This window comes from Leopardus geoffroyi, chromosome B4 (genome assembly GCF_018350155.1).
Source record: "Leopardus geoffroyi isolate Oge1 chromosome B4, O.geoffroyi_Oge1_pat1.0, whole genome shotgun sequence".
NCBI lineage: Eukaryota > Metazoa > Chordata > Mammalia > Carnivora > Felidae > Leopardus > Leopardus geoffroyi.
Genome location: NC_059341.1, coordinates 122,471,934 through 122,714,286, shown reverse-complemented (window position 1 = coordinate 122,714,286; position 242,353 = coordinate 122,471,934). Strand labels below are relative to the sequence as shown.

At 38.0% G+C, this 242,353-nt stretch overlaps 4 protein-coding genes across 16 annotated transcripts; 1 reads left to right on the top strand and 3 right to left on the bottom strand.

The window, feature by feature from the left end:
- The first annotated feature begins 433 nt into the window (after positions 1–433).
- Positions 434–10,012, top strand: SYCP3 (synaptonemal complex protein 3). Its single transcript, XM_045465438.1, has 9 exons — positions 434–531; positions 1,384–1,529; positions 2,038–2,104; positions 2,249–2,283; positions 2,560–2,677; positions 4,010–4,109; positions 6,541–6,639; positions 9,596–9,700; positions 9,832–10,012. Exons 1-9 carry the CDS (start codon positions 482–484, stop codon positions 9,883–9,885), a joined length of 774 nt encoding a protein of 257 aa, XP_045321394.1. The 5' UTR covers positions 434–481; the 3' UTR covers positions 9,886–10,012.
- On the bottom strand, positions 9,738–41,195 carry CHPT1 (choline phosphotransferase 1). 2 transcript variants are annotated; one of them, XR_006709230.1, is made up of 9 exons: positions 40,711–41,195; positions 29,520–29,667; positions 29,067–29,208; positions 21,602–21,686; positions 18,824–18,955; positions 15,488–15,646; positions 14,912–15,037; positions 12,561–12,760; positions 9,738–9,911 (listed from the first exon to the last, which is right to left on the bottom strand). XR_006709230.1 is itself a non-coding variant. In XM_045465437.1 (9 exons), exons 1-9 carry the CDS (start codon positions 40,981–40,983, stop codon positions 9,867–9,869), a joined length of 1,221 nt encoding a protein of 406 aa, XP_045321393.1. In that variant the 5' UTR covers positions 40,984–41,195; the 3' UTR covers positions 9,738–9,866. The 2 variants fall into 2 exon arrangements, 1 of the variants encoding a protein (XP_045321393.1); XM_045465437.1 differs by having other exon boundaries at positions 12,650–12,760.
- A 14,125-nt stretch (positions 41,196–55,320) lies between these two features.
- MYBPC1 (myosin binding protein C1) lies at positions 55,321–143,813 on the bottom strand. 9 transcript variants are annotated; one of them, XM_045462917.1, is made up of 33 exons: positions 143,678–143,813; positions 126,606–126,656; positions 124,199–124,240; positions 114,853–114,891; positions 114,319–114,354; positions 112,581–112,691; positions 110,679–110,827; positions 110,242–110,359; positions 108,715–108,766; positions 106,618–106,674; positions 100,629–100,795; positions 98,267–98,399; positions 96,322–96,446; positions 95,305–95,410; positions 93,968–94,134; positions 92,365–92,527; positions 90,580–90,686; positions 90,135–90,268; positions 85,114–85,273; positions 83,959–84,063; positions 83,020–83,208; positions 82,018–82,152; positions 78,728–78,781; positions 77,581–77,748; positions 72,249–72,337; positions 69,138–69,333; positions 66,999–67,138; positions 63,924–64,083; positions 62,404–62,540; positions 60,370–60,556; positions 58,583–58,650; positions 57,141–57,183; positions 55,921–55,994 (listed from the first exon to the last, which is right to left on the bottom strand). In XM_045462917.1, the coding sequence occupies exons 1-32, from the start codon at positions 143,700–143,702 to the stop codon at positions 57,178–57,180; spliced, it is 3,576 nt and encodes a 1,191-aa protein (XP_045318873.1). In that variant the 5' UTR covers positions 143,703–143,813; the 3' UTR covers positions 55,921–55,994; positions 57,141–57,177. The 9 variants fall into 9 exon arrangements, with proteins under 9 accessions (XP_045318872.1, XP_045318876.1, XP_045318875.1 ...); XM_045462918.1 differs by having other exon boundaries at positions 58,592–58,650; XM_045462923.1 differs by lacking the exon at positions 58,583–58,650 and having other exon boundaries at positions 55,887–55,994.
- A 57,449-nt stretch (positions 143,814–201,262) lies between these two features.
- On the bottom strand, positions 201,263–211,460 carry SPIC (Spi-C transcription factor). Of its 4 annotated transcripts, none has more exons than XM_045464152.1 (6): positions 211,347–211,460; positions 209,632–209,657; positions 208,749–208,845; positions 207,694–207,830; positions 206,142–206,250; positions 201,263–202,826 (listed from the first exon to the last, which is right to left on the bottom strand). In XM_045464152.1, the coding sequence occupies exons 2-6, from the start codon at positions 209,632–209,634 to the stop codon at positions 202,399–202,401; spliced, it is 774 nt and encodes a 257-aa protein (XP_045320108.1). In that variant the 5' UTR covers positions 209,635–209,657; positions 211,347–211,460; the 3' UTR covers positions 201,263–202,398. The 4 variants fall into 4 exon arrangements, with proteins under 4 accessions (XP_045320108.1, XP_045320110.1, XP_045320109.1 ...); XM_045464154.1 differs by having other exon boundaries at positions 207,694–207,806; XM_045464153.1 differs by having other exon boundaries at positions 208,749–208,842; positions 211,347–211,444.
- Between the last annotated feature and the right edge of the window lie 30,893 nt (positions 211,461–242,353).

The window sequence follows — 242,353 nt, the reverse complement described above, 5'->3', positions numbered from 1 at the left end:
TTGTATGGCCCAAACGCAAACAAAACCAAGCAAGTTTAACGGCACATATGTAAGGCAACAAAATAAGAAAACAGGAGGATGAAGATTTACACAAAATTCGGGATAATTAAAAAAAAAAAAATCTCTTAAAGGGGAATGGTGGGGGATGGGATGGTAAGGCAATCCTGAAGAAATTCCAAGAGTTCTGGTAAAATTCTACTTCACAAATGACATGGTGTTTAACCATGTTTCATTACTTACATATTCTTCTGCAATTTTCAAATACTACCAAAATTTGAAACTTAAAAATCAAAACTAGACAAGAACATACCTCAACCATACTAGACGCGCAGGCTACCGCCCGCAAGGCACTCTGGGTCAGCAGTCTCGTGGTCAGTTGCCCGTGGGGGCGGAACCTGTGGCCTTCTATAGGCATGCGCGCTACCACCAGCCAATCAGCGACGCCCCCAGACGAGGGTCGCTTGGCTATTCTCCCGCGGGAATGCTGAGTTGCCTCAGAAGAACGTCGCGACAGCCAAGCAGATACCTCAGGTGAGGTGCTGGGTTGTAGGATGCTGGAGTGGCGGGGACACCCGTAGAAAGACCTATATCTGTGGTCATCGGCCATTGGGGGTTTTTTCAGGGGTGAGGAGGGGAAGATTTTGTCTAGCGCGGGAGAAGGAGCCAGGGGCTACTCTTAATTTGTGAGGCAAATCTTTCCGACTGGCACTACCTGGGTGCGGCCTCTGACGGGAAAATCAAGTCCGTGAACTTCACCGAAGGCAGGGCCTTGAGCAGGCGAGGGCCAGGTGGAAAGCCGCGGGCTGAGTGGGTTCTGACAGGTCTCGAGACCCTGAGCAAATTTATCTCTGGGGAGGAGGTGGGCCTTCGTCTGTGGGCGCATCTCTCCCTCGTCCCCGCCCCAAACCCGTCAGAAAGAATTAAAATGAACCGAGGGCGTCTCTTCGTTTGTCCTCGATGTCTATGTTGTGAAAAATCTTAGGTGGAATTGTTATTTTCCGAGGCACAGATTGCAGAACGTTTTTATTTTATATTTATTTTGCTGTAAACTCATTTTGGGGCATGCTCACGACCGATCCTGTCAACAACTACAATTTTGCTCTGTGACTGAAATGCACAAACTAGATTTGCCCGAATTTAGCCAGAATCCGGCAGAAGCGGGACTAAAATTCAGATCTCAGTCCTCAGGTGCAAACTCACCGTCGACGCTGTCTTTATCTTCTTTGTTAACTTTCGGGCCAACAGATTAAGTGAGGAGACTCCCCAAATGTTATTCACCTAAGATAGTCTTTATTTGATAGCGCTAATTTTGAAATTTACCAGTTTACTTAAATGGTGTCTTTGGATTCAGAAGGTTTGAGAGACTTACTTTTTAAAAGTCAGAAAACAACTAAATATGGTGCCATCTGGAAGAAAGCATACAGGGAAATCTGGGAAGACATCAGTGGAGGATCAGGTGGTAAGAGCCTATGACTTTGAGAAAGAAGATAAAAAGGATCTGAGTGGTTCAGAGGAGGATGTCACTGAAGGTACAGTATATCTAATATTGTTGGGCAGTGACCATGTCCTGTACTTCACTTGTTTTGAATGCACTACATTTTAAACGATAATAAAACTTTATTTGTAAAGCATTTTGATGTGCTTCATGTTTCTCATTTGGAGTTAGAAAAGCTTACACAGCATCTCTTGCCTTTACAGTCATTATTCTCCAGATGTCTGATTGATTGGTAAATAAAATATATAACATTTATGGCATAAATAAATATAATATGTAAAAATAAGTAAGTACAAACCTGGCCTATTATGACATTAAGACGGGAAGACTTGCAAAATTGTTCCTATAAAATGGTCATGGATCCTGATTTAATTGCATCCAAACTGCAGAGAAAGTACTGTGTTTATATGTCTGCTTTAAACAGTAATGTTGGCAAAAAATCCTAAAAGGCCTCAAAATTAAGATACTACACCATGAAAAATTACCATGAAAAATGGCATACTTAGTTTTGAAAATATTTTTCTTTCTTATTGTCAATGCAGGGAAGACTCCAGTAATTGATAAGCACGGGAAGAAAAGGACTTCTGCAGGAATATTTGAAGATATGGGGTGATGTGCTCAAAATAATTTTTTCCTGTTATATAAAGTACTTTAAGAAAAGTCTACTTGGTTGTCCAGCAACTATTGTATGTAAAATACTGGGTGTGTGATATTTTGATCCTTAATTAAAAGCTTTTTGATGTAATTTCACAGGGGTGAAGTACAAAATATGCTGGAAAGATTTGGAGGTATGTTTTAGGAGATATCTATTTTTCATGTTTAGCTTTTTTAAATCATTTCTAAATTAAACAATTTAGTTAGGAAAGTCAGAATTGGGATAGTAATAGCTGAAAGTTTTCTTAGAAAAAAAGCAGTCTTGCTTTTTAATATTATACTTTAAGATTTAATTTTAAATGTCTTTCCAAAACTGTTGAACCAACTGTACCCCTATTTAATTTGAACATGTGGCAACAAAATAATTTTCATCAACATTAAGTTTTAATAAGTATTTATTTTCAATAAAGCTGACATTAACAAGGCTCTCCTTGCCAAGAGAAAAAGACTAGAAATGTATACCAAGGCTTCTCTCAAGACTAGTAACCAGAAAATTGAACATGTTTGGAAAACCCAACAAGAACAAAGGTAAGGTTGTTGGTTTTCACAGACACAATGTTTGTATCATTTCTTAGTATCCATTGGTGCAAATTATGAAAAATACTATCATTTTCTATTTATTGGTGCCTCTAGTAAAAAATATATTTGGCTTTACTTTTCTCTAAGTCCTTTCTTTAGTCTTATAACCGTACTCCCTCATAGACTTGAGGTGATTTCCTAGAAATCAGTGATTATCTTTTTCTCCATTTAAATAACCATTGAGTTTTTTTTACTATAAAGGTTATTTATATTCATTCTATAAATTCACAGACTGAATAAAAAGTAAATGTCATCTAAATTATGAGTCTTGTGATAGTTACCTATTTAACAATGTAGAAAAGGATCAATCTTATTGTAAATAATCTGTATATTTTATTTTACTTTATTTTTATTTTTTTTTTTTTAACGTTTATTTATTTTTGGGACAGAGAGAGACAGAGCATGAACAGGGGAGGGGCAGAGAGAGAGGGAGACACAGAATTGGAAACAGGCTCTAGGCTCTGAGCCATCAGCCCAGAGCCTGACGCGGGGCTCGAACTCACGGACCGCGAGATCGTGACCTGGCTGAAGTCGGACGCTTAACCGACTGCGCCATCCAGGCGCCCCAATAATCTGTATATTTTAGCTGATGGCTTAATGTTACTGTTTACAAAATCATTGTCATACCAAAATGGGGAAAAATTAAGTGAAATATTTCTATTTGGAAATCTTATGATAAACATAGTAACTTCATTGAATCTGTTTATCATATCAGAAACTATATTCAGTTGGAGAAAATGAGAAATAAACTGCATGGAGATAAAATGAAGTTTTCTGGAAAATTTGTATATATAATAAAACTTCCATAGATTTTAAGAACTAAAGCATACAAGAGGGATTTTCTGTCAGCTGGTTAGGAAAATAAATACTTCTAGAATCAGCATAAATCATTATTTTACTTTTTGTTTTCACATCTGAAAATTTAAGGAGCCATTATTTCCTTCCTTTATTGTAGTATTAATTATGTCAAATCAGTTTTGTTTTGAATGTTTTTTCTATTATTGGTATGAAATATGATAATACTCATTCTTTTTTTTTTTTTTTTTAATTTTTTTTTTTCAAAGTTTATTTATTTTTGGGACAGAGAGAGACAGAGCATGAACGGGGGAGGGGCAGAGAGAGAGGGAGACACAGAATCGGAAACAGGCTCCAGGCTCTGAGCCATCAGCCCAGAGCCCGACGCGGGGCTCGAACTCACGGACCGCGAGATCGTGACCTGGCTGAAGTCGGACGCTTAACCGACTGCGCCACCCAGGCGCCCCTCATTCTTATGTTTTACAGGCAGAAGCTTAATCAAGAGTATTCTCAGCAATTTCTGGCTTTGTTTCATCAGTGGGATATAGATGTGCAGAAAGCTGAGGAACAAGAAGAAAAACTAGCTGTTAGTATCACACTTAGTTTTATAATTAATCTATTATAACCAAGTATCAAGTAGGAATGGAGAGCCTAGATGTGTAGTAGATCTGTAACACTCAGCTGGGTTTCACTTCCCATGCTGGCTATGTGTTTTGGCCCTGCTGAACGGTAAACCAGAGAATTATGGGTACACACCGTATTTATAAAAGCTGTTGTTCCTGTATTGGTTGTGATTCTTGCAGTTCCAAGTGACAGAAATTGTCAAGGTACAAAAAACATTATTGGTTTATATAAAAGAAGTCCAGGAGTAGTTTGGTTTCAGGCATAGCAGGATGGGTATAAGGAAGGATTGTTTACATAGTGTCATTTGGGCTCTGTCTCCAGCTCTTAATAGGCTCTTTCAGTGTGGTAAGCAAGATAGCTTCTTGCATTTGTAAACTTGCTACAAGTTTAGTAACCTCAGTGGATTAAAATAGACTTTCTCAATAATTTGCAGAAAGAAAAGTCCATTGGAGGAATATCATTGATCTAGTTTGGATCATTTGCCCATTCCTGAATGAGTCATTATGGTTAAAACATGGTTTACTTTTAATGACTAGACTGTTGTTACATGCCCATCTTTATAGGAGATGGAAGTGAGAACCTCCCATATATAGCTATGTTAACTATCCTTGTATTTAATTCTTTCATTTATAAAATTATCACAGATTTCTTATTTAAGAGCTAAGGTACTATTCATATTAAATAATCTTAGGGGTTGGTTGATCAGCTCAGTTTTAGAAATGTTAATATGAAACAACCAAGGGGATGTGTTGAGTAGGCCATTGCTATATGAGTCTGGAGTTCTGGAAAGAGACATGAGTTGAACTTACAAAGTTGGGAATTCTCAACATAAATACATCATTTAACCATGAGATTGGATAAAATCACCAAGGGAGCAATTGTAAATGTGAAAGAGAAGTAAGTCTAAGAACTGAGCTCTGGAATAGGTACTTCAGTGTTTAGAGTTCAAGAAGATGAGGGAGAACCAGTAAAGGAGATTGAGAATGAGTGGCCTAATAGGTAGAAAAAAAGACTCCAAGTGAAGTCAAGAAAGCCTTTGAAGAGAGAGGATAAACTTTGTCATATGCTACTTATAGGCCACATAGGGTGGATTTGGCAATGTGGAGGTTGTTGGTGTTCTTGATCAGAATGATTTGGTAGAAAAGAGAGTACAAAAAGTTGACTGGAATGAGAATAAGAGAGAATAGGAAAGATAGAAATGGGGTGGTAGCCTGAGTAGAAAAGGAATAGTGTGTGGTTTTTTGTTTAAGAATGGAGAAAGAGCAACATGTTTGTGTGCTGATAAGAATAATCTTGAGAAAAAATAAGGAATTGAAAGAGGGGGACAATTGCTAAATTCTTTAGAATGGTTGGGACATGTGAAAAAGTTGGCTGTAGCAGAGAACAAGGATAGTTCATCCTTAAAAATAGGAAATAAGGTAGAGTATGTGAACACAGATAGATGTAGTTGTGTAGGTAGATATGGTGATGGGGACCAAAGTTCTTTTTGGATTACTTCTATTTATTTAGTGAAATAATTAAGGTCATTGGATGGTAGAAAAGAAGTTGCTTTTTGAAGTCAAATGAGAAGGTATAAAATACTTTCCTGAAGAGTGGGCCAGTGAATAGACTAGGAAAATGTAATTTCCAAGTAGCGTTAAGGACCAATTTAGGCTAGTGATCACAGTGATCATGATTTAAAGTGAGACCTGCCAGCATATAAGTGTGGGGTTTTCTGAAGTCATGACCAGCTACAGCTCCAAAGTTGAATTTAAAGAGTTCAGAGTATCTAACACATGGTTACTATGAAGTTTGCTATTGTTAATACTATGTAGAGGTTGCAGATACTGGCAATTACAAAATCTAGGGTATGAGTATGTGCATGAATGGCTAAAGTAGAATGGGAGACAAAAAAACCATTGATGGAAAGTAGGCCAAGAAACTGAAAAATCAAAATTATTGGAAGGATTAGCCAGGGTGATACTGAAAGCACCAAGAATTAAAACATATTTTGTGTATTGTTAAGTGTTCCTACTCAATGGCTGTTAGGTTTATTACATTATTGTTGTATATGATGGTGAACTTGGTAGTAATAGTTAAAATAGTGTTGATTAATTTTTTTAATGTTTATTTTTGAGAGAGGGGCACAGAGAGAAAGGGAGACAGAGAATCCGAGGCAGGTTCCATCCAGGTTCTGAGCTGTCAGCATAAAGTGAGATGCAGGGCTCAAACTCACGGGCCATGAAATCATGACCTGAACTGAAGTCGGATGCTTAACCGACTGAGTCACCCAGGTGCCCCTTAAAACAGTGTTGATTCAAAAACTATACGTTTTAAACTTAATGCAGAATTATTTTTTGTTAAATTTTAAATTTTATCCAAATTGTTATAATTTTTTTCTTTTACATTTGTAGAACCTGTTTCGACAGCAACAAAAGGCTTTTCAACAATCTAGAATTGTTCAGAACCAGAGACTGAAAACAATTAGACAGTTATATGAGCAGTTCATAAAGGTCTGTTGTATTTGGTTATGTAATACATTCTTATATAACATTATATTTGGAAATAGAAGATAATTTTTTCCTTCTAAGTTTAAGGGAAAAATTTTGCTTACATATTTTAAATTCTTACTTTCCATTTTGTTACAAGTGTTAAATATATTTTCATTTCAAGACTCTAATGTTATCGTGGGGATTATTAAAAACAGGAAATGGTGAATTGGGAATTTTACCTAAATGTACATATTATGCATAAAATTCATACTTTATTAACTTTAGTAATAGTTCTATCTTAACTAAAAATAGAATGTCCATTAATTATTTCTAGGTAGTCTTTTACTTGTCTTTGTATCTCTAATATTTGCTAAATAGAAAGTACCCAATTGAAAATGAGGAATATCTTATTTTTTACTGTATTATATATGTGCTTTATGGTATATATGCTTTTAGGATTATTACAGTGACTAAAAATAGCTTTATATGCCATCTTATAATCGTAAGAGATGGCTCATAGAATAGAATGAAAAAAGCCAGTTGATTAAAAATTTGTGGATTGAGAATTAGCTGACACATATGCATATTAGCAAATTGTGGTTTGTGGCATTGCCCTCTTATTCATGCAGATACATATTTTTTTAGTATCAGTTCATAGGAGTTCATTGGAATCCTGCACGTACTTTTTTTTTTTTTTTTTTGATGTGGGGGATTCTTTTAGATAATCTTGTTCAAATATTAAAATGTCACCCCTTTTAAAGGAATTGGGATGCTCTGAATAAACTAGTAAAATAGTTTAAAACAATTATTTTTAAAGAAGTTTAATATGTATGTACACCAAAGTTATTTTTAAAAGTGTTTCCAATCAGGTGCACCTTGGTGGCTCAGTTGGTTGAGTGTCTGACTTTGGCTTAGGTCATGATCTCATGGTTCAGTTTGTGAGTTCAAGGCCCACATCAGGCTCCCTGCTGTCATCGTGGAGTATGCTTTGGATCCTCTGTCCCCCTCTCTCTGCCCCCCTCCCAATTGCGCTCTCTCAAAAATAAATACATGTTTTTTTAAAAAAGATCCCAATCAGCTTGCTTTAATGCACTCTAAAAACCATTTGCTAATTGGTAAAGGTAGGTGAAGTACTAGATTTTTTAAAAATCTTATCACTAAATGTTACACTTAGATTAGGAATTTTAGTATTATATTTGATTCCTACATCTCCCTTATTCTTCACATCCATTTATTAGTAGGTCCTGTAATTTTTGCTTCTGCAGTGGTTCTTTCAATTCCCAGTGCTACTATCCTAGTTTACAACCTCATCATTCTTTGCTTATACTATTAAACCTCAACTGATCTTTCTGTTCTTCAAACTACCCTTCATAGGTCTGTCATACTATCTTCCTAAAACATCTTTTCCCTCCTGAAAAAGTCAGTAACTTCTCATTTTCAATTCTTAGGTATTCAAGATCTCCCTCCCACCCCAGCCCATAATGTTATCTTCTTTTTATGCTTCAATTACTACATTTGTCTGGTAATTCCCACTCCTCCAGATAATTGCTTTCTCTGAACTCACTCACTATGTACTTCCATTATGCTTATGCTCTTGCCCTAAAATACTTTTACTTTCTTTATCTATTGAAATTGCATTCTTTTCACAACTAAATTGGAATTAATCGTGTATTTTCTACTACATAGCCATAGCAAGTTGCATTTCCATTCCTGTTACAAAATTTTGCATTGATTATATGTTTCTTCTTACTGTGATAAGAGCGTGATCATGTATTATTATTTCTAAATTTTTCCATACACTTAATATAGTACTTTTTATATAGTAGGAGTTATATAGTAGGAGTAGTAACAAACACTGTTTGTTAGATGAATAGTAAAGATTTATAACATAATTTTTTTCTCATAAATTGAAAAAAGTATATTATAGATCATTTTATTCCCTCTAATAAATTCACACCCCACTATTAGTCATAATAATATAATAACATAACTACCTGATATTTTGAAAGCTTATTAGAAATTTTAAAAATTATGGTATTCTTTTTTTTGGTTCTATTTTGACCTTAACAGCTCATTAACTTGTTATTTTGAGTAAAATACACTACTGTCGTACCTCCTATAATAACATTTGATCCATGTCTGATGCTTTTAATTCCTTTAGTGCATGTCTTGGTTTCTTCTATTAGAAAATTTTTATTTAGGGGCGCCTGGGTGGCGCAGTCGGTTAAGCGTCCGACTTCAGCCAGGTCACGATCTCGCGGTCCATGAGTTCGAGCCCCGCGTCAGGCTCTGGGCTGATGGCTCAGAGCCTGGAGCCTGTTTCCGATTCTGTGTCTCCCTCTCTCTCTGCCCCTCCCCCGTTCATGCTCTGTCTCTCTCTGTCCCAAAAATAAATAAACGTTGGGGAAAAAAAAAAAAAAAAGAAAAGAAAATTTTTATTTAGATAAATAGTGCACATTATTTAAAGATCCTACCTTTAAAAACATTTTTTTTAAGTTTATTTGAGAGAGAGTATGAGCGTGAGCAGAGGAGGGGCAGAGAGAGAGGGAGAGAGAATCTCAAGCAGGCTCTGTGCTGCCAGTGCAAAGCCCAACATGGTACTCAAACTCATGAACTGTGAGATCATGACCTGAGCCGAAATCAAGATGGGATGCTTAACCAACTCAGCATCCCAGGCACCGCTTTAATTTTTTTTTAATGTTTATTTTTGAGAGAGAGAGAGCACGAGTAGGGGAGGGGCAGAGAGTGAGGGAGACATAGAATCTGAAGCAGTCTCCAGGCTCTGAGTTGTCAGCACAAGAGGCCGATGCAGGGCTCAAACCCACTGACTGCAAGATTGTGACCTGAGCCAAGTCGGACACTTAACCGACTGAGCCACCCAGGCACCCCTGAAGATCCTACTTTTGAATACTAATTATACAAGTTTAGAATCTGAGATGAAAAGTGGTGGTAACTGAACTAGCCTTTTGCGTTTTAGAGTATGGAGGACTTGGAAAAGAATCATGATAATCTACTTACGGGCGCACAAAATGAACTTAGAAAAGAAATGGCTATGTTGCAAAAAAAAATTATGATGGAAACTGTAAGTCACTATATTTTAAATTGAGAAAAAATAAGGATTAATGCAAGCACTGAAATATTTTATTTGCTGAAATATGTATAACACTTATCTAAAAATTAAACAAATGTTTAATATTTCCTTTCACATAACAGCAGCAGCAAGAGATGGCAAGTGTTCGAAAGTCTCTTCAATCCATGTTATTCTGATGACTCTTTGAAGGAAGAACTTGAACCTAAATGATATGATACAATTATAACATTAGCTAAGAAGAATGTAATTGTTTAGAGTGGTTTAAAAATTCTAGTTTAAAATAATACATCGTGTTAATCTTTAGCTTCAGTGCAAGAACCCCTTTCTGTTAACTTTCACATAAAGCTGAACAGTTATGTGAGTAGTAGCAATTCCTAAATTATATATACTAAGCCTTCAGTTCTTTAATAGTAATTGTGAATTTTTCTCTTTAACACTTGTCAATTAATTTTTAGCAATAAAAATGATTTAATTTCAGGTTTTGGCTTCAGTGTATCTGCATTAGTCCCAAAAGGTAGAAAGCACAAGCATAAAAGGTTAAATTGTTCTTAAGAAAAAATGTACAAAATCTATGTTATATATACATCCTATCATGTATACTCAGTAAGTTGCACAACCAATTCTAATGAAATTAAGATTTCAAAAAATCTATTCTATTGACTTATAAAATTTATTAAAAGAAACCTAAGTTTGTGTTCAGAAATAAATTAAACTGCTAAAAACTATTAAGAAAACCAAACAAGATCTATAAATAATCAGTTTTAAGACGTGGATTTGTGAATATGTCATTTCCACAAAAACATCAAAATGCCATTTAATTGGATTTGGTCCACAATTAAATGACACATGCCCTTAGTAATGATTAAACGTATATCTAACATACTTAATTACTTATGGTTTAAATGCTTCACATTTGTCTTTAAGTTACCTAGAAAATATTTTGTTTTTCAGTTTTAATATTCAGTAAATATATAGAAGTTTGATTACATTCATTTCCAAACGAACAGTTGATTTTATACCTTGTCTCTAAAAATACGCATTTTTTTAAACATAGCATAACATATGAAACACTTGATTTAATAAATATTAAATTGTTTCACATTTGTTTGAAATAAGTTAAACTTACTGTTTTTTGCTGAAATTGCTTTCATTGAATCAGTCAAAACAAAAATATGCCCTTAGAGGAAAAGGAGTGATTTTCTCCTGTTTTTCCATGTTTTAAATTCTAATTTTTACCCCTATTACCCACTTTTACCTTAGTTAAGATTTTCCAAGCCTAAAAAATAAGCCCATACTGATTCTCTTTTTCTAGCTGTGATAAGTTATACAAGAAAAAATGAATGATTATCTAAGGAGACAGTTCCAATTTTTTTTTTTTTGCATTTTGTAAAGGACTTCCCTTTTAAGCCAAAGTTGGAATGTAAATCTTAAGTACTATTCAAACACTTTAAAAAGTCCTATCCAAACACTTTAAAAAGTTTACCAATAGTTAGAGGCAAAATAAGTACTCCAGAGTGATTTCTATGTACTTAATTTACATATTTTTTCCTTTTAAAGAATAATCCCCTTTCACTATTTTTTCAATATACCTTTTTATTGTCTAAGACACAGTATGTGTTCATTACTCCTTTAATTTTGATTATTTCATCGTATGGCTTAAGGTCTACAGACTGTTGGATAAAATTAAAAATAAGGTAAGATGGGAGTGTGAATCACAACAATCCTTGTAATAGTTCTAATTTTCATAATGAGCAACATAAATGCTTTTAAGTGAGAGTGGAAAGATCATCAGTACATAATGTATTTAGTGGTGGGACAACTGATATTTATATCATCTCCCTATCATGAGCCCATGTGTATTTAAGGTTAATTTTGCTGAAATTTTAAAGGGAAGATATTGCCATGTTTTCATAAATTACTAATTTTCTTATGTCAACTGTGCTTTAGCTGCTGTTTAATGATTCATAAAAGGGAATGTTTAAAGTCCACTTTTTTGTGAAAATTAATTTTAACTCAGAATATCAAGGAATGTATAAAGATTCATTTGTTGTCTGAACTGGTAAGACAAATTCCTTTTAGTAAATACAAATTATAGAAAATTCCAGTAGCCCATTTAAATTCTAGTTGCAAGCAAGTATTTCTTTTTATACAACAGTAATTAACATACCTCTTTTGAAAAATGGCTAATTAAAAAAAATCATAACATCATTTGACTCAATAATTACAGTATTACAATCCATGAACTTATATGGTATTATGAACTCATTTGTCAATTTTTAGCAATTAAAGTAAGCATTGCCCTTAATATGGCTAAAATCCTTTAAGTCCTAAATTTTTTTTTAATTTTTTTTTTTTTAGCGTTTATCCATTATTGAGAGACAGACACAGAGCGTGAGCAGGGAAGGGGTAGAGAGAGGGTGAGACACAGAATCCAAAGTAGGCTCCAGGCTCTGAGCTGTCAGCACAGAGCCGGATGCGGGGCTCGAACTCACAAACTGCGAGATCATGACCTGAGCCGAAGTCAGTTGCCTCACCAACTGAACCATCCAGGCGCCCCAAGTCCTAAATTTTTATGTAATCCCTTAGCAATGAAAACCCAAAGTATCTGATAAAGATTTCTGAGATAAAGAGACTCATCTTTAGAACCACAGTGATTTACTTTCTTATCCTCAGAAAATTGAAATTTCTTTCTTTGGCTTTCTTTTTAACTAATATATTGTAATACTCTGGTAATACCTGTGATCAAAAATGTTGATATACAGTGAGGGCTTTACAACTGAAATAAACATAATGGAATCTACAGGACTTAATGTTTTACATTCAAATATAACCTTATTTATTGTATACTAGCCTCCTGCAAAGGGGAATTTCCTTCACTCATAGGTTCCCCTAACTGCTTCTCCTCTTTTCCTTGGGCTATTAGTCAATATGCTTGTGAACCTGTTCAGGTGCTTCATGACATGAAGTCTTGAAGATATTTAGATGAAGGTGTCTTGAAATTTGCAGGCACAAAGCACTAAAGTACATCATCATATCAAATGAAGAAATGACCTTTGGAAGCAAAAAAAAAAAAAAAAAAAAAAAAAATTAGGGCCTATCTTTTCTGAAGCAGCAGTTATTTTTCTGTCCCCTTCCCTACCCCACCCCCCCAGAATCTCAAACCTTAACCTAAATTCTTCAACGAGAAAATTACATTTTAGAGTACTTTCATATATTTCATATTTGGACCTCACTATAATCCTCTGGAACATGCAGGATATTTCACAGTTATAAAAACAGGCTCAGAATGGTAAAAGGCCTAGACAAAAATACAAAAGCTGGAAAGTAACAGAACTTGTCTTCTGACTCCACATTCTTTCAATTTTCTGCTATGCAACAAAGTCATAAATTTTCTATTAGAAGGGACTATTAGTCACTTAATAAAATCATCCCATCATATACATTTCTTTTTCCTTTGAGATGGTTTTAAGAAATAAAGGCCTGGAAAAGATACAATAGTTAAGGAGAGGAAGGACCTTATGTTTTTGTTTGGTCCACAACCAAACTATACGTCATCATATAGTGTTTTTTGTTGTTTTTTAATTGTGATCGACATAGTGTTTTAGAGAAAAGTTCAATTTGCCTTCATCACCATAATCTCTACCAGTGGCATAAACCAGGCCAACTCATGACAAAATAAGTACCTGATTTTTTTTTTTTTTTCAAGTAGGCTCCATGCACAATGTGGGGCTTGAACTCACAACCCTTAGATCAACAGTTTCATGCTCTACTGACTGCGCCAGCCAGGCACCTGGTTCTTGAATTTTTAACACCTGATGTTTTAATTACATTAACAATTCCATTTGGCAATGTATATTTAACTTTAGTAAAAGAAACCCTACATTGAATTTTTGGATATTTTGAATAATTACCCCCTATTTTTAAAATTTAGATTGTTTTGGAGCCCTAAAAATATGTATAGTGGATAGCAAATTAAAGAAAATTATTCTGATTTTTGAACACTTTTTAGACTATTGCCTGAAAAACTTCTGAGGATTAAGATTTACATCTCACTACCATTTAAAAAATGAAAGATTTTTGAATGGACCATGAATGGGTATTAAGCTATTTACTCCAGAAAAAAAATAATACTGTAGAACATAGTATAAGGATCATCAGATGTATTATGGTCCATGCACAGAACAGATAATATTTTAATGCTTAAATCTAACAAATACAGTAAATTATTCAAATTACCAAGAGATTCACTGAAGGATTTCTTTTAGCACACTTTAATATGTGTTTATGTATCACTAACAATTAGGTGAAAGTCACTGAGGTCCAGAGGTAGGGGAAAATACAGCAAAGTTGTTCAGAACCACTATTAACTGAAGACCATAAAGACAATATCTCAATAAAATAAAAAATTGAATAATGCTCCCTTTATCCATGTTTGTGATTAAGGTGTTAACAATAGTGATTTTCTTTTCTTCAGATGGCTAGAGCTTCTCTCTTAAGCACCATAATTCTATGTTTTATAATCATTTTGAATAGAAACTAATATATGTATTACGTATATACCACTTTCTTAAGTAGAATGTAGACAATGATAATTTAACCTTTGCTTGATGAATCATCATTATTGATATAAATTATGCACTGTCCTCATGAGGCATACAGGTACATCAGGTTGCCTAATTCTAGCACAAAATGGTCCCAGAATCCCATACTTGGTAATATTGTCTTTTCTATTTTGTTTCTTCACTATTAGCTGACAGTTCTTGATGCAATAAGTGCCCACATTTGCTAACACTAACTGCATCTAATTTACCAGTTACCTGCTATAAGCTCGGTATAATTCTAACAAGCTTGATTAAGTAAAAGTCAGACACTTAATAAGTATTTGCAGTTCTCTGGGCAGAGTGAAATCATTTTTGACATCTTTGTATTGTTTTTTGTAGGGGAGAAAAATATATTTTTAAGGTACACAGTTGTGTTTTTAAAGATTTAAGTTGTTGGAAGCCTGATCTCCAGCTAATGTGGGCCATTTCTATACACATACAAAAATGATTCACGGCTTAAAAGGAGTATATTTTTAATATTCAGAAACATTTACAGTATACACAGTGAGGCTATCTGCTATCTCACTGAAATGACTCTTAAGCATAGGGTTATCTGACATCTATTAAGAATAAATAAAAACCTTAGCAGAAAAGAACTTACCATTGCTATCCAAAGAACAACATATTCGTCTATAAAATTATTAAAGTATTGGTCTAAAAATAAAAGACCTGGGCCAAAAAAGACAGTGTCTTGAAGATACAGTTCACTTTTGGTCATGTGAGCTATCTATAAAAAAGTAAACAAAATAATTTCACTATTAAGTTTTAAATATTTTAGCTTTTACTTTTCAGGACAGAATCGTAACTTTAATTCACTATTAAGACAAAGATAAAGAGACCATTTAATCTCACATTTGATCCGGAAATACTGATTCTAAAACTTCTCAAATTCATGACTAGGTAGCTCAAAGTTCCCAATATTTAAATTCCTTGATATCAAAAAGTTATAGTTGATAATTACAGCTAAACAGATAATTAAAAGACTTACCATACAGAAAGGAAATTATCTCCCTGAATATAACATTAACTCATTCACAGTTTTACTTAGAACATGAATAGCTATTTATTGTAATGATAACATCATTAAAAACCTAACCATTGTATGGAATACTTTCCAGCTTTGTATTTGAGGACCCAGTACATTATTTACACCATGAAATATAAATTAATTTCTTACCACCAATTTTTGTGAGACTTTAGCAAAGACACATCCAAACATCAGGGTATAAAGACAAGGATGCTTTTCAAACACATTAGTTGCTGACTTTTTATAGATCATTATTGCCAATATAATAATTATTCCTATGTGGAGTCCAGGTGACAAAACACTAGTGCCCTAAGGGATAAATCAGAAAATCAGCATTATATTTTAGCACTACATTTATCACAGTGCAAACATTTTCTGAATATCTATTTTGTGTTAAGAATTAGAGACCTAAAGAAGGGAGAATGATGTCCATGGCCTAAAGGACTATGTAGATCTTAACTGTGCCTTCAAACTTCCACAAAACTATAGGGTTACAAAGAGGTAATACAGTGCCACAGATGTTTGATTTCAGTTTTATATACACCACACATTTTAAACTAACAACCACTAAAAAGTAACAATATGATCTATTCTATATAAAATTTTACTATGCTGAAGGCATAGTAAAAATCCAACATTTGGATTGCTAAATTAACATATTTTTGTCCAGATACTGGAATAAAGCTTAGCCTGCCATTTTAATTATTTATTTTTTTAACATTTTGTTTTTTAAATTTTTTTATTTATTTTTGAGAGAGAGAGCATGAGTGGGGGAGGGGCAAAGAGAGAGGGAGACACAGAATCTGAAGCAGACTCCAGGTTCTGATGTCAGCACAGAGCCCGACACAGGGCTCGAACCCACGAACCATGAGATCATGACCTGAGCCGAAGGCAGACCCTTAACTGACTGAGTCACCCAGGCGCCCCAAGATTTTATTTTTAAATAATCTCTACATCTAACATGGGTCTCAAATTTATAACCCTGAGATCAAGAGTCACATGCTTGATTAAGATAGCCAGGCATCCCAACCTACCAATTTTAAAAAATATTTTAACCACTGATTCGGAAGAGTTTAATTCTGCCCTGGTCTCTCTATGTACCAACACCTCCCACCCTCACCTTTTTTTGCATTTAGACTGCAAATGTCTTCTTGTGTAACACTGTAAATCCAGCCCATTACATTTTTACCTATGTGAATCAGGATTCTCTCAGTACTGCTTATCCTAAACAAAATTTAGGCTAAAAAAAGTAGTGCATTTATCTGTATTATGGTTCTGTGGATTTTATTCAAGAAAATCTGCTGCTAAAACCATCGGAAAAGCACCAGTTTAAGAGTTAGAAATCAACCACTTCTTAGCCATAGTGTTTGATTTTTTATCTTCCTTCAAAATATAATCAATTATTTCTTAATAAAATATTCTCTAAAGTAGACATTGATCCTGACTAAATCTTATTTTCTTTAGTGGAATTCATGTTCCAGGTAGTACTCTATCATCCATGGTCAAGCAACAAGTATTCATAAGTACCTCATGCACAGTGCTGTCCTGAGATCAACTGAAGAAAACACTTCATAAAACGCAAATTAATTTTTCCAAACATATCAGGACTTATGTATCTATATGATTTATATTTTGGTTTTGAATTATGTACATAATATGTATTCATAAATATTGATAATTTATGAATTATGTGGATTCCTTTGAAATTGTCTTGAGAGCTAGTTTATAAGTCATTTAAGAGAATGAGACTTTTTTTTTTACTAAAAATGTCATATTTCATGTTTACTACTCTTATTTATTAAATCTGGCTCCATATCACTTTCTTTTTTTTTCTTAAAATCAAATCTATCCTGAAAGGACAGAAATTTTGAACTACAATACCAAGGAAATCAAGGAGAGTAAGTTACAGCTCAAATGATTCTAAAAAGGCATTCCAACAATGTTTTGACAGAAGATGACGTCTTCTGTCCTACTGGACTAAGTACTTATCTTCTTAGGTTGTTTGTTTGTTTTTTTAATGTTTATTAATTTCTTTTGAGAGATAGAGAGAGATAGGGAGAATCCCAAGAAGGCTCTGCACTGCCAGTGCAGACTTGGCCTTGATTCCATGAACCACTGTGAGATCATGACCTGAGTGGAAATCAAGAGCCAAAGGCTTAACCAACTGAGTCACCCAGGTGCCCCTTTATCGTCTTATGTTTATCTTAAAGATGACAATATGGCTTTTAAAAAACATAAATATTGTATTTACTTAAAAAGCTGGCAGGAATTCTGACCCTTTCCCACATAAAAGCACTGAAGTTTAAAATATATATATATAAATAAATACATGGGGCGCCTAGGTGGCTCAGTTGGTTAAGCGTCCAACTTCGGCTCAGGTCATGATCTCATGGTTTGTGAGTTCAAGCCCTGCGTCAGGCTCTGCACTGACAGCTCAGAGCCTGGAACCTGCTTCAGATTCTGTGTCTCCCTCTCTCTCTGCCCCTCCCTGCTCACGTTGTCTCTCTCTGTCAAAAAATGAATAAACATTAAAAAACATTAAAAAAATAAATAAATACAAAAGTATTATAGTATGAGCAAAGGGGATGGGGAAAAATAGTTACAGAGAGGGAGGGAGGCAAACCACAAGAGACTCTTAAATACAGAGAACAAACTGAGGGTGGACAGAGGGGTGGGGGAGAGGGAAAATGGGTGATGGGCATTGAGGAGGGCACTTGTTGGGATGAGCACTAGGTGTTATACATAAGCCAATATGATAATAAATTATATTTAAAAAAATGTAAAAAAACAGAAACACACGGTGTACCTATTCAACTTAAGAATTAAGGTTTAAAATTTTACCTTTTAAAATATTAGAATAATTTTTAAAAATTTTTAATGTTTATTTTTGAGAGAGAGAGAGAGAGAGAGAGAGCACAAGTGGGGGAGGGGCAGAGAGAGAGAAAGACACAGAATCTGAAGCAGGCTCCAGGCTCTGAGCTATCAGCACAGAGCCTGATGGGCTCAAACCAACAAACCGTGAGATCGTGACCTGAGCCGAAGTCAGATGTTCAACTGACTGAGCCACCCCGGCGCTCCAATAGTAGAATAATTTTTAAAAATATATTTTAGTGAAATTTCACTAAAATTTACTTGATAAGTAATAAATTGCCCTGTATGTGAAGCCATGACCTTTGGCAACTTTCCCGCTATTAAATCAGGAACTCATTCCCTGAGAATGGAAATTCTTAATTATGTCCAGTAATGAGACAGTAGATGATTAAATAGAATGTCAGAAAAGTCTACAAGAAAAAGGCTTCAGAAAAGAGGAAAAATGCTTTATTGGTTAATATGTTTTAAAGTGCTTTTGTATTACATGCTTAAAAAGAAAGATAGTTCCCTTCCCTGTTCTTGGAACACCAGCATATTTTTAGTGTTTCTGTATCTGGTTAATAATAAAATTTAGAATAAAATTAGTAATAAATGATGATGAAATTAGTATCTTACTGCTATAGTGGATCCATTCTTGCCAACACCACCATGGAGGATAACATTGAAATAATTTGAACAGGAAAATATTGCTCCACCTACTACTCCAAGAACTGGAAAGATCTTCAATTTTATTTCTAGAATGGGTATCTTTAGGGGTAGAGGAAAGAAACAAATCATTAAGAAAATATAATTTATTTTCCTGTTAAATAGTAAAGAAACATTATCATATGGCCCTGTATAATAGGCTATCCTTTTTCTTGTATAAGCAAGCCTTAACTCCTAGATGTAGCCTGAAGTGGTCACTTTTCTTTTAGTGGTTTTATTCATTAAGTGAAAAATGAATCCACCAAATTCAGGGAAGTCTACTTACATAACTGTGATGAAATATTTAATCTCATAAGCCTTCATCTGATTTAAACATGAAAAATGATAGTTCACTTGAATTTAGTACCTCTAAAAGGTAGCATCACAGGAAAAGTCAGACACCATGATCTGCATCATGAATGTGACAAATATCACAGTGTGTGTGCATGCAAGAATTTTGTGTAGTTAATATCCAGGATTAAATCTCTAACAGTATATTTACCTGTTGGTCAATTTGCTGTTCAAGAAAACTTCCAAAGGCAGCAAAGGATTTAAAAAACAGTAACAATAAATTGCCAAAAGCTATAGGCTAATGTGTTTTGAAAATAGACTGAAATTTATACTAACATTTGTGGAAACTACAGATGAACAAATTTAGAAAATCTACATCTAAAATAAGTATTCTTGTTGGTAAGAATAAGCAGGTGTGCTTTCTTCCTATGGTATTGCCAAAACATTGAATGAAATGATTTTAAGATTAAATTAAATTCTTCCCCATTGTAACTAAATCAGAATTAAATTTAAGACAACCACATCTGACTTAATAAATAACCCAACTGCCTCTAGGTCAACATTCACCTTTTTACGGGAACCAGCTGGGCAGCTAACGTAAAAGACACATCGCATCCCTCTAGTATATTTGAGAGGCCTATAGTGGCATATCCTTGATTCTATCATTCTTACAGGATGAGAAGGAATATGAATGTCTCAGGAAATGTACCACTACTTAAAAATATGCTCCAAGTCTGAGCCCAGTGTTATGATCTGTAGCTGGCAATTCTGAAATTAACTGCCTTAGAGAAATCTTACTGTTTTTTTTAATAGACTTAATTTTTAGAGCAACTTTAGATTTATGAACAAAATTGTATGAAAGATACATAAAGTCCCCATATACTCTCTACCCTCAACCCCCAGGGTATCCCCTACTATCAACATTCCCCACCAGAGTGTTAACATTTGTTATAATACACGAACCTATCCTGACACATTATTACTCAAAGTCCGTAGCTTCCATTACAGTTTACTCTTGATGGTATATACATTCCATGAGTTTGGACAAATGCACGACAGATATCCACCATTATAGTATCATGCCAGAATAGTTTCACTGCCCTAAAAATCCCCTGTGCTTTTTCTATTAACCCTCCTTCCCCAGTAACCTCTGGCAGCTGCTGCTTTTCACTGTCTCCATCATTTTGCCTTTTCCAGAATGTCATATCGTTAGAATCATACAATATGCAGCCACCTTTGCAGATGGTTTCTTTTGCTAAGTAATATGCACTTGAGGTCCCTCCATGTCTTTTCATGTCTTGATAGTGCTTTCTTTTTAACACTGAATAATATTCCATTGCCTGCATGTACCATAATTTATCCATTCACCTACTGAAGGACATCTTGATTGCTTCCAAGTTTTGGCAATTATGAATAAAGCCGCTGTAAACATCCATGTTCAGGTTTTTGTGTGGACATAAGTTTTCCGCTTATTTGGGTAAATATCAAGGAGCACAGTCGCTGGATCCTATGGTAAGAGTATGTTTAGTTTTGTATCTCTTACTATTTTTACCGGAGGTATATATATATATATATATATATATATATATATATATATATGTGATTAAAAACCTAGAGTCTGGAATTTGACTTCTTAATTCCAGTACTTACTAGCTATGTGTCCTTGGAGTAATTACTTAATCATTCTAAGACTTATTTATACAACAAAATAATGATAGTATCTATTTCATGTATTGTACCGAGGGTCACAGTGATGGTAAACTGTGGGAACATAAGGTGTTCAGTAAATGTTATTTGTTAGCTATTGATATTATCCTTCTTATTCTTAACTCTATGGGCATGAGGTTGTGAGTCAGCCATTGTTATGGACTTAGGTTGTAAAGATAGAATCATTTATTTCTTCATAAATTCTCTTTCTATGCAAAGCATGAATTTATCCCAGTGGCCTCCTGAGAGTCAACTTTTACCAAAACACTGAGGCCAACCAAGCAGAAAATAAAAACACTCCTTAATATGGGAAACTTTACCTCATAGTAGATTATAAAAAATGCAAATTATTAACTTATTTCCTGATATTAAGGGACAAGTTTCAAACATGAAATATTTTACTGAATTTACTCTTTCATATATCTGTTTTATGAGATAAATTTTAGTCTGGAAAAGGTAGTTCAACTAGCGTGTTAAATTTTGTATTAGGGCAATGGGGTCATTTTCTTCTATGTGATAATATATTCGTGCATAGGGAAAAATGCCATAATAAGGTATATAGGGATAGTAAAATTACAAAATGAAGGAAAAAAGGTTAAGAAGTGGTATGACTAGTAACTACAATGTGAAGAATTTCTAAAGAAAATTAACAATGCATTTTCCTAAATATTTGTAAAATACTTAAATATAAATTTAAATATTCAGATTTACCGTATAGTCCCACATTGTTGCTCCTCCAAGTGTAGATAATATAAAGACGATCACTAAAGCTACCTGAATTTCAGTTACATCCACTCTAAAGAGGAAGCACAAAGAATAGAAAAGATGTTTGTAAATAAAATTCCTGAATATGAAGATCAGTTAACCATATGTTAAATATCAAATATGTAAGAATCTTTATAAGTTTAACTTATTTGTACCTTTAGGTCTATCACTGAATTATCAATTCACACTGTTGAACTGAGCACACTGAACAGTATGTGCTCATATACCGGTAAACATTAGGATATGCATGGGGGAGGGAAAGCTTGTATATCATGTATAAAATTGCTGAGAGCAGTTATCATTGAAATTACAGAAGGATTTTACTTTCTACTTCATGTACTTCTGTAACATTTGAAGTTTTAAATAACAATCATGTATTAGTCTTGTAATGAGGAAAAATCAGAATAATATAAAAACAACCAGGTAACTTAGGACAAATTCTTAAACACCCAAGTGAATTTCACTTAAAAAGTAGGGAAAATTCAAACAGCTGTCCTAATAGTAGGTTACTAATAGTCATTATAGTTTTTTGGTTTCCACAGACATTTTCCCCTACATGAACATGTTAAGTTTAAAAAACAAAAAACAAAACTCCACTAAACCAACCAACATCAGTCTCTAGTCTGCATTCTCTGAAGCTACTGACCCCTCTTCTCCTTTGCTCCATAAACAGGCTAACTGAAAAGTGGTCTACATTTGTAATTTCCTCCTCTTCATATTTGCTGCTTTTTTACTGTCGTCTGGTTTTTGGCCCCATTCTACTAAAATTGTTTAAGGTAAACAATGACTTTCAATTGATCGAATCTAAGGGATACATTTCAGTTAATATCTTGGGCAACTTCTCTGCAGTCTTTAAAATGCTGACCATTCCCTTTCTCAATGTTTTGCTATGTTCTTATTTATTCCATGCTCTCTCTTGATTCTCTTGCCTTGCTAGAAACTCTTCTCATGCTCTTTCCTGGACTGCTGCTTCTTCCACATCTGAAATGCTACCATTTCCATAATTACATCTTTTCTCCTTTTAGATTTTCTGAACGATTTTATCTATACTTAGATTACCATCTATAGGCTAAGGACCTCAAAATTCCTATCTCCAAATTCACATCGTTTTTTCTAAGCTCCAGGTTTCTATATCTGTCTACCTACCTGACATCTCTGCTTGGATGCCCTGGAGTCTTCAGATGCTACGGGAATACTTACTGCTCAGCAAATATAAGACATGTAGCGTGGTCGATTAGATGATAAATTAAAACCAGGCAGGGAAGAAGACTTCCAGACTAAGTTACTTGGGGGCAGTTAAGAGGAGAAGGTGAACTGAACATCAACCCACAAAGAAAAGGAAAATATAAAAATGGTAGCCAGTTTTTTTGTTTTTTTGGTAAGATCAGTGGCAGGCAAACCAAGGCCTCCAGGCTGTGTAGAGAAATAGTCAAGTTGGCTCAAAAATGTAAACATAATAGTATAACATGTAGTATTTTGTAGAGTAAAAAGAAGAAAAGTACTAACACTGAGCATCTATTGTGAGTCTTATGAGCTATAAATTATGCCAATAAATTATTTTTTGGAAAGGGAAACTGAAATGATTTTTCCATGCCTGTACTGGAACAGCTGACAATTGCCATAGGAAAATGAGTTCATAGCCAAGCTCTCTTCCCACTATACTTACGACTCATACCAGAGTTCTGTGCTCTTTTCCAGTAACAGGGGTAGAATTACACTAAATTATCCATAATTTCCCCAGGGTATGACTAGTGACCAGAAGCAACTAGGAAAGATGGCAGGGATTATAGAATAAATTTTCTCTCAATGAACTAAATGACACATACAAGGATTGAGCTAGGAACCTGGGTTTCACATATGCATCATCATATCACAGATTTTATATTAAACTCAAAGTTTCATTCTCCCTTAATGACAGTTCTTGAGTCTAGAAACAAGAAAGCTGAAAGAATATGATAAAAAGAGAGAATCACTCACCAAACACTCAAATATTTGAACTATGAAGAAAGAGTTGAAGCTTGATAAATATATTATGCCTAATATATTTAAATAAAAGAATATTCTGTATAACAGTTTACAATGAGAACTCATTAATGGGTCCAAGTTTTTAAAATTTGGATCCAAAAAAATACTAAAAATCCAAGAAAGATGGACCCTGGGGATATTGTGTAAGTATATCCTTAATCCCCAAACTGTTATCATGAAGGACAGTCTACAACAGTGCTATTGAAAGTGTGGTCTAGGACTCAGATATCACCTCACGCCAGTCAGAGTGGCCAAAATGAACAAATCAGGAGACTATAGATGCTGGAGAGGATGTGGAGACACGGGAACCCTCTTGCATTGTTGGTGGGAATGCAAATTGGTGCAGCCGCTCTGGAAAGCAGTGTGGAGGTTCCTCAGAAAATTAAAAATAGACCTATCCTATGACCCAGCAATAGCACTGCTAGGAATTTATCCAAGGGATACAGGAGTACTGATGCATAGGGCACTTGTACCCCAATGTTTATAGCAGCACTCTCAACAATAGCCAAATTATGGAAAGGGCCTAAATGTACATCAACTGATGAATGGATAAAGAAATTGTGGTTTATATACGCAATGGAGTACTACAGGGCAATGAGAAAGAACGAAATAAGGCCCTTTGTGGCAACGTGGATGGAACTGGAGAGTGTGATGCTAAGTGAAATAAGCCATACAGAGAAAGACAGATACCATATGGTTTCACTCTTATGTGGATCCTGAGAAACTTAACAGAAACCCATGGGGGAAGGGAAGGGAAAAAAAAAAAAAAAAAAAGAGGTTAGAGTGGGAGAGAGCCAACGCCTAAGAGACTGTTAAAAACTGAGAACAAACAGGGTTGATGGGGGGTAGGAGGGAGGGGAGGGTGGGTGATGGGTATTGAAGAGGGCACCTTTTGGGATGAGCACTGGGTGTTGTATGGAAACCAATTTGACAATAAATTTCATATAGTGAAAAAAAAAAAAAAGAAAAAAAAAGAATGTGTGGTCTAGGGTTAGTTACCAGTCTGCAAGGAGTGAAGGGGAGAAATTGAGACTAAGCATTTAATAACTTCTGTGGTAATTTGACAGAGTAATTTTGCATTTGTTAAGTTAAATGAAATATTGAGGATGGTATTTTGTAAGCCTGTTTTTGTTTTTTAGTTTTTAATTGCATGTTATTAGTCCACCATGGATGGAGGGTAGGGGTAGAAACTAGTCCTTTACCGTAATTTTTTTGACAAATGAACCTAATACCATATAGAAATCCTCATGCTTTTGAAATAAAAAAAAATTAACACCAAGTCTAAATGTTCACATGTAAATAACAAAATAGGACACAATACAACTGAATATTGGACATGGTTTAGGATTTAAGATTAAGCTTTAAGCATTGCTCTATTGAATTACACAAAATATTTGCTACAGGAGAGCAAATGTGCTGTAAATAAGATATGCCTTATCCCACAAGACAAGCATTAGTACGGAGACAGATTTTAACTGTAAGTCTATATTGTGCTAAGGAAAACACTAACTAATGTGCCACTGACTAAAAAAATCTTTAAGAGTTCAAAATTATAGTTAAAAATACTTATTAACATTTTATAGTTTAAATGATCTAATTCAAGGTAACAAATTCATATTTGCACTGAAACCCACATATTTTTAAATAACAATGAAAACAGCCACAAGTAGAATAGCATTTACATTTCTCTTCTATATTCCAATAATATAAATACTATAAAAATTAAGTCTCTGAATAGATGAATGGATAAAGAAGATATGAGATAAACACACACACAAGAATATTATTCAGCCATAAAAAAGAAGGAAATCTTTGGACTTCAAGCTGTATTACAAAGCTGTAATCATCAAGACAGTATGGTACTGGCACAAGAACAGACACTCAGATCAATGGAACAGAATAGAAAACCCAGAAATGGACCCACAAACATACGGCCAATTAATCTTTGACAAAGCAGGAAAGAATATCCAATGGAATAAAGACAGTCTCTTCAGCAAGTGGTGCTGGGAAAACTGGACAGCAACATGCAGAACAATGAACCTGGACCACTTTCTTACACCAGACAAAAAAATAAACTCAAAATGGATGAAAGACCTCAATGTAAGACAGGAAGCCATCAAAATACTCGAGGAGAAAGCAGGCAAAAACCTCTTTGACTTTGGCTGCAGCAACTTCTTACACAAAAAGAAGGAAATCTTGCCATCTGCCATAACACAAATGGAGCTAGAGGGTAAAATGCTAAGTGAAAGAAGTCAGCCAGAGAAAGAGAGATACCATATGATTCCGCTCATATGTAGAATTTAAGAAATAAAACAAATGAGCAAACTAAAAAAGAGACAAACCAAAAAAGGACTCAATTAGAGAGAACAAACTGATGGTTACCAGAGGGGAGGATGGTGGGGGGATGGGTGATATAGGTGATGGGGATTAAAAAGTACATCATGATTTGTTTATTTCAGAAGACCATGGGGGAGGGGAAGGGGGAAAAAAAACTTACAGAGAGGGAGGGAGACAAACCATAAGAGACTCTTAAATACTGAGAACAAACTGAGGGTTGATGGGGGTGGGGGAGAGGGGAAAGTAGGTGATGGGCATTGAGGAAGGCACCTGTTGGGATGAACACTGGATGTTGTATGGAAACCAATTTGACAATAAATTATATTTTTTAAAAAAAGTGCATGATGGGCACTAATGTACAGAATTGCTGAATCACTATATATCATGTGCCTTAACTAATATAACACTATATGTTAACTATGTTGAAATTAAAATTAAAAAAAAAATTAAGTCTCTCAGTGACAAATTTTCAGGAAATCCATCCTAGCCAACAGACCATTGATACTGGCACAGTTTGTAAACATTTCTAAAGGCATGATGTGCTACATATAGACCCTTCTTGTAATGTTAAGCTGAACCATCATCCTACTCAATGCTCCATGATATTTTTACTTTGACCAAATGATAAACTATAGTGCCTAGGATCTCTGCAATCCAGTGTTAGTATTTTATTTATCTTCTTTTAGTATATACATATATATATATATATATATATATATGCATATATACATGTATATATACACTAAATATATATATATATATATATACATATATATATTTTACATTTATTTTTGAAAGAGAGAGACACACACACAGAGTAAGCAGGGGAGGAGAAGGGAGAGAGGGAGACACAGAATCAGAAACAGGCTCCAGGCTCTGAGCTGTCAGCACAGAGCCTAACATGGGGCTTGAACTCACAGACTGCAAGATCGTGACCTGAGCTGAAGTCCAGACACTTAACTGACTGAGCCACCCAGTCACCCCTGTTTATTTTGAGAGAGACAGTGACAGCATGAACGGGGAAAGGGAAGAAAGAGGGAGAGAGAATCCTAAGCAGGCTTTATACTGTTAGCTGTTAGAGATGCAGGGCTTGTGACCTAAGCCAAAACCAAGAGATCGTGACCTAAGCCAAAACCAAGAATTGGATGGTTAACCTGCTGAGGCATCTCTCCAGTGTTAGTATTTTAAATGGCTGTCCCCACCCCTCCAGCCTTGCCCCAGCATTGCAGGATTTCTTTTTCTCTACGTGGTGGAGGAAATAGCCATTTCCCTAATGTTCTGAGTACTTTCTTTCCTCATGCTTCTGCCTAGATTTACTCCCATCTGTCTGGCATAGTCCAACCACAAGTAACTCATCTTTGTATGTCTACTTCTGGGCACACAATATACTCTCAATCAATAGCAAATGAATGTAAAATTTACATCTAGGCCAAGATGAACTAATTCATTTCAGAAAGATTTTTAGTGAAGCTGGAAGCCAAAAAGGTAAGTTAGTCATTAATAGTAACAACAATAATAATAATTAACCAGAACACTGCATTATTATATTACTCTAGTTTACCATAGCAAGTTCGGCAAATTAAAATGCATTAGATTTTGCAAAGTTACTTTTCTATTTTAGCATATCTTAATTTATAAATAGATACAGATTAATTTTCCATAGTTGCCTTGAATTTTTAACCAGGATTTTTGATCCTTGGGATCTTGATCAGTAGATAGGGAATCAGCAAAAGAGTCAGATTTTCCATAAAAGTGTTCTTAAACTAATTCAACCTACAATTACCTTTTCCTTACGTAGGATTTCTTCAGTGCTTATGGAAACCTAGCGCAAGTCATTTTACACTTGGCAATGGACTGTATTAGCAGTGTCACAGAAGTATTATATCATCCCTTTGATACACTATACTATATAGCTCCTAAAACAGGAATTTTTTAAAAAATGCATTTTGTATCCTTCCACAGAATCTAATACATTGCTGGTCCCAGGGAACTGAACAACAGTCGCTAAGAGTGTGGGGTTTGGAGTCAAATAGACTTGAGTTTTAATCCTGGCTCTATACTTAACAGCAATGTAAGTTACAGAATCTCTCTGCCTCATTTGTACAGTGGAGGTAATACCCTTACAGGGTACTGTGAGGAACAAATGAGCTAATGCATGTAAAGCACTTAGAACAGTGCCTGAAACATGCAAGTGCACTAGGTGGTACTACAATTATTCCATAATTTAGAATCAATGTGATGAGTTGCCTAAGGCCTTCCCTCTGTTACATGATTCATAGATTTGGGCTTCTCCTGATGATATTTTTAGTATCATCAGAGGTTTTTTGTTTTTGTTTTCCATGGCTGTTTCTCCTATGCAGCAATAAAGTGGGGTTACAAAGAATCAGTAGATGCAGAAAGGCAGAGCTGAGAATGAGCCAACGGCAGATAGTTCTTGAAGGATCAGGCAGAGAGGGAGCTGATGGGAAAGAGGAAAACAGAATCGAATTCTTGTTTTCGGCGCTATTTCCTGGTGTCTAAGAAAGGCATCAGAGGCATATCTATCATCTGATGTTTATCTCTAACATTTTCAAGGTGCTTTTACATTATCTCATCAATTGTCTACCACAACTGAACAGTCTCACAATTATCTTGTTGGTGACTGATGTAAGGGGTGCCCCTTTTTGGGCACATGAAGATTTGACCAAAAAGGACCCTTAGATTCCATATTTCATTATTTTATTATGTAAGTCAAATGCTGTTTACTTAAGTACTTTTTACTCAGGTCCCTTATTTTTCTCTTTCTCCTGTATAATGTAAGCTTGAGTTAGTAAGCTACTAAAAGGGAGAAAGAAATAAAATTACTATCAAATACATAACTATTTATAACGTGCAGAATCCCTGCAAGACTTAAATTAAGCTGTAGCATTTATGGATGCTCTAATAAATTAAAAGATAATTTAAATTCCTGATTGAAGCATTGTTCTCCTTATGGATAAATAAAATATAACAGATTGTGAAAATAAATTGAATTATATTTAAAAATGTACAACTTAAAAAACATACTTACTTTCCAAACCTCAATACGCCTGAAACATAAGTCTGCCAGTGAGCACAATAAAACATGAACATCCCAATAAAAGAGCAGAAAAACAACCAGTCAGGATGAGTTCCTAAGCGCACAGCAACTGAAGCTCCAACTGCCATAAATACTGAAAGAAACAAGGTTTAAGAACCATCAAGAATTAAAAATAATTAATGAAATAATTGCCATTATTCATTCAGAGATACAGAGTTCAGAAATACAGAGTTTTAGGGTATGTAACCTTGGCATCACAATAAGGTACACCAAACAAAATTAATTTTTGAACATATTTTCAAAATACACTGTGAAAATTTGCCCCCAAATGTATGCCTATCCAAAAAGTTGACCAAACAGCTCAGTTCATGTTAGTTTTTAAGCCATTATTAACAACAACAACGACCAAATTGGGAAAAACCTTCACTAATAATGCTAATTTACCTGTGGAAAGAGAGTCACAACCGTGGTCGAAAAGTTCCCCTAAGGGAGAACAAGAATTTGTTCTTCTGGCTTGTTTCCCATCAATAGCATCCAGTGACTGGTAGATAAAGAGTCCCAGTGCACATAAAAGGTATGTCCAATATGGTGCCTAAAGATAAACGTGAATAATAAATACTGGTACGTGACAACAAGCTAGCTTCTGTTTGAAAATAGTTCAACCTAAGCCAATTGATACATTTTCTTGTGTTCTCACCTTATATCACCTCAGGGTGTTATAAAAACCATTCATAAGCCTCCTTTGACAGGTGAGAACCAAACTGAGAAATCAGATGAATTGTTCTAGGTCATCTGGGTAGAGGGACACAGAAGTCCAAAGAGTGAGAAACACAAGGTTAAATGAGAAAGGATGAGGATCTTGATTTTGGTTCCTAATTCACAGCTCTTTCAATATATGATTTATATATGGTTTTTTATTTGAAATTATTCAGTAAGTTTTTGCTAGGAAAAAAGATCTTAAAGACAAATCACAGACCTGTGTTTCCATTCATGATGGAGTGTCAGGGGACTGGATCTATGTCCCCACCTTATACAACTAGAAAAGCAATAAAACAAATGCAACAAATTTTCAGACATGGCAGGCAGTGCAGTACTGTGATCCCTGCCAGAGGGAAACAAATGAGGTGGGCCCAACAGTGCTCTAGTTTAGTACCTACAGGCAGTTTTCAGACCACAGTACAGGAATGGGAACCTGAACAGAGCCCAGTGATCTTGTTATGCTGAGGAGAAATGTAGCAGAATTCTGGAAGGTCAAAGCAGCTAGAATCTGTAGAGCATAGCATCAGAGAAAAGAGGGGTATCTTTGAGTCTTTGGCTGAGAAGTGACCTGTGCCTAAATGAGATAAAACTACTAACCAAGGCCAAGGAAGGAACCATGGGACAGTATAAGGTCACATAATCCTTTTTATTTTTTAATTAAAAAATTTTTTTAATGTTTATTTATTTTTGAGAGAGAGACAGAAAGCACGAGTGGGGAAGGGGCAGAGAGAAAGGGAGGCACAGAACATGAAGAAGGCTCCAGGCTCTGAGCCGTCAGCACAGAGCCTGACATGGGGCTCGAACTCACAAACTGTGAGTGAGATCATGACCTGAGTCAAAGTCAGATGCTCAACCAACTGAGCCAACCAGGCACCCCAAGGCCATATAATTCTTGAAGGCCACACAAAGCTGGAAATTTTTCATGCTCCCTCGAGGCACAACACAAAGACTTTGTAATACATTAGGTAGAGTTCTCAGAAGTGTATTGCCTTAGCACTGGGGAGAAATTGGCCCAAGACTAAAGGCCTCTTGGAAGAGTCCTAACAGACATAAAGTCCAGCCTCAAAAGAAGCCAACTGATCCTATGTAACTCAACTACAGCCAACACAAAGTGCAATATCTCAAAGGGATATAAAAAAAAAAAAAAATCTAGTACTCAAACATGTAAAATTCACAATGTTTGGCATCCAATAAAAAATTACCAGTCATGGGGCACCTGGGTGGCGCAGTCGGTTAAGCGTCCGACTTCAGCCAGGTCACGATCTCGCGGTCCGTGAGTTCGAGCCCTGCGTCGGGCTCTGGGCTGATGGCTCAGAGCCTGGAGCCTGTTTCCGATTCTGTGTCTCCCTCTCTCTCTGCCCCTCCCCCGTTCATGCTCTGTCTCTCTCTGTCCCAAAAATAAATAAATGTTGAAAAAAAAAATTTTTTTTTAAATAAAAATAAAAATAACTCTGGGTCAGAGGGAACACTCACATATAAACCAATTTATCCTCTTTTGATACATGCATCTAAATAAGCACACACGAATCAGGAAAAGGAAGAAAAGACTTATTAGAAAGTGATCGGTGAGCACATCTCTGCTCACTGGACAAACTTCACTTACAAGCTTGGACCTTAAAATACTTGATTTTCTGGAACACATCCTTAGGTCTTTTGTAAATGAAAATGCTAGACTAGATAGTCTCCAAGGTCCCATCTTTCATATTAGAATATAATCCTCTCAAGGATATGAGACATGTTGTCTGTTTTTAAAATCTGTTGTCCATACCACAGGAGCTAAAATAACTAGATGATCTAATTGTTCCTTATCAGGTAAAACAGTTTCCAAAGGGAAGAATTCATGCCCCGGGCTGTTCTTGCACACCTGTTAGAAGTGTGGAGTCCCGGACTCTACCTGTACCCAGATCCTTGCTTTCATCACTGGCTGAGTGAATTGGATGAGTTACTTAACCTCTCAGTGCCTCAGTCTCCCTTTATGAAAAATGAAAATGATCACTGCTCCTGTCTCACTGTGAGGATCAAAGAAAGAATTACAGGGGCCCCTGGGTGACTCAGTCGGTTAAGCGGCCGACTTCGGCTCAGGTCATGATCTCGCGGTCCGTGAGTTCGAGCCCCGTGTAGGGCTCTGTGCTGACAGCTCAGAGCCTGGAGCCTGTTTCAGATTCTGTGTCTCCCTCTCTCTCTGACCTTCCCCCGTTCATGCTCTGTCTCTCTCTGTCTCAAAAATAAATAAACGTTAAAAAAAAAAAAATTAAAAAAAAAAAAAGAATTACACAGAAAGTGTTAAGTGCCCAGCATATGGAAGGAGCTCAGCAAATTTTAATTACTGTTATTGTTATTACTGATACTACATAAGACACTTTTAGATGATTCATGGGTCAACTTTTCATTCTAATATTTATGACTTTATATTAATATATTTTGGAAATATTTTAACATATTTAAAAAATAGCTAGCATAGCTGTCAAATCTATGACTTTATAGATATTAAGGCTTAGAACGAGTCCATGTCTTTAAAAAGTGATTTAAAGCTGATGGAAAGAAAAATAGTAAATAAAAAATAGTATATATAGGTAATACACAAAAGTAAAAATCTTCCCAAATTAAAATCTAGGAAATACTGGAACTATATAATGCCTATTTATATAAATTTTTATACTTGAAAAAATTACCTCTTTGCTTTAAATGGCCTTGGGTGTGAGATGACACATATGCAAAAGGTATTATATAATCAGTAACAACTAGATCAGATGCTAACAGGGAGATTTCAATTATCAAAAGAGCAACTGACCTCTCTCTCCATAAAAACGAAAAGTGCGTTTATAAGAGGTAGGAAGAAAGAAAATTAGAAGACAGATCATGCACATATGGAAAAATGTAATGCTAGTGTGGTGTTAAAAAGTGGATTTTTAAAAGAAAATTCATGGAATTTCTAACAGACTACTAGTCTGACACTGTTCTAACAGTGATTAAGCAGGATTAAGAGATTGTTTACTGTGTGCCTCTGGCTGGTGGAGCACTTCCTTGTTTACAGAGGGAGGGCTCCCAAGGGAGGCTTCCAAGGCTCCAGAAGCAGTTGGTGGTCAGCAAGGGTAAGATCATTCTCAGTGCCAATCGGAAAGGGCCTTGGGGGCTTACTGGTTTCAACCCAGACCTTCAGGCCTCAGCTCTGATTAGGGGCCAGCATTTGAGGAGAGTATACCTATTTTCAGGGAATGAAGCAGGTAATAAAATGGGGGAAGGAAAGCCAGCAGCTTATACAAATGCAGTTCAACCAACACTTTGGGACCAAAGGGTTCTTTCATGACAACAGAAATTTGTATTTTGAAATGTAGATTTCTTTCTTTTCATATTTTGGGGAATAGTCCTTTTTCTTTTCCCTATTTTTTTTAAAGCCCTCTTCAGTACTTACTAGAGTTCTTGTTGAAAATGCCAGCCTCTCACTGTGCTCAGAGGAACAAGAAGGAGGAGGGATATGAAGAGTCTCCCTGGGGTCAGATCTATCAACATCCACTGTACTGGGTGCTTTAACATCTGCTCTGTTCTTTAACTTTGCAAAACCCAAGTGGTCAGAGCCTTTCTGCCCAGGTCAAAAGTCTAAAACAGGAACAGCTTATATACCTTGGGAATCAAGTTAAGGCAAGCCTTAGGAATCAGAGGGATAAACCCCAAGGCAATTAGAAGCTCCTTCTACCGGTGAGGAAAGTGAGGCATCCAGGATTCAGAAGCAGAGGCTTGCATTTACCCCCAGGGTCAGGATCATACATGTGCTTCCTTAAATCCTGAGGCCTGAGTACTTGCTTGCCTCACTTTAGTCCCTGCCCAGATTCTAGAATTTTCAAATCCTGAAAGGAATTGGAGTTTATATTTTGTTTTAGTAAGGGAGGCCACTCCCTTACAAGAGTCCTGCCTTAATAAATGATGCTTGATTTTATTGAGCTGGTTAAAATTAAGAAAAAAAAAAAAAGAGGGAGATAAGTAATAAAAAAGAAAACACTAGATTTCAAAGAAACCAAACCCAATTAAAAAAAATGTCTAGGGGCACCTGGGTGGCTCAGTCAGTTAAGAGTCTGACTTTGGCTTAGGTCATCATATCGCGGTTTGTGGGTTCGGGCCCCGCGTCAGGTTCTGTGCTGACAGCTTGGAGCCTGGAGCCTGCTTTGGATTTTGTGTCTCTTTCTCTCTCTGCCCTTCCCCTGCTTGTGCTCTGTCTCTATCAAAAATAAATAAACGTAAAAAAAAAACCTTTTAAAAAAATGTCTGAATAGGAATCTAAAGATTATTTTCCTTTTCTTAATATTCCCCAACAAATAACCCTTTACAGAGCAAAGGCAACTATAATCTGAATTATTTATAGAGGGAATAAACCATTTCTTAAAGTCTTTCTGATTCTTCAGAAAAACTTCCTTTTTGGTTCAACTTTTTATCATCACAAATAAAATAAATGTATTAATTCCCTGACCAATAGGTACCTATTTGCTATAATTCCTACTCTTTTTTTTTAAGTTTGTTTAATGTTTGTTTGTTTACTTATTTATTTATTTAGAGGGTGTCTCCACATGGGGGAGGGGCAGGTAAAGAGGGAGAGAGAGAGAGAGTTCTGAGCAGATTCCACACAACCAGTGCAGAGCCCGATATGGTTCTTGAACCCACGAACCGTGAGATCGTGTCCTGAGCTGAAATCAAGATTCACTGAGCCACCCAGGCACCCCTATAATTCTTACTCTTAACTGAGACACTGATGTGTCTCCGACATTTACTCAAATAAGCTTAAAAAGAGAATGGAGCCACACTTTATACCAGTCAAAAGTAAGTGTATGGGTGTTTTGTGATAAAGAATGTTATTAGGCTGGAGCCTAAAGAACTAGATTCAAATCACTGAGTTTTCTTATATATAAATGTAGGAATGGCATTAAATAAACTCTAAAGTCCTTTATGTAGAAGTCTGTGATCCTATTTTAGGATTAGGTAGCAAGGAATGGGGGCCAAGGACTCCATACAGAGTAAAATTCAGATAGAAATGCTTCATCAAGGTGAGGAGGGGGTAATTCAATTTCTGTTTTCTCTAGTAGCCCTAATTCTTGCTTACTCTTCTTAAAATTCCCAGGCCAAACTGGTAAGTATTTATTCCAAGACCAGCTTGAACTGAATAAGAGTAGAAAAACATTACCTCCCAAGATAACATTTCATTCATGCAGTCAATAATTTAGCAAATATTTACCACGCCTCTGCTTTATACAAGGTGCTGTGCGGTGCAGAATGTACAAATGGGTAATCTCTGAACTTTAAAGTTGGTAGGTTGTCCTGCTCAGTAAGGACACACATAAGCAAAAAAATTGGAGAAGTTCCACAGGAAACCTACAAAACCCAGTGGTTGAAGCACAGCTTTCTAGCTTGGAAAGCTGGTCTCCATTTAAATTTTTTTTTTTTCAACGTTTATTTATTTTTGGGACAGAGAGAGACAGAGCATGAACGGGGGAGGGGCAGAGAGAGAGGGAGACACAGAATCGGAAACAGGCTCCAGGCTCTGAGCCATCAGCCCAGAGCCCGATGCGGGGCTCGAACTCACGGAGTGCGAGATCGTGACCTGGCTGAAGTCAGACGCTTAACCGACTGCGCCACCCAGGCGCCCCAAGCTGGTCTCCATTTAAAGCTACCTACTCATGGGGCTCCTGGATGGCTCAGTCGATTAAGTGTCTGACTTCGGCTCAGGTCATGATCTCATGGTTCATCGGTTAGAGCCCTTCATGGGGCTCTGTGCTGACAGCTCTGAGCCTGGAGTCTGCTTCAGTTTCTCTCTCTCTCTCTGTCTCTCTCTCTCTCTGTCTCTCTCTCTCTCTCTCTACTTCAACCCCACTTGCACTTTGTCTCTCAAAAATTAATAAACGTTAAAAAAAATTTTTTTTAAAGCTACCTACATAGAAGAGGTTAATTCCCTTCAGTTTCATAATCTATAAAATGGGGATAATAATAGTACTACTTCATAAAGTTGTTGAGAGGATTAAATGAGAAAACAGGCTAAAGCACCTTAAAATAATGCCTGGTACACAGTTAATACCCAGTAAATGTTAGTTGTTATTGTAGTTTTTATTGGAGTTTAGAAGATTAAGTGGTTGATTTGACTCCAGAGAAGGAAGAAAAATTTCATAAGGAAGTCATGTTAGAACTGGGCATTGACAGATGGAAACAGGACAGTAGGAAGGAAAAGGAAGGAAAAAAGAGATGGATAAAACAAAGAGAAATCCTTGGCGTAGCAAGTAGTTCAATTTGGCTGGAGTGGAAAGTTCCTTAACAGACACAGTGGCTGCAACCCCAATCAAAATAGCACCAGCATTCTTCACAGAGCTATAGAACAAACAATTCTAAAGTTTGTATGGAACCACAAAAGACCCTGAATAGCCAAAGTAATGTTCAAAAAGAAAACCAAAGCTGGATGCATCACAATCCCAGACTTTAGCCTGTATTATAGAGCTGTAATCACCAAGACACTATTGTATTGGCACAAAAACAGACACATAGGCCAATGGAATAGAACTAAAAACCCAGAAGTGGGCCCACAAATATACGGCCAACTAATCTTTGACAAAGCAGGAAAGAGTATCCAATGGAAAAAAACAAAAAAACAAACAAACAAAAAAAAAACCAGTCTCTTAGCGAATGGTGCTAGGAGAACTGGACAGCAACATGCAGAAGAATGAACCTGGACCACTTTCTTATACCATACACAAAAATAAATTCCAAATGGATTAAAGACCTAAATGTGAGACAGGAAACCATCAAAATCCTAGATGAGAAAACAGACGGCAACCTCTTTGGCCACAGCAACTTCTTACTTGACATGTCTCCCAAAGCAAGGGAATAAAAGCAAAAATGAACTATTGGGACCTCATCAAGATAAAAAGCTTTTGCACCACAAAGGAAACAATCAACAAAACTGAAAGGCAACTGACGGACTGGGAGAAGATATTTACAAATGACATATCAGATAAAGGGCTAGCATCAAAAATCTATACAGAACTTACCAACCTCAACAACTGAAAAACAAATAATCCAGTGAAGAAATGGGCAGAAGACATGAATAGACATTTTTCCAATGAAGACATCCGGATGGCAAACAGACACATGAAAAGATGCTCAACATTGCTCATCATCAGAGAAATACAAATCAAAACCACACTGAGATCCCACCTCACACTGGTCAGAGTGACTAAAATTAACAACTCAGGAAACAACAGGGGAACCTCTTGCACTGTTGGTGGAAATGCAAACTGGTGCTGCCGCTCTGGAAAACAGTGTGGGGGTTCCTCAAAAAATTAAAAATACAATTACCCTACGACCCAGCAACTGCACTACTAGGAATTTATCCAAAGGATACAGAAGTGTTGATTTGTAGGGGCATATGCACCCCAATGTTTATACCAACACTATCAACAATAACCAAATCATGGAAAGAGCCCAATGTCCATCAACTGATAAATGGATTAAGAAGATGTGGTATATGCATACAACGGAATACTATCAACAGTGAAAAAAAGAATGAAATCTTGCCATTTTCAACAATGTGGATGGAACTCGAAGGTATTATGCTACGTGAAATAGGTCAGAGAAAGACAGATATCACATGATTTTACTCATATGTGGAATTTCAGAAATTTAACAGATGATCATAAGGGAAGGGTAGAAAAAATAAGATAAGAACAGAGAGGGAGGCAAACCATTAAGAGACTCTTAAATACAAAGAACAATCTGAGGGTTTATGGGGGAGGGGGTATGGAGGGGTGGGAAAAAATGGGTGACGGGCATTAAGGAGGGCACTTGTTGGGATGAGCACTGGTTGTTATATGGAGGTGATAAATCACTGGAATCCATTCCTGAAGCCAGGACTACACTATATGTTAACTAACTTGAGAGTACATTAAAAAAAAAAAAAAAGTAGCTATACAAAGCAATAAAATAAATTAAAAAATAGAAACAGTGACATGATATGCAGTTCAGAACACCACTGTAGAACTTAATATAAATCACTTAATTTTTTTCTATTAATTTCCCTTCATCCCCACTTATGGCCTAGAAATTAACAGTAGTAAAAATTAGACGAAGTGTTATTATTAATATAGATAATGTAGTCAGCATTACATATATGTAATCCTATTCGGGTAGGATTACATCCTATATGGGTACATAAACCAAAGTATCTAAATCCAAAAACCTTATGTATTTTCCCTGAGCCTTTCTGGAAGCAATCTGTCAAGTTTGAAAAAGCACTAATAATTCTTAAGACTAAGAATCAGAAAACACATTCCATGCCAGGTAAAAGTCACTTAACCCTCTGGGCCTCAATCTTCTCTTAATAAAAATGTATATACTACTATTACTTCAGGATGGATGGATAGAAGAAATGCTAGAATGGTGGTAAGGCTATTGTAGGAAGGGAAAAAACTTGCCAACCTCCTTGGGTAGACATAAAACACAAAGGCCACAATTGATGTAAAAGCACTTTACATACCTGATAAATCTTATACAAAACACAAGGAATTTTTCCTGCATACCACATACAGAAAGGCAGGAACTCTGGACCAGAAGGTGGTGGTAAATGATTATATATATATATTATATATTATATATTATATATTATATATATCTATGTAGAATACATAATATATATAATATATAATATATATATTACATATATATAAATGAAAGTTTTGGGGTTAGATTGACTTAGATCTGAATATATATATTATATAAATATACTATATGTATAATATATATTATATATATAATATATATATATTTAATATATATTATATATATAATATATATATATGTTTTGGAGTCAGATTGACTTAGATCTGAATCCTGTCAGGGCCTGTCATACAAGTTCTGTGACCTGAAAGCAAAACAGCCTGAACTACTGTGCTTCTTTCCTGCTATTGCTGAGATTTTACCAAATACACAATGTCAATCCTATAATGGTTTTTCCCCTCACTGCTTCAGCCTCTTACAAGCACCTACAGGATCTAATGACTTACATTTCAGAAATTCTTGTCAGTTTCACCTATTATTTTAACCCTTACGCCTCCTTTTAGGGCCATTCTGATTTTTTCACTTTTTTTTTTTAAGTGTCTGAGATTTCCCCCCACCATCACCATTTTTTTTAAAGGCAGTTAAGCCTAAAATTAATTAATCATAATTTTACCTCTTCCATCAAGCCCCTCTTGACCCTCCTAAACATAATCTATTAGACTTGTTTATGTGTCCTGCTCTTTGTAAGTGCTCAACAAATGCTTCTAAAGTTAATAATATTGACAAGTTCACAGTTTAATTGGCAAGTATCAGAAACATCCAAATGCGGTTAGCCAAATCTAGGCCCAATAAAAACTAAATTTTATTATATATTTTCAGGACATTTTTAATAATAGTGGTATTTTTAATGTGTTGAGTAATATATTTAATTGTTGGGCAAACTACCTTTTTCTACATTTATCTGCAGGTAATGTATTATTTAATTCTCATTGCGTCCTTGTAAAATTGGTTTGGCAAGTATGATTTTCTAATTCACATGTGGGAAAACTGACCAGCAGTTATCTCTATGGTGCTGTGGAGCCCCATGAGAACTCAAACCTTCCACTTGTAAATCCAGTGCACCAACTCTGGGAAATTCTGCAAACAGACTGCAAAAATGAAAAACTAAAGAAACTTACTTTTTGCAAACAATATGGAAATGAATAACAATGGAAACATCTGCCAAGAACTCATATGTAATAAACATAACCATCAATTGGCAAGATATGTTTAAAATGTAGGCTCCATTAAATATTTTTTTAATGGACGGATAGTATGGAAGGCATAAAATATTTCCATTGTATTCCTGCTATCCAATTTCACTTGAATTAATTCCCCACAGAACCTATACTCAAATAGGATTATAAAAGGGATTTCACTATTTGGAGAAAAAAGACAAGAAAGCTGTGTCACAGAATGTGCAATGTGATACTTATCTCATGTACTATGCCTTAAAGCTACAAATGGGAGTGAACGCCCTTTGCCTCCTACCCCATCCACACTGAGCCCAAGGGGGCTTCTGATTAACACTTGTCCAAAGCCCACGCTATCTACTTTTTTTTTTTAATTTACTCTTATTTCAGATATATGTCAAATACGCATTGCTAACAAAATCTGTTGGCTTTTGTGACCCCTGGGTCGTGATAATAAGGATTATCGCCTGCTAATAATACCTTAGTTTGTTTTGCAGGTCAATGAGGCAAAGTGGAAGTTACCTCTTGGAAGTAACTTATCTTTGATCAGTGCTACCAGTAATTTCAGGATCACTAGCACAACCGTGAGAAACAGACGATTATAAAAGTGTCCAAAGGGTAACTCCGGCTTGGCCAACCCGACCTCAAGCCCTGGTGCCAGACAGGAAGGACGGAGACTGGGGGCGTTCAGTCCCCAGTGTGCAAAGTAACCGACAGCTTGTCCATCCCACAGCTCGGCGCCGGATGGGATGGAGGCCGGGCAGGCAGGCTTGCTGTGGCCCTGGGGAGGTTGAGTGCATACCGGGTTGAAGCAGTGACCTTGACAACCCCTCCGCCGCCCCGGGAGGCTCGGGGTGGACGCAGGGTTAGGGTAGCGGCGCGACAGCCTCCAGGTGGCCCGGGGAGTCTCAGGGCGGACGCAGCGCGGGGCAGTGGCGGTATCCCACCCCCACCCCCCACCCCCGAGGCTCAGCCTCGCGGGGGTCTCCCGGCTCTCCCGGGCACCTCCAGCTGCGGGACGGCGGGGCATCTCGGGCGGGGCTCGGGCGGGGGATCGGAGCTCCCGGGACAGCAGTTGGGGGTCCCTCCTCCGCGGCCGGGCGGGAGGTGGGCCCTACCTCCTCGGTGGCCGTGGGGCAGTAGGAGATAAGCACGAGCGTGGTGAGCAGGTTGATGGCCAGGCCCAGGAGGGTGATGGAGTTGGGAGCCATCCACAGCGGGATCCACTGGAGCAGCCAGGTCCAGTAAACCTGCAGCGGCGGCTCGAGCAGCGAGACGCCCGCCGCGCTGTAGCGGTGCTCCTCCAGCCGCCGCAGCTGCGCCGCGCTCAGCGGCTCCGCCAGCGCCTTCAGCCAGCGCGGCGCCGGCCTGGCCCCGGCGCCCGCCGCCATGGCCGCCTGCGGGCCCTGCCGCTTCGAGGGAGCGCGGCCCGTGCCCGGCGCCAGGGCGGGGAGAGGTGAAGGGAGGGGCTTGCGGACCGGGGCCTGTGGCTGCCGGGTGGGACTCTCCGGTCGGGCTCGCTCAACCGAGGTCGAGGTCAGGCGGGGCCGCCTCAGGTCCCGGGGCCCCCGCCCCCAGAGCGGCCTGGCCGCTCTTGCGACCGCGGGGGCGGAGTGAGGGCGGGGCCTCCGGGGAGAGGACCTGGGGGAGGGGTTGGGGAGAGTCCGGCGAGGTGTCAGGGAGGGTTGGACCGGCTCTCGCTGGCCACCAGGTCACCACTAGGGTCCCGCCAACAGTAACTTTCTGGTTGGCGTGCAAGGGCCCTGACTTCCCCAAGGGGCTGATGCACCTGCCTCTAAAGTTCGATTCTTCTCCAAGGATGTCTGGTCGGGTTCCCGTGAGGAAAAACTCCTTGCTAGCTGGGCAGTTAGAGGTTGGTTCCTCTAACCTGTGGTCTTGTGTACAACTCTTTTCTCCTGGTGTGGGTGTGCCCTGGCCTTTGGCTAACTACTGAAGGACGTCGCTGCGTGTGGAGTCTGGCGGGAGGGGAGGGCAGTTGGTTGTGTGAGAATGTGATTTTGCACATCTTGGGTCACCGGCCTCATGGCCCCACCTGTCTGTCCAAAAAGAGGTCCTACTTGATAAACGCACCACAAAAACAATTCTTCTTCCAACCCAAAGAACAGGGGCCCTTTAGCTCTATAGAACTCTCGCTGTGGGTTCAAAGACCAAGATATTGAAAGGAAAAATCAGGACTTGAAAAGGCTTGCTAACAAGGGGACTGAATGGTTGAAACCCAAATGCCCTTTTTCAGAGCATCCAGTACCAGTAATTGGATATTTTTACACGCAGCCTTCTCTGGCGATAGAGGACAGGGATCCAGGCAGCGTCCTCCCACTATACAGTGGACTGAGCACACTTGCCACACAATGGTAGTTCACCAGCCCCTTACCTCACAATGCACCTCTTTACACAGGGGACATCCTGCCATAAACATTGCACAGCCTGAGATAAGCCTCCCTCTTGCCTTTTTTTTACTTCCTGGTTCTGATCTTTATGCAATTTTCTAAGGCATAGAACAAGCTCAGAGACTGCTTTCAAGACAGTGTGTTAAACATGTATCAGCAGATGCAGTTTGTCCTGCAGGATTCACATTATGACACCTCAGAGAGGAGTCAGCAAACTACTAACAGCCCACCACCTGTTTTAGTACAGCCCACAGGCTAAGTATGGTATTTACATTTTTAAATGGCTGAAAAAAATCAAAGGAATTTTTTTGATGCAAAATTATATGAAATTCAAACTTCAGTGTCACAAATAAGGCCACGTTTATGCCTCACATATTGTTTAAACTACTTTCTCACTCAAAAGCCGAGTTCTGTGGTTGTGACAGACACCACCCGGGCCTGCAAACCCTGGAATATTTACAATCTGGTTCCTCACAGAAAAAAGTTTGGTGACCCCTGCCTTAGGTGTCTATAGACCAAACCATTCATTGGATATATACCTCCTAATCTTTCATGTGAAGAAAAAAGTGCTGAAAAATGCAGGAAAGGAATCAGAATGACAGAGATCCATTTTTAACTATGCTGGTTTTATGTACAGTAAACTTGGAGACATCTGTTTTTTTAATTTATCAATGCCATGAAAAATCCAGGGAGAAATCCTTTTTCACATCAATAAATTTAACTATATTACAGATAATTTCTAGTGCACATCAAAACATCAAAGGAGAATGAAAAGACACAAGCCATAAACCAGGAAAAGGTATTTCCCTCAAATAAAATCCACATTGACTACTACCCAGATTATATAAAGAATTCCTAAAATCAACAAGAAACAGAAAAACAATCAACTGGGCTTATATTCAGATACCTGTAAGAAAAATCCCCAAAATCTGGTGACATAAACAAAATAAGAGTTTATTTCTTTCTTGCATAAAAATCTATAATTGCAGTGGCCTCATGATCATCAGGAACTTAGGCTCTTCTGTCTTTCTCCTCTAACATCCTCTCTGACTTGTACCTTAAGGTCATCACTTGGTTCTGAATGGCCTCTGGAGCTCCACCCATTCTATTTGCATTTCAAGTAGACGGAAAGAGAAAGGGAGTGAAAAAAAAAAAAAAAAAAGTTGGATACCACTCAGCCGAGCCAGCAAAATAAGGTGCTTTTCTAAAATTCCAAAACGACACTTCTACATGCATCCCACTAGCCCAGAACTTAATCACGTGGCCTTGAGTGCAAGTATTAGCAAGGAGGAATAGGAGGGGACCATTTTGAAAAATAATCTGGCATTATCTGGTAAAGTTGAATATGCACGTACTCTAGCACCACAATTCTGACCCAGGAGTACATCCTAGAGAAATTCTTGCACATGTGTCCTAGGAGATAGGTATAAGAATATTCATCTTTGTACAATAATCAACAACTATAAATACCCTAAATGTCCACCAATACTGAATGGATAAGCTGAGGTATTTTCACACAATTTAATATTATACAGCAAGTTTAATATAGCAGTAGAAAATAAACCATAGCTACACTTATTAACATGAATTGCACAAGTATAATACTGAGAGACAGGAAAAAAGCAAGTTACAGAAAAAATGCACATAATATGATTTATTTAATTCACACAGAGTTCAAAAACATGTATGACTTTGCATTTAGGAATATGTACATATGTGACAAAAGCTATGAAGAAAAGGAAAAAAAATGATATATAAAATTCCAGAAATGGGATTGTATAAGGGCACACAGATTGATTCCAAAGTATTGGTAATTATATTAATTAGGATACAAAACCCCATGGTCTAAGTATTTTTCTCTCACCTATTGTCAGGCAATTCTGGGCTGGTATGGCAACTCCAAAGTGTCAGGAACACTGATTCCTTCCATTTTATTAGGACGTGATGGTGATCTGGCTGTGACATCTGTCACCTCATTGATCACCAGGGTTGATTCGGCTTATCTGGCTGGGTAGGCGGGTGTCCCCTTCTTCCCTCGCTGTTCCATGTGCATCCCTCCTGAAGCTGCACACTCCGTAGAAGAGGACGACCTTCCTCGATACAGGAGGATCATTCTTCAGTCAAGGGTATAGGAGTAGTTGCGCTCCCCTGCTAGAACCTCCAAACAAGCTCTAGAGGTCCATTTTATTAGTCTGTCACCCTCAGGATGTTGCCCCTTGTCCTTGTAGTCAAAAATGACTAACCACAAGTTCCAACCAATTCAAATGGGAAAAAAGAGAAGCTGTGCTCTTTTCCTTGCTAGGGCGTGGCCTAAAATTGTACCTGTTTCTTCTGCTCTTATCCTATTGGCCAAAACTTGGTCACATGGCTATGTGTCGCTGCAAGAAAGGCTAGAAATGTAGTTTTTAGCTGGCTAACCATTTTCCCCTCTAAATAATTTCTGTTATTACTGAAAGGTTGGAAAACGGATATTGAAGGGCCCTTTTGCTATCTCAGCCACAATTAAAAAAAAATTTTTTTTTAACGTTTATTTATTTTTGGGACAGAGAGAGTCAGAGCATGAACGGGGGAGGGTCAGAGAGAGGGAGACAGAATCTGAAACAGGCTCCAGGTTCTGAGCTGTCAGCACAGAGCCCGACGCCGGGCTCGAACTCACGGACCAGGAGATCGTGACCTGAGCCGAAGTCGTTCGCTCAACTGACTGAGCCACTCAGGCACCCCTCTCAGCCACAATTTTTAAACTAGGTAGTAGGAACATGGTATTTATTTTATTTATGCTATATATGAGTAATCATTTTTCTTTGCAAATGTGGAATATTATATCATCAAAAAGGAGTAAAAGTAATAAAAAATTAAAAGCATATTTTCTCTAACACTCATACTCTTAAGCTGCTTTCTACCCTTGTTTTTTGGGGAAATTTTTTGGAAATTTCAAATGAATTCAAGACCTATTAAGGCCTACCTGTCTAATGTCAAAGAAAAGTAGATTAAAGATTTCCTATTATTTCACCTCTTGAATCATGGCTTCCTTTGATTATCATGGTTTATCACATAGTGATTGATGTTCACAAGTTTTCCATTTTTGAACTAACATGGTAGCTTACATTTATGAGCTCCAGTGAGGCTCTGTTCTAAGCATCAGCAGTTATTTCATTTAATATTTTAAAAATCCTATGAAGTAGGTATGATTCTCATCCCCATTTGCAGATTTTTTTCATTGGATCCCACTGAGGTTCAATAACTTGCCATGACTGCACAACTAGAAAAGTGGTAAAACCAGGATTCAAGACCACATAGTTTGATTCCAGAGCCTATACTGCTAACGATAGCTAAATGCCACCTACTAAATTACATATATAAATATTGGACTTAGATGGATATTTTTGTCAATATTCAACTGTCCAGTTTCTATACATCATGTAGATTTTATGCCATTCTAGATATTATGTAAAAAATGGTTTTATTTAAATACTGAAACTGATGAAGAATTCCCTTGCTCAGATGCCTTTGGTAAAGTCCAACCTCCCTAGCTTGGCATTTGAAGACTGAATCTACTTTTCCAGTCTTACCTCCCAAATATCTCCTCTAACCTCACTTCCCTTTCTAAGTCTCCTGCTCCAACTTTCATTAGCTGTTGCCAAACACACCCAGCATTTTCTCATGTCCTGATTTTCTCCCTGGGCTTGGGGAGTACCTTCCATCCCTCATTACCCCTAAAACATTGCCCGCCAATCAAGGCTCAGCTTAAATTCCATCTTCTCTGAGATGACCTTGCACATTCTTCCAGTTTGACCTCTCCTGCTTCCACACAACCAGAGCCTTTGTACTTGTATTCCACTCTGTCTTTGGTCACTTACTTATATACCAATCTACCTCTCACCCAGCTTATAGAGTACTAGGATCACATTCCTGCACTGAGTGTGTTCCTCAATACCTGGCACTCAATAGACATCCATACTTTTAAAAAACTTTTCATTTTGAAATAATTATAGACTCAGAAAGTAGCAAAAATAATACAGAGGGGTCTCTTGTACTCGTCACCTACCCTCCCCCAATGGTAACATCTTAACATATTCACAGTACAATAGGTCCACAAATTTTTACTTGATTGTTTAGCTAAACTGAATTTCTTTCCCAAAAGAGAAAGGATATCTTGGTTTTACTGCTGCTTCTCTTTGTGTATGTAACTTTCACTTACATTTCAAAACTCCTTCCTCAGCATCTCAGCCAACTTCCCACAAAAGGTAACATAGTCTCATATAGTCAGATCAGGTGCATCTGTTGTGATATAACGGCTTCAAAAAGCCACTGATTTCCATTGGATTGGAAAAAGGCATGGGTTGCAATCAAGAAATCACTGGCTAGGGTTGCCTAGCTGGCTCAGTCTGATAAGCCTCAGACACTTGATTTCGGCTCAGGTCATGATCTTGCCATTAGTGGGTTCACGTCCCCTGTCAGGCTTTGCATTGTCAGCGGGGAGCCTGCTTGGGATTCTTTCTCCCTCTCTTTCTGCCCCTCCACGCCTCTCAAAAATAAAAAAATAAACTTGAAAAAAAAAAAAAGAAATCACTGGCTAGATTTGGGGTGTAGCAGAATGTTATCATTTAGGGAGTCAAGCTGTGTGTTTAGAGGTTTAGACTCATAGGATGGAGTATTTATAAAGATTAGTATGGTCCTGCAGTTCTTTTCATTTACTTGCTTTGATCTAATTTATGTTTTTATAGTTTTGTACTTTGAGACTTTAAAGTCCATACTTTATAGAACTATGATACCTTACAAAATCCATGAGCAGACGTGCAGTGTTTAATATTAGGTTGCCAAAACCCTTTGCTCTCTTCTTTTACAAATGCTTGATTTCCTGAACGAAATCAGAAAACAATATTTCACAATATAGTCCCTGAGATGTTGTAATTGTGCTTTTTATCTGAAATTGTGAAAGCAATTTAGGATTAAGGAAACTGATTTCCCTCAGAGACGGTTCTTAGCACTCTTTTTTTATATCCTTTAACCTTTTTAATTTGTTAACCTTTTCTGAGTTCACATCCTACCGCTTTAAGATTTTTTTCCACAATATGATTTGAGGAGCACTAGTGGGAATGTTCTTCCTCAAAAATTCCTTCTTCAGCAGTCTAGGATGCCTGAAATCCTAAGAGTTATTCCTGTCTTCCAGTTAGGGCTTTTAGGAGTGACAGTTTAGGTCACATGTCAGTGTTAAGTTAGGTTGTTATCAGGAATACCTTAGGAGGGACACTTTTATCAGACTGACTTTCTTTTGGGCAGGTGAGAGACAATGGCCCCAAATAAATATCCATATAAGGAGCTAGAGAGAAAGAGGGCTGGAGCCACACCTGTCCTGAAGGAACAGGTACGGGACTCACCTGGAGATCCTGTTACAATAAAGGTTCCAAGTGAGGAGATGTGGAGAGTGCATGGTGCTGAGTTTTCTTTCCTAACATGCTCCCGGATGATGCCCATGCTGCTGGTCACAAGACCACATTTCAAGTGCAACATCCACTCTTAGAAGGCTTGGGTATAGGCATTGCTCTGAAGAAGCCCTTTAAACCCCAGGTGGGGGGCGCCTGGGTGGCGCAGTCGGTTAAGCGTCCGACTTCAGCCAGGTCACGATCTCGCGGTCCGTGAGTTCGAGCCCCGCGTCGGGCTCTGGGCTGATGGCTCAGAGCCTGGAGCCTGTTTCTGATTCTGTGTCTCCCTCTCTCTCTGCCCCTCCCCCGTTCGTGCTCTGTCTCTCTCTGTCCCAAAAATAAATAAACGTTGAAAAAAAAAAAATTAAACCCCAGGTGGAAGGGGGCTAGGGCAGAACAAAGAGAGAAAGCACTTGGGGCAGTTAAGGGACAAGAAAAGAAAGACCAGTTTGGCTCACTTAATTCTGTTTAAAGCTGTTTTTTTCCAGGACAAAGAAGAGTTAGATGATAGATAGATAGATAGATAGATATTTAAGATTTTGTATTTTATTTTATATTTCTGATTTTATATTATATATATTACATATATATGTGTATATTTATTTAAAACTCATTACATAATGTTCTCACCAGTGGAACTGAGATCCACTTGTTGGTCCCTGGTAACGGTGTTGGCTGCTGGTTGTTGATGAGGCTTTTCTAAGATTATGCCATGCTTCCAAGAACTGGGACACCTTTAGCTCCCTGACAGTGTGTCTGGAACAACATCCATTGGAAGATCTGGGAATAAAAAAGTGTTTTGTATTAAAATAAACTCCTATATCACAGAGAAGAATATAACATGTGCATAAAGTTCAATGGGGAAGCATACAAGGGGTTGTGGTGGTAGTCTCAGGCTATGCTCTCAGGTTCTGTCCAAGGTTTTCTTTTCTTCTGCAAAGAGGAATAGGGAGGGTGGTAGGGGACAGGGTAAGAAACCACTGCTGAGATAATGCCTGTAAAACACAGAAGTAGGTGCTTTTTAAATTTTTTTTTTTTTATTGTTGATTTTCTCTTTGCCATTTCCCCTTTCTTTAGTTCCTTGCCTTGTGAGGTTATTTCTGGCTTCATTTTTATCTCACTGCTCTTGATTTCCCCTCCCTTGGTGAAAATAATAATGTGTTAGTTCTCCTTTTCTCCCCCTGGTTTGATGTTGATTCTTGGTCTTGCCCTCCACCAAGCCCCTTCTTGCCATCTCCTGCTGATCTGTCCATCACTCTTGCTTAACTTCCTCAGAGAGTGGAGTTACTACTTTGGTGACACTTTGGTTCAGAGTCCATGCTTGCTATTATGAGGACTCAACAATCATGGAGAAACTTGTCTCACCAAGGAACTCCTACTATTGCTACCTAATGTTTGTTGAACCCTAACTAAGAGCTATTGACAAGTGAATAAAGTCACCCTGTGCAGAGATGCTCTGCCTCTTCCTGGCAGGCTTTGCTACCACCCAACCCGGCTCCAGCTCAGCGGTACCTCCCCAGGGCAGGAATGGGAACTGAATGGACAGTGACCCCCAGTGGACACTCAGGAGTGTGGCTGGGATGACCCGTCCAATGGCACTTCAGGGGATACATTACTTGGGTCTCTAGTATCTGGAATTTTCCAAATGACCACATGACTCCAAATCAGTTTTGGTTTATTTTGCAACATGGCTTCTTTCCAATTACCCCTTGTCCTAATCATCCAAGAAGGATGCCTTACAGAGTCCAAATAATGGTTCCTTTCCTTGCCACAGTGTTTCTGGTAACCCCTAGTTCTTTTTTATTTATTTATTTTTTCGTTAACAAAACAAAAAAAAAGCTGATATACACGCCAATAAAATTGGTATGTAATGTCTTTAAAATGTTTTCTTGGGCCTTGAGTTAAGGAATAAAGGAGGGAGCCTCTTGCCTGTGGATAGCTGTGTAAGTGCTTATCTACGAAGAACAGAAAGATGCTTTCTAAAGCTATTGCTTGGGAGTGAAAGAAATTATGGTGGACTATGCGCTTGAGTGCAATGTTTTTTCCTTTCATGACTAGAGTCAGCCAGTGCCCCAAGCCACCCTGAGTGACTTCTCTGGGAGTGTTTAACTGTTTTGCTGCCTCTCTGGTATTTTGTTGCTAGTAATCTACTCCAGAGAGTAGAAAAATATTCAGCTAGGCCATAGGTTCCTCAGACCAGAGCAGTTGGTTGTTCATCAAGTGGTTTCTCTAGTCCATTCTAAGTTATCAAAGTTTAATAACAAAGGATTTTATAAATATATACATGTAGCAAGCACCTGAATTTTTGGTACAAGGATGGTAATTAATGGCCCAGCTAAAATAAGAACTAAAACACGGGCACCTGGGTGACTCAGTTGGTTAAGCCTCTGACTCTTGATTTTGGCTCAGGTCATGAGCCCAGGATCCTAAGATTGAGCCCTGCATCAAGCCTCATTTCAAGCTCTGTACTGAGTGTGGAGTCTGCTTAAGATTCTCTCTCTCTCTCTCTCTCTCTCTCTTTCTCTCTCTCTCTCCCTCTCTATCTCTCTGCGGCTCAGTCGGTTAAGTGTCCGACTTTGGCTCAGGTCATGATCTCATGGTTCTCGAGTTTGAGCCCTGCATCAGCCTCTGTGCTGACAACTCACAGCTTGGAGCCTGCTTTGGATTCTGTGTCTCCCTCTCTCTCTCTCTGCCACTTTCCTGCTTGCAGTCTGTCTCTCTCACTCTTAAAAATAAATAAACATTAAAAAAATATTTTAAAAAGATTCTCTCTCTCCCTCTGCCCCCTCCCCCCACTTGTGCATGCTCTCTGTCTCTAAAATAAAAAAAATAAATAAAAATAAAATAAATAAAATAAATGTGGGGTTCAATCTAGAGTTCAATTAATATCATAGGAGAATTGGTACTGGTATTATTATTTCTGATTCTATTCCTACTTCCAGGAAAAAGAGACCAAACTTGTATTTCTAGAATTCTCTTCTATAAAACTTAAGTGAGGAAGGAGATGGAGGGTCAGACTTGGAGTTTGGTGAGTGGGGAAAGGCTGGAGTGGGAGAGAAATTGGATGGAGATACAGAGAAGGAAACAGAGGTGGTTCAGGGCTGGCTACTCCTTTTATTTTTTTTAAATTAACTTATTTTTTAAAATTTACATCCAAGTTAGTTAACATACGGTGCAATAATGATTTCAGGAGTAGAATCCAGTGATTAATCACCTACATATAACACCCAGTGCTCAACCCAGCAAGTGTCCTCCTTAATACCCCTTGCCCAGTTAGCCCATTCCCCCACCCAAAACCCCTCCAGCAGCCCTCAGTTTGTTCTCTGTATTTAAGAGTCTCTTGTGGTTTCTCCCCTTCCCTGTTTTCATATTTTTGCTTCTCTTCCCTTGTGTTCATCTGTTTGTGTCTTAAATTCCACCCATGAGTGAAGTCATATAATATTTCCCTTTCTCTAATTTCACTTAGCATAATACCCTCTAGTTCCATCCACATTGTTGAAAATGGCAAGATTTCATTCCTTTTGAACACCAAATAACATACCACTGTGTGTGTGTGTGTGTGTGTGTGTGTGTGTGTGTGTGTGTATACATATATATCACATCTTCTTTATCCATTCATTTGTCAATGGACATTGGGCTCTTCCATACTTTGGCTATTGTCGATAGTGCTGCTGTAAATATTGGGGTACAAGTGCCCCTTCGAAACAGCACTCCTGTATCCTTTGGATAAATACCTAGTAGTGCAATTGCTGGGTCATAGGGTAGTTCTATTTTTAACTTTTTGAGGAACTTCCACACTGTTTTCCTGAGTGACTGCACCAGTTTGTATTCCCACCAGCAGTGCAACAGGTTTGCTCTTTCTCTGCATTGTTGCCAACATCGGTGTTACCTGAGTTGTTAATTTTAGCTATCTGACAGGAGTGAGGTGGTATCTCATTGTGGTTTTGATTTGTATTTCCCTGATGATGAGCGATGTTGAGCATTTTTTCACATGTCCATTAGACATCTGGATGTCTTCTTTGGAAAAATGTCTATTCATGTCTTTTGACCATTTCTTCACTGGATTATTTGTTTTTGGGGTGTTGAGCTTGATAAGCTCTTTATAGATTTGGGATATTAGCCCTTTATCTGATATGTCATTTGCAAATATCTTCTCCCATGCTGTTGGTTGCCTTTTCATTTTGCTGATTGTTTCCTTCACCGTGCAGAAGTTTTCATCTTGATGAGGTCCCAACAGTTCATTTTTGCTTTAGTTTCCCTTGCACTGGGAGACATGTCAAGTAAGAAGTTACTGTGGCTGAGGTCAAAGAGGTCTTTGCCTGCTTTTTCCTCTAGGATTTTGATGGCTTCCTCTCTTACATATAGGTCTTTCATCCATTTTGAGTTTATTTTGTGTATGGTGTAAGAAAATGGTCCAGGTTCATTCATCTGCATGTCACTGTCCAGTTTTCCCAACACCATTTGCTGAAGAGACTGTCTTTTTTCCATTGAATATTCTTCCCTGCTTTGTGAAAGATTAGTTGGCCATATGTTTGTGGGTACATTTCTGGGTTCTCTTTTCTATTCCATTGATCTATGTATCTGTTTTTGTGACAGTACCATACTGTCTTGATGATTACAGCTTTGTAATACAGATTGAAGTCTGGAAATGTGGTGCCTCCAGCTTTGGTTTTCTTTTTCAGGATTGCTTTTGCTATTCAGGGTCTTTTGTGGTTCCATACAAACTTTAGAATTGTGTGTTCTAGCTCTGTGAAGAATACTGGTGTTATTTTGATAGGGATTGCACTGAATATGTAGATTGCTTTGGGTTGTATCGACATTTTAACAGTGTTTATTCTTCCAATCCATGAGCATGGAATTTTTTTTCCATTTTTTGTGTGTCTTCTTCAATTTCTTTCATAAGCTGTTTACAGTTGTCAGTGTGTAGATTTTCCACCTCTTTGGTAAGGTTTATTCCTAGGTATTTTATGGTTTTTGTTGCAGTTGTAAATGGGATCGATTCCTTGATTTATCTTTGGGCATCTATTGAGAGGATCATGTGGTTCTCATTCTTTTATTAATGTGATGTATCACATTGATTGACTTGCAGATATTGAACCAGTCCTACATCCCAGGAACAAATCCCACTTGATTGTGGTAAATAATTCTTTTAATGTATTGCTGGATCCAGTTGGCTAGTATTTTGTTGAGAATTTTTGCATCCACATTCATCAGGGAAATTGGTCTGTAGTTCTTCTTTTTAGTGGAGTCTGTCTGGTTTTGGAATCAAGGTAATGCTGAGGACTGGCTACTCCTAACTTCTATAGCTCCTGTACATAAATATTTAGAAGTTATAAATGAAGCTAATGGATGGTTAATAAACTAGTTGTATTCTCCAGTCTTCATGAGCTGAATCCATAATGACTTGGAAGGCCAGGTTTGAATTGTAGAACTGTCAGATTCTTCAGAGATACTTGCCACAATATGGTGACCCACTGCCAGCCTCCCCACTCTTTACATCCTAGCTCCTTCCAGCACCACACCAGGAGGGTTCTTAGACCCACATGAGCAGATGCCCCACCTCATGCACAAGCTCTAGTCACATCCCCACACCCCTGCCTCCTGGCAAACAGGTGTCTCTGTCCTAACCTTTGAGCCTCAATGTGCATAAACTGGCCATGTGTTTCTTTTTAGGGGGTTTGAACTCAGGGAAAAGGCCCACAAATTCCCTAAAAGTTAGCTTGGGTGCAGTTTACAAGGAGGATGTGGTAAGGATTCTAAATAGGCACATCCCCTTGGCTTTGTGGCCCTCCTGCCCTGTGGAGGGAATTAATGGGTGGAGGAGGGCCAGAGTGAGGCTCTTGAAAGTGTAGAATTCCCTCTTGCCCAGGTCCAAGGCTAGTACTAAGTGGTAGAACTGTCCAGTGTTTCCACAAAGAACATCTTTAAAAGTAGCAGGTAAATAGTGAAGCTATGGCCTTAGAGGTCCACACTTATATCCACACTTGTCCAGGAAGTTCAGAGTCTTTGAGTGGACCATAGTGGGTTGGACACAGACATTCCACCAGTATGGAATAAAATGGAGAGACTTTCCTTCTCTCCATTTTCTAGGCACAGAAAATATTCCAGCTGACCCAGGGCCTGAGGTAGGACCCCCGAACAGGACAGAGAGAATTTCTCAATTTCACTAGCTAGTGGAGAGCTCATCTAGCTAGTGGAGAGCTCATATTTTAATTTGATTTAGAAAAATAAAGTCATGTGGCATGGCCTATACTTCATTCTAGTGTGATACATACATAGATAATAACAAATACATAAACCACATTATCCAACTTCTGAATCCTTATAGGGATCTCTTACACCTGCTGTCTTCCCTGTTTATGTCTTCCCCTTTGTTTACTAGTCTTCTACATTATTAACTCTTTGAAGGCATGAAGTGGATTATTACCTTGTTCCAATGTTTCTTGGAACTAGTGGGTTTTTCTATTTCTGTACTAATTTAGATGAAACATTCATTAAGCTTTCTTCTAAAGTAAGTAAATAAATATGATCCTTTACAACATTTAATAAATGTTTAGTTTCCAAAAAGAATTCTTGGTAAGTTCCTGTGACATATAATTTTTCTTTAATAAAGTCAAATTCAAACAAAATTAGAACAAAGTTGTACGAAAGGTAATAGCAATGACAGCTTCTGACATTTTTTGCTCTTTGTCGTTTCAAAATAGACTTTTTCTTCCTTTTTGGAATTTTGTGGTGCATGAGTACCCTTAAAGAGGTCATATGTAGAAAAATAACATTATCTAGTACAAAATATATTTGACAGCGTGAGTCATGATTGGGAACCAATATTTTGTAAGGATACTTTACAGTCACTTTTAGGCAATGTTTATACAAAGCCTAACAAACTTGACCCTGACTTGGCAAAATCAGTCAATGAGTGAATTAGGCAACCAGCTTAGTTGCTGTCCTGGAGTTCAGACCAAGCAGCTGGGCCCACATCAATTAGTTTTGCCAGACAGTTGTTTATTGGGTTTGCACATAAGGATATGATCTTCTTGACGTTACAGAGATGCCAGGTTTCTTTTACATAAAATATCTTAGTTGATAATGTGTAAATATAGTTTCTGATTAAAATGGGTATTTACATAGGTGTTGCACACATTACTGCTTCACAATGATTAAGGATATGGGGTAGTAGCCAATATTCTTCACAACCGATAAGGCAGGATCACCAACTCATCAGAACAGAAGAGGCAGCCATTATAGTTTGGACAAGAACCCAAATTTTCTCTTGCTGTTCCCAAAGGTACTGCAGCTACCTGAATACACCACTCCTTCCCTTGATGAGACCCACGTCAGCCCAGGAGTGTGATCTCCCCCCATACCTCCCAGCTCTAACCTGGAAAGGAAGCAGGGCAGATATTTTAAAATATTGTCCCAGGATCCTATGGGCCCACCTACAGGTCACAATGTATTTATCTCCTAGGACAAAAGACCAAAAAGAAGAAATGGGGGGCGGCGAGGGAATAAACAGTAATGGTGAGGTGACTTACTTACCCTTCACTCCCTTAACTGAAACTTTCTCTAGAACAGCAGGAAGAGTCAAAGGAAGCGCTGAAAAGATGATGCGCTCCTGCAAATGTTTCTCAGCTTCTAGGATTTTGATGGTCTTCATTAGTCTGAATGGATGCCATCAGCAATCTCTAAATCTATAACCGCTCTGTTGTCTGCAGTAACTCTCTGTCACTAGGACTAGCTGTTTTGGCAGGAGCTCTGGTACATTTGGCCTGGAGGCTGTGCCAGAGACAAATGAAGGTCAGGCCTGAGTTTGGTGGCACCTGGCTCCCAGCCTTTTGTCCTCAGTTCTGTTTGCGCACACAACCCCAAGCACATAAAAGAATACTGTGTAATCTCATCATAAGTGCTTCAAACTTATTGTACCATTTATTGAATACAATTTCCCTTCTGTTGAGAAAACTGTGTCTGAGAGACTTTATGAAGTTGTCTTATAGGGAATACAAATGGGAAAAAGCGTACAGATCCACTGGTGTTAAGCAGGATTGTGTGAAATAAACAACCCTGTTTTGCTTAGAAAAATCTGTTAGATGAAGAAAAGAGTGACTTTTCAAGAGAAAGATGGGTTTTCAAGATCTGACCATGGTATATGGTACTATGTCATTTTATTCTGGAAAAAAGAAAGCATTTACAGCCTACTATTTTAAACTGAAACAACAGCTTTTGCTAATTTTCTAGCTTGCTTTTTTTGTAAAGTACAGTGACCAAGCACAGACAATCATGAGCAAAATGTTGACTTCAAATGAAATTTTGTATGCAATTTTTAATTAAGCAATCCCGTGCAAACATTTTTTTTTCTTTAACATCAGGAGGAAAGAAAACAACCACACTTGGGTGCTGGTGGAAAACAGAAAATGCTTTCTCATTGCAATCAGATTTCAAAGCAGTGGAGTGTAAGGAGGCAGGGCCCAGGCCCTTAGTATTCCTCAGGGTTGCTTGATTGCAAGTCTCGCAAATATGAATCAATTATGTTAGGAGGTACGCCTTGCAAGAGAAGCCTGCAGAAGGAAAGACCACCTAGAGAGGACAAAAAGGAAAAGGCCAAGTCAAAACCGTCTACATGAAAAATTACTGAAATACTACTTCCTGACTAGCTGCCTAGAAATGTGACTAATTATGTTCCAGTTAGTCACAAAGATTCATTCAGTCCTACTGGGAAATCTCCTGCATTTAGTACATTTAGAATTTAAAGCAGTTGGCATCTAGAAGGAAAAACAAGTTCCCGGCAGATCCATAGCAGTTTCTTGTTCCCTGCTATTATTCCATCTTAGTTTAAATTCCTAACTGGTTTTGGAAAGGATCTATTGCTCTTTTGGGTTTTGGGATTCTTCTATAGATGATTTAAGCCTTCTGGTTGAATGGCAGAGTAGATGTAGACCATGTTATGAATCAGTGAGAAGAACTGTTTTCCTGTTCATTAATGTTCCTTTTAATTTAGCACAAAGAACTCCAACTCAAGCACAGTGGAGAAGAAAAAAGGAACCACTCCTTTAATTTTGGCTATTTATACACTATCAAAGTGCAAAAATTGGAAAGATTTTGTTAAAAATAGTAAAACGTGTCCAATGCCTTCTGAACGTGAAAAATCCTACTACTATTTCAAACTTACCTTCCATGTGTCTGAATTATATTTATAAAATAAAAGTACCCCTTCACAAGAGAACCCATGAAACTATAAAAATTCATGGTCCTTTAAGGAAGTGCTTCACTACTTGCTAATAAACTCACGTCCAGGCAAAAACAGCATGCCATTTGAACATTCTTAAAACTTCTTTAATGCAAATTTGGGAAAGTCATTCTCCTTTTTTAAAAAAAAAAATTCAAGTCACATATTGGTAGAAATGATGCCGCTTATGTACATGTCCATTCCTTGATGCAAAGCATTCAGAATGCTTGGGTATCATTTTCATCAGCATTAAATGCATTAATTCATGCTTTACTGCATTCAACAACTTGCTTCATGTCAACAGGAGATTGTTGTGATGAATAAGTACTAGCTGTTAATGTCAAGATACTTAAATACAAACTAAAACTACAAAGTTAGAGATTTTAAATAGTCTATTTTCATTGGATTACAGAATGAAAATCATGCCATACTCCACAGGCTTTGTATGGCTTATGACAGTCATAAGCTTCATATGCCAAAACCATATGAAAGCTTACCTTAGATGATAATATACATTCAAAAATCCTTACTGTGCTACAACTAAGGGAAAGAGAGAGAAAGAGAGAGAGAAGTTGTAAGCATTAATAAAGTGCTAAAACCAAAGTTGAGTACTTGTTGGATGAAATTATAGTCATGATTATGATGAGGTGATTTCATTAATCCTTAGTCATGTGAAAGATGTAGGAAAATAGAAGCATATGGAGTGAAGGGCAGGGATCCAGTCACTTCAAAAGGATAATTAATATGTAAAACATTTATTAATATGCACAACAACTTTGCCTGATCAGGTGGCAAAGCCAACTTGATTGTACAGTGAATATTTATAGTAAAAGCTTCCAAACCATTAGCTTAAAAAAAAAAAAACCTACAACATATATATATTGTGTTTTTCAACAAAAGAAAAACAGAGACAAGAGACAAAGCATTAGTGTACATATATATATGTTGAAATGCTAAAAGGCAAAATTATCAAGTAGATAAAAATATTAAACTAGTATATTCTATAATATTGTATTCTGAACTGATTATATATGACTGATCTAAATAAACACAAGGCCTAAACAAACTTAGGGTAGAAAGCTACTCTATGTATAATCTACAAAACCTTAAAGAAAGAGCCCTAATTTGGTCATCTTTTGCAAGCTGACATTATCTCTGGGAATTGTAAACTCAGGCATAGATTTACAACATTAGAGTTTACATCAGGTTGTTTACCCAGTCCCAAAGAACTTCTCAATTCATTATTCCAAATGGGGGTGAATTATACTTGTAGAATAGCACTCATTTATTGTTTAATACATTTAGTAATGGGACCCAAAATTTTCTTTCAAGTTCATAAATATATGAAATAATTTTAGTTCCATGAAAATATCCAAAATGTCCAACAGATGGATAGGTCATAGATATTCTATTGGTAAATATTTCATTGGAAATCTTAAATATGAAAGTTTCCAAATATTGGATCCAAATATTCTAAATATTTGTGTCCTCTCTTCATCAAAAATGTCTAGAATATTTTTCCTACAACTTAGTAAATTAAAAATGCTCAACATGAATCTAAGGAAACTACAGCAGAAATTATCTTAAAGGAAGATCATATTTCTCTTCATTTGGAAAATGAAAATATTAAAGAAATGTCATTGATTCCCAAGTTTTGATAATCTGATATCTCCAGTGAGGTCATCTTAAAATGTAGCTCTTTGGCTTTATTTATGGGGATGTGTGGTATGGTACTTAGTTTTCTGACAAAACATAGTGCCTACATTAGTTAATATCCTTGAATAATTTGGCCTTCCTGTTCATGGCATAAACACTGTATGCCATGAGCTGCTAACAGATACAATGAAAAGCAAATGAGAAAGTCAAGCTTTACATGCAAAGTGCGATTTCATGTAAGAGGAATGGAACAGAAAGTAGAAATATCCAGTGGGATATGAACTTTTAAAACCTGTTGCTGCCCCTCCAGGAAGATTGGTTGTCCAGGGGTATTTAGTCCTTGATATATCACTGTAGAATTAGAATATTTGTACCAGTATTTATTTATTCTCAGTTGACATTCTTACCTTTTTCTTTTTTTTTTTTTTTCACAGCTTAACTTGATTCAAGTCACCTATTATCAGATAACAATCTGATGATAAACAATCTTGGGTTTACTCTTAGGACTAAAAGTTTTCACCAATATACCACAGTTGATGCCTTATTATGAACTCATGTACTAGGATACATTCTTTATATTATTAAATTCAGTTACTATATAATTTACTATATAATTACTATAAATGATATATCATCTATCTGTATAGCATTATTTGCTTCTATGGAGGATCCCAAATGTTGAACCATTTATGAAATAATCATTTTACACCATTAGCAACATTCTTTTATTTTCAAAGCATGCAGAAGTAGTACTAGTTTTTTGTTGGATTTTGTTGGATATTGAGACATAAGTACCAACAATGCTTTAAAAAAGCTAGGGGTTGAGAAACCAGATATATTTGCAACTCTTAACTTAGTTTGAATTTAGAACTAATAAACAGATAAAAATAATGCTTAAATTTGTAAACACTTTCTCAATAGTCATGTTTGACACTTTGTAAGAATATTATTGTTTTATATTTGAGAGAAAAAAATTTAAAAATTTCTACTTATTCAGTTATCAATCTACTATACTGTATTACCTGAGAATGGACAGAAATCATAGCAGAAAGAATACTTTTTTTTAAGTTATGAAAAAATTTTTTCAAGAAGTGTCTTTATTTATACTAGATTTAAGACTAAAACCTCTTTTTTAATATTAATACCTTAAGTATTTACTATTTTTTTCTAAAATAGATATTTACAAAGTTATCTTTCTGACTTTTGAATCATAATTTCTTCATTGCAGAGAGGTAGAAAAAATAAAGATTTTGGTTATCACAGAAAAGCAATATAACATAATAAGAAAAAGAGAAAAGACATTAGGATCATGTCACCCATTATCTCATAACAGAGACTCTGACAGCTATAGTTTTCACGGTATCCCAAAGTACCATTTGATTGTCAAGAAAAAAACTCCAGTATAAAAATTACACCCAATTACTATAAAAATTGATTAAGATGACAGGTTATTCTGAGACTTTTCTACCACATAAATCCTTATATGTTTCTTGGTTTACATTAGTTGCAGCATTTCTAAAAACTAGTATAAATGAAATACCTACCTATAAATGGAAAAATTTTAATGAGATTTTAAAAGCAACTGATTATAATACAATAATATGGATATGCTATATTCTCTATGTGCAATATTAAATGCTAAATTAGCAAACTTACCCATATATATATTAGAAGTTTCACAAAATAGTAAACTAATTAAAAATAGTGTAAATTCCTTAATTGTAGCTTCATTAGATGAGCTTTTGCACTAGACTTTTTAAATAAATGGATTATATCATGAAAGTCATATTCCCTTGACTTTACTCATCCTCACCATGCTGTACCCATGCTAGCATTCCACTGACATTAATATTCATTTAGTTAACAAGAATTGCAAGAGATGAGAATAAGTCTATTTAAACAAATCAGAGTGAATGCAGAATGTAATAATGTCTTCTGTCCCAGAATTCTCTCTCCCCTTCCTCTGCCACCCCCAAACATTTTAGCAAGTAATTTGGATTTTGCAGTAAGGACGATAAATAAATGATTTTCTTTCATTTCAGTTTATACATGAGATCTTTGATGTCATACCTTTCACCTCCAGTTTGCATTCGATCTCCACTGTCCCAAGGTCATTGACAGCTTTGCAGCAGTAAGTGCCTCCATCATAGGGGCTAGGCTTGCGAATCTCCAGAGTACAGACCCCTTGGTTGCTGAACATCCTGTATCTTGGGTCATCCACAATAGCAACTTTGTTTTTCATCCAGGTTATTTTGGGCTGAAGTTAAGATTGAAGAAAATAAGTCAAAATATATCAGTATTTAGCATAATAAATAATAGACCATTAAAGCCAGTGACCAAATTTTAAAGCATGGCTTAGAAAGAAAGTATATCTGAGAAGAATCCACATCTACTTGAGCACTGTTCCTTTCAAATTAAATTCTACATGGTGCTTGGCAAGAAAACAAATGGGCAGGTCGGAAGCAAGCCAGACTTGTTCAGAAGACAGCTCTGGGGCTCTCTTCCCAAATGAATTCAGATGCATTCTAATTTGATCTACAGGTTCCTGATGTCAACTTACCCTGGAGAGTGTATGTTGCTGGGCATTTTTCAGAGAATCCTCATAAGGTGTCACAACCATCTGATTTTCCCCACTTCCTTTTCCTGACATTCTTTTCTAATTCTTTAGGGGCTGCTTATGCCTCCTCACCATTTCATCTCTCCTCAAAGAGCTCTATTCATCATCTAGTGGAATGGGTCCACTTCAGATAATGCAAGATCAGTAATGACCAGTCACCCAGGAAGCTGACTCTATTCTCCTTGGCCTCTGAATTACATTCGATCACCCTTGACCCTCCCCTGCCTTCCCATATTCTCTTCTCCCTTTGGTAAATGTACACTCTCCATATTCTCTCTTCTGCCTCTTATATGCTTTTGCCTTGCTCAGACTCTAGAGACTTTCTTTTCTGTCTCCTTCATACCATCATCTTCCTCCCTCCATCCTTCTTCGTCCTTTCAAATGGGAGCATTCACTGAGGCTTACCCCTTGGACTTTGGCTTTTTGATTACTAGTCTCTTTCCTCAATGATATTCCTTTCTATAGTTTCGGCTCCAAGAGATGGAATATAGCACCCCCATGCCTAGGATGAGTCACAGCTCTGGCCTTTCTCTTAAGCTCTGGTGACCTCTCCTCTCCCTCCTGGTCATTCCTGCTTGTACCGACATCACTTCCAACTAAAGATGAATTCAGGATCTTCCTCTCATTCTCAGTGTAACTTCTCCCTTGACTCGTCTATTCCATCTGATGGTATATGCAGGAATCATACCACTTTGCAATGTTTCCAAATTCTAGGGCACTTTTCCCACAGTGCCACCAGGAAAAAAAATATCTCTATGGGAAACATTCATTAATTCGTTGCTCTTTTCAAATGCCATCAAGAAACCTTAAAACCTTTCTAAATCTCTTCAATCAGATATGATGTCTTCCTTCCTAGGACAGCACATTTTATATTCTGCCTTGCATTACAGTATCATCATTTGCTTTAATCTATTTTAGAAAATTTGATGAATCAATATTACCACCAGATTTTTCAGGTGAAACAATATTACTTCCATCTCCTTACCTCTCAGTATTTTTTAAAATGGGTGTTTTGGGTTTTCCTAAATAGTCATCTTTTATTTAGTAAAGAAATATAAGCATTTTTTTACTACTGTATTTAAATAGTGGACCTAATTATCCACCAACACCACAATGCTGCACTCTCCTCCCTATCCCAGAAAAAGATACAATAGCACAACTTATATTGTTATTTGCAATTATAATGTGTCTAACATAAAACAAAAAGGGGATTTGGGGGCGCCTGGGTGGCTCAGTCAGTTAAGCATCCGACTTCAGCTCAGGTCATGATCTCACGGTTTGTGGGTTTGAGCCCCGCATCAGGCACTGTGCTGACAGCTCAGAACCTGGAGCCTGCTTTGGATTCTGTGTCTCCCTCTCTATCTGCCCCTCTCCTGTTCATGCTCGGTCTCTCAAAAATAAATAAAAATGTTAAAAAAAAATTTTAAAACAAAGGGCAATTTGGGACTAATTCTTAAATTTAACTAATGTGATTGAAAAAATGGTACCTTAGGATTTCCTCTCACACTGCAGTTCAGGGTAGCATTGTAACCAGCCACAGCATAGGTGTTAACCAAAGGCTGAGTAAACATGGGTGCCTCCGTGAAATCAAAATCTTCATACACTGGATTTTTGTAGATTTTACCTTAAAAACAAGCATTAGAAAAACACAAATTGGCCTGAGAATATGTCATTCTTGGCATACTTTATTCATGGTTAAAACTCCCCTGAGCTTATAAAAACATGTGAAAATATGGGTGAATTCCACACAACATTCATTCTGAAGTGTACAAACGGACAATCGCACTGGGACACAAAGTCAGTACGGTCATCTGAGACTGAAAGAAATACTGAGAAGAATCTGGTATCTGAATATTTTGATCAACAGTATATTTTAATGTAAAGGCAATGAGCAATGAGGACTTTAAGGACAGTGGTTTATGAGGAAATGAAATTCCTATCTCTGATTTTAGCCATCCAGACCCACAGCCCAGAAGTTGGAAAGAAGTCAGAAAGTTTATATTTTTTAAAAAATGCAATATTAAAAATAAAAATAAGGGGCACCCTGGGTTGTTCAATCAGTTAAGCCTCTGATTCTTGATTTTAGCTTAGGTCATAATCTCAGTTTGTAAGATTGAGCCCCACGTTGGGCACTGTGCTGACAGAGTGGAGACTGCTTGGGATGCCCTCTCTCCCTCTCTCTGCCCACCTCCTCTCAAAATACATAAATAAACAGTTAAAAAATAAATAAAAATAAAAATTTTTACTGGTAAAATCAACATTTTACTCAAACATTTTTACCACAATTTAAAAATGTGTGTTTATCAGTTTCTGAATTCCCTTTCACCACATCTCTATAGCCAATCTTCTTGAGAACATCTAGTCATTGAAAACTGGGGTTTCCAGATGTCCAGTTGTAATATTGTGATTTATAATAAGAAATACATTAAAACCTTGGTTTGCAAGCATAATTCATTCCAGAAACATGCTTGTAATCCAAAGCACTGGTATATCAAAGTGAATTTCAGGAAACATTGGCTTAGTTATGATCACGTGATGACCGGCATCACATACTACTAGCACTGCAAGACAACTCGTTTATCTCATAAAAATACATTAGAAATATTCATGTCTTGCGGAACACTCGCAATCCAAGACTTCACTGTAAATATTTGGTCTTCTGGCCCCATTTCTGTCACAGAGCTCCTAAAACCCTTGAAATTTCCTAAGGGAGGAAAGTTATAAAAGGGTCTTTTGTTAAATTAATGAGGTGACCTTTGGACTGAAGGATGGGGACTTGTTGCCAGCTGTGATTAGTGGTTTCAAACTTTCAGTCCCATCCTCAGACCTCCAGGGAAGGGAGAGGGGCTGGAGATTGGATTTAATCGTGGTAGGGAAGCCTCTATAAAACAAAACAAAACAAAACAAAAGAAAACAAAACAAAACAAAAACAAAAGGAAACCCCTCACACCCCCACATACTGGAATTGAGTCCAGAACCTCCTTATATGAGTCCACTGCTAACTCACCATCCTTGGCGATCACAGCACTCTCCTTAGTCATTGTTGCATCCTCACTGAGGCCACACATGTTCTCAGCAAAGACCCGGAAATAATATTCATTTCCTATGACCAGTTCAGTAATGGTAGCATTGGTTCGGTGATAATGCTCAATGACAGTGAACCATTCCTAAAGGAAAAAAAAATTTTTTTTTGAGAAAAATCATCTAAAAACACACAACTATTCCAACTGTTGATTAGAATAAACAGTGGGGATGTTTTATTAACTATGAGAAAAATAGCACTGATTTTTATATTGAGAGTACTAACAACGTACATTTAATTTGTTTAACATTTTATAATATACTTGATTATGTATAATTTAATATTTTTTAAAATCTTTATTTTTTTTTTGAGAGAGAGAGAGAGAGAGAGAGAGCGTGAGTCAGGGAAGGGCAGTGAGAGAGGGAGACAGAGAATCCCAAGCAGGTTCCACACTATCAGCACAGAGCCTGATGAGGGACCTTGAACTCACGAACCATGAGATCATGACCTGAGCTGAAAGCAAGAGTCAGATGTTTAACCGACTGAGCCACCTAGGCACCCCTATAGTTTAATCTTCATTTACACATTAGATTCATATACCCTAGATGTCAACTCCTACCTTTATATTTTCTTCCTAAGTGTACAGTGTCTGTCACCTATCTTTTGTATAACAACATCTGATTTTAAAATTTTAGTGTAAACAGGGGCGCCTGGGTGGCTCAGTCAGTTGAGCGTCCAACTTTGGCTCAGGTCACGATCTTGCGGTTTGTGAGTTCGAGCCCTAAATCAGGCTGTCTGCTGTCAGTGCAGAGCCCACTTTGGATTCTCTGGCCCCCTCTCTCTCTCTGCCACTCCCTCGCTCTCTCTTTCTCTCAAGAATAAATTTGAAAAAAAACATTAAAAAAGGATTTTTGTGCAAACATCTATTCTGAAGAAGAGATGATGCTAAATCACTAGAGAAAAATTAATATAACCCAGTAAGTTTGCCTAATATTAAAGTAGGTTCTTCTGGGTCTTTGCTCAGATATTAAACCTCTTCCCTGACTGTTCACCCTCCCACCATTCTGTGCTGGTTATACTCTCTCACCTTAACCTGGCTAAGTTTTCTTTGCAGCACTTGCTACCTTAAATTACATTATATATTTACTGTTTTACTTGTTTCCTGTCTACCTCCTCCACTGAAATGGACACAGCACGATGAGAAGAAAACACAACTTTTCTTCTTACCCCTGTATCTCCAGTGCCTATTATAATACCTGGCACATAGTAGGTACTATGCACAAAATAAATGTTTATTGACTACCCGAATGAATTAATGAATGAATGAATGAATGAGAAGCTAAAACAAGTAATTTTCTTTTCAATTTTTCCTCACCATACCAAGAAATAGAGTGGTCTCAAAGTTTATCTTGCAACCAGTAGAGAACCACAGATGTTTAGTACCACTAATTGAGAAAATACATTTTTTAGATGCTTTTAATTTTATTTTTATTTATATTGAGAGAAAGAGAAAGAGAGAGAGAGAGAGCATGGGGGATGGGCAGAAAGAGAGAGAGAGAGAGAGAGAGAGAATCACCAGCAGGTTCCGCCCTGTCAGAGCCGGACTTGGGGTTGAACCCATGAATCATGAGATCATGACCTGAGCTGAAATCAAGAGTTGGACGCTTAACCAGCTGAGCCACATGTTTTCAGGTGCCCCAAGAAAATACATTTTCTGATAAAAAGTGCATAAAGGAAAAGGATTTTTCTTAGAATTTTTAGGGGCCATCATTATCTCAGTATTTTAGATATATATTTTTTAAGTAGGCTCCATGCCCAGAGTAAGAGCCCAACACAAAGTGGCTTGAACTCACATCCTTGAGATCAAGACCTGAGATGACATCAGGTATTGGACACTTAACTGACTGAGCCACCCGGGTGGTCCATATTTTGAATATTTTTAGGACACCAGGCAAATGTAGTTATGACTTCCTTTATTCCCAGAGCACTTTATTCCAAAATTTATTCCAGCATTTATTGTATTGCTTTGTCATTTGGTTTTATGATGTTTTTCTTCTTGCCTAGATTGTGAGTGCTCCTTTTTTTCCCCCCGATCCAGTAGCTAGAACAGTGCTCAACATATAGTGAATGAAGAATAAATTAATGTGTTGGCACACATAATGAAAAAAATGTCTATGAAGTTATGAATAACAACAGGAATTTAAGTGAAGAGTAGCATCTGTAGCCACAATGAGACAATGGTGTGGTATCTCCTGGGAGTTACACTGGACAGACAGAAACACAGGGGTGCAGAGGTTGGGGATCAGTCTCCGTCACCAGTTAGAACTCAGTCAACAGTGAGAAAGTCCGTCCAGGTTCACCCGGACTTGACTGGCTATCCAAGAAGACAAGTTCTTACTGACATCTACTAGTGTAAATGCCTGAGGACTTCCTGTCAATATCATTAAGTATGATATTTCACTCTTCCTATGAGAAGGAAGAGGGGCTCGATGCCATTGTGTGCCCAAATATTCATTTATTCATTCATTCACATACAGGTAGGGCAGTAGTACGGTGTAGAGGATGGATTCTGATGCAGGAGCACCTAGACTTTAACATTTAAAATGGTGATCTCGAGCAAGTCATTTATCCTTTCTGAGCCTCAGTTTCCTCATCTATTAAATACAGGTAATAATAAATCGTACTCCGACTAGGTTGCCTCTTGAACGCACTAATAAGCTCCTGCCCTCTTCAGGAACTTTGCACTTGCTGTTCTCTTCAGAATCTTTCTTTTCTAACTGGTCTCTTTCTATACATGTTATCCAACATTTATTTTACAAGGAGAAAGAGTTGCATGGATATAAATCTGAGTCAGAATCCAGAGTGACTAAATATTTGTTGAACAAATGAATTTATTGAATTCCATTGAGCACTATGTCAGCTGCTTTATACTGTTTTAGCCTCATGATAACCAAGCAAAGTAAATATTCATGTCCTTAAGAGGACCTCATGCCCTGCCCCCCTTTACTTTTGATGAAATGCGATTTTGCTGCTGCTGAACCAGAGATGGCCAGACCTTACCATGCTCTTCTTATCAGCTTTCTGGATCGTGTACCCTGTGATGGCTGCATTTCCATCATCCTTTGGTGGTATCCATGATAGAGCAACATTCTCTCCCCAGACATCCTCAATCTTCACCAGTTGAGGTGGACCTGGACGGTCTAGAGGACGAATTCATGACATCATTATGAGGTCATTTTCCCTCCCAACATATGCAGTGGTCCCCCACCTTAATGGCTGTTTACCTTTCAGAGGTTTCCATTACCCCAGGCAACCAAGATCGGGAAGCAGATGCTCCTCCTTCTGATATAGTGTCAGAAAGTCAGTGGTAACCTAATGCTACGTCACAATGCCTGCATCATTCACCTTACTTCATGTCACCATGTAGGCATTTTATCATCTCACATCATCAGAAGAAGGGTGAGTACAGTACAGTGAGATATTTTGTGAGAGAGATTAACTTTTATTACGGTACATGGTTGTACTTGTTCTGTTTTATTGTTAGTTACTTTTGTTAATCTCTTACTGTGCCTAATTTATAAATTGAATTTTATCATAGGTATGTACGTATAGGACAAAACAGCATATATAGGGTTTGGTACTACTCACAGTTTCAGACATCTGGGAACCTGTCTCCATCAATAAACAGGACTGCTGTACTTCATTGTAGGAAGATGTTTTAAAATGCCCTTCCTTCCCTGCATTTCTACCCACATTTCTTTCACCATTCTTAAACTTTAGGAGAGTGGAATGCACTCCAGCTAAGCTCATCTGGAAACTCTTGACTTTTATCTTCATGGAAAGACAAGGATTTTGAAAGGAAAATTTAAATGAAATTTCAAACCTCATCAACCTTCACTCCAAGAGCAGGCTACTGGCAATGAATCACAAGGCTACACTGCCTAATGGGAAATGTAAGCTGACCCTGGGCTCCAAATCTTAGAGCCCACCTGGGCCAAGCAGCTCTAGCTTTTGGTGCGAGGCATGGAGGCCACAGCCTGTGAGTGGGTTCCTCTGCTGTACCCAAAAGGTGTCTTTAACGTGCATGAAGAAAACTTATTTTATCTCTCTGCCAATGTTAAATTTGGAACCAATAAAATAACTAGAATAATAATCACTATTTATTGAACACTTTGAGTGTGCAAGCAATGTCCTGGGCACTTAGAACTACCTGTTAAAGTAACTACATGGCAAAGTGGAAAAGAGAAGTCCTTCTGTGTGTTTCAGAGGGAAGGTGCTCTTCCAGACCTGGAGGCTCCCATTAGAGTGGGGGTTTCCATGGGGGTTCCCATTAGAATGGAGCCCAGCCAGATCCAAGGGCACAGGGTAGCCTCAGCACTCCCCTCAACTTAACAGAAATCAAGAACGGTAAGCCAGTAGGAAGACAGTACTTAGCTTAAAGGGCGTGAAATTTCAGCCAACAGGAAGTTTCTCCTTTAGTGAGAAAACTCCTAGTTTCAGCAAATTTGCTGAAATAGAATAATAAAAATGACTGGACTGGAAACGAGGCTTCTGTAGCTATGCTCTTAAATGCATTTCTTCGCATTGCAAAAATTACAGAACAGTTCAAGTGAGAGGGGCCTATCTGTGAGAGATCCTCCCTCTATTACCCTAACTCTGGACAGAAGTAAGACCTACACTTATTTATTCATTTATTTGGACAGGAGAGTGAGTACCTAGCCCTGTAGGAATAACCAATTAGGTGTTTAACTATTTAGGTACATCTTCCTTACATTTAAAAAAACTCTTCCCTCTCCATTAAAACTGTATTAGTTGAAAATTTTAGGTGTGGTGAGAAACATGTTAAACTATGTTTAGAATCTGCTTTGTTTTTTATGCCAGAATTCAAAACAGGAAATAGTTTCATCATCAAGGAGTTAAGAAACAGAATAAGAGAGAACTGGATTATGAAGCGGTACAGATGGTTTGCACTAAAAAGTACATATATTAATTTTCTTTAACATATATGCCCTAAGTCTCCATGATTAGTTTTTCTAGTAAGAAAAAAGGTATTTTGAAATGCAAATTTTACCAATGTAATTTTAATTCTAAAAAAAGAATTTTATGGAAAGCCACTCTAACACAAATTCTTACTCTTGCCTTAATGACAAGGACAATTAGTACAAATATTGCTTTGATAGAACATTCTTCCAAACCTACCAACGATCTGGATATCGATTGAAGCCGTTTCCACAAATTTTTCCACTTTGACTTGCAGATCATATTTCCCAGAGTGGCTCCTTTCTGCTTTTCTGATAAATATGATTGTATCAGTCTCAGAGTTGCGAATGTTTATTTGATTCTTATCAATTTCTGCACCATCTTTCTTCCAAGTTAATTCTGGTCTTGGTTTTCCCTAAAGAGAAAGACAGGAAAAAGTAGAGGGGGAGGGAAAACAGATGGTTTCAAGATTTTTTTTTCAGTGTTACAAAAAATGACAGTTGTTGATCCCATTTTCGGCAAGGTTGGCGACAGCCTGGTGGTCAGCGACTATGGCAGAAGCAGTAATACTCGCATTGCCTGTTGGTTGCATTCTGTGTGCAAGGCACTACATTAGGTACATGATGTTTACTATTTCCTTTCATCTTCCCATCAAGATAATAAATGTCATTATCCTCACTTTTTGCATAAAGGAATTAAGTGACTTGCCTAAGGCCTTGTGACTTAAGTAAGTGCTGGAACCAGGTCTTACCGACAGGTCTCTCTAGCTCCAAAGCCTGTATAACATAGCATAACGGTTAAGAACATGGGCCCTGGAATCTGTATTTGGATGCTGACTCTACTTCTTAATAGCTGTGTGACCTTGGGCAAGTTACTTAAACTCTCTCTCTGCCTCAATTTCCCAAACTGTAAAATGAGAACAATGACAGTACCTATCTCACAGAATGGTTATAAAGACTGAAGTTCTTTTACTATTATTTTTTTCCAATTTCTTTTTTAATGTTTATTTGTTTTTGACAGAGAGAAAGCACAAGCAAGGTGCAGAGAAAGGGAGACACAGAATCTGAAGCAGCCTCCAGGCTCTGAGCTGTCAGCACAGAGCCCGATGCGGGGCTTGAACTCACGACCTGTGAGATCATGACCTGAGCCCAAGTTGGACGCTTAACTGACTGAGCCACTAAGGTGCCCCAAGACTGAAGTTCCTAAAGCTTCTGCACACTACATACGTGCTTTATTGTTATCTAAATGTACATGATATTATTTCCACAGCATCGTACCACTTATTTCAGACTTGTCTACGATTCTCTCTCTGCTCTTTCTAGCTGCTGAAAGTATACTTTAACAGCAAGTTTTGGGGGATTATAATCTAATTCAAGAATACATGTTTTGGTTTATATTACAACGGAACTTCCTAGGATTTCCAAAGACCCAGGCTCACCCTGCAGACAGGAGCCAAAGATTAATTCAGTCAAGTAAGGCATAGCCTTCCTTTGGGCTCCTAACATGGCTTGTTGATAGGTTATGATAAAAAATGTGAGAGACCCACATCAAACCCCTGCCTACAGAGTTTGAAGAATGGTCAGGGTGCTTAGACTTACATGTGGGAAGTGGAGAACAATACTGTTAAAGATAAGGAAAAACAGTTCCAGGTTTCACTTCTGTAAATGTACAATTTGCTTTCACTACTGGGGAAACAAAAACCAGAGTTTTCCGATAATATATGCAGTAGAAAAAAAAAAAAAGGCACTGGAGGAAGTGTCCACAGACATGGACTCTGCTCTTGAAAGTGCCATTTACTTGTGTAACCTTGGGCAAGTCACCTAACTTCTCTGAACATCAGTTTCTTCTCCTGTCAAGTGGTGGTAAGGAAATCTGCCCTTCTTGCCTCACAAGGTATTTCTTAGGATCAAACGAGATGTTCATGAGAACTCTTGAGGTTCCGCAAATAGATAAACATGACACAATGGTCTCATTGCCCCCTTCCTGGCAGCTGAGCAGCCTCTGGGATGCCATACCTGTGAGGTCCCTGTTCTCATGGTCTTTCCTCCCCCCAGACCCAGTCAGAAGTTAGACACACAGACTCCCAAGATGTGGGAATTGGGATTAGCATTAGCAGTAGACATGGTACAAAAACTGGAGATTTTGCAGCCCAGATTCAGCAGCCCCACTCCAGCCCACGTGCCTGCCTAGTGCCAATTCCTGGTTTTATTTGAGGCTGTGTGGGGAGAGAAGTGGGAGGAACCTTGTCAAGCCACCTCCTTCCTCCCCTGCCCTGTTTATACTCATGTCCTCCTTGGCTTTCGTTTTGATTTCGCACACTTTATGTAGAAGGTAATCACTTCTTCAAGCTGTAGGCCCCAGGTGCTGGTGCTGGAATTGGCTGTCTTTTAGCTTGCTTGTCATGGGAGCCCGGGTCTGAATGAGCTGTGTGTGTGTTCAAATGTGTGCAGAGACCTAAATTCTAATTCTAAAGTCTTGCTGTCTGATGTAACAACTACAAGGCTGTTTAAACTAAAGCAAATTAAAATTAAGGAAAACTAAAAATTAATCTTCCCAGTTGCACTGGTTCCAAGTTTCACATTTCAAGTGTTCAATGGCCACATTTGGCTCGTGGCTATCATATTGGACATTGAACCTGTGAAATATTTCCACCATCACAGAAAGTTCCATTGAATAGTGCTGTCTAGGGGTCTAAAAGGAGTCAGACAAGTAATGGGGTGGTGGTACAGTGTGTGTGTGTGTGTGTGTGTGTGTGTGTGTGTGTGTGTGTGTTTATGAGACCAAAACTGATTATTATAGGTGAGGCTTGGTCAATCTTGTAAACAATAGAATCTTTTGCTGGAGCCATGATTTAACAGTGTTTGCATCTTTCAGTTAGTGGCATCAAGATTTCAACATTCAGTTATCCCTCTTCCTTTGGTTTCGGGTAATCATGGGAAGTAAGCACATGATGTTTTCCTGAATATTACTCCGAGAGCTTCACTTAAAATGAAGACTAGTTTTACGGATATATAGGACCAGAAAGAATCTTCAAGCATTTCTTGTTTTGCTATCTCCTTGGTGTTTCCTCTCTGCCCCACTGTAGTCCCTGTCTTCAGACCAGTCCAAGCTAGGTGTCATTTATCTCATGCAGAATGAAAATCTATCAGTTTGATAGATTTCTCAACAAGCACGAGATTGTTTAATCACTCCCCAGATCTCTTGCATTATTTATCTACTTTCCCTCTGAGAAGTCCTGGGTCATGATGAATTTAAGTGCTAGAGTACCTGTCTCTTCTTCTTAAATACCCCAGCACTGGAAAGAGAAAATAAGTGCCCTTGAATTATTACCTGGAAAGGTATAACCAGATTGACAGCTTCTCCAACTCTGCGGATATAGGTTTGCTTCAGGTGCCTTGGGATGCGAATCTTCGGAGGCTCTGAGTGAGGGCAGAACAGCATAATTTTGTGATAAGTAGAGTACACTGGAAATAGGCTTACATAAGCATGCTGGCATGAGAGTCACTGGGATATTCTTGTGCTGATGTCTCTACAGTAAAATCTTAGATGTGCCATTAAAAGATTATGTATGGTAATTTTAGTTCTAAATGCTTTCTTCAAGCAGAGACATTTTCACAGTCTGACTCAACAGAACTTATCCTTGACATCCTTGATTTTATAGCAACTTCCTATTTTTACAGTCATTATAAGTCTAAAACAACTTTATAGAAAAACACCAAGTTTTCTCTTAGGATTTTATATATATTTTTCAGTTTCTGACAGCAAATGCATTCTGCAATGAACATTCCACAAAAGATCCATAGGCACCACATTAGCTGATAGGAGTGCCCACCTTTTCTCACCAGAAAAAAACAAAACAAAGTTTTAGTACCTAGCACTTGTTATTTAGGCAATTCTGTTGGAATTGGATAGTAACTTTCTCCCCATGTGGCTACCAGGTACATAATAGGTGGCCCTAGCCCACTATGTATTAATGTTCATTAATTAAACACCATAAAGATACTAGAGCATGTTGTTGCAAACCCATCAGAAGCAGGAAGTCAAAGGCTCATAGGTTCACAGGGATGAGACAGGTGTCAGCACTTGAGGGCTTAGTATGTGGCAGACACTGGAGTAAACACTTTTGATGAAGGGACTAATTTAAACCTCAAGGCCACCTTGTAGGATAGGTACTATTTTACTTTATGATAAAGAAACAGGAGGATAGGAGGTTGAGTAATGTGCCCTTGGTGACACAGCCAGGATTAGAACCTGGAGTTAGCCTTGGGACACCTGGGTGGGTGGCTCAGTCGATTAAGCATCTGACTTTTGATTTTGGTTCAGGTCATGATCTCACAGTTCGAGAGTTTGAGTCCTGCAATGGGTGAGCTCGAGTCTTACATCAGGTGAACTCAAGCCCCACTTCAGGTGAACATGAACCCCGCTTTGGGTGAGCCATGCTTCTCTCTCTCTCTCTTTCTCTCTGCCCCTCATGGGATTCATTCTCTCTCTCTCTGCCTCTTGCTCACTTGTGTCCTCTCTCTCAAAAAAAAAAAAAAAAAAAAAAAGAACCTGGAGTCAGGCTTGAGTCCTATGCTCTACTTAGAAGCATGAACTTCTGAGTTAGAGATCTGAGTTTGAGTCCTGGATCTGATACATGGTAGTTCTGGTTTCAGACACCTGTTCCATAAAATCAGGATGATGAAAGCACCTAATTTGTACAATTGTTGTGAGGATTAATGGTTGAGAACAGTAGGTGTTCAATAAACTTGAGGAGATGATGATGATGATGATGATGATGATTACTGATTGTTGGGATTGGAAGAGAATTTGGAGATCGTGTAACTCCCTAACTTTACATATAAGGAAAAGGAGACTCAGCCAGATTCTGTAGTAAACTAAACCATCATCATAATAAAAGCTAACACATATTGAGAGCTTATTATGTGGCAAACACTCTGTAAAGCAGCAACATGGATCAATATATTTAATTCTTTTTTTTTTAATATATGAAATTTATTGTCAAATTGGTTTCCATACAACACCCAGTGCTCATCCCAAAAGGCGCCCTCCTCAATACCCATCACCCACCCTCCCCTCCCTCCCACCCCCCATCAACCCTGTTTGTTCTCAGTTTTTAACAGTCTCTTAGGCGTTGGCTCTCTCCCACTCTAACCTCTTTTTTTTTTTTTTTCTTCCCCTCCCCCATGGGTTTCTGTTAAGTTTCTCAGGATCCACATAAGAGTGAAACCATATGGTATCTGTCTTTCTCTGTATGGCTTATTTCACTTAGCATCACACTCTCCAGTTCCATCCACGTTGCTACAAAAGGCCATATTTCATTTTTTCTCATCGCCACGTAGTATTCCATTGTGTATATAAATCACAATTTCTTTATCCATTCATCAGTTGATGGACATTTAGGCTCTTTCCATAATTTGGCTATTGTTGAGAGTGCTGCTATAAACATTGGGGTACAAGTGCCCCTATGCATCGGTACTCCTGTATCCCTTGGATAAATTCCTAGCAGTGCTATTGCTGGGTCATAGGGTAGGTCTATTTTTTTTTTTTTAATTTTTTTTTTTCAACGTTTATTTATTTTTGGGACAGAGAGAGACAGAGCATGAACGGGGGAGGGGCAGAGAGAGAGGGAGACACAGAATCGGAAACAGGCTCCAGGCTCTGAGCCATCAGCCCAGAGCCCGACGCGGGGCTCGAACTCACGGACCGCGAGATCGTGACCTGGCTGAAGTCGGACGCTTAACTGACTGCGCCACCCAGGCGCCCCGGGTAGGTCTATTTTTAATTTTCTGAGGAACCTCCACACTGCTTTCCAGAGCGGCTGCACCGATTTGCATTCCCACCAACAGTGCAAGAGGGTTCCCGTTTCTCCACATCCTCGCCAGCATCTGTAGTCTCCTGATTTGTTCATTTTGGCCACTCTGACTGGCGTGAGGTGATATCTGAGTGTGGTTTTGATTTGTATTTCCCTGATGAGGAGCGACGTTGAACATCTTTTCATGTGCCTGTTGGCCATCCGGATGTCTTCTTTAGAGAAGTTCAATATATTTAATTCTGATAGACTCTTGATGTGTCAAGTACTATTATTAAAAATTTTTTTTCAAAGTTTATTTATTTTTGAGACAGAGACAGAGTGTGAGCAGGGGAGGGGCAGAGAGAGAGAGGACGACCCAGAATCCAAAGCAGGCTCCAGAGCCTGACATGGGGCTCGAATTCATGAACTGTGAGATCGTTATCTGAGCCGAACTCAGACACTTAACTGACCAAGCCACCCAGGCACTCTTGTCAAATACTATTATTATCTCCATTTTGCAGATGAACAAATTAAGGCTCAGGAAGATCAAGTCTCTTATCTGAGGTCACTAGCTAATAAATGATGGAAACAGGATTCAACTTAAAAAGATTGGCTTCTGAATCTACTAAGAAAATGTATACTCCTCATGCTTTTTTTTAGAAAAAATTTTTAATGTTTATTTATTTTTAAGAGATGGACAGAGAGACAGAGTATGAGTGAGAGAAGGGCAGAGAGAGGGAGACATGGAATCCAAAGCAGACTCCAGGCTCTGAGCTGTCAGCACAGAGCCCGATACGGGGCTTGAACTCATGAACCATGAAATTGTGACCTGAGCCAAAGTCGGACGCTTAACCAACAGAGCCATCCAGGTGCCCTCTCTTCATGCTTTCTTGCATCCATCCATCCATCCATCCATCCATCCATCCATCCTGTAACTCACTCCCAATTGTCTGTGGCAGACATGGTCTAGAACTTAGATATCCAGGCCCCCAGTCCAGTGTTCTTTCCCCTGGAACAGGAACTCTCAAATGTTTTGGTCTCAGTTTTCTAACATACTCTTAAAAATTATCAAGGACCCGGGGTGCCTGGGTGGCTCAGTTGGCTGAGCATCTGACTTCGGCTCAGGTCATGATCTCGCGGTTCCGTGAGTTCAAGCCCCGCGTCGGGCTCTGTGCTGACAGCTCAGAGCCTGGAGCCTGTTTCAGATTCTGTGTCTCCCTCTCTCTCTCTGACCCTCCCCCATTCATGCTCTCTCTGTCTCAAAAATAAATAAACGTCAAAAAAAAAAATTTAGAAAAAGAAAAAAAATTATCAAGGACCCTTCCCAAAAAAGCAATTTCTCAGCTTCTGCTTATGTGGGTTTATCAATATTTACCATATTAGAAATTAAAACTGAACTTTTCAAATATCTAGTTGTTAATTTAAAGATAACAACATAAATGACATTTTAATGGAATTATTTTATATTTTAGCAAATCTATTTAATGTCTGACTTAATAGAGGATATCTGGAGTCTCCTATTTGTTTCTGTGTTCAGTCTGTTGTAATGTGTTGTATTGGCTGAAGTCATTTAAATGAAGAAAATCTGGCTTTGCACAGACAGGAGAAATATTTTAATAAACTTTTCAGACAATTATGGATATTCCTTTTTGATCCTACACTAAAACATGATAAATTGTGATTTCTTAAAGGTGAGCTGCAGCGTGGAATCTGAAGCCACTTCAATTAACTTTTCATACTCTGTTACATTAAAATCCACTAATCTATCTTACATTTTTAATGTAAATCTTACCCATGCATATTTTTAATGGAAAACATCACTTCACCACATTACGTAGATCTTCTAAATGTTGACATATTCCCTTATTCAATATAAAAACTACATTTATTAATATCACCGCCTATTTCATGAGAAAAAAATTTTTTTCATGAGAAAAGTTTTTAAGTGTTGAGGGCTGTCAAGTCCATGGCGATGGATATGAGTTTCCCAAAATTCCAATTTTTGCTTCAAAGTTCACATTTTTTCATTGAAAGGCTGACAACAAAAACTCTAAGTTGCTTTCTTCACAGTGACAGGCTCATTCCATTTGTTTTCTTAAAAATGCCTGCCAAGTGGCCATTTTTTCAAGTAAAATGGAACTGTGTGAGAAAAGTCACTAGGTCAGCCTCTGGCTCAGTTGTACCAGCCCTCTTTCTACAGACAACCACTGTGCTATATAGCACGCAGCGTGAGGTCTTTATATATACTTTGCATTTCACTGCCACATAGAGGTAGGAAAAATGTGTACTCGAGGACCAAGGTTTAATAAATGGATAATTTTTATGCTTCAGCAAGAACATGCCAAGGCAAAGCCGGCCGTCTGATTTTAACTCCAAGTGCAAGGTGGTGAGGAAGACGGAAAGAACTAGTCTGGTTCCGTGGCTCTGACTTGACCTGTGCTGAGGCACCTGTGGTTTTACTCGCCATTGCTTTTGCACCGTCAGGGCGGAGGTCAGACGCTGAAAAGGGCAAATAATGCGTTCATCTCACCATGAAGACGGCTCTGGCCTCGCAGACCCACTGGTGCCACGTTGCTGAAGTTGGCACCGCTGCATTCACGCTCCCTCCGTGGGAACAGGCAGCCCCGCCAGAGCCGGCTCAGAGCCTGGGGAGGTTAGCTAGCTGGTCCTCATTCCAAGTTACAGACTCTAAGCTGACCTCCACACTGGTAAATAAGAGCTGTTTTGTTCATTTCTAACTCCCAGGAGGCATTTACAATACATCAAAGGAGGGACAGCAAAATAGGAGGTTTTGAGAAAGAAAGGGGTTAAAAAGCAAAATCAAATAACATGAAATGGAGACAAAGTTTTGAAAGCCTTGCCACTTACCTATGATTTCCTTCACCAGGATGGGCTGGGAGTAGTATTTGGGCTCGCTGGCGCCCGCGGCGTTCACAGCCTTCACCCGAACAAAGATCTTTGCATCTGTAGGCAGACCTGTGATGGTGAACTTGGTCTTATCGATCAGATCTGTGTTTGCAACTATCCAATCCTCGGCTAAAATTCATAAAAGAAAAGGACAAGAAGGAGAAATGGTGTTTAGTGAAAAAAAAATCATCCTAACTGGTACGGTCGACTCCAAACTAGTATTTTACTTACAATTAAATCAGTTGGAGGAAATATGATTTTGGTATGGACTCACATTACATGGGTAGGCATTTTTCATATTTAAATGAAAATGGCCTAGAATGGCTAATGTAAGTAACAGGAAGAAGGATAATCAGATTCTGCTATTTCTGAAAAACCTCTCATTCAGGATACTATGATACTAGAGTATCCTGAATTCTTGGGGACAGTCACTATGATTCAGGATACTGAGGTGATACTACAGTACCCTGAATCACAGTACCTGTCCCCAAGAATTTTGTAGCAGTTTTACTCCAATTCAGTTTCATAAGGATTGACATACTCATGACATTTAGCCATCTACATATGTTAAAGTTCAGAAGAACAAGAAAATACTATTCTTACGAATGAGAGACACAAACCTTTATAGTTACATAATCTCCCTGTTTTATCTTGGTTGTTCTTTTCTTATGAGGCACTCATATGTGCATAGGGAGTCTGATAATGCTTCCATTTATGAATATAAGAAGCTAATATCCACGGCAGACAGGAAACACAGCCCTGGAGACAAGGCTTATAAGGTATTGGCATAATTCTTTCACTTCAATCAAAAATGATGATATTTTTAAAAGGTTTTGGTAGCTTTATCTATAACATCAAGAGAATTTGAACCCAGAATTCAAGGGTTGCAAATATTTCAACTTCTGAACGTTTGCATGCATTATGCCCACAGGGTTGGTTGGGGGAGGCTTGGATCCCACATTATTAGCTGAATGCCTGCCCACCCCCTTGATCTCTAAGGACTTTTTCATGTGTGGGTGGTAGGTGTACTTCATGCTTGGTCATGGAACATTCCCAGAAACTGTATCATATAGTAAGAAAGTTTGAAAGCTTTCATAGAATACTTTACCTGGTAGGTCATATGCAGCCTCCCCATTTTCATCAGACTGTTTTGCTGATGTACCTTTGAGAATCCGTCATTAAAATTAATTAAAGACACCCACTTTCACACCAGAAGAATATCGTATCAGTAGTCAGCATTCTCTGTTAGTAAAGTATGCAAAGTATGCAAAGATATTTGTCTTCAGAGCAGTGACGGAAGAGACCAAACACATTGGGGTGGGGGGATGGGTAGTTCCTCAGGAGATCCACAGCCTACTGTGTTCAGACTGTGGTTTTTGTCCTGAGGCATCTGCCACAGAGAAGAAGAGGAGACAAGAGGCTGGGCACCTCCAGCTGTGGGGACAAGAGGTAGAGAGGAACAAAGCAAGACCCTAAAGAGAAAGGAGGAGCGGGTCCCGGACTCCATAGGGGAGCAGCACACAGTGGAACAGTCTATCTTTTCACCTGTCCCTGCGACCCCAGCCAGGGAGGGTCCTCCCAGGCACCCAGGTAACACAGAACTCCTGCTATGGGGTTCAATCATCACAGTCTGGGAGTGAAGGCACTCAGGATAAAGCCAGCCCTGTCTTCCCAGGCAGCCTCTGGTTGCCATAACAACAAGTTCTGCAGTCAAGAAAACAAATTGAGCATGCCTGGGTCCCTGCGTTCCACGTGACTGGAGGGAATGTTGCTGGCTCATGGGGTGGTTGTGGGCATACCCCCACTGGTTTGGGATGATGCCTTTTCACCTGTTATCAGGAGAGGAGCAGGGGAGTGGAACCCCTTGGAACCTTCTCCTCTCTCTTATCCCATCCATTCTAGGAGTATCTGGGAAAAGGAGCAGGGAGCCAAAATATCCTGGTGGCCGCAAGGGCATGTGGATGATAAAAATTACTTAAGGACACTGAAAAAGAAATACCTCTTTAAGCCAATGGTCAGGTTGGGAGTCACTGTGCTGATATTTTCATAGTGAAGAGACAGTTGATGAGAAAGTGAAAATAGGAGACAGAAAACGTGCTTGAAATAGTGAAGAACTAGTAAAGGAGAAATTTCAAGAGAAGACAGGACGAAACAAGATCAGAGGGGAACAAAAATAGCTCATCCCTTCACGTTTGAACCACTTTAATTGAGGAAAACAGAGAAAGAAAACGGTGTCCAGGGGATGGGGAAGGAATACGAAAGTTGTTTGATACATGAGGAGAATTTTTAAGAACGAAAAGAAAGAGCTAGAGTGAAGGAAGAAAACAAAGAAGAGTAATGTGCTGCAGGCATTAAAAAAAACAAAAACAAGAGAAAGGCAGAGTCAAAACCAACACACGATCTTATAAAAGAAAGAATTCTCTTACAGAATAAAACCTGACATATCTAAAAGCATTAAACACTACAGAAAATTAGTCTGGAGGACAACAGCCATTAAAAAGAATGAAGAATAGGGCAGCCACATAAAGAAAGAAAAGACTGCGAGAAGAAAGATATACACGTTATGAAAGAACTTCCATAGAAAGCTAATTCCAAAACGTTATGTGGCAAAATATATACATAATAATGACTGTGTACATATACATATGTATATACCCGTATACATATGTATCTACACAGATCACACACAAAATTATGTAAAATACACTTCGTTGTATTTTATCTAAGGTGGGTAACATCAAAATGACAGGCATCTATCATTTTGCTGTATCTTCTTACTTTTTAAACCTAGCAGAAAGAAAAGAGTAAAGAATTTGCTCTGTTTCATACAAACACAAATGTTCGTGCTCAGCAGCCACATCACATGTAAGATGGGGAGATTTTGCTGGTGGGGTGATATAAATAACAGAGTGGAGTACTCATGAGTTTTTGAAATGGGAGAGGAATAGAATGGGAATAAACCATATTCTGAAGTGCTCAAGAATTTACCTTTTTGCATTAGTGACACTACCCCCCTCCTATGCTGGGATGCCTGGGAACTTTCTCATAATGCCCCTACTAGTTTTAGTTAGTGGCTTTCTAAGCCCTGGAGAAATGAAGCAGCGTGCTCTGTGAGCAGAGCACATGTCAATGGAACTGTTACCAGGATGCCTTGTCCCCCCGTCTCTTGTTCCCTCCCAACCAGCACCAATGGTGGTTTCCAGGGGTGCCCCAATCCAGGGGCCTGGGATTTCCTTTGCCGCAGTTATCTCTCATAGGAAGTTTCTTCTCCAGAGGTTTTCCTCCTGGGAGGGTGCCTTTGTAGTCACATTCCTCATTTCCCAAATGTGCTCTGTAGTCTCCCTTTCCTTCAGATAAGATCCACATTAAAGTTTGGAGTCCAATGAGCTTTCTCAGAGGCTAAATCTTGGCCTATCATTTGTGGTGATATGTACAAGCTTCCCCAGTGGGTTGTTTACTTACCTCATCTAGAGTGGAGCCTGAGTTCAAACTGGGACAGTTTTAGACATCCATTTTCAAATCATGACAAGCAGGATACCAAAAACACAACAGGCTTTCAGTGAATTTCACATCATTTTTGGTTTTAGGTACACTCTGGCTCATATTTTCTTGTGTCATTTTCTCTTTGTCTATTATTTCTATCAACAAGTTTTTTAACTGTTTCTCTTCTCCTTCTAAATTTCAGTGATTACATTTTTATGTACTGAGACAAATTCCTGTCACATGTCAAACCTATTGCTTACACCCTCTGGGATTTAATGCTGCCACTGAAAGTTGTTCTTGATTCTCTTCCTCCTCCTCCTCCTCCTCCTCCTGCTTCTCCTCTTCTTCTTCTTCTTCTTCTTCTTCTTCTTCTTCTTCTTCTTCTTCTTCCTCTTCTTCTTCTTCTCCTCCTCCTCCTCCCCCTCCTCCTCCTCCTCCTCCTTCTTCTCTTCTTCTTCTTCTTTAAGGCATGATAAGCAGCTAGCCAAATATATAGTCTCCCTTTATTACCCAGAAGTGGGCAGCTTTTTTGATAGCAGACCTCTACTCTGTATAGGGTTTAGAATGTCCAACTTGCTTCATCCTAACTAGACTTTTATTTTTCTTGGTGCAATTTAACTCCACCAATTCAAGAAGTGGAAACCCCTGAAGTTTTGTCAGAATCCTTTCTTTCTATGTCTTAGACTTATCGTGGTGTCTAATCTGGCCGCCTATCTAGTATATTTTTGAGATCTCCATTTGTTAGCATCCAGTACCAAAAAAGGGCTAAATTTTTATCCATCTTAGAAGGAAGACTTTTGCTTGTTGTCATTTTTGGTAGGAAGGAGAAGAGTTCCCCAGAATGATAACAAAAGAAAGGGGGGAGTATCTCACCTATTGATGATGGTATTCATTTTAACCAAGAGTTGTACTTACTTCCTTCAAAGCAATACTCTAGCACATAGCCATCTAAACCTGCTGCACCAATCTGGTCTGGGGGCCTCCACTTCATTGTGACAGTGGTGTCAGTTACAGAGTCAACGGCCAGAAGTGTAGGAGGGCTGGTTACAGCTTCAAAGATAAAAAACAAAAAAGAAAGAAAGAAAAGAAAGAAACAGAAGAAATGATTATGGTGTTACAGCACAAGCTGTGATAAAAATTAACTAGGATATAAATAAAAATATACAGAGAGGCCTATGTCTTAATAAAATTCAGTGAAGACTCCTTGAGGATATGCTGCGTGGAAGGTAAAGATCTGCTAGGCGTGGACAATTTCAGAAAAGCTGCCACACTTTCCCTCCAGTTTGGGAGGTTGGCATGAGAGGCTGGGAGGCCCAAGGAAGTTGAAAAAAGTCAGAGTTTGAGATCTAATGATCCAGAGTAAATTTCCCATAACGCTCTAATTTTAAAGTATAAATCCTGTACTGAATCTTCTTTCTATTGAAAAAAAGTAGTACTTCACTACCATAAAAGAGGAAAACATCTTATCTTCTATTTCTTTGCCTTTACTGAGCTGACTTTGTTAGTTCATTAGATAACATTTAAGGTGTGATGGTAAAGAAAAGAGACTAGTTTTCAAGACTGCTTTGTAGAAGTGGTCTCTGTTTAGTTATGGTGTTTACACATAGGTCCTGAGTTATACCTTCAGAAGGACAAATGGGGAGTGGTCATGTGTCAATGGCTCAGCTTTGTGTTTTCAGTGGGAAGCAGCAACCAGATCTACATACAGCTTTCACCGGAATTCTGGTAATAAATTCCAGGGTCTACACTATGAAGGCATTCAGTTCTACCAAAGTTGTTTTTCAATTTCTTAGGTGCCCCTAACCACCTCCAACCTCCTGCTCACCCACGACTCTAAGAAGCCTTGTTAGAAGTTGGAGGGAGCAGTCACAAGTCAGGGCAATGATTTCCATGACAGAGACACATCTCCTGACTTACCCAAAGGAACAAAAGGCTTGGAGGGCATACTGGGCTTGGAGATACCAACGGCATTGACTGCAAAGATGCGGACCTCATAAGCTACACCTTCAATCATCTTCTTGGGCTCAAAAGTTGTTTCTTTGCAGAGATCAAAATTTAGCCTCATCCATCTGGAGCTTTGTTTCTTTTTCCTCTCAATAAAGTATCCTGTAGGTGACACGAAATGGAAACTAAGGTTTTTCCATGGCTTCCAAAATTAAACTTTTTCAGAAATTAGAATTCATAAAATCTCTAAGTAAAATAGTCAGGTATGCATATATTTTTAAGCCACCTTATTTCACCAGTTGTTTGAGAGAAATTATAGGGAATACAAACATTAACATCATAGGATATAGATAAAAGTAATAGGACTAGAAAAAAATTAAAATTGTACAGGAAGATAAGAGAGAAAAATAAATCACAGCTATATAGACCATAGAAATACCATTGTTACAGTTGAGTAATAGATTTGGCTAGGAGTCCAAACAATGTAGGTTAGAAGAGGGAAAACTCACTTTTGTGAGTTTCAAATAGGAAAAATTCTTGTTCCACAGGGAAGCAAATTCTTCTAAGTATTTATCTCTAAAAAAATTTTTTTTCATAGACATAATTCTATGGAGCTAGATATTTACTGATTAGAACAACTTAAAGTTAAACCTATAGATGTTGCAAAACTAGATATTAAATGTACATGTCAAACAAAAAAGGGAACAGTCAGATGATATTCATCAGAGTTATTTTAATCTCAAGTACTTATAAAGAATCCCAGAATATATTTCAATTTGAATGGATATTTAAAGTCATAGTAGAATAGGTTTTCTTCTACATGCAATATTTTAAAATATGCTCTGTACTAATAAGCATAAAGAGGACTTCAACTTCAATGGTGGTTTCACAGATTGACCGACATGCAGTTACCTAAGATTGGGGACCCTCCATCATAGACAGGAGGCTCCCAGTTCATGATGCACCAATCATCTCCCACATCTGTCACATTTGGTGCCACTGGAGGATCAGGGATGTCTGTAGCAAACAAAAAATGGAATAGAATAGAATAGGATAGAAAAAGTAAAATAAAGTAAGAGTAAGTGAGAGCACAAGAAAAATGTTAATTGGAAAATCAGTTTTTGGTAATAATCATAGAAGCAGTGTTTTTTCTGAATACTTTTCCATGTTTATAGAAATGCATGTAGTAACTAATTTGGGCAAAAAGTCATGCTTCATATGGGATAAGGGAAGGTGAGCCCAATAAAGATAAATATAATATGTATTCAAGTCCTTTAAACCAGTATCACAACATTAGAGAGCAAGCCCCATATGGAACTCCAGATACTTGTCCTTTACCTTGAAAACGGTAAACAAGAAATTATTGCATAAATATCAGATGTGATTTCGTGTTGTGTTTTGTTTTGAACTACAAAGTGAACTGTAAATCAGTTGGAAGAATCAAGATGTTGATTGGTAAAAATCCAAGTCAAAAATGGCAAGTTACCATATCTTATTAACATAATTCAGTGTCTGATAAAGTGACCTTAGTTTCTGGTCCATTTGAAATATGATTCTTAAGGGAGAAATAAAGTGAGATGAAGAGATCATGAGAGCTTGGACCACCAATAATCTGCTGGACTCATTTCACTTGGTTTCAAGCTTAGGAAAAATACACCTAAGTCGTCATCTAAGGACTAAGGCAAATCTTACTCTTCTACAATGATTGTGATGTTGGAAATTCTTTAGTGATTGTTTCAGTGACTTTAAAGGAAACTGAAAGGAATACAACTGTGGAGAGATAATGACCAGCAACCCCAAACAGTTAACTTTAGTTACACATTCCTGCAACTGGACCTCTGGGCAAGATAAAAGAAGACACGAAGAGAAGAGAAGGCAAGGGAAGGACAGGAAAGAAAAGGAATGGGAAAGGTAGAAAAAGAACAATGGTGATTTATAAAACATAGCTATCTGTGTTTCATTTGTTGACTACCCAGAAGAGTTGAGAGAACCAAGAGCTGGCAAAGTCTACTCTGGATATGGACATGTAAACTTGATTCTAGAAGTTTGTTGACCCAGAGGACTTACCCACAACTTTAATCTTGATGCTTGCATGTGCTTCCCCAGCTTCATTTTTCAGATTTATGTGGTAAACACCAGAGTCATCTCTTTCAGCGACGTCAATAACCAGAGTGCTGCTGTCAGGGTAAGATTCTGCTCTTATCCGGCCACTGCCCTCCATAATAGCCTAAGGAGGAGAGAAACAAAATACGGCATGACCTATATGACAAGGACTATTCCAAAGTACCTTAGAACTTAAGCTGGATGTGGTGCTAAGGCCTAAAATACATGTTCTTAATGTAATCCTCCACCAACCCTAAAGATAAAGGTGTTAACATCCCATATTACAGGAGAAAGCTGTGGCTCAGGGCCACATGGCTAACAATGAGAAGAACTGGGATTTGTCTCCAAAGCCCACTAAGCACGAACCCACCAAAGAGAAAGCTGGAGGACTAAAAATAGGAGTGCAGAAGTGTTATTTTAGTAGAGGAGTCTCTTTGTACATGAAATTAAATATTTAAGAACTAATCATGACTTGCTTATTTATGTGTCTTGAAAATTTAGAAATACTGAAAAGGGTTGAAGAAGACCACAATGCCAGTTTTCCTTACAAGTTATTGAGTATTGATTTTTCCCTTCTAATAGGACAGAATGAATGAATGAATATCTAATTCCCAAAGTAAAGACAGAGTGAGGTTGGGCCTTCCATTATATTTTCTTTCTTTATTTTCTCTTTCTCCTCCTCTTCCTCCTTTTCCTCCTTTTTCTCCTTTTCTTCTACCTCACTTCTTTCCTTCTTTCTTTCTTAAACCAGAAATTTGAAGTAGCATTCCATTTTTCTGATTCCTAGGTCATATTTCCTATATGACAATGAATAGCCAGCATACAAAGAGAAAAAACAGAGAAGGTCAAGGTAATTTAGAAACTGGGTAATTTTCTAATAACTATTAAATTAACTCTTTACTTTTTTGTGTCTGGATTAGGACTCATAAGTCTTCAATAACATAAGATTGTGAGAACAATAAGAATACCTGAGATAGTTTTCATAATTCTTCTGTTTTATAATAGAACAAAATTTTCTCATATTAGCCAAATTCAAATCTTAAGATTGTAAAAGATTTTCTGCTTTATTTTTAATGTGAAAAGAAAATACTTAGGGTGGTGTTGCATTATCTTCTTTAGTTTTCTATATTTTGTTTGCTTGTCTGTCGTGCTACATAATTTACATAGAGTAAAATTCACACTTTTTATACATAGAGTTCTATGAATTCTGACAAATTTGTGTGATTGTGTAACTACCACCACCACAATCAAGATACATACCATTTCCATGATCCCCAACAGTGTCCCCATGTTCCTTCACTGTCAACTCATTCACCCCTACACTCTGGTCCCTGGCAACCACCAATCTGTTATTTATCTCTCTAGATTTCCTTTTTCCAGAATGTTCATATAACAGACTCAAACAGTATGTAGCCTTTTGGATCTGTCTTCTTTCACTCAGTATGATGCTGTTTAGATTCAACCATGTTGCTACATGTATTACTAGTACCTTCTGTTTTACTGCTGAGTAGTATTCTATTGTATATTCCATGTGCAGTTGGGTTATGCATGTACAAACTGTATGTTTGTACAATTGGACTTTTGGGTTGTTTCCAAGTTTTGACAATTGTAAATAAAGCTGTTATAAACATTTATGTACAAGTTTTTGTGTGGACATATGTCTTCATTTCTCTAGGGTAGATAGCTAGGAATTTCACTATAGGATTGTATGCTAAAGTGCATGTTTAACTTTATAAAAAAAAAAAAAACTGTTTTCCAAAGTGGGTGGACCATTTTGCATTCCTACCAGTGATGTATGAGAGTTCGATTGTTCCATATCCTTGTATTTGGTATTAGCAGTTTTTTAAAATAATTGTTGTTGTTGAGCTTCTTTCATTCAGCATAATTATTCATCCAAGTTGTTGCATACATCAGTAATTCATTCCTCTTTACTGTTAGTAGTATTCCTTTAATCCTTTTACATTTGTTGAGACTTACTTATGGTCTATCTTAGACATTTTCCATATGCAATTAATTTTTTTTTAATGTTTATTATTTTGAGAGAGACAGAGAGGCAGGGAGAGGGAACAAGCTGGGGAGGGGGAGAGTGAGAGGGAGTCACAGAATCAGAAGGAGGCTCCAGACTCTGAGCTGTCAGCACAAAGCCCCGTGAACTCACAAACTTTGAGATCATGACCTGAGGCGAAGTTGGATGCTTGACCAACTGAACCATACAGTCGCTCCTCCATATGCAATTTTAAAATAATGCTCATTCTGGGGGCGCCTGGGTGGCTGAGTCGGTCAAGCGTCCGACTTCAGCTCAGGTCATGATCTCATAGTCTGTGAGTTCAAGCCCCGCATCAGGCTCTGTGCTGCCAGCTCAGAGCCTAGAGCCTGCTTTAGATTCTGTGTCTCCCTCTCCCTCTGCCCCTCCCCTGCTCATGCTCTCTATCTGTCTCAAAAATAAATAAAAGCATTAAAAAAAACTATAAAATAATGCCCATTCCTTATGTGTCATTGGAGTATTCTGTAAATGTCAATTAGATCAAGATGGTTGCCAGTATTGTTCACATCTTAAATATCCTCACTGATGGTCTGTCTTCTTGTTTTAGCAACTACTAAGAGAAGAGTATTGAAATCTCTAATTTATCTGTTTTTCTATTGCAATTTTTCTATTGCAATTCTAATATGTTGCTATTTGTTTTTTACTTGCCCTGTTCTTTGTGCCTCTTTTTCTGCCTTCTTTTAGATTAAATATTTTTTGTGATTTCATATTATATCCTTTGTTGGTTTATTAGCTATAACTTTTTGTTCATTATTTTAGTGGTTCCTTTAGGGTTTATGGTATACATCTTTAACTTTTCACAGTCTACTTTCATGCGATATTACAACAATACCTCCCTTTTCACCCTCCTAATTCTTACTTTCCATTCTTCTTTTTCTTTCTTGACCTTATGTTTTTATTGTCATAAATTTTACTTACAGTACAAACAACACAGTATATTATTATTATTTTTGTTTAAACAGTCAATTATCTTTTAAAGAGATTGAAATAATACAAAAAAACTCTTATGTTTATCCACACGGTTATCATTTCTGATGCTCTTTGTTCCTTTGTGAAAATAATTCAACCTGACGTTATTTTCCTTATGACTTAAGGACTTCTTTTAGCATTTCTTGTGGTGCATGTCTGCCAGTGATTATTTCTTTCAGCTTTTATATATCTGAAAATAATTTTATTTTGCCTTTGTTTCTGAAATTTTTACTCAGTATAGAATTCTAGGTTGATATATTTTTTTAGAATTTATAGAATTTTTTAGAATTCATAGTATTCTAGGTTGACAGTTTTTTCTTTAAAGATGTTGCCTCACTGTCACTTGCCTTGCTTCCAGAGAGATCTGCTGTCACTCTTTTCTTTATTTCTGTATATTTAATGTGACTTTTTTCCCTGTCTACTTAAAAACATTTTTTTTTTGTTAATCATAGGGTTTGATCAATTTGATTTTAATGGGTCTTGGTGTGGTTTTTTCTTTTTTTCTTTATATTTTTTATTTTTGTTATTTATTTAATATAATTTATTATCAAGTTGGTGTGGTTTTATTAATGCTCTTTGTGCTTAGATTTTATTGAGCTTCTTATATCTGCAATTTTCGTTTTATCAAATTTGGAAAATTTTAGCTCTAATTTCTTTACATATTCTTCTGTCCTTCTCTTTGGGGACTCTAATTACACATACATTTCACTGTTTCAAGTTGTTCCAAAGCTTAATGATGCTCTTTTGTTTTTTCCTCCAGAAAACAGAAAAGGAAAAAACACTCTTCAACTCTTTTTTTTAATTAATAAATTATTTTTGGGGTCAGATTTAGACTCACTGCAAAATTGTGGAAAGTACAGAGAGTTCTCATATAATCCCTCCCCCACACAAACCAACCTCCTCCACAACTGACATCCCACATCAGAGCAGTATATTTCTTATAATCAATGAGCCTACACTGACACATCATTATCATTCAAAGTCTATAGTTTACATTAGGGTTCACTCTTATGTTGTACATCTGTGAGTTTTGCCAAGTCTATAATGACATATGTCCATAATTATAATATCATACGGAATAGTTTTACTGCCCATAACACATTTTATTTTAGGAGCCACAGAATGACACTTGAGCTAGTACTAGTCTACCACCCAATCTTATTTATTATTTTCCTCCTTATTCACTCTGACCCAGTCACACTGGCTTTTCTTCTGTTCCTTCAACACATCAAGCTCATTTTTTCCTCTCTTCTTGTCCTTTGCCCTTGCATTGACTTTACCTGGAAATCTTTTTCCTTTGATCTTTGTATAATGGTTTCTTTGTCATTCATAGAGACTATTGTCATTTACCTTGCAATCACTTGCTAATCATATTACACTGCTTTAAAAAAATCTTCACAGCACTTATTACTATCCACAGTGATTTTGTTCAATTGTTTATTTACTAATTCATTATCTATTTCTCTTCCACTTCATTTCCTGACACTTATTAGAATGAAAAATGGGATCTTTATAGCACATGAAAACATGCCTGGTCACATAGTAGGTAATCAGAAATATGAAAAGTAGATGAATGATGATTATATTTGCCTGAAAAACAGTGATTTTTCTTTTTTTAAAAATTTTTAATCCTTATTTATTTTTGAGAGAGAGAGAGCTGTGAGCTGTCAGAGAGAGCTGTCACAGCTGTCAGAGCTATGAGAGAGAGCTCTGAACTGTCAGCACAGAGCCCGACACAGGGCTCTAACTCACGATCAGTGAGTTCATGACCTGAGCCGAAGTCGGATGCTCAACCGACTGAGCTACCCAGGCGCCCCAAACCAGTGATCTTTCTTAATCCAAGGAATTACATCTATACTGTACCCTTGTACATTTATTTGCTTTCTTCTTTCATTTGACTAATGGAAGGCAGGAGGTGTGGTGGTGTGTGTGTGTGTGTGTGTGTGTGTCTGTGTGTGTACTTAAAACAAACCTTATCCGCTCGGCTCCAAAGGGCTTTGGGAGGTGGTTCTCCGGTGACAGGAATTTCAAGACGAAGCTTGCTTCCTGCTATTACTGTCACTGTATTGTCAGCATCAAGACCATCCAGGATGATCTTAGGAGGATCTAGAATATTAAATATGGCCTTTGTTATCAGACAATCATTTCCATGTGAATATCTGGGCCAGTACTTTGCTAGTGGTAAATATTGGTAGAACCAACATTTTATCTGGCCAAAAAGAATATAAGAGGAGTCAAAGTAGTTGGTGCCTGGCACCTTGCAAAACTACTCCATTGTAAGACTTCTTAAGAATCAACTATTATGCTTAGTGACTTACACCAATTCATGTATATCACAGTTTTGAATGTGTTATATTTCCATGGTAAGCAAAAACAAAAAAACAAGAACACAACTCTGCAATGATTTATCTACTCACCAACAACATGAACTTTGGCAGGCAAAGTAACAGAGTAGGCATCTGGTGCAAATACATAATCACCTTCATCCTCAGTAAGAGCATTGGCTATCACTAACTTGTGGATTCTAAGGAAATTAGAAAAACATTTCTAAGAATTTGCAAAGATTTAGATTGTATATGGCCCAACTGAAGAGATACCTGGACTTTATCTGATTAAGAGATAAGCCTATCTCCAGGCTGGAGAGAAAGACAGACCAAGAAACAGAGAGAGAGAATATAAATGCGAAGGCTTAATTATCCTATTTATGGATCTTCATCAAATATTCATTTTTGAGTATATGAAATTATTTGTACAAATACAGCCTGATTATTATGCACACAAGAGTCTAATATTCCTTTTTCATCACATAGCTTTATAAAAAGGCTAAAATACAACATCTCACTAGTGCCATAATTTAAGATTTAAAAAATTACCAAGAACATTCTTGATTTTGGCATTATATGCCAAATCTAAAAGCAGTAGTTCTTAACTTTTTGGGGATCAGCGAATATCTGATGGACACCATTGATCCTTTCTCTGGAGAACAGTATGTATTTTTGTACACAGAGACTTGGCTTACAACTTCAGAGGATTTGTGGGACCCCCCTGGAGTACATTCATGATCTTAACCAGATTCACAACCAGGATCCCTAGATCCAAGTTTAAGAACTCTTGCCTTAGATCTTTGCTAGATTCTAGGATATTATGTCTGCCCCCCAAAATTGTGGGAAGGTCATGTGGCACTTATCGGTTAGGAACAGTTAATCCATTTGATTGAATCCATAGGATTCAGTATCATTCCTTTAACCTTCTGTTTATATGGAAAGAATCAGTTGATGGCTTGTTTTTCTTTTGCCCCTTTTTTTTTGTTGTTGTTCATTCGTTTGTCATTGTTCTTTCTTTCTTTTTTTAATTTAATTTTTTAAAATTTACATCCAAATTAGTTAGCATATAGTGCAACAATGATTTCAGGAGTAGATTCCTTAATGCCCCTTACCCATTTAGCCCATCCCCCCTCCCACACCCCCTCCAGTAACCCCCTGTTTGTTCTCCATATTTATGAGTCTCATGTCTTGTCCCCCTCCCTGTTTTTATATTATTTTTGTTTCCCTTCCCTTATGTTCATCTGTTTTGTCTCTTAAAGTCCTCATATGAGTGAAGTCATGATATTTGTCTTTCTCTGACTAATTTTACTTAGCATAATATTCTCCAGTTCCATCCATGTAGTTGCAAATGGCAAGATTTCATTCTTTTTGATTGCCAAAGTAATTCTCCACTGTATATATATACCACATCTTCTTTATCCATTCATCCATCGATGGACATTTGGGTTCTTTCCATACTTTGGCTATTGTTGATAGTGCTGCTATAAACATTAGGGTGCATGTGCCCATTTGAAACAGCATACCTGTATCCTTTGGATAAATACCTAGTAGTGCAATTGCTGGGTCATAGGGTAGTTCTATTTTTAGTTTTTTGAGGAACCTCCATACTGTTTTCCAGAGTGGCTGCACCAGCTTGCATTCCCAAGTTGATGGCTTTTGAATAGACAAAGTACCATACCATGAGGTGCAGATAAAGGATCACTGGTAGGACATGATATAGAACAGAGAAGTCAGACATTCTTGCTATTTGGAAGCAAAGAACCAGAAGAAGATCCTCTCTTTATGACTACTCTCCAAACTTCCTCACCAAATATGTAATTTAGGAAGTAGAGGAAGAGTGCATATTGAGACAAGTTACAGATCGCCTAACTTGCTCACCTTCCTTTGTGAATGACCTTCAGACGGTCACTTTCTTGAACAGGTAGGCCATTTTTAGTCCATTTTCCTGATATGTTTTCAGAGATTTCACACTTCAAGCAGATTTCTTTTCCAATGTTTACAGTTTGATCAGTCAGAGGTGTCAAAATCTTCAGAGGTTTCACTACAGAAACAATATTTATAAGTGCCAAACCCAAACTCCAGACAGGCCAAGACGGTATCTTGTTTTGAAAATGAGAATTTGTTCCAGTGCAATTGATATATTGGGGGACAACCAGAACATAACACAAATTTTGTGTTTGATGATGCATGATTTCATTCATGAAGAAGAGGAAATGGCACCCAGGTGAACTGAGCCAGGTAGAACTGTACAAAATGCGCACATGCGTGTGCACACACACATACACGTCAAACATCTACCAGCTGCTTGAATTCACCCATGTAATACAAACCATACTCATGCACATCTGAGATTACCAGTGTCCATCCAATTTCAAATAACCTCTTCTCACCATGTCACAGTATCTCAGTAACCACAACACTCCCCACACTGCTTCCACAAGGAAATTTTAGGTCTCATTTAACATAAAGTGCCATATTTATTAACCATTTGGCCTGTGTAAAACTGTGATACTGTTTTTTATTAGGTTCTTATTGTTTTGTTTTAATGTGTGGCTGACAAAACTTTTGAGTGTCATGCCCATAACTTCATTTTGCCCATTAGTTTTGTGGTTTTATTGCATAACTTTGTATAGCATATTGATTTTAGAAATGCATGTGTTGTATTATAGCAGAACTGACTGTAATTGCTTTAAATGGATACAAATATCTGTCCATGGCTGAAAAAACTGTTTTGGTATTAAAGGAAAATGACCACAACTCCGTGATGCATAAGGAGTGAGTGTAACTGAGATAACTTCTGAATAATTCAGTGATCCTATGAATCATAATTGGACTAAGAAAGAAGTAAGGAAGCGGGATTTCTGCTCTGCATGTGTTACTACCAAACTTCCTGGGAGATTTGCTATCTTAATTTTCATGGCCAGCTGGAAGAGACAGACTCTGCCATTGAGGAGTGACTACTATTTGGAGGTATTTGGGGAAGTACATAAATTCTCTCATGCTTCTGGATCTTAGTAGCAAATGGGTTCTTACAATGTTCTCATTTGATCCCCCTTGGTTTGAGTAACTTCCTTCTCACTCCAAATGTAATTGCAGAATGTTGAATGTTTATTTAATGAATTGATAGCAAATTCACTCATGGGTTACACAAACATTTTCAGGATTTTATATTGTATCTAAGTATCATCTACTTATGTGGTCTTGGGATTACAGTGCTTCTTAACCATTTGGACCATTTCTGTGGCAGGTGATTTTTATACTTCCTTCCCAATCCTGTGTTTTACTATTAAACTGAGTAGTCGATTTCTTTTTCAGAGACCCTGACTGATATGACATAGACACTCAGAATGAATCCAATTTTACATATTTAAAATTGCCACCAGTAGAAATAAAATAGATAGAAACTTTCCTAAAATTGAATTAACAAATGCAACACCAGTAGATACGCAACTTGGAAGATACCCAAGGAGATCTTACTTACAGTCAACACTAAGTTTAGCAGATGATTGTCCTCCCGTTGTCATTACAGAATATTCTGCACTGTCAGCCTTCGTTGCTCCCTCTATGATCAAAATATGTTTTTTGCCCTCAACTTTAATTCGATATCTTGATTTTGGACCAGGAATAATCTCCTCACCATTCTTAAACCTGAGTTTAAATAGATTATAAAAAGTTTTATAAAAGACCCTTCAGGAAATGGACCTTATTGGTCTTGGTTTTGTTTTTTTGGTTTGTTTGTTTTTGTTTTTGCTATATCCTGGTATCTAAGAACTATTTGTTGAATTAAAGAATGTATGATCACTACATCAAATGGATTAATAATGTAACAAGGATTGTCTAAAAAATTACATTAAAAGAACATAAGCTCTTTCTTCTCATTCAAGATCAGTTGAATATGCTATGAGAGAATATTACCTCTTCCACTCACTAATAAGAATTGCATCACTTAATATGTTTTAAATTTTTTTAATGTTTATTTTTCAGAGAGAGAGAGAGAGAGACAGAGAGAGAGAGAGACAGAGAGGCAGAGAGACAGAGAGGCAGAGAGAAGGAGACATAGAATCTGCAGCAGGCTCCAGGCTCTGAGATGTGAGCACAGAGCCCGAGACAGGACCAACCATGAGATCATGACCTGAGCCAAAGTTGGATGGTTAACTGGCTAGGCCATCCAGGCGCCCCTCACTTAACATGTTTTAAAGATAGCTATGATTCTAGATTAGAATGAACAATCTACTCTGTACCAATTACCACAGATTCATGCTGTGTAATTTACTATACTTTTCAACAAAGCATTTAATTTTATTATGGATCTCTTAGTTTTAATTTTGATGTTACTCACATAGAACTTGAGAAAACACTCTTTAACTGGACAAAAAAATGCTTTTATTTTTTAAAATAATTGGTGATCCTTAGCCTAAAACATTTTTCTGAGGTACTATAAAAATAAGGTAACTAGGGAAAATATATAATATTTTTCCATGTAAGTTGCCAGTGTGGCATGGTGAGAGTAAGCAACTTTTGGAACTTAGGAGCATCCATGGGATTTGGAGTCAAACAGATCTGGACAACCATGAGCTATCCATTTCTTACTAAGTGCCTACTTCCCTACATTTACCAGTCTAATTTTCTGGATCATTTTCTAGTTTCATAGGTGAAAAAACTCCCAGCATCTTTGTAGTTTTAGTTACCATTTCTACTAACACAAATGACGTTGTGATTTTTTTCATATGTGTAAAAGCCATTTCCTGTTCTCCAATCTATAAAAGCATATTTTTAAAAATCTATTAAAAATGGACAGACCTCAGGAAAGTTACTTACCATTTCACATTAGCATCATCTTCCGACACCTCACATTCTAATTCCACTCTTTCCCCGCAGTAAGCATTCATATCTTCCAGCTGTTTGGTTACCATAATTGGAGGCTCTGTTTAAAAAAAAAAAAAAAAAAAAAAAAAGGAGAATCAGAATCATTAAATGCTTGAAATCTGCTCATGACCACAGATTTGTTCACAGATAAAAGACCAACAGTAAGAAAGTATCATCTACCATAGGGTTATGGTTAGATGGTGGTAGATAGTTGGCAGGTGGTTTTTTGTTTTGTTTTGTTTTATATCTTTGTTGGCAAAATAAATAGTTAGCAGCCCTGGGTAAGTTTTCCCAATTTTCTCAGACTCTTCAAATCAAATCAATTATTGTTCTGGAGAGCAGACAAAACATGTATCAAATATCCTTCCTTTGGCAAATAAGAAACCACGTGGTAGACGTTTGTGATGAAGGATCTCTAACAGTATGATTCTTTGGTTCTGGTTGGAGCTCTGATTGCGGAGCTCTCTGTATTCAGAGGGCTTCATCTACACCCTCCAGCTCTTTTCACAATGTTTTAGTAAAAGATTGTCTTCAGCACCCTCGGTGTCAACCATTGATTCCCTTTCACTAATAAAACTGATTTTGAGAGAAGTGTATTTGCAATCAGCTGAATGTGTGAAATGAGGATTATTCAGTAAAGTTTGTTGGGTTTCAGAAGCTATAACTAGAATAATTATACTGTTTGCTTGAGTCAAAAACATGAGGTATTTAGACTCACCAGTCTTCCCCCCCCCCCCAGCTTTTCTAGTCTTCAACAAACTTAAAGATTAATTAGGATACGTAATAACGGCCAGTGTAGAGGAGCTTCCATGCAGAGCCAGTCTGTCCCCAAGCAAACCCATTTCTAGGCGTGCTGTTACCTGTGCCCTAGAGCTCAAGAGCTTACCTGTCCCACTCATTTTGATAACTACCCTTGGGAGAAGGAGTGCCAAAGGTTGTTGAAGACTACAGTAAGAGATTGCACTTTACCTCGCACAAACAGCTCGGTGGAACATTTCTCATCACCAGCTGTCACATAATACTCTGAATCATCCGTTAGCGCACAGTTATTGATAAACATGATTCTTTCACATCCTTTATGCTCAAAGATGTATCTGTTTGAAATGGGAGGGAGATAACAGTCTGTGAACTTGATTTTATTGTTTTATTACCAGCAAATTTGGCTTGTAATTCAGCAATGTTTGAAAGTCAAGGATATAATTATGATCTGCCATTTATGTAGCATATCTTACATAGTTAACAGAAAATGTGAAAACTGTTGTTAGCTTCATAATGCACACTGTAATACATATTCATATTTACACATAATATTTAACATCTGTATTTTTATAGAAGTTTTATTTCATATATAAATTAGTACTCACATATTTGCTTTTTAATTTTTTTAACCCATTGTTGGAAAATAGGATTGGCTAAGGTTGTCAGAGAGATTTTGAACTCTGTAAATTTTTTCAAATGACCAATTCATCTAGTTTATTTTTTTAAAGTTTATTTATTTATTTTTGAGAGAGAGAATGTGGGGGAGGGGGGAGAGAGAGAGAGAGAGAGAGAACATGGCAGAGAGACAGAGAGATCAGGGGAGGGACAGAGAGATAGGGAGAGAATCCTAAGCAGGCTCCATACTGTCGGTGTAGACCCTGAGGCAGGGCTTGATCCCATGAACTGCTGCAAGATCATGACTTGAGCGGAGATCAAAAGTTGGATGTTTAACCCACTGAGCCACTCAGGCACCACCCCCACCCCTGCCGATTCATCTAGTTTACAGGTGGACAGGGACTCAATCTTACTCATTGATTCCTTGATTCCATTCATGGCTTAGTGCAGTGACACAATAGATTTTGTTAGGTGAATAAGTGATTATACAATTTAAGCAATAATGTGAACTTAATCATTGTTACAGGCAGTAATTTTTTAGAACGTGATGTTCTTTTAAATGAGCTTAAGAACTAGTATGATCATATCACAGTAACAATCTACTAAAAAAGAACTTGAGCATTTGGAGACAAAAAACTAAAAGCCAGGAATATCACAAAATTTAATTGTCTGTGATCTGGATTATGGATGAGTATATTAGAGCATTATAACAAACTAAAGAAAAAGTTCTTATTTGGAAAATCTTCTAATTGAAGACTTCAAGAATAAAGCATTACACAACATTTTATAGATAAAAATAACCGATAAAAATTATGTTTTTGGTAAATTCAAGCCGCTTTCAAGAGATTTTTATCAGACACAAACATTATTATCACAAAGTCACTCTGTAGGCATGACCACATTAAGAAATTGGAAACCACCTAATTGCACTCCAGAAGTGACAGATTTTCAGGATTAAAGTCTTTTTATAAATGTGCGTGTGGCTCCTGTTAACTTAAAAAAATATATTGGAGTTGAAAATCTCTCAGGCTGAGAAGGATCTGTGTAAAGTAGTTTCATAATAGACCAGGAATACCATCAGACATCAGGGATTAGTCTGTTTCCTTCATTTGAGAGAGGGCCAAGAAATAAAATACAGGCTTTAGATGCTCTTTTGGAAAAACAAAAGTTCTCTAATTATAAGGTATGATTCCCAGCCGGTATGTCAAATATATATTTCAAAATTTTCAAAATTTTATTTTAAAAATTGGGAGAAGTTTTGACAGTGCTCTGAAATAATCACATATAACCTATATTGACACAAAACTGGAACTGAAATAACTCAAAATAGTTTGTATAGAATTAAAACATAAAACAAAGTTTTATTTAGATAGCACTGTAATCTTAATGGCTCCAAAACACACGAAAAGTTTTTACTCCCCCTCCATGTGATTTTGCATTAAAAAGGTATAACAAAAGCGTGTTTTTATTCATAGAAAATTAAGTCAAACTACTGTTTGATTTATGTAGCTATCACTGATTATTTGCAAAGCCCACTTACTTTGTACTGGGTCGAATCTCTTGACCATTTTTATACCATTTCACCTCCAACTTTGGGTCTGCCAGTTCCACAACAAACCTTACTCTGCCTCCTTTATCAACCTGATATGCAGGGTCAAGAATTTTTGCAAAAGCTGGTAGAGAGAAAAAGCAAAACTATGTCAATATGTGCATACATATGCTGTGAATTTAAATAGTTGATGTATGTATAAGAACCTAAAACTAAATGAAAAATGGAGACTCAAAGTAGAAATAAATTAGGAACCTTCCAAATTATCCTCTATATTTTAGAATTCTGTGTTGATTTATATATCATAAGATGACTTAGCAATTTGAAGAGAACCCACATGTTTTTGAAAGAAACATAAGAGTATTGAAGAGCCTTTAAAAATGACTGTCCTGGTATTGAGGAGGGCACCTGTTGGGATGAGCCCTGGCTGTTGTATGGAAACCAATTGGACAATAAATTTAATATTAAAAAAATGACTGTCCTAACTCTTCAGGAAATTATAAAGGATCCAGATGAAAGTGAACTCGAAGAATATGCCTATTCTAGCATGATTCCTATCAGGATTATTGGCATTATCTCTGTACTTCTTATATGTCACAGGTTTTTAACACAGAGTTTATGAGATAAATTCAATGACTCATAAGATGAAACTGAATGCCTTTGACTAATTGAAATAGTACACTTATCAAAGTTTTGGACTGTGGAAACTTGTCCAAATAGTGACACATATTAAATACTTCATACATATATGGTTAGGAACTCAGGACTTCAAAACATTTTAAATAACATAGAACATAGTAGTTTTAAAAAAAAGATTATCTTTGAAAGGCCCTAAGCAGAAATTAACTTCTTTTTAAATTTAATAGTTTTTGGGGCGCCTGGGTGGCTCAGTCAGTTAAGCGTCCGACTTCACTCAGGTCATGATCTCACAGTTTCTGAGTTCGAGTCCCGTGTCTGGCTCTGTGCTGACAGCTCGGAGCCTGGAGCCTGCTTTGGATTCTGTGTCTCCCTCTCTTTGCCCCTCCCCTGCTTGTGCTCTGTCTCTCTGTGTCTCTCAAAAATAAATAAACATTAAAAAATTAAAAAAAATAAATTTAATAGTTTTTCCCTGATTTTAAAGATAATACTCATTTAGACAGTTTGGAAAATACGTACACCTGTGGAATGCCTCATGGAATTTTTCTTCTATTTCCATCATTGAGACTCTGCCATAGTATTGCTTAAACTCACTTCCTCATATTTTAACATGATATAATAAATACTAGCTTTAAAAAAGTTATTTATCATATACCTCATGACATCAATTCAGAGCTAATGGCAAGAATTAGGCCAGTGTGGGGGAAAAGAGATATCAGCTGGCTCTATACTTTGGCATTTAACATGTTTGTGATGACTATATCATCTCAGATACCTCTCAAGAATTAAACTTCTGAAGGTTTTGAAGTTTTGAAATAGTGGGAATGGCTGACTTATGTAAACAAAGCAAAAAACAAAACACTTCTATATTTCTCTGGGTCCATTTCTCACCAAGTTTACAGGGAGGTTTAGAAATAAAGGGCAGATTTTTTAAAAGAAATGGCAAGAGACTTTAAATTCTGCTTGGACATCCAGGTTGGGTGCCTAAATAAATAAATAAATTCGATTTGGACATTAACAAACAGTAAACAATAATAGGATTGATATGTTACCTTGATGTGTCACAAAACGGATAACTGACCATGACCAAATATAGGAAACTTTGAAGAGCTTATGATCAGTTTAAAATGTGTCGCTCTTGTTTTTCTTTCTGTAAAATTTAAATTTCAACATCTCAAAGTATTTTTTTAAGAGATATTTAAAACCACAACAAAATCCATTCACTTCAGATCTCAAGGGAGCAGCATAGCTGTTTTACAACCGCACTGGGTGTGAGAAGTGAATTCCCCAGTCCCCATTTAATGGGTGGAAGAATATGATGGCAAAACAAAGACATCGAATCTACTGTAAGTAATAATCAAGAATTTCAGAGTGAGGGAGATATGGAGTCTGGAGAAAGGGCCACTGAGAAATTTCCAGTGAGAGGGAAGATATTTATTGTTCTGTTACACGCTGTATGAGGTACTTGTAAAGTCAATCTCCGTTACCTTAAGTGTTCACTAGCTACCTGCTACCCTCATAGCTACTGATGTGCAGAGCAGTGAACTCCTCCGCCCAAAGCCAAAGGTAAGAAGTGTAACCCCTGCAAATTCCGCCCCATCCATCCCCGCCCCAAACCCAGAGAGAGACAGGAAGCATCCCTGCAGGGGGTTCGCCATCATTTCTTTGGTCCGCTTTGGATGCTGGCCCCGCTGCCACCTCCCCCAGGAGAGCTCACCTGCGCTTTTCTTCTCCACTCTGCGCATGCGCTTGAGCCGCCTGAGCATGCCGCGCAGGTCGGTGATGCCGTACTGGAAGGCGATCTTCTCATACTCGTTGGGGTTCGCATTCTTCAGCAGCTCCCACACGTCTACCTCGGGTTCTTCCTCCTGAGGCTTCACCTCCCTAACCGGGGAGAACCATTGCCTAGTTTAGTAGACGCCCACCGGCCCCGAAGCACAAGAAAGGCTGGAGTATAGTACCGATTTGTCGGTTCAGTGTTAAAAGTCCCCCTTTTTAAAGACTGAGTACTTAAAGGCCGCGGTCTCAAGGAAACTTCCATATAGTTAAAGATCAGGTGTGTGAGCTTATATTGACGCTCTCGCTTTCCTAGTTAACAATACAATATTAGGGAGAGAGAAAGCTATCAGGAAGTGTTCTGAAGATGTTTTTACTTATTTTCAACTTGAAAGTTTAAAGAGAAGGTGAGATTTTGAGGAACTTAAGATCAGTTGACATCTAGGCTATAGGCAACTGCAATAATTCGGAAAAGGATTAAGAATGAGAAGATTTAGGGGCGCCTAGGTGGCGCAGTCGGTTAGGCGTCCGACTTCAGCCAGGTCACGATCTCGCGGTCCGTGAGTTCGAGCCCCGCATCAGGCTCTGGGCTGATGTCTCAGAGCCTGGAGCCTGTTTCCGATTCTGTGTCTCCCTCTCTCTCTGCCCCTCCCCCGTTCATGCTCTGTCTCTCTCTGTCCCAAGAATGGATAAATGTTGAAAAAAAAAAAAAAAAGAATGAGAAGATTTAAATATTGGTCTATAAAAGAAAAATGATCTCGTTCTCCCTTCATTGTATACATTCTAGCTTATATGTGAAGACAGTACATACAAATAAGTATTTCAAATCTTAGGATTTTGCAAATTGCATTTTCCTACCATATTAGTAAATGTGTACACTAACCATTTTTTGCTGTTTTATATACAAAAAAAAAAAATTGACACTGCCAGAATGGTTTTTTTTTTTTGTTGTTTTTTTCTTAAATATGATTTTGTGGATACATTCACTTTTTTAAATATTTTTTTTTTCTAAATGGGCAGGAGAAAAGGAAAATGAGGCCAAAAATGCTCTCATATCTCGTCTTAAAGCACTGTCTTGAAATTTTTTGAAAGCAGGTTGGGTATGAATTATAAAAATATAAGTGTTAAACTTTTATTTTTTTTTTAATTTTTAATGTTTATTTATTTTCGAGAGACAGAGCACGGGTTGGGGAGAGGCAGAGAGAGAGGGAGACCACAGGCTCCAGGCTCTGAGCTGTCAGTACAGAGCTAACACGGGACTCAAACCCACGAACCTCAAGATCATGACTTAAGCCGAGGTCAGACACTTAACCGGCTGAACCACTCAGGCACCCCTAAATGTTAAACTTTTAAAGCAAATGGCTAAGGTCCCATGAACAAAGGGAAAATAACTTCTTAGTGTAATTATCAAAATTATGATCCCAAATTTTGATCACTGACTAAAGAACATACAGAAAATATAAAGGACATGCACGATATGAGATTTAAAGTACACTTGTCTGTCCTTATTTTAAAACCAATAAATGAAAGAAAAAATCAAGAATAAATACTAGTTTAAAAGCAAAATGTAACTTAAATTGATTTCCTTTGTTGGCTAAATAATCCTGATTTTTAAAGAAAGACTTAGTTGACTGTTTTTATCAGGTTAATTTGGAAATGTTACAGTGACTACTTACTGTGAATAATGCTGGTTTGGGTATGATTTTTCAGGAAAACTGGTCAACACATCTTAAACACCAGTGAGAAAACAGATTCTTGCTATCATGTTAGCAAATGATGGGTTACATGTGTTTGCATTGTCACATTAATTACACCTGTTTCTGTACTTTTTGAGAAAATACTGGATTGTAATCATAGGGAAGGAGAGGAGAATATAAATATTAACATAGAATTTAGGGTGGCGTTAGGCAAGGATGACTTCTAAATATCTAATTTACGTTGTCGTGTAAGTCTTTTTGCCCAGTGGAGGAGGATGCTGAGGCAAATCTCCTGGAAAGTGGAAGGAAGTGGGAGGTCATTGGCCTGTCAGTAACCTTTATGGGAAGGACCAGATAACACCATTAGGGAAATGTGCCTCTTAAAAGCTCAATACGCAAGTATTATTTTCATATGTCACTGAGATAATAACTACACACTCTATTAACACAGATAATTGAAAATCTTAAGAAAATTGTCCTGAAGTTGGAATATTGGTAATAATTTGCCAGATCTACTAGGTTTACTGTCTGAAAGCAGTCTAAATTTCAAATACATCCTTTAAATATTTTGTAGAAAGTCTTGGAAAACTGCAATTAAAATGTGCCTGTGTACCTATGTATAGTCTTTGTATGTGTTTCTTCAACCACTTTATTAGTGCTCTATTTTCTTTTGTATTCCAGCCTAAATAGTCCCCTCACTGTAAAAAATATGCCATATTACATTGTGTTAAATTTGTATTTCAACCAAGAAGAATTACATCCACATTTCCAGTATCCTCCCAACACTGGTAAAAGGATTTAAAGATACCAAACTAGATTAAACTAGCAAGAAGAACAAGTCAAATACTAAGACATACCTGGATCCATGATGTGAATATTTATATAAGGGAAGCCAGTATAAAGATCATTGTTGTCAGTGTGATTTCTTAAGTCAGTTTTGTTGGTAGATTCATAAAACCAATCATCCTCACTTTTTTTTTTTTCATTAAAACACCAAAATACACCTTGCTCTACTATCTTCTTAATCTTAGCAAACTTGGTATACACACACCAGTAACCTCTTTCCTAGTCCATCTTTTTCTATTACTTAATTCAATTCCAAATTGCAAGGAGAAGTATTCATTATTTTTTACTTGAATGTGAAGTCAAGGCTTCTACCTGTAGCATTACCTTAACTCATCCAGAATAGATCTTTACTTACCATGGTGGCTGTGCATGGCCCTGTCTGCATGGTTATATTAAATTACAGTAGGAGAGAAATTCGTCTTCTATAGGCACTACTGATTCCTTTTCCAGCATTGGGATAGACCTATATAACATTCACAGTACTTTCATCTACATCAAATTTCTATAACTTGATGGTCCTAGTAAAGTACAAAGCAATCATAGAAATTTTATATAGAAAAAAACTTTCAAGTTGAAAGTTTTTTTCTATATAAAATTTCTATGATTGCTTTGTACTTTACTAGGACCATCAAGTATATATATACTTGAAAGTTTTATTCTATATAAAATTTCTATATATATATATAGAAATATATATTTATATATAAATATATATTTATATTCTATATAAAATTTCTATATATATACTTGAAAGTTTTCTTCTATATAAAATTTCTATAATTGCTATATATATATATATATATATATATATATATATATATATACATATATATATATATAAAATATCCCATAACAAGATTTTGCCTAATAGATTTATTCCAATTTAGCTAATGTCTATTTGAAATACTCCAGTTTTGTTCACGTCAAGGAGATCTTTTGTTGTAGAGAGATGTTGTAGAGAGATATAAAGATATTTATTTTGATAGGGATTTTGCCACACACTCTTGGAGTAGAAATGGTGTCATTGCCACAATGAAAACACATGCAATTCACAAATTAGTAGGAAAACACAATGATTTCTAAAGTTATAATGGTGATTAGTATTGTATATTAAATGAATATACTTATGCTAACAATTTAATTATGAGTCAAAATCATAATTAGGGGATGTAAAGAAAGTGAGAACTGGAGACATGTTTGCTGTCCATTTTGTCTTCAGTAATTTTGATCATTAATTAGATTTCTTTGACTCTACAAACTACTAGTAGTCATTCTTTTTTCTTTCTTTTTTCCTTTTTAATCAGAGCATGGTGTTTAATAATCTATTGTATTACATCTTGATTGATTGATTCATGTGTGTGTGTGTGTATTCTGTCTTTTTATGAATAAAGGGTCTTCAAAGGAAAATGTCACATTTTTGGTGGGAGTGAATATTTGACACCTACTATGAGCCAGCTTTTTACATTTGATTCAAGTAGTTTTTGTTCTCCACGTTTACAGATGTGGAAAACAAATCTCAGAGAGGACATGTAATTTGACGAGTCATGCAGTTTGTAACTGGGAGAGTTGAGACCCACATCCATATTTTTACCACCACCTTTTCCTTCCCACAAATGTGTATTACAGCCCTTTCTGCATTCCAGGCACTGGAAGGCACGGGCAGGCACTGGCACACAGAAGGCACAAAGGAAGCACTTAGTGTTTTCCTGGTTGAGTAAATGATTGCAGGAGGAAAAAAAATCTCTTGTCTTCCTACAGTGTCAATTTGTATTATAAACTGAAGCACCAACTTCCAAAGTAGATTCAGTGTGGTATTTCTTATATGGAATGAGCTGCCTCAGAGGAAAACGTGGATTTAGGTCCCTGCCCTGTCTCTAGCTGTATGACTTGGGGAAAGTTACTTGATAGGTCTGGTCTTTGATTTCTCACCTGTAAAGTGAGGAAGGGTAAGTTTCACTTAGGGTCACTTCATATACTATTGCTTTAAATAAATTTGGGGAATTAATAGATATTATTGAGACTAATGATTATTTGAAGTAGCCAAAGAGGGAAAGGTATATTTGATACTGCCAACGTCTCTTGATTGGCTAATATCCACTGGTAATTAATAAATTACCAATATTTATTAAATTATTAAATATTAACAATACTGTTAATATTTCTGTTCTCAACCTCAACTTTTAGACCTGGGGGAATTTTTCATTCATAAGGACTTGAATAAAGCCATCCAACTAAACTGAGAACAGACACAAGTCCATTTTATTCTACTTGTAATTTGTTGTGAAGTGTATTTATACACATTTCTCTAGTAACCATAGAAAGCACTAAAAGTAATAAAAAGTGAACCTGAAAAGTTAATGAAAACTGATATCAATATTATATATTATTAATTTAGAATCATAGTTTTATGATTTATTTGCACATTTGGTAGGTAAATAAAATCTCAGCAAATATCAATTTCTTTTAGTTGTGCTATAACAAATATCTGAATATGTATAGCTTTATACAAAACACATACATAATACATTATATGATTATGTATATGCATATATGGGGAGAAATCCTATAAAATCATTATGTACTGAATTACTGAATATCCATAATGAAATCTATAAATTTTATTGTAAGAGAACAATGTTAGGGAGTGTGACTGATAATACTAAACATTTATTTCTATTTTACTAATTTATTTTATCTCTAAAATGCATATTTTTTGACTTCTAAACATTTTTAAAATAAGGATGTATCCTATAATCAATAGTGTGTCATAATAAACACTTTGGAGCAGTGTTTTCGTTGCTTGCTGATTTATAAAACACATATATTAAAATGAATGGTGTCTTAGATTTGATGAAATACAATCACAAATACTATTTTAAAATAGGTCTTCCTTTAAAAACATTATATATATATATATATATATATATATATATATATATATACACACATATACACCTGCAGACTTTTACCAAAATTGTGAAACTGAACTGATTTTTTGGTAAAATATCAAAGGCAGGAGAATAGAGGCTCTAGTTATTTGATCATGCTTGAAATGATAGAAATTATTAGAGAAATCAGAGGCTTCTAGGTATTTAAGTCTTCTGCCTCAGTTTTCATATCTCCTCATCCCCAACTAAGAAAACATGTGAAACTCATGAAAGATTTAAAAAGAAGGTTAAAAAGCATCAACTAAAATCTTTAGCAGATTAGTATGCAGTGGTTTCTCTGTCTCTTTCTTAGTTGACTCTGTGTTATATTCTATAAGCGAAACACGTTTTAAGAAATGAGAAATTCTTCGAAAAACATCCACTTTAAACTTGACTTCTCTCAGTGAGTGTCTAAAAGATTTCCAGGCCACAGCGCCTCACTCCATCGCTCGGTTCTCACCTACGTTTCAGGAGACCACTAAAGTCAAGCTCCCCTGCATCCTCTTGACCTTCTCCACTGTCATTAACAAAAAAAAAAAAAAAAGCAAATCTGGGTTTAATGCTGAGACATATACACAACAGTTTCCCCCAAACACTCTACATATAACGTATATGCAATTTTGTACTGGCACACAAGTCATGGGACTAAATCAACACAAACTATTTCTTTTCACACAAGTGACATTTTAAGTTTTGGGGTATGTACTTGTGGAAAAGTAAACATGAAGAGCTTGTGTTACTCTATGATTTCAGAAGACACATTTTTGTAGATTGCATATATAAAACTGCTTGGATTTGTGTTAAAACAGAGTAACACAAATGCACTTAAGCCAAGCAACACAAAGTACTTTGTTTTTCCAAGTTTGGGGGCTGTAGAAACATACCTGTGTAAAAAGCAAAGGACTTTTGCTGATCTCTGTTATTGATGTCAGAGATTGGCTTGGAGAACGAAGTATACCAGTGTCAAATATATAAGTACAGAGCTTATATTCAAAGGTAACTTCTTTGTGTCCATCAATAGTTGAATCAGATAATGTGATACCAACATAACAAAAATGGAAGTAGTGCAGAGCTTTTTAAAAGATGCATTCCTTTCTGTTTTAAAGGGAAATCATTATAAACTTTTCATTTTCTTATTGATATTTATACCTTTTCAAATGTATTTTTCAAAAATTTGACTTTGAATTATTGATGATCCCTTTACTAGGAATACTTTCCTATAGAGAAATGCATCTTAAATTAGGCATGCAGCCACCTTCATGATTTCATAGAAACTCTAAATAGAAGCTATGGAGCTGACATTTAAATGGCACTACATATTTACTTACATGTTTAATTTTTTAATGAAGATTTTGTTTCCTGCTCTTTACAAATGTTAGTTATGGTTTCTAAGAAAAGAGTCTGCGGGTTTAAAAACAGTGTGTATAACACGTAAGTTATAAGAATTAAACTCAAATAACGTGTTCCCCAAATTTCTTTAATAGCAGGTATTTAGAGAAGACCTTTTGAAGAAAACACATTTCTATTCTTTTAAAGCACAAAACTTAGTAGATTATGTCTCCCTCTCTTAGAACTATGCTCATAGGATGAGCATAGTTTTAGACCTACGCATTTGCTGATCATGGAGAAAGAGAAGGTGGAAGGAAAATAATAGGATTCGAACTTATGACTTAAAAAAAATAACAACTTATTGATCAGGTAATATTAAATATATTTTAAGTAATTAAAATTTTCATTTATTCATAATTTAGGAGAGAAATATGCCTTTTATTAACAGACTAAATCATTGCTTTATGATAGGTTGGGATGATTTTCCTTATCAACAAAACTAAGTGGATTCAGTCTTAAGAAGAACAAAATATTTGCTCTCATTAATGAACTTACACTATGGAAAAATTAAGTACAGAGAGTAACATAATGTCTGGAAGGGGCTAGTTACATTTCCCATAGACTGGAACTTTTTTTGTTTTTCATTTTTCTTCCATGTCCCCCAACCCCCAATTTTTCAGCCTTGGCAGTTGCAAAATAAATCAAATGGGTATCTATATTTTGCCTTTCTACAGTACTCTTTATTCTAGTGGACTCAGTGGTCTTTCATTTAATAATCCAATATTTAAATAGCACTAACTTCAATAAGTCACTACTTAATTGTAGAGAATGGCTCCATAAGCAATTTCTAGATGAAAAGCAATATAAATAAAAGTTTTCTGACATCACTCAACTGATGCTATATCATTATACATCTTTCTTGGACATTTGGTGGAAAATAATGTAATTAAGGACAAAGTCACACGTGAAGAGACTAAAAGTGTGTTTTCAAAAAAATAGGAGCTTCACTATGACCAGAATAATCTAAAAAATGATCAGTATACATCTGATTTGAAATTAAACCTACAGCTTTTCTAGAACACTAACCTTTGGATACATAGTATGTTTGACTAGAGTGAAGAGGTGCTCTCATCTGGAAGACGAGAGTGTGGAGGAAGGGAATATGTGTTTGAAAACCCTGCACTTGCACGTTATACCAAAGCTACCTACATTCCCCTTTTGAAGTTACCTTCTCTTGAAAGCAGATCTGATGTCAATGTTTGGAGTAGTCCCAGTAGATTCTTTGAAAGGAAAGAAAACAATAAAATAAATACCCATTAAGAAGGCAATTTTGTGCTCAGTTCCTTTCCAGGCTGTGGGAATTCCTCAGATGGAAGGAACGCCAGGTGGAGTGGGGGATGTCTCTCCTCCTGGATGGCTGAGCTGCTGAGGCATCATACCTCATCCTCCCTCACACAGAATTGATGTGGGGACTACAGGAGTCACCATATCTAGCTGTCATTCTACCTGCCGTTCCACTAGAATTACCCGAAGAATTTAAAAAAAAAAAAATCAGCTTCTTGATCTCCTTGCTGGAGATTTTGATTCACCAGATAAGGGACAGGCACCCAGAAATTAATAGTCTTCAAAATCCCTTCAAGTGATTCTCAGAGATTCCTGGCCAGGTTGAAGAGGCCCTGCTCAGGACCAGATTCCCACTTGATACAGAAATCTCTACAGCACGTCCATGATCACCCAGGCTTTACTTGGCGTCTCCTGAAATGGGGTTTCATACTCTTTCCAGGCTGTGTACATAGCTTTAATGAAAGAACTCATGCTGAAGTTAAGTAAAAAAAAAATTTTTTTTCACCTCCTCATAACTCCTACCTTTAGATTCTAATTTGTCTGAAACACTTTCGTGTGACAGCACTTCCCCTATTTATCTGTTATGGATGCCTGGCCTCGTTCACACCATATTCAGCTGATTAGGGTGTGGTTTCTGGGTTCTTCATTCTGCTGGGTACCTTACTTCAGAAGAGAACCAGGTTGATGTACGGTACCCATGGCCAAAGACATTACTCTAAATGTGGAACAAGTAGCATGTGGCGAGAGTCGTGTTATTTTCTAAGCCTAGATCCTATTCCACTTGTTATAGCCCAGTATTAAATTACACCAGCTTTGTTTCTTGTGGCTTTATCACACTTTGGATTCATCTTAAGTTTATGATCTTTGCCGCCAAGTCAACTTTCTGTTTGTATACTTATAGAAGTGGTTTTTTCCTAATCCGCATACACACGTTTACATTTACCCTATTAAATTCACTCTGGGCAGCACACAGACATATGGATGGAGAAATTCCCCATCTGACATTAGTCCTTAGAAGAGAAATCCTCCCTTCCACCTGGGTATCCTGACATCCTTGGTACCATATGAAATTATCCCCCAAACTTGAGTGGGAATAAGTTGACCCAAGGAAACAGGCACATTCAGTAGAAGAACAAATGGCATCAGCCCTTATCCAGAAGATTGAAGGAATACAGATAGCATGGACAAGAGGTACCTAGCAGTAAAATCCCCTGAAACTCCATTTTTAAATTGCTTCATAACAATTTAACTCAGCAGGCTTGCTGAGACTACCACAATCAGAAACACACACAGTTTGAAAGAAAACTTTATTTTCAAAATCTCATAGTATTAAATGACCCTCTTCTCCTCTATCCCCTCACATCCCATGGGGGAAAAAACCACATCTATCCAGACAAGAAGGCTTTCTTACCATGTACTTCAAGATCGAATGTGCAGCTGTCAAACTTATCCTTATAGGTGACCTCGCACCTGTAGTTTCCTGCATAGTTCTCTTTGGCCTTGATGATCTGCATCTCAAATGTGTACATCTGCAACAAAATGCATCCGGCATATTTCAGCCCCAGCTTGCCAATGGACAGAAGCTATCACATCTCAGGTATTTTTGAAATTCCTCAGCATTGGCTTAATGTTTTTTATCTGGGAGCTCCAGCACAGTGCTGTCAACATAGGAGGAGGTCAATGTGCTCCCCAGCCTCTGGCACAGCAGGGCAACTAGGCTCAAGTATAGGCACTAGGAGTGGTAACTCTAGAGAATTTTCTGGGGCTGAAATCTCTCAAAGCTGAACCTCAAAATGACACAGAAGGAATGACCGAACTGAACCCTGTGCCAGGAGATAAGGGCCATACCCGGGTTTGCCTTTCGAAGGTTTCCTTCAGCTGAAGGTGCTTCCCAGCTTTGCTGGCCAGATCCATCCATTTCCCTTTGAACCATTTGATGGTGGGTTTTCTAAGAAGGTCTTCAGCCTTGACTTTGGCTATAAAGGTGATATTTTCACCTAGAAAAAGCACAAGCAATTCAGACTGTGGCGTAAAAAGTGCCATTAGTTTTGCTCTCAGCTGGAAGGAGTTATACAGGATTGCCCTGCAGAGGCTGTGATGTGACTGGTGCCCTGATTTTTTATGCATGCCCTAGGAGTTCTTAGGGTACTCCAACTTGTTCTGTTTTTGAAGTTATGAGGCAGAAAAGGAGCAATGGGTTAATAAGGAAATAATTTTTGTTTGGCTTTATCATGTATAAATGAAATAAAAATGGAAAGCCTCACAAATGTATGGATTTTTTCCAACCTCTTTATTAGGCAAGATGATGGGAAGTCTGGATTTACATGACTAAATGTGACTAAATAAAATTGATCTTTTTGAAATAAAACTACTTATCCATTTGTATTGATTTTTGGGCCCTAAGGACATAAAAATTCTAGCCTAGCATCCAGCCAAGCACTTTGGTGTCTTCTAGAAGTACAAGGGGAACAAATATTTCCATCCACATGCAATGTACTCCTATATTCTAGACCTGAAAGAGGTCATTTTAGAATATAACCAGTCAGCTAGGTGGCTCATTTGTTCTGATCACAATATATTCCTTATAAAAACTTACTTTGTGAAAATTCCTGGACCACTAGGTCCTCTCTAACTTACTACCCTGTTTATTTCCTTCATGGCACTTGGCTTTTGTGATTATGTGTTTGTTTAATTTCTCATTGTCTGTTCCTCCCATTAAGACTGTAAGTTCTAGGGCACCTAGGTGGCTCAGTTGGTTAGGAATCTGACTCTCAATTTTGGCTTAGGTCATGGTCTCACGGTTTGTTATGTGGAGCCCTGCCTTGGAATCTGTGTTGATGGTGCTGAGCCTGCTTGGGATTCTCTCTCTCTCTTTCTCTCTCTGCCCCTGCCCCACTTTCTCTCTCTCTCAAAATAAATAAATAAAATTTTAAAAAGATTGTAAGTTCTGAATTCTCACATGTTATACTAGTATTCAGGACAGTGTCTAAAACAGGAGGTGTGTAATCAATATTTTTGGAATGAATGTCTCCAATGTGAACCCTCTATCCCACTAGTTTCTGCTGAGATACTACTTGTTATCATATGGTGTGTGTGCAGATTTGTAATCATCTTATGGAATGAGTATGCCTCAATGACAGCAAAACTGGCTCAGAGCTTTAAGATACACCAAACATTGTTCAAAGCACCTCACAGGTAGTATCCCCATTTTACAGATGAGGAAAGTGATTTGAACCCAATCTGACTCCTGAGTCTAGGAACTCAACAACTATGTGCTAAAGGTTCCTAAAATGATAGCTTTCACTCTCCGTTTCAGGTTAGAAAAATGAGAATCTAGTATATAAATATGATAGAATAGTATTCAGCCATAAAAAGGAATGAAGTACTGACTCATGCTACAGCTTGGATGGACCTTGGAAATATTATGCTATTGGAAAGAAGCCAGCCACAAAAGGTCACATATTGTGTGATACCATTTACACCAAATATCCAGAGCAGTGAAATCCATAGAGACAAAGAAGATTAGCCAGGGGTTGGGGAGGGGTAGGAGAAGGAGAATGGGCAGTAACTGCTTAGTGGGGTACATGGTTTCTGTTTGGGGTGATGAAAATGTTGAGATAGAGGTGGTGGTTGCACAGCACTGAGTGTACTAACAGCCACTGGTTGTTCACTTTAAAATGGTAAATTTCATGCGGTGTGAATTTCACCTCCATTTCAAAAGGAAAGCAAGATTTAATGCTTGGCACTCACCAACTTTCACTGATCCTGTTTGAGGCTTCTCCACGAAGAGGGTGGAGAGCTGGGAATTGGCATTCTGCTTGTCTTGTTCCTCTGCAGCAGGCGATTCGCCAAGAGACCATTCTATTGAGAATAAAGGAAGGAAATGATCATTTCAGGGCCACATCCTTCTTAGGCAGACTTACCTGGGTTTGTTGTTCTTGTCAATGCTGAAGCTTTTCTTTGTCTAATAAACCTGGATAAATATAACATCATTCTTTCCATCCATCTCCCCTGGAGCCATCAGTAGAGTGACAGATTCCCATTCTTACAAGGGGTGCCTCTTCCATAAAGAACATTTTCTAATTCCTAGAAATAGGAAAACTTTTCAGGTAGGTTGTTACTTTGTGTTTGTTGGCAGCCAGAGTTTCCCCGTCCTGTCTGTCCCCTAACAGATAAATAATGATGGGAAGTATATTAAAGCAGAACTGTGTCATAATAGGTGAATGACTATAATGTGCCACGTCCATACAACAACAGAACTGGAAAAGACTAAAGGAAAAAATCAGTTTGCTGGTCAACTGAGAAGGGCTAGGGCCAGACCTAGCCTGATATTTCTAGATTCCTTGCTTTTATATGATTAGATGATTCCACTGGATTTGCATAAATGAGGCGGTAGTTTGACAATTAAGTAACGGATCATGACCAGCAGGCACAAGTTCCAAGAATAGTAGGTGCATCCTGCAAAGGGGGAAAAACAGAAAAAGAAAAATCAACTCCGAGGCTTTCCCATGAAGAGAGAGAAGCTGAAAGTGAAGTTTATTTTCATTTTTTAGGTTGCACTCCGAGTGCTAGGCTGATATTAATCAGTGGTCAACTCCAGCAAGGAGGGCAGGAGAGAGAACTGTAGACATTCCTTCCCTCTGTCTCCAAGAGCTAAACGCAGAGAAGTTCAGTTTCAGCCTTAGTAACTGGAAAAAAAAAATGCATGGGTTGCCAACTCTCTGTTAATGTTTCTTGAAAAGAAGGAAATGTACATTTAGTTATTTTAGTTTTCAGATATCAGTCATGCTATCCTTAGAAATCATCATTTTCACAATGAAGTTATACAATGTAGTTACATGATTACGTGTGTGTGTGTGTGTGTGTGTGCGCGTGTGAATGTCTGTGATATTCATGGGAAGAATGAATTATGGCCATTCATATTTGGAATAAGAGAGCAGGAATTTGTATTGTTTTGTTCCTTTGTATACCCACAAGTGCCTGCAAAAGTGCCTGTCCCTTTAGAGGCCCACAGTGGGATTGTAGTGAGCCCTTAACACGAATTTGTCGAGTGAATGTACGACCTCACAAAATTGTAGTGACTGCTGACAAGATACATTTGGAGGTTTTTACAAACTGTAATAAAGTTCTAGAGAAGTGTGAATTATTCTCTAACTTTAGCATATCCCCAATATGGAGATTTTCAGTTTCTTGATCTCTTTGTATTTGCTAAATGTTAAAAAAATGATATCTACAATAAAACAAACAAATCTGTGATATATGTGGCTAAATTCCTGTATTTGTGTGTGTGTGTGTGTGTCATGCAAAATTAATCATTTCTCAATACATTAGTTTTCTTGTAAGAAGATTTGTAATAAAATATTGCTTTTTTAAAAAAGCTACAAACAGAATAAAACAAAGATTAGAATTAAAACAGCTTCAAGAAATGAGGTCATTAGTGACTATATTAGGATGGGGTCGGGAGGCCTTACTGCAGGCGAGCGCTCACCTGAATCTTTTCTTTCCAGGGCCCGACTACCCACACCTGAAAGGAAAGTGTGATTTGGATGATACAAGGGCAAGGGGTGAAAATGGACAGCTGACTCCAACCTTCTTGGATTCCCCTAAACCCTGTCTCTCCTCATGATGGGGAAAAAAAAACTAGAAATCGTCTTGGGGAAAAAAAAATAGAAGTCAGCTTGTTTGGAAGATTAGTAGAAGAACAATAATAAAATAAAAGAATTCAAATATCTAAAGAACAGGGGACAAGGACATATAGCTGGAAATGAAAGAAAAACATTTTTGTCCTTAAAATTCATACCCAAGATTTACTAATCTTATTTATTTCACAAAGAAAGTTTCCTTTCATTTAAAAAAAAATCACCATTAAAGCCCAAGTTTTCCCTGCTGGTGTTGGCAGAGGCAAATGCTGGTGACCCCGCTTTGCACACTGTCTCATCAAGGTTCTCTGCCTTTTCTTTTTCTTTATTGTCAATTAACAATAAATTACAAAGTGGGGGTAAGGAGTTGGAATCATCCTAACCTGGAGGCACGGCACTAGGCGTGGAGGCTTCCTCTTCATCTGAAACAAGAAATAGGAAGAAAAAGTCAAGAAGAAAAGGACTTTGTCCTGCAAAAGAGAAGTCTCCTGCAAAAAGAGAAGACTGAAAATAGAGAGAACACACAAAACACCCTGAACTGATGAGTCAGCCTTAGAAGACTCGGTACCTGAAAGATTAAACTCAGTATTACAGACCAAAGAGAAAAATAAATAAATAAAAGCGTGAGAGAATAGAGCAATCCAGTGAAAGTGTAGATTAAGAAATGGAGCTCTGTGCAAAAATTTCATGTGACTGTAGGTTAGGAAAAAAATTAATGCTAAAAATTGAACCTTGACAAAATCAACAACACAGGTGTTTTAGAGTTCTTATTTTGTAACTAAAGTCAGTGTCAGACATAATTTGCATGCCACAGTCATTTGAACATAAGCATAAAAAAGCATAAAAAAGAGAATTTGTTCTCTCCTGCCCCCCAAAACCTTGTGACTAATTCCCCTTTTATATTTAGGAGACAAAAGACAGCACTAACTACATTAATTAAGATAAATCAGTTTGTCATACTTGCTAAGTTTACCAATATTTATTTTAGGAGCTTTATGAGCATTTCCTCATGATTATATTGGTATTGGCCAAATGCTGTGTAATTAAAAAAAATATTTATGAAAACACATTTGTAAAATTCAAAACAAAATTGCTTTAGAGTGTTCATGTGCAGAGGCACTGAATATTCTCCTTTTCTAAACTGAATTTCAAAGGGTCTATATAATTTTAGATGCTTAAATAGGCATTCAGTGTTATCTGAACCTCTGCCCCTCCTTTCTCGAAGCGTAAAAACTAACGTCGGTGTAAATAATAATAATCTTTGTACTTAAAACACTAGAATAATTGTGAATTTCAAAACAAACTTATGACTATATAAAATAGGATACAGAAAATACATGTACATGGCTGTTAATTTTAAAGTGCTTAAAAATTCCTGACAAAAGGTAAAATAGCACATTTTTATATAATATATCATAATTATAATTATAATATATAATATTATATATAATTATACATAATATAGACTATTAGAATATTTACTACAAAGATTATTTACTAGCCTGAGATTTCTTTTCTAAAACTGCCAAACAGGAATATGTTTTATTACTTTTTAACAAAATAACTAATGTAATATGTCAAGAAACTTGATGTCATGTCTTCAAAATACAAGAGGGGATTCACTGAACACTGGGATTTGGGATTCTTCAGAGGAAACTTTCTGGGGTCAAAAAAGCTTGGAAAATGCTAAGCTAAATAAAGTCAAATGTATTTTATTATATCGTATGGATGTGCTCTTACTGAGGGGTATCGCAGACTTCTGTATGCTAATGGACACTGGCACTGAGGGGTGGAGACAAAAATGATACAGCAGTTAGCCCTTCCCAAATTTTGTTCACTTTTCAATCATTTTCTCCTGGAACATCCATTAACATTCCACAAAACCGTGCATTTGGGGAGGTATAGGTATTTCTGAGCTATTCCAGAAGATTGTTAGATAATCAAAATTTTACATAACCAAAAATAAAATACCTTGAGATTTTTCTGTATCATTTGTCATGCATTTAATTCATTATTTAGTATTCTATTCTTGTAACCTATTCGAAGGCTTTTATTTACTGAAGTATGTAAAGGAACTTGATTTAAAGTCCTGTCGGGGCGCCTGGGTGGCGCAGTCGGTTAAGCATCCGACTTCAGCCAGGTCACGATCTCGCGGTCCGTGAGTTCGAGCCCCGCGTCGGGCTCTGGGCTGATGGCTCAGAGCCTGGAGCCTGTTTCCGATTCTGTGTCTCCCTCTCTCTCTGCCCCTCCCCCGTTCATGCTCTGTCTCACTCTGTCCCAAAAATAAATAAATGTTGAAAAAAAAAATTAAAAATAAAAAAAAATAAATAAATAAAAAATAAAGTCCTGTCAAAATTCTTTAAAAAAAAAATTTTTTTTTAAATGTTTATTTTTGACAGGGAGAGAGAGACAGAGCGTGAGCAGGGGAGGGGCAGAGAGAGAGGGAGACACAGAATCCAAAGTAGGTTCCAGGCTCTCTGAGCTGTCAGCACAGAGCCCGACGCGGGCCTTGAACTCACAGACGTGAGATCATGACCAGAGCCGAAGTCGGACACTCAACTGACTGAGCCACCCAGGTGCCCCAGTCCTGTCAAAATTCTTGAAAATGAAGTTTTAAAACTGAACCAAATCCTGGGAAGGAGCTTCTTTAACTAGAAACTAGAAGCTGGAACCATTTTGAGTCAAATGAACATTTTATACAGGTTTTTGTGGTTGCTAGTTTGCTTTGTGCACTGTGCATAGTGAATTAATTGTTTAGAATGCAAAATAATTGAGAAAAGAATATTTACATACTTGCATAAAATGAAAGTGAAAAGAGAAGCCATTTGTTGAGCAGAAATTTGATGGGCAGTAGTTTCAGAGTCTACTAAATGTTAAAACTAATCGGAGGGACATTCACAATTATTTTAGACTATTAAGGCACCACATATTAAAGCAGTGCTTCAAAGTATCATGAAATGATACTCTGGATGATCCCACATTACTTCCAAACAGCAATTACTTCCCAATTGGCACTTCATTGTACATAAATGTTCAACTTTACTGAAGTTCTAGAAAATATAATTGACAAGGGGCAAATTTTATGATTCCCTCCTTTCAAAAGTAGCTTTGGTCCTGGAATCCCATAAATTGGAGAATGTAGTTAAGATGCTGGATCCTCATCTTAAATTCTAAAACAGGTGCCTGCTTGAATTTGGTTGATTTGGATGAGAATGAAAGATCTAATTTTCTTATTTACTATGGAAAAACAGGTTCTACTGCTAGAAGGGAAACAGAATATCCAACTGTTCTGGGTTGTGCCTAGTTCCACAACACATATATTAAAGCCAAGGCATCGTACAAAGAACATTTTCAAACAAAACAGAACAAAAAATACAATACATAAGTCATATTTTCTTTTTTTCTATTTAAAAGTCACTACAGTGACAATGAAAAACATCTGTTTTGGGGTCTTCAGAATACGGCATATCTGAAGACCACAGACCAGAACACCAGACACTCTCCCCTAGCTCACGGAAGGGAGATTTACCAACACAGAATTTTACTTGTCCTTAGGTCATGGGAAAATAGCACTTTTTGTAAAACCATAAAAACGGTTCTTTAAATAACTGAAGTTCCCAGAGAAGAGGGCCTGGAAAGTAGAGGAAAAACTCTGTCTCATATTACAAGCTTGGGATTTTAGGGGGACACATGTAAAATCTGGAATGCAGGGAGAGAACTCTAGAGATTATAGAATATATAGATTCTTATGATTCTACACATTCTCTTTGGCATAAAATAATTTCTACCTATGGTTGATATAAATTGCCTTTTTAAATTAATTTTTAAGTCATACAAAACTTGGGACAATTGATGAGATTTTTAAAAAGACCAAAAAGCACATGAAATTAAAGTATATGTGACTCTCAACAAACCTCACTTAACCACTTAACCTTGTTTGATTGCGACCAAGTTCTGAATTCCTCAAGCATAGTAATCAGTTGTGGAAAACATTGGCTCATGTGACCAAATTAACCACAGCAGCAACAACAATCATGTATGTAAGGAAATAATATCAACAGCTGACATGAATTCATCATGTTTGGAGGCATTTGATTAATCACATTTTCTTTTTTTTAATTAAAAAAAATTTTTTATTACATTTCTTTAGTTTTGAGAGGCAGAGAAAGAGCGTGAGTGGGAGAGGGGCAGAGTGAGAGGGAGACACAGAATCCAAAGTAGGCTCCAGGCTCTGAGCTGTCAGCACAGAGCCTAATGCAGGGCTCGAACCCACAAACTGTGAGATCATGACCTGAACTGAAGCCGGACGCTCAACTGACTGAGCCATCCTGAAACCCCTTTTTAAAATTTTTTAAACCTTTATTTATTTTTGAGAGAGAAAGAGAAACAGAGCATGAGCGGGGGAGGGGCAGAGAGAGAGGAAGACACAGAATAAGAAGCAGGCTCCGGGCTGTGAGCTGTCAGCATGGAGCCCACCATGGTGCACGAAGCCACAAGCCTTGAGATCATGACCTGAGCTGAAGTCCGATGCTTAACTGACTGAACCACCCAGGCGCCTAGGATCATATTTTCTTTTCTTTTTTTTTTTTTTTTAATTTTTTTTTCAACGTTTTTATTCATTTTTGGGACAGAGAGAGACAGAGCATGAACGGGGGAGGGGCAGAGAGAGAGGGAGACACAGAATCGGAAACAGGCTCCAGGCTCTGAGCCATCAGCCCAGAGCCTGATGCGGGGCTCGAACTCACGGACCGCGAGATCGTGACCTGGCTGAAGTCAGACGCCTAACCGACTGCGCCACCCAGGCGCCCCATGATCATATTTTCTTTTTTTTTTTTTTTAATTTTTTTTTTTTTTCAAAGTTTATTTATTTTGGGGACAGAGAGAGACAGAGCATGAACGGGGGAGGGGCAGAGAGAGAGGGAGACACAGAATCGGAAACAGGCTCCAGGCTCTGAGCCATCAGCCCAGAGCCCGACGCGGGGCTCGAACTCACGGACCGCGAGATCGTGACCTGGCTGAAGTCGGACGCTTAACCGACTGCGCCACCCAGGCGCCCCGATCATATTTTCTTAATGAAAAGGCACATGCCTTCATACCTTGATACTTCTTATTTTTTCAATGTTTATTTATTTATTTTTGAGAGAGAGAGAAAGCATGAGCAGGGGAGGAGCAGAGAGAGAGGGAGAGAGAAAGAATCCCAAGCCGGCTCCACACTCAGGGCAGAGCCTGAATTGGGCCTCAAGATCAGGATCTGAGCAGAATCAAGAGTTGGACCCTAGACCAACCGAGCCACCCAGGCTTCCCTTGCACCTTGATACTTCTAAAGTCAGGATTCATCCTACAGTAAATATATACATTTATTGAGTCTTTTTCTTTTCCAAATCTATTAAATCAATGTTGTATCTTATAATGGCTGTGTCGTAAAATTGAAATGTGTGGTGATAGTGGTACTTTTTCTTCTCATTTTTTTTAAAATTTATTTATTTTTTGAGAGAGAGAGAGAGAGTGGGGGAGGGACAGAGAGGGAGGGAGAGAGAGAATCCCAAGCAGACTCTGTGCTATCAGCCCCAAAACAGGGCTCAAACTCACGAACCACGAGATCATGACCTGAGCTGAAGTCAAGAGTCCAATGCTTAACCAGGCACCCAGGCACCCCAGTGATATTAATTTTTAACAAAGATCATTACAAAGAAGTAATATAATTAGAAAGCATAAAGTACATTGGATGGTTGGTTGTCTGATACCTAAAGGTAAAATGACACCAAAAAAATGTTAGCATGTGAATTAAAAACACCAGAACAATGCTATTGCAGAAAAGGGATCTAAATAAAGACAAAAAATTGGAATCACTCTTTGAATTTAAAAAAAGGATCACATCATTTAGGAGAACACTTGCTAGAGCTTGCGCTGGTTCACTTCCTCATTTGCCAGCCACACTCATGCCAAATGAAAGGCTCTTCATCTCAAGTTATGTGAGATCTTTAATAAGCACAAGGTTCATTCATGATAGTTTATGGGATAATATTGAAGTTAATGCCTGGAAAAAAGAAATTAAGTCTTTATTCACTTGCAGTGATTACCAAAAGCGAATATTTTTCTGAAAGAAAAATAAAAAGAGGCAGTAAATATCCCATTTGGGCTTACCAAAATATATCAAGACGCAAAAAATAAAAAAAATATTGTTTTTAAATGCCTGAACTTAGGTATTGAAGTGAATAATGATTTTCAAAGTAGTCTCTGATTCTAATGCTCTGGCACACCTGGAATCACTCCCAAGACCAGCTTTGAACTTCCCGTGGGATCAGGTGTTAAGGTGGAGATGAGACCCAATCTCATTACCCTGTGCTCACATGTACAAGGTTGACTGGCCAAAAAAAAGTATGATCCCACTTGATCACCAACATTATTCTCTACACATGGCCCTCCATGACAATTGTCTGTTTCCAAAACTGAAAGCCACTGTCCTCTGCTGATGGGTGCTCTCCCCTCCAAAGCTCCCTAAAGTTGGCTCCAGGAGAACAGGACCCAGCAGCCAGACCCATGCCTGGCACAGAGCCAACACTTAGTGAAAACTTGCTGAATAAATGGACATTGGAATAAAAGAGAGATCTTTTGGCCCCACTGAGCATGTAGAAAAGAACCTGTACCTAGCACCCCATTGATTTGCCGTCTGTGTTATTCTGAAAGAATTCTAAGCCATAGCAGCATTGTTTTTATAAAGACATTGCTTCCCAGTATGATCACTCTAAAAGGGATTTGTGCATCTAATTTCTGGTATTGCTGCTTGGTTACACACATTTCTATATTGTCATCTCTATTGTTTCTATTCCAGGACAAAGTTATCAGTATTAGGGAACAAGGTAGCTGGATGGACAACTCCAGAGGCAAGCAAGCAAATAAACAAACAAATATTAAAACCCCTTCCTGGGAAATCAGCTATTTCCCAGACAGAGACTCTTAGTAAATGTGAAAGAGTTGGCAAATCTAACCTCAAACACTACTTGTAAGATTGATATAGGAATGAAGCAACATTCTGTGGCTATCAAAAAATTTTCAGAACGTTTCCAGATTGTTCCAGAAAGATCCAGGCAACCTGAGAAAAATATTAAGTCTACACTGCTGTGCAAAATTTTCTTAGTAGTGACAGTCTCGGAGCTACTAACTGAATATACTTCAACTAATTAGATAGAAGGCTAAGTGCTGAGAATGCACTAATATCCAGGAGTGGCCATTCTCAATGGTTTTAAGTGAGTTGGCCTCACAGTAAAAATCATCCATCTCTTCTGGGGATGCATAGCACCAGTGTCTCATCCTGAATCTCACTGACTCGAGAGTGTGGGGGGATGTTCATACTCCTGCCCAGCAAACATGGTAAGTGGAAATAAAAATCTATCCAGGGTACCACTGTCTATATGACCAAATAGCTAAGCCTGCCTGGAAATTCAATTGTTCATTCATTCTACAAGTATTTATTAGGAGATTGCCGTGTGTAGCTCTCTGCCAAACACTGGAAGAAATGAGCTAAGGGGACCAAAGAAGTGTTAGGACACGGTGCCTGACTGTCAAAAAACTTGAAACCTGTTAGGGGAAGGACTGAACCACTACTACGTGATTAAGTTGAGAAAAGAGTGATTTGATGCCAGAGGCCATAGGTCCAAGAGAAATCAGGAGGAGGAAGGGCAGATGAAAGACAGCTAAGACAGTCCAGGAAAGCTGCACAGAGGAGTGAAACCTGAATTGACGGGTTAAAAAACAATGAGATGAACTGAGGGCTGAGGGAGGGTGAAGGGCAGATAGGGACATTCTAGTCAAGGCTAAAGAAAAGGTCTGCTACACCTGTCAATTCTGTTTATGCTTATGCAAACCTTCTTTCTCAACTAGGGAAATACATAAAGCGGGGATTACTGTGTCTACCTTTTACATAGCATTTTCTTTGAAATTTCCCTCTCCTTGATGAAAGTAAGTAATAGTTCAAGAGGACTGTGTATTAGAAAATAATTTCCATCCATCTACCTTCTTTATTTAGGGATGTCACTTTCTATCCTAAACTGATTTGCTTCCTAGTCATGGAGAGCAAATAGAACCATGGCCGTTTATGTGGCTGGGAGCATGACTGCATGTGGCCATGGGCTTGCTTAATTCTGCAAATGTCAGAAAAAGTGCTGCTAATTTCAAAATTCCCTAGTCATCTGGTCTAGCTCTTTCATCATACTGGGTTCTGTGTTTAGAGAAGGGTTTTTGTTGATTAGTTGACTGGCTGATTGGTTGATTTTAACTTATAGGAAGGCATTTTCTCATTTAAGCATACAAATATAATGATGACTTTTCACATTAAGGGTCAGGCACAGGCTTTGTTTAAACATCGACAGCTTGCCCTCTGGTATTATATCATCTACTTTGTTGGTTGAGCCTTACAGCTTGGTCCAACCACCTTTCTAAATTTGGAAACAGAGGGGTATGCCACTGGCCTTGTAGAGAATAATGTTTCAATAGCTTCAGCCAGGATGTCTAAACATCCTTGAACCCTTCTCATGGAAGGAGTTCTAGAAGTTTGCACTGTCTGCATTCCATAAGCAAATAACCTTCAGACTGTAGCCCATGTGGCCAGGATTACTATTCATGTTACTATCCATGGGTGCCACTGAAGGTCAAGGACAAAAGCACCAACATTATGTGTTCATTTATGATATTGTAAATTCAAGTTAACTGAAGAAAAGAGGTCCAATGTACTGAAAGAAAAAAGCATTTTACTAATGTATAGGAGACAATAATACCATAGGAATTAGGTAATGAAATATGACATAGTAAGAACAAAGAAATACCTAGCATGCTTTTGAGTAGTGTCCAAAAAAAAAAAAAAAAAAAGAAATATTGCAATCAAGAAATAATTCGTTATTCCAAAATTTAAACTGTGTTATTCAATCCACAAATAAAAGAGGAACTTTTAAAAATGATGATACAAACATATAGGCAGAATTCTCTAATCTATATCTGTGAAAACTTTCTTTTGTAGAAGGGTAATGCTCCTTAGCTTAGGACAGTTGGTCCTTCCTCCACGGAGAGACAAAGGAATGAATATTTCATGGATCCACAGTAGTAAGTAGTACATGATAAAGATTATTCACTTTCTAAGACTGGACTATCTTCATATAAAGTAAAAATAGAATAATATTACAATCATGAATGAGTTTCCAATTCAATAAGGATCAACATAATGTTTGCTTAAGGTTGTACTGTCAATATATTTAAACCATCATATAAATCTATGCAAATATACAATGCTACAAAATGAGATGCTAGCCTTAAAAAATTGCTAGTGAAACTTGGAACAGTTCATCAGTAACATGAAAATATTCCATTAAAAAAAAATGTGTAATCCAGATAACTTTCCAAACTGGCACAATCCCAAGAATACCAGATAACTCTTTTCCTTCACATGCACATGGTAACTTGGAAACTACCAATTGATTTGCTGGCATCTCAACAAATGCTTGTGATATTTTTATCATTGTTGTTTTTCTTTTAGAAAGGTGTATCATGAAAATTGATCAAAGCACCCTTCATTATGCTGACTGGTCATGCAGGTAAGATGCAGAAGAACTCTAAACCACACCGATGAAAGGTAATGTGGAGAAGTTCTATAGGACCACCATGGCAGTCATTACTGACCTCTTTCTACTGACCTCCTTTTGTTGAATTCAGCCTCACTTCCCCTCCCCCGCAACTCACCTTTTGTTGGTGTAGTTCCGGCCTCTTTCTCTTTATTTGGTTCTGTATGGAAAGTACAAGCACATTTTTAAAAGTGTCTCAAAGAAAGCATTTAATTGTGTGATGAGCAATGGGGTGGAGGGTGGGAAAGAAGAAATTAATGACAACAGTACAGGTCATAAATGACACCACATATTCACTTATTACACTATACATGAGTTATGGATTTGGGAATTTATAATGTAGAATCCCATTAAGCTTAATAAAAGCAATGAATAACTCTGATCACTTTTGAAAAAAGTATACATAGGGACATGCAATACAGATTTTGTTAAAATATACTTAGCTATGCTGAGACTATGTTAAATGTGCTTATGTAGAAATGAGTATAAAATGTGGGTCACTTCATTTTAGACCCCAAAAGGGACTGACTTTTTAAGGAAGTTTGACCCACGTAGTGATTCTAATTGTTTGGACTTCGAGATGATATTATAGTAATAAGCCGGGGTATACAATCTATAATTATACAATAGTTTCAAAGCAAATATTTTGGTGCATATACTAATTTTCTAGGTTGAATGGAGAGGCAATAATCAATGCAACATGAGAGAAGTAACATCCAATTTCATCAGCTGAGGCAGACCATCTAGCTTGCTTCTCTCTGTCCAGAATTATATTAGTTTAGATATTTGCAAATATGTCTGACTTGTGATATATGTGAGAAAAGAATTATTTTAAGCATGGATTCTTTTTTTTTCTGGATGGGTGAAGTAGAGGTCTGAATCTTAGTTAAGTAATAACTACTTTAACAGTTTTGGAGGAGACTTGCTTTAGCAACAGGAAGTCAGTATTGTGTGATGAATATGAAATATGCCTATGCCATAATAAGGGGAACTTTAGAGCAGCCCAGTGACCTCAACAGATCTGAAGAACAGAAGGGAGAAGTTATGTCTTCAATGGCCTGTAGGTTTTCAGTGTACTCAATATTGGCAAAAATAAATTTGTATGTGCAAGGAGAAAACACACCAAAGAAGAAGATCCTAAGAAGAATGTCACACATCTATACTGGCTAAAAGAAAACTAAATTGAGATCGTCCCTATTTGAACTCACGTGGCACTGAGCTTCGTTCATTCATTTTGACACATGGCAATATTCTTCTACACTGGTTAAGGGTTTTGAGTGTGTGAATCTTGTATTCTTAGCCAGGCAAAGGGGCTCCTGTGGACAGTCAAATTTCTCAAAGTGGCTTCCTGAAAATGATCTCCAGATGGAAGAGCTTCATAATCACCTTTCAAATTTCCATGCAAAAAAATCACCAGCAACTGAGGCCTTTTCAGTTTCTGCTTTCACCTAGACTGGGTTGGTCTACAGTGACTTCTCACCCCTTGACTTCACACCACATTGTCAATTCAAGAAACCTGCATTAAATCACTTTCTGCCTTGTGAGATTCTCACAGTATTTCCTCGTGTTTCAATTTAGTGGTTGTATTATATTTGGTGGTTCTCCAGGCTGTATTTTATTTTCTATGTGGTTGTAAGCAAACTGAATTCAAGATAATGTTTTCTTCTTAGAATTCCAATATTGTTCTTTTCCTTAGGTCTATGTGAACGTAAAAGCAGGCTCCACCTGTTGTGTGAAATAGTAATGCCCACTGTCGCTGGGCATCACATCTACCTGCCAAAGGGTTCACTGGAACTCTTTTTTTTTTTTATGTTTATTTATTCTTGAGAGAGAGAGAGTGTGAGCAGGGGAGGGGCAGAGAGAGAGAGAGGAAGACATGGAATCTGAAGCAGGCTCCAGGCTCTGAGCTGTCAGCACAGAGCCCAACGCTGGGCTTGAACTCATGAACCACCAGATCATGACCTGAGCTGAAGCTGGATGTTTAACCAACTGAGCCACCCAGATGCCCCTTGCTGGAACTCTTTATTCCTGTTTTTTTTTGTTGTCACCAGGGGGACAACAGGGTACTATGAAGTGGAGGCGTTGAGCCTCAGAGGCCACCAAACTGTCCTGGAAACTGTTTCTTGAGGAGTTGATGGTGACGTAGTTCACAAGAAAGATGTGGGCTTTGTTTGGCTTTAGCTATATGTGAAAAAGCTCTGCAAATCCTTCATCCCCTCAGAGGCCCAGGCTCCACAACACTAAAACGTGCGCATGACAACAACTTTGGCATAACTAGAAGGGTCTCCGTAAGTGTATGATGTGCCATCCAAATCAGATTAATGTGAGAGGACTATACAAACACAATATATTATTTTCTGTATCATTATTATTATCATTATTATTATAAACCTGTTACAACTGTGGTCATCCAATTTCTCTGGAGGAGTTAGATTAAAACTCACAGTTTCAATGGAGGCCAGATCATGCTGAGATGGAGGTTCTGTATTTGCAGCCCAGACGTGTGAAGTAGTGTTTTTACTCACCTGGGGGTGGGGCTGGGGCTGGAGCTGGGGCTGGGGCAGGCACTTCATTTTCTAGAAATGAAAAGAATAATGGAAGTATTAGTCTCACTTCTCCGAGAGAAAAGCTACTTTCCACAGCCCCAGGCTGTGCTCAACTCCAGGCAGTTAATCACCTGCATTGACAAAAGGGACAGAGCAGGAAAAGCATCAACCTGTGACCAAGACACACTGCCTTTTGGTATATGGTGTGAGGTAAGGATCTAAATGGAATTCTATAGATTTCCAGGAGGACTAAATGGAATTCTATAGATTTCCAGGAGGTGAGTTCGAGCCCCACCTTAAGTAAGTAGAGATTACTTAAAATTAAAGTCTTTTTTTAAAAAAAGCAACAACAAAACAAAATTAAAAAACCCAGTTTGATCTAACAGTCAACACTATGTGCAGTCTAGACAGGCTGGAATGAGTATATCAAGAATGAACAACACCTCAAAAAAATCAGAAAGGAGCAACACAGGCTGTTAGGATGCATTGATATCTTTTTTCATCACTAATTTTTTTGTGTTGGGTATAAACTTAAATTTAAAAAAATAACTATTTTCATTCAAATGACCATAAGTAAATACATTATCATTTACTAAAGAGAGAGGAAAATATAAAACCAAAAGAGATAAGCATATACGCTTATAGCAGAAGCTAACATGGCAGGATACAATGTAGTTTGAAGATATAACAAGTGTCCTTTAGATGGCATCAAGGGACATGCTTTAGTTTCTTCACCACATCATGGAAAGGATCTGTGGTGCCAGTGTTAGCCAGAAGACAAAACCCTTGGTAAAAGCCTTTTATTTTCAGAGATCTGAGTGCAGATGGAAATCTAATGTTGACCTCTTGGCTTTGCGTGAGTTGTTGCAGCACACGGATATCAGAATACTCAGAGCAAGAGCCCAACTTCTTTGGCACACTATCTTTTGGACAGGGTCATTGTCACCCAATGCCCAAGAACATCTTCCTGGCTCTCCCTGCAGACAAATTTCTCTGTCCTCTGGTCTCTTTTTCCCATAGCTGCAGGGATTACTTAATGACACAACTGTGTTTCATCCTGTTATTCTCTCTAGAGGGTCTCGGTTATCTCTTTAGTGAGGTCTACACTCTTCAAGTTCATATTCAAAGCCATTGCCAGTGGACACTTCCTCCCTCCCTCTTTTTAAGTGCACCCCGGTGACCCCTCTGTTCTAGAGCTGGTTTCTCATTTCAACTTCTGACCTGTCTGCCACCAAGAAGATGATGATGGTCTTCTCCCCGACAGACCTTTGATTATTCTCTGCATGTGATTTTATCAGATAGACCTTGGTTCAAATCCTGACTCTACGCCTTATTAGTTGTGTAATCTGGGACAATTCCTTAATCTCTGTCAATTTTGGTGTCCTCATCTGTGAAATAACAATAATAAGGTGGTAATCTATGCAAACTGCAAGCACAGTTCCTGCCTATAGGTAGAGCTCTATAATTTACAACTATAACTACCGTCATTATTTTGTCAATCTTTTTCTATCTTGACATTTCTCTTAAGATTCCCAGAGCTAATTATTCCCTTCTTCTCCCCTCCCTTATTCTCTTTGCATTCTGGACCACGTGATAATACACTCTTTATTCACTAATTATTTTTTAACTATTTTCCATTTATCTCAGTATATATGTGTTTCTTTTCCCTCCCAACTGAACAAGAACAGAGACTTTTTTCATTCCTTTCCCACCTCCCTGGGACCTCATTTTATTGTTGGAAATACATTAAATGCATAGTGAATTGACAAAAAAGAATTCAAAGGGCTTCATTGGTTATCACATTGACCATGCTAAACAAAGGCCAATTTTTGTAAGGGAAGCTGTGATTACTCAAAATCCTGATTTGGAAGTAAGGCCAAGGGTGAATTCTAAACAAATAAATAAAGGAGAATTATCTTGGACACTGAAACCATAAATGTATTCTGAATGTGAATTGTCCATTTCCATTGTGTCTGTGGCCCCAGTGCTCTATGTAAAAGCCCCAAGATCAAAACAAAATGAGAATTTAAAAGGCTTCGTTCAACTTCCAACAAATCCACAGAATTTCAGTCATTAACAACCGACTATATCATACTAGAGAACTATAGGATATTAATACTGATATTTTTAGGATGTTTTCAGGAAATGGAAGTAGGAAAATGCATGCCTGTCGGGCATGGAGGTAGAGCCAGAACTTTTCCTTCTTAAAATCATAGAAACCCTGTTACTATATAGCCATTGGAGGAATAAATAAATAACAACCACTTACAGGCACCAACTGCATGAAGGACATATTGTATATTAATTCTTGTAATCTTTACAACTCTATCAAATCAGTACTTTTTTAAAAAAATATTTTTTAAGTTTATTTATTTATTTATAGAGAGAGAGAAAGAGCATGAGCAGGGGAAGGGCAGAGAGAGAGGGAGAAAGAGAATCCCAAGGAGGCTCTGCACTGCCAGTGCAGAGCCTGACATGGGGTTCAAACTCACGAACCATGAGATCATGAATGAAATCAAGAGTTGGATGCTTAACCAACTAAGTCACCCAGGTGACCCTGAAATCAGTACTTTAATTATCCCCATTTTGCAGATGGCAACTGAGGCAAGGTCCTCCAGCCCATGAAGGATGGAGGCAAGCTCTGCCCCACCAGGTGCAGTCAGGTCTGCCTGACTCAGAACCTGGGCTCCCCAAGATGGGGCTGCACTTCCCTTCTCAGCTGCTCAGACTTGTGGAGGCAGAAGTGGATTGATGGACTTTTCAGAAATATTACTGCATTTTTCCCAGTGAATTGACTGGCCTTATTGTTATGGCCACATAACCTCATATGGATGCTGTCCTTTCTGTAGGAGTGGAATATGCCTCAATTTTTCCTCATCTATGCAATAGAAATAATAGCATAACCTATCTTAAGAGTTATTGACAGAAACAGATGAATTCCTACAGGGGTAAATACCATATATGCAATCTCTCTTTTTGTGGCTATCATCATTATTGTCATAATTTTACTCTGACACAACTGTGAGAATGACACTCATGCCTTTCCACACATGCCACTTGCTAGGGATTTGCCTTATTTCTAGGTCTGTGGCTGCATCATGTCAGAACATGTTTGGAATTGGGGTGGGGGCTGAGGAAGCATCTGGGAACTGAGCAGAGGTTGTAGGGACCATGCTCTTCTACTGTGCAATGGTAATAATAATTGATTTTGATGAAAATTACATACATTGTAGAGTTTGTTTAATGTAGATACATTGACCAATCAATCAATCTTGGTAGGACAGAAAGGATGAAAAGATGAACCCTCCATAGTTTTCCAAGCCTTTGAAACAAAGAATTCCCGCTGTCCTAAACCTAGAGAAATGGAGAACCGGGTGTAGTGAAGGTCTAGCAGCAAAGGAATTGGACTGGAAATGCATAGTTGCAGGTGAGTCTCAGGACCTGAGGTATCTCCTTTGCCTTAAAAGAGCTGCTAATGCATCTCTCTTACTCCAAGTCATATTTTGTCACTGACAGCTTCTGTGGTGCCCAGCTTTGCCCACCCCTCTAAAAGCCATTTGCATGTTCCCCAGATTCATTAGCTGCCTTTATAACAATCACTCATTCACAATTTCCATGGTACTCACTGAATGGGGACCATAGGAAGAAGGGCCCACCCAACCAGAACTCATTAAGCATAAATCCAACATAAATCTCACAAGAGTAGGCATTTATAAGAGAGGCAAAGATGAGGTGCCAGTGTTTAAGAAGCTCACAGGTAAAGGAACTACCCTTTTCTATCAAGTTAGTGACCAAACCAAGTGGCTTTGCTCTCTCAGAACATTCGAGACTCAACACCTCTACAGTCTGTCTGGTGCTTCTGAAATTGCTGTGTGGATATGAATCACCTGGGGATTTGGTCAAGTGCAGATTCTGATTCTGGGGGTCAGCGGCAGGCTTCAAGTTTCTGCATTTCTAACAGGCTCCCAGCTGATACTGATGCTGTCGGTCCACAACCCACACTTTGAGTAAGAAGTCTCAGACTGTGTCCTAAATATCACCTAATTCTGTCCCATTTCAAATGTGATTGTGAATGTAAGGGGTTACCATACATGGGCACTTTTCCTCTCTCTTTGATCACAAGCTTCTTGAGGACAAGGCCTGTCTCCTCCTCCTTTTCAAATTCTGCACAGCAGGTGCTCTATAAATATAGTTGATTGGCAGCCTGTTCAGTACCGCACAAAAGCCCCTTCTCCTCACTGCCAAGAAATCAAGAACCGTCCGCTGGCACTCCAAGGGCAGCTTTCTTCATCTGCACTACCCACAGGGAACACTATGTCTCCCATTGGCGACCCTTCTGCTGGCTGAATGCTGTGAGGCATTCACCCAACCCCATCATTTCTTAACAAGGGCAGGAGAGCAATTAGGCTAGAGTTTTGGCCCTCAGTGCCGGTACAACCTTGGCCTTTCTAAGGAATTCCCCCTCTCAAAATCTGGGTTGCATTTCTTAGCACATAACCCTCAATCAGCCATGCTAACTCCACGGTCAACTAGCTTAGCCCTGTCCTGTCAGGAGGCACTTGGCCTTGGGAAACTCTCCAAATCTTTAGATTTGGAGCAAAGGTTATTTATTGAAGTGAGGCCCTGCTCTACTTCTGCTAATTCAAAAACCAAAAGGCAAATTTTTCAGAACTTTTCTGCCAGGTGAATAAAGTAGGATTTTTGTCCATCTCTTTCATCCTCCCCCGTTGTCTTGATTAGGAAACATACAGACAGGATGGAATAAAGGATATACAAGGGAAGTAACTTTTTTTTTAATAAAAGGAAGAAACTTGGAAACCCAGAAAGTAATAAGTCCAAGGAAATATAATATATATATTTATAAATATAAATAAAATATTTATATATATATATATAAATATATATAAATATAAATAAATATAAATATAAATAAAATATTTATATTTATATATATATAAATATATAAATATTTTATTTATATTTATAAATATATATATTTATACATATATATTTATAAATATATATATATATTTAATGTTTATTCACCTTTGAAGGAGCAAGAGACAGAGCATGAGCAGGGGAGGGGCAGAGGGAGACATAGGATGCAAAGCAGGCTCCAGGTTCTGAGCTGTCAGCACAGAGCTCTACGTGGGGCTCAAACCCATGAGCTGTGAGATCGTGACTTGAACCGAAGTCGGACACTTAACCGACTGAGCCGCCCAGGCACCCCAAAATGTTTTTGTGGACAACATAAAAATTAATTAGATTCTGAACCAGCAACTAAAGTTACCTCGTGCTTCCTTAGGCAAGGACGGCTGTTCTTTGATCCTTTCTAGTTCACAGATATAGACTTACCCTCCCTCTGCAACACTGAAGCGTTTTCAAAGGGCTTGATCTATTTATGGTGGATTTTTCCTATGACCACCTACTGTAAGAAGCACAGGTATGCCACCAATGGCATGTCTGCACAGCGAGTGCCAGGGCACTCTAACTGACGGGCACTGGTGGCAGCTGCTAAACACACAGCCCGTATGTGGCCTCTGGGGTCTGCTGAAAGACCAGGAACCCAGAAGCTCCATAAATGGTCTGCTTTCTCCGATGCAATCCATTCCTGTTTTCTACAATCAAGGGTCCCATGGTCAGTAAATTAAAGGGGGGAAAAAAACCAACTCAGGTCTTAGGAGGCATTAACTGACCTGCCTCTCTCTATGTATGTGTCTCTACACCAAAATGGTATAAACATCCCAGCTCTCTCCTTCCCATGGGCTCACTGACTCAGATAATACATTGTTTGGCTTCTTTAAAAATGTTTTATGGGCTCTCAGGTGCAGTTTAATTTAGCCTTTTGATAGCATGGAGAACACAATTACATCCTATGAATATGTTGCAGAGGCATAGAAAAGACAGGAAGAACATGTAATAACACTTGTTATGTTATCATCGAGTGGTAGAATTACAGGTCTTTTTTTGTGGCTTTCCTTTTGTCACTTTTTTGGATAAAATAATTGTGCTAAAACCATCCTTTCGTAATTTTCTGTGCGGGAGAAAATTGTTATGTTGTTCCTCATTATGTATTCTCAAAGTCACATTCTTGGTTTGAAATAAAATATGTGAATGCTTTATATATTGTAAGCATCGTGGTGAATGAGGCTTTATCTGGCCGACTTCTGTTTTGTCATGTTTGGTAGTATAGCAAATTATCTTTCTTCCCAGGTTAAATATATAAACATTGTCAGGTATATCCCCTGGTGATAGTGGGATCTGACACTGTGTGCATGTTGCAGCCTATGCCCAGCACAATGGAAACTGCTTTAGTATAAAATATCATTTGTATGGAGGTGTTCATAATACTTAGAGAACTTTTAATTATATGAATTATAACTGTCACCAAAACTATCAGCAAACACAATGACGATGCCTTTTGTACTGGCCATATTCCTTAGGCAATCAGAATCTAGGTTTGAGAAATAAATTAATGTTTAATCTAACATTTTTACAGTTAGATGCTTAATTTGTTCCCTATTATATTCATTATAGGCTGTGGGTGTGGATATCTTATACCTTGGGATTTAGGGATTTGGGATTAGACATTTTTTAGAAGCAATTCTTTATTGGTTTATAATAGTGATTCTTAGAGTATGATCTGGGATCCTTGAGAGCACCTGAGACCTTTCTGGGGGAGTCCACAAGGTCACAACTATTTTCATAATAATACTAAGACATTATTTGCCTTTTTCATTCATATTCTCTCACAAATATGCCAAGGGTATATAATGTGTGATGACATCAACTCTCTGACAACTAATAGAACATGTGCTGTGTATTTTTATCTCTTAAAAATTTATCAGTTTTAATTTCTAATACAGTATATATTGATAGATATAATGTGTGTAGGCTTTTTAGTTTCTCAATAGTTATTAAGTGCCAATGTATCTGAGACCACAAAGTTTGAGAAACATTTAGAATTTATGATAAATCTTCTTAAAAAATTATTTTGTGCGTGGACACTTAAAAAAATAAACTTATGTCATATGCCTCATTCAGGAAAAATCTGTAGCCTTGATGAATTAAATGAATGAAGCAGTCAAAATAAAGACTATAAATTGGTTTGGTGGGCTTAAATATAACTTATTTTCCTATGTGTACAATAATGGAGACAATAATAGAGACAAAATACTGTCTGGTAATACCTCCCCTATTCAGAATTCAGCTATCTAGCAACCTCACTTATCCAGAGAACAGCTGCTGACCAGTCAATTTAAAAGGGTGTCCAAAGAGCAAAATGGATTTGTTTCAAGCTTCTCAAGCCCTGGGCACTAAAAGCCTAAGTGCTTGATTCACAAGAGAGCCCACCCAGGTCCTTAACAAGCCTGGGAATTGGGACTCTGGTAAGGCAGGCCAGGGGTGGGATTTAAGGAGGCACTCACTCACAAGTGCCAACTCGACCCTTGCATGACTCTGAGAGTGCGTGCCTCCTTAAACGTGATGCCCTAGGTGCCTTGTGGACACTCCACAGTGTAGCCCCACTCAGGGGGATTCCAGAATCCCCCTGGGGTCCACAGAAAAGAGAGGGGGATAGCTTAAAATACTGCCTGACAAGAGTAATAAAAGAAGATAGTGGACTTCTAGCAAGGGATGAAACAGGAGAGCTATGGAAAATTGCATTCAAAATGCAAATAATATGATTCTAATTAATACAAAAGCAAATAATTTGGGCTCTCAAGGCATCACGTGGCACAATAACTGACATCTATAATTTAAGACAAAGTTATTTCCACTGTACTTTGGTTTTTTTAATTAATTAATTTATTTATTTATTTTTGAGAGAGACAGAATGAGAGCAGGGGAGGGGCAGAGAGAAAGGGAGAATTTCAAGGAGGCCCTGGCTGTCAGCACAGAGCCTGATGTGGAGCTCGAACTCATGAACCATGAGATCATGACCTAGACTAAATCAAGAGTCGGACAATCACCTGAGCCACCCAGGCACCCTTGTACTTTGTTTTTAAAAGTAAGAAGTAGGGGCACCTGAGTGGCTCAGTTGGTTAAGCATCTGACTCTTGATTTTGGCTCAGGTCATGATCTCACATTTCTGTGAGCTAGCAGCACAGAGCCTGCTTGGGATTCTCTCTCTTCTCTGCCCCTACCCTGTGCATGCATGCATGCATGCATGCACACTCTCTCTTTCAAAATAAATAAAAATTAAAAAAAAAAAGCAAGGAGTAAAATGTTACATTGAAGGCATGTTTCTATCCAAATTGGTTGAAATAATACGGTTTGAGAACAAAATAAACTCTGAGATTCCAAGGAGACCAGCTATTCAGAATGCTTCAGTCAATTAAATCCATATTCATTTACTGTGGCTAAATATTGCCAAAAACTGTATTCTAAGGTTCTGAATACATGAAGTCTACTTGTGCATCAGGTATGCAAATTTTCAATGACTCATTATTCAGCTTGATGGAATTTCCCTGAACCCACAGGATTTTTTCCCCTTTCCTTGTAGAATTGTTATTTTTTATAAGATTTTATTTTATTTTTTTTTTAAATTTTTTTTTAACATTTTATTTATTTTTGAGACAGAGCATGAATGGGGGAGGGACAGAGAGAGAGGGAGACACAGAATCGGAAACAGGCTCCAGGCTCTGAGCCATCAGCCCAGAGCCTGACGCGGGGCTCGAACCCACGGACCGCGAGATCGTGACCCGGCTGAAGTCGGACGCTCAACCGACTGCGCCACCCAGGCGCCCCTAAGATTTTATTTTTAAGTAATCTCTACACACAATGTGGGGCTTGAACCCACAACCCTGAAGTCAACAGTTGGCAGCTTTTCCGACTGAGACAGCCACGTGCCCCCCCACCCCCACCCCAACCTCCAGTCAGGTTGGTCTTATGTCTTTCTAATTATGCATGTTTCAACTTCGGAATGTCATTCCACACAGGAAAAGAATTGAAATAGGGTTAGAATTGCACAGCAACAAATAGCTTCTCACTGTTAACATGGGGCTGGATTAAAATGAAGCCTTTTGCTAAGATCTGATGACTTGTTTCTTTAGTGTGATTCTTACCATATTTGAAGTAAGAGTCAAACGGGGGTTGAGTGGCATAGATGGGGTGGAGGTGGTGTGGGAAAATCTTTACTCAAATTGAAAAAGTTTAAAAATTTAGCACAGGTCACAAGGAAATTATTGCAAAAGTGATTCAAATTGTTAACAATTTCCCCTTTTAGTCCCTTATTCTGCCTCTCCCGGGGGTCTGTTCCTGGGCAGACCATCACCACAATCACAGCACTCTTATGTGGTTATACGGTTATCAGATAAATCCCTTAAAGGCCTTGCCCCAACGCATTGCTGGGCCTCCGATTGGGTGACTTTTTAAAAATAGAGGAAGGACAGGCCTGATGCCAGGTGGGGTCATAAAAATAAAATTCCACAGCAGTAAACACAGTGGCACTCAATCAATCACAACCATATGTGGTCATGGAGAGTTTTTTATGTGACTATCTCAGAAATACTCAGACCTGGAAGACCCCACCTGCTAAACGCACCCCTGTGGGGAGAGAAATCTTAATGTTCCACAAACCCAAGCCTTTCAGCCGTTGGTGGCGGATATAGTTACATGTTCAACTGCACAGGGTGACTCTTTCAACTAAGTGGGAAAGGCCATGCTCCCACAACGGAACAGTGGAGAAACAACTGGTTATCTTCGTCTGTTTAACAACTGGAGACCCCTAAGTGGACATGACATATTTCAGTGGGAACACAACATAGGCTCTGGAGTAGAGACCTCTTATTTTATCTGGGCTTCTGTGGGTGAAAACTAAGATGATTCATCCCAAGTTAAAAAAGGAAATTCTCATGGCAGTGGCAGTGATGGCTATGATAATAACAGCAACTTCTTTGGAAGATATTATAAATATTAACACTAGTTATTAAATAAATATTAAGGAGAGGAGCAGTGGTTATTATGTACCTTACAGTGGTTGTTCCATGTTGGTGGAAATGCCCTCAAAGTTTATGTTAAGGGTAAGGCATTTAACACCTTATGCCAGATTCTGAGTTTGCTGTTTTAGAAGGAAAATACTTAAGTTCTTACATGGTAGGTCCTATTCTGAGCTTTTTACTTTATTTATCTTATTTCCTTCTTGCAAAGACCTAATGGGTCGGGTACTATTATTATTCACATTTCACAGAGGAGGAAACTGAAGCATATGAAGTGTAACTAACTCAATACATGGTACAGCTGGAACTTGAACAGCCTAGAATGTTCTATGAATAGTATACCTTGTTTATGTTACTGTGTTTAATAATGACTATGACTTAATATGCATAAGGGAAAAGCCAAAATACTATGCAGAATAATTCTAAATCCATCTAACTTAAAAAAAATGAGAAATGAAAAGAAAGAATTATACAAATATATTATTTTTAAGTTACAAGTAGAGCATTCTGTTGCAAGATATATAAAATTTTATAAAATGCAGAAGGTAATATCTGATACAAGCAAAGAATTCTGAGGAGTTTGAAAAGAGATTTGATACTATTTACAGGAAGAATTAGATGATTTTGGAGAAAAAGAAAAACATTTTCTAGCCTAGGTTCTTGCAAATATCTATAGTACAAGTCAAGGAAAATGAATAAAACAAAAGTAAAGATCTAACATCTGACATATTAAACATAACTTTAGGTCTTATATTGATGTGCCAAACTGGCCCATAAAAAAGATTCCTGAGGGACCGTAAAAGGGCAAAAGACTTATCAAAGTGGATTTCAGGCTTGAAAGGCATAATAGAAGTCAGATTACAGTTAGCTTTTTATGAATTCATTTTTAGAGAGAGAAATAAGCATGTAACGAAATGATCCTGGTTTGCCAAATCGACCACTTCACTCCCCAATCTGAAGGAATCTAAGACTTTACTCTGGAAATGCATAAATAATACACTGCTGATAATATAGAAATGGAAAACCCACAAATAATCTGCCCCACGAATGGGAACATCCTGAAATTTGGCTTACTGTCTATCTGCGTAGCTGTCCAAAACAAATGTACTTCTTATAAATTAAAACTGGGCCTAGCCACGCAAAGTAGAGCACATGATATTGTCCCTTTGATGGTTTGGGGCTGTTTTTATAAAAAGCTGTGGGGACAGAAGCCCTGTTCTCTCTGGTTATGAGACGCTTTGCATACTTACAGGAAATTAATTGATAAAGTCTTCTTTTTCACAGTTTCATATTCCTTAATCACTATGCTTTCAAATTTTCGGAAGCTGCTCTTGAATAAACAATGACTACTTCATAATTACCCCAACTAGGAACACTGTAATTCAGTAACTGCCTTTCCACATATTTATTGGGTTTTCCTCGGGTTTAACAGGTTGGACCAACAAGGACTCCAGAAAAGACAGCTGTTCCTATCAAGAGCTGATATGGGATAAAAACCAAGAAAGGAGACATGGCCATATCCCCTCAGGTACACACATAAAATGAGTTTTGACTTTTTGATTTTTGATTTTTGACTTCTAGGGCTTTAATTCTGTTCTTTATTATCTAACACACCCAAGTGTGTCTAGAGATGAGATCTAGAATTACCAGAAATCACAGGCTGCCAAGAGTATACTGTGTCTCTTAATATAGGTTTCAAAGACAAATTAAGGAGGAGTGCAGATAAAAATAGTAATTATTAACAATAATAAAAATTCTTCTCCGTGTGTGCCTAAAGAGCCTACAAATACATGTTAGAGAAAATAATTATAAGAAATTTGTGCAAAAATAACAAAAATGCTTCTGCTTTTTAGGGCTGTAAAAACCACAGAACTTATTTTCTTTCACAACAACTCTCTAAAATTTTAAAAAGGGATATATTTACTTACAAAAGTATGGCAAAAACATTGTTTTCATATTTGCTCAAGTTTTTTAGAAAGACCACTTGTTTATTTATTATTATGCCCGTGCATTTCTTAAAAGTGACTTCAGCCAGGGTGGTTTCTTCACCATTCATGTAGGATTCGGGAATACTTTGAAATGGCTATAAATAAGGAAAGTGTGAATTGTGTGCCCATAAGGGGCCTAAAATAAAATGTTTCAAGGCCATGTCTCGGGTCCAAAATAAAGGGAGTCATTGAGGGAACAGAGGCTTGCAAATGCTTTCCTTTTCACTTTCACTTGGGACCCTCAGACCCACTGAAGAGCCCAGCCTTTTTCTTTGCTCATTTTCAGGAACTCCCTTACAGCTGACTTTGTTGTACTTTGAAAGACCCGGAGAAGACTTCTTCAGATTTACTGGATGAGAAACAAGGATACAACTTGTTTTTTCCAAAGTTTTTTTAAAGCGATATATTTAGGGCACTTGAGAGGAAAGAATTGGCCAGTCCTTTATTTATCTTCCTAACAGGTGCAGCCCGGACAGTCATAAAAGCAGGCTACTGAAAAAGAATGATTTTGCCAAGTATTAAGCTTCTCTGGTGTGCATGCATTTGTCCCAGAGTATTCCTTCCAACAGCAGAGAGCTCAGATCTACACCACTCCTCTCCCGTACAGAATGGCAAAGTTTTGTCAGGGGGAAAAATACCGTGACATTCATTTATACAACTTCTTCATTCCTCATCCAAATCTTCAACTTGACCTAAATGAACCATTTCAGATTTGGAGGAAAATAGTCGCCCTTGATAAAATAGCTCCTCCCTCTGCTCCCATTCTTTCCCTTACTTCTTACAAATTAACTTTTCGCCAATTTGAATGAAAGGTAATATTCTACATGTGAGGTGACTTCTCCCAAAACAAATTTATTTTGGTGTTTGAAATAGGCCTTCCAGTCTCATGCAGGTGGAAACTGAAGGTCAAGGAGTAAATATGAGAGGAGGTTGGCCATCACCAGGGCACCTTTTCTGATGATGACTAAGCTTTGGGCGATGCTGAGAAATAAGCAAGAGGTGATGAATCCTGCTCTACATTCAGATAGATTTGGGGCAGAACTTTAAGATGTGATGAAATCTCTAGGGACCAAGAAAAAAAGATAAAGCAAAGGAAAACCTTCTATGGACTGAAAGAAAGTTATTCTCCTTTACCACGTTCCCATCCATTCCTACTGAGAAAGGTCAAGATAGTTTTGACAGATAGATCCTGTATGTTGATATAACAAAAGAGTCTGTAGCAACAATGCCATACCTTTGATTCCTGGAGTTATCAGAATGGTCCCTTAAAGTTATGGCCATAAATGAACCTATGTTTTGTCATGTTTGAGTTTTCAAGAAGAGATTTGACATGGAAGGTGAGAAAGCTATAGTGTCTTTCCTGAAGCCTTTTGAATCATACCCAGGCAACAAGGAGAACTTTTGCCTTTTTCCTATGAGTTAAGTACATGAAATACAATAGGGCCTGGTATAGCACATAACAAAAAGTGAAATTGGTGTTAAGGCCTCAGATAATTTTTCTAGGTCCTGTAGATTCTGATAGTTAACAATTGTCTAAGTATATTAAAGAACCAGATTTTAATGATCACATACTATAGAGATAAAATTCTGATGAAATCATTTTATGGGTTTAAAAGCCATTCATGGCATTTTTAAAATATTAGAGGTTCTACCACAGAAGTATTTTCTAATTTCTAATTAGAAATTTTCAAGTTTCATGTTGATAAAGTCACTCCTTAAAGGAAAAGAGAAATTTCCAGTGAAAAGTGATTCTTTTACACATTAAATGCTCAGAGGCAATTAATCATGAGGGCTTTTAGAATAGATACCATGTTGTATATGTCTCTGAAATCCCAGAGACTAGCTTACAGTAAGTGCTCAATTAATAGTTGATGCATAAATACATGTATCAGAAACTCTGGGAGATTCCCACAAATCTGAAACTTCCATCCACATCCTGTTACTATTTGATTGGAATAACTAGGCCTCAGGTTCTGCATGAATCCCAAGCAAAAGATAGGCCTTTTATCTGGAACTGACAGTAAAAATACTATAGTTGTCTAATGAATAAATATACAATTGATGAAGGTGGAGAGGAGGGCAATAGGAAATGGTTACTCCTTAAAAATAACGTTTTCCTGGGGCAACTGGATGGCTCAGTCAGTTAAGCATCTAACTCTTGATCTCAGCTCAGGTCATGATCTCGTGGTTCGCGAGTTCAAGCCCCATGTAGGGCTCTGGGCTGACAGTGCAGAGCCTGCTTGGGATTTTACCTCTCTTTGTCCCTCTGCCATTCCCCAACTCACACATTCTATCTTTCTCTCAAAATAAATAACTAAAGTTAAAAAAAAAAAAATAATGCTTTCTTTCTCCAGAAGGGGTTACTGAGCCAACCAGAATGTTTTCAAGAGTCTAAATCAGAACTGTTGACTAATTACTTCCATTAGACTTCCTCCTTGAGGCCCAAAGTTACACCTGTCCTTCCTCCACCTCCTTAGAAGATTTTAGTTCTCCCAAGACCCAACATGAAGCTCCCAGAATTTGGTCACTGTAGGTTGGGAGGCAGTTAAGAGAGATATCTTTTACACATTCAGATGCTGAAAACCCAGCCTCTTTTGAGGAGTTACTGCATCCTCCTGGATCCTAGGCTCATGTGTCCTATCAAGAGTCACAGCAAGTGGTCATGTCCTTCTTGGGCATGGTTCTCCCAGGTGGAGAGAAGATGTAAGATTTATAGGAGCTGGAGGAACCTGTCCTTTGGAAGTGTTTCTGCAGATAGTTTAAAGTGACTCTGAAGACTTGGTTTGGTGGCAGGTTTTATTCTTGAAGCTATCTTTCAGAGGGATCCAAGCAGATGGAACAAAATCAACCCCAGGGAAAATGAAGTAAGTTAGGAGGAGGTACAAGGACCAGAATAGTTCCTGAATTGCCATACATCTTACTCTTTAATGTAAGTAATATGAAAGTGCAATGATTTCACCAGGAAAATTATGTAAGGTGCAGTTCCTTTAAGAACCATTCTGCTGGTAAGGAAACGGAAAAAATCCCTGTACTTCCTTAAAGGATTTTAAATACATCAGTAACCCTCTTTTTATCCCCACTCCCCACCATCCAAATTTAAACTAACCGCAGAATCTATGAGTATAAAATTACTGTCCTGGGGGGCGGGGGGGACTCTTACACAGAATATCAACCGTGCATTTATAGCAAAAGAAGATCATGGGGACCTTGGCATCTGTATTGATTTATTCAAAAAGAAAAAAATAAGTATTTGGGGGGAGGGGGGGGATGCTGAAGTTAAAGATAGATCTTCCTTTTTGTAGCTCTAAAATTTCATGGTCTCTAAAAGCGGAGTGGGTCAGATTGAGTTGTAAAACCAGACCAAAAGTAAAACTTTATCACATCTAGCAACCAACGTAATTTGATTGGCTTTATAAGCTCTACAGTCTGTCATCTTATTTATTAGTTTTCAGCTTGTCATTTTCAATTGAGCATTAAAATAACACATGCAAATTTATCCACTAAATGCAAGATAATTAAAACAATATTCTGTCCTTAGGCAGGAAACATAGAATGCATTTCATCCAAATAAGCCTTGAAGAGGCTAGTCAAGTGACAGATCAAATAAAAAGGACACTTAATACACATGTAAATCATTTGCATTACAAATAAGACACTTTAGCAGGGGTTGGACTCACTGCCTGGTAGTTGGGATTAAGTTCCCATATTAATGCATGCATTTGGTGTGGTTATTTCGGGTGGAAGACTTCATCCATCAATGCCTCCACCACTAAGTAAAGCCAACCTGTAAACTGATCACCACAGCCTGTCAACACTGGTTACTTAATTACATAAAGAAAATATATTTCAAAGACTTTTGATAATTTGGGTAGTATTTCAATTTTAGGCCCCATGTCTAGCATCTTTTTCAAGGTTCTTCAAAACAATGACTAAAAGCAGTTTTAAGAATTAAAAGTGAAAATACTGAATACTATTTTTATGCTTCTGCTCATCTTTTTTTTTTTTTGCTTTTATTTGCAGAAGTCAAAAATAAACTCCTGAAACCAATACTGCACTGTATGTTAACTAACTCAAATTTTAAATTAAAAAAGAAAAAAATGCAAAAACTAGAAAAACAAAATAAAATAAAATAAAATGAGCAGTGTTTTTAAAAAAAAAGATGTCAAAAATAAAGATTTGGTAAGCACTAATGAAGACTAATATGAATGAAATAATATTTTAAAAAGACATTTCCATTAAAAATTAAGCTTCCTGTACTTGTGCTGTTAATTTGTGTTTTTCATTAGTCATTTTAGTAATTTCTAATTCTAATTTATTTATGTTACTAATTAGTAGTTCTTAAATATTGATTTTTTTTTATAAAAGGGAGAAACTTTATTAGAGGAAGCATTTCTTCTAATGAAGAATCTTATCCTATTTTCAGTGTAATTATTCTTAAAAGGCTACATATTAAGAATATGTCTACAAGAAAAACCATTGAAAACATAATGTAGCAGCGATATTCAAAGACATTCTCTTTTACCCAGTTGTCTCATTTTCTTTGCATGCAAGAATTTAATAATATAATAAGTAAGAAACTCCAAAAGCACTGATCAAAAAAATAGCTGCATCTGCATATCTGTATATTTTAAATGTCTTCCCATGAAAAAATATATAGCAAATCTGGAGATATTTGTTGCAAATTATTTTTTTAAATCTGATCAAATTTATTAACTAAGAAAGCATTACAAGCTTCTCCCACCACCCACAAATTGCAAATACATGGTGAAAAATTTGTGATTGAGCCTGACAAAATATGCTTGAGAATGCAATATATTCACCATGAGCAATTAACATCCTTAAATTACACTTTGAGGATACCTTTCAACTGAATGATAAAATTATAATCTGATCATTTTAGTCACTATCCTTTCATAAGCCATCTTTCTCAGATATTTTTCAATTCGTTATACTCTTCCTATATTTTTCCTCTGGTCTGTGTACTGTAAAGGATCTTTTCCTTAAATCACAGTGATTCTATATCTTATAGTCTGTTTAAGAAACTGGGTATTTGTTTGAAAATAAATACCCAAATGAGCATACTGTATTCAAAAGTACAACAAAGAGATTTATGGATGAGTCTTACCCTCTTTCTTAGTGGGTTCTGGCATGACCACAATAAAACGTTATTCTCCAAAAGTTTGTTCCCCTCCGATACTAGTTGACAGAAACCCCACAGACAGTGAGAGATGGTGCAGGTCAGCGTGACAAGCAGTTGGGGAGAAGTCCAGTGCTTTTATACTGTGTCTGCACAGCAATCACGTTGGCACCGCCCTTTCTTCAACACAAGGATGCTGGAACTTGACAGCTATGAGGACCTTTCTCACATCTGTTGTCTGCACTCTGCTCTCTCGCCTACTGGAAGGAATCTCCTGTCCATCTCGTGTGGCTCTGAGAACACCTCTAACTTTCTAAATTCAGCTGCAGCTCCGTGTTCCTTCTTACTCTTGTCTTTCTGTCTGATGAGGCATGTGTCGAGTCAGGAGTACAGAATGTTTGCTGGATGATAAAAAATTAAATTAAAAATCATAATATGCCAATTCAACATATACCTTAATTTTCACTAAGATTATAAGGAAAGAAATCTCTGTGTTCAGATGACAATGTTTATGCTCCCATTGGCTTTTTGTATTCATCAGTTCTTAATTATTGGTTTTAATTTTCTTTCTCATTTTTTCAGTAATATGTTAATATTAATTTGTCAAGCCAAATTTCTATACTGAAAATCCTGCCTTATTTTTTGTTTTTGCAAGAATAGCAAGTGTTTCTGTTGGGATATACTTAGCATTTTCCTTTTTTCAAGAAATGTCCTGAAAAAAAATACCGGGCATATAAAAGAATGAAATAATGATACATGCTACAACATGGGGAAGCTTGAGAACATTATACTAAGTGAGAGAAGCTAGGTGCATAAGACCACAGTATACAATTCCACTGATATAAAATGCCCATGTTAGGCAAATCCAGAGTCAGAAAGTCAATTAGTGGTTGACTTTTTTCTAGGGGCTGAAGGGAGCTGGAATTGGGAGTCATTGATCATGGATGTGGAATTTCTTTGGGGGGTGATGAAAATGTGTTCTAGAGTTAGATAGTAGTGATGGTTGTATAACTTTGTGAATGTGTTAAAAACCACGGAATTGTTCACTTAAAAATATATGGGCCATGAGAAAATACAGTTAGATAGACCTATAGCCATTGTTTTGTTTCAAGGTGGCCAACAGACACACAAATGTAACCTCAGATATTGGCAAACTATATCAGATTTGGCCACTTTCGCCCAAAACTCTCATGGAACTGACAAAGAAATATGAACTACCACATGGTCAAACTAAAAAAGACACCTTGCTTTCTTTGTCCACATGTGTGACACCTCAGAGACCAAGACTAAAATTAGTTCATGTGGAAAGATGACTGTTCACGTATCTTTATTGGTATGTGTTTTTGAGATTATTTTCGAGGGACTTTGATTGATTTGTACTGAACCAGCCACACTGTCTCGTTTAATTTCCCTTGTGGCTGAGAGTGCAGCTGGTCAGACTTAGCTCTACCAAACTCTGTGCCAAGCTAACTTTTCATATAAGGATGGAAACTCAACTTAGAACTCAATAGCATCATGCTTTAGCTATGTGGTGGGGAGGGGGAGGGAAGCCAGTTAAGAAGGTCAATGAACATCTTCTATAAAGAAAGCCTTTTTTCAACCACATAGTGAGACTGAGCACATTGTTTTGCTTTTCTAAAATATTCCCTTGTTCTTAGATGCTAAACAGCTGAATGTCAGCCAGAAAACAGCCAATTTGGTAATATAAAGCTAGATATTCCTTGAAAGAAAAAGTAACTTTTTTTTGTCCTGAGTCTTCATGAGAGTATCAATTAACAGACGAAACAAATGAAAGAGGCTAGAATCTGAAGTCAGATCCTTGGGTTCTATTTTTCAACCTATCATCAACCAGCTGAGTTACTCTAAGAAAGTCAAGTGGCCTTTCTAGGCCTCAGTTTCCTTTTGTGTAAAATGAGGGACTAGAAAAAATGAACTCTGAAGCCCCTTCTAGGTTTAACGTCCTGATTCTATATGAGTAGTCCCTAAAAAAGAATCGTTTATTTTTCAGTATTCCCAGCACACTGGACACCACATGTAAAATGGACATAAGGACAAAGTGTCATATTGCAGAAGAATGTCTATAGTGATGGGCAGATTTCATGCGTGCCACAAGAGAGGTGCCATGCCATCATTGGCTTTGGCAGAAACTCCATTGGGTTTTTAATGCACTGATCATTTTACTCAAGCGAACAAATGCCAGGAAATATTGCAACCCATGGAGAAAATATTTTATGACCTGAAAAATTTTTTGGTAATATAGGACTTGATTGTAAAAAGACAAAAAATTATTGGAGGAATTGGAAGACAAATTCTAGGATAAATGCCATCTATAAGATGGTTGAAGTAAGATTTAAGTTAGAATAACAAGTAGATATGTGTAATTTTTCCAGGACTATATTGTTTTAGGAACATAACCCTTGTTTTGGATCTTGTGTATCCATTTAGTAGGTTACAGACTTCATCTCCAACATCACTCTCAGGAAGTGGGGAAAACAGTCAACAAGGCTCTTTTTTTCATTTGTTAAATGCTTTATTGGGTTTTTCCTTTTTTATTATTTAGTGTTATATTTGGGTGAATGTAGCCCTAAAATAACAACAGTTAAATCAAGATAGAACTTTCTTGCTCACACAAAATAAGTCTAAAAGTAACTAATTTAGAGTCATTATAGGGGCTCCACGGTGTCATCAGGATTCCAGGCTCCTTCTTCCTGCTCCACCATCCTCCAGGTAACTTCATGGCTTCCTGTGGCTGCAAGTACTTTAGCTATTACGTTCACATTCCAGGCAGCATTAAAAAAAAAAAAAAAGAAAAAGAAAAAAGGACTCAATTTTCCATTTTAATAAGACTTCTTTGAAGTTCCATACAAAACATCTAATACCTATCATTGGCCACAACTTGATTATATGGCCATATTTGGCTACAAAAGAAGCTGGGAAATGTAGTCCTTTATTCTCGGTTACAATGGACTTCTGTTACTGAAGAGAATGAAGCGAAGGGGTGTTGAATAGGCAAATATCAATCTCTGCCAGGTCTTCCAAAACAAAAGCAGTAATATTCCCTGCCCCAACCAAAGAATACAGAGAAGTATAAATGTAAGCTTCATCCTCTCTCCAACCTTGATCTCACTCCATGGTGTGAATGAAAGTCTACATTTCCTTGTGTATATAAGGACATAGCAGGGAGTTATTCATATATGTTTCACATCTTATTTTTCATATATTTTTCATAAGCAGGAGTTATTCATATATTTAAGTTTTATTTTGAGAGAGAAAAAAGAGAGAGCGCATGAGCAGGGGAGGGGCAGAGAGAGAGGAAGAGAGAGAATCCAAACAGGCTCTACACTGTCAGTGCAGGTTGCGGTGGGGATGGAACTCACAAACCGTGAGATCATGACCTGAGCCAAAATCAAGAGTTGGACGCTTAACTGATTGAGCCACTCAGGCACCCTTATTCATCTATTTTTTATTTACTCTTTACTTTTTACATTACTCTTCAAGTTACTTTTTCCATTTAACCTGTCATAGACATCCCTTCATGCTAATGTGTGTGTGTGTGTGTGTGTGTGCGTGTGTGTATACCTAACTCAATCTTTTGAATAGCTGAATAATCATTCATGGTATGGAAGTGCCATAGTGAGGCATATTTTTTCAACTAACTTCCCTTTTGATAGACATTTAGGTTATTTTCAGTGTTTCCCTACCACACTTAATACTGCAATAAGCATCATAGACGATAACCTTATATATCAATACTTTCAAATTAGGAAGATAGATTCTTAATAGTGAGCTTGCTGGTGCAAATGTATAGTTTGAATCTTAACAGATTTTTACTAGATTACCCTCCCAAAAGGTTGCCTATGCTTTAGGTCAATCAGCAACATATGAGATTGCCTATTTTCTTATACCTTGGATTTTATCATTAAAAACCTCCCATAACTTATCAAATTAATGATTGAGAAATTATTATTTATTATTTGAGTTTCCATTTTTACAAAAGGTTAAGCAGGATTTCATGTCTGCTGGTGATCTCTGTTTCTTTTTCTGTGAAACTGCTTTTTTCAAATACTTTACTTTTTATTAATCTTAACTCTGTAATATATGTTTCAAATAATTTTATCATTTTTGGTTTTTGATTTTATGATGTCTTTTGCTATCACAAAATTTTAAAATTTGTATTTATTCAAGTCTGTCATCTTTTCCTCTATAGCTTCTGGATTTCCTGTCTTATTTAAAAAAAAAAAAAAGTCCCTCCACCCAGGATTACTCTTATAAATTTTCTTCAAATATTTTAAAATATTAAAATATTTTCTTATGTGAATTAGGGGGCCCAAACTTGTTTGTGTTCCCTCCTCACACATGCCTGCCTGCACCATTTCACTGTTATTTTACCACTGACTTGAAATGTTATCTAGAGTTTATGTTAAGTTCCCAAATAAACAACTCCATTCATAGAGGCAGTGTACCTTTTTCACTTGTCAGTGTGCTTTCTCTTTAAACCCATTACACAATTACTCCCTATTTACCCCCTCCTCAGCCCTCCACAAGCAACATGTTTCTGTCTCTGTGGATTTACCTATTCTGTGAATATTGTATATAAATGGACTCATTTGGTATGTGAACTTTTGTGGCTGGAATATTCTGTCTGATATTGATACTGAGGTCTGTTCCTTTCTGACAATAAATAATACCAAACATGAATAAATAAACTAATGAAGCAAAAGTATCTTCCATCTAAAGGATACATTTCCAATAAAATGCTATTTTGTGCTTAATAATTATTTATCATGTAATATCTTTTATGTTGCTTTAATCAATTGTGTATAAACAATACTTCTAACAATAACTTAATTCTAAATACATTGCTAACACTATAAAGCCTTGTGGTCACAGAAAAAAAAATGTTTAAAAAAATTTCTATTTATATAACTTTTGAGGCAAAGAAAGATAAGATAAAACATTTTTTTTCAACGTAAGGCAATAAATTATATTAAATGGGAATAGAATCCTATGAAGTTATGGGGCACCTGGGTGGCTCAGTCGGTTGAGCGTCCAACTTGAGCTCAGGTCATGATCTCATGGTTCATGGGTTCGATGCCCGCGTCAGTCTCTGTGCTGACAGCTCAGAGCCTGGAGCCTGCTTCGGATTCTGTCTCCCTCTTTCTCTCTGCCCCTCCCCTGCTCACACTCTGTCTCTCTCTCTGTCTCAAAAATAAATAAATATTAAAAAAAAAAAATCCTATGAGGTTAAGTAGAATGAAAATATTTACCCAGGGAGAAAGGGAATGATGTTAAATTTCCTGTGTTTACTAGAGGAGAAAGCAGGAAAAGACCTCTCTGATCTCAGCTGCAGCAATTTCTTACTTGACACATCCCCAAAGGCAAGGGAATTAAAAGCAAAAATGAACTATTGGGACCTCATGAAAATAAAAAGCTTCTGCACAGCAAAGGAAACAATCAACAAAACTAAAAGGCAACCAATGGAATGGGAAAAGATATTTGCAAATGACATATTGGACAAAGGGCTAGTATCCAAAATCTATAAAGATCTCACCAAACTCCACACCCAAAAAACAAATAATCCAGTGAAGAAATGGGCAGAAAACATGAATAGACACTTCTCTAAAGAAGACATCCAGATGGCCAACAGGCACATGAAAAGATGCTCAGTGTCATTCCTCATCAGGGAAATACAAATCAAAACCACACTCAGATATCACCTCACGCCAGTCAGAGTGGCCAAAATGAACAAATCAGGAGACTACAGATGCTGGAGAGGATATGGAGAAATGGGAACCCTCTTGCACTGTTGGTGGGAATGCAAATTAGTGCAGCCACTCTGGAAAACAGTGTGGAGGTTCCTCAAAAAATTAAAAATAGACCTACCCTATGACCCAGCAATAGCACTGCTAGGAATTTACCCAAGGGCTACAGGAGTACTGATGCATAGGGGCACTTGTACCCTATAGCAGCACTCTCAACAATAGCCAAATTGTGGAAAAAGCCTAAATGTCCATCAACTGATGAATGGATAAAGAAATTGTGGTTTATATACACAATGGAGTACTACGTGGCAATGAGAAAGAATGAAATATGGCCCTTTGTAGCAACGTGGATGGAACTGGAGAGTGTGATGCTAAGTGAAATAAGCCATACAGAGAAAGACAGATACCATATGTTTTCACTCTTATGAGGATCCTGAGAAACTTAACAGAAACCCATGGGGGAGGGGAAGGAAAAAGAAAAAAAAGAGGTTAGAGTGGAAGAGAGAGCCAAAGCATAAGAGACTGTTAAAAACTGAGAACAAACTGAGGGTTGATAGGGGGTGGGAGGGAGGGGAGGGTAGGTGATGGGCATTGAAGAGGGCATCTTTTGGGATGAGCACTGGGTGTTGTATGGAAACTAATTTGGCAATAAATTTCATATAATAAAAAAAACGAAATAAAAAAATATATTGGGGCGCCTGGGTGGCTCAGTTGGTTAAGCGGCCGACTTCGGCTCAGGTCATGATCTCACAGCCCGTGAGTTCAAGCCCCGCGTCAGGCTCTGTGCTGACAGCTCAGAGCCTGGAGCCTGTTTCGGATTCTGTGTCTCCCTCTCTCTGACCCTCCCCCGTTCATGCTCTGTCTCTCTCTGTCTCAATAAATAAACGTTAAAATATATATATATATATATAAACAAACAAAAAATAAATAAATAAATTTCCTGTGTTTAAAGAGCTTTTTTATATGTTTTGAATATGTTAGGGTGGGTATTGTACCACTCTGACATTTTTATTCCATGGAGATATTTAAAATAGTAAGGTTAGGGGTACCTGGGTTGCTCAGTCGGTTAAGCACCGACTTCAGCTCAGGTCATGATCTCACGGTTTGTGGGTTCAAGCCCCTCATCAGGCTCTGTGCTGATAGCTCAGAGCCTGGATCCTCCTTCAGATTCTGTGTCTCCCTCTCTCTCTGCCCCTCCCTGCTCATGCTCTCTCTCTCTCTTTCTCAACAATAAATAAACATTTAAAAAATAAAACAGTAAGGTTATGGTTTTATTTTTATTTTTGATGCCAACATTTATAGAAGGCTGAAAATGATATTCTTTGCAACTACTTAAGCTTATGACAGAAACTTTTAAATAGCAATTTGAAAATCTGTAAAGATCATCCAAAATTTGCTTTGAAGGTGCATTAGCTTGGGCTACCCTAACAAAATACCACAGATGGGGTATCTTAAACAACAGAACTTGATTTCTCACAAGTCGGGAGTCCAGAAGTCTAAGATCAGAGTATCAACACGGTCAGGTTCTGGTGAGGGCCCTCTTCCCAGCTATAGACAGCCACTTTCTCACTGTGTCCTCATAGGGCAGCGAGAGACAGAAAGTAAGGTCTCTGGTGCTCTTCTATAAGGGCACTAATCCCATTGTGAGGATCCCACCCTCATGACCTCATCTAAACCTACATACCACCTAAATGCCCAATCTCCAAATACCATCAATTTAGGGTTAGGACTTAGCATATGAATTTTGGAGGCACACAGTTCAGTTCATAGCAAAAGGTATGTGAACAAAGTAGCTTCAGGGCTTTGTTTAAATGACCCGTTTTAATAAGAGACTCTTAAAAAATGAGAACAAACTGAGGGCTGACGGGGGGGGGTGGGTGATGAGCATTGAAGAGGGCATCTTTTGGAATGAACACTGGGTGTTGTATGGAAACCAATGTGGCAATAAATTTCATATATTAAAAAAAAAAAAAAAAAAAAAAAATATATATATATATATATATATATATATATATATATATATATATATATAATAAATGACCCGTTTTAAGAGAAGAGAGTGGTCAGGAAGAAGTGGCTCACAGATTTAAGTGGCAATAAAAAGAGCCTGCCCCTCCCTCTGCTTCTGCTTTTCATCTCTTCCTTTGCTTGGGTCCTTGGGGTTTGGGGTGGGGAGCTTTCCCCAAGATTCTGCTCCTATCCCTCTGTTCTTTATGTATATTCTCCCCCTTGGTGAACTAACCCTCCTCACCTTGTCATCTACGACTGTGTGAATGACTCCGAGAACCTATCTCTGACTTTGACCCTGAGCTCCACTTCTGAACATACAATGTGTACTGAGTATTAAAAATTTAATCCATTAGAGATGTAACAATTGCTAAAATTGTTATATTTCCTTTCCATTGTTTCCTAAGCATATTTTGTGGAGAGTTTTTGAGTTTTAACTAAGTTGTGAAAAGCAGAGTTCCAGGATCCAAAATGAAATTAGTCCAAATACAACAGAAAAGAGGTTATCAAGTGATTTAAAATTTAAAGTGTGACCCCACAGAATTATTACTGACATTCTAAGGTCTATCCATTCTCCCAGTCATAAACTGCCTCGTTGTATGTGAAACTAGAAGGAACAAGTGTGGCAAAGGTGGTGACAGCTTGGTGAATTTGTAAAATTTTAGCAGAGTTTTGCAAAGCAATGACTACAGAGAATATTGTTTCCCTTTCTTTCTATGTGGGGTGTGGGGGGGGATTGAGGTGTGTGTATGGGTATGGGGGGTGGGGTGTGTGTGTGTGTGTGTGAGTGTGGGGTGTGCGGTGTGCGGTGTGTGTGTGTGTGTGTGAAATTTGTTCTATGTGCCCTTGCAGCTACCCGGACAGTGATGTTTCTACCCACGACATTATAAATTGATATGATGAATAACTTATCTTTAAATTTAGCCCACTAGTGAACAGATGGTGATAAAATTGAAGACGTTGCCCCCCAAAACTCTATAGGAACCTATTCCATTTTAAAAACTTTCTTGCACAAAATGTTCCTGGACTCATCATTCTTGAAATGAAAAAGAAAGAAAGCTGCCTTCTTGACATTCCTTAGTGTGACTTTGAATTTTATCTCACACCAAGTACAAGTTCATGCTGGAAGCCTTGCAGGCTATCAATAGAACTCTGCTCACCCGCCTTATTTTAAAGCAGAAGCATGTTAAGCTCTCTAAGCCTCCTCTCATAAGACATACCCTTCATCTCCCAAATTAGTCCTGGTGCCTTTGCTGGACCCCTTCCAAGATTCAGATGTTCTTTTAAGCTTCATGTCCTACCACACACCATGCAGTAGACTGCCAGCAGTGAGAGTTCCTTTGCCTCAAAATCTCCTTTAATTTATGGACCCTAACAATTTCCAGCGTCCATATCTCTTACTCTGTGCTTGTAGTGCTTACTGAAAAAACACAAAATTGCCCCTAATTTTGATGACTATAGATTACATGTACCATACATTTATTTTCAGTAAGAAGCAAAAACCGAAGCAAAACAAAAAAACGAAGTACAGTGTCATGTACATCAGAGCTGTCTGACCTTGACCCATCATTTCCCTCTGCTGATCTTCATTCCTACTATTTCCTGCTGCTGAAGCAGTGTTCCTTCCCATCACAACGGTGCCAAAGGGGACCCATTTTGGAAGGATAAACTTGAAGTGATTTCCTCCATAGTCTTCTCTAATGCTCCAGTTGGAAATTGTCTCCGGCTTCTCTCAATACTTTATATACAATCCTTGTATGGTGATTGCAGCCTTGTTTACCTCATATTGTCCTTGTTTGTGTGTCTTCATTGCTTAAGCCAGAGACCTCAACCTGGTAGCCTACTAGCTAATTCCAGTTTGCAAATGAATTTTGTGTGGCCCCCACACTTGTTTCATACAAAAAATATAAATATCATATAAAAGATGAATTTATGACTTCTCTTGGAAATATTTGGTCCAGAAAGAAACAATAAGCTGGAGCTCAACAGGGGCCACCCCGGTTGGCTTCTTGGGTCACTTCAGTCATTTATGTTACATGCCTAGTCCACGTGGGCATTTGAACTTGCAGTACTTAGTCTAGACTATAGTATTCTTGAGGCAAGATCTTAATCGTATTTGTAGGCTACAGCAGACACTTAGTAATTTGCAGCTGAAAAACTAAGTGTATCTGGTTTGAGAGGCAAGTCTTTCTTTTTTCTTGAAAGTGACTTTGAGGTTTGTCACTGGGATCTGACCAGTTCATCCCATTCTCCTGTCCCATCGTAACACTGTTCAAAATTATCAATAAGTATCTATTCACTTTCTACTATGCGTTAAACACTTGGAGACACAAAGCAAAAAATGTGGCACCCTGCTTCATCCCAAAGGGGACTATTTGAGGTAACAAGAAATATACACATGGAATAATTTGTGAGCAAGATAGCATTGCAATTTCAAAGCCGCACAGAGAAGTGTTTAACAGATGAGATGCTGGAACCCGACAGAATTGGGTTTAGATCTTGGCTCTGTACTTAGGATCTTCTAATATTGGACAAATTATTTACCCTCTGAGCCTTAGTTTCCTCATCTTTTGCTGGCCCCTTTCGAGATCTAGCCTGAGACAATAATAATATCTGTCCTATAGAGATGTGAGAGGATTAAATGAGCTAACACATGTGAAGTCTTTGGTACCATGTGTGGACGTGCTAAGTGTTCTACAGGTGGAAGGAGTTATACTGGCAGTGAAATGATTCAGAATCGTCTATGGCAGATACAAGAACATCTAATCACTTTACAACATTTGCCAAGCGCTCTTTCCCATATAGTCTGTATTATCAGCCAGGCTGCTATATTCCACCAAAAATGGCTGCTTAATATCCAGAGTTTATTCCTATGTGGGATTGCTGATGCTGTGTGGGTGTGATGGAAAAGATCGGTTCGTCATTATGAGTCCTTTCACGCTGTGGACATGTAAAGGCCAGCCCTTGGTCTGCAGCTGCAGCTGCTATTTGCAGTGCTGGGCCTCTGAGATGGGATTCTGGGGCTCAGATTTATTTTCTGCTCCATGCCTTTGTTTGAAAAGACTGTAGTCCCGCTCAGCTGCCTTGACTGTTGCTGCTGTCCCGCAGTGCCCTCATTTTGCCTCCCTGGGTGAAGGTGTGCTTCCTCCCTCGGCTGTCTCCCAGAAAATTCAGGGAACCACTGTCATTATTCATTAGTAAACATTTATAATGTCCTGGGCATCTTGCTAAGCATTTTACATGTATTATCTCATTTAAGTCTCACTGTTATTCTCATTTTAAGATGAGGAAACTTAGGGGTTCCTGGGTGGCTGCCAGTTAAGTGTCCCAACTGTGGCTCAGGTCATGATCTCTAGGCTCTTGGGGTAGAGCCCCGTGTCTGACTGTGCTGACAGGTCAGAACCTGGAGCCTGCTTCAGATTCTGTGTCTCCCTCTCTCTCTGCCCCTCCACTACTCACGCTCTGTCTCTCTCTCTCCCTCAAAAATGAATAAGTATTAAAGAAAATATTTAAGATGAGGAAACTGAGGTATAAGGAGATTAAAATTTTTTTCAAAGCTCACAGTAAGAAGTGGAACAAGTATTTGAAAGCAGGTATGTTTCCCAGAATCCACGGTCTTAACCATTAAACTATACCTCCTCAAATAAATTTAGGTTAATATCTTTCCTTTGAAAACACATTTCTTCCAGTCCTTAATTGTTTATTCCTCCCTTAGCAGGACAACAAGGGTGTCCTCTCTAGGCTCACTTCATAGGCCTCCATAGAGTCATCTGAAACAGTACTGAAGGACTCTGAATAGCATTTGGACTAAGTGAGGAAAATGCAGTGATTTTTTTTTAATGTTTATTTTTGAAAGAGAGAGAGACAGAGCATGAGTGGGGGAGGGGCAGAGAGAGAGGGAGACACAGGATCCGAAGCAGGCTCCAGGCTCCGAGCCGTCAGCACAGAGCTGGATGTGGGGCTCAAACTCACAAACCGAACTGTGAGAGCATGACCTGAGCCGAAGTTGGACACTTAACCGCAGAGCCACCCAGGTGCCCCAAGGGTCTTTATATTTTAACTTTGAGGGAATGTACTAATAGATTGATTTCATTAGTTAGGGCCGCAAGTCAAAGTCACAGCATCATTTTAATGTTTCTGAAGAATATATTGTTCTTAGTTTCCATCAAGCAGAAAAGAGAAACATTTTCATATCTTAGGGCTTTGTCAAGTTCAAAGTCTTTTAAGTTAAAAAAAATTATGTATATTCAAATTATGTCAAGTCCAAAAGTCTTTAGATATTAATGGGAAGCCTATGCACATATTTAAGAGCTGAAGAAACACAAAATGATCTGATCAGCACGGTTCAGAGTTGGTTGGGAGTTGGGCTCTTAACAAAAGAGAACTAGGTACTGCGAGATAGAGGACAGAGAGCCTCCCATCAATTTTCAAAGCCCAAACCACAGTGACTAAGAGAAGGAGCTCAGGTTGACAGTAGAGGGTGGAGAAGAATCACTAAACGTCTCTGGAGCTCTAGGTGTCATGTCTGGATAAAATCACTGGTCCCAAATGATCACTATTACCTGGTATAGTATCTATCTTTATTGTGAAAAGGGCAACCTCAGTTAACTAGCCTAGTAATTGTCTTCATTAAATGAGGAGGTATTTTTGTTGTTGTTGAGAGACTGGGAGAGGGGCGTGAGTGAGCGAGGGGCAGAGAGAGACAGAGAATCTCAGAGAGGTAGAGGGAGACAGAGAGACAAAGACAGAGAGAGAGAGAGAGAGAGAGAGAACTGGGGCTCATCTGAACCAGGGCTCATGCTCACCAGAAGTGGGGCTCAAGCAGGGCTCCTGCTTACCCCACGCTGGGCTGGAGCTCACCTGATGGGGGACTTGAACTCAGGAACATGTGAGGCATGACCTGAGCTGAAGTCAGCTGCTTAACGACTGAGCCACCAGGTGCCCCCATGCATTTTTTTTTTTTTAACTCTGGAAATATTTAGAATTAAGTCTAGGAAAAGTTTCAGAGAATCAAAACCATGGTATGAATATTGTTGTATTGATGTATTGGCATTTGTCCTGTACTATTTAGAAGACAGCCTCATAACTCCAACTGAAAACGTGTAATTGAGTAATTGGTTTAGAATTGTGGTTTTAAGTTGAAATCTCATTGAGTTTTTGGGCGATATCAGCATATCTAAGGGAATTTTATTTATTTATTTTTTTTTTCAACGTTTATTTATTTTTGGGACAGAGAGAGACAGAGCATGAACGGGGGAAGGGCAGAGAGAGAGGGAGACACAGAATCGGAAACAGGCTCCAGGCTCTGAGCCATCAGCCCAGAGCCCGAGGCGGGGCTCGAACTCACGGACAGCAAGATCGTGACCTGGCTGAAGTCGGACGCTTAACCGACTGCGCCACCCAGGCGCCCCAGGGAATTTTATTTTATACACACACATGAGTTATTTAAGTATTTAAGAATCTATTTAAGAAAAGTAAAATCTTTTAAACAAAACCCAAATATATTAAATTTATAAACTATAGCCTATTATATGTGCTACTTTGGAAAAATGATTTAGCTAACTAGATTTATTTTTATTTATTTTTTTAAGTTTATTTATTTATTTTGAGAGAAAGAAAGAACACATGCCAGTGGGGGAGGGGCAGAGAGCAAGAATGCCAAACAGGCTCAGCACTGTCCCTGGGGAGCTGGATGTGGGGCTTAAACTCATGAACTGCAAGATCATGACCTGAGCTCAAGTTGGACACTTAACCAACTGAGCCACCCAGGTGCCCCTAGCTAACGAGATATATAAGTGGAACAATCATATGCTATCTCCTTAAAAGTGATCGCTAAATTTTACCACAGGTAAAAATATAATTATTGTATTTGTAAGCTCAGTTTAAGAGCTTAAAAAACTTAGATTTATAACGTGCAATTATGATAAACAATACCAATTGTTTATTCCAAAGCAAATCTCCAAATAATCTTTGCTATGTACAAATGCCTCCAGCACACCCTAAACCTTCCATGTACAGGAAGCATCTCTTGCCTGTCATTTGATTCAATTACAGTCTCCTGAGATATACAAGACTCCTATGACCAATCATTATAGGGGACCTCAATCCAATTCAGTTCAATGTCTATTTGTTGAGCATCTCCTTTGGGTCTACCACAGTGTTAGCACGGGGTATTCAACAATGAAAAGACTCAGTGTCTGCCCTCACAGAGCCTATAGTTTGCTGGGGAGACAGACATGAACAACTCACCTCATGACAGTTCACCACATTATCACACTCATGGTGGAGGGTTGGGTTGAGCACCTCTTCAATACCACCTAGTGGACTAGAGTTTCCTGTTACTGATGCTACTATTGGTGTAGTATGGTTTGTTGGTGACACCATGGAACTATTCAAGAAGCCAGATATAATTTCTTTCATTGGTTGAAGGAGAGTCTGCCCCCACCTGCTCAAAGGACTTCTTGTAGTCAAAGTTGCATTACCCACACAGTATGACTGCTGTTTTTCCCATATTCCTTATCAGGGTTAATAGCTCTACTCTCAATTCAGTTGTCCAAGCCAGAAAATCTGATTTCACATTGTCCCCCTATCCTCCAAGCTCTAATAAGTCTGTTTGCACCATAGCATCTTGATCATTTACCCTCTTATAGACAAATGGGGATTATCACAATTGCACATATAGGTCAGGTCTCCTGTTACATCCATGTGTCTCTATTTGCATATGACTTGCATCCTGGGACATATTTCCAAGTAGAAGATCTACAGAGTCATATCCCATACTTACATTACATAAATGACCTAAACCTCCAATAACATTTTTTAAATCCTACAGTTTGTATGTTTGTGATTCTGGGTCCTCCATACAGGACCTTAGTTGGCTATCTCCCATGAAGTTAGTCTTTTCTATAATCCCAAATAGGGAATTAAACATTGTCTCAAAAAAAAGTTACTAAAGAGGGATGAGGTTCAGATATGGTACCTAAAAGCCTCTTAGACCCTCCCTCATAGGGATTAAGAGCTTTCCCACACAGGCCTTTCTTCTCCTCAGGACTATGTGGATGGGTTCTGAGCCTTCCAGGCTAACACCACAAAAAAAATATTTAAACTCTGAAATTAGAACAACCAACTTGAAAATTCTTGGCAATATTTATAAAAGCTGAATGGGACCCTGCAATTCCACTCCACACTTAATGATGTATGCACTTTTCCATATGCATATTATACTTCAGTGCAAACTGATCCAGCTGCTCTGGAAAACAGTGTGGAGTTTCCTCAAAAAATTAAAAATAGGGGGCGCCTGGGTGGCTCAGTCGGTTAAGCGTCTGACTTCAACTCAGGTCACGATCTTGCGGTTCGTGGGTTCAGGCCCCGCGTCGGGCTCTGGGCTGATGGCTCAGAGCCTGGAGCCTGCTTCCGATTCTGTGTCTCCCTCTCTCTCTGCCCCTCCCCCATTCATGCTCTGTCTCTCTCTGCCTCAAAAATAAATAAACGTTAAAAAAAATTAAAAAAAAAAAATAGAACTACCCTATGACCCAACAAAAGCACTACTAGGAATTTATCCAAAGGATACAGGAGTTCTGGTTCATAGGGGCACTTGTACCCCAATGTTTACAGAAGCACTTTCAACAATAGCCAAATCATGGAAAGAACCCAAATGTCCATTGACGGATGAATGGATAAAGAAGATGTGGTTTATATATATAATGGACTACTACTTGGCAATGAGAAAGAATGAAATCCTGCCATTTGCAACAATGTGGATAGGACTGGAGGGAATTATGCTAGGTGAAATAAGTTAGTCAGAGAAAGACAGATATCATATGTTTTCACTCATATGTGGAACTTGAGAAATTTCACAGAATACCATGGGGGAAGGGAAGGAGAAAAAATAGTTTCAAACAGAGAGGAGGGCAAACCCATAAGAGACTCTTAAGTACAGAGAACAAACCGAGGGTTTATTTGGGGGGCTGGGGGGGTGGTGGGAGACAGGAAAATAGGTGATGGGCATTGAGGAGGGCACTTGTTGGGATGAGCACTGGGTGTTGTATGTAAGCGATGAATCATGGGAATCTACCCCCGAAACCAAGAGCACACTATATACAATGCATGTTACCTAACTTGACAATAAATTATATTAAAAAATAACATTTTCTTTATTTCTTTATAAAATAAAATCTTTTAGCTATGAAAAAAATCAACTTTGGGACATAGCTCCAAAATAATATAGGCAGCAAGGGACTTGGTAGAATAAAAATCAAAAAGATTGGCTATGAGTTGATAGTTGTTGAAGCTGGGTGATTGATCATTATACCTATAGAATGATCATACTCTTGTGTTTGAAGGTTTTGATAATAAAAATACAAAAACCAGAGGAAAAAAGCTAATTACCTATCTTAGGCTAATTATAATGGAAAGGCTGACTGGAGGAAATGAAATCACCTCTCCCCACTTTCTCCTAGTGTGAAATCTTTGGAAAATAATAATTTAGTAAAAGCTGCTTTATTCAACATGATAAGAGGGTGGGCTAATAAAAAAATATGTGATAATTTTTTAATGATATCTATCAATATTTGTATGTAGACTTTACAAGTGCACATTCAGTCATCTATCTTTTGATATAAAACTAAGTCTTTTTCTTTTTTAAATATGCTGACTAGAGATCTTTGTTAATTTATCACATAAATGGCATTCATAGGATTTCCAACATTTGTTTCACAAAAGCAGAGCCAAAATTTAGTCCTAGAATTCTTCTAGATTATTATCATTTTCTAAGTCTTACAGTTCATAGTTTCACCACTTGGGCATTTATTTTTGCAATTTGAATTAATTATGTATTCCACCTAGTTATCAAATAACCCTCCACATTCACATTTAATCTGTTTACTTAACATTTAATTAAATTCTAATTACAAGTAAATGGCATAAACAAGTTTGGGAACAAAAAATACTCTTGATAAGGCTGTAACTCCATTGGTAAGAGAGGTAAGCTTGTGTGGGGTGCCTGGCTGGCTCAGTCAGTAGAGCATGCAACTCTAGATCTCAGGGTCATGAGTTCAAGCCACATTGGCATGGAGCCTACTTAAAATAAAAAATAAATGGAAAAGAAAAGAGTATTCCAGGGTGGTAGGGGCATCAGTCAGCACGTTTCTAGAGAAAGGTGGTTAATTTTTCCAGTTAAGTAGAGTTGGATAAAAATAGTTGATAGTAATGTCTATTAATTCTTGTCTACTTAGTCTGACTCAAGCATTATGCTGAGCATTTTGCATATTTTTTTCCATTAAAAAATTCTTTTTAATGTTTGTTTATTTACTTTGAGAGAAGGGGGCAGGGGCAAGAGAGAAGAGAGAAAAATCCCAAGCAGGCTCCACATTGCCAGTGCAGAGCCTGATGTGGGGCTCAATTCCACAAACTACGAGAACATAACCTGAGCCAAAATCAAGAGTCAGATGCTTAACCAACTGAGCCATCCAGGCGCCGCTACATTTAATCCTTTATTAAGGATTCTGTATTCATTATTTCATTTAATTCTTTCAATATCCCTGAAATTATCATCACCATTTCACAGATGAAAAAGAAAAAACAAACAAACAAACAAACAAACAAGTTTCAGATAAATTGAGTCATTTGTCCAAATATATAGATATTTAGAAAATAGAAGAGTCAGAATTTCAACTTGTGTGGTCTGTCCAACACTCACCCTTAGCTGCTGTGGTCTCTGCTTCTCATTTTCAGTAAGTATGGAAAGCTGGGAAAAAAGTGGTTAAAGCATGTCCCCATTACCTAAAGTAGGAGAACTTCATTTGACCAAAAATGCCCTCCACTTCAAAGTGTCTCAGGCTCACATTTTGAGGGCTTACTAAATAGGGAATAGAGCAAGATACCAGAGGAAGCCAACTGTCTGGCTTCATCCTTTCTTAGGAAGCTAGCTCTGAAAGGAGAGAAAGACCTTGGTAAGCATGACGTCATAAAGTAGCCATGAGGCACCCTCAGTAAGACAAGTTCACCTTCTTTAAATAATTTCTGTGGGTATCTTCACCACAAGTCAGATTCTCTTCTCTTCCCAACTGTCTTGGTTATATCATTAGCACAGTCCAGTTGCCCCCTTCTGAGAAAGGGGGGAAAAAATTTCAAGATCCAACCAGATGCTTGCAAGTTGCTCAGGGAATTTGAAATAGAAAATTTCTTTCAGATTTAGGTGGTTTGCAACCCAGTTACCCATCAGAATCTCCTGGGGAACCTTGAAAAAAATACCCATACCGAGGCTTTCACTGTCTTGTTCAAGTACACAGTCAGATTTAATTGGGGTGGATGGGATGGAGCTCCAGCACCATGATTTTTTTTTATTAATGTTCTCCCAGGTGATTAAAATCTGCAGCCAAGTCTATAACCACAGGTGTCAACAATCAGACTTTTAAAGACTGAGTGGTGTAGTTGATTGGCCCAAAGGAAGAATTTCTACAGGTGTAGCTCACTTTATACAGTGGGGATATTTCTGAAAGGCCATTGGAATTATAAATGCCACCTTGCTCACTAACTTTAATTTCAAAAGGCCTATTTTTTTTTCTTTTGTGGCTGTTCATTGACACTCCAGTTTCTTTGTCAAGTAGCAATGATCTAATAACCATTACTAAATTCACCAGGAAAGCTCATATAGAAGGAATTCTGTAGTGAATAGTTTTGTGATTATTTTTTAAAAGCCTAATACTGAGCTGTGTATAAAAGGTCATATTCTGTTCATAAGTCACAGAAAAAAACAGTTTTCTCCCCCATTTCCTTTAAAAGTTCTCATGTATCTTTCCTTTAAAATCTCAAGTTAGATGAAAATGGAATTTTGGTGCTGTATCTGAATTAGTAAGGACAAGAAGGTTAAAAAACATAATGTGGTTAAAAAAGAATAAAATATGGTAGAAAATAATTCTATATTATGTAACTTTTCAAAAGATTTTTTAAAAAAATGTTTATTTACTTTTGAGAGAGAGAGTGTGAGCAGAGGAGGGGCAGAGAGAGAGGGAGAAAAAAAATATCCCAAGTGGGCTCTGTGCTGACAGCAGTCAGCTCAGTGTGGGGCTTGAACTCATGAACCATGGGATCATGACCTGAGCCGAAGTCAACGCTTAACCCACTGAGCCACTCAAAGGCCCCTATGTAACCTTTTAAAATGTAAGAAAATTCATGGGATGCCTGGGTGGCTCAGTCAGTTAAGCATCCAACTTCAGCCCAGGTCATGACCCCATGCTTTGTGGGTTTAAGCCCAGCATTGGGCTGTGTGCTGACAGCTTGGAGCCTGCTTCAGATTCTGTATCTATCTCTGTCTCTGCCTCTCCCCTGCTTGCACTCTGTCTCTCTGTCCCCAAAAATATTAAGTGTTAAAAAAAATTTGTTTTAATGTAAGAAAATTCACCACTTATTTTTCCCCCAATATCAATATCATGATATTCCAGGGGAGGGGGGTCAACAATATGTTCAGCTAACTTAGAACAAAACAAAGATATTTTTGTATTTTACTGGTCCACATCACCCAATTATTTACAAAATAGTCTGTTAGAAAAGACTCTAACTTTACATTTTCTACTGATTTGAAAGGGAAATGGGAGAAGGAGAGAAAGAAGATCTGGATATTTTTTAAGGACTGCATTTTTGCAGGTTATGCTGATGATAAGCAAACCCTATACGTCAGAGTATAAAATCATCCCCAGAGGGACCAAAGTGGAATTGGCTACATGGCGCAATTGCCAAATGTGTCATAAAGTGTTATTTCCCCCTTCCTACCAAACCCAAAAGCCCATCTTTCTTATCTATTCTGAGAAAATCCCATGTGCTTGAACTATTCTTTATGAGAGACAAGAACTCTGTCGGCACATTTCCATTTTTATAGAAAAGGGAAATCATACATTTCCAGTTCTCTCTTATATTTCTCCTCAAGGTTTACTCAAGGTCATATTAATGTTTTTTTGTAGGAAAAAAATTTACATTCACTTGAATCAAAATGACTTTTTTTAAAGAAAGTAAAATATTAAACTCTTACACTGACCTTTTCTATATTTATTTTAAAAGAAACTGATGCTTACACAAAATGATGTGTCATCACATTTAAAAAAATATAGCTTGCTGTTCCTTCCTTCCTCCTTGGCCATTTTAAACATGTATATTTATAGGTTTGATGAAATGCATACTTTGTATATATTTATCCCATGAACCCTACATACTTAAGGAGATTTATAGAGTCATTTTCCTAAGCACAATTGACTGAAATCTCTCTTCATGACCTCTCAATGTCCCTGCAACTTTGTGTTCCCCTCAATAAACTGAGCAACCAACACATGAGTCTAAACTTTCTGAGAGAAAGGGACAATCTGCAGATTTAGAAAAAGTTTTCTCCCCCTCCCCAGAATTTCCCAGTTTCTAAAGACAGAGAACTAGAGACACTGGTTGAGAGGCCCTCCTATGGGGGAAGATTCTTCATCCCAAAATAAACTCTTCCTGCTCAAGTTAGAGCCTCAGGCTTAAAGTCTCAGCGTTCTGGAACCAGAACAATACAAACATGGGCTAAGTGGAATGAGACAGGAGCATTTGTACGTGATGTGATCATCGCTTTGTTAGTGCAGGCTCAGTGACACATTGGGAATGCGTTGAGGTTAGGGGGGATTTTTGTCAATATAAAGGAAGACTAGGTGCCACCTACTGGTGAAGAAACTGAACACTTTCCATTTTTCCAAAACAAAGTTAAGTGTCTTTTCAGACAAGGTAGTGTGCAGGAGCTGTTTGTAGGATATGCAAACCATCATCCTGTGGTCATAATAAGTTAGAAAGGCTGTCTAACACATTCCCCAGCCTGATTTGGAAACTTACATTTCCATTTCTAAAAATTTACTCTACGAAACTCTGTACACAAGATAGTAAAGATTAAGTAAAAGGGTGTTTACTGGGGCGCTGTTTGCAACTAAGAAAATGAGCCAAGTGTCCAGTAATGGGGGTCGGATTAAATATATTATATATATTTGCTACACAATAAGATGGCACATATAAAGGAGTTAATAGCCACCAAAAAGAAATAGAGTTATATTTTGTCATGGAGTGCTACGTTTGAGATATAACAGGAAATAAGCAAGTCGCAGCACAGAAATATATATGTGTATATAATATGATCCTGCTTTGTAAATAATAACAACAATAATAATTATAATAATAATAGGAAGTATTGTTCAATAAAGAAGTGACAGTTTTATACCATGTACCATTTGTAACTAGGATTAAAACAACACAAATGATTTTTAAAGGAAAATAAGAAATTCGCAAGGTTTAGCTATGTAACATTTTATTGTTTAAATTTTGTACATTAAAAAAAATTTTTTAATGTTTTTTTTATTTTTGAGAGGGGGGGAGGAGGGGCAGAGAGAGAGGGAGACACAGAATCTGAAGCAGACTCCAGGCTCTGAGCTGTCAGCACAGGGCCTGACAGAGGGCTCAAACTCACAAACCGTGAGATCATGACCTGAGCCAAAGTCGGACGCTTAACCAACTGAGCCATTCAGGTGCCCCTAAATTTTGTGCATTTTAAACATAAAAATAGTTTATACCCTTTTTAAAAACTTTGATTTACACATGCACCTCCTTTTCTAGGAACTTATTCTACAAAAAAACACTTGCATGAAATAGCAAAGATTGTGTGAAATCATGCAGATAGAGAAAAGCTATAGAAATTGAAAAAAAATCCATGTGATATACAAAGAAAAAAAATAAATCACCTGCAATTCCACTACCCAAGTGTTCAATGTGGTTGGTATATTTCCTTCCTTTTGGTATCAGTTTCACAGTGTTCTTTACACACACATCTTATGTGCTGCTTGTCTGTGCCACATTATAATAACTCTAGAAATTGCCCAGTTTCAAAAACACTTCTTTTCATTTCCTATGCTGCATCTTGAGGTCATTTAAAACAAAGTGTTCACAGCTTTACCCTCCCATCTCAACCCCTTCTCTTTGTTAACCTCTAAGTTTAAATATTGCTTTCATGCCGTCACTAGGGATAAAACTTTAGCATCTTCCAAAATAGAGACCAAGGAAATGATCAGATTTCTTTAACACTCAACTCAGCATAATAACTTGGCTGATGGAATAAGTACATGCTGAAGAGTGGCGCACAGGACCTCATAAATAAAAGGCTGGTTGCAAATATCACAATTCTTGCAAAATCTGACCAATTAAGAAAATAAGATCCTTTGGTGAAATGAAACCAACTGGAAAGATTGACTTAATCTGATTTGAATCTGAGGGAAGAACTGTGTAAGACACTAGGAAGACTTAATTTAGAGAAGTACTTGATAAATCAGGCTTACGTACTTTCTCTTTAACCGACAGGGAGGCTCCTCGTGGACTTGGAAAAGCAAAAAGCAGGGGTTTATGCAACCCTGAGTGTTGACGGAAAATTTTATTCAAGTGCCTGGCTTGCCTAAGAAAGGAGGAGAAAACAATTGAGGTGACAGTGATAGTGAGCCAGAGGCTTGAGGGTTTTGCTATGTGAGGCCCCACTGTATTACACTCAGAGCTATTTTGGGGACGGTCACAAGAGTACTTGAACCCTGAACAAAGAACCTCTCCTTGCCTTATCCCATTGCAGATGGGAGTGAAGTGTTTCAAGTGCCCGAAATCTAAAGCAACCGTGAAACTCCAACCAAAAGGCTAATGGATGGGGGTCTCTTCCATTCTTTTGGTCTGCCCTCCTTCTAAAAAACTGCAACGTCCCCAAACCCATTTTAGCCCCATTTACTCATGGCATTTATAATCGTCTGCTTAAGGGCACATTTGATAGGACTGATGAAACAGAGTGAGCATCTGATACAGCTGGTGACAGGTACAGTAAGGAAATGTCACTAACTCTGGTTACACTTAGTTTTAGCCAACTTTGTCCTCAGAGACTGCCATGGGTACCAGTGGCCATTGAATTTAGGAAAGGAAAAATAGCAATACCAAGAACACATGCCCAAAGTCATTTTCCCTTGCAGGTAAGCAATTCAGGAATATTCAAACCTTTAAGCTTTTCCTGTGACAGATACAGGAGAATAAGTTTTAAATAATAATACAGAGAAAAACACCTTACGATATAAAACAAGCCACACTACAGTTAGTTGGATAATATTAACGTCTTTCCAAGCTCAACATTACTCAGTATCTGCTCTCGAAAATATCTCTGTAACAAGTTAAGACATGGATTCCAAGCCCTATCCTAGATTAGTGCCAGCTACCTGCAGTCTTTTCCCCCTTCTTTCATTGGCCTGAACTTGACTAAGATCCCAAATGAACAAGGATCTTTCATCTATGCAACAGACTTCCAGGGCAGTTATAAATATAGGCTCAAACTGCCTTACTCATGGAGTTAAGTTTAACTTCTGATATACGAAGTGCTAATAGTTTCAGTGAAGACCTGGCAAAATATCTGAAGTGCTCTCTTTCCTAGTAATATATTATGATTCTATTATCCAAGCTAATTACAACTCATTCAGATGATAACTTCTCCCAGCCCCTTTGCTTTCTATCCTCATTCAGATTTAATTGTAATGTTCAAGTTCTGTTTCATCAAAACATTTTAATATAAGAAGAAAACCATTCTCAGCTCTCCATCTCAAGAGGGCTAATGTAATAAATACTACTCTTTACTGTTTATGAGTACAACAATACTGTGTGGAAGGTATTATTACCATCCTCATTTTACAGATGAAGAAGCTCCTTTTACCCAAGTTACACAGCTAGCAAGTGGTGGAATGAGATCTGACGCTAGACAGTCGGGCTTCAAGCCCATATTCTGCAACTTGGAGAAAATATAAGTTAACATTTTATCTCCCCCGCTAAATAGCAGCTTGTTCCATATATTTTGAGCCCAATTCAGGGATGTGTTTGTTGCTGACGTGGTTCTTCAATAATTCACTTCCGCACATAATACTTACAGATGTAAAGAATAACATCTCCTCCAAAGATACTAGATTATCTTATACCCATGGATAGCATTCATTCATTAGCTGTGCAAATTATACCATACTAGTGACATCCAACAGCCATATCAATAGAGTAAAAAAGATATTTTAAGTTACAGTCAGGTGGTTAGGTCACCCCTTTCTCCTTTCCATCCTGGCAACCCACCTGCTGTTGTTACTCCTTTCACATGCCTTTCCACTTCTAACTTGGTTCTCCTCTTCCATTTGTCTCTGGCACATTCCTTCCTGCAGGTTGCCAAACATCCTTGTGATGGGACCAAAACAAAAAAACAAAAAACAAAAACACATCCTGTAAGAGTATCTACAACTTTCCTTTCCTCCCTGCCTTGCCAAGGAGAATTCTCCCTCTTCCCAAAGCCCTAAAAAAGGAAGATTCTTGGGGTACCTGGGTGGCTCAGTCAGTTCAGCATCCGACTCTTGATTTCAGCTCAAGTCATGATCTCACGGTTCGTGAGATCAAGCCACATATCAGGCTCTGTGCTGACAGCGCAGAGCCTGCTTGGGATTCTCTCTCTCTCTCTTTCTCTCTCTCTCTGACCCCACCCCCCCCACACTCGCTCACATGCTCTCTTTCTCTGTCTCTCTCTCAAAGTAAATAAACATTAAAAAATTTAAAAAAAAAAAGATTCTTGCTTGATGGAAGAAAAGCTAGGTTAATTCAAAGATGAGGAAACTGAGTCATAGAGGTTGCTTTCCCTAAAGTTCACTCTATGGTTAAATGACAACGCCAAGATTCTAAATGTAAATGTTGCAGCAATTACATCTTATTAATGTTTGTATCCCCATAGCATGGTGCTAAATGTGGTAGCAGGGTACTACGTGTTTGATCAAAATTAGTTTTGTGACTGAAATGGATCAGAAGGAAGAAAGGAAAAGAGGAAAGAAAAGAAAGAAAATTGCTAGCAAGTGGTATGTATTACTATGCTTGAACTCGTGGAAGGCAGAGATAAAATTAGGTGGAATTATGATCATGGTTGTTTCTGCGCTTCTTGTAACTAGAACCTCTTGGGTGACATCTGAACATGACGTAGGTTTATGCCTAATTCTATGTTAGAGTTGGTTGTGTAATAGTGAAGTGTTGAATTTAAGTTGTCCTTGGATGTCACTGAATGCCCAATTTTCTTTCCGTGTTTTCATTCCCTGTGGATTTTGCCAACCAACAGATTTGGGGGCCTGCTATCTACTAGTGACTATGCAGGGTGAAAGAGGAACAAAAAATGGGTAGGGATGATAATCTAGTTGGGGAGGCCACAATATGGAGCCAAACAGTTATGGTACAGGATGGTAAGTGGTCTGGTGGACAAATATACCCAGTGCTGGGCACAGCGGAAAGTAGTTCCATCTTCCATGGAAAGAAGAAAATAATCAGGGGAAGTTTTTCAGAGGAAAAATTTGGAGGCCGTGAAAGACATTCCTGACAGAGGAAGCAGCCAAAACAACGGCATGGAGGCATACACATCATGCTGTGTTCAGAGACTGGCAAGAAGGCTGGTGGGGCTGGCTAGAAGTGCCTGATGGAGCCTGCAGAGTGCTGAGGGCCGAGACCAACACTGAGGCTGAGCCAGATTCTGAGGGACCTTATCTGCTCTGCTAAGGAACTCAGGCTGCTGCTTCTTCTTCTTCTTCTTCTTCTTTTTCAATAATCAGGCTTATATAGTTTTCTTGCATAGATATCTGTGTGCTCCTTGTTCTCTGATCTCCTTTCTGAGTAGACCTGCTCCAAATGCCTCCACCAGCCTGGACCTTGGTGTTTCTGGCAAGACATCCTAGAAGACTCTATTTTGGTAAGACTGCAATTGCCAGCCACAGCTGGATGAGCAGCCTGGAAAAATGAGGATATTCTGGAGGTGTGTGTGTGTGTGTGTGTGTGTGAAGGGGTGTGGGGAGAGACATAATAAACATTTGTCCCAAGCACACCACAAAACATTATTTTTGTTTTCAGATGATGAGCCTCTAAGAATCTTTTTCTCTTAAATCTGCTTTACATATTATATATGTATTTATGCTACTACATAATTAACCTTAAAGTAAAAGATCAATAAAATCAAAGAGGCAAATAATTCCATGTCAAAATACCAACTACTAGCATTTACAAAATTTATTGACTTTTTGATTTTAATCATTGTGTAAATTAATATAAAGCACACATGTCCTGTTCTACTTTTTCACTTAGCAGTATCTCATATAGAGTTCTCCATTTGTCTATTCATTTGCTCTTTTATTTTAAAATAATAAAGTAGTGGTAGTAATAATAAGGATATGCATATCTTATCTAAGCCTCAGAGCAAATCTATTGGTTAGATACTATTGTTATCCCCATTTCAAGATGAAGAAGCTAAAACCCAAAGATGTTAACTGACATGCTTAAAGCCACACAGCCTGCAAGAAACAGAACCAGGACTCAAACACAAGCACAACATATACCTAGTTCTGGCCTTTACTATTGTATTACAATGTACTTAGTACATTATGGTTTGCTGAGTTACTCCCTGATTTTTGGCCATGCGGGTTTTCTATTGCACTGTTGAAGAAACATGTATACATTTAAAAAAAAAAATAAAAGGGGTCATTCATAAAGAGAGGACAGGTAGATATTTTTTCCAGATATATTCCCAAAGTGAGTATCTTTTATTCTAGAAAATTTGTTTATGCTGCTCAGCTACTTTCAACAATGATTCCACTGATTCTTGGGGTCCCCAATTACATGTCAGCATATTTGCTTCTCAACAGTCCTGCCAACATTGAGGGTTTTTTCCTCATATTTGTTTTTAAATTTAAATTCAAGTTGGTTCATACAATGTAGTCTTGGCTTCAGGAGTAGAACCCAGTGATTCATCTCTTACATATGACACCCAGAGCTCATACCAAAAACTGTCCTCTTAAATGCCAATCATCCATTTAATCCTTCCCCCCAACCATCACCCCCTCCAGTAACCCTCAGTTTGTTCTCTGTATTTAAGAGTCTCTTATGGTTTGCCTCCCTCTCTGTTTTTATCTTATTTTTCCTCCCTTTCCCCTATGTTCATCTGTGGAGTTTCTCAAATTCTTCACACTTTATGTGATTTTATCTTCAAATCTCAGAAGAAATACCTGCTTTTTACCACAAGCCAAACAATACAATGAAAAAGCAAACATTCTTATCTACAGGATTTCCTCTACCACAAATCCCATCATACTCTCTCAAATCTCAAGGTAACTAACAGTATCGGTTGAAGTATATCTTTCCATATCTTTCCCTGTCACATACAAATTTCCTCTTAGCTTTTTTTACTTGAGTGGATTGAGCTGTACATATTACAGTACAACTTGTTAATTCCTCTCACTATATCACGAACATTACTTAAAATAAACAGATACAGCATTACTTTTACTAGCATGGATATACCTCAAATTTTCTGGTTTTTATATTAATGGCATTAATATTTTTGCTAAAATAATGCCACAAAAAAATCTTTGTGCAAATCTCCTTATATTCTGGTGCTTTTATTTATTCAGGACAAAGGAGTATGAATGTTTTTAATTTTAGTGTATACTGACATTTCTTTCCCCCAAAGTTGTAGTAACTCAAGTGTTTTTTTTTCTTTTTTTCTTTTTTTTAGTAACTCAATTTTTTTTGTAGCTTAAATTTTTAATAGCAATACATGGCAATGTCTATTCACCCATATCCTTGTCTACGCTGGATATTACTAACCTTTTGATTTTATCTATTTTATTTGTATATTTATTTATTTACTTGTTTTAGAGAGAGAGAGAGGGAGAGAGAGAGAGAAAGTGGGGGAGGGGTGCAGAGGGAGAGAGAGAGAATCTTAAGCAGCCTCTGCACTGGCAGTGAGGAGCTCAACACAGGGCTTGATCCCATGACTGTGAGAGCATGACCTGAGCCAAAATCAAGAGTTGGAGACTCAGCGCACTGAGCCACCCAGGTGCCCATGGACATTACTAATCTTTTTACTATCCTCTGAAATATTTCCTCCCAAATGGTATATCATTGCTTTAATATACATTTCCATGATTACCACTGTGGTAGACTATCTTTTCATGTATTTATCATGTTTATTAGCCCTTGAGGGAATTTTCTTTCCTATGAATCCATTTTTATTTATAAATGCTTTATAATGCATTGCTCTGTTTGAAAATCCATGAAATGAAAAACAACAATCTTTTTAAATCTTTATAAACTGATAAATATTAAAGTGCTTATGTCAGGTGGAGACAGGAGTTGTATAGATGGGTTGATTGTGAGGTGTTCCTATTTCCTATTTAAAACTTTTCTGTAGATCTCATTACTCTGCGCACGCACGCACACACACACACACACACACACACAAACACATACACACAATTGTTTCTCTTTTCTCCTCATTTTGCTCTTCACTCTGCTTTTCTCTTATCCATAAGAGATCCTGTTGGTGCCCTACCCATGACCTCTGGGCACTAACCATTCTATTGCATGCCTGTAGGAGTCCTCTCCACTTAAGGGCCTTTTCTTGGCCCACTAAAAGCAGGCCAAGTGGTTGGAAATTGGAGATTAAATACTTTATCTTCCTTCCCTCTGGGGAAGGCAAATAATTTTGAGATGCCTCTGGATGGTCTCCCCAGTGTGATTGTCTCAGGTGCTCAATAAAATACCATTATAGGCCTCCTTGTCTTCCCTGTCTCTCTTCTCTGCCTCTTTATTAGTGCTTCCTCCAGGCATATCTACTTTTAGCCAGGCACTTTGTGAACTTCTGTCTACACTCTGGTGAATAACACACCCAAGGTTCTTCTCCATGCAAACTTAGTCTTATTTTTTTATTTCTATTCTTTGGTTCTGAGCATGTTGAATAGCATCAGCTAGTGCAAGTTGCAGAAAACAGATGCTACAGAGCCCAACATCATTCATAAGGTGGTCTAATATTCAGATAGTGTTGGAACAAACTCAGAGAGACAGAAAACTTGGAATCTGCTCCTCTACCCATTATTTGTTAAGAATTTGGCATGAACATGTCTAACTTGACATATGTTGCTATAATCAACCCCAAGTGTTTACATTCCTTACCCCAGCCCTACCCCAGCCCTATCTTCCAGTTAGAAACCCTACCTGACTGATATGTAAATTGTGAGTCACAGGAGAATTCAGACCACAATGTTTGATCTTGACTCCATGTCCTGGTTGATGGATTGTGAAGGCTATCCTCTAAACACACACACACACACACACACACACACACACACACATACACACACACACACACATTACCTAAATGAAGAATCAGAGTACAAGCTTCAGAACATTTCTCTTTTAATACATGGGTTGCTATGGTGATGGGAGGGTGGGATACTATGGTGGAATTGAGAAAGGCTTATGGAAATATCTGTAAATGAGGCTTAAATAATCTTCAAGCACATTTTCCTCTCTAAGTCAAGATTGAGCAAGAGCAAGATGTTGGGCACCTTCAGCTTATGGTGAACACGGTTTTATGTTAATTCATTTAATAACTTCATGTGGTAGGTAACTGGTCTACAGTGGTGAACACATGCCAGTATCTGCCTGCCAGGAATCAATGGTGAAATAAGACACCTTCATTAACAAGTAGGAGCATAAGTAGGATAAATGGTATCAAGAAAAGAACAGGGCTATAAGAAGAATTATATTTTATATTTCTCATTTATTTACATATTATATTTGTGATGACATAATAGGGGAAAACAGAGAGAGGTTTGGGGAAGGCAAGCTCTCAAAGGAAGCACTAGTAAACTGTGGTCAGAAGAATGAGTAACAGTCCTGTGCCATGCCTCAGGGTGGAAATAGAGGAAGTAGAGCAACAGCACAGGTTAGGAGGTGGGAAGGAAAGGTGTTGCATCCTGGGACTGAAAGTGCAGGGAGCAGAGAGTCTAGAGAATGAGATGAAGAGTGAGGAGATGGGACTGGAGTTGGAGGTGGCTCCCAGTGGCTTCACACTATGTATGTTTGCTTGTCTGTTTCCGGATCATTATCTCACTCCTAGAAGCCTTTTAAACTTGAATTCTCTGTGCCTCAACTTCCCTCTCTGAAATATGCCCCAAGATTGAGAACCGGACCACCTGTTTGGGAAAAGATGAACCTGCTTTTGCATAGAGACAATTACCAGGAAGGAATAAAAATGACGTGTGCCAAGAATCCCACTAAGCCTTCAGGAGTATATCCCTGTGTTGATACATGAGACCACTTGCCAGGGTCACCCACGTAGGCTTTCTGTGCTTCCTGAAACACTTCCTTCCTTGGCTCCCATAACCCATGCCTCTCCTGGTTTCCTCCTGTGTTGACATTTTCTCCTTTTTCTCCTTTGCAGGCTCATCACTGGCTTTGGAATGATGGAGCCTCTCACAGGTCAGCTCTCATTTTTGCTGGTTAACGACTATCATTCAAATCTCACTCTGAGCATCACTTCCTTGGTGAAGGATTTCCTGGTCTCCTTGACAAATCAAACGCTCTTGTGGGCTGAATGTTTGTGTGCCCCCCCAAAATTCGTATATTGAAGCCTTAACCTCCAATATGTTGGTATTTGGAGATGAGGTCTTTAGCAGATAATTAGGTTTAGATGAGGTCATGATGTGGTTGGTGTCTTTTTAAGAAGAGGAAGAGACCAGAGCTCTGTCTCTATGCCATATGAGGACACAGAGAAGGTGGCCATCTGCAAGCCAGGAAGAGCTTTCACCAGAACCCAACTATGCTGGCACTCTGATCATGGACTTCCGGCCTCCAGAACTATAATAGACTTCTTTTGTTCAAGCTGCCCATTCTGTGGTATTTTGTGGCAGCCTGAGCTGACTGAGACACCTCCTCTTCCAGACATGGCACCATGCTCTTGTCCTTCAGCTGTCCTTATAGAGTCATGATTTTAGGTTAATTGGTGTGAATTAAGCTCCATGAGCACAAACGCTCTTGTTTCCTAAGGCTTATCAGGAGAACTGGCTTCATGTAATGCAGTCACACAGTCCCTATGCTCAGAAGGGCCCCGTGGCTGGTTTAATGCTCTATCGTTACCATCTTGAAATTCTTCTTTTTTTCTTTGTTTTTTTTTAAAGTTTATGTATTTATTTTTGAAAGAGAGAGAGCGCACAAGTAGGGAGGGGCAGAGAGAGAGAGAGAGAGGGAGAGAGACAGAATTGCAAGCAGGCTCCACACTGCCAACGCAGAGCCAGACGTGGGGCATGACCTCACGGTCATGACCCTTAACTGACTGAACCACCCAGGCTCCCTATCGTCTTGAAATTCTTAATGCTTTTTGAACAGGGGAACTGCATTTTCATTTTTCACTGGCCTCACAAATTATGTTATCTGGTCCTGCTTACCCCTTTCTCTCAGCACCGAGTACAGTGTCTGTCACATAGTAGATTCTCAATACATATTAGTTGAATGAGTGAATGAGTGGATAACTGACTGGATGAATATAAAATGTGAGAGCTAAGAATTATGGCTGGGTCTGTTTGACCCCGAAGCCCATGCATTTTCCACCACCCCATATAACACTATTTACCCTTACATACGGGGCTGGGTTTGACTAAGTCTGCCCGAGGACCTTCTTCTCTCACTTATTGCTCCAGATTATTTTCTCCTGGGACATCTCTGGGGTAGTGTTGCAGTGGCAGCGTTCTCTGGCATAAACATCCCTCTGAGTCATAGAGCAATGCCATCGCGAGGGGCCGGGACAGCTGCAGCTGTCAGGCATCTGTGAGCTACTTTCGAGATGGCATGAAAAATATCTCCCGATTGGTTAAATCTACCTTATGTCCTGCCCCCAGATCTGTAGGATTGACATTTGTAGAGAATACTTTTCTATACATGTGAAAATACACCACCTGCTGCAGAATGGAATGGGCCTCCTCAAAATCAGTGAAGATAATCCCTCACTTCAAAATTAATTTGGATTTTATCTGAAGCTCTTTGACACTTCTCTAGTCATAGTTAATTAGCAGGAGTAACATGAAAGGATCACACTTGGAATCAAGAGCCTGGGGCAGTCCAGGAGAATTGATCCAGTTTAGGTAAGGGAATTTGTGAATTGGCAAAGCCGAGAGGTCTGTCTCTATGGTTAAGTGTGCGGCAAGATAGATTTGCAAAATCCTACCTTGAAGCAACCCAAAGCTAAAAAGCTGGGGCTGCCTTTGGTGCAGTGCCCACTGGGCAAATATTTAGCTCTTCCAGCATTCCAGAGATGAGCTCTGTGCCCATAAACCATCTTCAAATGGCAAGCTGGGGAGAGGTTTGGGCTCAAAGAGAATTATCTGGTGTGCTTTCAGCCATGCATAAATCACACCCTGAGTGAGGGGTAAGGGGCAAGGGTTGCTATAGAAATGGATCAGCCTTAGGAATAGCAAGGCCTAACATTCTTTAAATAAAAATCTGACCTGGGCTCTTTTCATGAGATTGTGCTTTGCCGCATCAACAATGTCACTGACCCTAGCATGGCCCACACCACCTTTGCTTTAGTTTGTCCTCTTGGTATTATGATGCAGCAATGGGTAGCAAATCCTGTCTACTTTGGGCTCCTTTTAAGGATGGAGGTTATTATCTTTTGGATCTATAGGTTTAAATGGCAAGTTGTTAGAATCTCAAAGAAACTTCAGTCTGCTCAGTGACTCTGTGTACCGTAGAAAAGTCTCAAGAGCTGAGTTTAAGGTCCACATGAGTCTCTGGCAGGTACAGAAAGGACACTCTAGCACATTTGTCTATCCCAGACAGATCAGGAGCTCTCAAAGGCCAATTGACTCACTCTTTCCGATATCATCCCAAGAGAACGTTAGGCCAGAAATGTCTCCTACCAGCCACTCAACTCTCATATAATAGTATTGATAATAATAGCGAGGTAATCACTAACACTGTTCCAGTGATTACAATATACAGAAACTATTCTAATGTATATACATTTTACATGTATTGATTGATTTATTCTGTGAGTAAAGCCCTCTGAGATAGGTACTATTGTTCCTCTCCTTCGACAGATGAGGAAACTGAGGCACAAAGAGTTACGTAAGGTCTCTATGCCTAGGGAAGGGACTACAGTGGTTATCCTCACCATATTTTCAGGACTCTGTTAGGAGTTTGCAAAGATAACTTGAGAAATAGGTTTCAACATAAAACATTTGGTGTGGACACAAACATTCAGTCTATAGCACTACTAATTACCAGTCAGGTTTCTGTGATAATTTTTAGATATCTCTCTGTGAAGCTGGGCCTACATTTATTTCTTTTTCTCTGACGTTCAATAGAAATGTTGGAAGATAAGTTTGAAGAAATATTCCAGAAAATATGTCAAAAAGAAAAAGAGATGAAAAATAGGATGTAACACCTGAACAGCAAGAGTTATACTAAGAAAGCAGAAAAAAACGAAGGCAAGAAAAGCCTCAAAGAAATAATTCAAGAGCGTTGCACACACTGGAGTACTTGAGCTTCCAGACTGGAAACATCCATGAAGCACCTTGGGTCTTTCCGATCCATCTACTTGTCATCACGTTTGACGTCACCTCTTGCCTAGTTGATAGCAACAGTGTTCTTATCTCCTTTCATCCTCTCTTAACCTTCTCTAAACTCCCCTCACTCTTTTCCCCACCTATATCTAATTATCTTTTCTTTTCTTTTTTTAAAGTTTGTAAAATTTAAGTCATCCCCAATGTGGGGCTCAAACTCACAACCCCAAGATCAGGAGTCACATGCCGTTCCAACTGACCCAGGCACCCTTCTAGTTATTTTTTCCAAATGTGATCATCTTTCCTCTTTGCTCTTACACAGAATGGAGACTCACTGGTCAAACTTAAAATATGTAAGAGCTTTACTTCCTTTTCTGGAACAGTTGATTTCTTCAGGGGTTCACATATAAGCTGTGGTCAAAACTCCTCTATCAGCTGCTCTGCTAAACACTGAGAAAAACACAAGACTGAGGCTCAGAATTGGTTGGATAACTGAAGAAGAGGAGCTACAGGGAGAACCAGAGGCAGGAGCTAGTGTGGCTGTTGTTACTGGTTGCACTTGATAAGAAATAGAGGCTATGTGTAGCCCTTTGCTTGGTCTCTATGTCTTGGTGTCCTGACAGTTTATTTCATCATAATTACAAAGAATTAAAATGAGGTTTGACACAGCAAAGAAAAGCATCCCCAAGTTTTGGAGACCCAGCGACAGCTTTCCAATGTTCTTCATGTAAATATAAAATCCTTAACATGGTTATCAAGAACCTGCGATGTCTGGCCTTACCTATTTCCAGTTAAACCTCAGCTAGCTTCCTTCATGGTTTTAGTATCTCTCCCTCACCAGGCCCTGTCACCCCAGGACTTGTATTCATGCTCTTTCTTCTGTCTGGAATGCAGTTCCCTGCTCTCTCCATCTGGTTAACTCCTACTCATCCAGATCTCAGCCCAATCAGCACTTCCTTGGAAAAAAGCTCCCTGACCAAATCAAATGCCCTCCTTATAGGCTCTCAAAGCAATCCTACCTTTTTTTGATAGCAATTATGTCAGTTGACAATTTTATTTGTATGGTTATTTGGATAACATTTTTCTCCCCTAGTAGACTATAAGCTCATGGGGACAGACTGTATGTTCTGCTTACTATTGACTCTTCAGTACCTAGCAAAATTTCTGGCCCATAGTAAGCCCTCAATATATATTTGTTGAATAAATGGATAGTTAAATGACTGAATATGTAAATGAATGAAAGAATTAAGATTTAGAAACATCTAAAATATATTTTTAAAGTGATCTATAATGAGCCTGGGTGGCTCAGTCGGTTGAACGTCCAACTTCAGCTCAGGTCATGATCTCACAGCTTGTGAGTTCAAACCCCGCGTCAAGCTCTGTGCTGACAGCTTGGAGCCTGGAGCCTGCTTTAGATTCTGTGCCTCCCTCTCTCTCTGCCCCTAATCCACTCACATTTTGTTTCTGTCTCTCTCAAAAATAAATAAACATTTTAAAAAATTAAAAATAAATAAAGTGATCTATAGTGACTTGTAGAATTGCTCCATTGTTTATTTATATGCTGTCATAAAAGTGCCCCAGGTAACAATTAATGTATCATGCTGTTTAAGCCCTCAAATATATCCTGTGATATTAATATGGGTTTGTAGCTATAAGCCATAGTTTCAAGAAGACAGTGCTATCTTCTTACTACAGTGAAGCATGGTTTCAATCCATAAGAGATCACCAGAAAGCAAGCTGGGATGATTTTATAGCTGTGAACCTAATTTTATATCCCAATAAAAATACGATATTGCTTATTTGGAAAATTCAATAAGAATCTATTTGCAGAAGCACCTGGCTGGCTCAGTCGGTAGAGCATGGGACTCTCTTGATCTCTTGATCTCTTGGTCTTGGGGTCGTGAGTTCAAGCCCTACGTTGGATGTAGACCCTACTTTAAAAAAATCTATTTGCAGACTTAATAGTATGAGGAACTTTGTCAAATTACAGGTTACCCAGCTTTATGAAAGCACAGCTCAAGACCAAACTCTCTTTGATAACCTTTGTTTGAAGTGAGAGAGGAATTCTGGAGTGTCATATGATTTTTATCATCGCAAAATATCAGACATATAGCCCCTATTTAGAAAGCTCAGAACAGGACCTTACTGAAAGATCGTTTTGATCATTACAAGGATGTGGTTAAATGTATACTTGATGATAATAAAAGAGCACATTTACTGAGCACCAACTCTGTGTCAGGCAAAGTTCTAAGTGCTCATTTAATCCTCATAACAATTCTAAATGAAGTAGGGACTATCCTGTTTCCCAGCTTTGTAGATGAGTAAACTGACCCACAGAGGTTATGTAACTTTCCCCATATTACACCTCTAGCTACTCTGGCTGTGGAATACCTACACTGCCCAATATGGAGCCCACTACTCCAAGTGGCTATTGAGCACATGAAATGTGGCCAGTCAAAATTGAGATGTGCTGTATGCTAGATTTTGAAAACTTAGTATGGAACACATATATCTTATTAATCTTTTCTTAAAAATTTTTATATGTTTTTATTTATTTTTGAGAGACAGAGTACAAGAGGAGGACAGGCAGAGAGAGAAGGAGACACAGAATCTGAAGCAGGGTCCAGACTCTGAGCTGTCATCACAGAGTCCAACATGGGGCTCAAACCCACGAACAGTGACATCATGACCTGAGTGGAAGTTGGATGCTTAACCGACTAAGCCACGTGGGTGCCCCGTATATCTCATTAATTTTTCTACTGTTTACATGTCGAAATGATATTTTAGATAAAGTTCAATAAAACATGATTAAAATGGGGTGCCTGGGTGGTTCAGTTGGTTAAACATCTGACTTTGGCTCAAGTCATATTCTCCCGGTTCATGAGTTTGAGCCCCGTGATGGCTCTGTGCTGACAGTTCAGGGCCTGGAGCCTGCTTCGGATTCTGTGTCTCCCTCTCTCTCTGCCCCATCCCGTTTGTGCTCTCTCTCTCTCAAAAATAAAGAAATAAACATATTTTTAAAAAATTTTTAAAAGACATGATTAAAATTAATTTTATTTATTTATTTATTTCCTTTTTTCACGTAGCTATGAGAAAATTTTCAATTACAGTCATGGCTTGTATTCTATTTCTATTGAACAGCACTGATCCATACTCTCATACTATATTATACTGTCTCTTCATCCAGTAGCAAAGCATTTCATTGCTAATGGTTGTATTTTGTATAGGGCAACTAGCAATGAGAATGAACCATCAGTGTGAATGATGCAGTGAAAATTGTGGAAAGAAACAAAAGAAGAGAAGAAGAGATGTCACCTGAAATGATCAGCAGTAAAATCTCAAAGCAGTGGGACATGCTGGCATTTGGCTTCAGCACATATAGCTCTGTGGCACTATTTGTTGTATAGAATGCCTACTCATTTCTCGACTCTGTCCTGGCTCAAGCCTTTAATAAGGGCAGACACCAGCAACCAATTAATATCTTCCTTTTTCCCTTCTAGACAATTTTAAAAAAACGCCCCCCTTGATGATTTACCTGGGGGCCCATCAACATATTTCCCCCTACGTAGAAATGGCATCCATTCATGGATTTGTTCTTTTATTCCCAAGTCAGATGAAATCCTTGTCCTTGATGTGTTGAAGAAATACAGCCTCCTTCACTCCCTTTTGGCAGACCCTAAGGGGCAAAGGATGTAGGGACATGGGAGAGAAGAAGAACAAAACAAGAAGGAACTAGAGAAGGATTCCATGTGAAGAGGAGGGGCTGTGGTGGTCATGGCCCAGGACACGAAGATGACAAACTGTCCTTGTCTCTGTCCAGTAGTGGCAACCCCTCATCAGAGTATGAGCTTTGCTCTCCCCTCCTCATTCACCATGCTCCTCACTACTTTGGCTTGGAAGCCTCTTTCAGGATTTAAGTTTTAGTTGTTTTCATCTGAATCTGTAAAGGGGCAGAGTAATTAGCCAGGTTAGTCATGCAGGAATAGAAGAGGGTGGACCACAAGCAACATGGGTCCTGATGACTCCAGAAAATTAAAAAAAAATTGTTTTAATGTTTATGTATTTTTGAGAGAGAGAGAGAGAGACAGAGCATGAGTGGGGGAAGAGCAGAGAAAGAAGGAGACACAGAATCTGAAGCAGGCTCCAGGCTCTGAGCTGTCAGCACAGAGCCAAATACAAGGCTCAAACTCACGAACCGCGAGATCATGACCTGAGCTGAAGTCGGACGCTTAACTGACTGAGCCACCCAGGAGCCCCTGAGAAAGTTTCTTTTTAAGACCTAAAAAAATGTTTTAGAGACACAAGATGAAATGATGCCTGAAAACTCAGTAGAATCTGAGATGTGAACACTGAGTCCCAGACTTGGGATTCTTTGGCTTTCCGAACAGGATATTCCAAGGTACACAGTATGGGGCCTTCCTTGGACAGTCATTGATCCCCTAAGAACACCACACCCAGGCTAAAGTTCCTAAAGACATAACAAGTATCTATTTTTCCTTTTGCCCCAGAAAACCCCATGTGTCAGCTCAGCAGGCAATGGATGTTAAGGACAGACCTATTAAAAAAACAAAAATTAGAAAATTCTCACAACATAATGGAAAGGAAAATAACCAACAAATGTACAATAGTATAAACAACATTAGCTTGATTTAGTTTTTTAAATCTGTGTATATATTTTCCTGAGCCTTCATATATCATCCACTAGAATGTAACTCCATGAACGCAAAGATTTTTGTCTAGTTTGTTCATTGCTGTATTACCATCACCTAGAAATCACCTGGCCCATAGCAAATACTCAAGAGATATTTGTTGGGGCACCTGGGTGTCTCAGTCAGTTATTCAGCTCAGGTCATGATCTTGCAGACTGTGAGTTCGAGCCCTGTGTTGGGCTCTGTGCTGACAGCTCAGAGCCTGGAGTCTGCTTCAGATTCTGTGTCTCCCTCTCTCTCTGTCCCTCCCCCACCCATGCTCTGTCTCTCAAAAATGAATAAACATTAAAAAAAAGTTTAAAAAATATAAAAAAGAGATATTTGTTGAATGAATGAATAAATTAATATATAATTGGAAAAAATGTTTTAAAATGTTAATGAGGTGGAGATATTGTAGATGAATTGTATTTTTTCTTCATAATATTTTGCATTTCCCCATTTTTTTTTAAGTTTATTTATATATTTTGAGAGAGAGAGATAGAACATAAGCAAGGGAGGGGCAGAGAGAGGGAAAGAGAGAATCCCAACCAGGCTCTGAGCTGTCAGCACAGAGCCTGATGTGGGGCTCAAACTCACAAACCGTGAAATCATAGCCAGAGTTGAAATCAAGAGTTGGATGCTTACCTGACTGAAGCACCCAGGCACCCCACATTTTCCAATTCTAAACAACTATGAAATACTTATAACTGAGACAAAATAAAGATTAAAAAGACTTTTAGACAATAACTTTTTAAGGCATACTAGTGCATTTAAAATAATATAGGCATTTCCTCCTTTTTACTACGTATTCTGGGGCACCGATACATGCAGGCCAAACTATAAGACATTGGCATGGAGGCTACATTCTAACTCAGGACCTACTACTATGTGTTGGGCACTGTGGACACAAAAGGCTGAAGATGATGGAGCCATTGCCCTTAAAGCAGGTCATAGGGAAGAAAATATGAAACAATGGTATGAAGCTTTAAAGAAATCTTTGCAATTGTATTACGTTTATGACTTTATATAATCACAGTAGAATACATCGAGAAGTTCTGAGGAATCAGGGTAGGTGTCATTCCCATGTTACAGATGAGGTTGTGTTGTTGAGAAATTGAATTGCTTGCTTAAGGTCAAGAAGTCAGAAAGTAGTAGATTCACACACACTCAGGTCCTTACACTGCCCTGCGTTTGTCAGCTTTCCAAAGAACTGCCACAAGCCCAGATCCAGGGGAGGAACTCTTAAGTAGAAATTTGTGTTTTTCTAGCTACAGGTCTATTTAAATTTAAATTAATCAAAATTAATTAAACATTAAACACTCAGCGCTTCAATTCTGTTAGCCACATTTCAAATGCTCAATAACCAGGCACAGTGAATAGCTACTGAATTGGACAGCATGGAATTGGGCATGTCCATAATCTCTGAACATTCTATTGGATAGCACAGTTATAAATTCATTGTACAGTAGAACTTTGGTTTGCAAGCATAATTCGTTCTGGAAACATACTGGTAATCCAAAGCACTTGTATATCAAAGCAAATTTCAAGCACCATTGGCTCAGTTGTGATCATGTGACATTAGCATCCTGTGCTACCCATATTGCATGGCATCACTCGTTTATCATGTTAAAATTTATTAGAAATGTTTGCTCGTCACGTGGAGCACTGGTAGAACATGTTACTTGCAATCAAAGTTTTACTGTAATTGGTTTTTATTAACAAATAACAAACAGCTGGGGTGCCTGGGTGCCTCAGTCAGTTAAGCGTTGAACTTCAGCTCAGGTCATGATCTCACAGTCTGTGAGTTCGAGCCCCGCGTCCGGCTCTGTGCTGACAGCTCAGAGCCTGGAGCCTGCTTCAGATTCTGTGTCTCCCTCTCTCTCTGCCCCCTCCCCTGCTCATGCTCTGTCTCTCTCTGTCTCAAAAATAAATAAAAATATTTTTAAAAATTTAAAAAAAACAGGGGCGCCTGGGTGGCTCAGTCGGTTGAGCGTCCGACTTCAGCTCAGGTCACGATCTCACGGTTTGTGAGTTTGAGCCCTGCGTCAGGCTCTGGGCTGATGGCTCAGAGCCTGGAGCCTGCTTCCGATTCTGTGTCTCCCTCTCTCTCTGCCCCTCCCCCATTCATGCTCTGTCTCTCTCTGTCTCAAAAATAAATAAACATTAAAAAAAAATAAAAAAAAAATAACAAATAGCAATCAAATAATAATCAAATAATCCATACAAGAAGTATGGATTATATGTGTATTGAATAACTGCTGTATGAGGCCTCATTTAAACCTCCTAATAACTTCTAGAGGAAGGCTCTATTATTATCTCCACTTTCCGATAAGGAAACTGAGGCCAGAGGGAGGAAGCAGCTCACTCAAGATCATATATTAGTGAAAAGGGGTAGTTGGGATGTGAATGTCTGGCACTGGGGCTGGTGTCCTTAACTACCGTCAGTCAGTCTCAAAGTGTGGTCTCTGGACCAGCAACATTAGCATCACCTGGAGGCGTGGTAGAAATGCAAATTCTTAGGCCCCACCAGACCTCCTGAATCGGAAACCGGTGGAAGGGCACAGCCCTCTGCATTTTCACCAACCCCCTAGCCAAGTTGGGTGTATACTCGAGTCTGAGAACCACTGTGCTCTGCTGTGCTGCACCCCCACTTTGTAAGCATCTCTGACCTACCCTGCCCTGTGCTGGGCCTTGGCTACCAGTGCATTTTAAATTCACAGTAGTACGTCTCAAAAGATCTTTTTATCAGATAAAAAGGATAATTAACACGTACTGAGCACTTACTCTGTAACAGACTCAGGGGTCCATTTCTCACTTAAATGGACTTGGAGCCATCATCTGACTTGTCCACAGTCACACAGTTAATACGTGGTGAGGCAGTCATGTGAATCCAGTCTCCTGGCCCCAAAGCCCATCTTCTTCACCATGAATTCTTACTTAGAGGACGGTGAAAAAGCAACTCCTCACGTCCCTAAATACAAATGAGTTTTCAAATTCTCTGCTGCTGGAATGTCCTTCTTATTGCTTATCTCCTGAAGGAGATGGACTCTCCCATGTCGTCCCCAAGTCACACTCTATCCATTTCTTAAAGTGTATCCCAAGAGGAGGGGGGATGGGTGAAATAGGTGAAGGAGAATTAAGAGTACACTTACCTTGTTTAAAAATATTTTTTGGGGTGCCTGGGTGGCTCAGTCGGTTAAGCGGCCGACTTTGGCTCAGGTCATGATCTCGCAGTTCGTGAGTTCGAGCCCTGCGTCGGGCTCTGTGCTGACAGCTCAGAGCCTGGAGCCTGTTTCAGATTCTGTGTCTCCCTCTCTCTGACCCTCCCCCGTTCATGCTCTGTCTCTCTCTGTCTCAAAATTAAATAAACGTTAAAAAACTTTAAAAAAAAAAAAATATATTTTTTAGGGGCGCCTGGGTGGCGCAGTCGGTTAAGCGTCCGACTTCAGCCAGGTCACGATCTCGCGGTCCGTGAGTTCGAGCCCCGCATCAGGCTCTGGGCTGATGGCTCAGAGCCTGGAGCCTGTTTCTGATTCTGTGTCTCCCTCTCTCTCTGCCCCTCCCCCGTTCATGCTCTGTCTCTCTCTGTCCCAAAAATAAATAAACGTTGAAAAAAAAATATTTTTTAAATGTTTTTATTTAAAAAATTAAAAAATAAAATGTTTTTATTTATTTTTGAGAGAGAGAGACAGAGAAAGCGAGTGGAAGAGGGGCAGAGAGAGAGGGGGACAGAGGATCCAATGTAGGCTTTGAGCTGACAGCAGAGAGCCCAGTGTGGGGCTTGAACTCACAAAATGCGAGGTCATGACCTGAACCAAAGTCAGAATCTTAACTGACTGAGCCACCCAAGCGCCCGTGGAGTACACTTATCTTGAGTACACTGAGTAATACAGAATTGTTGAATCATATTGTACACCTGAAACTAATATAACATTGTATGTTAACTATACTGGAATTCCTTTTTATTTTATTTATTTATTTATTTAGACACAGAGCATGAGCAGGGGAGGAGCAGAGAGAGGGGGAGACACAGAATCTGAAGCAGGCTCCAGGCTCCGAGCTGTCAGCACAGAACCTGACAACGGGGGGGGGTCGAACTCACAAACAGTGAGATTATGACCTGGGCAGAAGTCGGACGCTTAACTGACTAAGCCACCCAGGTGCCCGTGGAAATTTTTTATACTAGAATTTTTAAAAAGGTGTATCCCAACATAAAATAATTTTTGACATCAAAATATATCTGTCCTAGAATGTGCCAAACTGAAGCTCAGAATTTCTACTACTGAAGTTTTTCAAAACAATAAAAATTCATTCATTCATTCTTCCATATAACAAATTATCAATGCCTTTTATGTGACAGGCACAGTTTTAGGCAATGAAGAGCAAACAATAGTCAAGAGACAAGGCTCCTGCCTTCATGGGCTGATGTAGTAGAAAGACAGACAATAAACAGGTAAGCAAATAAATAGAAACAATAAATGCAGATTATAAAAAAATAGTAGGAAGGAAATAAACAAGATGCTTTTGCTATGGAATAAATACTGGTCATTAGGCATAGGAATGACTTCTCTGAGAAGGGGACTTTCAGGCTGATACATTAAAGAAAAGAAGAAGACTGTCATCCACATAGGAGATGGCATTCCAGGTAGAGAGAATAGAACATGAAAAGGCCTCAGGCAGAAGAGAGTTTGGCTGGTTCTAGGAATTGGCAATCTGTGGAGCATAAAGGGCTAAGGGGAGACTAAGCTGAGGTTGGAGATACAGGAGGGAGCAAGGTCATGCAGCGCTATGTGGGCCAAGATAAGAAATTTGCATTTTATTCTAAATGGGATTCTATGCTTTAGCAAAGGAATGGCATGATCTGATTTACAGTGTTGAAAGACCACTCTGAGTATGAAGTGGTTTCAAAAAGTCAAGAATGGAAGCAAGGAGTAATAGGGTTAAGAACCTGTGACTGTGGTCCACAGGACGATGACAATGGAGCTAGAAGTAAATAGATAGAAGTATTTTGCAGCTGGATGCTGTGTTTTCAGTACCTAATAGGAAGTGAATGCATTCAGTGAATGAATGAATGAATGAATGAATGAATGAAAATTTCTAGACTGCAGGTCTGGAGAGTGTCTTATTCAACATCCCAGTTGAATCCAGGCCAACTGTGCATTCATCAAATTGTATTCACAACAATATGGTGAAGTGGTACTATTATCATCGCTTTTATACAGTTGGCAAACATGCCTTCAACACATTTAGTCTGTAAGTGTTTACTGAGTGCCTCGTGTGTCAGGTCTCATGGACAATAAGTGACAGATCTAGTCTTGAACTTAAGACTGATTCTGAAGCCCACGCTCTTTTACTAAGTTATACTATGTCTAAAGAAAATTAGAGAATTGAAAAATCTATAATCTCCCTAAATTTGCTCTGTAATTTATAGATAACAGCAAGTACAAAATGGGAGCTGGCAGGTTGGGCTTAGAGTACACCATGAGCCTATACCCCTGACCTTTTCTCCCCAACTCAGAACACTACCATGCATGACACCAGGATCTCTTGTCATGAGTGGAGACAGGGAGCTGGCTGGGTCCATGTGTCTACATTCCCGCTTGCTGTCCCAAGGTTCCAACTGCCTGCAGCTCCCCAGTGTTATGTCCTGATTGCTAAGTCTGGTCTGGCACAGGGACAGAGGGACTCCGAGGCCGAGGAGTCGAGAATTCTTGCTGGCCGCTTGGGAGGGCCAGATAACACAAGTGAGACGCTGGCATGCTAAAAAGAGGGAGTGCTATTTTGAGAATCTGTTCAAGTAATGTTTCACAGTGGAAAAATGGTGGCACTCTGAACAGGATGTGACCTGACAGGAGTTATGTCTCAGGCGTCAGTGCCCTGGGTTTCTATTTTTATTGCTAAAACTTGGAGTTTGAACCTAAAAAGGCTGGCTTCTGATAAATAGGTAAAGATTGGTATGAAATCTGGAAAATTTTTGGAAATTATACAAATCAAGATTGGAGAGTCAATCTATTAAATACATCATACCATATCAACACAAGGAATACCATGCAGTGATTAAATGACATTATGAGGCTCGATTCACCCACATTTTTCTGTGTAAAGAGATTATCACAAACAGGGCACACTTATGACACCATTTTGTAAAATTTACATATTTTTTTTGTGTATAGAAAAAGTTTGGAAGGAGATATTTTAAAGAGGTAGCTATTGGGCCTTCATATCTATTATTAAATTTTAATAAGAAATATCGATTACATGTGTGCAACTAGGAAAAAAATGAATCGATTTCTATTTTGGAGGAAAAAGAGGACAAGCAAGTGATTAAGGAAAATCCTGTAGGGTAAAGTTCAGATAAGAAAAGGCCAAAGTCCTTAGCTCATGCTTTGTTTCCAATATTCTCATGAAAGAAAGTGCTCTATTCCTAAAATAATGCCAAAATTGCTTATACTGTGATGATTACATATGAGATCTAGATTATATGTATAGTTTTGGGTTCAAAGGCCATCTAAAAAGTCAATAAAGGAAAAAAGAAGAAATAAAAATTAATCAGCTATCATATCCACAAATTTATACTTAGTTCATGGGAACTAATTAGCATGGAAATCTTTGTCTATTTATGTGAGCTTAATGGAAGTCTACTAAAGGCAGGGGCCCAGTGAGGGGGGGAAAAAAAACAACTAAATGCTTCTAGAGTTTGGGCACCTTGACTGTGAGAGTTAGTATAAAGGACACATTGCAGAGGGGAAACAAAACTTACCTCACCATGTGCCAGTGTTGAATTCATCTGCCATGTTCAATTTTCTTAGCTCTTCAATTTAGAGGGAGCATTTTTTTCCTCTCAATTCTCCCTTGACTGGATATTCTGCCTAAATGTCAATTCATTTAAACTGCATAATATTTTGAGTAAATATTTAATTGGAAAGAGGGTATTTTTCATTAATACTTTGAAACATATATTAATATTGTGCAGTTATAATATGTAACACAAAGTTCTATGTGGCTGGGTTATGGGTTGAATTGTGTCTCCCCCAGATTCATATGTTGAAGTCCTGAACCCCAGTATCTCAGAATGTGACCTTATATGGAAATAGGGTTGATATGTAGTTAGTTAAGATGAGGTCATACTGATTTAGAGTGGGCTTTTAATCCAATATGACCTGTGTCCTTATAAAGGCGAAATTTGGACACGGAGAGATGCATAGAGAGAAGATGATGTAAAGAGACACAGGGAAAGAGGCCAAGAACAGACTCTTCCGTCACAGTCTTTAGAAGGAGCCTATCCTGACAACACCTTGATTTCCAAGCTTCTAGTCTCCAGAACTGTAAGATAATGCATTTACATTGCTTCAGCCATCCAGATTAGTGTACTTTGTTACAGGAACTTTAGCAATATATCCTAAGGATATGTGTGTGTTGAATTCTAATAATACACATTTGAGTTTGGTGATCATATTTTCCTTCTTTATGGGAGATGTCACTAAAGCCCTAAATGAAGAGCAGGCCCAAGGTCAGTCAAAGCTGGAAGTCATCCCCATGTTCTCTTACAATATCTGGCTTCCCACAGTAACTGTTCTCAATCCAATCCTTAGAAGCACATTACAGGGGCACCTGGGTGGCTTAGTCAGTTGAGCGTCCAACTCTTGATTTTGGCTCAGGTCATGATCCCAGGATTATGGGATTGAGTCCTATGTCAGCTCTGCACTGAGCATGGAGCCTGCTTAAGATTCTCTCTCTCTCTCTATCTCTCCCTCTGCCTCTCTCCTCCACTCATGCTCCCTCTCACTAAAATAAAATAAATAATTAAAAAAAAAAAAGACATCACTAATGGTAAACTCATTTATCCCAATCAAACCATTTCCTTAAGGAGATACAGACTTTTCTACCCATTAATAGCAAAAAGAGTACTGGACCAATTATTAAAGGTACCGTGATAAATTTAAGGAAGACTTTGTGCTTGCTTTCTCCAAGAGAAGAAAACCATTATCTAAAATGAAAAGTCTTAAAGATCTGTTGGCAGTAACAGAGCCCCTCCCTACCATCTTGCTTCTATGTCCCTAGTTTTAATTCTCTGCAAGACACTTATGACATTTTGTGTGTTTGTTTATTTAAGATCTGTCTCTCCCTTCTAGCAAGTGAGCTTCAGGAGAGCTGAGACCTTATCCATCTTGTGCCCGACTGAATCCTCAATATCTAGAAATGGTTCCTGGAACATAGCAGGCTTCAGTAAATGTTTATTGAATGCACAAAGGGATGGATATGTATTTTTTTTAAGTTTAATCATTTATTTTTGAGAGAGAGAGAAAGCATAAGTGGCAAAAGGGCAGAGAGAGAGAGAGAGAGAGAGTCCCAAGCAGGCTCTGCACTGACAGTGTAGAACCCAAGAACCGTGAGATCATGACCTGAGCTGAAACCAAGAGTCCAATGCTTAACCGAGTGAGCCACCCAGGCACCCCTGGATAATTTTAATGTAAATTAATACAGAAGTTTGGCAGTTTTATAGGATATTGCACTCAAATTCTGTTGATGTCAATTCTTAATGCTAGTGTATAGATGGAAAGATTTTTAACACACTTGAGCACACCACACATTCTACAAGAGGCTGAATAGTTTCTTCTTAATTCCAGTATGGAAGGATATAATTGAATGGTTGTTCTGTATAGAAGTAGAAGAATCTTAATATATGATAATGCATTTTGGGCTTGGAAATCTGGCACAGTCAACAGAAATGTTTCTACATAACGCTAGTAAATTAAATTTCCAAGTTTATTCCTAGGCCTAATGACTTATTAGATTTTCTCAGTACCAGCATGGTAGTTAAGATCAGATTCTCAACTGTCTGACTAGACAGTCTAGTCTTAAATCCCAGATTTGCCCCTTCTTAGCTGTGTGACCGTGGACACAAAGTCAAATGAGCTGAATAAGTTATTCAGTATGGAGGTAACAGGATAGCAAAAATATTTTTATGACTTTGAATGACATATTCCTTCATGTCACTCAGGGGACATGATAGGATATTCTTGCTTCACAAAAATGTTTTTACATCATCCTGATATCATGTAGTCGCTACATATAAATGCTTCTAAAAATATCCATAATAAATGTTGGGTTGTTTTTGCCTCTGAAAAAAATTTTCGTAGGGAAACCTAAAAGAAATTCTAATTTGCTGTGACCAAATGTATACAACTAATGGTTTTCCTTGTATTTTAAGGTGCCCTACATATTTTAAAGTACAGCAATATAGTAATTCCATTTGAATAGCCTAAGAAATGCTAATGTCTCTTATGTTGATTACCTAACCTCCTTATATTAGATTCGGTTGATTTCCCTCAACTTAAAAAAACAGTAAATAAATATATACAAAAGATGAGTAATTAAATCAGAAATTACGAATAAGAGTGTTCAAGTAAATGGAGAAACAAATGAGTAGGACTGATTGTTATTAAATGCCTGTGATCTTGTGTTCCAAATTTCCTGGCCATTGGAGCAATACAGAAGGAGGAAGAAGCAAATTAGATGCAATTAGTGTTTCTCAAACATCCCCTTTTAAGTTCAAGAGGAATTATTCTTGGGGTACATAGACTGAAACAATTTGCCAGAAGTGAAAAATTATTTCATGATTTAGCATAAGAATTAATGGAAATACTGTGTTCGTTTTTTTAACATTTATTTATTTTGAGAGAGAAAGAGAGAAAATGGTGGGGCAGAGAGAGAGAGAGAGAGAGAGAGAGAGAGAGAGAATCCCAAGCAGGCTCTGTGCTGTCAGTATGGAGCCTGATGCAGGCCTCAAACGCACAAATCGTGAATTCATGACCTGAGCTGAAATCAAGAGTCAATGCTTAACCACTGAGCCACCCAGGCACCCCATAAATACTGTGTTCTGTGATTAATACACTGAAATTTATTTTAATGAAAACATAATGATTTTTATTGTCCCTATCTGGGTAGAAGTTGTTCCCCAAAATAAAGTAGTGTGTTGATCCTTAGCTTAACACCATATTCCCACAATATCATACATTTACTCTTACTCCTGGGACGTAAATATGCGCAGTTTAAAAAACATATGTTTACAAAACCCATTATCTGATGTATTTGTTAAAATCACACACCAGACTTTTTGAAGTAAAAAAAAAAATTAATTTTGGTATAACATATATGCAGGGTTATACCCTAATAAATAGTATTTTAAAAATAGGTTATGGGGTGCCTGGGTGGCTCAGTTGGTTAAGTGTCTGACTCTTGATTTTGGCTTGGGTCATGATCTCATGGTTCCTGAGTTAGAGCCCTGCATCTGGCTCTGTGCTGACAGTCCAGAGCCTGCTTGGGATTTTCTCTCTCTCCCTCTCCTTCTGCCCTTCCCCTGCTCACACACTCTCTGTCTCTCAAAATAAATAAATAAACATTAAAAAATTATTTAAGAAAATAGGTTTTACCTTATAAAGACTGAAACTCAGTCTTGAATTTGTTCAACACCTGACTGGCTTAAGGTGATCTGCTCCTAATCTATATTTTAACCAAAGCTAAGAAAAAAATCCTTCCTGGAGAAAATAAAATAATTCAGAGTCTATAATTTTTCATATTAAATATCTGGCATTCAATTTAAAAATACCAGACATACCAAGAAATGGGGCCAAGAGGAAAAATAGGCCATAGAAGTAGACCCACAAATGATCCAATGGAGAGGTAGTAACTGCCTTGGACAACAAAAGCACATTTCAAACCCACATGTGCAGAAGGAGAAACTTATGAACCAAGCTGATTTGCCCCTGCCTGAGAAGTTCAGAATTTGGAGACACCAGGTATCATAGAAAGCAGAAGGCAACATAGGGTTGAAAATAAGTGATTAGTTGGAAGTCTTTAAATGGAGCACTTTCATCTCCAGTTCCTCCATCCAGAAAGGTAACTCTTCCATCTAATAGGAGATTATAAGTTTATTATGTGGATAAATTGGACCAGAATGGCTCCAACTTAGGTTGGAGGATAGAGTGAAATGTGAAGCTAAAAACACTAATATTGAGTGAATGTGTGCTCACGGAATGATGGGATACTCAAATCCTTTTTCAATCTACTCTGGGAACCCCAGTCTCCCTCCAGGAATATTGTTCTCAGGAAGATTTTTTGCAGGTGAAAACATTTGGGTTCCCCAGAGAAATAGCCAGTTTCCAACCATACCATCTTAAAATGAAGCCCATAGTTAGCAAATTCTACCAAAAAATGCTTTTAAGTACCTTGCACATTAGTGGAGAGACCAGAATCATCAGACATTTGAAGAAAGTCACAAACATAAGACAGAAGGACAAGTAAATAGGAAAACAAATAAACTAGAGGGGAGTACTTGGAAAGAAAGGAAATTATGCTGGAAATGGAAGAAAACTTATATATTAAATAACTTTAGAGAGGTAGTAGAGGATAATGCATCCATAGAATAAAAGCAAGATATAGTGAAAATGAAACAGGAAAAAAAGATATAACATTTGGCTATTTAAAATGTAATATAGGAGCTCCTGGGTGGCTCAGTCGGTTAAGTGTCTGACTTCAGCTCAGGTCATGATCTCACGGTCTGTGAGTTTGAGCCCTGTGTCGGGCTCTGTGAGGACAGCTCAGAGCCTGGAACCTGCTTCAGATTCTGTGTCTCCCACTCTCTCTGCCCCTCCCCTGCTCATGCTCTTTCTCTCAAGAATAAATAAACATTAAAAGAAAAAAATAAAATAAAATGTAATATATAAAATAAAATTTAATTGAAGAGTTGGAATACAAAGTTAAAGTATTCCAGAAAGTAGAGTACAATAGCTGAAAAATAGAAGAGGAATAAAAAAACTTACAGGATCAATTCACAGAATCTAATGGTTAGGATCTCTAAAATGAGAGTCCAAGAAAATAGTGTGGAGGAAATTATCAAAGAAATAACAAGAAAAATATCCTATAACTGAAAAGCACAGTCTCTAGGTTTAAAAGGTCCCATAAGCGCTCAACATAATATGTTTAAAAATACTCATGCCAGCGAACACATCAAGAAATCTCAGAATTACCCAGAATTAAAAGGAGGTCCAAAAATGTTCCAAAAGGAAAGAAAAGGAGCTACTGTCTGAGGGTCACATGGTGTCTCAAAACTAAATGTGAGAAGGCAAGGGAGAGATGCCTTCCAAATCCAGAAGGAAACTGGTTTTTAACCTTGAATTCACTACCCTGTCAAACTACAAATAAAGTACAAGGATAAAATGAAGATGTTTTACACATACATGGACTAAACATTATTAACCTGTTGTAAAGTTACATCGAGAAGTTCTTTGAAGATGTTCCTTAGCAAAATGAGAGGAAGCCTGATATCCTGTAAGTGTGGACCCAGCACAGGAGATTGGCAGGCTGGTAATGTTAACTGATATTATCTAAAGTTGGGAAACCAAGAAATAGTAGCACTAGAATTTATTTAGACATGTGCCATAAATGTAAAAGAAATAGCTAAAAAATTTGAAGTTGTTGCCTCTCAAGAGCAACTCTGGAAGAAGAGAGAGAGCAGCCTTACTACTGTTTTTCATTATAAACTTTTTAGAACTACTTAAAGCTTAAGTTCTGTACATGAGTGCCCTGATAAAATTTTTAAAATATACTGTCTTTAATTATGTGGATTTAAGACTGATTAATACCATCACACTATTTTCCAAAAGTATACTAATATACACTCCCATCAACAGTGATGGAGAGTAGGTGGTTATTTTATATATCGTTTTTATTAATAGCATTGAATAAACTTAGCAAAGGCTTTTCTGCACAACAATAATGCTATGAAGATCTAGCACTGACACAGGAGAGAACCTGTATCAAGGCATAACTAAGATACTCTTTACATCAGCAGACATTATGGCATAGTAGAAAGAATTTGAATCTGAGTTCAAATTGACAATAAGACATTCATTAGTAGGTTGACTTTAGAAAATATAAATTCTTCTAGTATCAATTTCTCCATCTACAAAATGTGGCTTCTAACACCCACCTTGACTCATGGTATAGTCTGCCTGAAACAGAAAAGGAAAGAGGGAGAAAGGAGACAGGAAACATACTAGTATTCCAGTAAATTCTATCTCCTGGTCCACTGCTGTCATCCAGAATTGATACAACTGAGTGTCATTCAAATGAGGAACATCAGTCGTCATTGGAGGAGCATTGTCCTCATACAAATGAAGAACATTTCTCAGAATTATTCCAACTATGGGATAAAGAGACAGAGGTAAGTATTTACCAACTCCTATCTGTCATTGATTGAGAGCTGTTCCTAAGTGGCTGTTAAACTTTGAATACTCCCAATGTACCGCTTACATCCTCAAAGCAATCTGTGGCAACCGGAAAATACTCTTGGGGAAAAATCAGTATCGGTTATCTTATATAGTTGTGACTGGTTGATTATATTATTTTGAGTTCTTCAAACTTAATCCCAATGAAACTGGAACACTTTAAGAAATCTCTAAACAAAGGAAAACAGATATGAATAAAGCCTCCATATTGTGAAAGTTAGACATTATAGACTTTAATTTCTTAGATTTAGCTTCAGTTATAAGTTAAAATTTTTATTTTATATTTGGAGAATTTAAATGCTGTGCTGAAACTGTCTTTTCAGAAAGATAAGGAAAAGTTGTTTAGAGACTATTTAAATTCCTATGAGCACAAAACAACCAAGAACAAAGAGTATTTTTGGAGACTATCCAGGCAGAGCAAAGGTCTTTAAAAGTAAACTATACATGCTCTGATTCTTATTGCTGTAGTTAAAAATTCTAATGAATTTTGTCATTCTTTTGGCTGCCCAGCATCTGAACCCCATCCTATGTTTGGGGAATTTTTGACCTTAGGAGTCTTGATAGGATGCGGAAACAATCTCTCAGTATAAGAACTGAAAGTTCCACGGACGCCCGGATGGCTCAGTCAGTTAAGCGACTGACTCTTGATTTTAGCTCAGGTCATGATCTTCCGGTTTACAGGATTGAACCCTGCGTCCCCTGCTCGGGATTCTATCTCTCCCTCTCTCTCTTCCCCTCACCCCTCTCAAAATAAACAAATAAACTTAAAAAAATGATAACCGAAAGTTCCAGATAATCATTTTCTTTGCAGTCACGTAAGGGCACATGACCAAGCATGAGCCAATCAGAAGTTCCCTTCCCAGAATGTGAATGAGGATCTAGAGATTTATAGAAGCCCGGATGGCAGATAACTGTCTTGCTGCAACTGAATGCAATGGCTGCAGCAAGATAGATTCTGGGGGCAACAGTGATGCTATGGTAGCTCTTTTCAGTGACATGTGAGATGACATAAAGTTGAGGCATCTAGTAATTGGTAACAGTGGCAGTGATGTCCTCACTTGGACAGACCTTTGATGTGGTTTAGGGCTTAATGACTGGCTGCTTGTTCTCTAGCTTCCTCAGAAATTCTGTAAGCAAGATATTTCAATAAATCCCAGTGAATACTTCAGTGATTAAAGCTTCAAAACTGATTTCGGTTCGCTACAACTAAGAGTTCAAAATTCAGTACCAGGAAGTAGGGTGTTGTCAGTAGCAAATGCTAAAATGTGGAATTGGCAATCTCAGACTTCTGAACTTGTAATAACATACTGCTGCTCAGAACTAAGCACATCTTTCAAATGCCTATTTCAGGTATGGCCATAGAAAAAATAAATGGGAAGATTATCCTAAGAGGCAGACCCAGAGATTATGAAGGACATGATGAAGGGCATTCCCTGAAAAGAGTGGAAATAGGGTCAGCCTCACTGACTGACAGGAACTTACTCCTCTCCCAGGCGGGAGTCTCACCATTCCTGTATAGTTTGGTTAAGATGTGTGTTAAGGGGAAGTGACTGGGAGTTGTTTTCTGCTCTTGCCCTTTCCCAATCAGACTTTATATTATAGTTACTGCTGAACCATGAAGAGCAAACACAGTCATGGATCAAAGGAGACAAATAAGCATTTGTATTAATAGCTTCCATAAACTTGATGCTTCAATGTCTGCCCTGCATGAATATGCCAGACATAGGCTTTTCTGGACAACCCAGCAATATGCCTGAGTTACCTGACCTTAGCCAACTGCCTCCCTTGTTACCTACACCATCCCCTTCCAGGGGGAGTCCTCCCTGGGGTGTGATTTTAAATAAAAGCCAACCAATCCAGAGTCTACACCCAACCACTTCCCTTATAGGGTTCTCATGTTCTGGGCCACTATATACCCATCCTAAACACCCCAGCGCCAGGCACCAGGCAACTAGGGGAAGCCTCTTTGCCCCACTAAATTATTCAAACTAGCCAATCTTAAACCTGTTCACCTGTCTTACCCATTTCTTCTTGTACAAATCATAATAAAGCCTCTTACCCACAAGTCCCCCCTCCATCTCCCTCATGACTGACCCTCGTGCTTTTCCATGTAGCCTCCTTGGCATGCTGTATACTCTCTCATACCTGAGAGTGAAATAAATGATCTCTTCAATGGCACTCAGCTCCAGATCTACTGGCTTTACCATGTCTAAATAATAATAGGACGTATTAAAACTACATTATCCAACAATCTTGGACTTGGATGTAATAACTCGATGAGGCTTAAGATTAGTTCCCCTTAGGCAGTATGTGAATAATTTCAATAAAGGCATGGACACCTTTTCCTTCTTTTTTAAAGTAAACTCTACATACAACGTGGGGCTTGAACTCATGACTGTGAGATCAAGAGTCACATGCTCTACTGACTGAGCCAGCCAGGCACCCCAAGGTATGAACACCTTTTAAGTGTATGTAGAAACATTGGGCAATCAAAGTGGTGGACTGTAGCAAAAATTGTTGGTTTTCCACTGAACGTCCGTTACTCTCTCTTCAGGCAAAACACTAGTTTTATTCAGGGATTCATCCCTCTCTTCTGTGACTCAAGGGATCATGACCTTTTTCCTCTTCCAGGATTAAAGTCTATTTCATCTGAGAAGTCCCAGTGGTCCCTTTCCCTTTGCCAGTGAATGATTTAGGCTTGAGCAAGGATTCCAGGCATGGACAATAGGATATGAGCATAGATATTCTGGGGGGAGGGAGGGTTCTAGAAAGTTTCCCCCTTACTGTAAAGAGGACACTGGAAGAAGTGACCCTCTCTGTTGCTGGACATTTGCTGTGCTGAGATGTAGCTGGACCTTCAGTTGTCATTTTACTCTTAGAAAAAGCAAACTTAAGGAGAAGCCATGGCAAGAAGAAGAAACAAAAGACTCACCAGAAAATGAAATCAGAACAATAATGTATCATGGTGGTGGCTCACTCTTCCTTTGGACTTCTTGTTCTGTGACATAGTAAATTTTCTTATCATTTAAACGAGTTTGAGTCAGGGTTTTTTGTTACTTGAAGCCCAGAGTGTCCCTGCTTTTACTAAGAGTTATTGATATCAAGCAAAGTGTTCCAAGAGATAACAAGAGACTCCCAAGGGTCCAAGAGACTCTAAAACTTGTAAATGTGACCTCTCAACACATGACTTGCTATAATTTGATTGCTTATATAAAGCATGATTGTTAAAGGAAATTTTATTTGTTCACATATATCATAAAATGTTTATTATAGGAAATTCTGTTTGCTCACTTAAGCTGCATATGAACTCACTGGGCTTTTGGTGATTAATCCTCCATTACAAATCCTGGTTGAATGTGCTTATCAAAGAGAATCTTCACTAGCTTCCACAGCTGTCCGGAATAAAGCTATCTCTGATAGCAGATCCAAACATTGTACAAAGCTTTGTTCTTGCGCAATTTGCAAATTTCTCATATTTGAACCACATCGACTTCTTTGACACCAATGGCTGACTCATCAGGTCACAACTGAAACATCCGTGTGCTGCTCTCTATGTGTGGATTTCTGATCCTGGGGCCCACTGATAAAAACCTACTTGCTCCAGATTCTTCTTCTATGCTTAGTCTTTTATTTAACTAGTTCATGGCCTAGGTAAGTCAGGGCTACTCCTGACAATCCCTGAGGCAGTCTGTTTCACACATTTATGGGATGCCTCACTGTTCTCCCCTGACAAAGTACACACAATCCCTACCTGCAGCCGCCTTTATCTCTAGTATCCACCCACTGCTCTTAAAATCCATCCAGGCTTAAATTACAGAGACAGCCATCCATCAAATTCAAAATAATTTTTCACCATATTGCAAAGGCAAACACATAGGGTATCCTCAGCTTTGATTTGGGGGATAGCAAACTTGAAGAAAGAAGGTTCATTTTAGTTGTTAAAAATGTTTTCGGGGCGCCTGGGTGGCGCAGTCGGTTAAGCGTCCGACTTCAGCCAGGTCACGATCTCGCGGTCCGTGAGTTCGAGCCCCGCGTCAGGCTCTGGGCTGACGCTCAGAGCCTGGAGCCTGTTTCCGATTCTGTGTCTCCCTCTCTCTCTGCCCCTCCCCCGTTCATTCTCTGTCTCTCTCTCTGTCCCAAAAATAAATAAAACGTTGAAAAAAAAAATTTAAAAAAAAAAAAAAAATGTTTTCATTGGGGCGCCTGGGTGGCGCAGTCGGTTAAGCGTCCGACTTCAGCCAGGTCACGGTCTCGCGGTCCGTGAGTTCGAGCCCCGCATCAGGCTCTGGGCTGATGGCTCAGAGCCTGGAACCTGTTTCCGATTCTGTGTCTCCCTCTCTCTGTCCCTTCCCCGTTCATGCTCTGTCTCTCTCTGTCCCAAAAATAAATAAACGTTGAAAAAAAAAAATGTTTTCATTAACTTTCATAAATCCATGAAAAAGGAGTAAAGCCTATTTTATATTAATAGCTTCATTATCAGAATCTGTAGCATCAAAATACAAAATCAAATTTCATCCAGATTATATGAGTTGGATACAAATATATAAACCAAAATATCTAAATATAAATTTAAATTGTGGTTATATGAAGGTGTACATCATTCCAACTCTTGGAGGACAGGTATCAATGATGTTTGATGATAAAGGAACACTATCCATGTAAGTGTGAGAATATTTAGCATCCATTTTATATTATAAAGTCTAGAGATTAAAGATTTCAGGCGCTGTCCTCTAAAAATCAGGAGCTGAAGGGATGCCTGGGTGGCTCAGTCAGTTAAGTGGCCAACTTCACCTGGGGTCATGATCTCGGGGTTTGTGAGTTCAAGCCCCTCATTTGACTGTCAGCCATGGCCTGCTTCAGATCCTCTGTCCCCTTCTCTCTCTGCTCCTCCCCCACTTGTTCTCTCCCTCTCTGTCTCCCTCTCTCGCTCAAAATAAATAAATAAATAAATAAATAAACCTCAGGAGCTGAAAAGCAATGAAAAAGAATAAATTCCTCTTACATCCAGCAACACTGATGAACTTCATAAATATTATATTGAGGAAAATGAAAGCAAACGAAAAGAGTACACACTGTATGATTCCATTTACATGATGTTCAAGAAGGTGGGCAGATCTTGGGAAAGGAAGTGAGAGAAATTTATGAGATGCCGGAAGCATTCTTAATCTTAATCTAGAAGATGGCTAAGTGGGTGTATGCATCAATCTATGCATACATATAATTAATGCTGCCACATTAATGCACTTTACATACTTTACAAATATATGTGTGCCAAATCAACCAATAAATTACTCATCAGTCAGCCTTTAGGTAAGTTTTGATTAAATATTAATAGAACTTATAAATCTATTAATTAAATATTAATAGAAATGAAGCTTCATGACAGAGAAAGCCGTCTGTTTCACTTAGCACCGGATACCTTCTCACTGGAGAATTTAACTGAGCCTTTCAGCCAGCTGACAGTGATAAGATGAAGGATGGGATACCATATACCCAGAAATGAAGGAGCATGAATGGAGCCTAACAAGTATCTCTACCCTGTCCTTCGGTGATGGTAGGGAGTAACACCTTGTTTGAAATAGGGCACATTTCACACAATATATAGAGGTTTTAGTCTTTGAGCAACTGGAATGAGCATGTCTTCATAAGGACCTACTTGTGAAAATGGCCTTTGGTCAGCCCACTTTGGGTAAAAGGCAGAACCCAGGTTTCTGCCCAAGAGAAAGCTACTTTGTAGAACAGTACAAAACACAGTTGGAGCTGACTGGGGACTTCCGGGGGAGAATTGTCAAGACGAACCCCTCAAGCTGGCATTGGGTGTAGGAGGGACTATGGAGAGAAGTAAAATGTTGATGAGATTTTAGTAAGTTGTTGACTGAATGATCTGTATAGTAAAACCTCTTCATCATTTCCTCTTTGCAATCTCTGGTAAAATTTATGTTTTTTATTAATTTATAGAGCATATTTCTTTGTAGGAGAAAGAGCATAAATGCTGGATCCTACCTTTAAGGTTAACACTGATTGAAACTGTTTTAGTCCATTTGGGTTGCTATAACAGAATACCATAAATTGGGTGGCTTACAAACAACAGAAATTTATTTCTCACAGTTCAGGAAGCTGGGAAGTCCAAGATCAAGGCACCAGCACATTCAGTGTCTGGTGAAAGCCTGCTTCCTGGTTCATGGGAGGCCATTTCTTGTTGTGTCTTCATAAGGCTGCAGGGGCAAGGGAGCTCTCTGAATCTCTTTTATAAGGCACCAATCCCATTCCTGAGTGCTCCACCCTCTGACCTAATTACCTTTCAAAGACCCACCTCCAAATACCATCACACTGGGAATTAGGTTTCAACATATGATTTTTCGGAGGACACAAACATTCAGTCTATAACAGAAGCCCAGACTACACGTGGAGATGGCCAATATCGTTAGCCTTCATTTAGTCACTCTGGGTCTGCCATGTTCTTAATCCCTGAGGGATGAAAGGCACCAGGAGGACACAAAGAAAAAGGGAAAATCTGCAAATCAAATAGGGTAGGCTTCTGGAAGCTCTTGGCCAGCCAGCTGGGCCCTGTTGGCCTGGACTGAAGGTGGCCCAAGTAGTCTAGGAAGGTCTCCTATGTCGTGGAAATACAGATGGGTATGTATGAACCTGCCAAGCAGGAAGTAAGAAACAGGGTTTCTTCCCAGCGTTTTTTTCTTCTTCATTACTGATGGGATCTTGAGAATAAACCATAGCTTTCAAGTCAGACTTTCTAAATCCTCGTTCCTCCCTGTATTTATTTGCTAGTCTCTATTCTTTAACAAGTCTTTTTCTTTTCTTTTTGTCCAATTGTTCCAGTCGGGTCTTAGCTGGGCTAATTCAAAGAGGAAGTCATGTTTCAAAGTTGATCCAGAAAGATGACAAGGCAAGATCACCTCCTTGTGGCTGAGTGGCAGGATAACAAGAAATGTTAGCTCCTGGATCTACCCTAGGGGAGAAACGCCAGGAAATGATTTGTGGGAAGTGTAAGCTTTGGTGTTCTACTATCATTAAGGTAGGTGGCAGTTTCCTTAGATCCTTAGATCATTTCTTTAGTGCCACATAAAGTCTGAAGTGCAGAAAAAATATATAGTTTTTAAAGTCATGAGTATATTTTAGCATGAAGACTATTATATGCAATTATTTTATTTTGTCACTAAAGCCATCAGATATATATTACAAGTTATTTTTTTTTTGGCTTGAGTGTATGACAGGAAAACAATGTTTAAATCAATGAGTCAAATCATCTCTACTAGCATTGTTTATCTAGAAGAATTGCATAGACAAAAGTAAGAGCAAGGACATTCAGTCTATGCTTTCAAATGGGACTTGGTCATTTAAACTTAAATCTGTTTACTGGCAGATTTTTTTCTCATCATGACTATAGAGATTATATGTTATTTAAAAGAAACAATGAAGTTAATTGTTTCTTCCTTTTCAGTGTTTGCTTTAAGAGAAAAATCCTGAAATTGGTAGGGATTTCAGGTTGGTAGGGATGTCAGGAAATCATGAAATGTAAGAGAAAACTTAGCAGTCAGGGTGGCTTAACTCATGGTAATCAGCATATGTACAATTATAATTTGCATTCCAGTTACTGAGGCTGAGAAACCCTTGCTCTGGCTGAACATATGGTGAGTAGAAGATCTCTTTTTCTAAGAAGTAAGATGGCGAGAGTCTTTGGAGAATAGCTTCACTGAACTGGTAAGTTAGTTTTCTCCGGATTTTCGTGATTTCCCCAGTTCTTCCATAATTCCTCAGTGCTCTGGCCATTTTCTGGTAAGTCATGGTCTTCCGGTTACCTTTTCTTTTCCCCCAAAGTTGGGCAAGTTTTTCTTTGTTTTTTGACATAAACTGAAAGATGCCTTTGGTTTTATCTACCCACTGAATACAAGATGCCATCTCAGGATTACACAGGGATTCATGAAGGTATTCGAACAGTCGAAGCTTCTTCCTGCCTAAAATGGAGAACAAATATCATACTTCACCATGGCTATGCACAAAGAACATACTCAGGAAAGGTTTGTTGAGTGACTATAAAATTCAAAGCCGCACTGAGTCTTGAAAGTCAAAAGTCTGTTTGGCTTATTGAAGTTTTAATTGGACCTTTCTTTGTTAGAGATATTGTAAAAAAATTTTATATTGTCCTTTACTAGAAAAGGGAAGGCTGGAACTTGACCCAAGTCTCTCATCTGTCATGTGGTCTTTCTTCAGCTAAATCTTGACTACTGGTTTTATGTCATATGCTAAACTTTCTATAGAACAACAAAACTGAGCAAAATTTAGTGGTTTTAAAGAGAAGCCTCAGAAGCCCTTTTCAGAAAGCAAATCATTTGAAAGGGCTTTATTCAAATGAGGTAAGTCAAATGAGGTAAGGAATGTGAATGTATTTTGTAAAATGCAAAACAATATTCAAATATAAAGTAACATTAGTGACATTAATAACAAAGACTTAGTTAAAAAAAAAAAAAAAAAAACTCTGGGTGTGCACAGTTGCTTGAAAAATAAAGAAAATGCCAAAATATCTTTATGACATTTGGACATCATTTATGAGCAATGACAATGGGCATCGTGATGTTTTTCATTGCTGTGAAATAACATGGTACAATGAGAGTTTTTGTCCCTTTAGGAACACAGCCCTTTATATTTTAGAATTTCTAGATAGGAAACTTTAGGAAGATTTGTCGTTGTGATTTTTGTTCTGTTGATTGGATCTCTTTGGCCTATGAGAGAACAAAGGGGACAGCCTATGTTGTGGCTTCTGAGTTGGCCTGTAAATACCATGCTTCACCAGATCTGTCAGTAGCTGAGATAGCTATGGTCAAATTTCCTTTTCCTCTAGATAGAGTTGAATAGTGGATACCCAAACTGCTTTGAACAGTCTCTTGGGAGTAATACTCTTTTACCAGTCATCATTCATCCCAAAACCTCAAAGGTTTTTAAGATTATCTTTTTGAGTTATATTATCTTGAATTTACAAATTGAGAAATGAAAGGGACTTACCAAAAAACACATCATGAATTAAAGTCACAGCCTTAAACAAACTCTGTCCCTTATCTGATGGTCAAATCCATGATAATGGATGCTCATCATTTTAAAATTTGTTTTCAATTTTGAAAAAAAAATGTTTAAATTTTTGTTAAAAATGTATTTTGTGGGGGCACATGGGTGGGTCAGTCGGTTGAGTGTCCAACTTCGACTCAGGTCATGATCTCACTGTTCCCAAGTTGGAGCCCCACGTCGGGCTCTGTGCTGACAGCTCAGAGCCTGGAGCCTGCTTCAGATTCTGTGTCTCCCTCTCTCCCTGCCCCTAACCCACTCACATTCTGTCTCTGTCTTTCTCGAAAATAAATAAACACTAAAAAAAAATTTTTTTAAGTATTATGTGCTCACAGTAAAAGATCCAATCAGAAGCACAAAGTGAAAAAAAAAAAAGCACAAAGTGAAAGTACAATTCCAGTCTATCCTACAGTTTTTAAATTCAAAAAAATTTTGCATATAAACATATGTATACCCTTCAAAAATACAAGTGGTATCAAAGTAATATGCCCTTTTCCAATGTTATATACCTTAAATTATATCAGAGAATATAGAAATTAGCTACAGATGGGTAAAATACCCAACTGTTGACAAATGGCTACTTCCCAGGATATAGCATGGGAAGAAAGAAGGAACACTTCTACTTATTCTTTATGTATTTCTGAATCCTTTCTACTTTTAATCATGTGCATTGTTACTTTTAAATTATGGAATTAAATGGGATTAAGACAAAAGAATGTACTCTAAAGTTCTTTATCAACACATATGTTATGCCTGCATGCCTTTTAAAAACTATGTGTTCTGTTTTATGCATGTACTATTTTTCTCTGGATAATAAATGCCCAGATTATTTTGAAATTTCATTCTGTTTCAAATGTATCCCTATTTCAAGTGGAAGATGAAGCTTGAAAAACAGAAGATGGTGAGTAATATGTCCCATAATGGCAAAGCTCCACCACATAAAGCATCAGTGGAAAGACATAAGCTTTACACCCTGGAATGAGTTAGTTTAAAAAAATAATAGTGACTAGCTAAACACCTGGACAGAAGTAGAAGTGTAATTCTCCTTATATTAAATTACCACCATAGTTCAATATCCAGTACCAATATTCAGTGATACAGATTTATTTTCTCTGTGTGATTTTATGCATTATTCTTTGCTGGATTAGATTATAACTGAATATTTAGAATTTTATTCTAGGATACAGTGTACAGTATTCTAGGATGGAGATATAGAAACAAAACTAGTTTTCCCAAAAAAAGCTCATTTAAAATAATTTAGTAACTATGATAAACCATTTTTTAGAAATTTCATCATAAAATTATAGTGCATCTTACACATCTCTGATCCTTATACACAGACAAATGCAGTGGGTAAGTTCCATTCTTTTACTACAACAACACACACACACACACACACACACACACCCCTATGGTATCTTGAGAAATTATCCAGTGCCAGGCTATGAGCATAATGCTTTACATAGGCTTTCATTTGATTTTTACAGAAATCTTATGATTTATTTGTACAATTACCATTATTTGCCTTTTGAATGAGGAAACTGTGGAACAAAAGGTTGAGTGATTTTCCCAGGCTCATACAATTAACCCATAGTTCACACTCAATCACTGAGTTACATAGTCCCTAAGAGTCAAAAGATATGAACATTTAAATTTTTGATAGTGCCAAATTACCTTACAAAACTTTGTACCAGTCAATCTACACTGCCTCCAAAAGCACATGTGCACATGTCAGTGGCTACTATCCTGCTTTAACACTTTGCCCATCTGTTAGGTGAGATCATCATCGTCTTAAATTTATGAAATCAAGATTTGAAATTTATGAAATGTTGAATTATTATGGAACTTCATTTGCAGAAAACTTAACAGAGAAGACAACTTTTACACCAAGGCCTTTACAATTAGAATAAGATTGCTAAAACAACTTATGGAAAAGTTCCTCCTTCTATACCCCAAATATATACACATTATTCTCGAATGCAGATTTGAGTGAAGCAACACAATGCAGCTTCATAACATTTCTATGAAACAATAGGAAGCCTCATCCAAGGTGAATGGCTTGGAGTGGTTCAGTCTGTCAGATGTGAATTCTTCTTAATCACAATACGAGAATATTTTGCAAATGCAATTCTAAACTCAGATATGAAATCCCTTTAAAGCTGCTTTGAAGATTTGGTTCTTTTACTTATAAAAGGAGTAATGGATCCACATACCTTTTCCTCCCTTTTGATGGAGAACAGCAGGTTGTACCAGCTGGTTTTCAGGGATGTTTGGCAGAGATTGATGAATATTTCCTTCAAAATAGAGGTCCGCAGCACTGTTCTATATAAATAATGCAGCAGATGTTAAGTGGGACTTTCCATGTGGCCCCCAGTTGATGGCTAAAGTTAAAAGCTGGGGACAAAAAGACTGCTAAGAATCTCCCAAATTCTAACAAGCACTATTCTCAGTTGCAGCCAGTTACCTCCCAGGGCAGAACTAGCCTCAAACCCACATAAAGAGAGGACCAAGGGATGTAAAGTAATCTTTGGCTTTGTGGGGACTTTCATATCATCCCCTCCTTATGAGAAAAAAGAGGGTGTTCCTTCCTTCCTTCTCCCTAAAAATGCCCAGCCAGAAAGAAAAATTTAAAAGAATTATTAGTAGAAATTGAAGTGCCCACAAAAAAGGGAAGATGAGCTTTCCATTCCTCTGTTGGATGCTGGGCAAGAGACACAGAGAGAAAGATGTCAGCCAAGGGAGAGCAGAGCCAAGAGAGGGGACAGGTGGAAGCAGCCTGAGGTGTTACTGTTACATAAGGCAAGGATACATAGGTCTCCACAGGTTAATTCAAACTCCCTCTTCAAAGAAATGTCATAGGGAGAGGCCCTGACAGAACTTACAAGGTAAGAAAAAGGACATCTGCTATACAGCATGGTTGAAGGGAATGACTGGGAAAAAAAAAAAAAAAAAAAAGGAAAACCCTACCACATTAAGACTGCTGGCATTAAGAAAACAACACAAAAGAACACATGAATGGAGAAATCGATGATGGGGACACTTCATTTGCAGGGCACACTACTACAATATCCATGAGTTGATCCAAAACATGTAACTAGCTCTAAGCTTGGGAAGGAAAATAGAGAAGGTGTCAGGGTGCCTGGGTGGTTCAGTTGATTAAGTGTCTGACTCTTGGTTTCCTCTCGGGTCATGATCTCATGGTTCCTGGGTTTGAGCCCTGCATTGGGCTCCATGCCGGCAGCATGGAGCCTGCTTGGGATTCTCTCTCTCCCTCTCTCTCTGTCCCTGCCCTGCTTGTGCTCTTTCTCTCCCTCAAACTAAATAAACTTAAGAAAAATAATTTAAAAAATGAAAATTTCTTTAGAAAATAGTGGAGGTCGATAGAAGATTGTAGGTAAAACCAGTGTAGAGTAAGTTTGGGCTTTGCCCTATGGCATATAGGGGAACCATGGCGTTTTGCAATTTTCCAGATGGACTAAAGAGTAGCAGTAATGTGAGAACCCTAAAAATACATCTTTATAGAAGTCATTCACACCCTCTGATGCTGGGTGAAGAGCAATGATGGAGGACAGTTTCCTTCTTGACAGCACTGCTGAGGCTCACCCCATGTTGACTCTCAGGTTCACACCACTGATGGCTGTGAATGTTCTCACAGTCTCTGCTGCCTCTAAGCTGGGTTTCAGCTAGCATACACCAAGCGAAAGGCAGGACTGAATAGGGAATTTGCCTGTTACTGGGGGGTGGTCTCCTGGGACATGTACTCACTATTACTGTTCTCCAATTATAGACAGGTTCCTCTGCAGGCAGCATACCATAGCAGTTGGAATTTCCTCTGATATGAGAGCAGTGGTTGATGAACGCCAGGTAATTTTTGTAATCTAATTTAAAAACAGAGACAGAAACTGAAAAAGTCAAAGTTTATGATTACACACATGTGCATGTATGCATATATGCTTATGTGTGATTGCTCTATCATGTGTTTTCTATCACTTTGCATTTCTTTTTTTAAATTTAGTTAATTTATCTCTTTTAATTTACATCCAAGTTAGTTAGCATATAGTGCAACAATGATTTCAGGAGTAGATTCCTTAATGCTCCTTACCATTTAGCCCATTGCCCCTCCCACAACCCCCTCCAGTAATCCTCTGTTTGTTCTCCATGTTTAAGAGTCTCTTATGTTTTGTCTCCCTCCCTGTTTTTGTATTATTTTTGCTTCCCTTCCCTTATGTTCATCTCACTTTGCATTTCTTTACATTTATTGCATTGTGCTGGTATCAGAGATCTCTTTTTACATGTCCCATTTTCCCTTAGTAGAGTATGTGTTCCTTGCGAGTAGAGATCCACCATCTCTTATCTTGGTACTGCCCGCAACACCCTGTATAAACTCGGTAGGCAAAATACCTGTATCTCACCTGCACTATCTTTCTATAGTCTAGAGGGCAATGGGTGAGGAAGAATAAAAGAATATTTATTCTTCTGATTATAATATCTCTTGCATGGAAAGTCTATAAGATAAATTAGAATAACTGAAAAGCCCACTCTGAACAGTTAAAATTATCAATTAGATAAATATCAACTAGATATTTTTAATAGCAAATAATTATATGTGCTAGTATTTCTATGTGGAATGTCATTCTTTACATTTTTATGTATGACACTTTAGATTTTCTTAGGCTAGGTAACCCTGGAAGCTTTCTGCCTTAGAATTAATCCTAGATGCACTAGGTAAAAATGGTCTTCTCTGTTCTGGTAATTATTATTTGTGTCTGACTAACAAGCCATTTGATATCCCAGTGAAAGAAGGGGACTGACATCTTTACCTGGGGAGTACGGAAGATCTCCGGTTGAATGTTGCCTCAGGACCTCAAAAGCGTCTTCAAAGGCTTGACCCAGCTTGTCTTGTTCAACACAGGCCTGCTAGAAAAATGGCAGAACTCTCGAGTTTTGAAATTATCAATTGAACTTAATTTTTCTGTTATAAAGTAGAGTTTCTCACCCACAGCACTATTGACATGTTAGGTTGGCTAAGTCTTTGCTGTGGGGGGCTGTCCTATGTATTGTAGGATATTGAGCAGCATCCCTGGCTTCTACCCACTAGATGCCAGTTAACATCCTCACAGTTGTGACAATCGAAAATGTCTCAGAAATCACCAAATATACCCTGGGAGACAAAATCAACCCTGGTTGAGATCCACTGCTCTATAACATATAGTATTTAGAGAACAGTACTCATTCTATAGTATAGTATTTAACATTCTTGTAAAATTTTAGTAAGGAGTTGTATAGCAGAAGACTGATTTGGCAAAAGGGATCAGGCATATATCTTTAATGAAAAAATCTGAATTGCTGCTTAAAAATGGAATGTTCTTCGTCAGACTTCGGCTCAGGTCATGATCTCACGGTTCGTGGGTTTGAGCCCTGCATAGGGCTCTGTGTTGACAGGAGCCTGCTTCAGATTCTGTGTCTCCCTCTCTCTCTCCCTCCCCTGCTCATGCTCTGTCTCTCTCTCTCAAAAAAATGAACATTAAAAATAATAATAAAAAAATGGAATGCTCTTAATTTCAAAAACATGTCTCTAAGACCTAAAATTAAACTGTCTTGCAAACCGTTTCACGCCCTTATAATCTGAACCATATATTTTATTTTCCAAATGGAGGATGTTCATCCTCCAAATCACCCAAAGATTTTAAAATGCCAACTTACCATGCTTCATTAATGAGTTTACGATTCTGAAAAAGATTAATAAGTAAAAAGCAAAATTAATAGTGTCTCTATTTCATTTGCCTCTGAATTAAAGGATCTTACTCAAAATATTTCCTGAAAATACCTAATGTAAACCAAAAGTACCATCTAAATTCTTTTTAATTTAATTCTGAACAAAATTTCCTACAAACTTTTTTTTGCTCTTCTATCATTACAAAACGTTTTAAATGTTAAAATAGCTAAATAGAGTTAATTACCTAAATTGCTTAACTTACAAGACAATAGGAAAAAACTCAATATTTAACTATTTCAATATTTCAAAATTCTTTTAAAAGTTAAAGTATATAAATTATCTTAGCATAGGTGTCCATTTATAATAGTGTTGTTGTTGTTTTTAGATCTTTCTGGTGTCAGCCTAATGAGAATCTGGTGAATGATAGGCTTTTTAGCTCACAAACTGTGGACCTACATTACAAATAAAATTTACCCTGGGGTGCCTGGGTGGCCCAGTTGGTTAAGCGTCCGACTCAGATCAAGATCATGGCTCAGATCTGATCTCAGAGTCGTGAGTTCGGGCTCTGTGCTAGAGCCTGCTTGAGGTTGTGTCTCTTCTCTCTCTGCCCCTCCCCCACTTATGCTCTCTGTGTGTCTCTCTCAAAAATAAATAAATGTTAAAAAATGGAAAAAAGCAAATAAAATTTACCCTATGAAACCCATCCAACGACTTTCTAAAATGGTAGAATAGGAACCGTGCATGGTCTACTTTCTTATCCCTGTAAGTTAGATTTTGTTTTAAATAAACAATGATCACACAGACCCACATTAAATGTTCTTTTTAAGTTTAAATTCTATAGAACTAAACACAAACAAACAAATCTACATAACAAGAAAGAGTATGTGGTGGGTCCAACATTGCTTATCATTTCTTTTAGCACAAGCAACTGTTTAAACAAGTTGTTAATATTTACCCTGCAAACATAGTGAACTTACTCATTAACACTGAAGAATACAGAGATAATATAATCTAACACTATTATTATATACATGTATCAATATAATAATTAAATCAATATAATATGTCAAACATTGGAATTCTATTCAGCTCTTTGAAATCACTATATCATGTCAGTTAAAAGAAAACATGAGAGGAAAAGTGATAAAAAAAGGTAATTATACGAGGTGATGGAAATGTTAACTAATCTTATGGTAATCATTTCATAATATACATGTATGTCAAATAATCACATTTTACACCTTAAATTTATAAAATCTTATATGTCAATTATATCTCAATAAAGCTGGAAAAAAAGACAGCTTCCCAATGTGGGAAATGCTGAACAATTTAACAAAAACTAAAAAAAAAAAAAAAAAAATCCATAAATCACTGGGTTATGGTTCCTAATAAATATTATCAATATATGTATTTTTAAAGACCAGTAAATGACTTTCAATTAATTATGCCTCAACTCATAAGCACCAAAGCAAATACATGAGTGTTGTATGACTTTGACAAAAATACTCCACAAAATTATCACAACTATTACAACTAAAGTTAAAGTAGCAAACCGAAAGGGAAGAAAAAATCTTGAAAACGTTATCGATCAATGCAATTGCTTGATATTTCTTATATCAGAACAGTCAATGAGAAACGTTAGGTCAAAGGAGAAATTTAAGTTTTCACAAGGTATTTTGAAAAACAGAAGCTAAATACTTACCAGGAAGACACTTCAACCCTTTGCAAAGATGTTTCATTAATATCGGAATCCTAAGACAGGACTGTCAAGAACTCACTGGCAGAGTTGCATTAAATAGCTGTTTTTAAGGAAGTGCTACAAAAGGGGATTTTTTTAAAAGATACAGTGTCCTCATGATTTCTATTTCATTATAGGCCAGAGGCTATTATTTTGAAGAGACACGTAAAAGTTCATATCCCATGGGCTGAAAGCATTCGAACAAACCCCGTGAATCTTCCACCAGCATAAATTGAGTCTCCTCTGGCCCCCTGTAGCCCCACTGGAAATCTCTGACCTGCACAACTCTCGTCCATCCTTTTTTTATTCCTTTTGTGTCCCCCCTGATTCTAGACCCTGTATTGCCTGTCTTGCCTGGACTATAAACAACGTTCACTCTGGCCTTCCCAAAGTGGTCTCTTTCCTCTCAAACCACTTGACTCATACTGATTGCCTTACTTAGAGATCTTAAAGGCACAGTCTCTTGCCCTGGCATTCAAGGCTCTTCATTCTAACCTTAGCTTTATTTATCACCATTCATTTAGGAGAAGGAAATGAAATTCAGGTTGTAGCCTTCTCTCCATACCTAAATCCAGTAGGGCCTCCAAAAAGGTCAGGAACAGCTCCTGGGTGGTGATCCGGTGATCCAGGATACACTTGAAGCTCCTGATCTGCACAGAGGTCCAGTTCTCTCATTTAGCCAGAAGTTCTATTGGAGATGTGTTTTGGTGGCTTTCGTGGAAATCATGGGGTGCTCCTCCACCTATAATGCTTGCTTCCCAGTCCATTCATGTGCCCAGTTACCCATTCCATTTTACCTATCAGAGTCTGATCTAGCATCCACGTGTACCAGGCAGAAATAACTTTCCCCTCTGAAGCACGTGTCTGCATCACCCTTCCCTAACTGTAACCTTCTGCCATTATAACAGATATCACATTTCGCCAGGGGGAAAACCACCTAAGAATTTTTGGTAAACCTTTTGGGTGGAGAGATTTTCTGTTTTGCATGGTTGGAATCTGAACTCACCTTTGATATGGGACCATTGTTCTAGACCATCTACTTTTTTTACTCAATTTGTTATGCAAATGTAAACACACATCTCCTCTTCAGAAATGTAGATGTTATAATAACAAGTGTATAAAACTGTAATCACTAATGTTGATGAGGTTTTAATCTGTACCATTTCCGTGTGTACGCCCTTTTGCGCCATTTTGTTCCATTTGATTTATTTTTTTTAACAAGTATATATTTCTGAGCTTTTTTCTCTGCTGGACACTGTCCTGTGTCCATGGAATATAGCCCTGAGCAAGTTATAATGAGAAATTATTTTTTAAAAAAGCAAACTAGACATGTATTAGATAATAAATACTAAGAAAACGATAAGAGAAAGGGTATAGAAAGAGTATGTAGTTGTGACGAATGATCATGAAAATCCTCTGAGGAGGGAATGTGTGAGAGCTGAAATCTAACAAGAAGAAAGAGTGAGCAAAAGAAATGCAGGGATATAAAGTACTGCCTGGCGGAATAAACAACAGGTGCAAAGAACCTTAGAAATGAAAGCCATGGGGGCTCAAGCAGAATGAGACTGGGGGCTGAGAGGCAAAGTTAGAAGGTAGGAGGGAGGGTTCAGATGAACCCAAATGTAGAGCTAGAAGAACACACACACATATATATGTATATATATACACACTATATATATATGTATATATATACACACATATATATGTATATATATACACACACACACATATACATACATATATATATGTATATATATTTCAAAAGAATCTAAAAATCATACATGATAGTAGTTGCCTGCTTAGCCCCATTTTACAGATGACGAATCTAAACCGAGGCTCAAAGACATTTTGTGATTTTTCCTAAGGTCCAATTGCTAGTGAGAGATGGGCTGGGCTGGGTCTAGATTTGGGCCCAGCTGACATCATGAACATGCTCTCAGCCGCCATGCTGGAGGCTTGTGTCTGCACTTAGGTTTCATTTGACCAAGGTTCTCAGTCATCATGGCAGTTTCCATAGCACCCAGCAGATACTTCTAGCTTGGTATGTATTTGAAATGGAAGGAAAAATAAGTGAACTTTCTAAGCAGGTATTTTCCCACTGGTGTCTCCAGAGTTTTATTCTGCAAGATATTAATAAATGAACCCAGAAAAAGTATTGAGTAGAAGCAAGTTTTGCTGTTTAGCACTTCTTCAGCCAGGCTCAGTCCATAGAGCATGCAACTCTTGATCTCGGGGTTGTGAGTTCGAGCCCCATGTAGGCTCCAAGTAGAGCCAACAGACCCAAGTTTAGGAGTTCCTGCTATAATGTATTTTTAAAGCCTTATTTAAGGTCCAAGTATTGCTTCTTGAGACATTTATACCTAATACAAACGCACATACACAGAACATCTTTTTCAAGGTGGACATTAACGTTTCCTTCAACCCCAGAAGTGAACTGACTAACAAGGGCTCTAAAGAAAAGATTCCTGATCGATGAAGTCTTTTGCAGAAGTTCATTGTGCTCAGTGGTAACTGAGATTATTTTAGAGAATCTTAAGCAACAGATGTTCTGGAGTCTAAATCATATGGTGCCAAGCTTCAGATGGAAGATTGCATTTTCTGAGAATAGAGAGCTTCAGAACACAGGAAAAAGGAGACTAAATTCAAGCTCTTATCATTATTTCTAATTAAATAACTCCATTGTTCACTTCCTCAAAAAATTAAACATAGAACTACCATATGATCCAGTAATGCCACTGCTAGGGATTTAACCAAAGAATACAAAAACATTAATTGAAAAATATATATGCACCCCTAGGTTTATTGTGGCATTATTTACAATAACCAAATTGTGGAAGAAGCCCAAATGTCAATCGATAGGTGAATGGATATAGAAGATGTGGTGTATATATACAATGGAATTTTACTCAGCCATAAAAAGAATGAGTTCTTGCCATTTACAACAACACGAATGGATCTAAAAGGTATAATACTAAGTGAAATAAATCAGAGAAAGACAAATACCATATGACTTTACTCAGATGTGGAATTTAAGAAATAAAACAAATGAACAACGAAGAAAAAAGACAAACCAAGTAACAGACTCTTAACCATAGGGAAAAAATTGATAGTTACCAGAGGGGAGTGGGGTGGAGGAATGGGAGAAATAGGTGATGGGGATTAAGGAGTACATTTGTTGCGATGAGCCCCTGGAAATGTTGAATCACTCTATTGTACACCTGAAACTAATATAAAACTGTATGTTAACTCCTCTGGAATTTAAAGAAATAATAATAAAAACTAAAAATAACTCCATTGTTTAGAGGATTAAAGAACTGAGTTCTGAACTTAGATCTCTGAAAACCTAACAAGCAAATAATATTGCTAGACTGGGAAGAAGATGCTAGAAAATTTCTTATGTCAGAGTAGGAGAATTCACAGAACCACAGATCATGAGACAAATAGCTAGCCTTCACTCTTACTTTAATAATTACTTGCACAGATTATTCTTCGAAATTTATTGACACTTGCTTTGTGACCCAACATAGGACCTTATATTGATGAATACTCCATTTGTATTTGGAAGAATGTATATTTTGCAATTATTGTATATAGTGCCTCATAAATAAAATAGAACCAGTTAGATCTGGTTCATTGATAATATTGTTCAAATTTTCCATATCTCTACTGCCTTTTTCTTTGGCCTGCATATTTTATCAGTTACAAAGATTACAGAAGATTACAGAGTATACAAAGAGTAACATCCAACTATAATCGTGGATTTGTCTATTTCTGCCTTTAGTTCTGTCCATTTTTGCTTCATGTTTTTTGAAGCTCTATTATTAGATGCATACTCATTTGGAATTGTTATGTGTTCTTGATAAATTGAGTCTTTTATCATGATAAAATTTCTGTATTTCATTTTGGTAATCCTTTTTTGGTAATCCTTGAAATCTACTTTGATGTTATCCACACTAGGTCTCTTATTTATTTATTTATTTATTTATTAAAAAAAAATTTTTAATGTTTATTTATTTTTGAGAGAGAGAGAGACTGAGCGTGAGCAGGGGAACAGCAGAGAGAGAAAGGGAGACACAGAATCTTAAGCAGGCTCCAGGCTTTGAGCTATCAGCAGAGCCGGACATGGGGCTCAAACTCCAGAACTGAGAACACATGACCTGAGCCGAAGTCAGTCCCTTAACGGACTGAGCCACCCAGGCACCCCACACTAGCTCTTTTATCTTTTTTACTTTTTTTTTTTTTTTTTAACTTTTTTAACGTTTATTTATTTTTGGGACAGAGAGAGACAGAGCATGAACGGGGGAGGGGCAGAGAGAGAGGGAGACACAGAATCGGAAACAGGCTCCAGGCTCTGAGCCATCAGCCCAGAGCCCGACGCGGGGCTCGAACTCACGGACCGCGAGATCGTGACCTGGCTGAAGTCGGACGCTTAACGGACTGCGCCACCCGGGTGCCCCTATCTTTTTTACTTTTGACATGTCCAATCTGTCTTCACATTTAAAGTATGTCTTTTTAAGCAGCATGTAATTGGGTATTGCGCTTTTTTTTTTATACAGTTTGACAATCTCTGTCTTTTTAGTGTTTATCCAATTGAGTAATTACTGACAATTAAGCTCAAATCTGCCATCTTCCTATTTGTTTTCTATTTTTCCTGTTTGTTCCTTTGTTCTTTTCTTTCCTGCTTTCTTTTGTATCAAACACGCATTTTTTTTTTTAATTTTTTTTTTTTCAACGTTTCTTTATTTTTGGGACAGAGAGAGACAGAGCATGAACAGGGGAGGGGCAGAGAGAGAGGGAGACACAGAATCGGAAACAGGGTCCAGGCTCTGAGCCATCAGCCCAGAGCCAGACGCGGGGCTCGAACTCACGGACCGCGAGATCGTGACCTGGCTGAAGTCGGACGCTTAACCGACTGCGCCACCCAGGCGCCCCACAAACACACATTTTTATTATTTCATTTTATTTCCACCATTGGCTTTTTATATTTTTATTTTATGTTATGTTTATATATGTTATGATATGATATACTTCTATAATTTATTTTTTGTGATTGTTCCAAGGATTACAATATGCATTCTTGATTTTTCGGTCTATCGTGAGTTACTATTACACCACTTCATGTATCATGTAAGAACCTTATCACAGTACCCAGTGGACCCTTGAACAACACAGGTTTGGCCTGTGTAGGTCCACCTATCTGCAGATTTTCTTTGATAAATACAGTACTATGCTATAAATGTATTTTCTCTTCCTTATCCTTATGATTTTCTTAATAACATTTTTCTTTTCTCCAGCTTTCTTTATTGTAAGAAATACAGGATATAATATAAAATATGTGTTAATCGACCTTTTATGTTATCGGTAAGGCTTACTGTCAACAGTAGGCTATTAGTAGTTAAGTTTTGGGGGAGTCAAAAGTTATGCGTAGATTTTTGACTACACGGGGGTGTCAATACCCCAATCCCTGTGTTGTTCAAGGGTTAACTGTAATTTAATTTACATCCCCTTCCATCTTTTGTGCTAAACTTATATATTTACTTCTATGTATGTATAATAGATTATTTAACCTCACAATAATGCTGTGAAATGGCGTTACTATCCACGAGTTTTGATTCTGGGTCCATATTTCCCATCTGTGTAAACTTGGACAACTTACTTACCCTCTCAGTTTCCTCTCTGTAAAATGTGGATAATGATTTTACTCATCACGCAGAGTTATGAAAATCTGAGTGAATCCATGTAATATACTTTTGACAGCCCTGACATTTAATAAATGCTCAACAAATGTTAGGTGCTGCTTTGTAATTATCCTCTGTTCTTTTTGAAGAAACAGAGGCTCAGGGAAGTTAAGGGCCTTACCCAAGGTCACATGGCTAGTAAGCTGTAGAGGTGAAGATTTTCAAACCAGTTCTACCCAACTCCAACCAAAGGCTTTTAACCATTTGACCAGACGTTGCTTCCTTATCTACTACAGAGTGAGACTGAGACAAAATGAGAATGAGAATACGAATTCGATAATGGTCAAAGGGCTCTTGAGAGGTTTTATTGAGATAGTCCAGAAGAACAGTAAACATGCACTATGGTAGCTATGCCATCACCAAAACCACTCATCTCCTCCCACATCTGGGTCTTGTAGCCTAGCTGGGACTCAAACCCAGGTCTTCCCTTGCGTGTCTGGTGCCTCTTCCCAGTAACGGGGTTGCATAAATATTCCGCGCAGGCTCTATGTATTTCCTGTACTTAATTGCTTCTATCAAAAAAAAAAAAAAAAAAAAAAAGCTCCTATCAATGTTCATACCAATGGAGGAAACTCCTCTGATACAAGACTTGTAAAAGAACTACCCAGCTTGCCAGAGGAGAAGAGACAACAGATCTATGCTCACGGTCTCTGTGGTGAGCATAGTGGGGTGGGGTGGGGATTTGTTATCCTATGTTCTAAACCATGACTGACCCTGTGCAAGGGCACTCTCTCTAACAACCTACTGGTATACCTGCTGCATTCTAGGCAGAGAGAAGTGAGCTAAACCGCAGCTGAATTCTTAATACATCCTTATTCTGATCTAGAGAGCAAGTATCCCTCTTCACTTCAGCCCTTCTGGCTTCAAAAGCTTCTAAACCCAAACTACTCACTGGCCCAGGAAAAGGGAAGAGTAACAACCCCTCCCTCCTCTTACTGGGGTCTTCATGCCTATTTCCACTTTCCAGTTCACTAGGAAGATAAGCTAACAATTAATTCTGCCTCATCTCTAGGTCTATCTCTCTCTCTCTCTTTTTTCCTAGCAATTTGTGAGTGGTAACTCTATGTTTTAACAAAATCTGTTAGCAAGGCTACAATGTCCTTTGTTGTAGAGAAGCAGTATCCCATTGCTACAGAAGTTAACTGATTAACTGGTAGGAAATTGGTAGGGAAAGTGGGGCAGGGGTGAGAGGTGGGATACTCTGAGCTCAAAGCAGTTTGGGCAACTGACAGGTAAATGAGACCCCAAATTATAGCTAAGGTATATGTCTATCACTGGCTCTAAGTTTCTAGAACCAGTGGGCAATCATGAAATACATAGTCTCTTTATATTGAACTTTTATCAGACAACTGAAATTAACAATGAAAATACTCATTTTTATTTTTTTTTTTTATTAAAAGGATTTTGTTTTAATGTTTATTCTTTGAGAGAGAGAGAGAGAGACAGAGCATGAGCGGGGGGGGGGGGGGGAAGGGTGGTGCAGAGAGAGGTAGACACAGAATCTGAAGCAGGCTCCAGGCTCTGAACTGTCAGCACAGAGCCCGACATGGGGCTTGAACTCACAGATCACGAGATTGGGACCTAGGCCGAAGTCAGTCACTTAACCAGCTAAGCCACCCAAGTACCCCGAAAATACTCATTTTTAATAAGTCTACAGAGTGCCTGGTATGGCTAGAAAAGAGAGAAATCTTCCAAAGGTCTTCTTCAGGGGGGTTCTCAGTACTTTTCCTCCAGTTTTTCACTTTTGTAAATTTTATAAGTTTCACATAATCTTCATTATAAGCACCACCACCTCCATGAGCATATAACCTTCTACTTAGATAGGATTGTGTCATTTTCAGCATTATCTCTGCTATATTACTTTGACAACTCCAGAGAGGAAAAAAGCAATTTCTCTCATATGTCTTTTGCTTTCCCGAAGTAGGTGGCAAAATGCTAGAACCCAACATAGGACCTCAATGAGGGTCCGATGAATAAATGAGTGTATTGGATCATTTACACTCACAAAAGCCCATGCCGTTGGCAAGGCAAGTCTTATCACCATTTTGCTGGTGAGAAAACTGATGCTCAGAGAAGTCAGAAATCACTCAGTGAATTAGTATTACTTAGAATTCAGGTCTCCGCATACCTGGGTCACTCAGTCAGCTAAGTCACTGAGTCATGACTCAATCACTCAGTCATGACTTTAGCTCAGGTCATGATCTCATGGTTCATGAGTTTGAGCCCCACATCGGGCTGTGTGCTGACAGCTCAGAGCCTGGAACCTGCTTCAGATTCTGTATCTCCCTCTCTCTCTGCTCCTCCCCTGCTCACACTGTCTCTCTCTCTCTCAAAAATAGACATTAAAAAAATAAAAAAGAATTCAGGCCTCCTCATTTTCCATTTGGTTTTTCAGATATCATGTCTGGAAAATATTGCCAGATAACAACACTGGCTTTCAGTTTTTACTTTTTATTTTAATATTTTTCATCAATGTCTTTTTCTTTGTATATTTGACTAGTGACCCCTCTGCAAATATATAAGGCACAATGGTCAGGCCTCCTGGCTTATGGTTTGCATTTAATTCAGGTGTCAATCTGTCTCTGATATATATATATATATATATATATATATATATATATATATATAGTGAGAGATGGTGCAAGTGAGGGAGGACAGAGAGAAAGAGGGAGACAGAGAGAGAATGGGGCTCACTTGAAGAGGGCCTCATGTTCACCCCAAGCAACGCTTGAGCTCACCCCAAGTGGGGCTCATGCTCACCCAATGCAGGGCTCAACCTCATGAACCATGAGATCATGACCTGAGCTGAAGTCAGATACTTAACCAACTGAGCCACCCAGGTGCCCTACTTTCTGTTTTAATGTTATCCATCTTTATATGTTATTACAAACTTATGAAAACTTTTTCTTCTATGAATGGCTATAAGTATATACACATTTGTATACAAGTGCCAAGGTATCTGTACAGAGACGGTATTAACAGCCATGTCTATAATGGAAAAGATCTGCAAACAACTCCTTTCTCTATGGAGAATGAAAGAGGTATTTATACACACACACACACACACACACACAGATAGATTCATACACACATACGTACACATATATACACACTGACAAGAGAATGAATAAATTGTGCTATGTTCACATAATGGAATAGTAAGTTCAGTGAAAAAAGTAAGACTGAGAAACCACTTAAAATATGGCAAGATTTTTAGGGCTCAAAAACAACTAAGCAGTATGTTTGATTTGTTTAAGTAGACTCCATGCCTAATGTAGGGTTTAAACTCATGACCCTGAGATTGAGAGTCATGTGCTCTACTGACCGAGCCAGCTAAGCACCCCAAAATAATATATTTTAATCAGCTTTTCTTTTTTCTTTATTTCCTTGTTACTTTCTTTGTCTATCTATCTATCTATTTCATCTATCTATCTTATCATCTTTCTATGGTGTGTGTTTGTGTTTGTAAACCAAGGGAATAATAAGCACAAAGTTAGAGCAGTGGATACTCCTGGGAATGGAAAAGCAGGGAGATTGTCAAGGAAGAAGCACACAATTTATTAAAAATGTTTTAGTTTCGGGATCAAGAGATGGGTTCATGTATGTTCATCTTATTAAAATGAGATCATATATGCTTTCATGCGTTTCAAACAACATACTAAAATAATAAAAAACAATAGACAAAGGGAACAAATGATGTCAGAAAGCCATCTAACAAAGTAAGTTCCAAAAAGAGAAAATAATAAGGAAACATTTTGCTTTGAGTATGAAAATGCTCACTAGTCAGTGTTGCAAAATTACATTTTTTATTCTATTAAAAGTCCTTCATGATTTAAATATAATCTGTGTAAATTTATTATAGAAGTTTAGAAGTATGACAGTAATGAAGAAGTCTGACAGTTTACAAAACCAGTTCTGTCCCCTCACCTCAGCCTCCAATCAATTCTAAGTGCTATTTCTTATTTGAAGCCCTATACTCAAATGGGAGTAATTTTGCCATCAGATAGTAACACTACACTTTACATATGGACTCTGGATTGTTTTCTTGGAGTGCCACTTTGGAAAAATATAAAAGCAGACTCATCTGGTTTTAAATATATTTGGTAAGTCATCTATGACTTCTTGTTTTGTCCACTGAGAAACCAAAAGGCCCACTTATTTTTCTTTTGCATTCATGGTGCAAATTCTCACAGTTTCTGTGGAAAAAAAAGTTAAAGTTTCAATTGTCAGATTTGCGGTACTGATTGTGCTAATGTGCCTAAATACTCATGTGTTTGCAAGGATTGCCATCAGATGAGGTTGAGTGAGAGTCTCTCAGGAACTTGGACAGAGGAAAGACAATATTGCTCCCATTTGATTAAACAGCAAGGAGAATAAAACCAAACTCAAAATCTTTTGAAAAAGATGGGTGAGCAGGGATATTCAAACAGAGAATGAGTCATTCAAGAGAGAGGGCTGCTAATCCAGGAACCTAAGAGAAATAAGCCTGTCCTAGAACTCTCCAAGAAGTATCCACAAGGAAAGGTAATCCAATTCTGGGGAAAACCATTGCTATTGTGGAAAGGGATGTTGGGTGTGGTAAAATACGTAGGGAATCTCTTAGGAGACCATCCTCACGGTGAGATGCAGAGCCAGATAAGGGTGGGCAGGGCAGGCAGGTTCCAGGAACGACAATCTACAATATCTAAACTTGAGCTATCTCCACAAATGTTTAGAGGTAAAGGAAACATATTTACCCGAATTCCTCTTGAGGACAAGGCTATCATAAGTAGTTGGGGAAAAAAAAGTTTGATACAGAAGATGGGGCAGTTTGGGGAAGTGAAACACGTGGACATCAGTGGGAAGACAATCTAGGCAGAAGAAAACACCAGTGAGATAGCAAGTCAAGGGCTGAAAGGCAGCACTGGGGCCACGGGTTTCTTAGGAGGGAGAGTCCCAGTTAATTACAGGATTATATTAGGTGCTTGGAGACACTGACAAAAGTGACCTTTATTTGACCTTTCCTGCAGTCAGAACTCACTTCTAAATGCTTTAAATGTCAGAAATTTTAAGGATATGGATTTGAGTGTGCACCAAATTAGGAGCCTATCTAGTATGCCCATTTGTTTCCATCTCTTCTGATGCCGTTAAACATTTGCTGTGGCTGGCTCTGGGTACGGGAGGCATTTAAATTCCCCCTGGAGCAATTTGGGTTGAGAGCCTGTGGGCCTTTTACCCTTGGAGTACATCAAAACGGGGAGGTAGACTTGCCCTACTGGGAAATGTAGCCCAATTTTGTACCTGTCCTTCCAATCCCTGAAATTGGATTAAGACAATCCCTGCTGTTAATGTCTTTAGGCACTTTTCCGGTAGAAGGTTACATGATAGCCTCAAATTACCTCTGCATTGTTTTCAAATAAAAGGTTCAAGAGACCTTAAAGAATCATCAGGCACTTAGATTAGGCAAACTTGAAGGAGAACCAGTAGTTAACAGAAAATAGAGATAGCCACACAAGGGCTTTTGACACTGGGCTTTTCAGCCCAGGCTTTAAAATAATATTTATTGTGTTTAAGGAGGTAAACAGAAGATTGAAAACCTCAGCAGAGAACTGACAATTATTATTTTTTGTTAATAGCAGAGTTGGGGGGCATGGCAGATATGAAGGACCAAATAGAAAGTCTAGAGCTGAAAAATGCAAAAACCATAAATAAGAACTCAATACATTCATACATGCTTTCTCTATTTTACAAAAAAAAAATAATAATTTTGCTGACCTTTTCAAAAAAATGGACACTGCTGCTTTTATTATTTCCTTCTTCAATTCATCCTCACATTTAATATATCCTTCCTTTATTCTCTTTGGATTTATTCTGATTTCCTTTCTAAACTCTTATTTGGGATACTTGTTTTTAATTTTTGTTTGTGCTTGTTTTTGTTTTTGTCTTTTAACTATGAGTCTATATAAGACTAAAAATGTCACTTTTGCTCTATCCCACAAATTCTGATATAGAATGTTTTCACTATCATTCTGTTCTAATTATTAATTAACTTCCATTATGATTTCTTCCTTGACCCAGGAGTTGCTTATAAGTCTGTTTTAAATTTCTAAATACAGTATCTCAACAGCTTTTTTTTTTAATTTTTAAAAAATGTTTATTTCTTCTTGAGAGGTAGAGAGACACAGAGCATGAGTAGGGGAGGGGCAGAGAGAGAGAGAGAGAGAGACAGAGACAGAGACAGAATCCGAAGCAGGCTCCAGGCCGTGAGCTGTCAGCAGCACAGAGCCTGACTCGGGCTCAAACTGACAAATGGTGACATCATGACCTGAACTGAGGTTGAACGTCTAACCCACTAGGCCACCCAGGTGCCCCTCAATGGCTTTTAGTATTAACTTCTTTGTTACTAAATTGTAACTCAAAGTTTAGTAGCAAAAACAGAACCTAGCAAACTTTTTCTGTAAAGAATGAAGTAGCAAATATTTTAGGCTTTGTGAACAATAAATGGTTTCTGTTGCATATTGTTCAATGGAATGTTACATAGCCATTACAATGAGGTAGTTTTTTTTTGTATCAATGTGGAATTCTGAGATATATTAAAAAATAAAAAATGTATGATGCTAGTGTGTATAGAAGAATTTTATTATATTTAAAAGACTGTATTAAATATTATATGTGCTTACATACACATAGAATAGCCTGGAGGTTACATAAGAAATTGTTTAAAAAAAAAGTGAGTGTCTTGGGGAACACTAGGGATTGTGTACCAGAGATGGGAGACTTACTTTTCACTAAATAGTTTTTGATACTCTTTGAATTCCCTTTTTTCATATGTATTACCTAGTTAATTACCTAATTACCTTCTTAAAAATGAGAGGCTGGCACACGTTTAATATACACTTTCTTCCTTTGTCCAGAAGAAAATTTTCACAATTAGGAATAAAAGAGGGCAGATGAATGAAATAGGTGAAGAGGATTAAGAGTGCATTTATTGTGATGAGCACTGAGTGATGGATAGAATCATTGAATCACTGCATTGTAAGGGCACCTGGGTGGCTCAGTTGGTTAAGCGTCAGACTCTTGATTTCGGCTCAGGTCATGATCTCACACTTTGTAAGTTCGAGTCCCACATTGGGCTCTGTGCTGACAGTGCAAAGCCTGCTTGGGATTCTCTCTCTCTCTCTCTCTCTCTCTCTCTCTCTCCTCTTTCTCTGTCCCTACCCCACTTGCACTCTTTCTTTCTCAAAATAAACAAAAAGATAAAAGAATTAAAAAAATAAAAACTTTGAATCACTGTATTGTACACATGAAACTAATATAGCCCTATATGTTAACAATACTGGAATTTTTTTTTTTTTAAAGTACTGTGAAAACAGGTAAGAATACTCCATTAACACATAATCTCAATAGAATAAAGAAACACTCTTAGATGTTGACAGAACAAAAGAAAAACAAAAACCCTCAGTCTGTATTTAAAAACTTGCTGGGTGTGGCCTTTAAAAGTTACATTTTGAACAGAATTTCTTCTTGCTCCAATTTTATTGTTCGTATTCCGGAAGAGTGTAGTTCTTTTGAAAAGGAGAGTTAAGTTGACAAAATTAAAATTTAGAAAAAAATAAAAAATTCTGAGAGACAGAACTGAAAATAAATTAGGAAGTTAAACTTCAAAAACATCATGAGAGAAGCAGCAGAGTGCAGGGCAAAAGCTTAAACTTTGCAAATCTCTAGTCAGAATCTGGGTAATGTTTATCTATTGGTTCATTTTTTCAGCTATAAAATAGATAAACTACCTATCTCCTTGGCTGTTATGGATCAGCTGAGAACACACATCCCACAGACAGAGTATTGAACAGGTGTTGCTTTTCTCCCTCTTCCCTTGGTATAATGTCATATAGAAGGAAATGTGGTGATAGAAATACTGCGTTATATATATAATTAGAAGAAAATGAGAAAATAAAACACTTGCCAAGCAATTTTATTTTATACTTTACAGAACTGAATACCTGATTTAAATGGAAATGATTGTCAGGTATTGTAAAAAGGAAACATAATAAAGTAAAAAAGGGCTTATTTCCTCTCTTATTTCAATCTCTTTACAGCAAGACCCAGTTTATTAAACCTAAAAAAGGAATAAGTATTCTAAGTTGGGACTTCTTTCACAGCAACTGGGATTTCTATTGGTCTTAGTTCACAGTTCAAGGAAACCAACTTTGTTTACTTTTGCTTCTACATGCTGTAGTCTAACAATATGTTAACAGAAAAAAAAAATCATGTGACAGTGTGGTTTGGAAATCAAAAGTCAGAATTTAATCTATATATTTAAGCCAAATATTATGGAAGTATACCTTCAGAGATTAAATTATAGAAACAATATTTTTTAAAAAACCAAGAAATTAACAACCTTCCCAAAAGATAGCAGTATACCTGTATTGATAAAGAAGAAGGTTGTTTTTTGTTTTGTTTTGTTTTGTGTGTGTGTGTGTGTGTGTGTGTGTGTGTGTGTGTTTGTCATTCTCAATAATTCCCCCTTATTTATTGCTCTATCCTCATCACAGACAGCTTGGTCAAATATTTTCTCAGGTTTATCAGAAGCTAAATTACCTCAAATCTTTATGCTTCCTGTATCACCATCATCAAATACTTTGAAAACCTTCAATATTTTTTCTTTCATCATTTTTGAACATTTCAAACTTAACATAGGAAAAAAGTTTCCATGTCAATTGTCTCAATAATTTCTTTCTTAACTTTAGCCATCATTGTTTTCCTTTTATTATTTTTTCAGATCAAGATCAGGAATTGCAATTTCAACTCTTTTGCATCTGTGATTCAATGCCCATCACACAATAAAAGGCCTCTTTAACTTTTCATTTTTGTGATATATGCAGTTCAATTTTTAAAAAATCAGTGTTGGGATGTCTGGCTTAGTTGGTAGAGCATGTGACTCTTGATTTAGGGGTTGTGTGTTTGTGCCCACATTAAGCATAGAGACAACTAAAAAAAAATCAGTGTTATTGAGATTCATTAAAAGATAAGCTGATGCTCATTAAAGTTTACAAGAGTTTAAATGAGTAAATATTGATTTGAACTAGGCAGCACCAAACCAAAAGTGATTAGGAGCACTCCCCTTCCAGAAGCTAGGGGAAAGGCTTGTAGGCTCCTATAGAGCAGACATAGAAGACATAGCACAAACAAGGAAATTATTTGATTGACTATCACTTAAGCAATTTAAAAAACTTTTTTTAATGTTTACTTTATTATTTTTGAGAGAGAGAGAGAGAGACAGAGCATGAGCAGGGAAGGGGCAGAGAACGAGAGGGAGACACAGAATCTGAAACAGGCTCCAGGCTCTGAGCTGTCAGCACAGAGCCCAATGCAGGGCTTGAACTCAGGAATGGTGAGATCATGACCTGAGCTAAAGTCAGACACTTAACTGACTGAGCCACCCAGGTGCCCTTAAGTGGTTGTTTCATTTGGGAAAGCCTAGTTGGCTGTTTGTGATTGGTTGTTCTTAAATTTCATCCTCTTGGATATGAATGCATTTACAATTGACTATGTCCTAGGTTTTGGTTTGCTTACATAGGCCATCGAGGCAAGAGAGTCACCTCAGTAATAGTCTCTAACTGCTTTAACAGATACGATTTACATTCAATAAAATATACCCACTTCAAGTATATAGCTCTATTTAATATTGTACTGTAGGTCCTGGCCAGTGTAGTAACGCAAGGAAAAGGAATAAAAAGCATACAATCTAGGGGCGCCTGGGTGGCGCAGTCGGTTAAGCGTCCGACTTCAGCCAGGTCACGATCTCGCGGTCCGTGAGTTCGAGCCCCGCGTCAGGCTCTGGGCTGATGGCTCAGAGCCTGGAGCCTGTTTCCGATTCTGTGTCTCCCTCTCTCTCTCTGCCCCTCCCCCGTTCATGCTCTGTCTCTCTCTGTCCCAAAAATAAATAAACGTTGAAAAAAAAAAAAAAAAGCATACAATCTGGAAAAGAAGCTGTAAAATTGTCTTTATTTAAAGATGATATGATTAAATAAATAAATAAGCAAATAAATGTGATATGATTAGCTATATATACAATACTAAGGAATCCACAAAACAGCTGTCACTGCTCATAAATGAATTTAGCAAGGTTGCAGAATATAAGTTAACATAAAAAAATCAATTGTGTTTCTATATACTGGCAACAAACTATTGGACTTTGAAATTTGAAAACAGTAGCATTTATAATAGCATTAAAGAATATTTTTTAACATTTATTCATTTTTTGAGAGACAGAGAGAGCACACAAGCAGGAGAGGGGCAGAGAGAGGGGGAGATACAGAATCCGAAGCAGGCTCCAGGCTCTGAGCTGTCAGCACAGAGCCGAGTGAACTCATGAAACGTGAGATCATGACCTGAGCTGAAGTCGGACACTTAACCAACTGAGCCACCCAGGCACCCCTATAATAACATTTTAAAAACGCAAAATACTTAAGGATAAATACATGTAAGACCTGAACACTGAAAACATTGTTGAGAGATATCAAAGAAGATCTGAGTAAGTGGAGAGTTATACAATGTTCATGAATCAGAAAACTCATTATTGTTAAGATCTCAAATCCTTTCAAATTTAATTATAGATTTTAGAAGATACCAATCAAAATGCAGCACATGACTTGTAGAAATTGACAAGCTGATTATAAAATTTCTATAAAAGTTAAAAGAATGTAAAATAGCTAAACAATTTTACAAAAAAAATAATGTTGGAGACTTACCATAAAGCTACAGTAATCAATATCATAATCTGTTATTGGCATAAGGATAGACATGTAGGTACAGTATAAGTCTAGTTATACATGACTTATACATGTATGACTGATTGAGTTTTTAAAATGAATCTGGAAAATTTTGATATACAGCTGGAAAAAGAAAACCCTGACTTTTACCTCATAGCATATAAAATTATTAACAACTCAAAATGACTCAAAGATTTAAAGAGATAAAACTCTGAAACTTCAATATGAAAACATAAGGAAGAAAATTGTATGCTCTTATGTTTCACAAAGATTTCTAAAATAAGACACAAAACACACAGAGCCTAAAACACTAAAAATTGCTAAGTTGAACTTCATATAAATTTGTACTTTGGCTCTTCAAATGATCCTGAGAAGATAATTAAAAGCCAAGACACAAACTGGGAGAATATATATGCAAAACTTATTTCTGATAAAGGACTTGTATCTAAAACATAAAAAAAATAAAAAGCTTTAAAACTCAATAATAAGACTAAAACTCGAGTTTAAAAAGGAGACAAAATATTTAAACAGATATTTCACTAAAGAAAATATATCAATGATAAACACCTGAAAAGGTACTTAACATCATTCATCAGTGGGGAAATTCAAATAAAAAACCACAATGAGCTACATCGACACACATACTAAAATGGATATAATTAAAAAGATTGGTAGTTACTAAGTGTTAGCAAGGATATGAAGCAAGTGGAACACTCATACATTGCTGGTGGGAATATAAAATGGTATAACCATTTGGGAAATAGTTTGTTAGTTTCTTATAAAGTTGCACATGCACCTACTATATGACCTAGCTTTCTACTCCTAGGTATTTGCCCAAGAGGAATGAAAACATGTCCACACAAAGACTTGTATGAAAATGATCATGGCAGCTTTATCCATAATATACCCAAACTGGAAATAATCCAAATTTCCATCAACTCTTGAATGAATAAACAAATTGCAGCATACCCATACAATGGAATTTTACTCAAGAGAAAAAGGAACAAACTATTTTACACACCCACTCAATATGGATGAATTTCAAAAGCATTTTGCTAAGTAAAAGAATTCAGACACAAAAGACTACATACTGTAAGACTGTAAGATTCAAATTATATGAAATTCTAGAAGAAGCAAAACTATGGTGTCACAGACCAGATCAGTGGCTATCTAGGGTCTTTTTCTCAATTTAAGAAATCAAGAAAAATGGATAAGAGCCCAGACTCTTAAGGGTGAAGACAGAATTCCTTGGGTTGAAATCCCAGTACTGCCATTTTCCAAATTCAATTTTTCCTATGCCTAATATTAACAACAGTAACAATGACATCACTGACATTATTTATGATATAGCACAGAGGGGTTAAATAACTTGCCCAAGTTCACATAGCAGTGTCTACCTGAGGAAAAGCCTCACTTTTATGGAGATACTTGGCAAAGGCAAATTAATCTTTTAAATACTATTTTTTATATGTTTATTTATTTTTGACAGAGAAAGAGACAGAACATGAGCAGGGGAGGGTCAGAGAGAGAGGGAGACACAGAATCTGAAACAGGCTCCAGGCTCTGAGCTGTCAACACAGAGCCGGATGCAGGGCTGGAACTCACAGACTGCGAGATCATGACCTGAGCCGAAGTCGGACTCACAACTGCCTGAGCCACCCAGACGCCCCTTTTAAATACTATTTAAAACATGGAAAGTAAAATTTAGTTCAATCCATTGATTGAGCCTGTGCAAAAACAGGACAAGACTTCTTTCCTCTGGGCTCTGAAAGTCTTTATGGTGTTGTATGAAGAAACAGCCAGAATAGTTGTGTAAGAGAAATAGACATGGGAAAAGAATTTTGGCAACTTAGTTCTGCATGGATATGAGGTGAAGGTCTGAATGAATTAGGAAAAGCCACAGAGAGAAGGGACCTCGGAAAGGTACTTTAATATATATATATTTTTAATGTTTATTTATTTTTGAGAGAGACAGAGCAGGAGTGGGGGAGGGAGAGAGAGAGGGAGACACAGAATCTGAAGCAGACTCCACACTCCGAGGTGTCAGCACAGAGCCTGACTCGGGGCTCAAACTCAAAGACCGTGAGATCATGACCGGACCGATATCGGACACCAACTGACTGAGCCACCCGGATGCCTCAGAAAGGCACTTTAGAACATGGTATTCAGAATTGTCTTCAGATGAGGTTCTAGGTCCCTAGGACACTGTAGTGGAAATTGATTTATTCCCATATAACTATGATTTAAGTGGGAGTCAATCTTAACTCTGTTCAGCTAATAGTTTTTATCTCTTTTAAAAAATAAGTTATTGAGATTGTAGTATGTGCATGACATTGTTCTGATCACACTGCCTATGTTAAATTATTTATCCAGTATTTCTTTTTTTTTTTTTAATGTTTATTTATTTTTGAGAGAGAAAGAGACAGAGCATGAGCAGGGAAAGAATCCAAAGCAGGATCCAAACTCTGAGCTCATCACATCACAGAGCCTGACGTGGGGCTTGAACCCACAAACTGGTATCATGACCTGAACCGAAGTCTGATGTTTAACTGACAGGACTAAGCCATCCAGGCGCCCCCATCCTGTATTTCTTGTATTAATCAGAAGCATGCAGAAGGAGAGAAATTCAAAAACTTTTTATACTCTTTCAAAAATGATGATGGCTGGTTAGATAAAACAAATCTGTGAGAAATGGAAAATATATTTATGCTTCAATAAGTATTTCTCTTGTATATAAGTGATTTTGCTTTCTCACAGCTAATCTCTGCCTTTACAGTATACTGATTTATAACTTATTTGTATCCCTTGTGAATGAAAGGGCGGACCTATGCCCGCCAGCCGACTCCATCTTGTTCTGTGTCCTTCACCTTGACCACGCCTCCTCCCCTTGAGTAACCTCCCGCTCACCCGTTCAAACTTCCCGATCAAAACACGCCCGGTGACCTGCGTAACAGGACTCCGACCCTTCCCCAGCCAATCGGCTGAGGCCACAGCCATTACCTCACCAACTGCCCCTAGGCCCCAATAAAACCTTTGTCCTTTTGAAACTCGCTCTCTCTCCCCGGTATCTCACCGCTGCGTCGGTGCAGGTAGGGGATTGAGCTGGAGCTAGCTCAAATAAAGGCTCTTTTGCTTTTACATCGGACTCGACTCCCTGGCGGTATTTGGGGATCACAAATTCTGGGCATAACAGTGAACACAATTTTATTCACCCAATTTAAGGTCTTCTGTGAAACTACTCTTGGCAATTCAGAAACTCTTCTGACCTTGGTGGAAAGAAGGTTTGGAAACGTTGCCCAGGTTTGCTTGTTTTTCTCCGGTAGTTTATATGCCCGCATGCCTTAGGGAAGGATGGGAAGCCACCAGCATCTGTGGTTTATGTTGAGCAATCTACTTAGTGCATTAATGCTTTGAGTGAGAGTGAATTTGAATAGAATGGGCGGTTTTTCTAATTCTCAACCACTCCACCAGAGCCTTGGATTTCTGTTGCCTTAGAATGCCTTTGTTTTCAAAGGGGATTTCCATTTCTCTTCAGTTTTTATATTACCATGGAACTAATGGTTACAAAAATTCATGGCCCCTTCTGACACCCCACTGAGACTTCATTTCTTTCCTCCCTCAAAACCTCCAAGGAGGAGGAAACCATAACCTTCTTTTGAAAACCAAGCCTAATGAATCAAAAGCCTTTATGATAAAGGAAATCAATCACAGCTTGGGTTCTACCAGTCTTACCTACAATGAATTAGATACACAGCATTCTGTACATATCCTTGCCTAAAACTTACTTTTCTGTGGCCAGAACCATGTCTAGTGCCAACCAGGCCATGAATAAACGCTTCTTCTTTTTTTTTTTAATTTTTTTTTCAAAAAAGTCAAAATTTAAACAATTTTAAGAATAGTGCAGATTCAGTAACTGTTAGTGATTTGCTATTTTTGCTTATCTCTTTTTATTTATACATATAACTATGAATCATTTGAAAGCAAGTTTTATTTTATTTAAAAAAAATTTTTTTAACGTTTATTTATTTTTGAGAGAGAGAATGCAAGCAAGGAGCACAGAAAGAGAGACACACAGAATATGAAGCAGGCTTCAGGCTCTGAGCTGTTAGCACAGAGCCCAAAACAGGGCTCAAACTCAGGAACCGCGAAATCATGACCTGAGCCAAAGTCAGATGTTTAATGGACTGAGCCACCCAGGCGCCCTGAAAGCAAATTTTAGACATCATGCCCCTTCACGTCTAGATAGCTCTGTAGATAAGTCCTAAAAACAAGAACATTCTCTTAGTGAACTGTGAGAAAATAGAAAATATATATCGGTCTCTGCTCCTGGTTCCTGACACAGAACTTTTGAAACTCTTGTAAATTCCTAAGTGATAAGAGCATTAGGAGCATCTTTTGTTCTATGAAGTGACTCTGGGTGGGCTCCTGGATGGCTTCTGGATGGGAGTAGTTACCGGAAAGACCTAGTCTTGATTAGAAGCTTGGCATCTTCAGCTCCAACCCCCATTCTCCAAAGAGGGGAGAGGGGTTAGAAATGGAGTTAATATTTGATCATGCCCATGTGAGGAAGCCTCCATAAAATCTAATAATATGAAGTTCAGTGAGCTTCCAGGTTGGTGAATGCATCCACACCAGGAGGGTGATGAATCCCAACTCCATGGGGACAGAAGCTCCAGTACTCAGGACCCTCCCAGACCTCTGCCTATGCATCTCTTCATCTGGCTGTTCATCCGTATCCTTTACCATATCTTTGTATAAACTCATAAATGTTAAGTGTTTCCCTGAGTTTTGTGAGCCTCTCTAGCAAATTAATCAAACCCAAGAAGGGGGTCACTGGAACCTCCGATGTAGAGCTAGCTGGTCAGAAACACAGGTGACAACCTGGGCTTGTGACTGGAGTCTGAAGTGGGTATGTTGAGGGAGAATGCATGGCACTAAACCCTTACATGTGGGATCTGACACTGTCTCTGGATAAATAGTATCAGAATTGAGTTAAATTGTAGGACACTGAGTTGGTGTCACAAAGAATTACTTGGTGTGGAGAAAAATCTCTACACATCTGGTGACCAGAAGTGTTTTCTGGGAGCTGTAAAGGAGATTCACAGGGAAGAAACACACAGGTGGAAAACTGAGGATTTCCCTTTTCTTTTTGTTACTTTTCTTTTTTCATTTTTCTTTTCTTTTCAAGAGACAGAGAGAGGAACGAATGAGCGAGTGTCAGAGAGAGAAAGAGGGAGAGAGAAAGAGAGAGAGAGAAACAGGGCTCACCTGAAGGGGGGACTCATGTTTTACCACAAGTGGGGCTTGAGCTCACTGATGTGGGACTCCAAGTCAAGAACTGTCAGATCATGACCTGAGCTGAAGTCAGATGCTTAACCAAGCCACCCCAGTGCCCCTTGAGGTTGTCCCTTTTCTTTTTCATTCATTCTTTTTTTTTTTAAATTTTTTTTATTTAAAAAAAATTTTTTTTTTAACGTTTATCTATTTTTGAGACAGAGAGAGACAGAGCATGAACGGGGGAGGGGCAGAGAGAGAGGGAGACACAGAATCGGAAGCAGGCTCCAGACTCTGGGCCATCAGCCCAGAGCCCGACGCAGGGCTTGAACTCACGGACCATGAGATCGTGACCTGAGCTGAAGTCAGACGCTTAACCGACTGAGCCACCCAGGCGCCCCTTTTTTTTTTATTTTTAATATTTATTTATTTTTGACAGAGACAGATCATGAGTCAGGGAGGGGCAGAGAGAGAGAGGGAGACACAGAATCTGAAGCAGTCTCCAGGCTCTTGAGCTGTCAGCACAGAGCCCGAGGTGGGGCTCAAACCCATGGACCATGGGATCATGACCTGAGCTAAAGCCAGATGCTTAACCGACTGAGCCACCCAGGTGCCCGAGTTTGTTTTCAATAACCATAGTATAATTTTCAAATTTGGAAATGTATTATTATCATAATACTCATATAATATATTGTTCATATTTCAATTTCACCTGTTGCCCTCAAAATGTCCTTCATAGCCTTTTTGAGCCCCTCTTCTAGGATCCAATTCAAGATCATACATTGTACTTTGTGGTTCTCTTCATCCTCTTACATCTGGAGGAGTTCCTCAGTCTTTGTCCTTCATGGCACTGACATTTTTGAAGAATGCAGGCCAGTTGTTTTGTACACTGTCCTTCAGTTTGGGGTTTTTTCTCAGATTCAGATCATGAACTTTGGGCAGAAATGCTGTGTGTTGTGTTCTCAGTGTTCATCAGGATGCACATAATCTCAGTTTTCTCTACTACTGATGACATTAACAATAGTCATTTCTTCAACTGAATGGCTAAATTGAGCTTATTTATCATCACACAAATGAATTTTATAATTCGTATCCTCTATTTTTACTATTAAAAGCAATCTGTTGTTCTTCAAAGCCTTACTCTGATGACTCACATAGGTGAGATTAAATCAGAGTGGTTATGAGCACAGGCTTTCGCACCTGACATATTAGTACAGATCTCTGATCCCACTTAGCAATTGTGATCTTGAACAAATGAACCAATCCCTTAATTTCTTCATTTGGAAACTGAGCATAATGAGTGTCTGCAGTTCATTTCCATGTACTAAGAATTAAATGGAGCAGTGGATGTAATAACGCACATATTAACTCTTGACCTAGCAGAAAGTAAGTACTCAATAAAGATTAGTACTTGTTGGGGTGCCTGGATGGCTAAATTGTTGGTTAAATGTCTGACTCTTGACTTTAGCTCAAAGTCGTGATCTTATGGTTTGTGAGATCGAGCCCCTCCTCGGGCTCTGAGACAAGTGTGGAGCCTGCTTGGGATTCTCTCTACCTCTCTCTCTGCCTCCTCCCCCACTAGTGCTGTCCTTTTTTCTCTTAAAAATAAATAAACATTAAAAAATAGTGATTGTTATTATTATAATTAACTCATACAATGGCGAGCAGAGACAGCTAGTTCTCCCTAAAACATTGTCAACCTCTTTTGCCACGGGCGTGGGGCCATATGATCAATTCTGGCCACAGGAATCTGAGTGGAAGTGCCGTGTGCCACTTCTGGACTTAAGGCCCTCTGAGCCAGTATGCTGCCTCCATCTTGCTCTCTCACTCTTCCATCATGACCTTGGAGGCTCTAAGTTCCAGGTAGAGTAGCTATAAGGTAGAGATAGGACATCCATCACATATAGAATTTAAATACATATGAAGTAGCCCTTTTGTCTTACGCCATTGAGATTTTAAAGGTTATATTTTACTATAGTAGAAACTAACATTTTCTTGATTAATTTAAGTGACATATCTACATAATGTGTGAACAATGACTTGAGAATTATTCAAAAGACTAAATAAACTTTCAATTCTATCTTTACTGAGAGTTGACTCTATGTTTAGAGATATTCAACAAATATTTATTGAGCACCAACTATAAGCCTGATTGTTCTGGTAAGGAGCGAGTGAAACCAGAGTTCCTGTAATCATGAAGGGAATAGTCCTGTAATCACGAAATGACATAAGTAAGTAGTTGCAAAATGTTCTGCTTGAAAGAAAGGAGAGGACCATGGTGCTACAAGACACTGTAATTGAGGAATGAGGTCTATCACTGGCTCAGTGAGTCTGGATAACTTGGCTTGGCAGCCTCAGTTATCTCTGTAAAATGAGTACATTGGCCTTGTTTATCCTAAAGGTCCCTTTCAGTTCTAATCTTTTTTTTTTTTTTTTTAATTTTTTTTTTTTTTCAACGTTTATTTATTTTTGGGACAGAGAGAGACAGAGCATGAATGGGGGAGGGGCAGAGAGAGAGGGAGACACAGAATCGGAAACAGGCTCCAGGCTCTGAGCCATCAGCCCAGAGCCCGACGCGGGGCTCGAACTCACGGACCGCGAGATCGTGACCTGGCTGAAGTCGGACGCTTAACCGACTGCGCCACCCAGGCGCCCCAGTTCTAATCTTATATTTCTTTGTGAATTCTTATTTTTTCCTTGTTTGTATGAGCACTTGTTAGTGAGAAAAAAACTAATTTAGCAGAAACACTGGCTAGCAGATAAGGCAACGTGACTTTCTTTCAAACCACTAATTTAAATCTAATACTGTTAGGCAGCCTCCCTCAATGTTTTTGCTGAAACTTTGGAATAATGCTTACTAATCATCTTCAGGGGAACTTTGTGAGCTATGAGTAAGCAAGTTTCATTGAGTAAGAAAGGCAGGGGGTTTATATCCATTTAGCAAAGATGGCCCTTTCTGGGATAGAATTTGAAAAGTACCTATAGAAAGCTGTGAGTGAAAATATCTCCTCCTTTAGCTACCTAAAACCCCATATTATTCATGACTTCAGAAAATGTTTGAGTGACAGTATTTACCAGGGGGAACATTTTCTAATAATTTTTTTCCTAATACTGGAGTGTGAATGTCTTGTAGCAGCTGGAAGTCAGCTAGGGATAAACAAAAGAAAGAGCTCAGAAAGATCTAGAACTTGAGAGACTGGGCCAGAGAATGCAGAGTTGGGTCTGAGTGCAGAGGTATGTATGCTCTGGGAGGGCCTTTGCTGGAAAGCAGAAGAGACCACCCAAATGAAGGACCAAGAAACAATAACTTTACTTGGCAATGTTGCCACAGGCCAACAATTAATACCTGGCATGTTCATTACCAACTAAATTCATTACTTAATACCAACCACCATAATAACACGGAATAGTGGTCTTATATAGTGTAAGGAAAGAAATATAACCTAAGTACTTTAAGCGAAAGAAGGGAGTGTGATTTTTCTCCCCAAAATGACTGGAGGTCTTTGTTATGAATTTCATAACATCTGTATGCCCTAGATAGGTGTCAAAGAGGAAAAGGACAGAAATAAAATGAGCACTAACTTCAATTCATGTGACTTTGTTTCCCACGTTGATGCCAGCGAAAAAGCCAATACATAACTGCAAAATAACTTTAAAAAAAATACATGACTAAGCAAAACTGGTATTAATAAGCCAGTTCTTCTTTTTTGTAAAGGACTCGAAACTTGCTAACATAATAGGAGCAGTTTTCTCATGCCCATAGCACCATTTTCACATCCCACATTTTGCCAGTTTGGTATTTCCTTCCTTATTGCTTAAAAGATTGTCAGAAATTTTGAAAGGAGAAAAGAATTCAATTAAAATGTATGTAGACTGTACTTTGAGAATTCTGATAGGACAAGGAGAATTTTAAAAATCAGAAACAATTAAATATGAGTGTTTTTGTTTTGTTTTTGTGTTTTAAAAGGGCAAGGAACTTTGGTTAATGTTCTATATCCATAGGGGAAAATGTTTTATTTATGTTAAAAGTAAATATGACTTTTTCATCCATTCAAGCAAAGTAATTCACTTTATTTCATATGATTCTTGAGTTGTCTCAAACATAATGTCCACATGTAGCTTTTAAGGAATTTAAGGAAAATAAAAATTTCCCCACAATAATATGTATATCTAGTTTTACAGAAAGGACTTTGGGGAGCCTGTGATTTTCTAATCTTTTTCTTTTATCACTGAAATCATTTATATAATAAACTTTCATATGGAAGGTCATGTGTATAAAGCACATGAAAACTGCCTTGATGGGAGAGGGGACTAAGGACCCCAACCCAATGTCAATCCAGTACTCATTTCACATAAGCTTTCTTTGCTTCACTATTTCATCACCAACATCCAGCAGAAGATCTAGCATACAGTAGGACCTTGATGTATATTTGTTGAAGGAATATATTATGCTGCCTCAGTCAGTATCAAATAGAGGTTATCCCTTATAATACACATTAGAAAACGTATAAAGATGAATAAATAATGTAATAATAGAAACTATTATTTAGTGTATTATTTTAAATAGCAATTGGTCAGGTAATAGTTGGCCTTAAAATATGTTTTAGCACTTGGCAAAGCAATGTGAATTCATTTTCATTTGAGAAGTGTATTTTGAGTTCAACAGTGTGCCATGCTGAAGTGAACTGGAAAGATCAAGTAGCTGCTGTCCACTTTGCCCAGACACTTGTTCCCTAGTCTTTGCATGACTGGCTCCTTCTCATCTTTCACCCTTCAGACTTCAGTTGAAATGTCACCTTCTTCAAGACCTTCCCTGACCCTTCTATCTAAAATAGCCCCTTCTTTCCAGTTAGTAACATTTGATCACATTATCCTACCCATTTCTTCCATAGCATTTATTGCAATCTATAGATACCTTGTTTATTTACTTGTTTATATGTTGAAACTGACACATTCTTCTCCTTTGCAGGTAAGTCCCCAGGATGAGGCACAATGGTTGGCCTTTCACCAGGACTTAATGATATTTGTTCAGTGAATGGATGAATAAATAATAAAATGCGTAGTGTTCAAGGGCACATAGCTGCCCATGATGAACATAGAATTTAAAAGAAGGGGCATCTGGCTGGCTCAGTTGGTAGTGACTCTTGATTTCAGGGTCATGAGTTTGGGCCCTATGTTGGGTATAGAGATTACTTTAAAAAAAGAAAAAGAAAAAGAAAGAAAGAAAGAAAAAAAGAAAGAAAGAAAGAAAGAAAGAAAGAGAGGAAGGAAGGAAGAAAAAGCTTTAAAAAAGTTTAATTTCAGGTTGTACTTGAAATGGCTGTGGATGGAGGAGTTCCCAGCCCTGGGAAGGCAGTCTGGAGAAACAGAAGACTTTAATATCAGTTAATATCTGCTCCCTGCTTGAACACCACAGACTCACTTTTTTCCATTTATTATACTTATCCTCACTTTTCTCAGCTGTAAATGGCAATAATACATCAATTTTGAAGTCCGTTAATAAATGTCAAATTTGATGTCCATTAATAAAAGTCTGTTTTCACCATGCATGCCAATAAGGCTCATGTGAGGCAAGAGGACTCCATAGGAGTGCTTCATTGTGTGTTTTTAGCAGTGGAGATGGGATGGCATGTGTGACTCATCTTGAGCCACTCAATACAGTCTCACTAAATGGACTCAACTGGGAATATTCGGACTTTAGCTGAAGAGGGTCTACCAGAGATCTGTTTGCATGAAAGACCCAGGAACTTTATAGGAAGACTTATTCCAAGGGAATTACTGGTGAAGAAAGACATTTTTGAGTGTTGCATATTATTTATCACTCAGATCTGAAGGGCTTATGTGTCATGTCAAAACCAAGACCTGGACAAGTTGCTCTGACACAAAAGTTTTAGTGGAACTACCAGGGGAAGAAATGCCATGCTGTCTTGTGTTGTGAATACCATGGTATGAACTTCTCTGTTGATGGCACCAGAGGGTTTACCTATATCTCTCTTCATCTCTTGGAGGCTCAGAGGATAGATCTGTGCGATTTGCAGGGTGGGGCTGGAAATCTTCCAGTCACACATACAGGATAGAGCCCAAGAAACACTATTTATTGATGTTAATGAATTTTCACCTTCTTATTATTCTGCAATGGAACAATTTCCCACTGTTTAAAAAGAATAAGGTAAATTTACATGTATTGATATAGAACATTTGCCAAGATACATTAAGTGTAAAAACATACAGAACAGTGTAAATATAATGCTACCATCTATATTAAAGGAAATGTACATATACAGGCACACCTCAGAGATACTGCAGGTTCAGTGCCAGACCACCACAATAAAGCAAATATCACAATAAAGCAAGTAAAATGAAGTTTTTGGCTTCCCAGTGCATATACAAGTTATATTTAACTATACTATAGTCTACTAAGTGTACAATAGCATTACATATAAAAACAATGTATAGTTGACACAAACAATGTGGAGTTTAGGTGCACCACCCTCCATACAGTCCAAAATCCATGTTTAACTTGACTTCTCCAAAATTTAACTACTAATAGCCTATCACTGACTAGAAGTCTTACTGACAAGTGTCGATTAATGTATGTTTTGAATGCTATAAACATTATATACTATATTCTTACAATAAAGCAAGCTAGAGAAAAGAAAATGTTAATAAGAAAATCACAAGGAAGAGGGGCGCTTGGCTGGCTCAGTCAGCAGAACGTGCAATTCTTGATCTCAGGGTTGTGACTTTGAGCCCACGTTGGGCATAGAGTACTTAAAAAAAAATCAGTATCTAAAAAGAAAAGAAAAGAAAATCACAAGGAAGAGAAAATATGTTACAGTACTGTACTGTATTTATAAAAAAAATCTGCATATAAATGGACCCATGTAGTTCAAACTCATGTTGTTCAAGGGTCAATTGTACATATCTTAATCAATAAATACTTTATTGTTAAGAAATGCTGACCATCCTCTGAGGTTTCAGCGAGTTGTAATCTTTTTGCTGCTGCTTGCCTTAATATTGATGGCTGCTGACTGATCAAGCTGGTGATTGTAGAAAGTTGCGGTGGCTGTGGCAATTTCTTAAAATAAGACAACAATAAAGTTTGTCACATTGATTGACTCCCATTCACAAATGATTTCTCTGCAGCACATGATGCTGTTTGATAGCATTTTATGCACAGTAGAACTTCTTTCAAAATTGGAATCAATCCTCTCAAACCCTACCATTGCTTTATCAACTAAATTTATGTAATATTCTAAATCCTTTGCTGTAATGTCAACAATCTTCATAGCATCTCCACCAGGAGTAGATTACATCTTAAGAAACCACTTTCTTTGTTCATCCATAAGAAGCAAATCTTCACCCATTAAAGTTTTACCATGAGATTTCAGCAATTCAATCACATCTTCAGGCTCCACTTATAATTCTAGTTCTCTTGCTATTTCCACCACATCTGCAGTTACTTCCTCCTCTGAAGTCCTGAATCCTCAAAGTCATCCTTGAGAGTTGGAATCAACTTCTTCCAAACTCCTGTTCATGATATTTTGACCTCTTCTCTTGAATTAAAAATGTTCTTAGTGGCATGTAGAATGGTGAATTCTTTCCAGGAGGTTTTCAATTTACTTTGCCCAGATCCATCAGAGGAATCACCATCTATGGCAGCTATAGCCTTGCAAAATGTTTCTTAAATAATAAATCTTGAAAGTCTAAATTATTCCTTGATCTATGGGCTACAGAATAAATGTTGTGTCAACAGGCAGGAAAACAACATTGATCTCATTCTTCATCTCCATCAGTGATTTTGGGTGAACAGGTGCATTGTCGGTGAGCAGTAATATTTCAAAAGAAATATTTTTTTCTGAGCAGTTGGTCTCAACAGTGGGCTTAAAATCTTCAGAAAACCATGCTGTAAACAGATGTGCTGTCATTTAGACTTTGTTGTTTCATTGGGAGAGCACAGGCAGAAAGGATCTAGCATAATTCTTAACGGCCTTTGGATTTTCAGAATGGTAAATGAGAATTGGCTTCAACTTTAAGTCACCAGCTGCATTAGCACCTAACAAGAGAGTCATCCTGTCCTTTGAAACACTGAAACCGGGCATTTATTTTCCTCTTTAGCTATGAAAGTCCTAGATGGCATCTTTTCTCAATAGAAGATTGTTTTGTCTACATTGAAAATCTGTTGTGTAGTGTAGTCACCTTCATTAATTATCTTAGCTGGATCTGGATAACTTGTTGCAGCTTCTGTATTGGCACTTGCTATTCACCTTGTAATTTTATGTTATTGAGACAGCTTCTTTCCTTAAACCTCATGAACTAAACTTTTCTTCTTCTTTTTTAAAATTTATTTTGAGAGAGAGAGAGGGAGAGCACACACCCATGGGAGTTGGGGATGGGAAGAAAGAGAGGGAGAGAGAGAATCCCAAGCAGGCTCTGAGCTGTTGGCACTGAGCCTGATATGGTGCTCAAATTCACGGACCATGAGATCATGACCTGAGCTGAAATTGAGTCAGACACTTAACTGGTCAAGTGACCCAGGTGCCCCTGGACTAATCTCTTCTAGCTTCAAATTTTCTTCTGCAGTTTCCTCACCTGTCTCAGCCTTCATAGAATTGGAGAGAGTTAGGGCCTTGCTCTGGATTAGGCTTTGGCTTAAGGGAATGTTGTGGCTGGTTTGACCACTAAACTTTCTAGACCACTAAAACTTTCTCCATATCAGCAATAAGGCTGTTTCATTTTCTTTTATTAAAAAAAAAATTAGGGGCGCCTGGGTGGCGCAGTCGGTTAGGCGTCCGACTTCAGCCAGGTCACGATCTCGCGGTCCGGGAGTTCGAGCCCCGCGTCGGGCTCTGGGCTGATGGCTCGGAGCCTGGAGCCTGTTTCCGATTCTGTGTCTCCCTCTCTCTCTGCCCCTCCCCCGTTCATGCTCTGTCTCTCTCTGTCCCAAAAATAAATAAACGTTGAAAAAAAAAATTAAAAAAAAATTAATGTTTACTTATTTTTGAGAGAGAGAGAGGCAGAGAGAGAGTGAGACACAGAGTCCAAATCAGGGTCCAGGTTCTGAACTGTCAGCACAGAGCCTGACACAGGGCTTGAACTCACAAACCGCAAGATCTGACCTGAGCCAGCCAGGCACCCCAAGGCTGTTTCATTTTCTTATTATTTGTGTGTTCACTGGAGTAACACTTTTCATTTCCTTTAAGAACTT

Bases quoted from the DNA above. Each gene is read 5' to 3' on its own strand.
- SPIC (XM_045464152.1), bottom strand. The intron at 206,251-207,693 runs GTGAGTACATGT...TTATTTATATAG, and splicing joins ATAATTGGAGAACAGTAATA to AACAGTGCTGCGGACCTCTA. The intron at 202,827-206,141 runs GTATGTGGATCC...TCTCCATTTTAG, and splicing joins CCATCAAAAGGGAGGAAAAG to GCAGGAAGAAGCTTCGACTG.
- SYCP3 (XM_045465438.1), top strand. From the start codon at position 482: ATGCTGAGTTGCCTCAGAAGAACGTCGCGACAGCCAAGCAGATACCTC. The intron at 532-1,383 runs GTGAGGTGCTGG...TTTAAAAGTCAG, and splicing joins CAGCCAAGCAGATACCTCAG to AAAACAACTAAATATGGTGC. The intron at 2,678-4,009 runs GTAAGGTTGTTG...TATGTTTTACAG, and splicing joins AAAACCCAACAAGAACAAAG to GCAGAAGCTTAATCAAGAGT.
- CHPT1 (XM_045465437.1), bottom strand. From the start codon at position 40,983: ATGGCGGCGGGCGCCGGGGCCAGGCCGGCGCCGCGCTGGCTGAAGGCG. The intron at 21,687-29,066 runs GTAAGTATGTTT...CTTCCTCTTTAG, and splicing joins GGCGTATTGAGGTTTGGAAA to AGTGGATGTAACTGAAATTC. The intron at 9,912-12,649 runs GTTCACAAGCAT...CATATCATTTAG, and splicing joins GTCATGAAGCACCTGAACAG to GTTCAAGTTCTTCCTTCAAA.
- MYBPC1 (XM_045462916.1), bottom strand. From the start codon at position 143,702: ATGCCAGAACCCACTAAGAAAGAGG. The intron at 110,360-110,678 runs GTATGGCCCTTA...ATTTTGTTGCAG, and splicing joins CCTTCGAAAGGCAAACCCGG to ATGTACACATTTGAGATGCA. The intron at 95,411-96,321 runs GTAAAGTGCAAT...TTTTTTAAACAG, and splicing joins CACCGAGCTGTTTGTGCGAG to AGCCTCCAATTATGGTAACC.